The sequence below is a fragment of the Aquarana catesbeiana genome, linkage group LG13 (genome assembly GCF_042186555.1).
Source record: "Aquarana catesbeiana isolate 2022-GZ linkage group LG13, ASM4218655v1, whole genome shotgun sequence".
NCBI lineage: Eukaryota > Metazoa > Chordata > Amphibia > Anura > Ranidae > Aquarana > Aquarana catesbeiana.
The window spans coordinates 39,735,965-40,024,322 of NC_133336.1; the positions used below are offsets into that span (position 1 = coordinate 39,735,965).

General features: G+C 43.6%; 7 protein-coding genes across 10 annotated transcripts; 4 read left to right on the forward strand and 3 right to left on the reverse strand.

Annotated features, from left to right (window-relative positions):
• The first annotated feature begins 5,914 nt into the window (after positions 1-5,914).
• LOC141116528 (ribosome quality control complex subunit NEMF-like) lies at positions 5,915-9,300 on the forward strand. The gene is made up of 3 exons (XM_073608930.1): positions 5,915-6,323; positions 6,528-6,596; positions 9,192-9,300. Exons 1-3 carry the CDS (start codon positions 6,265-6,267, stop codon positions 9,298-9,300), a joined length of 237 nt encoding a protein of 78 aa, XP_073465031.1. The 5' UTR covers positions 5,915-6,264.
• Positions 9,301-17,569: 8,269 nt separating this feature from the next.
• On the forward strand, positions 17,570-24,778 carry LOC141116849 (ribosome quality control complex subunit NEMF-like). The gene is made up of 3 exons (XM_073609319.1): positions 17,570-17,752; positions 17,957-18,025; positions 22,502-24,778. Exons 1-3 carry the CDS (start codon positions 17,694-17,696, stop codon positions 22,608-22,610), a joined length of 237 nt encoding a protein of 78 aa, XP_073465420.1. The 5' UTR covers positions 17,570-17,693; the 3' UTR covers positions 22,611-24,778.
• Positions 24,779-39,601: 14,823 nt separating this feature from the next.
• On the forward strand, positions 39,602-44,903 carry LOC141116847 (ribosome quality control complex subunit NEMF-like). The gene is made up of 3 exons (XM_073609318.1): positions 39,602-39,766; positions 39,970-40,038; positions 42,630-44,903. Exons 1-3 carry the CDS (start codon positions 39,708-39,710, stop codon positions 42,736-42,738), a joined length of 237 nt encoding a protein of 78 aa, XP_073465419.1. The 5' UTR covers positions 39,602-39,707; the 3' UTR covers positions 42,739-44,903.
• A 14,593-nt stretch (positions 44,904-59,496) lies between these two features.
• Positions 59,497-148,957, forward strand: LOC141116841 (ribosome quality control complex subunit NEMF-like). 2 transcript variants are annotated; one of them, XM_073609307.1, is made up of 33 exons: positions 59,497-59,652; positions 59,856-59,924; positions 62,523-62,625; positions 65,175-65,300; positions 66,523-66,671; positions 69,710-69,777; positions 71,534-71,620; positions 76,724-76,797; positions 79,878-79,948; positions 80,418-80,493; positions 81,132-81,194; positions 84,910-84,987; positions 86,613-86,821; positions 88,154-88,336; positions 95,522-95,585; positions 103,751-103,839; positions 109,983-110,086; positions 113,444-113,506; positions 115,762-115,874; positions 120,196-120,253; positions 120,446-120,504; positions 123,068-123,188; positions 125,296-125,572; positions 127,489-127,537; positions 127,656-127,702; positions 127,989-128,127; positions 129,337-129,414; positions 129,495-129,689; positions 131,563-131,595; positions 141,790-141,896; positions 143,899-143,942; positions 146,556-146,635; positions 146,742-148,957. In XM_073609307.1, the coding sequence occupies exons 1-33, from the start codon at positions 59,594-59,596 to the stop codon at positions 146,817-146,819; spliced, it is 3,213 nt and encodes a 1,070-aa protein (XP_073465408.1). In that variant the 5' UTR covers positions 59,497-59,593; the 3' UTR covers positions 146,820-148,957. The 2 variants fall into 2 exon arrangements, with proteins under 2 accessions (XP_073465408.1, XP_073465409.1); XM_073609308.1 differs by lacking the exons at positions 59,497-59,652; positions 62,523-62,625; positions 65,175-65,300; ... (1 more) ...; positions 69,710-69,777; positions 71,534-71,620 and having other exon boundaries at positions 59,873-59,924.
• Positions 148,958-151,111: 2,154 nt separating this feature from the next.
• Positions 151,112-182,877, reverse strand: LOC141116842 (kelch domain-containing protein 2-like). 2 transcript variants are annotated; one of them, XM_073609311.1, is made up of 13 exons: positions 182,729-182,877; positions 179,605-179,673; positions 176,982-177,084; positions 169,195-169,310; positions 168,531-168,609; positions 164,460-164,543; positions 156,758-156,838; positions 156,615-156,673; positions 154,752-154,861; positions 153,994-154,066; positions 152,161-152,248; positions 152,009-152,061; positions 151,112-151,354 (listed from the first exon to the last, which is right to left on the reverse strand). In XM_073609311.1, exons 1-13 carry the CDS (start codon positions 182,860-182,862, stop codon positions 151,231-151,233), a joined length of 1,173 nt encoding a protein of 390 aa, XP_073465412.1. In that variant the 5' UTR covers positions 182,863-182,877; the 3' UTR covers positions 151,112-151,230. The 2 variants fall into 2 exon arrangements, with proteins under 2 accessions (XP_073465412.1, XP_073465410.1); XM_073609309.1 differs by lacking the exon at positions 182,729-182,877 and adding an exon at positions 179,878-180,255.
• Positions 182,878-213,597: 30,720 nt separating this feature from the next.
• On the reverse strand, positions 213,598-218,857 carry LOC141116845 (ribosome quality control complex subunit NEMF-like). Its single transcript, XM_073609316.1, has 3 exons — positions 218,705-218,857; positions 218,433-218,501; positions 213,598-215,867 (listed from the first exon to the last, which is right to left on the reverse strand). The coding sequence occupies exons 1-3, from the start codon at positions 218,761-218,763 to the stop codon at positions 215,759-215,761; spliced, it is 237 nt and encodes a 78-aa protein (XP_073465417.1). The 5' UTR covers positions 218,764-218,857; the 3' UTR covers positions 213,598-215,758.
• A 14,791-nt stretch (positions 218,858-233,648) lies between these two features.
• Positions 233,649-261,533, reverse strand: LOC141116850 (ribosome quality control complex subunit NEMF-like). 2 transcript variants are annotated; one of them, XR_012237060.1, is made up of 5 exons: positions 261,368-261,533; positions 261,095-261,163; positions 258,312-258,596; positions 241,044-241,112; positions 233,656-236,020 (listed from the first exon to the last, which is right to left on the reverse strand). XR_012237060.1 is itself a non-coding variant. In XM_073609320.1 (3 exons), the coding sequence occupies exons 1-3, from the start codon at positions 241,371-241,373 to the stop codon at positions 235,912-235,914; spliced, it is 237 nt and encodes a 78-aa protein (XP_073465421.1). In that variant the 5' UTR covers positions 241,374-241,617; the 3' UTR covers positions 233,649-235,911. The 2 variants fall into 2 exon arrangements, 1 of the variants encoding a protein (XP_073465421.1); XM_073609320.1 differs by lacking the exons at positions 258,312-258,596; positions 261,095-261,163; positions 261,368-261,533 and adding an exon at positions 241,315-241,617 and having other exon boundaries at positions 233,649-236,020.
• Positions 261,534-288,358: the final 26,825 nt, after the last annotated feature.

Here is a 288,358-nt window from a genome sequence, read left to right on the forward strand (position 1 = left end):
CCTCGTGTAAGTAGTGACTGAGCCCGAGTAACCTGCTGCGCAGAGACAGGTAATTAACTGAAAACTCAGGGCTGGTGTACCCACAGACCGTGGTGGGTAATCGTACAGGTGTGGTGAATGAACGTGCATCGTATGACGTATGTTATACAGGCGAGAAGATTGTGGTCAACAATCATTAACAAACGAAACCTCAGCCCGTATGGATCTGTAGACGTGACAGATCCTGACATGTGAGCCCTAGCTAACTGACCCAGGTACAAACATGAACAAAGATACAATGAGACATGACAAACAACGAAGATAAAACCAGCTACCGAAATATGCCGTGACTGAACAACAACGCCCCTCTGAGAAACGCTGTGACAGGAATGCTGAGACTGAACACTGAAGTAGAAAGGCTATGCCAGAAATCTCGGGGCAGAAGCGCACTGACCGCAATGTTGACAGAAGACCCTACGACAGGAATGCTGAAACTGAAAGCTGAGGCAGGAACGTGAGAACCGAAACCCTGGGCAGAGCGTAATGACAAATGCTGAGACTAAAATCCTGGGGCAGAAATGCAATGACAGAAATCCTGGGGCAAAAACACTATGACAGAACACTATGACAGAAACGCAGAGGCAGAAAAGCAAAGACAGAAATCCTGGGGCAGAAACGCAGAGGCAGAAATGCCATGACCGAAAACCTGGGGCAGAAACGCAGAGGCAGAAATGCCATGACCGAAATCCTGAGGCAGAAACGCAGAGGCAGAAATGCCATGACCGAAATCCTGAGGCAGAAACGCAGAGGCAGAAATGCCATGACCGAAATCCTGAGGCAGAAACGCTATGACAGAACGCTAAAGCAGAAGTGTAATGACATAAAAACCTGGGGTAGAAACACCAAGACAGAAAAGCTGAGACCGAACACCAAGTCAGAAATGCTGGGGCAGAATGCCGCCATGACAGAAATCTTGGGCAGCCATGCTGTGACAGAAATGCAGGGGCCGAACGCTAAGGCCAGAAATGCTGGGGCCGAACGCTAAGGCCAGAAATGCTGGGGCCGAACGCTAAGGCCAGAAATGCTGGGGCCGAACGCTAAGGCCAGAAATGCTGGGGCCGAACGCTAAGGCCAGAAATGCTGGGGCCGAACGCTAAGGCCAGAAATGCTGGGGCCGAACGCTAAGGCCAGAAATGCTGGGGCCGAACGCTAAGGCCAGAAATGCTGGGGCCGAACGCTAAGGCCAGAAATGCTGGGGCCGAACGCTAAGGCCAGAAATGCTGGGGCCGAACGCTAAGGCCAGAAATGCTGGGGCCGAACGCTAAGGCCAGAAATGCTGGGGCCGAACGCTAAGGCCAGAAATGCTGGGGCCGAACGCTAAGGCCAGAAATGCTGGGGCCGAACGCTAAGGCCAGAAATGCTGGGGCCGAACGCTAAGGCCAGAAATGCTGGGGCCGAACGCTAAGGCCAGAAATGCTGGGGCCGAACGCTAAGGCCAGAAATGCTGGGGCCGAACGCTAAGGCCAGAAATGCTGGGGCCGAACGCTAAGGCCAGAAATGCTGGGGCCGAACGCTAAGGCCAGAAATGCTGGGGCCGAACGCTAAGGCCAGAAATGCTGGGGCCGAACGCTAAGGCCAGAAATGCTGGGGCAGAACGCTAAGGCCAGAAATGCTGGGGCAGAACGCTAAGGCCAGAAATCCTGGGGCAGAACGCTAAGGCCAGAAATCCTGGGGCAGAACGCTAAGGCCAGAAATCCTGGGGCAGAACGCTAAGGCCAGAAATCCTGGGGCAGAACGCTAAGGCCAGAAATCCTGGGGCAGAACGCTAAGGCCAGAAATCCTGGGGCAGAACGCTAAGGCCAGAAATTCTGGGGCAGAACGCTAAGGCCAGAAATTCTGGGGCAGAACGCTAAGGCCAGAAATTCTGGGGCAGAACGCTAAGGCCAGAAATTCTGGGGCAGAACGCTAAGGCCAGAAATTCTGGGGCAGAACGCTAAGGCCAGAAATTCTGGGGCAGAACGCTAAGGCCAGAAATCCTGGGGCAGAACGCTAAGGCCAGAAATCCTGGGGCAGAACGCTAAGGCCAGAAATCCTGGGGCAGAACGCTAAGGCCAGAAATCCTGGGGCAGAACGCTAAGGCCAGAAATTCTGGGGCAGAACGCTAAGGCCAGAAATTCTGGGGCAGAACGCTAAGGCCAGAAATCCTGGGGCAGAACGCTAAGGCCAGAAATCCTGGGGCAGAACGCTAAGGCCAGAAATCCTGGGGCAGAACGCTAAGGCCAGAAATCCTGGGGCAGAACGCTAAGGCCAGAAATCCTGGGGCAGAACGCTAAGGCCAGAAATCCTGGGGCAGAACGCTAAGGCCAGAAATCCTGGGGCAGAACGCTAAGGCCAGAAATCCTGGGGCAGAACGCTAAGGCCAGAAATCCTAGGGCAGAACGCTAAGGCCAGAAATCCTAGGGCAGAACGCTAAGGCCAGAAATCCTGGGGCAGAACGCTAAGGCCAGAAATCCTGGGGCAGAACGCTAAGGCCAGAAATCCTGGGGCAGAACGCTAAGGCCAGAAATCCTGGGGCAGAACGCTAAGGCCAGAAATTCTGGGGCAGAACGCTAAGGCCAGAAATTCTGGGGCAGAACGCTAAGGCCAGAAATTCTGGGGCAGAACGCTAAGACAAAAAACCTGGGGCAGAACGCTAAGACGGAAATCCTGGGGCCAAAACGCCATGATAAAACACTGGTGCCTGAAGCGGTGAATGCCCGAGAGGCGTGCGGGGATCCCCCCCCCCCCCCATGATGCCCCATGTGAGTACCGGGAAGTGAGCAGGCGGGTGAGCACCCCCCCCATGAGAACCGGGAAGCGTGCGGGCGATTCCTCCGTGATGCACGGTGTGACTTCCAGGGAGGTGAGGTGAACTGGCGGGTGAGTGGATACAAGATGGACGAACAGACCCCCCCTCCCCCAGGAGAAGCTGGCAGCAGCCCCCCCATGCTGGCAAGACACACAGGGATGAGGGAGAAGCGGGCGGCGCACCCCCCCGACCATGCTGGATTGGCCCAGCGAAGGTGGAGGATGGACAGACGACCCCCCAAACTGAGCCCTAGGGAAGTTGGTGTGGGTGAAAGATGATGGACAGCCGTGACGCCCCCCCCCCCCACCCCTCATGGGTGCCGGGAGAAGCACGGGCTGCGTGCTGGCCATATAGAGCTGTGCAGGATGAAAGGACGCCCCCCTCCCCCCTGCATGAGCGCCGGGAGAAGCGGGCGGGCCGTACCTGACTGGCTGCCGCCGAGGGGAACGAGGGTGGGTGGAGGATGGACGGCCCCCCTCACCCTGCATGATCACCGAGAAAAACGGGCAAGCGCCCCCTCCCATGGTGCCGTGTGCAGCGGAGCAGGCAGCTGGCTGGATATCCCCCCACCCTCAATACCCGGAGAAGCGGTCGGCAGCTCCCCCCCCTGAAGCAAGCTGGTAAGCGGAGAGAGGAGCTGGCTGGCAAGAGGCTCCCTCGTGGAGCTGCATTGCATGAGGAGAGGAGTCGGCGGGCGGGCGGGCGGCCGATTGCCCCCCCCCCCCCCTCCTGCTGAAATACCAAAAGAAGCGGGGACCCGTGAATGTGGGTGCCGAGGGGGAACCAGGTGGGTGGAGAGGTGAGGCACCGCCACCATCTTGCAATCGATCCGGAAGTGGTGTGTAGGCCCCGCCCCTACTGAACCCGGAACGCCCACGAGCCCTGACCTGACAGAAGAGGAGGCTTAATATAGCCCTCTCAGACTCCTCCCACAAATGCAGGCTAGCCTTCAGCCAGCCTTTGTACTTGTGCGCAGGTGTGGTAGAGCAGAGCGCGCCCCTTCAACCCAGCGTGCGGGTGTGATTCCCAATACTGCCTATAGATGGCAGTGCTGAGCCGATGACGTCACTGAGAATCCAGCTTCTAGATAAAGAGAGCACTGTAAACTCATCGCCGGGCGCGGTGGCGTGCGTCTGTAATTCCAGCTACTTGGGAGGCTGAGGCTGTCGCATTGCTTGAGTCCAGGAGTTCTAGTCTACCTTGTGCTATATCAATCGGGTGTCCAATCTAACTTCGGTATCTATATGGGGAGCCTAGAGCAACCAGGTCACTCCAAGAAGGGGTGAACCTGAGCAGGTCAAAGCCCCCGTGCTGATCAGTAGTGGGATGGCGCCTGTGATGAATAGCGGGTGTAGAGCAGCCTGTATAATACAGTGAAACACAGTCTCTTTTTTCCTAATTTTTTTTTCATTATTAATTTTATTTATGGTATTTATAGTTTTAATTTATTATTTTTATACTCCTTTATATTTATTCATTATTAATTTCATCAAGCACCAATTTTTATTTTTATACATCGTTATTTATTTTTAGATTTACTCATTATTATATATTTTTTTCTTTTTCGTCACCCTTTTTATTTTTCATATGGATTTATTATTTCTATACACCCTGATTTGTAGTTATTTTTATATTTATTAATTATTATCCTCATCATTTTTTCTTTATTTTTATACACCCTTATTTAGAGTTATTTTTATAGTTATTAAGTATTATATTTATCATTATTATTTATTATTTTTATACACCCTTTTTTATCTTTATTCTTTAAATTTATTCATAAATGTATCCTTTTTTAATTTTTTTTTATATAAATTTGTATTCATTATGTTTATTGTTATAAATTTTTATTCATTATCTTTATTATTTTTTAATGTATATTTATACTCTCATTTATTTATTTATTTATTTATTTTATATTACATTTATTTGTTTATATTTGTTTAACTTTTTTTTCCATTCACAATCTCTTTATATTTATTCATTAATAATGTTATCACACACCCATTTTTATTTTTATACACCGTTTTTAATTTTTTTTTATCTTTATACACCCTTTGTTATTTTTAATATGCATTTATTACACCCTGATTTGTAGTTATTTTTATATTTATTAATTATCCTCATTATTTTTTTTTTATTTTTATACACCCTTATTTAGAGTTATTTTTATAGTTATTAACTATTATATTTATCATTGTTATTTATTATTTTTATACACCTTTTTTTAATATCTTTATTCTTTAAATTTATTCATAAATGTATCCTTTTTTATTTTTTTATATTATTTTATTCATTATTTTTATTTTTTATACACCTTTTTTTTTTTTTTACCGCTGGTCAGTGCCCATCAGTGCCGCCTGTCAGTGCCCATCAGTGCTGCATATCAGTGCCGCCTATTGGTGCCCATCAGTGCTGCATATCTGTGCCACCTATCAGTGCCCATCAATTCTACATATCAGTGCCCATCAGTGCCAACTCATCAGTGCCCATCAGTGTTGCCTCATCAGTGCCCATTAATTCTACATATCAGTGCCTTCTCATTAGTGCCCATCAGTGCCAACTCATCAGTGCCCATCGGTGCCACCTGATCAGTGCCGCCTCATGAGTGCTCGTCAGTGAAGGAGAAAACAAAATTGTATGACAGAAACTAAGAAAAACGCTATTTTTTTCAAAAACTTTGGTCTTTTTTAGTTTGTTTAGCAAAAAATAAAAACCCCAGAGGTGATCAAATACCACCAAAAGAAAACTCCATTTGTGGGAAGAAAATGATAAAACTTTAGTTTGGGTACAGTGTTGCATGACCGCGCAATTGTCATTCAAATTGCGACAGCACTGAAAGCTGAAAATTGTCCTTGGCAAAAGTGCCCGGCATTGAAGTGGTTAATTTAGGGGTAATTATAAAGCCTAAAGGAATTTCTTATGCTGTATATTTTATATTAGTATGGAATTCTCTGGGCGCAGCACTGACCTCTGCTGGAGAAAAGTAAATAACGCATCTAAAGCCTGCACGCTGTTCCATGTACCGTCACTAGATGTCGCACCGTGTTCTGAACGCTCTTACAGAATTGATCTGTGTGGCTCGCCGTGCCATGTGATGCAGGAAGTGTATGGCCGGTGTCTTGCCGAGAATGTTCCCTGGGCGGATAAGTTCCCCCCCGTACTGCGCAGGCGCAGCGCCTGCGCAGTACATACTACTCTCAGCCGCCGGAGATAGCCGAGCGCCGCGAGGCCGTGCCTGAAGCGTGGCGAGCGAAGCGAGCCCGCGAGGGGCCCTCTTCCAGGCGCCGTGTACAGCTGATTTTCAGCTGTTGTGCTTCGGCTATTTCCGCCGATACCTACTGCGCAGGCGCAGTAGAGGGGGGAACTTATACGCCGAGCGGAACTTTCTCGGAAGAACACCGGCTGGAGTGAGTGCACAAGTGGGAGCTGGCAGAATGAAGAACAGATTCAATACCATAGATATCCGGGCTGTCATCTCAGAGCTGCAGGACAGGTGACTACAAGGAGGGCTGTGTGAGCTGCAGGGGGGATGGAACATCAGCCATGGGAGTGGGGAAGCTTCCTCTCCAGCTGTTGGGGGGGCTACAAGTCCCAGCTTACCCTGCCTGAGCTGCAGGTGTGCAGTGCTGATCATTATTATGAATGAGGTCTTATAACTGATCAATAATCCTGTGTGTTGTCTCTCTTCATCCCTCAGTCTGCTGGGCATGCGCGTGTACAATGTCTACGATGTGGATAACAAGACTTACCTCATCCGCCTGCAAAAGTAAGAGGAGACGGATTTCCTGGGATTGGGGTCTAGGATGTCTGTGTGTAACGGTGACTGGCGGTACAAGAAAGCGGGGCCCCATTCACAGGGGCCCTGGGGCCCAGGAACCATTCATAACAAGGAAGAGACCTGGTGTAGTATAAAAGGGGTTTTTAACCGCTTCAGCCCCAGAAATTTTACCCCCTTCCTGACCAGAGCACTTTTTGCGATTCGGCACTGCGTCTCTTTAACTGACAATTGTGCGGTCGTGCGACGTTGTACCCAAACAAAATTGACGTCATTTTTTCCCCACAAATAGAGCTTTCTTTTGGTGGTATTTGATCACCTCTGCGGTTTTTATTTTTTGCGCTATAAGCAAAAAAAAAAAAGAGCGATAATTTTGAAAAAAAAAGCAATATTTTTTTACTTTTTGCTATAATAAATATCCCCAAAAATATATAAAAAAAAATTTTTTTCCTCAGTTTAGACCGATATGTATTCTTCTACGTATTTTTGGTAAACAAAAATCGCAATAAGTGTATATTGATTGGTTTGCGCAAAATTTATAGCGTCTACAAAACAGGGGATAGATTTATGGCATTTTTATTATTATTTTTTTTTAAATTAGTAATGGCGGCAATCTGCGATTTTTATCATGAATGCAACATTATCGGACACTTTTGACACTATTTTGGGACCATTGTCATCTATACAGCGATCATTGCTATAAAAATGCACTGATTACTGTGTAAATGACACTGGCAGTGAAGGGGTTAAGTCTGTCCTAGGGAGTGATTCTAACTTTAGGGGGGAGGGGCTTTAACACACAGGACAGTGATCACTGTTTCCGATGACAGAGAGCTGTGATCACTGCCCTGTCACAAGGCAGAACGGGGAAATGCTTTGTTTACATCTCCCTGTTCTACCTCTCCGTGACACGATCGCGGGCACCCGATGGACCCGCTGTCAGGCGCGCGCAACACCGCTTCTTAAAGGGGACATACCTGAACGCCCTTTTGCCCCCAGTGCCATTCTGCCGATGTACATCAGCATGCGCTGGTCGGCAAGCGATTAAGATAGAGATGGTAAGCAAAACATTAAAACATTTATGTGTATATATATATATATATATATATATATATATATATATATATATATAAAATTATAAATATCTCTGTTCCCTTTTTTATAAATTATCTCATTCCCTCTGTTCTCAGCTGCATAAGAGCTGGGGGGAGGAGAAGCAGCAGTACACTGATCTTCCCAGTGAATAGCTGTGCAGGGGGGGAGGGGGGGGTTGTCAGGAGAAGTCTGATCATTGGAGGAGAGCAGGCTGAGTTCCCATCATAGCTAGAGAACTGACCATGTGTGCTCTCCTGCTTAGTGTGGTCAGTTTTTAATAGGAAAGCAGAGGGACTGGCAGGCACACCAGGGATTTCACATAAAGGAAGCAAAACAAAGAGAACAGGAGACTTTCTCATACAAGTACATGGTACAGCAGCCACATATCAGGATTATGAAATGTTGGGGTAACAAATGCCTTCCATTCTGGGCCAATTCTGACATCTCTCTCATACACGGAACAATTAGTTTTTTTTTTTCCTGTTAAATTACTTGGAACCCCCAAATATTATATATTTTATAATCAGAGACCTTGGAGATTAAAAATGGTGGGTGTTGCAATTTTTTATGTCACAAGATATTTGCATAGTGGATTATCAATTATCAAACTTTTTAGGAAAAAAATACACTGAGTTTTAGTACATAGAAATACAGTCTAATACTCAGTTGTTTGGTAAAAAATAAAAAAAATGTTCCGTCGAGTAAATAGACACCTAACATGCCATGCTTTAAAATTGTGTATGCCCGTGGAACAGCGCTAAACTATATTACCTAAAAATTTTCATAGGAGACACTTTAAAAAGCCTCGACAGGTTACCAATTCAGAGTTACACAGGAGGTTTAAATGTTTTTTGGATTAACTTTATTGCTATCACAAGGGATGAACAACATCCCTTGTGACCGCATGAGCCTTGACAGGTCCTCTTTATGGTAAGATCTGGGGTCTTTCAGACCCCATATCTCTCCTATGGCCTCCAAAGCCTCCGATCTGAGTTTGGTTTGATCGCCTGTAGAATTAAGATGCTGTTGCTCCCAACGTAGAACTCAACATTTTATCTGGCATAATGCAATGTCCGATAAAAGCAGGAATGTGTATTAAGCCAATTTGTCTCCATACACCTTCTTGGACTGGGTGTTTGCTAGGCGCTGACAGTATGGGGGAGATTTACTACAACTGGAAAGTGTAAAATCTGGTGCAGCTCTACATAGAAACCAATCCGCCTCCAGGTTTTATTGTCAAAGCTTCATTGAACGAGCTGAAGTTAGAAGCTGGTTGGCTACCAATTACAGCCGCTCCACATTCTGAGTGCTCCAGTTTTAGTAAATCTCCCCCATTGTACATGGCACCTTTTCTGTAACCCGTGTGAATGTAACATTACAGAACAACATATACAATTATTTTGCCATGTGTCATTGTATATTTAACTTGCTCTCCAACAATTGTTTTTCTTTGTCGCAGTCCTAATTGGCTGTTTTACTTTTGATTGACAGGCCAGATTCTAAAGCCGTAGTTCTGGTGGAATCCGGGATCAGAATTCACACCACGGAGTTTGAATGGCCCAAGAATATGATGCCATCTGGGTTTGCAATGAAGGTTTGAAGGAAATCAATTATAGTCTCACTCAAAACATTAGACATGTCATGGTCTTCTGAAGCTAGTCATACTCATTACATTCTTAGTGCACAAACTCCTTTTGGAATAGTTATGTAGTATATGGTAGGCCCTCAGACTACATGGTATTCCCTCTGACTACATGGTATTCCCTCTGACTACATGGTATTCCCTCCGACTACATGGTATTCCCTCCGACTACATGGTATTCCCTCCGACTACATGGTAGGCCCTCCGACTACATGGTAGGCCCACAGACTACATGGTATTCCCTCCGACTACATGGTATTCCCTCCGACTACATGGTATTCCCTCCGACTACATGGTATTCCCTCTGGCTACATGGTATTCCCTCTGACTACATGGTATTCCCTCCGACTACATGGTATTCCCTCCGACTACATGGTAGGCCCTCAGACTACATGGTAGGCCCTATGGTAGGCCCTCCGACTACATGGTAGGCCCTCCGACTACATGGTAGGCCCTCAGACTACATGGTATTCCCTCCGACTACATGGTATTCCCTCCGACTACATGGTATTCCCTCCGACTACATGGTAGGCCCTCCGACTACATGGTAGGCCCTCAGACTACATGGTAGGCCCTCAGACTACATGGTCGGCCCTCAGACTACATGGTAGGCCCTCAGACTACATGGTAGGCCCTCAGACTACATTGATGGCCTTTTTCTGGCACCATCCTTCTATGTTTCTCACAAGCTTCCCAAGTATTATTTGATTGGTATGGTTGTCTGTTGAGCAGCTGAATCTTTTTTGAGATGGCCTTGGGCCAACCTTGTTTAAGAAAAGCCTTTTGGCATTCCAGCTGTGTAGGGTTTAACCACCTCCTGCCTGGTCTATTGTAAAATTACAGCCGCCCCGGAGCCTCTGTCTTCTGGGTGGACGTTATATGACACCCTCCCGGTTGCGTGCCTTGTGTGTCCCCTAGGGGTGTTTCGTCACATATGGCGACCCATCACATTTGGCTGCCCGCTGGAGTGCGCATGCGCGACGCCGCCATATGCGTTCCAACACTTATAAAACTTTTGTCACTTTTAACACTTTTTTAAAAGTGTTTAAACAAATAAAAAGTGTTTTTGTCACTTTTAACACTTTTAAAACGTAAAGTTTTAAAAGTGTTGGAACGCATATGGGGCGCTTTCGCGCATGCGCACTCCAGCGGGTAGCCAAATGTGATGAGTCGCCATATGTGACAAAACAGGGGCCGTGCAGTGGCACAATCTGTGACCTGCTGTGTCCACCAGACACAGCGGAAGACAGATCGCTATACCGGGCCGGCCCTGGTACCATGTGATGGCTGTGACCAATCACAGTGACATTGTTGCCAACCATCAGTATTTATACTGGCAGCCAGTAAAAAACAGGCACTTTTCTACTGCCAGTAAATGCCAGTGACAGGAAGAAGTGGCCAGTAAAAAAATGTCTGACGGTTGGCTTGATACTGCACATGTACAATTCTGGTCTGGAGCCGGCCGAGACTATTGAAGTGCCTGCTACAGTGTGTTCGGGCAGCACCGGCAGGGGCGGGTCTACCACAGGTGTGCCTGAGCATGTGGTGTGATGGTGCAAGGGAGCTGAGCAGATCGGCCGGAGCCTCGTGTGCAGGTCTGTGGGACAGGAGTGGGGCTGTCAGTGCTGTTTGGACTGAAGGGAGCACCTGGTGTGGAGAGAGACTGTGATTCAGGAGGAGACGCGTGGTGTCGGTGAGGTGTCATCATCATCTGTGCTGCTGCACACTGCTGTCAATGTCATTGTGAGAGTCAGTTTCATGTGTGTGTGCCTCCCCATTCTTATTTCTTGCCCCGTGAGCTACTTACTATATCAAAAATAAGATCAGAAATATATTTTTTTTGAACTTAATATCTACTTTTGGAAAATTCCAGTAAAAACTTGGCTGTGGCAGTAAATTTTGGATGTTGTGTCAGTAAATTTCAATCTGGTAGGTTGGCAGCACTGCACAGTGATCACATGTCAAATGTACACAATGGCTTATAGTCATAGCCAATCATTGTGTACTGTTGTGATCTCTGTGATTGGTCCCTGTGATCACATGGTACAGACACAGGGCTAATCACAGCACACCTGTACCACGTGATAGCCAATCACAGCTATTGCAATAATACATAATGACACATGAATTGATGCCATTCATAAAAAATAAGCGAGTACACCCCTCACATTTTGTAAATATTTTATTATCTTTTCATGTGACAACACTGAAGAAATGACACATTGCTACAATGTAAAGTAGTGAGTGCACAGCTTGTATAACAGTGTAAATTTGCTGTCCCCTCAAAATAACTCAACACACAGCCATTAATGTCTAAACCGCTGGCAACAAAAGTGAGTACACCCCTGAAAATTGTGAAAAAGTGAAAATGTCCAAATTGGTCCCAAAGTGTCAATATTTTGTGTGGCCACCATTATTTTCCAGCACTGCCTTAACCCTCTTGGGCATGGAGTTCACCAGAGCTTCACAGGTTGCCACTGGAGTCCTCTTCCACTCCTCCATGACGACATCACAGAGCTGGTGGATGTTGGAGACCTTGCACTCCTCCACCTTCCGTTTGAGGATGCCCCACAGATGCTCAATAGGGTTTAGGTCTGGAGACATGCTTGGCCAGTCCATCGCCTTTACCCTCAGCTTCTTTAGCAAGGCAGTGGTCGTCATGGAGGTGTGTTTGGGGTCGTTATCATGTTGGAATACTGCCCTGCGGCCCAGTCTCTGAAGGGAGGGGATCATGCTCGACTTCAGTATGTGACAGTACATGTTGGCATTCATGGTTCCCTCAATGAACTGTAGCTCCCCAGTGCTGGCAGCGCTCATGCAGCCCCAGACCATGACACTCCCACCACCATGCTTGACTGTAGGCAAAAAACACTTGTCTTTGTACTCCTCACCTGGTACCGCCACACAGGCTTGACACCATCTGAACCAAGTAAGTTTATTTTGGTCTCATCCCCAAAAATGGGGATATTTATTACAGCAAAAAGTACAAAATATTGTTTTTTTTTTTCAAAATTGTCGCTCTTTTTTTGTTTATAGCGCAAAAAATAAAAACCGCAGAGGTGATCAAATACCACCAAAAGAAAGCTCTATTTGTGGGGAAAAAAGGACGTCAATTTTGTTTGGGTGCAACGTCGCACGACCGCGCAATTGTCAATTAAAGTGACGCAGTGCCGAATCGCAAAAAATGGCCTGGTCATTCAGCAGCCAAATCTTCCAGGGCTGAAGTGGTTAACCACTTGCTTACTGGGCACTTAAACCCCCCTCCAGACCAATTTTCAGCTTTCAGCGCTATCGCACTTTGAATGACCATTGCGCGGTCATACAACACTGTACCCAAATTAAATTTTTATCATTTTTTCCCACAAATAGAGGTTTCTTTTGGTGGTATTTGATCACCTCTGCGGTTTTTATTTTTTGTTAAAAAAATTTAAAAAGACTGAATTTAAAAAAATATATATATTTTTTTTATATTTTGTTATAAAATGTTGCAAACAGGTAATTTTTCTCCTTCATTGATGTACGCTGATGAGGCTGCACTGATGGTCACCAATAGGCTGCACTGATAGGCACCGATGGGCTGCACTGATGGGCACCGATAGGGCGGCACTGGTGGGCACTGAGAGGTGACACTGAGAGGTGGCACTGAAGGGCATTGATAGGTGGCATTGGTGGGCACTGAGAAGTGGCACTGATAGGTGGCACTGATAGCTGGCAGTGATGGGCACTGATAGGTTACACTGAAAGGCAGCACTGCTAGGTGGCACTGATTGGCACCACTGGTGGGCATTGATAGGTGGCACTTGTGAGAATTGACAGGTGGCACTGGCAGGTGGCACTGGCAAGCACAGAGGAGGAGGCAGATGTGCCTCCTTCCTCTTCGGGACCGATGTCCCTTGAACATAAGCCGGCGATCAGCTTTTTTTTCTCCTCACACTGTCACGTCCTATGATGGCCTCCCGGAAATTCAGGTCCACGCTGGGGCCATCATTCGGCTACAGCACGGACCTCAAGTGGTTAAAGTATAACTAAAGGCAAAACTTTTGTTTTTTGTTTTTAGATAGAGGGCAGAGAGATTAGAACACCTGTCAATTTTGATTGCTGTCTCTGCCCCCATTATGGAGATTCTCCCTCTGTTTATCCTGTTTACCATTATCATTGAAAAGGAAAATAAAGAAGATCCCACATTTTAGATTGTCCCCTGAGAAGTAATAGAGGGGGAAATTAGTTCTTGTGACCCGGGGGTCCCCAACGGATTCCCTTCATTTTCAGGTATTTCCTCTCACTTCCTGTTTTGGCTATGGGACAGGAAGTGAAGGGAAGTCTCCCTGCATTGGGACACAAATGGTGAAAAAAAAAAAAATCTGACAGGGGTTATAACCCTCTTTTGCTCTATCCAAAAAAAAAAAAATTACCTATAGTTCCACTTTAATTCTGCAGATCACAATTCCAGTGCACTTTGAATGTGGTGTGGGGAAGGTGCATGGAATACAGGTTGCCCGAACTGCTTTCTAGGGTGAATGGGCACTACATGTCAACAGTGCCTTGGTTTGTAACAACACATAGCAGCGCCCCCCTCCAATCCCCACTGGCAGAACACGTAGACCAATCTGCACACTAAACTGGATATTTTCAGGCCTCTTCCCATGTAATTACACAGATCAATACTGGCAGGAATACATCCCTATAAGTGGGCGGATGTAATTGGACTTGCACCCAACTATATCCGCCCACCCCCGGGTCTTTTGGACCAATGGGAATGATTTTTCACTTTTGTCTTTTTTTTTTTTTTTTTTTTTAGGCTGTTGTATCATATTCACGTGCTTTTTCATTATTCTATTGGCCATCACAGCACATACAAATGCACAGAAAAACAGGAACACCTCATTTCTCATAAAGCAGAGCAACTGCAAAACTGAGCATCCTTACTGCACACACGTGTGTTGTTTTTCCGTAAAAACGCTAAAGTGTGAATGAGAAACGCTAAAGTGTGAATGAGCCCATTAACATGTTCGCATTTTTTTTGCTTGATGTGTTTGCCAATGAAATAGATGGGAATCCATCAAATCGCATCTCAACACCTGCACTGAGCTGCACGCTGCGACACAGGTGAATGCACCAAAGTACACGTTCATGTATAAGATAAGGCATTCTCAATAGCATGCATTGCAGCACATTGTGACACATTGCAACTACACATGTGGTGTACATTAGAAGGACCCCTCCTCTCCAGTCCCCCTCATTCTTCCACAACTATTTTATATATATATATATATATATATATATATATATATATATATATATATATATAAAATATCTTAGCACCTATTAGCTCCTGATTTGCTACTAGCGCCTGATTTGCGCCTACATTTACTAGTAATGGCGAGTACTACCGCGCAAACCACGAACTCAGAAAAAGAATACAAATAAAACAGGGGGGGCAATTGTTTAAGATAAAAGTCAGGATAAATGATAAAGCCGCCACCATAAGGGTGTTCCCACACCAAAAAAATATCTGACAAAATATTATAGGATTTTCCCTATAGAACCTCCATTCACGTGGTTGTTTTACATTTCTATTATATTAATCTTTTTGAGCGATATTTATTATACTTTTTTGAGCGTCACTTAATCATCAGTTTTTTACACCATTTATATTTTAATTTGATTGAGCGCCACACTAATTCAATATTTTTTCACCTACATTTACTAGCGCCTGGGTTGTCCCCTATTTGCGCCTGGATTATGCCTACTTTACCTAAATGGACGCCCAGATTGCGCCTATTTGACCCCTATTAGCGGCTCAGTTACTGCTGCTGTTCTGTACCAGCCGATTTAGATAGCTACAGCTTGTGCGCAGGTGTGGTAGAGCAGAGCGCGCCCCTTCAACCCAGCGTGCGGGTGTGATTCCCAATGCTGCCTATAGATGGTAGTGCTGAGCCGATGACGTCACTGAGAATCCAGCTTCTAGATACAGAGAGCACTGCAATCTCCTCGCCGGGCGCGGTGGCGTGCGTCTGTAATCCCAGCTGCTTGGGAGGCTGAGGCTGTCGGATTGCTTGAGTCCAGGAGTTCTGGTCTACCCTGTGCTATGTTGATCGGGTGTCCACGCTAAGTTCGGTATCAATATGGTGACCCCAGGGGAGCCCAGAGCCACCAGGTTGCACTAAGGAGGGGTGAACCGGCCCAGGTCGGAAACGGAGCAGGTCAAAACCCCCGTGCTGATCAGTAGTGGGATAGCGCCTGTGAATAGCCGGTGTAGAGCAGCCTGGATAATACAGTGAAACACAGTCTCTTTTTTCCTAATTTTTTTTCATTATTAATTTTATTTATGGTATTTATAGTTTTAATTTATTATTTTTATACACCTTTATATTTATTCATTATTAATTTCATCAAGCACCAATTTTTATACACCGTTATTTATTTTTAGATTTACCCATTATTATATTTTTTTTTTTTTTCTTTTTCTACACCCTTTCTTATTTTTCATATGCATTTATTATTTTTATACACCCTGATTCATAGTAATTTTTATATTTATTCATTATTATCCTCATTATTTTTCTTTATTTTTATACACCCTTATTCACAGTTATTTTTATAGTTATTAAGTATTATATTTATCATTATTATTTATTATTTTTATACACCCTTTTTTTTCCATTCACAATATTTTATTTATATTTATTCATTATTAATGTCATCACACACCCATTTTTATTTTTATACACCGTTATTTATTTTTAGATTTACTCATTATTATATATTTTTTTCTTTTTCGTCACCCTTTTTATTTTTCATATGGATTTATTATTTCTATACACCCTGATTTGTAGTTATTTTTATATTTATTAATTATTATCCTCATCATTTTTTCTTTATTTTTATACACCGTTTTTTAGAGTTATTTTTATAGTTATTAAGTATTATATTTATCATTATTATTTATTATTTTTATACACCCTTTTTTAACTTTATTCTTTAAATTTATTCATAAATGTATCCTTTTTTATTTTTTTTTATATAAATTTGTATTCATTATGTTTATTGCTATAAATTTTTATTCATTATCTTTATTATTTTTTAATGTATATTTATACTCTCATTTATTTATTTATTTTATATTACTTTTATTTGTTTATATTTGTTTAACTTTTTTTTCCATTCACAATCTATTTATATTTATTCATTAATAATGTCATCACACACCCATTTTTATTTTTATACACCGTTTTTAATTTTTTTTTATCTTTGTACACCCTTTGTTATTTTTAATATGCATTTATTACACCCTGATTTGTAGTTATTTTTATATTTATTAATTATCCTCATTATTTTTTTAAATTTTTATACACCCTTATTTAGAGTTATTTTTATATTATTAACTATTATATTTATCATTGTTATTTATTATTTTTATACACCTTTTTTTAATATCTTTATTCTTTAAATTTATTCATAAATGTATCCTTTTTTATTTTTTTATATTATTTTATTCATTATTTTTATTTTTTATACACCTTTTTTTTTTTTTACCGCTGGTCAGTGCCCATCAGTGCCGCCTGTCAGTGCCCATCAGTGCTGCATATCAGTGCCGCCTATTGGTGCCCATCAGTGCTGCATATCTGTGCCACCTATCAGTGCCCATCAATTCTACATATCAGTGCCCATCAGTGCCAACTCATCAGTGCCCATCAGTGTTGCCTCATCAGTGCCCATCAATTCTACATATCAGTGCCTTCTCATTAGTGCCCATCAGTGCCAACTCATCAGTGCCCATCGGTGCCACCTGATCAGTGCCGCCTCATGAGTGCTTGTCAGTGAAGGAGAAAACAAAATTTTATGACAGAAACTAAGAAAAACGCTATTTTTTCAAAAACTTTGGTCTTTTTTAGTTTGTTTAGCAAAAAATAAAAACCCCAGAGGTGATCAAATACCACCAAAAGAAAACTCCATTTGTGGGAAGAAAATGATAAAACTTTAGTTTGGGTACAGTGTTGCATGACCGCGCAATTGTCATTCAAAGTGCGACAGCACTGAAAGCTGAAAATTGTCCTTGGCAAAAGTGCCCGGCATTGAAGTGGTTAATTTAGGGGTAATTATAAAGCCTAAAGGAATTTCTTATACTGTATATTTTATATTAGTATGGAATTCTCTGGGCGCAGCACTGACCTCTGCTGGAGAAAAGTAAATAACGCATCTAAAGCCTGCACGCTGTTCCATGTACCGCCACTAGATGTCGCACCGTGTTCTGAACGCTCTTACAGAATTGATCCGTGTGGCTCGCCGTGCCATGTGATGCAGGAAGTGTATGGCCGGCTGGAGTGAGTGCACAAGTGGGAGCTGGCAGAATGAAGAACAGATTCAATACCATAGATATCCGGGCTGTCATCTCAGAGCTGCAGGACAGGTGACTACAAGGAGGGCTGTGTGAGCTGCAGGGGGGATGGAACATCAGCCATGGGAGTGGGGAAGCTTCCTCTCCAGCTGTTGGGGGGGCTACAAGTCCCAGCTTACCCTGCCTGAGCTGCAGGTGTGCAGTGCTGATCATTATTATGAATGAGGTCTTATAACTGATCAATAATCCTGTGTGTTGTCTCTCTTCATCCCTCAGTCTGCTGGGCATGCGCGTGTACAATGTCTACGATGTGGATAACAAGACTTACCTCATCCGCCTGCAAAAGTAAGAGGAGACGGATTTCCTGGGATTGGGGTCTAGGATGTCTGTGTGTAATGGTGACTGGCGGTACAAGAAAGCGGGGCCCCATTCACAGGGGCCCTGGGGCCCAGGAACCATTCATAACAAGGAAGAGACCTGGTGTAGTATAAAAGGGGTTTTTAACCGCTTCAGCCCCAGAAATTTTACCCCCTTCCTGACCAGAGCACTTTTTGCGATTCGGCACTGCGTCTCTTTAACTGACAATTGTGCGGTCGTGCGACGTTGTACCCAAACAAAATTGACGTCATTTTTTCCCCACAAATAGAGCTTTCTTTTGGTGGTATTTGATCACCTCTGCGGTTTTTATTTTTTGCGCTATAAGCAAAAAAAAAAAAAGCGATAATTTCGAAAAAAAAAGCAATATTTTTTTACTTTTTGCTATAATAAATATCCCCAAAAATATATAAAAAAAAATTTTTTTCCTAAGTTTAGACCGATATGTATTCTTCTACGTATTTTTGGTAAAAAAAATCGCAATAAGTGTATATTGATTGATTGGTTTGCGCAAAATTTATAGCGTCTACAAAACAGGGGATAGATTTATGGCATTTTTATTATTATTTTTTTTTTAATTAGTAATGGCGGCAATCTGCGATTTTTATCATGAATGCAACATTATCGGACACTTTTGACACTATTTTGGGACCATTGTCATCTATACAGCGATCATTGCTATAAAAATGCACTGATTACTGTGTAAATGACACTGGCAGTGAAGGGGTTAAGTGAGTCCTAGGGAGTGATTCTAACTTTAGGGGGGAGGGGCTTTAACACACAGGACAGTGATCACTGTTTCCGATGACTTTAAATTATAAAGAAAGTCTGAGGACTGACCCCTAACATAAAGCACCTCCATCCCTAATATCAGAGAAAAAACAAATGAACGTCGCCCACGGGACTTTAAATGAGGTGTAAATGGTGATCAAAGGGTAAACAAGTATAAAAGTACAAATATTTTATTGAAAATAACAGCATAATACATAATGGAGCATGAGCATGGGTGAACAGGTTCATAGAACAGCGACATTGCAATGTAATCTTAAACCATAGCCATCATATAATAGTGAAACATATAATACAGGTATGCATAGTACATCTCTAACCCGACGCGTTTCGCGAGCTTTCCTCGCTTCATCAGGGGCTGATGCGCATAACTGCTGTCTGTAAATACAGATAAAGTAATTAGAGTATCGATTATGATAGGGTAAAAGCAAGAAGCCAGACCTGGTCATCCCGTACTTACTTGTAGGACCAAAGCTACAGACACATAACCCAGGCACGGGCAGGCGGAGGGCATCTCCCCCGGGAGCTGAAGGGGCCGAGGACCCAACCAGAGGACCGAGGCCAGGCGTGGGGGGCAGCATGGCAGAATGAGAGAGAGAAAGGGGAGCGTGAACCCAAGTTGATCCCAAAATGCAATGCAGGGCGACTCACTGTATAGGGATATAAGTAAGATAGAAGAGTTTGGAAGTATGAGATGTATATCGTGGCATAAATGCAAGGTATGTAGGTAAACAAGGTCTAAATTAATGTAAATAGTATTGTCGTAGAAATACAAAGTAAGTACTACTTGCATGGTATGCACAAAGTGTCCCGCAGAGCAGAGAGAAAAAGGAGGGTACAAGGTGAAAAGGTGAACGAGAAAGGAGGGAGAGGGGAGGGAAGGAGGGGAAAACAAGGGGAAGTGAAGTGAATAGTATCAGAAAAAGAACAATAAAAGAAAAAGGAAATGAAAAAAGGGGGGGGGGGGGGAAGGGGGAATAGGGCCAGGGGGAAGAAAAGAAAAATTGAGTGAAGTGAAGGGAGGAGAGGCACGGTGAAATAAGGGGCAAAATGATTATTGGTGTGATGAACTGGAAAGGTACTTCTATGTGAAAGAGCAGAATGTGATTAGAGGAGTCAGTCAGAGAACAGCAAGTGGGGATAGGTACGCTTTGAGGTGCAGGTATTTGTATTAGAGTACATAGATAGAGTGCCTACCAGTATAGTGCAGCGTCCCGACTGGGTGTTGGAGACGTAGTGAAGGAAGAATTGCCATACTGTCACCCCCCGCCTTATACCCGGACATCCGCCGAGTTCTCCGCCCCTAACGTCATGCGTCAGGCGGAGCTAAAGGAGATCGCAACGCGCCCGCCGTATAGGGCAGGCACTCGCGATCCACAGCCGCCGCCTGGATGACACATCCCGCCCGTCTCTCTCATTCTGCCATGCTGCCCCCCACGCCTGGCCTCGGTCCTCTGGTTGGGTCCTCGGCTCCTTCAGCTCCCGGGGGAGATGCCCTCCGCCTGCCCGTGCCTGGGTTATGTGTCTGTAGCTTTGGTCCTACAAGTAAGTACGGGATGACCAGGTCTGGCTTCTTGCTTTTACCCTATCATAATCGATACTCTAATTACTTTATCTGTATTTACAGACAGCAGTTATGCGCATCAGCCCCTGATGAAGCGAGGAAAGCTCGCGAAACGCGTCGGGTTAGAGATGTACTATGCATACCTGTATTATATGTTTCACTATTATATGATGGCTATGGTTTAAGATTACATTGCAATGTCGCTGTTCTATGAACCTGTTCACCCATGCTCATGCTCCATTATGTATTATGCTGTTATTTTCAATAAAATATTTGTACTTTTATACTTGTTTACCCTTTGATCACCATTTACACCTCATTTAAAGTCCCGTGGGCGACGTTCATTTGTTTTTTCACTGTTTCCGATGACAGAGAGCTGTGATCACTGCCCTGTCACAAGGCAGAACGGGGAAATGCTTTGTTTACATCTCCCTGTTCTACCTCTCCGTGACATGATCGCGGGCACCCGATGGACCCGCTGTCAGGCGCGCGCAACACCGCTTCTTAAAGGGGACATACCTGAACGCCCTTTTGCCCCCAGTGCCATTCTGCCGATGTACATCAGCATGCGCTGGTCGGCAAGCGATTAAGATAGAGATGGTAAGCAAAACATTTATGTGTATATATATATATATATATATATATATAAAATTATAAATATCTCTGTTCCCTTTTTTATAAATGATCTCATTCCCTCTGTTCTCAGCTGCATAAGAGCTGGGGGGAGGAGAAGCAGCAGCACACTGATCTTCCCAGTGAATAGCTGTGGAGGGGGGGTTGTCAGGAGAAGTCTGATCATTGGAGGAGAGCAGGCTGAGTTCCCATCATAGCTAGAGAACTGACCATGTGTGCTCTCCTGCTTAGTGTGGTCAGTTTTTAATAGGAAAGCAGAGGGACTGGCAGGCACACCAGGGATTTCACATAAAGGAAGCAAAACAAAGAGAACAGGAGACTTTCTCATACAAGTACATTGTACAGCAGCCACATATCAGGATTATGAAATGTTGGGGTAACAAATGCCTTCCATTCTGGGCCAATTCTGACATCTCTCTCATACACGGAACAATTAGTTTTTTTTTTTTCCAGTTAAATTACTTGGAACCCCCAAATATTATATATTTTATAATCAGAGACCTTGGAGATTAAAAATGGTGGGTGTTGCAATTTTTTATGTCACAAGATATTTGCATAGTGGATTATCAATCATCAAACTTTTTAGGAAAAAAATACACTGAGTTTTAGTACATAGAAATACAGTCTAATACTCAGTTGTTTGGTAAAAAATAAAAAAAATGTTCCGTCGAGTAAATAGACACCTAACACGCCATGCTTTAAAATTGTGTATGCCCGTGGAACAGCGCTAAACTATATTACCTAAAAATTTTCATAGGAGACACTTTAAAAGCCTCGACAGGTTACCAATTCAGAGTTACACAGGAGGTTTAAATGTTTTTTGGATTAACTTTATTGCTATCACAAGGGATGAACAACATCCCTTGTGACCGCATGAGCCTTGACAGGTCCTCTTTATGGTAAGGTCTGGGGTCTTTCAGACCCCATATCTCTCCTATGGCCTCCAAAGCCTCCGATCTGAGTTTGGTTTGATCGCCTGTAGAATTAAGATGCTGTTGCTCCCAACGTAGAACTCAACATTTTATCTGGCATAATGCAATGTCCGATAAAAGCAGGAATGTGTATTAAGCCAATTTGTCTCCATACACCTTCTTGGACTGGGTGTTTGCTAGGCGCTGACAGTATGGGGGAGATTTACTACAACTGGAAAGTGTAAAATCTGGTGCAGCTCTACATAGAAACCAATCCGCCTCCAGGTTTTATTGTCAAAGCTTCATTGAACGAGCTGAAGTTAGAAGCTGGTTGCCTACCATGCACAGCCGCTCCACATTCTGAGTGCTCCAGTTTTAGTAAATCTCCCCCATTGTACATGGCACCTTTTCTGTAACCCGTGTGAATGTAACATTACAGAACTACATATACAATTATTTTGCCATGTGTCATTGTATATTTAACTTGCTCTCCAACAATTGTTTTTCTTTGTCGCAGTCCTAATTGGCTGTTTTACTTTTGATTGACAGGCCAGATTCTAAAGCCGTAGTTCTGGTGGAATCCGGGATCAGAATTCACACCACGGAGTTTGAATGGCCCAAGAATATGATGCCATCTGGGTTTGCAATGAAGGTTTAAAGAAAATCAATTACAGTCTCACTCAAAACATTAGACATGCCTCGCTTCGCTCGGCTCTTTTAGATTCCCCCTCTGGGTCCACTTGGATGGTAGGGAAGGAACCTGGACCCAGAGCGCAGGCGCCGTGTACAGCTGATTGTCGATCTTGAGCTTCGACTATCTCCGGCGGCTGTTATTAGTTCGTACTGCGCAGGCGCTGCGCCTGCGCAGTACAGGGGGGGAACTTATCCGCCGAAGGAACTTATTCGGCAAGACACCGGCTCTGTGTGTCCATAAGACCCATGCTCCCTTCTCACTAGCTGTGATTGACAGCAGGGGGAGCCAATGGCTCACGTTGCTGTCTCTGAGCCAGTGAGGAGACAGACAGCCAAGAGAGTCTTGTGCACATCACTAGATCAGGCTCAGGTAAGTAAAAGGAGGGGCTTGTGGGGGAAGCTAAATGCAGAAAGTTTTTTTTACCTTAATGCAGAGAATAGATTAAGGTAAACAGCTTTCTGCCTTTAGAACCACTTTAACTAGATCAGGATCTGGTTTTGTAAGTGTCAGTATTTGTATTAGTTAGTAGCAGTGTCAGGGTTAGTGTGTGTGTGTTTTTTTTCTATGTTAGTTGAACTAGATGGACTTGTGTCTTTTTTTCAACCAGATTAACTATGTAACTACAGTATGTGTCTTAGGTAGGAACTTATATTATAGCGCAACTTTAATTTGGACTATATTATATTTAGTGTCAGTGGGAGAGTTAGTGTCAGTGTCAGTTTGTTTAGGTAGGGCAAAAAAAAAAAAAAAAAGCATACAGTTGTTTCTAATCCCTGCTACAGATACAAAGAACAAAACACGTACATATATGTGGTGTCGGCGCAATTGTCAGGATTAGAATTTGTTTTGTAGGTTTTTTTGGTGGGTCAGTTTTACTAACAAAAATTGCAAAATTGGGTTTGGGTGTTAATAAAGTGTTTGTAAAAGTATATTTTTTTAATTAAAATAACAAACATTTTACACTTACCTGCTATTTGAGCCTCTTCTGGGGTCCCCAGCTGTCCCTCTTGGCTCCTCCTCTTTTTTGTGTACCCACTAGCAAACGGCTTGCGACGGGTGCGCACCTGCAGGCTTGATCCTGAGCCAGGCTGTGTGCGTCTTTTGACACATACAACATGGCTCAGCCCCGCTGCCTGCTCTCTGCTCACAGGATTTGATTGGCAGCAGAGGGAGCCGCTGCAGACGGGCACATCACTGGATTGACAGAGGTCATAGGTAAGTATAAAATGGGGTGATTGGGTGATTCAAACACTGGGACATTTTTTTATCTTAATGCAGGGAATGCATTAAGATAAAAAATTTCCAGACTTTATAATCACTTTAAAACAGAACTAAACTTACTTTTGTTTTAGCGGTACCGCCCCTCAATAGTGCCAGCATCTTCAGCTGTGTGCCGGTCTTCAGTCTTCTTCATGGAACAGCGTGGCGTGATATCACTAGTGCTCATGCACAGGAATCAGCCATTGCAGCACACAGAGACCAGGCCAGTGTTGTAAGCTGAGCTGCACATGTACATTGCATGTCTCTTCTGCAATAAAGAGCCTGGCTGCTCTCTGTTTGTGGCAGTGGAACTTTCGTTCCACTTTAAGGCTTGTTTTGACCTTGGTCATGAAGGGTTTAACCATACCCCTTTAAGCCCCTCCCACTGTTAGCACAATTTGACCACACCCACCATTTATTGCGACGTGCCATGCACATTGCATTGTTGCACTCCTTAGGGTGTCCAGGAGGTTCAACGGATCTTTCAAATTCCTACTTATGTCCCTGACTCTCAGCATATAGAATAGGAACAGTAAGAGCTGTGTACTGAGCCATGTACTGAGATATACACCCAGCATACAGAGGATATGAAGTGATAGTGTCAAATCAAGTAGAAGTCTTGCGAGCAACTAGGGTTTAAATGTACTATCTAGAGCGGGCAGCAAATAACACACTCCCAATATAAATGTGCAAAAGAAATAATATTAAACAAATATGCTGCACTAATGGTCTATATCCAATCACTTAATGTGTCAATCTTATAATCATATAATATAAAATCAGTGCCATTGTTGAATGAATGCAATATTGAATACAATAATAATACTAACATTGAATGCAATAATAATACTAATAAATCTTTTTATAACCGTTCCAAATGTATATATCCAGTGTTTCAGTGCAGTAGGGTGATGTATAAATAGTTGTCAAATAAATGTCAAAATAAAGATGAGGCTTGTTGAATCTTCACAAATCCTCAAAAGGAATAAAAACATGGGATGGGGCGGTTTTGAGCATTTTTCCAAGCGTGTTTGCACCTTTTCAGGTTCGACCAATGTAACTATGAATAACATGCCACTGCTTTTGGTTTAAAAGAAGCTCATGTACCTTCCTGTGACACCCCTCTACCCCTCCCTCACCGTAATCTGGTAACTGAATCTTTGGTAACGCCTGTTGTATTAATGAAGCACTTGCAATTAGTAATAATGACACTAGATGGCAGGACTTTGACGTCATGTAGGTTTCAGGTTCTAGTGTCTCATTTCAAGCAGTCACTGTTGCTTGGTGTGGTGGTGTGCATCTATATTCCCCAGCTATATGGGAGCCTGCGGCTCGAGTCCAGGAGTGCTGGTCTACCCTGTTCTACAGTGGTGATGGAAAGTATTCAGACCCCTGTAAATGTTTCACTCTTTGTTATATTGCAGCCATTTGCTAAAATCATTTACGGTAAGTTCCTTTTTTTTCCTCATTAATGTACACACAGCACCCCATATTGACAGAAAAACACAGAATTGTTGACATTTTTGCAGATTTATTAAAAAAGAAAAACTGAAATATCACATGGTCCTAAGTATTCAGACCCTTTGCTGTGACACTCATATATAGCTACTCAGGTGCTGTCCATTTCTTCTGATCATCCTTGAGATGGTTCTACACCTTCATTTGAGTCCAGCTGTGTTTGATTATACTGATTGGACTAGATTAGGAAAGCCACACACCTGTCTATATAAGACCTTACAGCTCACAGCGCATGTCAGAGCAAATGAGAATCATGAGGTCAAAGGAACTGCCTGAAGAGCTCAGAGACAGAATTGTGGCAAGGCACAGATCTGGCCAAGGTTACAAAAAAATTTCTGATGCACCTAAGGTTCCTAAATGGAAGACGTTTGGGACGACCAAAACCCTTCCTAGAGCTGGCCATCCGGCCAAACTGAGCTATAGGGGGAGAAGAGCCTTGGTGAGAGAGGTAAAGAAGAACCCAAAGATCGCTGTGGCTGAGCTCCAGAGATGCAGTCGGGAGATGGAAGAAAGTTGTAGAAAGTCAACCATCACTCATTCACCATTCACACGGCCATGCCTATCCATTCACCCCTTGGGCATGGGATGCACAGGTGGTTCATTCATCTGCATGCTTGCAGTCCTGTTTATGTCTATTGGGACACACTGGGGTTGATTTACTCAAACTGGAGACTGCAAAATCCCGTGCATCTGTGCATGGTAGCCAATCAGCTTCTAACGTCAGCTTGTTCAATTAAAGTGGTTGTAAACCCTTACAACACAATTTTTGCTACAGGTAAGCCTATAATAAGGCTTACCTGTAGCTACCCAGGATGACTACTAAACCTGCACGGTTCAGGAGATATCCCCTGTATTTGCATGTGTTGACGTCATCGGCACATGCGCATTAAAGCAAACTGAAGCAATAGCAGGTACGTACCATTGCTTCAGTGAGTGTGCCATTACTGGCGGGAGTGACGTCATCACAGCTACGGAGCCCGCAATACCTGAAAGTAACTCCGGGAGCGATGTGAAGGGGAAGGGGCTTTGATCTCAGGTAAGTAATTTATAATGAGCTAGTATGCATAGCATACTAGCTCATTATGCCTTTGTCTTGCAGGGGTTTTTTTTGTTCTAGGGTTTACAACCACTTTATAGAGGAGTTCCAGCCCCCCACCAAAAAATTATAAGTCAGCAGCTACACATACTGTAGCTGCTGACTTTTGCTATTAGGGCACTTGCCTGTCCAGGGATGCCGCTGTGTCATCACCCAAGCCGCCATCTTGGGTAAGGGAAACGGCAGTGAAGTCTTACGGTTTATGGCTGGTTTTCGCATGGATCGCGCTGTGCTTTCTCAATGGGCCGGCTGCGATGAGGGACGAACTTTCGGCTCAGTTTGCCGTGTCAAAGCCAGATACCCCCCAGAAGCTGACTGGTTTCTATGCAGAGCTGAACCAGATTTTGCAACCCCCAGTTTTTAATAAATCAGCCCAAATGGCTGAAAAGACATTTGGGGACATGCACCTGCCCCTTGCACGGCTGTCAAGCTGGAACCTGGGGCTATATCCATGCAGCCACTGTATCTGAATTGCTATGAATAGATGTAAGCACAGATGTGCGGATAGGTACGCCCCTGGGGATGAAGCCTAAGAGCTCATTCACACTGTATGCATTTTTCTGCCCTTTATCAACACCAAGCACTACAAGGGCACAGAGAAAACAATTGTTTTCTCTGTGCCCTGTTCATACTACAAAGCTGGCTTGAGCTGGGTTGAAGTGCATTGCTTATAAAACGCAGACTTGCAGCATTTTTCCCCGCAATGCACCAGAGCTCACATGAAGTCGCCATTCATTGAAGCACCGCATACAAATGAGTGAAGGGCCAGTTCACACCAGGAATCGCACAGGGACAAGCTGAGCATTCCTGTATGATTCACATGCAGTGCGATTTTAACCCATTTATTTTGAATGAGCTGAATCGCACTGGACTGCACATACACTACTTTAAAAACGCACAGCAACCGGATCGCATGGTACTTCTGTAACATGTGATCCGGTGCAGGCAAATGCACTTCAACTCCGAACTGTGTTTGGGTTGTCCTTTACTTAAATGCTTGCCGATCAGTCGGCGTCATTATACTGTGGCAGGTTGGCACGATCCCGCAAACCGTCGCAGCTATACGTCGCATCGCGGGATCGGGATAGCAGGCGCGCGCGGGGGGTGCCGATGCTCGTGGCTGGCGGTTGCGATGACCGCTGGCCACGAGCGATCGCGAGAGGCAGAACAGGGACATGTGTGTGTAAACACACAAATCCCTGTTCTGTGAGGAGTGACAGATCATGAGTTCCTAATAGCTAGGAACCACGATCTGTCATTTCCTCTGGTCCAGGGGTCTTCAAACTACGGCCCTCCAGTTGTTCAGGAACTACAATTCCCATCATGCCTAGTCATGTCTGTCAGTGGCGTAGCGTGGGTTGCCAGCACCCGGGGCAAGGCAAATAATTTGCGCCCCCCTAACCTGCACTCCCCGAGTCCCTTCAAATACAATAGTACTGACCTACCTGATTCCTATACTGACCACTACACTAACCTACTTTATTTCAACACTGACCAACCTGATTCCTTTACTGACCATTACACACTACACTGACCACTATACTATACTGTCCACTACACTAAGAACTACACTGACCACTACACTGTCCACCATACTGTCCACTACACTGTCCACTACACTACACTGACCACTATACTGTCCACTACACTGACCACTATACTACACTGTCCACTACACTGACCACTATATTGTTCACTACGGTGACCACTATACTGTCCACTACGCTATACTATCCAATTTACTGACCACTACACTGTCTACTATACTGACCACTACACTGAGAACTACACTGTCCACTACACTATAATGACGACTATACTACACTGAGAACTACACTACAGTGACCATTACACTGACCACTATACTACACTGACCACTACACCATACTCTCCACTATACTGACCACTTTACTGTCCACTACACTATACTGTCCACTATACTGTCCACTACACTACACTGACCACTACACTACACTGACCACTAAACTGACCACTATACTACACTGTCCACTACAGTGACTACTATACTATACTGTCCACCATACTACACTGACCACTATACTACACTGTCCACTACACTGAGAACTACACTGCACTGACCACTATACTGTCCACTACACTATACTGACCACTATACTATACTGTCCACTACACTGACTACTATACTATACTGTCACTACACTACACTGACCACTATACTACACTGACTACTATACTGTCCACTATACTACACTGACCACTACACTGTCCACTATACTACACTGTCCACTACACTGACCACTACTCTACACTGACCACTACTCTACACTGACCACTATACTACATTGACCACTACACTGTCCACTACACTACACTGACCACTACACTGACTACTATACTACACTGTCCACTATACTACACTGAACACTATACTACACTGTCCACTATACTACACTGTCCACAACACTACACTGACCACTATACTACACTGTCCACTACACTGACCACTATACTAGACTGTCCACTACACTACACTGACCACTATTCTACACTGTCCACTACACTACACTGTCCACTACACTACACTGACCACTATACTACACTGTCCACTACACTGACCACTATACTACACTGTCCACTACACTACACTGTCCACTACACTGAGCACTATACTACACTGTCCACTACACTACACTGTCCACTATACTACACTGACCACTACACTGACTACTATACTATACTGACCACTATACTACACTGACCACTATACTACACTGACCACTATACTACACTGACCACTACACTGACCACTATACTACACTGACCACTATACTACACTGACCACTACACTGACTACTATACTATACTGACCACTATACTGACCACTACACTATACTGACCACTATACTACACTGTACACTATACTGTCCCGCCTACAGTCTTCCTACACTGACACTACATATACGGCGCCTCTCTCTTCTCTCTCCCCCCCCCCTTTATCCATTCCTTACCTTCTTGTCCTGCATCGGTCCGAAGGATAGGAGGAGGAGGAGGCGAAGACAGCGGCCCCGGCGGCTCACACTTTCCAGTGCTTGTCTCCCCCGCGCTCCGGTCGCCGTGTTAATTGTTTCCCGTCGCACTGTGATTGGGCGTATGGGAGTCATGTGTGGAGGCGGGACTCCACGAGTAACTGTGATCGCGGATAGGCCAGCCCCACGCCGCACATGACCCCCATACGCCCAATCACAGGGCGCCAAACAATTAACATGGTGGCCGGAGCGCGGGGGTCACAGGAGATTAAAATTAGGAGGTGGCACGAAATTGCGCCCCCCTAAATGTCGCGCCCAGGGCCACGGCACCCCCCACGCTACGCAACTGATGTCTGTGAATGTCAGAGTTTTAAAATGCCTCATGGGATGTGTAGTTCTGCAACAGCTGGAGGGCCGTAGTTTGAGGATCCCTGCTCTAGTCAGTCCCCTCACCCTACAGTTAGAAACACACCCAGGTAACACAGTTAACCCCTTGATCGCCCCCTAGTGTTAACCCCTTCCCTGCCAGTGACATTTTTACAGTAATCAGTGCATGTTTATAGCACTGATCGCTGTATAAATGCCAATGGTCCCAAAATAGTGTCAAAAGTGTCCGATCTGTCCGCCATAATGTCGCAGTCCCGATAAAAATTGCAGATCACCGCCATTACTAGTGTAAAAAAAAAAAATTGTAAAAATGCTATAAATCTATCCCCTATTTTGTAGACGCTATAACTTTTGCGCAAACCAATCAATATACACTCACTGCGATTTTTTTTTTTTTAACAAAAATATGTAGAAGAATACATATTGGCTTAAACTGAGGAAAAAATTTGCTTTTTTTAAAAAAAAATGGGGATATTTATTATAGCAAAAAGTACAAAATATTGTGTTTTTTTTCCAAATTTTCGCTCTTTTTTTAGTTTATAGCACAAAAAATAAAAACCACAGAGGTGATCAAATACCACCAAAAGAAAGCTCTATTTGTGGGAAAAAAAGGACGTCAATTTTGTTTGGGTGCAACGTCGCACGACCGCGCAATTGTCAGTCGCAGTGCCGAATCGCAAAAAAAGGCCCAGTCATTCAGCAGCCAAATCTTCCGGGGCTGAAGTGGTTAACCACTTGTTTACTGGGCACCCCCCTCCTGCCCAGACCAATTTTCAGCTTTCAGTGCTGTCGCACTTTGAATGACAATTGCGCGGTCATACAACACTGTACCCAAATGACATTTTTATCATTTTTTTCCCACAAATAGAGGTTTCTTTTGGTGGTATTTGATCACCTCTGCGGTTTTTATTGTTTGTTAAAAAAATGTAAAAAGACCGAATTTAAAAAAAATATATATATATATTTTTATATTTTGTTATAAAATTTAGCAAACAGGTAATTTTTCTCCTTCATTGATGTACGCTGATGAGGCTCCACTGGTGGGCACCGATAGGGCGGCACTGGTGGGCACTGATAGGCGGCACTGGTGGGCACTGAGAGGTGACACTGAGAGGTGGCACTGAAGGGCATTGATAGGTGGCATTGGTGGGCACTGGGAAGTGGCACTAATAGGTGGCACTGATAGGTGGCACTGATAGCTGTCAGTGATGGGCACTGATAGGTTACACTGAAAGGCAGCACTGCTAGGTGGCACTGATTGGCACCACTTGTGGGCATTGGCAGGTGGCACTGTGGCAATGGCAGGTGGCACTGGCAAGCACAGAGGAGGAGGCAGATGTGCCTCCTTCCTCTTCGGGACCGATGTCCCTTGAACATAAGCTGGTGATCAGCTTTTTTTTCTCCTCACACTGTCAGCATGAGGAGAAAAAAAAAAACGATTACTGAGCTTTTGTTTACACACGTGATCAGATGTCATTGGCTGACAGCTGATTACATGGTAAGGAGCCGGGTTCGGCCCCTTACTCGGATCGGTGATCACCCGAGTCTCGGTTACTCGGTGATCACAGCGCACGCTGCGCGTGCCCTGCAGGGGGAGCGCGCAAAGGGGAGGACGTCCTATGACGGCCTCCCGGATATTCAGGTCCGCGCTGTGGCCGTCATTCGGCTATAGCGCAGACCTCAAGTGGTTAAAGTATAACTAAAGGAAAAACTTTTTTTTTTTTTTAAGATAGAGGGCAGAGAGATTAGAACACCCAGTAGTGTATTTAGGTTTTGTGCTGCCCTAGACCTGACTAAACTCGTGCACCCCCTAATTTAAATATAACCCACCCCTTGCTGTTTAACCTCCCTGGCGGTTTTCCCGAGTGTGGCTCGGGGTTAAAATTCAGTACCATTAGCGGTAACCCCGAGCCACACTCGGGATCGCATTGCAGGATCCTGGGGCGGCGTTACTTACCTTGTCCCCGGGATCCTGCGATGTCCCCCGCAGTGTCCGAGGGCTCCGTCCTCCTCCGAAGCCTCTCCGTGCCAGGCTCCGTTCCCTGCGAGCGGCGCGACGCACGGGGGCGGAGCCTGGTGGCAAATTCAAAAAAATGTCAAAATCATAACACATACAGTACTGTAATCTTACAGATTACAGTACTGTATGAAATGATTTCACATCCCTTTTGTCCCCAGTGCTTTGGCCCATGCCCTGCATGCAGTTTTATATGATATATACTGTTCTTTCTGCCTGGAAACTGGAGATTGTCCATAGCAACCAAAAAGTGTCCCTTTACGTCAAAAGTGGCTTTAGACCAGCTAGAAAACAGTGATAGTAAATTAGAACACTTGCAGAATTGAGCGATAGTGAACTGTGGGGAAATTTATTTGATTACTATTTTTTTAAATTTTTTTTAATTATTTATTTTTATTTATTATATTATAATTTATGTTTTTGTGTTTCAAACTTTATCATACCCGGGATATCTACTAGACTCTGGTTTGGACAGATTTAAGTGTGTTATTGTTAAGATTTACAGACCTACAATATAAAACGCCAAATTTCCATGCAAAATAATTGTACCGCTTTCAGCACCTAAAATCCGAAATAATCATACCGCCAGGGAGGTTAAGACCTGCCCTGAAATTTTTGAGTGGGGACACTAGTTCTGAGGGCCTGGGGGGAGGGGAGCAAATGGATTTCCCCTAATTTGCATAGATTTCCTCCCACTTCCTGTTTGGCGGCAGGAAGTGAAGGGAAATCTCTGCAATGATACAGGGATGGTAAAAAATAAACTGACAGGGGCTATAACCCTGCCTTACTCTATCCAAAATGAAAAAAAAAAGTGTTGCCTATAGTTCTACAGTGAGGAAGGTCCAGGATGATAATACAGTCAAAATTAGAAGCGCCCCCCCCACCGCCACCCCCCCACAGTTGTGGAAAGCCGGACGCCCGCATAACGGAAGCAGTGCGGCCGCTTTATGGGGGCGCTAGACTAATTTGCCTCTCAGCCCAATCCGCCCCATAAGACTGGCGCTACACTAACAGTGTAGCGCAAGCCTATGGGGACTCTTTCCGTGCTGCCCAGTGGCGTAGCGTGGGTTGCCAGCCCCCGGGGCAAGGCAAATAATTTGCGCCCCCCTAACCTGCACTCCCCGAGTCCCTTCAAATACAATAGTACTGACCTACCTGATTCCTATACTGACCACTACACTAACCTACTTTATTTCAACACTGACCAACCTGATTCCTTTACTGACCATTACACACTACACTGACCACTATACTATACTGTCCACTACACTAAGAACTACACTGACCACTACACTGTCCACCATACTGTCCACTACACTGTCCACTACACTACACTGACCACTATACTGTCCACTACACTGACCACTATACTACACTGTCCACTACACTGACCACTATATTGTTCACTACGGTGACCACTATACTGTCCACTACGCTATACTATCCAATTTACTGACCACTACAGTGTCTACTATACTGACCACTACACTGAGAACTACACTGTCCACTACACTATAATGACGACTATACTACACTGAGAACTACACTACAGTGACCATTACACTGACCACTATACTACACTGACCACTACACCATACTCTCCACTATACTGACCACTTTACTGTCCACTACACTATACTGTCCACTATACCGTCCACTACACTACACTGTCCACTATACTACACTGACCACTAAACTGACCACTATACTACACTGTCCACTACAGTGACTACTATACTATACTGTCCACCATACTACACTGACCACTATACTACACTGTCCACTACACTGAGAACTACACTGCACTGACCACTATACTGTCCACTACACTATACTGACCACTATACTATACTGTCCACTACACTGACTACTATACTATACTGTCACTACACTACACTGACCACTATACTACACTGACTACTATACTGTCCACTATACTACACTGACCACTACACTGTCCACTACACTACACTGACCACTATACTACACTGTCCACTACACTGACCACTACTCTACACTGACCACTATACTACACTGACCACTACTCTACACTGACCACTATACTACATTGACCACTACACTGTCCACTACACTACACTGACCACTACACTGACTACTATACTACACTGTCCACTATACTACACTGACCACTATACTACACTGTCCACTACACTGACCACTATACTACACTGTCCACTACACTACACTGACCACTATTCTACACTGTCCACTACACTACACTGACCACTATACTACACTGTCCACTACACTACACTGACCACTATACTACACTGTCCACTACACTGACCACTATACTACACTGTCCACTACACTACACTGAGCACTATACTACACTGTCCACTACACTACACTGACCACTATACTACACTGATCACTATACTACACTGACCACTACACTGACTACTATACTGACCACTATACTACACTGACCACTACACTGACCACTATACTACTGACCACTATACTACACTGTCCTCTACACTACACTGACCACTATACTACACTGACCACTATACTACACTGTCCACTACACTACACTGACCACTATACTACACTGACCACTACACTGACTACTATACTATACTGACCACTATACTACACTGATCACTATACTGACCACTACACTATACTGACCACTATACTACACTGTACACTATACTGTCCCGCCTACAGTCTTCCTACACTGACACTACATATACGGCGCCTCTCTCTTCTCTCTCCCCCCCCCCTTTATCCATTCCTTACCTTCTTGTCCTGCATCGGTCCGAAGGATAGGAGGAGGAGGAGGCGAAGACAGCGGCCCCGGCGGCTCACACTTTCCAGTGCTTGTCTCCCCCGCGCTCCGGCCGCCATGTTAATTGTTTCCCGTCGCACTGTGATTGGGCGTATGGGAGTCATGTGTGGAGGCGGGACTCCACGAGTAACTGTGATCGCGGATAGGCCAGCCCCACGCCGCACATGACCCCCATACGCCCAATCACAGGGCGCCAAACAATTAACATGGTGGCCGGAGCGCGGGGGTCACAGGAGATTAAAATTAGGAGGTGGCACGAAATTGCGCCCCCCTAAATGTCGCGCCCGGGGCCACGGCACCCCCTGCACCCCCCACGCTACGCCACTGGTGCTGCCCCCCTGCAAAGTGCTGCCCTAGGCCTGGGCCTTGTCGGCCTAGGCCAGGATACAGCGTTGAGAACACCTGTCAATTTTGATTGCTGTCTCTGCCCCCATTATGGAGATTCTCCCTCTGTTTGTCCTGTTTACCATTATCATTGAAAGCGAAAATAAAGAAGATCCCACATTTTAGATTGTCCCCTGAGAAGTAATAGAGGGGGAAATTAGTTCTTATGACCCGGGGGTCCCCAACGGATTCCCTTCATTTTCATGTATTTCCTCTCACTTCCTGTTTTGGCTATGGGACAGGAAGTGAAAGGAAGTCTCCCTGCATTGGGACACAAATGGTGAAAAAAAAAAAATTTGACAGGGGTTATAACCCTCTTTTGCTCTATCCCAAAAAAAAAATTACCTATAGTTCCACTTTAATTCTGCAGATCACAATTCCAGTGCACTTTGAATGTGGTGTGGGGAAGGTGCATGGAATACAGGTTGCCCGAACTGCATTCTAGGGTGAATGGGCACTACATGTCAACAGTGCCTTGGTTTGTAACAACACATAGCAGCGCCCCCCTCCAATCCCCACTGGCAGAACACGTAGACCAATCTGCACACTAAACTGGATATTTTCAGGCCTCTTCCCATGTAATTACAGATCAATACTGGCAGGAATACATCCCTATAAGTGGGCGGATGTAATTGGACTTGCACCCGACTATATCCGCCCACCCCGGGTCTTTTGGACCAATGGGAATGATTTTATATATATCTTAGCACCTATTAGATCCTGATTTGCCACTATCCCCCCTGATGCGCCTGATTTGCACCTACATTTACTAGTAATGGCGAGTACTAATGCGCAAACCACGAACTCAGAAAAATAATACAAATAAAACGGGGGGGGGGCAATTGTTTAAGATAAAAGTCAGGATAAATGATAAAGCCGCCGCCATAAGGGTGTTCCCACACCAAAAAAATATCTGACAAAATATTGAATGAATGTGGCGCTCAATCAAATTAAAATATAAATGGTGTAAAAAACTGATGATTAAGTGACGCTCAAAAAAGTATAATAAATATCGCTCAAAAAGATTAATATAATAGAAATGTAAAACAACCACGTGAATGGAGATTCTATAGGGAAAATCCAAATAGTATTGTGTCAATAATAATTAATCTTCCATCATAATGTGTATCAAAGGTCATAGTGAACCATTGCTACATCAAAAATTGGGTGTAGGTTCCCCTTTTCTAAACCACTCATGAAAACTTTTCTTCCAATAATAATAATCCAAAAAGTGACTAAAAAAAACAAACGAAACTCCATATTAAGTGTAACTAATGAATTCATAAAACCACTGTGCAAATAGAATATAATAAAAAAGCAATAAATATGGCACTCTAAAATAAGTAACGATAGTGCAACTATGTGATATGTGCAATAATAATATAGAATAAATATATATAAATAATGACAGATAAAAATCCACACAAGTGCAATAAAAAATAATTAAGTCCAATGGTATCAAAAAGGTGCTTAGATCAGCGAAGAAATGTGCCCTTGGTAAAAAAGGTCCCATAAATGATACAATCAAAATTGTGACAATCCCAAAAAATGGTGGAAATTTCAAGAAAAGTTGGTGCCAGCAACAACTCCCAAGTGCAGCAGAGATGTAATCCCCCCAGCCTCTTACCTTATGGCTGATCGATAACAGCACAATTAACCAAGTGCAGATGACTCTCCTAGGGATCTCCCGTCCTAACACCGCATAGGATTTTCCCTATAGAACCTCCATTCACGTGGTTGTTTTACATTTCTATTATATTAATCTTTTTGAGCGATATTTATTATACTTTTTTGAGCATCACTTAATCATCAGTTTTTTACACCATTTATATTTTAATTTGATTGAGCACCACATTAATTGAATATTTTGTCACCTACATTTACTAGCGCCTGGGTTGTCCCCTATTTGCACCTGGATTATGCCTACTTTACCTAAATGGGCGCCCAGATTGCGCCTACTTGACCCCTATTAGCGGCTCAGTTGCTGCTTCTGTTCTGTACCAGCCGATTTAGATAGCTACAGCTTGTGCGCAGGTGTGGTAGAGCAGAGCGCGCCCCTTCAACCCAGCAGCGTGCGGGTGTGATTCCCAATGCTGCCTATAGATGGCAGTGCTGAGCTGATGACGTCGCTGAGAATCCAGCTTCTAGATAAAGAGAGCACTGCAATCTTCTCGCCGGGCGCGGTGGCGTGTGTCTGTAATCCCAGCTGCTTGGGAGGCTGAGGCTGTCGGATTGCTTGAGTCCAGGAGTTCTGGTCTACTCTGTGCTATGTCGATCGGGTGTCCACGCTAAGTTCGGTATCAATATGGTGACCCCAGGGGAGCCCAGAGCCACCAGGTTGCACTAAGGAGGGGTGAACCGGCCCAGGTCGGAAACGGAGCAGGTCAAAACCCCCGTGCTGATCAGTAGTGGGATAGCGCCTGTGAATAGCCGGTGTAGAGCAGCCTGGATAATACAGTGAAACACAGTCTCTCTTTTCCTCATTTTTTTTCATTATTAATTTTATTTATGGTATTTATAGTTTTAATTTTTTTTTGTATACCCCTTTATATTTATTCATTATTAATTTAATCAAGCACCAATTTTTATACACCATTATTTATTTTTAGATTTACCCATTATTATATATTTTTTTTTTTCTTTTTCTACACCCTTTCTTATTTTTCATATGCATTTATTATTTTTATACACCCTGATTCATAGTAATTTTTATATTTATTCATTATTATCCTCATTATTTTTCTTTATTTTTATACACCCTTATTCACAGTTATTTTTATAGTTATTAAGTATTATATTTATCATTATTATTTATTATTTTTATACACCCTTTTTTTTCCATTCACAATATTTTATTTATATTTATTCATTATTAATGTCATCACACACCCATTTTTATTTGTATACACCGTTATTTATTTTTAGATTTACTCATTATTATATATTTTTTTCTTTTTCGTCACCCTTTTTATTTTTCATATGGATTTATTATTTCTATACACCCTGATTTGTAGTTATTTTTATATTTATTAATTATTATCCTCATCATTTTTTCTTTATTTTTATACACCCTTATTTAGAGTTATTTTTATAGTTATTAAGTATTATATTTATCATTATTATTTATTATTTTTATACACCTTTTTTATCTTTATTCTTTAAATTTATTCATAAATGTATCCTTTTTTAATTTTTTTATATAAATTTGTATTCATTATCTTTATTGTTATAAATTTTTATTCATTATCTTTATTATTTTTTAATGTATATTTATACTCTCATTTATTTATTTATTTTATATTACTTTTATTTGTTTATATTTGTTTAACTTTTTTTTTCCATTCACAATCTATTTATATTTATTCATTATTAATGTCATCACACACCCATTTTTATTTTTATACACCGTTTTTTATTTTTTTTAATCTTTATACACCCTTTGTTATTTTTAATATGCATTTATTACACCCTGATTTGTAGTTATTTTTATATTTATTAATTATCCTCATTATTTTTTTTTAATTTTTATACACCCTTATTTAGAGTTATTTTTATAGTTATTAACTATTATAATTATTATTGTTATTTATTATTTTTATACACCTTTTTTTAATATCTTTATTCTTTAAATTTATTCATAAATGTATCCTTTTTTATTTTTTTATATTATTTTATTCATTATTTTTATTTTTTATACACCTTTTTTTTTTTGACCGCTGGTCAGTGCCCATCAGTGCCGCCTGTCAGTGCCCATCAGTGCCGCCTGTCAGTGCCCATCAGTGCTGCATATCAGTGCCGCCTATTGGTGCCTTCCAGTGCTGCATATCTGTGCCACCTATCAGTGCCCATCAATTCTACATATCAGTGCCCATCAGTGCCGCCTCTTCAGTGCCCATCAGTGCCGCCTCTTCAGTGCCCATCAGTGTCGGCTCATCAGTGCCGATCATTTCTACATATCAGTGCCTTCTCATTAGTGGCCATCAGTGCCAACTCATCAGTGCCCATCGGTGCCGCCTGATCAGTGCCGCCTCATGAGTGCTCGTCACTGAAGGAGAAAACAAAATTTTATGACAGAAACTAAGAAAAACGCAATTTTTTCAAAAACTTTGGTCTTTTTTAGTTTGTTTAGCAAAAAATAAAAACCCCAGAGGTGATCAAATACCACCAAAAGAAAACTCCATTTGTGGGAAGAAAATGATAAAACTTTAGTTTGGGTACAGTGTTGCATGACCGCGCAATTGTCATTCAAAGTGCGACAGCACTGAAAGCTGAAAATTGTCCTTGGCGAAAGTGCCCAGCATTGAAGTGGTTAATTTAGGGGTAATTATAAAGCCTAAAGGAATTTCTTATACTGTATATTTTATATTAGTACGGAATTCTCTGGGCGCAGCACTGACCTCTGCTGGAGAAAAGTAAATAATGCATCTAAAGCCTGCACGCTGTTCCATGTACCGCCACTAGATGTCGCACCGTGTTCTGAACGCTCTTACCGAATTGATCCGTGTGGCTCGCCGTGCCATGTGATGCAGGAAGTGTATGGCCGGCTGGAGTGAGTGCACAAGTGGGAGCTGGCAGAATGAAGAACAGATTCAATACCATAGATATCCGGGCTGTCATCTCAGAGCTGCAGGACAGGTGACTACAAGGAGGGCTGTGTGAGCTGCAGGGGGGATGGAACATCAGCCATGGGAGTGGGGAAGCTTCCTCTCCAGCTGTTGGGGGGCTACAAGTCCCAGCTTACCCTGCCTGAGCTGTAGGTGTGCAGTGCTGATCATTATTATGAATGAGGTCTTATAACTGATCAATAATCCTGTGTGTTGTCTCTCTTCATCCCTCAGTCTGCTGGGCATGCGCGTGTACAATGTCTACGATGTGGATAACAAGACTTACCTCATCCGCCTGCAAAAGTAAGAGGAGACGGATTTCCTGGGATTGGGGTCTAGGATGTCTGTGTGTAATGGTGACTGGCGGTACAAGAAAGCGGGGCCCCATTCACAGGGGCCCTGGGGCCCAGGAACCATTCATAACAAGGAAGAGACCTGGTGTAGTATAAAAGGGGTTTTTAACCGCTTCAGCCCCAGAAATTTTACCCCCTTCCTGACCAGAGCACTTTTTGCAATTCGGCACTGCGTCTCTTTAACTGACAATTGTGCGGTCGTGCGACGTTGTACCCAAACAAAATTGACGTCATTTTTTCCCCATAAATAGAGCTTTCTTTTGGTGGTATTTGATCACCTCTGCGGTTTTTATTTTTTGCGCTATAAGCAAAAAAAAAAAAGAGCGATAATTTTGAAAAAAAAAGCAATATTTTTTTACTTTTTGCTATAATAAATATCCCCAAAAATATATAAAATTTTTTTTTTTTCCTCAGTTTAGACCGATATGTATTCTTCTACGTATTTTTGGTAAAAAAAATCGCAATAAGTGTATATTGATTGGTTTGCGCAAAATTTATAGCGTCTACAAAACGGGATAGATTTATGGCATTTTTATTATTATTTTTTTTTAAATTAGTAATGGTGGCAATCTGCGATTTTTATCATGAATGCAACATTATCGGACACTTTTGACACTATTTTGGGACCATTGTCATCTATACAGCGATCATTGCTATAAAAATGCACTGATTACTGTGTAAATGACACTGGCAGTGAAGGGGTTAAGTGTGTCCTAGGGCGTGATTCTAACTTTAGGGGGGAGGGGCTTTAACACACAGGACAGTGATCACTGTTTCCGATGACAGAGAGCTGTGATCACTGCCCTGTCACAAGGCAGAACGGGGAAATGCTTTGTTTACATCTCCCTGTTCTACCTCTCCGTGACATGATCGCGGGCACCCGATGGACCCGCTGTCAGGAGCGCACAACACCGCTTCTTAAAGGGGACATACCTGAACGCCCTTTTGCCCCCAGTGCCATTCTGCCGATGTACATCAGCATGCGCTGGTTGGCAAGCGATTAAGATAGAGATGGTAAGCAAAACATTTATGTGTGTATATATATATATATATATATATATATATATATATATATATATATATATATATATATATATAAAATTATAAATATCTCTGTTCCCTTTTTTATAAATGATCTCATTCCCTCTGTTCTCAGCTGCATAAGAGCTGGGGGAGGAGAAGCAGCAGTACACTGATCTTCCCAGTGAATAGCTGTGCAGGGGGGGTTGTCAGGAGAGGTCTGATCATTGGAGGAGAGCAGGCTGAGTTCCCATCATAGCTAGAGAACTGACCATGTGTGCTCTCCTGCTTAGTTTGGTCAGTTTTTAATAGGAAAGCAGAGGGACTGGCAGGCACACCAGGGATTTCACATAAAGGAAGCAAAACAAAGAGAACAGGAGACTTTCTCATACAAGTACATGGTACAGCAGCCACATATCAGGATTATGAAATGTTGGGGTAACAAATGCCTTCCATTCTGGGCCAATTCTGACATCTCTCTCATACACGGAATTATTATTTTTTTTTTTTTCCTGTTAAATTACTTGGAACCCCCAAATATTGTATATTTTTTAATCAGAGACCTTGGAGATTAAAAATGGTGGGTGTTGCAATTTTTTATGTCACAAGATATTTGCATAGTGGATCATCAATTATCAAACTTTTTAGGAAAAAAATACACTGAGTTTTAGTACATAGAAATACAGTCTAATACTCAGTTGTTTGGTAAAAAAAAAAAAAATGTTCCGTCGAGTAAATAGACACCTAACACGCCATGCTTTAAAATTGTGTATGCCCGTGGAACAGCGCTAAACTATATTACCTAAAAATTTTCATAGGAGACACTTTAAAAGCCTCGACAGGTTACCAATTCAGAGTTACACAGGAGGTTTAAATTTTTTTTGGATTAACTTTATTGCTATCACAAGGGATGAACAACATCCCTTGTGACCGCATGAGCCTTGACAGGTCCTCTTTATGGTAAGATCTGGGGTCTTTCAGACCCCATATCTCTCCTATGGCCTCCAAAGCCTCCGATCTGAGTTTGGTTTGATCGCCTGTAGAATTAAGATGCTGTTGCTCCCAACGTAGAACTCAACATTTTATCTGGCATAATGCAATGTCCGATAAAAGCAGGAATGTGTATTAAGCCCATTTGTCTCCATACACCTTCTTGGACTGGGTGTTTGCTAGGCGCTGACAGTATGGGGGAGATTTACTACAACTGGAAAGTGTAAAATCTGGTGCAGCTCTACATAGAAACCAATCCGCCTCCAGGTTTTATTGTCAAAGCTTCATTGAACGAGCTGAAGTTAGAAGCTGGTTGCCTACCATGCACAGCCGCTCCACATTCTGAGTGCTCCAGTTTTAGTAAATCTCCCCCATTGTACATGGCACCTTTTCTGTAACCCGTGTGAATGTAACATTACAGAACTACATATACAATTATTTTGCCATGTGTCATTGTATATTTAACTTGCTCTCCAACAATTGTTTTTCTTTGTCGCAGTCCTAATTGGCTGTTTTACTTTTGATTGACAGGCCAGACTCTAAAGCTGTAGTTCTGGTGGAATCCGGGATCAGAATTCACACCACGGAGTTTGAATGGCCCAAGAATATGATGCCATCTGGGTTTGCAATGAAGGTTTAAAGAAAATCAATTACAGTCTCACTCAAAACATTAGACATGCCTCGCTTCGCTCGGCTCTTTTAGATTCCCCCTCTGGGTCCACTTGGATGGTAGGGAAGGAACCTGGACCCAGAGCGCAGGCGCCGTGTACAGCTGATTGTCGATCTTGAGCTTCGGCTATCTCCGGCGGCTGTTATTAGTTCGTACTACGCAGGCGCTGAGCCTGCGCAGTACAGGGGGGGGAACTTATCCACCGAAGGAACTTATTCGGCAAGATACTGTGTGTCCATAAGACCCATGCTCCCTTCTCACTAGCTGTGATTGACAGCAGGGGGAGCCAATGGCTCACGTTGCTGTCTCTGAGCCAGTGAGGAGACAGACAGCCAAGAGAGTCTTGTGCACATCACTAGATCAGGCTCAGGTAAGTAAAAGGAGGGGCTTGTGGGGGAAGCTAAATGCAGAAAGTTTTTTTACCTTAATGCAGAGAATAGATTAAGGTAAACAGCTTTCTGCCTTTAGAACCACTTTAACTAGATCAGGATCTGGTTTTGTAAGTGTCAGTATTTGTATTAGTTAGTAGCAGTGTCAGGGTTAGTGTGTGTGTGTTTTTTTTCTATGTTAGTTGAACTAGATGGACTTGTGTCTTTTTTTCAACCAGATTAACTATGTAACTACAGTATGTGTCTTAGGTAGGAACTTATATTATAGCGCAACTTTAATTTGGACTATATTATATTTAGTGTCAGTGGGAGAGTTAGTGTCAGTGTCAGTTTGTTTAGGTAGGGCAAAAAAAAAAAAAAAAAAAGCATAGTTGTTTCTAATCCCTGCTACAGATACAAAGAACAAAACACGTACATATATGTGGTGTCGGCGCAATTGTCAGGATTAGAATTTGTTTTGTAGGTTTTTTTGGTGGGTCAGTTTTACTAACAAAAATTGCAAAATTGGGTTTGGGTGTTAATAAAGTGTTTGTAAAAGTTTTTTTTTTTTTTAATTAAAATAACAAACATTTTACACTTACCTGCTATTTGAGCCTCTTCTGGGGTCCCCAGCTGTCCCTCTTGGCTCCTCCTCTTTTTTGTGTACCCACTAGCAAACCGCTTGCGACGGGTGCGCACCTGCAGGCTTGATCCTGAGCCAGGCTGTGTGCGTCTTTTGACACATACAACATGGCTCAGCCCCGCTGCCTGCTCTCTGCTCACAGGATTTGATTGGCAGCAGAGGGAGCCGCTGCAGACGGGCACATCACTGGATTGACAGAGGTCATAGGTAAGTATAAAATGGGGTGATTGGGTGATTCAAACACTGGGACATTTTTTTAGCTTAATGCAGGGAATGCATTAAGATAAAAGATTTCCAGACTTTATAATCACTTTAAAACAGAACTAAACTTACTTCTGTTTTAGCGGTACCGCCCCTCAATAGTGCCAGCATCTTCAGCTGTGTGCTGGTCTTCAGTCTTCTTCATGGAACAGCGTGGCGTGATATCACTAGTGCTCATGCACAGGAATCAGCCATTGCAGCACACAGAGACCAGGCCAGTGTTGTAAGCTGAGCTGCACATGTACATTGCATGTCTCTTCTGCAATAAAGAGCCTGGCTGCTCTCTGTTTGTGGCAGTGGAACTTTCGTTCCACTTTAAGGCTTGTTTTGACCTTGGTCATGAAGGGTTTAACCATACCCCTTTAAGCCCCTCCCACTGTTAGCACAATTTGACCACACCCACCATTTATTGCGACGTGCCATGCACATTGCATTGTTGCACTCCTTAGGGCGTCCAGGAGCTTAAACGGATCTTTCAAATTCCTACTTATGTCCCTGACTCTCAGCATATAGAATAGGAACAGTAAGAGCTGTGTACTGAGCCATGTACTGAGATATACACCCAGCATAAAGAGGATGTGAAGTGATAGTGTCAAATCAAGTAGAAGTCTTGCGAGCAACTAGGGTTTAAATGTACTATCTAGAGCGGGCAGCAAATAACACACTCCCAATATAAATGTGCAAAAGAAATAATATTAAACAAATATGCTGCACTAATGGTCTATATCCAATCACTTAATGTGTCAATCTTATAATCATATAATATAAAATCAGTGCCATTGTTGAATGAATGCAATATTGAATACAATAATAATACTAACATTGAATGCAATAATAATACTAATAAATCTTTTTATAACCGTTCCAAATGTATATATCCAGTGTTTCAGTGCAGTAGGGTGATGTATAAATAGTTGTCAAATAAATGTCAAAATAAAGATGAGGCTTGTTGAATCTTCACAAATCCTCAAAAGGAATAAAAACATGGGATGGGGCGGTTTTGAGCATTTTTTCCAAGCGTGTTTGCACCTTTTCAGGTTCGACCAATGTAACTATGAATAACATGCCACTGCTTTTGGTTTAAAAGAAGCTCATGTACCTTCCTGTGACACCCCTCTACCCCTCCCTCACCATAATCTGGTAACTGAATCTTTGGTAACGCCTATTGTATTAATGAAGCACTTGCAATTAGTAATAATGACACTAGATGGCAGGACTTTGACGTCATGTAGGTTTCAGGTTCTAGTGTCTCATTTCAAGCAGTCACTGTTGCTTGGTGTGGTGGTGTGCATCTATATTCCCCAGCTATATGGGAGCCTGCGGCTTGAGTCCAGGAGTGCTGGTCTACCCTGTTCTACAGTGGTGATGGAAAGTATTCAGACCCCTGTAAATGTTTCACTCTTTGTTATATTGCAGCCATTTGCTAAAATCATTTACGGTAAGTTCCTTTTTTTCCTCATTAATGTACACACAGCACCCCATATTGACAGAAAAACACAGAATTGTTGACATTTTTGCAGATTTATTAAAAAAGAAAAACTGAAATATCACATGGTCCTAAGTATTCAGACCCTTTGCTGTGACACTCATATATAGCTACTCAGGTGCTGTCCATTTCTTCTGATCATCCTTGAGATGGTTCTACACCTTCATTTGAGTGCAGCTGTGTTTGATTATACTGATTGGACTAGATTAGGAAAGCCACACACCTGTCTATATAAGACCTTACAGCTCACAGCACATGTCAGAGCAAATGAGAATCATGAGGTCAAAGGAACTGCCTGAAGAGCTCAGAGACAGAATTGTGGCAAGGCACAGATCTGGCCAAGGTTACAAAAAAATTTCTGATGCACCTAAGGTTCCTAAATGGAAGACGTTTGGGACGACCAAAACCCTTCCTAGAGCTGGCCATCAGGCCAAACTGAGCTATAGGGGGAGAAGAGCCTTGGTGAGAGAGGTAAAGAAGAACCCAAAGATCACTGTGGCTGAGCTCCAGAGATTCAGTCGGGAGATGGAAGAAAGTTGTAGAAAGTCAACCATCACTCATTCACCATTCACACGGCCATGCCTATCCATTCACCCCTTGGGCATGGGATGCACAGGTGGTTCATTCATCTGCATGCTTGCAGTCCTGTTTATGTCTATTGTGACACACTGGGGTTGATTTACTAAAACTGGAGACTGCAAAATCCTGGGCATGGTAGCCAATCAGCTTCTAACTTCAGCTTGTTCAATTAAAGTGGTTGTAAACCCTTACAACACAATTTTTGCTACAGGCAAGCCTATAATAAGGCTTACCTGTAGCTACCCAGGATGACTACTAAACCTGCACGGTTCAGGAGATATCCCCTGTATTTGCATGTGTTGACATCATCGGCACATGCGCATTAAAGCAAACTGATGCAATAGCAGGTACGTACCATTGCTTCAGTGAGTGTGCCATTACCGGCAGGAGTGACGTCATCACAGCTACGGAGCCCGCAATACCTGAAATTAACTCCGGGAGCGATGTGAAGGGGAAGTGGCTTTGATCTCAGGTAAGTAATTCATAATGTAAAAACAGTATAATTAAATTCAGCGCTGACTAATATATGGACATAGCAAGGTAAATGCAAGCAGGCACTAAGGTCAATTCAAAAAATACCTCAAAAGCATAATAATATAGAAAAAGTGCTGCGCAAATAAAAGTCCTTAAATAAACATATAAAAAATATATAAAAAATGTAGTGGCAGGATAAGAGGACAGGAACCACCAGTGACAATATACAGGCTGAGATAGATATCTGGATGGTGACTAATATCCCTCCACCGGGCTTGGATGGCCCCTCACCTCAGATATTCGACCTGAAACAGGTCACACCGCTTATATAATTGGATGGATCAATCTGTATAATTGGTAATTACTCCTTCACATCCCAGCACTCGGTACAGTGGCAGATGATGCAGTTAGTCGATTCAAGGGTGTGAAGCGTAGGTGCCTCCTCTACGGGGGAGAGAAAATTCCTGTTGTGCGTTGTCGCGGAGCAGAAGTTCTGGAGTTGAGGCTGTAGGAGAGAGCTCTAAATGCCTATTGCTAGGTGGTCCATCGTAGTCTGCCTCTTCCTTTGCCTGGACTGGTGACATCACTTCCCCCTCAGCACAGGAAGACTCCTACGCTTCACACCCTTGAATCGACTAACTGCATCATCTGCCACTGTACCGAGTGCTGGGATGTGAAGGAGTAATTACCAATTATACAGATTGATCCATCCAATTATACAAGCGGTGTGACCTGTTTCAGGTCGAATATCTGAGGTGAGGGGCCATCCAAGCCCGGTGGAGGGATATTAGTCACCATCCAGATATCTATCTCAGCCTGTATATTGTCACTGGTGGTTCCTGTCCTCTTATCCTGCCACTACATTTTTTATATGTTTATTTAAGGACTTTTATTTGCGCAGCACTTTTTCTATATTATTAAGTAATTCATAATGAGCTAGTATGCTATGCATACTAGCTCATTATGCCTTTGTCTTGCAGGATTTTTTTTTTTGTCCTAGGGTTTACAACCACTTTAAAGAGGAGTTCCAGCCCCCCACCAAAAAAATATAAGTCAGCAGCTACAAATACTGTAGCTGCTGACTTTTACTATTAGGGCACTTGCCTGTCCAGGGATGCCGCTGTGTCATCACCCAAGCCGCCATCTTGGGTAAGGGAAACGGCAGTGAAGTCTTACGGGTTTACGGCTGGTTTTCGCATGGATCGCGCTGTGCTTTCTCAATGGGCCGGCTGCGATGAGGGCCGAACTTTCGGCTCAGTTTGCCGTGTCAAAGCCAGATACCCCCCTCCACACACACAGGCACACAAGGTTCCAAATATGGCACCGGAAGGGGGAGGGGGGGGGTAGGCAGACAAGAGGAGCTTCCCCTTTTCAGTGGAGCTCCGCTTTAAGCTTTGACCAAAAAAAAAAAAAAAAAAAAAAAAGGAAAAACCTGGAAGCTGACTGGTTTCTATGCAGAGCTGCACCAGATTTTGCACTCTCCAGTTTTAATAAATCAGCCCCAATGGCTGAAAAAACATTTGGGGACATGCACCTGCCCCTTGCACGGCTGTCAAGCTGGAACCTGGGGCTATATCCATGCAGCCACTGTATCCGAATTGCTATGAATAGATGTAAGCACAGATGTGCGGATAGGTACGCCCCTGGGGATGAAGCCTAAGAGCTCATTCACACTGTATGCATTTTTCTGCCCTTTATCAACACCAAGCACTACAAGGCCACAGAGAAAACAATTGTTTTCTCTGTGCCCTGTTCATACTACAAAGCTGGCTTGAGCTGGGTTGAAGTGCATTGCTTATAAAACGCAGACTTGCAGCATTTTTCCCGCAATGCACCAGAGCTCACATGAAGTCGCCATTCATTGCAGCACCGCATACAAATGAGTGAAGGGCCAGTTCACACCAGGAATCTCACAGGGACAAGCTGAGCATTCCTGTGTGATTCACATGCAGTGCGATTTTAACCCATTTATTTTGAATGAGCTGAATCGCACTGGACTGCACCAAATCTAATGCATACACTACTTTAAAAACGCACAGCAACCGGATCGCATGGTACTTCTGTAACATGTGATCCGGTGCAAGCAAATGCACTTCAACTCCGAACTGTGTTTGGGTTGTCCTTTACTTAACCGCTTGCCGATCAGCCGGCGTCATTATACTGCGGCAGGTCGGCACGATCCCGCGAACCATCGCAGCTATACGTCGGCTCGCGGGATCAGGATAGCAGGCACGGGGATGCCGATGCTCGTGGCCGATGGTCGCGAATGACCGCCGGCCACAAGGGTTGGCGAGAGGCAGAACAGAGACGTGTGTGTGTGTGTAAACACACAAATCCCTGTTCTGTGAGGAGTGACAGATTGTGTGTTCCTAATAGCTAGGAACCACGATCTGTCATTTCCTCTAGTCCAGGGGTCTTCAAACTACGGCCCTCCAGTTGTTCAGGAACTACAATTCCCATCATGCCTAGTCATGTCTGTGAATGTCAGTTTTACAATGCCTCATGGGATGTGTAGTTCTGCAACAGCTGGAGGGCCGTAGTTTGAGGATCCCTGCTCTAGTCAGTTCCCTCACCCTACAGTTAGAAACACACCCAGGTAACACAGTTAACCCCTTGATCGCCCCCAAGTGTTAACACCTTCCCTGCCAGTGACATTTTTACAGTAATCAGTGCATGTTTATAGCAATGATCGCTGTAATAATGCCAATGGTCCCAAAATAGTGTCAAAAGTGTCCGATCTGTCCGCCATAATGTCGCAGTCCCAATAAAAATCGCAGATCACCGCCATTACTAGTAAAAAAAAAAAAAAAAAAAAAAAAAAAAAAAAAAATTAAAATGCTATAAATCTATCCCCTATTTTGTAGACGCTATAACTTTTGCGCAAATCAATCAATATATGCTCACTGTGATTTTTTTTTTTTTTTAACAAAAATATGTAGAAGAATACATATCGGCCTAAACTGAGGAAAAAATGTGCTTTTTTTTAAAAAAAAAAAAAAAATGGGGTTATTTATTATAGCAAAAAGTACAAAATATTGTGTTTTTTCCAAAATTGTCGCTCTTTTTTTTTTTTGTTTATAGCGCAAAAAATAAAAACCGCGATCAAATACCACCAAAAGAAAGCTCTATTTGTGGGGAAAAAAAAGGACATCAATTTTGTTTGGGTGCAGCGTCGCACAATTGTCAGTTAAAGTGACGCAGTGCCGAATCGCAAAAAATGGCCCCGTCATTCAGCAGCCAAATCTTCCGGGGCTGAAGTGGTTAACCACTTGCTTACTGGGCACCCCCCTCCTGCCCAGACCAATTTTCAGCTGTCGCACTTTGAATGACAATTGCGCGGTCATACAACACTGTACCCAAATTAAATTTTTATCATTTTTTCCCACAAATAGAGGTTTCTTTTGGTGGTATTTGATCACCTCTGCGGTTTTTATTTTTTGTTAATAAAATGTAAAAAGACCAAATTAAAAAAATTCTATAGTTTTATATTTTGTTATAAAATTTAACAGGTAATTTCTCTCCTTCATTGATGTACGATGATGAGGCTCCACTGATGGGCACCGATAGGGCGGCACTGGTGGGCACTGATAGGCGGCACTGAGAGGTGACACAGAGGTGACACTGAGAGGTGGCACTGAAGGGCATTGATAGGTGGCATTGGTGGGCACTGGGAAGTGGCACTAATAGGTGGCACTGATAGCTGTCAGTGATGGGCACTGATAGGTTACACTGAAAGGCAGCACTGCTAGGTGGCACTGATTGGCACCACTTGTGGGCATTGACAGGTGGCACTGGCAGGTGGCACTGGTAAGCACAGAGGAGGAGGCAGATGTGCCTCCTTCCTCTTTGGGACCGATGTCCCTTGAACATAAGCCGGCGATCAGCTTTTTTTTCTCCTCACACTGTCAGCATGAGGAGAAAAAAAAAACAATTACTGAGCTTTTGTTTACACACGTGATCAGATGTCATTGGCTGACAGCTGATTACGTGGTAAGGTGCCGCGATCGGCCCCTTACTCGGATCGGTGATCACCCGAGTCTCGGTTACTCAGTGATCACAGTGCACGCCGCGCGTGCCCTGTAGGGGGAGCGCGCAAAGGGGAGGATGTCCTATGACGGCCTCCCGGATATTCAGGTCCGCGCTGTGGCCGTCATTCAGCTATAGCGCAGACCTCAAGTGGTTAAAGTATAACTAAAGGCAAAACTTCTTTTTTTTTTTTTTTTTTTTTTAAGATAGAGGGCAGAGAGATTAGAACACCTGTCAATTTTTATTGCTGTCTCTGCCCCCATGATGGAGAGTCTCCCTCTGTTTGTCTTGTTTACCATTATCATTGAAAGCGAAAATAAAGAAGATCCCACATTTTAGATTGTCCCCTGAGAAGTAATAGAGGGGGAAATTAGTTCTTGTGACCCGGGGGTCCCCAACGGATTCCCTTCATTTTCAGGTATTTCCTCTCACTTCCTGTTTTGGCTATGGGACAGGAAGTGAAGGGAAGTCTCCCTGCATTAGGACACAAATGGTGAAAAAAAAAAAAAAATCTGACAGGGGTTATAACCCTCTTTTGCTCTATCCAAAAAAAAAAAAATTACCTATAGTTCCACTTTAATTCTGCAGATCACAATTCCAGTGCACTTTGAATGTGGTGTGGGGAAGGTGCATGGAATACAGGTTGCCCGAACTGCTTTCTAGGGTGAATGGGCACTACATGTCAACAGTGCCTTGATTTGTAACAACACATAGCAGCGCCCCCCTCCAATCCCCACTGGCAGAACACGTAGACCAATCTGCACACTAAACTGGATATTTTCAGGCCTCTTCCTATGTAATTACAGATCAATACTGGCAGGAATACATCCCTATAAGTGGGCAGATGTAATTGGACTTGCACCCGACTATATTCACCCACCCCCGGGTCTTTTGGACCAATGGGAATGATTTTTGACTTTTGTCTTTTTTTTTTTTTTTTTTTTTTAGGCCGTTGTATCATATTCACGTGCTTTTTCATTATTCTATTGGCCATCACAGCACATACAAATGCACAGAAAAACAGGAACGCCTCATTTCTCATAAAGCAGAGCAACTGCAAAGCTCTGAGCATCCTCACTGCACACACGTGTTGTTTTTCCGTAAAAACGCTAAAGTGTGAATGAGAAACGCTAAAGTGTGAATGAGAAACGCTAAAGTGTGAATGAGAAACGCTAAAGTGTGAATGAGAAACGCTAAAGTGTGAATGAGCCCATTAACATGTTCGCATTTTTTTTGCTTGATGTGTTTGCCAATGAAATAGATGGGAATCCATCAAATCGCATCTCAACACCTGCACTGAGCTGCACGCTGCGACACAGGTGAATGCACCAAAGTACACGTTCATGTATAAGATAAGGCATTCTCAATAGCATGCATTGCAGCACATTGTGACACATTGCAACTACACATGTGGTGTACATTAGAAGGACCCCTCCTCTCCAGTCCCCCCCCATTCTTCCACAACTATTATATATAAAATATCTTAGCACCTATTAGCTCCTGATTTGCTACTATCCCCCCTGATGCGCCTGATTTGCGCCTACATTTACTAGTAATGGCGAGTACTACCGCGCAAACCACGAACTCAGAAAAAGAATACAAATAAAACGGGGGGGGGGGGGGCAATTGTTTAAGATAAAAGTCAGGATAAATGATAAAGCCGCCACCATAAGGGTGTTCCCACACCAAAAAAATATCTGACAAAATATTAAATGAATGTGGCGCTCAAATTAAAATATAAATGGTGTAAAAAACTGATGATTAAGTGACGCTCAAAAAAGTATAATAAATATCGCTCAAAAAAATGAATATAATAGAAATGTAAAATAACCACGTGAATGGAGATTCTATAGGGAAAATCCAAATAATATTGTGTCAATAACAATTAATCTTCCATCATAATGTGTATCAAAGGTCATAGTGAACCATTGCTACATCAAAAATTGGGTGTAGGTTTCCCTTTTTCTAAACCACTCATGAAAACTTTTCTTCCAATAATAATAATCCAAAAAGTGGTTAAAAAAAAAAACAAACGAAACTCCATATTAAGTGTAACTAATGAATTCATAGAACCACTGTGCAAATAGAATATAAAAAAGCAATAAATATGGCACTCTAAAATAAGTAATGATAGTGCAACTATGTGATATGTGCAATAATAATATAGAATAAATATATACAAATAATGACAGATAAAAATCCACACAAGTGCAATAAATAATAATAAAGTCCAATGGTATCAAAAAGGTGCTTAGATCAGCGAAGAAACGTGCCCTTGGTAAAAAAAAAAAAAGGTCCCATAGACGATACAATCAAAATTGTGACAGTCCCAAAAAAATGGTGGAAAAACAGCTCCACGATCCTCCTCAAAACGACCCTCCTAGGGATCTCCCGTCCTAACACCGCATAGGATTTTCCCTATAGAACCTCCATTCACGTGGTTGTTTTACATTTCTATTATATTAATCTTTTTGAGCGATATTTATTATACTTTTTTGAGCGTCACTTAATCATCAGTTTTTTACACCATTTATATTTTAATTTGATTGAGCGCCACACTAATTCAATATTTTTTCACCTACATTTACTAGCGCCTGGGTTGTCCCCTATTTGCGCCTGGATTATGCCTACTTTACCTAAATGGGCGCCCAGATTGCGCCTATTTGACCCCTATTAGCGGCTCAGTTGCTGCTGCTGTTCTGTACCAGCCGATTTAGATAGCTACAGCTAGTCTTTGAGTTAGAAAGTGATACTCCTAAGCAACAAGGCCTGAGGTGTGCCTTGGCCTGACTGGTCAGTATGCCTGAAAAGAGGGCATACCCTGAATGTAAGAAAAGTAATATGAGTAAGTATGAATATTGGGGGAAACGGGTGGGTGGGAACCCGGAACGCCCACGAGCCCTGACCTGACAGAGGAGGAGGCTTAATATAGCCCTCTCAGACTCCTCCCACAAATGCAGGCTAGCCTTCAGCCAGCCTTTGTACTTGTAGTCAGAGTCTGAGTTAGAAAGTGATACTCCTAAGCACCAAGGCCTGAGGTGTGCCTTGGCCTGACTGGTCAGTATGCCTGAAAAGAGGGCAAAAAGACACAAATTTAGGTGAAAAATGGAAGGTAACAATCCATCAAGTGGAGTAGTGCTTGCCCGGATGGCAACGGTATATAACCGATAAGTGTCCGTTACGACAGGAGAAACCCCCGACTCGGTGATGAGACAGAACCCCTTGTAGAAACCTGCGAAGCTACCCAGAACCCAACAAAACGTCCCATGAACGATTGGACCGAGCCTGGAGCCCGAGACGACCCAGACATGAGAATGAACTACTGTGAATGAGAGGATGCGTGGGGGAAGGGGAGCCATGGCTGTCCCGAGGAGCCCCTGCAAAATGATAGCCAAGAAGATCAAAACTTCGACCAGACCCTCGGAAGTGCTCCGTGAAACCCTCCCAGGCCCTGGCCTACCCAAACTGGTATGGGAAAGAGCGAGGGTAAGTGCCAAAGGACAACTGGCAGGAGTTCAAAAATGATAAATACCTGAAGGATGTGATGGAGTAGGTGGTTGAGGCCCAAACCCTAAGGCAATAAGCACTGACAACGTGGAGAAACCATGCCAGACACCGAATGCTGGTCCCACCTGATTTGATCAGGTCGTGCTGCAGCAGAGTCTGAATTCTGAACCGAGGAAGGAGGGCCAGACTCCACACCGGGGAAATAAGTCCCATGGCCTGAAACAGTCATACCCCAAAGTGACTGAAACCCCCCTGACACCGGCTGGGGAACGGAAAAAATGACTGGACTGACGTCCCTGAGCAGTCTTCCAGGCCACATCCTAGACAAGATATCAGGCCCGAGCGTAGAATCCAGAATCATGACGACGTTTGCCCAAACCTACCACTGAAGGACCAACAAGGGGATGATGGCTGCCAATGCAGCCCACCTGAGAACATGAACAAGAGAAATGACAGTCAACAATACAAGAGAACAGCAATCCCCCTCTGAGCCTACCCAAGTATGAGAACATGAGCAGAAGTGTCAAGACCACTGCGCATGAATGAAGCTAATGATGGACCACCCCCCCTCGTGTAAGTAGTGACTGAGCCCGAGTAACCTGCTGCGCAGAGACAGGTAATTAACTGAAAACTCAGGGCTGGTGTACCCACAGACCGTGGTGGGTAATCGTACAGGTGTGGTGAATGAACGTGCATCGTATGACGTATGTTATACAGGCGAGAAGATTGTGGTCAACAATCATTAACAAACGAAACCTCAGCCCGTATGGATCTGTAGACGTGACAGATCCTGACATGTGAGCCCTAGCTAACTGACCCAGGTACAAACATGAACAAAGATACAATGAGACATGACAAACAACGAAGATAAAACCAGCTACCGAAATATGCCGTGACTGAACAACAACGCCCCTCTGAGAAACGCTGTGACAGGAATGCTGAGACTGAACACTGAAGTAGAAAGGCTATGCCATAAATCTCGGGGCAGAAGCGCACTGACCGCAATGTTGACAGAAGACCCTACGACAGGAATGCTGAAACTGAAAGCTGAGGCAGGAACGTGAGAACCGAAACCCTGGGCAGAGCGTAATGACAAATGCTGAGACTAAAATCCTGGGGCAGAAATGCAATGACAGAAATCCTGGGGCAAAAACACTATGACAGAACACTATGACAGAAACGCAGAGGCAGAAAAGCAAAGACAGAAATCCTGGGGCAGAAACGCAGAGGCAGAAATGCCATGACCGAAAACCTGGGGCAGAAACGCAGAGGCAGAAATGCCATGACCGAACTCCTGGGGCAGAAACGCAGAGGCAGAAATGCCATGACCGAAATCCTGAGGCAGAAACGCTATGACAGAACGCTAAAGCAGAAGTGTAATGACATAAAAACCTGGGGTAGAAACACCAAGACAGAAAAGCTGAGACCGAACACCAAGTCAGAAATGCTGGGGCAGAATGCCGCCATGACAGAAATCCTGGGCAGAAACGCAATGTCAGAAATCTTGGGCAGCCATGCTGTGACCGAAAACCTGGGGCAGAAACACCTTGACAGAAATGCAGAGACTGTGCACTGCGACAGAAATGCAGGGGCCAAACGCTGCGACAGAAATGCAGGGGCAGAACGCTAAGGCCAGAAATCCTGGGGCAGGACGCTAAGACAGAAATCCTGGGGCAGAACGCTAAGACAAAAAACCTGGGGCAGAACGCTAAGACAAAAAACCTGGGGCAGAACGCTAAGGCCAGAAATTCTGGGGCAGAACGCTGAGGCCAGAAATTCTGGGGCAGAACGCTGAGGCCAGAAATCCTGGGGCAGAACGCTGAGGCCAGAAATCCTGGGGCAGAACGCTGAGGCCAGAAATCCTGGGGCAGAACGCTGAGGCCAGAAATCCTGGGGCAGAACGCTGAGGCCAGAAATCCTGGGGCAGAACGCTAAGGCCAGAAATTCTGGGGCAGAACGCTAAGGCCAGAAATTCTGGGGCAGAACGCTGAGGCCAGAAATTCTGGGGCAGAACGCTAAGGCCAGAAATCCTGGGGCAGAACGCTAAGGCCAGAAATTCTGGGGCAGAACGCTAAGGCCAGAAATTCTGGGGCAGAACGCTAAGGCCAGAAATTCTGGGGCAGAACGCTAAGGCCAGAAATTCTGGGGCAGAACGCTAAGGCCAGAAATTCTGGGGCAGAACGCTAAGACAAAAAACCTGGGGCAGAACGCTAAGACGGAAATCCTGGGGCCAAAACGCCATGATAAAACACTGGTGCCTGAAGCGGTGAATGCCCGAGAGGCGTGCGGGGATCCCCCCCCCCCCCATGATGCCCCATGTGAGTACCGGGAAGTGAGCAGGCGGGTGAGCACCCCCCCCCCATGAGAACCGGGAAGCGTGCGGGCGATTCCTCCGTGATGCACGGTGTGACTTCCAGGGAGGTGAGGTGAACTGGCGGGTGAGTGGATACAAGATGGACGAACAGACCCCCCCTCCCCCAGGAGAAGCTGGCAGCCGCCCCCCCATGCTGGCAAGACACACAGGGATGAGGGAGAAGCGGGCGGCGCACCCCCCCCCCCCCCGACCATGCGGGATTGGCCCAGCGAAGGTGGAGGATGGACAGACGACCCCCCCAAACTGAGCCCTAGGGAAGTTGGTGTGGGTGAAACATGATGGACAGCCGTGACGCCCCCCCCCCACCCCTCATGGGTGCCGGGAGAAGCACGGGCTGCGTGCTGGCCATATAGAGCTGTGCAGGATGAAAGGACGCCCCCCTCCCCCCTGCATGAGCGCCGGGAGAAGCGGGCGGGCCGTACCTGACTGGCTGCCGCCGAGGGGAACGAGGGTGGGTGGAGGATGGACGGCCCCCCTCACCCTGCATGATCACCGAGAAAAACGGGCAAGCGCCCCCTCCCATGGTGCCGTGTGCAGCGGAGCAGGCAGCTGGCTGGATATCCCCCCACCCTCAATACCCGGAGAAGCGGTCGGCAGCTCCCCCCCCTGAAGCAAGCTGGTAAGGGGAGAGAGGAGCTGGCTGGCAAGAGGCTCCCTCGTGGAGCTGCATTGCATGAGGAGAGGAGTCGGCGGGCGGCCGATTGCCCCCCCCCCCTCCTGCTGAAATACCAAAAGAAGCGGGGACCCGTGAATGTGGGTGCCGAGGGGGAACCAGGTGGGTGGAGAGGTGAGGCACCGCCACCATCTTGCAATCGATCCGGAAGTGGTGTGTAGGCCCCGCCCCTACTGAACCCGGAACGCCCACGAGCCCTGACCTGACAGAGGAGGAGGCTTAATATAGCCCTCTCAGACTCCTCCCACAAATGCAGGCTAGCCTTCAGCCAGCCTTTGTACTTGTGCGCAGGTGTGGTAGAGCAGAGCGCGCCCCTTCAACCCAGCGTGCGGGTGTGATTCCCAATGCTGCCTATAGATGGCAGTGCTGAGCCGATGACGTCACTGAGAATCCAGCTTCTAGATAAAGAGAGCACTGCAATCTCCTCGCCGGGCGCGGTGGTGTGCGTCTGTAATTCCAGCTTCTTGGGAGGCTGAGGCTGTCGCATTGCTTGAGTCCAGGAGTTCTAGTCTACCTTGTGCTATATCAATCGGGTGTCCATGCTAACTTCGGTATCTATATGGGGAGCCTAGAGCAACCAGGTCACTCCAAGGTGGGGTGTACCTGAGCAGGTCAAAGCCCCCGTGCTGATCAGTAGTGGGATGGCGCCTGTAATGAATAGCGGGTGTAGAGCAGCCTGTATAATACAGTGAAACACAGTCTCTTTTTTCCTAATTTTTTTTTCATTATTAATTTTATTTATGGTATTTATAGTTTTAATTTATTATTTTTATACTCCTTTATATTTATTCATTATTAATTTCATCAAGCACCAATTTTTATACATCGTTATTTATTTTTAGATTTACTCATTATTATATATTTTTTTCTTTTTCGTCACCCTTTTTATTTTTCATATGGATTTATTATTTCTATACACCCTGATTTGTAGTTATTTTTATATTTATTAATTATTATCCTCATCATTTTTTCTTTATTTTTATACACCCTTATTTAGAGTTATTTTTATAGTTATTAAGTATTATATTTATCATTATTATTTATTATTTTTTTACACCCTTTTTTATCTTTATTCTTTAAATTTATTCATAAATGTATCCTTTTTTAATTTTTTTTTATATAAATTTGTATTCATTATGTTTATTGTTATAAATTTTTATTCATTATCTTTATTATTTTTTAATGTATATTTATACTCTCATTTATTTATTTATTTATTTATTTTATATTACTTTTATTTGTTTATATTTGTTTAACTTTTTTTTCCATTCACAATCTCTTTATATTTATTCATTAATAATGTTATCACACACCCATTTTTATTTTTATACACCGTTTTTAATTTTTTTTTATCTTTATACACCCTTTGTTATTTTTAATATGCATTTATTACACCCTGATTTGTAGTTATTTTTATATTTATTAATTATCCTCATTATTTTTTTTTTATTTTTATACACCCTTATTTAGAGTTATTTTTATAGTTATTAACTATTATATTTATCATTGTTATTTATTATTTTTATACACCTTTTTTTAATATCTTTATTCTTTAAATTTATTCATAAATGTATCCTTTTTTATTTTTTTATATTATTTTATTCATTATTTTTATTTTTTATACACCTTTTTTTTTTTTTTACCGCTGGTCAGTGCCCATCAGTGCCGCCTGTCAGTGCCCATCAGTGCTGCATATCAGTGCCGCCTATTGGTGCCCATCAGTGCTGCATATCTGTGCCACCTATCAGTGCCCATCAATTCTACATATCAGTGCCCATCAGTGCCAACTCATCAGTGCCCATCAATTCTACATATCAGTGCCTTCTCATTAGTGCCCATCAGTGCCAACTCATCAGTGCCCATCGGTGCCACCTGATCAGTGCCGCCTCATGAGTGCTTGTCAGTGAAGGAGAAAACAAAATTTTATGACAGAAACTAAGAAAAACGCTATTTTTTCAAAAACTTTGGTCTTTTTTAGTTTGTTTAGCAAAAAATAAAAACCCCAGAGGTGATCAAATACCACCAAAAGAAAACTCCATTTGTGGGAAGAAAATGATAAAACTTTAGTTTGGGTACAGTGTTGCATGACCGCGCAATTGTCATTCAAAGTGCGACAGCACTGAAAGCTGAAAATTGTCCTTGGCAAAAGTGCCCGGCATTGAAGTGGTTAATTTAGGGGTAATTATAAAGCCTAAAGGAATTTCTTATACTGTATATTTTATATTAGTATGGAATTCTCTGGGCGCAGCACTGACCTCTGCTGGAGAAAAGTAAATAACGCATCTAAAGCCTGCACGCTGTTCCATGTACCGCCACTAGATGTCGCACCGTGTTCTGAACGCTCTTACCGAATTGATCCGTGTGGCTCGCCGTGCCATGTGATGCAGGAAGTGTATGGCCGGCTGGAGTGAGTGCACAAGTGGGAGCTGGCAGAATGAAGAACAGATTCAATACCATAGATATCCGGGCTGTCATCTCAGAGCTGCAGGACAGGTGACTACAAGGAGGGCTGTGTGAGCTGCAGGGGGGATGGAACATCAGCCATGGGAGTGGGGAAGCTTCCTCTCCAGCTGTTTGGGGGCTACAAGTCCCAGCTTACCCTGCCTGAGCTGCAGGTGTGCAGTGCTGATCATTATTATGAATGAGGTCTTATAACTGATCAATAATCCTGTGTGTTGTCTCTCTTCATCCCTCAGTCTGCTGGGCATGCGCGTGTACAATGTCTACGATGTGGATAACAAGACTTACCTCATCCGCCTGCAAAAGTAAGAGGAGACGGATTTCCTGGGATTGGGGTCTAGGATGTCTGTGTGTAATGGTGACTGGCGGTACAAGAAAGCGGGGCCCCATTCACAGGGGCCCTGGGGCCCAGGAACCATTCATAACAAGGAAGAGACCTGGTGTAGTATAAAAGGGGTTTTTAACCGCTTCAGCCCCAGAAATTTTACCCCCTTCCTGACCAGAGCACTTTTTGCGATTCGGCACTGCGTCTCTTTAACTGACAATTGCGCAGTCGTGCGACGTTGTACCCAAACAAAATTGACGTCATTTTTTCCCCACAAATAGAGCTTTCTTTTGGTGGTATTTGATCACCTCTGCGGTTTTTATTTTTTGCGCTATAAGCAAAAAAAAAAAAGAGCGATAATTTTGAAAAAAAAAGCAATATTTTTTTACTTTTTGCTATAATAAATATCCCCAAAAATATATAAAAAAAAAATTTTTTCCTCAGTTTAGACCGATATGTATTCTTCTACGTATTTTTGGTAAAAAAAAATCGCAATAAGTGTATATTGATTGGTTTGCGCAAAATTTATAGCGTCTACAAAACAGGGGATAGATTTATGGCATTTTTATTCTTATTTTTTTTTTTAATTAGTAATGGCGGCAATCTGCGATTTTTATCGTGAATGCAACATTATCGGACACTTTTGACACTATTTTGGGACCATTGTCATCTATACAACGATCATTGCTATAAAAATGCACTGATTACTGTGTAAATGACACTGGCAGGGAAGGGGTTAAGTGTGTCCTAGGGAGTGATTCTAACTTTAGGGGGGAGGGGCTTTAACACACAGGACAGTGATCACTGTTTCCGATGACAGAGAGCTGTGATCACTGCCCTGTCACAAGGCAGAACGGGGAAATGCTTTGTTTACATCTCCCTGTTCTACCTCTCCGTGACATGATCGCGGGCACCCGATGGACCCGCTGTCAGGCGCGCACAACACCGCTTCTTAAAGGGGACATACCTGAACGCCCTTTTGCCCCCAGTGCCATTCTGCCGATGTACATCAGCGTGCGCTGGTCGGCAAGCGATTAAGATAGAAGATGGTAAGCAAAACATTTGTATGTGTATATATATATATATATATATATATATATATATATATATATATAAAAAAAACATTATAAATATCTCTGTTCCCTTTTTTATAAATTATCTCATTCCCTCTGTTCTCAGCTGCATAAGAGCTGGGGGGAGGAGAAGCAGCAGCACACTGATCTTCCCAGTGAATAGCTGTGCAGTGGGGGGGGGGGGGGTTGTCAGGAGAAGTCTGATCATTGGAGGAGAGCAGGCTGAGTTCCCATCATAGCTAGAGAACTGACCACGGTGTGCTCTCCTGCTTAGTGTGGTCAGTTTTTAATAGGAAAGCAGAGGGACTGGCAGGCACACCAGGGATTTTACATAAAGGAAGCAAAACAAAGAGAACAGGAGACTTTCTCATACAAGTACATGGTACAGCAGCCACATATCAGGATTATGAAATGTTGGGGTAACAAATGCCTTCCATTCTGGGCCAATTCTGACATCTCTCTCATACACGGAACAATTCGTTTTTTTTTTTTTTTGTTAAATTATTTGGAACCCCCAAATATTATATATTTTATAATCGGAGATTAAAAATGGTGGGTGTTGCAATTTTTTTTATGTCACAAGATATTTGCATAGTGGATTATCAATTATCAAACTCAAGTTTTTAGGAAAAAAATACACTGATGAGTTGTAGTACATAGAAATGCAATATAATACTCAGTTGTTTGGTAAAAAAAAAAAAAAAATGTTCCGTCGAGTAAATAGACACCTAACACGCCATGCTTTAAAATTGTGTATGCCCGTGGAACAGCTCTAAATTATATTACCTAAAAATTTTCATAGGAGACACTTTAAAAGCCTCGACAGGTTACCAATTCAGAGTTACACAGGAGGTTTAAATTTTTTTTGGATTAACTTTATTGCTATCACAAGGGATGAACAACATCCCTTGTGACCGCATGAGCCTTGACAGGTCCTCTTTATGGTAAGGTCTGGGGTCTTCCAGACCCCATATCTCTCCTATGGCCTCCAAAGCCTCCGATCTGAGTTTGGTTTGATCGCCTGTAGAATTAAGATGCTGTTGCTCCCAACGTAGAACTCAACATTTTATCTGGCATAATGCAATGTCCGATAAAAGCAGGAATGTGTATTAAGCCCATTTGTCTCCATACACCTTCTTGGACTGGGTGTTTGCTAGGCGCTGACAGTATGGGGGAGATTTACTACAACTGGAAAGTGTAAAATCTGGTGCAGCTCTACATAGAAACCAATCCGCCTCCAGGTTTTATTGTCAAAGCTTCATTGAACGAGCTGAAGTTAGAAGCTGGTTGCCTACCATGCACAGCCGCTCCACATTCTGAGTGCTCCAGTTTTAGTAAATCTCCCCCATTGTACATGGCACCTTTTCTGTAACCCGTGTGAATGTAACATTACAGAACTACATATACAATTATTTTGCCATGTGTCATTGTATATTTAACTTGCTCTCCAACAATTGTTTTTCTTTGTCGCAGTCCTAATTGGCTGTTTTACTTTTGATTGACAGGCCAGACTCTAAAGCCGTAGTTCTGGTGGAATCCGGGATCAGAATTCACACCACGGAGTTTGAATGGCCCAAGAATATGATGCCATCTGGGTTTGCAATGAAGGTTTGAAGGAAATCAATTACAGTCTCACTCAAAACATTAGACATGTCATGGTCTTCTGAAGCTAGTCATACTCATTACATTCTTAGTGCACAAACTCCTTTTGGAATAGTTATGTAGTACATGGTAGGCCCTCCGACTACATGGTATTCCCTCAGACTACACGGTATTCCCTCAGACTACACGGTAGGCCCTCAGACTACACGGTAGGCCCTCAGACTACACGGTAGGCCCTCAGACTACACGGTAGGCCCTCAGACTACACGGTAGGCCCTCAGACTACACGGTAGGCCCTCAGACTACACGGTAGGCCCTCCGACTACACGGTATTCCCTCAGACTACACGGTAGGCCCTCAGACTACACGGTAGGCCCTCAGACTACACGGTAGGCCCTCAGACTACACGGTAGGCCCTCAGACTACACGGTAGGCCCTCAGACTACACGGATGGCCTTTTTCTGGCACCATCCTTCTATGTTTCTCACGAGCTTCCCAAGTATTATTTGATTGCTATGGTTGTCTGTTGAGCAGTTGGATCTTTTTTGAGATTGCCTTGGGCCAACCTTGTTTAAGAAAAGCCTTTTGGCATTCCAGCTGTGTAGGGTTTAACCACCTCCTGCCTGGTCTATTGTAAAATTACAGCCGCCCCGGAGCCTCTGTCTTCTGGGTGGACGTTATATGACACCCTCCCGGTTGCTTGTCTTGTGTGTCCCCTAGGGGTGTTTCGTCACATATGGCGACCCATCACATTTGGCTACCCACTGGAGTGAGCATGCGCGACGCCGCCATATGTGTTCCAACATATGTGACGGAACAGGGGCTGTGGAGTGGCAGAATCTGTCACCTGCTGTGTCCACCAGACACAGCGGAAGACAGATCGCTATACCGGGCCGGCCCTGGTACCATGTGATGGCTGTGACCAATCACAGTGACATTGTTGCCAACCATCAGTATTTGTACTGGCAGCCAGTAAAAAACAGGCACTTTTCTACTGCCAGTAAATGCCAGTGACAGGAAGAAGTTGCCAGTAAAAAAATGTCTGACGGTTGGCTTGATACTGCACATGTACAATTCTGGTCTGGAGCCGGCCGAGACTATTGAAGTGCCTGCTACAGTGTGTTCGGGCAGCACTGGCAGGGGCGGGTCTACCACAGGTGTGCCTGAGCATGTGGTGTGATGGTGCAAGGGAGCTGAGCAGAGCGGCCGGAGCCTCGTGTGCAGGTCTGTGGGACAGGAGTGGGGATGTCAGTGCTGTTTGGACTGAAGGGAGCACCTGGTGTGGAGAGAGACTGTGATTCAGGAGGAGACGTGAGGTGTCATTGTCATCTGTGCTGCTGCACACTGCTGTCAATGTCACTGTGAGAGTCAGTTTCATGTGTGTGTGCCTCCCCATTCTTATTTCTTGCCCCCGTGAGCTACTTACTATATCAAACATAAGATCAGAAATATATTTTTTAATTAAATATCTACTTTTGGAAAATTCCAGTAAATACTTGGCTGTGGCAGTAAATTTTGGATGTTGTGTCGGTAAATTTAAATCTGGTAGGTTGGCAGCACTGCACAGTGATCACATGTCAAATGTACACAATGGCTTATAGTCATAGCCAATCATTGTGTACTGTTGTGATCTCTGTGATTGGTCCCCGTGATCACATGGTACAGATGGGGGTTTATCACAGCGCACCTGTGCCATGTGATAGCCAATCGCCGCTACATCCCCTGTAATAGCATGGGCTGTGACAGATCCTCTTTAAGGAGTGATCTGGGGTCTATTAGACCCCTAATCTCTCTGCTGGCCTCCAATGAAACCGATCAGACAAAGATTGGTCTGATCGTTTGCTTCACTGGCCACTAATGGCCAGGTAAACAAAGAGCCGAAACAGGAAGTGACGAAATCTGTGGGTAGGCCGGGTGAGCAGCGTGGGCTCAAGGAGTAGCCCAGCCAGCACAGCTTCCAATGCAGGTGTGTGGCTCGCACCCCCTAGCAATGCTGCTGTCCGCCCCCAAACTGATGTCACTTCCGGTATTGGTTTTAGGTATCGGAGTATTTGCCCGAGTAGGAATACTCAACTAAAAATGCTTGGTATCGGCTCCAGTGCAACCCACTTAGAGACATAACGGAGCACTTATGTGTGTTCTGTTATACAAAAAAAATAAAAGACCCCAAAAAACTTTTGTCTTTGTTTTTATTTGCTGAGCCCATGTTATACACTTTATTTAAAGATACCAGTTCCTGCTTCCTTGTGTTTTCAACTGGAGATCGCTAAAAAGAATGAGAGCACCGCTTAACTTGAATGAGTCCAATCATAATGTATTTTTCCTTGTCAAAAGAAGTTTATTGAGTATACAATGTTATAAAGATACATAAAGCATAATGTATTTTTCATGACACAATCAAAATTTCAATGCATTTTGGGGCTCTCCAGTTGACAGGGAGCCGCCTCTAAAAGTTGGATCCTGATTTAGATTTTCTCTTACCCCACACAAATCTCGTTTACCTGACATGATAACCTTGTGTCTGAAACCCGTTTTCTGCTTTTCCATCTCTCCAGTGCAGGAAGCATCTGCGCTCCAGGCGGCTGGTCAGCATTAAGCAGCTTGGAGTGGACAGGATTGTGGATTTCCAGTTTGGCTCCGATGATGCCGCTTACCATCTCATTGTTGAGCTCTATGACAGGGTAAGATACATAGAGCCACTAGGAAAACATTTCTAAAGATCATATCTCTAATGTGATGGCTGAGCTTTGTAGCCTTAACTGATATCTCTGTATTTCTTTTTCAATGTGCACTAAGCTTTTCCCAGCATAGACTGACAACTGGGTAATGCTGTTTTTTAAGCTGAACTTCAGGCTAAACATATCTTTTTTAGCTACAAGACGTATGTGCATTCTTCCGTGAATCTTGGTGTCCTTTGAGTATTTCTTTCAAATCTGCGCAGTAATCGAACATGAAAAAACCTGCACTTTGTCTCTCTTATGCATTTCTTGTAATAAAGACCGGTCACCGCTGCCCTCTCTTTGTGCAGAGTGTCTGGTCTTGTCTCCACCCCCCTCCTCTAGTTTTCTGCAGGCAGACTGTAAATGGTGGACCTGCTGGATCCTTCTCGCAGTTCTGCTTACTGCACAAGACTATGTGTAGTACAGGGATGGTGTCACTTTTACAAGGTAATACCTGGATACACAAAGTGGTTGTATGCCCCTTGTGCTATTGAAGAATATATTAAATTAAATGAAAGAATATATATTAAAATTAAAGTTTGTTACTGGTGTTCAGCTTTAATGGTTAGATTCACCTTTAGGAGCATGTTCTATGTTACACTCGTATTTAGGGTGTAGCATAACATGCTCTTATTTACACGGCTCCTGCCATGAGAACCTCCCACCTGCACAGCTGCGACATTCTTTCACAGGAATTTGTGAATGAAAAAACTACTACAATGGAAGATGGTTTAGTTCTCAATGGAGCCCAAGTGTAGTGACATCAGCACACTTGTAGGCCATTCATACACAGTTATGTGAACAAATAACGGAGCCCTGAATGGCCGCGGTGATTTTAAAAAGCGTCAGCTAGTACGGGGAACTCCCCAATCTTAATGCAGGGCAGATTGAGCTGTCAATCAAATCCTGTTATGGGGACGGGGCTAAACTGCCCGCTCAAGTACCCCCCGTAGAAAGTGGCTTCTAATGGGGGCACTCGCTGAAGAGGAGGAGCCCAGAGCGTTGGCAGGGGACCCCAGAAGAGGAGGATCAGGCTGCTTTGTGCAAAATCATTTCACAGAAGTGGGTAAGTATAACATGTTAACTATTTAAAAAAATTAATGAAAATTTATAATCACTAAGTATAGACACACTAAAGACTAAATCCCTGATTTTGGATTTCCTTACTCTTGTGTTATTCCAGGGCAACATTGTGCTCACAGACCATGAATATCTCATTCTTAACATCTTGAGGTTCCGCACAGATGAAGCTGATGATGTCAAATTTGCAGTTAGAGAACATTATCCTGTTGGCAACGCCAAAGGCCCCGAGCCTCTTATTACCATGGAGAGGTATGATTCTGCTTGATATCACACAAGGGCAACAAAGCTTGATAACAGTCCTTTACTATATTTAGAGCTGAACCACGTGTTAGTATCAGTATATATTCATTAATCCATTCATGCCTAAGCCTTTTTCTGACGTTTTTTTGCTTACAAGTTAAAATACATATTTTTTGCTAGAAAATGACTTAGAACCCCCAAACATTTTATATATATATATATCATTTTTTTAGCAGAGACCCTAGAGAATAAAATGGCGATCATTGCAATATTTTTTTGTCGCACTGTATTTGCGCAGCAGTCTTTCAAATGCATTTATTTTTTTGGAAGAAATACATGAATAAAAAAACAAAACAGTAAAGTTAACCTAATTTTTTTTATATAATGTAAACTTTTGCATAAAACCTGTATATTTGTCTTTATATCTCTTTTTAAATGACACGAAGACTAAGAACAGGAGGGGCAACATTAGGAGCCAGTGAGATTTTTTAGGCTGCACATGAGCTGAGAAAAAGTATGCTTAGAGGAGAAGAGATCAGAGTGAGTAGAGGGGATGAGCTCATTGGGATGCTGGAAGAGGTGACCTGTCTTCATTGTTTAACTGTTTGCTGGCCGTATGAATTACAAATACGATGGCGAGGCAGCCCTGCTGCGCAGGATCACGTACCTAGTACCTACTACGTGATCCTGCACTTCCTGGTTGGAGGCTCACAAGCGCGCCGCTGGCGACCTGCTCTGATTATACACAGCGGGAGCTGATCTGCGGATTCTATGTCCGCCGGCACCCGACGATCATTAGGCAGAGAGCCAGAACGGCGATCTGCCTATGTAAACAAGGCACATCACTGTTCTGTCAGTAGGGAAGGCATTGATCCTGTGTTTCTGCAATGCCTTCCTCTAGTAAAAGCACCTCCCCCATAATACACAAGCACTGGCCAGCCACACAGTTAACCTTTTGATCGCCCCGATGTTAACCCCTTCCTAGCCAGTGTTATTAGTTCAGTGACCGTGCCAAAAAGCGTCAGTGTCCAATTTGTCTGCCGCAATATATCGCAGTCCTGCTATAAGTCGCTGACTGCCACCATTACTAGTAAATCAAAATAATTAAATTAAAGTTCCATAAAAATATCCCATAGTTTGTAGACGCTATAATTCATCTTAAAGGTGTTTTATCGGGTTGAGGTCAGGACTCTGTGCAGGCCAGTCAAGTTCCTCCACCCCAAACTCACTCATCCATGTTTTTATGGACCTTGCTTTGTGCACTGGACCAAATCATTTGGTGGAGGGGGGGATTATGGTGTGGAGTTGTTTTTTAGGGGTTGGACTTGGCCTCTTTAGTCTTTATGGACCGTACTTTGTGCACTGGTGCACAGTCATGTTGGAACAGGAAGGGGCCATCCTCAAACTGTTCCCACAAAGTTGGGAGCATGAAATTGTCCAAAATGTCTTGGTATGCTGATGCCTTAGGAGTTCCCTTCACTGGAACTAAGAGGCCAAGTCCAACCCCTAAAAAACAACTCCACACCATAATCCCCCCTCCACCAAATGATTTGGTCCAGTGAACAAAGCAAGGTCCATAAAGACATGGATGAGCGCCTTTGGGGTGGAGGACCTTGACTGGACTGCACAGAGTCCTGACCTCAACCCGATACAACACCTTTGGGATGAATTAGAGCGGAGACTACAAACCAGGCCTTCTCATCCAACATCAGTGCCTGACCTCCCAAATGCTCTTCTGGAAGAATGGTCAAACATTCCCATAGACACACTCCTAAACCTTGTGGACAGCCTTCCCAGAAGAGTTGAAGCTGTTATAGCTGCAAAGGGTGGGCCAACTCAATATTGAACCCTACGGACTAAGACTGGGATGCCATTAAAGTTTATGTGCGTGTAAAGGCAGGTGTCCCAATACTTTTGGTAATCTAGCGTACATGCGTAAGCAGCAGTGCACACACCAAGGGACTTCTGTATATACTGTGGTCCTAACTCTAAATTTCCAGAGCCTCCATAGTAGGAGCACATATAAGAATGGATAGATTGAGGGCAGGTGGGTCTGGAGGGAGCTCACCCCCTCCTTAAAGGCACAGGGATACACATGACACCCAGCAAAACCACACGGACAGCAATGGCATCCAGTGTGTCCCTGAACCCAATTCAATTTAGAGTTAGGACCTCAGTATATACAGAGGTCCCTTGGTGTGGGCACTGCGGCTTATGCATATACAGTATATAGACCGTGCATTCATAAAGTATTCGGACCCTCTTCACTTTTTTCAATTTTGTTATGTTGCAGCCTTATAGTAGAGTTCTTACAATTCATTTTTATTCTCATTACTCTACACTCAGTGCCCCACGATGAGGAAGTGAAAACAGAATTTTAGAAATGTCTGTGAATTTATTAAAAAGGAAAGGCTGAAATCTCACATTGGTGAAAGTATTTAGACCCCAACAACACTTACCGTATTTATTGGAGTATAACACGTACGTTCATTTTAAGAGGGAAGTTTCAGGAAAAAAACTTAAACTTTAAATAAGGAACTTTGAAGCAAAATAAGGGTCAGTGCCCACCTGCAGCCTCACCATTGCCGTCAATGCAGCAGCCTCACCATTGCCTTCAATGCAGCAGCCTCACCATTGTCATCAGTGCAGCCTGATCGATGCCCATCTGCAGCCTAGAGGGGACAGGGAGGGGGCGGGATGAGCGCCGACAGATTACATACAGTGAGAATCTCCTATGATAGACAGAACAGTGGTCCAATGGTGGCCCAGGAGACTTCCTATTACAGAGGCCGCCAAGTAAACAGGAGATTCTCACTGTATGTAATCTGACGGCGCTCGTCCCGCCTCCTCCCTGTCCCCTCCGAGGCAGCCACAATTGAAGTATTGCCGTATAACACACACACGCTATTGCACCCGATTTTCAGGGTGAAAAAGTGCGTGTTATACGCCAATAAATACAGTACTTAAAAAGTAAGATCAGATAGTTGTGTTATAATGGGATTTAAACAGACTGTTATTAAAATTGCTAATATATTTTTTTTTGTAAGGCTAAAAGAGATTGTAGCGAACGCTCAAAAAGGAGATCAGCTGAAGAGAGCCCTTAACCCACATCTCCGTAAGTAGCCATAGCTATCCATTTTCATTCCCTGTGCTGTAAGGGATAATGAAAGAAAGTCCTTCAATGTTAAAGCTGAAACTTCATCTGCTTATATTTTCCTTTTCTGGTTCCTCATTCTGCATTTGTAATTATTTATAATTAAGACACCTTTCCATTTTCTTTAATATCATTTTCTAGAACTGTGTTTTCCAGTTCTGATTTTAAAGCAACCCTGTAAGGTTAAAAAAAGTCCCATGCACCAGAAGATGTAGTGTGTTCTTCTCATTAACAATCTATGGGGGAGATTTACTAAACCTGGTGCACTCGGAATCTGATGCAGCTTTGCATGGCAGCCAATCAGCTTCTCACTTCGGTTTGTTCAGTTAAGCTTTGGCAATAATACATGGAAGTTGATTGGTCTCTATGTAGAGTTGCACCAGATTTTGCACTCTCCAGTTTTAGTAAATAGTCTGTTTCAGCACTGCAGCCTCCATATGACTCTTCTTCATTTAACACTTTAACCGCTTGCCGCGGCAACATGTCTTTGCTGCGCGAATCGCCGTTATGTTACGCCGCTCCCTCTGGTGGCCACTAGGGGCGCGCGCCCGCAGCTCGTCCCCCTGGAGCCCATGCAAGTGCCCGGCGATCTCGATGACCGACGGGCTCCCGCGATCGCTCGTATTACGGCAAGAACGGCATCTCTCTGAGGAGAAGTGACAGATCGTCTGTTCATACAAAGTATGAACAGACGATCTGTCATCTCCCCTAGTCAGTCCCCTCCCCCCTACAGTTAGAACACACACTAGGGAACACAATTAACCCCTTGATCGCCCCCTAGTGTTAACCCCTTCACTGCCAGTGAAATTTTTACAGTAATCAAATGCATTTTTTTAGCACTGATCGCTGTATTAATGCCAAAGGCCCCAAAAATGTGTCAAAATTGTCCGATGTGTCCGCCATAATGTCACTGTCAAATCGCAGATTGCTGTCATTACTAGTAAAAAAAAAAAAAAAACTAATAATAAAAATTCTAGAAATCTATCCCCTATTTTGTAGCCGCTATAACTTATTTTTTTATTTTTTTATTTTTTACCAAAAATATGTAGAAGACTACATATCGGCATAAACTGGGGAAAAAAATAGTTTTTTTATATATTTTTGGGGGATATTTATTATAGCAAAAAGTAAAAAAAAAGTGTTTTTTTTCAAAATTGTCACTTTTTTGTTTATAGCGCAAAAAATAAAAACCACAGAGGTGATCAAATAACACCAAAAGAAAGCTCTATTTGTGGGGGAAAAAAGGACCTCAATTTTTTTGGGGTGTAACGTCGCACGACCGCGCAATTGTCAGTTAAAGCGACGCAGTGCCGAATCACAAAAAGTGCTCTGGTCAGGAAGGGGGTAAAATCTTCCGGGGCTGAAGCAGTTAAGGAATGTTGGATGCCTGAGCCCTCCACCATGTGCTGTAGGTCCATCCTCTGGCCTAATACATAATTGACATTTATTGACATGGGGGTCAGAGGATGGGGACATGGCATGTGGTGCTGGAAAAAGCATCTGACGCTCCTAGAAGTGTTGAATGCCGAAGAGTCTTACAGAGTCGGTAGCTCCCGAAAGGAGGGGAAGGTAGGAGATCTGGGATGCCAAAGAGGTAAGTATAAATGCTCTTCTGTTGCACGGTCCTTTGTTCTTAATCTTTTTTTTTAAAACCTGAGAGGGTCACTTCATTAAAGCTGAACTCTAGAGAAAATTCTTTGTTCCTTGTCTGTTCTAGCTTATGGAGCTACACTGATAGAACATTGCCTTCTGGAAACTGGATTGTCTGCTAATGTCAAGGTTGACCAGATAAGAGAGGAAACAGGTAAGTGAATATTTTAAAGGTCTATATAAATAAGATTTTAGGCCCTCAGACAAAGACCTTTGAGCGCCTCGAGATTAAAGTGATTGCAAAGACTTGTTTTTATTGTGTGTGTGTTTTACTTACAGTGCAGTTGGTTTTGCACAGAGCAGCCTCGATCCTCCTCTTCTTAGGTCCCTCTTGCTTCTCCTAGCCCCCCCCTCCTTCTTTGAGTGCCCCTCAGCCAGCAGCTTGCTACAGGGGGCACCCAAGTCAGAGCTCCTTGTATCCATTCAGACACGGAGCCCCGACCTGGCCGCCGCCCCCTTTCTCCCCTGATTGGCTGGCTGACTGACTGACAGCCACGGGAGACAATGGTGCCGCTGCTCTGTCTCAGCCTCTCCTCAGGAGGAGCGTCCTGGATGGCTGAGGGGATCGTGGACATCGCTGGAGAGAGAAGGAGCTCAGGAAGGTAAGAAGGGGGGCTGCCACACACACAAGAACACACACATATAGAATGCATTAGGATAAAAAAAACCTTCTGCCTTTGCAACTCCTTTAAGTCTTCCTCAATTTTTAGAACCAATTTAAAGAGGGAGTCCACCTTAAACAAAAAATATTAAAAGCCAGCAGCTACAAATACTGCAGCTGCTGACTTTTAATAAATGGACACTTACCTGTCCCAGGGTCCATCGATGTCGAAAGCTGATCGATCGCTCGTCACTCAGCTGCCCCCACCGCCATCCTCGGTCAGGGAATCGGGAAGTGAAGCAGTGCGACTTCACTGCCCGGTTCCCTACTGCGGATGCGCGAGTCGCGCTGCACGTCTACACTGGTCCCCGTTGTGTTGTGGGAACTGTGTGTTTCCCACAACACAACGGGAGATATGGGTGGGGGTGGGCATTTGCGACTAGCTATTCCCGGAAGTGGGTGCAGATACCTGTATTATACAGGTATCTGCACCCCCCTCCCCCCTGAAAGGTGCCAATTGAGGCACCTGAGGGGGGGAGGAATCCGACGAGCGGAAGTTCCACTTTAGGGTGGAACTCCACTTTAATTTAATATTCCCGCACTTAGGATGTTAACCAATGTGAATTAACCAAATCGCTTCATTTCACAAAAGTGAAATTATGTGAAAAAAAGAATGAATAAATACATAAAAAAACACGTGTCATTCATGAATTAGTCCATATCCTTGTATCTTCATACATGCAGAATGTGATGATCAATCGTGCAATTTTTAAAGTGCCAAGTGCAGTGCATATTTTTAGCACTGATCACTGTAATAATGTTACTGGTTCCCAAAAAAAGGGTCTGGTGTCCGATTTGTCCGCAGCAATGTCGCAGTCCCGCTAAAAATCGGTGATCGCCGCAATTATTCGTATAAAAATAATAAAAAATGCCATAAAAATATCCCATAGTTTGTAGACGCTATAACTAGCATAAACCAATCAATATACGCTTATTGGGATTTTTTTTTACCAAAAATGGGTAGCAGGATACTTTATTGGCCTAAATTGATGAAGAAATTTGATTTTTTACATTTTTATTTTTCTGTTTTAAAGTAGAAAGTAAAACATTTTTTTTTTTAAATTTGTCAGTCTTTTTTTGTTTATAGCGCAAAGAATAAAAACCACAGAGGTGATCAAATACCACCAAAAGAAAGCTCTTTTTGTGGGAAAAAAAGAACATCAATTTTATTTGGGTACAGTGCCGCACTACCGAGCAATTGTCAGTTAAAGTAAAGCAGTGGCGTCTAAAAATGACCTGGTCATGAAGGGGGTAAAACCTTCCGGGGCTGAAGTGGTTAAATAAAGTGCAAATCGTACTCCCCTTCAGTGTCCCCACTCACTTACCGACTGGTATGGACTCCTATATTATAAGAGTCACACGCACTTGATATTGTCCTGGATAAGCTGGAACTTGTAGTCCTCCTTGCTGGTTGTTCCCCAATGGTGTGTCATAACGCAGTATTTTTACTCATAGGCGGACATAAAAAGGATGGCAAAAAAAATCCAACTAGGGCAATTCCGTTTATTAAAATAATTGGTAAAGTTAAAAGCAGTTCCACTCACTTGTGCACCCCCAATTTTCGCCATACACCATTGTCTTTTGCATAGCATATTTATTAGTACAGTGGCAATTCTGGTACAACTATAATATTTATATCTATGCGTTTATCTAATTACTCCCTAAATTAGGTGGAGGTTAGAAGGTCATGTATGAAACAAGTGCAAGGAACAATAGTGCGTTTTCTTGCAACAGCCAATGACATTGGTGTGCTATTCTTTTATTGCAGATTATGTGACTAACAAACTTTAACCCTTTCACAATCGGACGTAATTAATGCCTGGACTTCCAGACCAGTTTTACTAGGGCTGCTTAAAGCGGTTGTAAACCTTTTTGTGTGACTTTTACCTATAGGTAAGCCTAGAATAAGGCTTACCTATAGGTAGTGGAAATATCTCCTAAACGTGCGACGTTTAGGAGCTATTTCACTTGTAGTGCGCCGATGTCGTCATTGCCGCATGCGATATGAAGAAACGGACCACCGTGCTGTTTCTTCCCCCAGCGTGTGCTGTGAGTGACGGCTCCCGCACGGGAGTGATGTCACGCGACTCCGGCCAGTCACAGAGCCGGAGTCCGCGACCCCGGAAGGAAGAGGGGCGAAGATGGACACAGCCTGCTTCGTTTGCAGGTAAGTGTCAATGCAATGCATACTAGCCCATTATGCTTGTAATTTGCAGGCCTTGCGGGGAGCAAAAGAGGAAGCAAAACCCATCGGGGTTTACTTCCTCTTTACCGCTGGACTTTTTTTTTTTTGTACCCTGCAAGGTAATGTCATAATGTGCTAGTATGCATCGCATACTAGCACATTATGTTAAACGTGCCTTAAAACAAAGCTCTTCCAGCGTCGAGATGTCAGTGCTGCAGACGCTCTCATCTTCATCTGTCTTGCTTCCGGGTTTGTGCACTCCGGCTCTGTGACCGGAAGGAGCCGCAATGTCATCACTCCCGCGCATGCACGGGACCCGCCATTTACATGACAGGGCTCTGAAGGAACGGCAAGGGTGGCCGTTCCTTCAGAGCTCATGTGCCAGTGATGTCACTGGCTGCATATACAGTAAGTATCTCCTAAACAGCGCACCTTTAGGAGATATTTACACTGCCTATAGGCAGGGGCGTTGCTAGGGGGTGGCTATTGGGGCTATAGCCCCAAATCTGGGGCCCATAGCCCCGAGTCTCTTGTCGCAGGGTCCCTGCCTAACCAGTGGGTTGCGGCTGCTGCGGTGGGCGGGCTGGCTGCATGAGAGAGGCGGAGGAGAGAAGCGAGCGGGCGGATGAGCAGAGATGACATCTTTCTCCGACCGCTCTACATCAGCGCTCTTTACAGCCAGGCCTCTTCAATTTGGGAGCGAGGTGCAGCGAGCAGCAGAGAGATTACATCATCTCTCACTGCCTGCCACACATCAGGGCTCTTCTGCCCTCACAGCACGGCAGAGTGGTGGTCACTTGCTTCCTGTCATCGTGGAGCTCCACTTTGCAGCCAGACCCACTTGCTTCAATCTCAGAGGTGCAGCGGGAAGCAGCGAGATGACATCATCTCTCACTGCCCATCCCGCATCACCGCTCCCCTGCTCTCACTAAATGGACCAGTGCTGTCAGCCTGCCACCAATGCAGCGTCAATGCACATTTGGTGGCACTGGCTGGCATGGCAAGTGACAACGCACATCTGGTGGCCGGTGACGTGGCAAATGACAATCTGCAAATGGTGGCAGGAGATGTGGCAATCTGCAAATGGTGTGAGGAGATGTGGCAAGTGACAATCTGGAAATGGTGGCAAGAGATGTGGCATGTGACAAGCTGCAAATAGTGGCAGGAGACATGGCAATCTGCAAATGGTGGCAGGTGACGTGGCAAGTGACAATCCACATCTGCTGCCAGGTGAAAGTGGCAAGTGACAATCCACATCTGGTGGCAGGAGACGTGGCAAGTGACATGTCCAGGGCTCCCACTGATTCTGCAGTATAGTGAGTTGAATCACTTCATTATTTATTAGAATGTAACAATAGAAATAATGCACTTCAATCACCCTGATACCATATCAACCATGGTGCCATGATGATTGAAGCGCCAACACCAGCCAATCGCCCATGAATAATTGCTTACCACTGCCCCCCCAGCGGGCATACAAAAAAGTTGGTGACCGCTGCTATGGGCTCTAGCCCCAGATCTTTTGCAGACCTAACAACACCCCTGCCTATAGGTAAGCCTTATTATAGGCTTACCTATAGGTAAAGGTCAGAGATGAGCGTTTACTTCCACTTTTTTTTTTTTTTGTAAATTTATTTTTATTATACTTTCAATGTAAATACAAAACAAAACAGAGCCTACTGGGCATACCCAGGCTCGGTCAACAACTACATAAAACAAAAAAAAAAAAAAAACATACACATAGAGATCTATATATATGTTCCTAACTAAACCATTGTACGCTCAACCACCTGTGCTGACTATTCAAAGCAATCCTCCAATTCCATGTGTACGCTGCAATACCCATTTTATTCATTTATGGAATGAGATGTGCAATATAATAACATATTTGTATTCCCCCCCTTCCCATAACTATCGACTGAACAACCCAGGGACTTTTATGAGATCAGGAACGCCATTTGAGCCATTCCTGGTACTTAATAGAGTGAACTAATCATCAATCGAGTCTGCATTAGTAGATAGGGATTCCGTTCAAATATCCCATATTTTGTGACATTTTTTTCCACAACCACGTGACAGGTAAGTAGCTTTGTACAATGGTAGGGCCGCATTCACCAACCTCTTTCAGAAATTTATTGAAGGTGCAGATGAGGCCTTCCATCTGAGTACTATAGATTTACGGGCATAGTAAAGTAATAATCCTAGCAAGGTTCTGATTGCCCGACGTGGGGCCAGTGAGTTTACTTCCACTTTAAAGGAAGTCCTAGCTTTGTTGTCTGGTTTGCAAAACTATCTGAATTGTATTACAAATCCTTTGCCCCAATAGACATTTAGCTGATTTTCTAGAATTTATGTTTTATAAATAGGTCCAGTTGCCTGTTGATTTTGAACTTTTCATTTCTGATTTGTAGACTTTGAAAAAGTTAATCTGGCATTGCAGAAGGCAGAGGATTATATGGACAAAACGATGAATTATACGGGAAAGGTGAGAAGATGAAAAGTTTTGTCAGTGATTGCCTACGGTTGGATCTGCTAGGATTTACACCAGATTACCATATTTATTAAAGCATCCTAAAAAAGAAGTGATCGCCACCAGATTCATATTTCCAGTTTCTTTTTCTAGTGCAGGTTTAGTGGGTGGGACAATGCAAACATATTTTTTATTTATTTTTAATCTTGGATAAAAAAATACAAAGTTATAAAAAGAGGATATCGGGACAGCTATTGCTTTCAAAATATTGTTTATTACCCACTTGCCAACCAGCGACGTACCCGTATGTCACTGGACTTCCAGTGGTTATACCAGGATCATCCCAATACCGTTTTTTTTAGAGCCGACGGTCAGCTCTCATGTAAAAGCAATCCTAGTGGGTAACTAGTCGCTGGATTGCTTTTAGAAGCAGAGGGACGGGACGTCCCCCCTTCCCCGCCACCTTTTGCGACTTTAACGGAATCTCCCGTACCACCAGGTGTCCCAATTGACCAGCCGGCACCTCCTGGCTGATCAGAGAGCCGAAGCGATGACCTGATATCACTTCCGGTTAACCCAGATGTCAATGGCGCCATTTTCAAAAAACAAAAGCATTCAAACGCACCAATGCTTTGAAGGGCAGAGGAGGGATTTGGGGTCTTACAGACCCCCTGATCTCTCCATAAAGAGTACCTGTCACTGCCTATTACTGTCACAAGGGATGTTTACATTCCTTCTGACAGAAATAAAAGTGATCAAAAAATAAATGACAGTGACAGTAAAAAGAGAAAAAAATTTAAATCAAAGTGCCTCCATCCCCCCGTACTTAAAACAGAAAGGCTGGCAACTCGGATGCTCTTAAATAAAAGTACTTTATTGGGTACATGGGTGCTGGCTATATGCTGACGCGTTTCGGCTAAGAAGCCTTCATCAAAGCAAGTAAGCAAACCATCCCCCCCACGTGCCCACGCAGAAAGGATAGTGCACTTGTCAGTCCTGCACGCACGCAAAAAGCGATTGTCCCACACATGTGGGGTATTGTCACGAACGACAGATCATGAGCAGTAATTCTAGTACCAGACCTCCTGTGTAAATCTAAAGTGGTCGTTTGTCGCATTTGCACGGGCATGCGTAATTTTACAGTGTGCGTTTGGTAACTATTTGCTCAGCGTAACATCATTTATAATTTACCAAAAAATTGGATTATGTAATTTTATTTTTTTCCATTAAAACTTCAAAATGACATTTTTTCCCCCAAAAAATTGCATTTGAAAAACCGCTGTAACATAAAAAATTGCAAAACCCACCAATTTATTCTCTAGGGTCTCTGCTTTAAAAAAAATATATAATGTTTGGGGGGGTTCTAAGAAATTTTCTAGCAAAAACTGATTGTTACATGTAAACAAAAAGTACCAGAAAAGGCCTGGTCTGCAAGTGGTTACTGTGTATCCGATGCATGGCGTGGGAATCCTAAAAAAAAAAGATCAGAATTCCTGCTTGGGGTGGTTTAGAATAGGTGAATGAGATGCCCGCTCCTATTTGCCTAAACAAACCCCTTCAGAAACTCCAAAACTTTTTGACCAGATTTAGCAGAATTCATTATTTTACAATTCCCGGACAAATGGAACCCCCTGAATCCCAAAATGCGTTTGGCTTTAATGCCCTTTTTTTCACGAGGCAGATCCCGTTTGATGGACTCCGCTTGCTCAGCGCGGGGATAGCTCTGCCTATCCCCTCTGAGCAGGCGGATGATAGATCCGTCTCCGCTCACTGTGCAGAGCTGAAACGCTCTCCTCTATGGGGAAAACGGCCTGTCTGTTTTCATCCGATTCGCCAGACGGATGGAAGATAGGACCACCATTAGTCTAGATTTTACGGACAGGATCGGATCGGATAGCGGCAGATGTCAGTGGACATGTCACCGCTGACATCCGCTGCTCCATAGGGGTGAATAGAGGGTCCAATCAGGTCCGCCTGAATAACTGACAACTGATAACAACTGACAGGCGCACCTGATTGGACAGCCCATGTGAAAGGGGCCTAAAACAGACAGTATTATAAAAAAAAAGAAAAAAAGATGTCTGGACTGTAATACTAGTCTGTATACTTTTGAATAGGTCTCTACAAGTTCCGAGTCAAAGTTCCTGTTGACATACCTGTATATCAGACCTATGCTAGGGAGTTGAACACTTCAGATATACCTTTTGCTCTTTACCTTTTCCCCCTGCCCCTTTACTGAAAAGCTTAAAATAAAGGTATAAACAAGACCTGAAGGTAAAGAAAAAAGATATTATACACACTTTCCTCTGGCTTCTGTGGTGCAGGGGGTAATGTCATCATCCTGTAACAAGGTCTCAAGGAATATATAATACTCCAAATCCTGCAATAAGATGGTGCAGCACAGTGCTGGGAGCATCTTCTGCTCTACATTGCCCTAAATTTTACCAGAAGGGGGATGGTGTCACCATTGCTTAGGCATCACGGGCAGAAGTTAACTTTTTTTTTTTTTTTTTTTTTTTAACTTTTACCAGCCTTTATAAAAGAGGGAGGGGGCAAATCTAATCGGCAGACCTTGTCCTTAAAAAGCAAGGTCCACTGATTTAAAGGAGAAGTACAGCCAAAGCTTGTTTGGCTCTGCTTCTCCTGTGACCCGTTTTTGGGAGACAGCGGGCTGAAACCGCAGAGCTGGTCTAGGCTGGGACATGATCGGGACAATAAAGTCGAGATCCTGGACCGGCATCTGGCTTAACCTCTCAGTGATAGCCTGAGCCAGCCGCTCTCCCGCCCTCTCCACAGCCCAGCGCTCCAGTGAATGAACTGACCGACACCAGCTCTCTGCTCACGAAGGTCTCAGTCTTAGAGCCAATAGGGGACAGTTTCAGCATTGGACTGATGCTGCATCCACCTAGGTAAGTATGTTTTTGAACCCCCCCCCAATTCTCTTTTAATAAAGGAGGCCCAATGTGAGAAAATTACGTTGGTTGTCCAAGATACTATCTTTGGGGAGCTGGCAACAGTTGGGGCAGGATAGTAAAATTTCAGTAGTATTTTGTGTGCGGAGTTTGGTCAGTATTCAATGCCGGTGTCACCAACAGGGCTACATAATACAGAAGAGGGAGAAGAAGCCAAGTCTGGAGCCAGATCAGCCATCTGAAGACATTCTAACGTGAGCGGAAACCATTTTTTTGTTGAGATAAATTATTATTTTTTTTGCTTTTTTTTTTTTTTTTTTTTTCTTTATTGTCACATATGAAAAAGTATACAATGAACACATGAAAGTTGACGTAGTTATACATGCATTTCAAGTATACCAGAACATATTACTCTGAGGGCAAAAGTAGGAGCAGGACTCAATCATCTACCTTTCTCATATTTTCTTGTTCGCATATGACCGTAATATATATATATATATATATATATATATATATATATATATATATATATATAACAAGAAAGAAAAAGTAAAAACGGTTAAACAAACCCAAAAATTTTGCCAGACTACCCACCGTCCCTCAAAGTCAATATTCAATAATGCTCTGATTGAGATTCATTTAATCTTCTAGATACTTGACTTGTTCTTTATCTTTTTATTCAGCCTAGATTGTTTTGGGGTTTTTTTTGTTTTTTTTTTTTAGATATGAAGAATTCCATCCATTTCTTTTTGCCCAACATATCAACAGTCCGCACGTGGAATTTGATTCCTTTGATAAGGTATGTTAACAGGCAAAGGGGCTGGTAAGCACATATTTTACAAGCCCCCTGCTAGGATCCTGCAGAGAAGGACCTTTGTTCTCTGTTGTGGAAGCCAGTGGTTTAACACGCTTCCAGCTTGGTCAGAGCTAGAGCTTCCCAGTCACTGGAGAGCATGAGCTTTACTGATTGCAGAGTAGATCAGTAGGTGGCATGTCAGACCGCTGCAGAGAGGTCGCTGCTTCCACATAGAGAACAAAGGTCCTTCTCTGCATCACACTGGCAATGCAAAGGCTTTTCCACTCAGAATGTGGCTGCTTTCTAAAGAAAATATACAGATTTTGCACACTTTTTTGCACATTTGTTTGCACCTGCATTGTATTGGGATGACTAAAGCTAAAGGTTTTAACTGAAATTGCAGCCAGTAATCGGTAAACAAATTAACATGGGTATTCATTCAAAAGGAATAGTCTGGCTGCATTACATTTTATTGAATTTTATTTGATGGTTATGGTTCAGTGTCATCTATCTGGGAGAGTAGGATAGTGCTGCTAGGTGGGGTCAGAAGCTCGAATAGAGAAATCTTGCTGCCTGAAGTTCAGTTTTAAGTAGACTGTCTTATTAACATAATTATTCTGACTTTTCTTCTTCCCTTAAAGGCTGTTGATGAATTTTACTCCAAGCTGGAAGGTCAGAAGATTGATATCAAAGCTCTTCAGCTGGTCTGTATCTCTGCTGCTTGTATACATAATTTATTGATGCATAATATTCTTTTTTCATTTACATAGCCAATATAGCAATTGTGGGACATATGACATTGCAATGCAGTCTGTTTCTCTGTGCCGGATACCATTTTGGCTAACAAAGTCACAGCTTTTAAAGTGTAACTTTAGGATTTGCCCCAAATACCTTGCACTGTAAAGTGGAACTCCAGGCAAACGGCTAAATACATAATTTAAAATACATCTAGAGGAACAGTTTTACATGCCAAAGGATTTGTATTTCTGTTTACCCAGTTTTTAGATTTACACACAGCACACCCCTACTTGGCAGGGCAGGTGACCTGATATACAGTGGGGCAAAAAAGTATTTAGTCAGCCACCAATTGTGCAAGTTCTCCCACCTAAAAAGATGAGAGAGGCCTGTAATTGTCATCATAGGTATACCTCAACTATGAGTGACAAAATGTGGAAACAAATCCAGACAATCACGTTGTCTGATTTTTGAAAGAATTTATTTGCAAATTATGGTGGAAAATAAGTATTTGGTCACCTACAAACAAGCAAGATTTCTGGCTATCACAGACCTGTATCTTCTTCTTTAAGAGGCTCCTCTGTCCTCCACTCATTACCTGTATTAATGGCACCTGTTTGAAATTGTTATCAGTATAAAAGATACCTGTCCACAACCTCAAACAGTCACACTCCAAACTCCACTATGGTGAAGACCAAAGAGCTGTCGAAGGACACCAGAAACAAAATTGTAGGCAAGCAGCTTGGTGTGAAGAAATCAACTTTGGGAGCAATAATTTAGAAAATGGAAGACATACAAGACCACTGATAATCTCCCTCGATCTGGGGCTCCATGCAAGATCTCACCCCGTGGGGTCAAAATGATTACAAGAACGGTGAGCAAAAATCCCAGAACCACACGGGGGGACCTAGTGAATGACCTGCAGAGAGCTGAGACCAACGTAACAAAGGCTACCATCAGTAACACACTACGCCGCCAGGGACTCAGATCCTGCAGTGCCAGACATGTCCCCCTGCTTAAGCCAGTACATGTCCGGGCCCGTCTAAGGTTTGCTAGAGAGCATTTGGATGATCCAGAAGAGGATTGGGAGAATGTCATATGGTCAGATGAAACCAAAGTAGAACTGTTTGGTAGAAACACAACTCGTCATGTTTGGAGGAGAGAGAATGCTGAGTTGCAACCAAAGAAAATCATACCTACTGTGAAGCATGGGGGTGGCAACATCATGCTTTGTGGCTGTTTCTCTGCAAAGGGAACAGGACGACTGATCCGTGTACATGAAAGAATGAATGGGGCCATGTATCGTGAGATTTTGAGTGCAAACCTCCTCCCATCAGCAAGGGCATTGAAGGGGAAACGTGGCTGGGTCTTTTAGCATGACAATGATCCCAAACACACCGCCTGGGCAACGAAGGAGTGGCTTCGTAAGAAGCATTTCAAGGTCCTGGAGTGGCCTAGCCAGTCTCCAGATCTCAACCCCATAGAAAACCTTTGCAGGGAGTTGAAAGTTCGTGTTGCCCAGCGACAGCCCCAAAACATCACTGCTCTAGAGGAGATCTGCATGGAGGAATGGGCCAACATACCAGAACAGTGTGTGACAACCTTGTGAAGACTTACAGAAAACGTTTGTCATTGTCATTGCCAACAAAGGATATATAACAAAGTATTGAGATGAACTTTTCATATTGACCAAATACTTATTTTCCACCATAATTTGCAAATTCTTTCCAAATCAGACAATGTGATTGTCAGTCTGGATTTGTTTCCACATTTTGTCTCTCATAGTTGAGGTATACCTATGATGACAATTACAGGCCTCTCTCATCTTTTTAAGTAGGAGAACTTGTACAAATACTTTTTTGCACCACTGTATCTACTCGTCTCCTTTCGCATTACTAACTTACTAACTGACATATCAGCATGGATGTCACACCACTTCCTTAAACTAAATCTCTTTAAAACTGAGCTATTAATATCTCCCCCCCCCCCCCCATGACTTTTCCATCAAAATCAACAATGCAACCATCAGTCCCTCCCCTCACGCCAGGGTACTCGGTGTAATCCTAGACTCTGACTTGTCATTTCAGCCTCAAGTCCAATCGTTGTCAAAAGTTTGTAGAATTCACCTCCGTAACATCTCTAAAATTCGCCCCTTTTTAACAAATGAAACCTCCAAGCTCCTCATTCACTCTCTTGTTATCTCTCGCCTTGACTATTGCAACTCCCTTCTCATTGGCCTACCGCTCCATAGGCTATCCCCTCTTCAGTCTATCATGAATGCTGCTGCCAGACTTATCCACCTTACCAACCACTCAGTGTCTGCCAACCCTCTCCTCCAATCCCTACACTGGCTCCCAATCACCCAGCGAATTAAATTCAAAATACTAACCACAACATACAAAGCCATTCACAACTCTGCCCCTAACTACATCACCAATCTTGTCTCCAAATATCACCCAAATCGTCCTCTCCGCTCTTCCCAAGACCTCCTACTCTCAAGCTCTCTCTGTCTCCTCCTCTGATGCTCATCTCCAGGATTTCTCCAGAGCCTCTCCCATCCTCTGGAACTCGCTACCTCCACCTGTCTGGCTATCCCCTACTCTTGCTACTTTCGGGCGATCCCTGAAAACTCATCTCTTCAGGAAAGCCTATCACTTCTCCAACTAATTTCTTTTACCACTTCCATCAGCTCATTCCCCACAGTTACAACCTTTTGTACCACCTGCCCCACCCTATTAGATTGTAAGCTCTTCTGAGCAGGGCCCTCTTAATCCTCTTGTACTTTATTGTATTATAACTGTATTGCCTCCTTTTTATATTGTAAAGTGCTACATAAACTGTTGGCGCTATATAAATCCTGTATAATAGTAATATTTCTCTGCTGTAATATTATAACGCCTAAAGTGTTCACCTTTACAGAAAATCCCCCCCCCCCCCCCCCCCTGTACTTGCCTCCCGCAATCCTGAGCTGTCAGGGCTCCAGCAAGCCGCTCCACCAGTCCAGGAATTTGAAATGGTCAATCCTTTCCACCCAGCACTGCCAGGACATACCAGACGGATTCTGATTGGGCAGCACCATCACATGGAGGGGCGCAGACCAATCAGAATCCCTCTTGTCCATCTATGCAGTGCTTGACTGAGAGGAAGGAGATAAAGCAGCAGGGATTTCAAATCCCCGGACCAGTAGAGCAGCTTGCAGGAGCCCTGTCCGTTCAGGATCACAGGAGGTAAGTACAGTAGGTACCAGGGAGGTGGGGAGATTTTCTGTAAAGGTGAACTAACCCTTTTAAAGGTCTTGTCCCTCCTCCAGCCTGTTAATGGACAATGAAAGGAGAAGCAGCAGACTGGTCAGCTCATCTCTCTGTCACTCTGCTTTTTCTTTCTGTCTTCATGCTCCTTGTGAGCACATTAACTGACTGGCTTCTCCCTCTCCCAGTCTGATCTCTTCTGTTTAGGGGCTGCAACAGGCTAATGCCAACTCGATACCAGGTACTTACACTGCTTATGTTAAAAAAAATACATTTCATTGATATACTAATTAATAAAGAGGTGCGTTATTGTGTGTCTGTTTTTGTCTGTCTGGAGTTAATCTTTTATTGTTCAAAAGTATATATTCTCATCTAATGATTATAAATTGTAATCATTTTGAAAATACTGACACAAGGTTTTATCTGATACTTACAGGAAAAACAAGCTCTTAAAAAGTTAGAAAATTTCCGGAAAGACCATGAGCATCGCCTGGAGTCACTGCAGACTACTCAGGTAAGTTACTAGCTAGCACACTTCTTTATCGCTGAAGAGTAATGCACATGGCTCCACATATGGAGACAAAAGCAGCAATTCATTCAGGGAAGGTCATCATTGATGATCTGATTTTGCAGCACCGCTTTCTTAAATCTGATCTGGAATGCCTTCTGTGTCTCTATGATAAAGATTTCCACTTACTACCAGGACAGAAAATAATGGGAAAGCTCTCCAACTGTGATGCAGACAAACACATTTTTAGTAGAATGGGGAAGAGCTAGAACCTCTGGCTGTATTTTCATTGCTTTCTATCCTTCCAATCCTGGTGACAGCTACTCTTCCCTTTTTCTTGCACAGGTGTTCCAAAGCCAGGAAGCGAGGAAAAATCTCTACAATGGGGTCACATACAGAAATAAAAATCTTATAGGAATTTAAATTCTTCCCTATTCTATCCAAAGTTGAAAACAAAAGGATGGTTGGAATTAGGACAGCCAGATTTTTTTCATCTAGCAATGCTCATAAAGGATAACATCCTACCATGTTTTGGGAAGCACTGTGTCTCATTGAAGCACAGGTTCCCCCATATTAAACACAGGAGCCAGAAATGGTGGACATTTGTGGCTCTATATAGAATATATATGGGGTCACACAACCTCTGTTGAGCTCTGCTGTAATGGAGAAAGGGGCAGAGAGCAGTTTAAAATTTTGTGGACACCTGACCATCACACCTATAAGAGCATATCAGACATTCCGTTCCAAAACCATGGACAATAATAGTAGGTTGACCCCCCCTCTCGATGCTATAACAGCTTGCTGTCTTCTGGGAAGTCCTACCACAGGGTTTTGGAGTGTCTGTGGAAATCTGTGCCTATTCAACCATTTGTGAGGTTGGATACTAATTTTGACAAGAAGACCTGGCTCACAATCAGCATGCCAGTTCATCCCAAAGGTGTTTAGAAGGGAAAAGGTCAGGGCTGTGTGCAGGACCCTAGAGTTCCTTTACATCAAACTTGTCAAACCATGGGAGTTTGTGCACAGGGCACAGTCATGGTAGAACAGACAAGGGCCTTCCCCATACTGTTACCACAAGGTTGGAAGGTGCGCAATTGTCTAAAATGACTTTATATGCTATACCATTAACTGAACCTTTCACTGGAACTCCATTATTTGTAGGGATGTCCACATACTGTTGGCCATACAGTAGGTGTGATGGTGTGATGTCCACAAACATTTGGCCATATAGTGCACAGTGTGAGGTACGTGGTGGGGATGGCAGTGTAGTGAGAGCCATGGTGGAGGGGCCCCCTGTGTTTGGGAATGAGAGGCAAATTCTAGTTCTGGATACATGTAGAACACATTTGGACTCCTTTAAAATCTGCTCTATTAACACTGATATTAATGATGATCCTGGTGAGAAATCTTTATAACTAATAATTGCATGCCTCAAGGGTTTAGCTGTTTCATAGATACGACGATATTGGCAAATGTCTCACCTGTCACTAAAATTAATGAAAGCTCTGTCTGTTCCTGACCAGTTTATAGTTTTTTGTTATTATTCCTTTTATTTTAATAAGTGCTTTACAGAGTATAATAAAATAAAATATATTCGCCTTCACTAACCATGTCAAATCTCTCCCCGATAGGAAATTGACAGGTCCAAAGGAGAGCTGATTGAAATGAACTTGGACATTGTTGATCGAGCGGTGCAGGTCGTACGCAGTGCCCTAGCCAATCAGATCGACTGGTCGGAGATTGGACAGATTGTGAAGGAGGCACAAGTACAGGGAGACCCTGTTGCTCTTGCCATCAAAGAGCTGAAGTTGCAGACTAATCATATTACCATGCTGCTTAAGTAAGTGTCCGCTGTACACATTACTTCTGTATCCCAAAATGGAACACTAAAAGCCTGTGTCGGCCGGTTTTGAGCTTAATCAGCTTGACATCCGTTTAAGACTTTTCTAAGATCCTTAAGAAATCCTTGACATGTTCCTTTTGACCAGCTTCAAGCAGATTTGCAATTCCCATACGGTATATTTGAATGGGAATGCAAAACCCATTTCAAGCCAACAAAAGTCTATCAACATGGGCCCCAACAGAGCAGTAGATCTACATGCTGACAATGTGTGTCCTAAAGCTCAATTCATTGCACAGAAGCAGACAAGCAGAAGTTGGCTGGTTGGTTTACTAACCATGCCCATATTCATAGTTTTATCTCTTTTTTTCCTGTTACAACTGTTGTGCAGGTTGTCTGATTATGACTACGCAGTTCACTAGGCAACCATTAGGCCAGCCATACACGGTTCGAATCTTGGCCGGTTCAGCAGGAACCGGCCGAGATTTGAACCATTAATGAGCAGGCTGAATGTACCAAGTTGGTCGATTTTTTTTATTTATTTATTTTTTTTCCTCTTGTGATTATCAATAGTGGCTGCTATAGCCGCTAGCGATTATCACAGTCTGCTCCTGGCGGAGATGGTTCCCCCCACCCACCCCCTCCAGGAGTAGACAATGGCCCGGCAGGAGGGATTCCCACATCATCACTGTCTGTGTTGATGGGGGAATCAAGCAAATTTCATTCCTGCAACCCATAGGTACAGGAAGGAAATCTACTCCTTGTATGCCAGCCTTAGACTTAGTGCAAGCCATAATCAGCACTCGGTAACAGACTTGACCAATTTTGTGATTCACATGTGTGCCATACAGTAAAGCCAGGGCATTGACCGAACATTTCTCCACTACAGTTAAACAGTCCAGTCTGGTCACCAACCCATTCCCCAGCTTGCTGATTGGACAGTGAAGGCACATGACCACGCTGAAGTTATAAGTATTCTGATTTATTCAACTGTGCGGGCAACCTGAATTAAAAAAAAAATTTTGTTCTAATCCTAATAATGTAAGAAGACATACAAAACCATTTTAAATGTCCTTTGAGCACCCTTTCATACATATGTGAGCTTGAAGTGTTTACTTTGCAGTGCTGGGTTGGATGGGTGAAAAGTCCTCTATTAACACATTCTGCTGCTCTTCTTCTCTCCAAGTCCCTCTGCAGATCCCCTCGCCTGGGCCCAGCATCTGACCCATAGTTAGCCAGGCAGAGGGAGCTAAAGAAAGACTTGATTTACTTGATTTGGGAGAACACATTGCAAGACTGTACCCGGCCCATCTGAGTGTAGTCTCCTTTCAGGAACCCGTTCATACTTTCTGACGAGGAGGATGAAGATGAAGAAGAGTTAAAACCAGAGTCAGAAGAGCCAAAAGGAAAGAAGAAAAAGGGTAAAAATAAGCAACAGCCAAAGAAAACGCAGAAAAACAAACCAGTTCTTGTGGATGTGGACCTCAGCCTGTCAGCATACGCCAATGCCAAAAAGTGAGTCGTGTGTATATATTATATAATATAATATCATTTTTTTATTTTTTTTAACCTGCCCAAAAAAAGTGCTTTTATTTTTGAGCCTGTAAAGCATTGCACCAGTGATCAACAGATCAGTGGTGGCATGCAGGTCTTCTGCAGATCTTTCTGTGTATCTGTGTGCCCGTACATCACACGGGCAGGCAGATACAGCCAGATAAGAAGAATCAATGAACTACCACAGCACTCCACATCACCGTGGTAGTTCATTAAAACTACAAGCTGTCAGCCGCAAAGGATGAAGGAGCTTGTAGTTCATTTACACACACAGCTGTGTGAATGAATGACGCAGCGGTGTGGGCGGAGCCCCGCGCGGCTGCGCTGATTTAAAAAAGTGACAGCTAGTATGGAGAACTTCTCCCTGTACTGCTGTCATGGGGTGGGGGGGATCAGGCAGCAGCTGCAACATTGGGAACATTTTACATGTTCCACCCTAAAAATGGGTGGTAATATGTAACGTGAACCTATCCTTTAAGGTAAAAAATGTCCCAATAAATGTATCGCCCCCCTCACTTCTCTAAATACTTACCTGAGTCCTGTATCGATTCAGTGCTGTGTCCATCTGCAGCAGCGCTGGATTATTCCCACAACCCTCACAGAAACAGACAGCAGAGGGAGCCATTGGCTTCTGCTGCTGTCGATCTAATGCTGTGAGGGGGGGGGGGGGGGGCAGGGCTGAGACACGCTGTGTGTGTCTATAGACACTCACAGCCCAGCTCAGGAGTCACCCCATAGGAAGCGACTTCTTATGGCGGCACACGGAGAAGAGAAGTATCGGAGTACTGGTGGGGGACCCCAGAAGAGAAAGCAGGTAAATAAAACATGAACTGAACTAACACAGGTATTAGCAGTAATAGTACTTACTTCACTTTGAGACTTTACTCGCTGCATGCTTGATCCAGGTCAGTAATTTCGAAAGCATTGATGTTAGAGACAATCGGGCAACCTGCATCTTTAGAAGAAGCCCAGAAATTTCAGCACAAGTTTACTAGTATATCTAAACCCAAGATAAAAAAAATGTAATATATTGCAGCTTACCAATTGTTAAAGATCGAGGTTGCATTAGCTTCCTTTTTATAGGCTGCAAGTACATTTTCTCCCTTCGCCTTTCAGGACAACACCTTGGAGAGAGCGTAGCACCACCTCTTCACAGGAAACACTGCGTGACAACGCCCCTTTAAATTCAGCTGCTTCCACCATGCCATCAGTTTTAGTGTTTCCTCCGCCATGGTGGAAGCACTGCTGGGAAACCAGAGGGGCTGCTCCCTCTCAAGGAGAGGATTTTGGCAGTACCTTTTCAGTTTGAATCATCAGACCAGCCCAGCTCCCTCCCCGCACGAGAGGGGGTTGCTCCGGAGCTCGCTTCCTCCACCGGCTCACAGGAGTAAGGGTCCGCCGGACTTTGTCTTCTCCTTGCGCTCAGGGGCCGCGGGTGTGCTCAGTTTGGGCGTGCATGCCAGGTCTCAGCATGTCGGCTCCGAGTCCCGGATTGTGTGTGATGGCAGTTCCGGGGGGCGGGAACTTCTGGTGAGGCATAGCAACGAGTGCTTACGGCTGCTGGAACGCAGGAGGAAGGGGCGGGTCATCTGGTCGGGCTTCCTTCCGCCCCTCCAGCGTAGGAATGCTGGAAGAAGCTTCATTTAAAAAGGAACACAGTCGGCTGCTGCGGAGCTCGTGACGGAGGAGGCAGAGTCGCCAGCAGCGATGGCGGATGCAGGCGCCCAGAATCCCGGCCAGGCCCAGGTAGGAGAGGTGCAGAGGTGGCTCTTTCCTTTTTCACCGGGTTTATTTGTGATATGTGACTTAACCTGCAGCTGTCTGCTATAGGGCTATATTCTACTAGCGGCTCAGCATGAATGGGAGACTCTGGGGCACTTTTTGTGGTGGTTGCTTTGGGCACCCTTTCTCTTTCTCTCTGTTCCCTGTTTTGGTGTAGATCTCGCCCTAATAGGGGGGTCTGTGTTTTGGTTTTTTTTTGCCTTTATCGAAAACCACTACTAAAACAGAGAGAACTACGGGAAGAAAATGCCCTTCATGCAAGAACCCAATAAGCGTTTCAATCCACTTGGCAGATCTTGTATTGTGGGATTGGTTAGGGAGGAGTCTGCACAGGAGTGTAAGGAGCTATTTTCCTCAGTGCGAAAAGAATTGGCAGAGACTCTAGAGACAGTATGTTCCCTCATAAAGATGCAGGGCCAGAGTTCCAGCCAAGAACAGAGCTCCCAGTCCAATCTTCTTCCTGCCACTTCTAGATTGATTTAAAGTGAGTCACATGAAGAGAGAGAGACTATTACCCCCCCTCAACAATCGACTCAGAGGAGGATGAGGGGGAGGAGGAAACAAGAGCGTCCAGATATAAACTGACGCTTGAAGAGGTGGACGACTTGCTGAAAGCAGTCTATACCATCCTGGAAATCCAAGAAGAAAAAGCCAAACTATCATTACATGACAAAATGTACCAGGGGCTAGAGGAGGCCAGACTGGTTCATAAAGTATTGGCTGACACAATTAGAAAGGAATGGAAGGATCCAGAAAAAGGACAGTTTTTTTCTAGGGCCCTTGAAAGAAGGTTTCCTTTTGAGGAGGATGAGGTGTGGATTTGGAATAAAAAAACAAAAATTGATGACGCCTTTTCCCAGGTGTCTTGATGGACTGATTTTGCGTTTGAGGATATGGGCGTGCTTAAAGACGCCATGGACAAAAGGGCGGACTCTCTTTTAAGGAAAGCTTGGGATTTATTCTTATCTAACTTAAAGCCGGCAATGGCCTCTACAGTAGTGGCCAGAAATATGGAATGCTGTATGGAACAACTTAAAGGCCATGTGGTAGCAGGCACCTCTAGGAAAGATTTGCTAGAGTCCTTCCCCACCCTTTTGAGAGCAGTCAAGTATATGGCAGATGCCTCGGTAGAATCCATCAGGATGTCGGCCAGATCTTCAGCCCTTATTAATTAACCTGGTCAGGGGATTCAGCATCAAAAGTGAAGTTGTGCGGAATTCCCTTTACAGGAGATCTGATGTTTGGGCCAAAATTAGAGACCGTGCTCGATAGGACGGCGGATAAGAAGAAAGCTTTTCCGCAGAAAAAGAAAGTGGTGCAGCAATTAAAGAATTTTCGTCCTATTCAGCAAGCCCATAAAGAAAAAGATCAGACCCAAAAAAGACCCTGGAACCCTCAAAGGGGGAGAGGCAGAGGAGGGGTGCTCTTTAGACCCCCCGAGCAAACCTCAAAAAAGCCATGATGACCATCTCCCAGTAGGCGGGAGGCTGCAGGCCTTCCTGCCAGGTTGGGAAAAAGCAACAAAAAGCCCATTTGTTCTGAATCTAATCAGTCAAGGCTATCAGCTAGAATTTTCAGACACCCCTAAGTCGGTTTTACATTACAAACCTTCCGAGGGATCAGGAGAAGTCTATGACGTCTCCCCTGAGAGAACTGATGCAGCAGGGTATTCTTTCCCAAGTCCCGAAGGACCAGGAAGGGAGGGGTTTTTGGTCAAGAAACCATCAGGGAAATTTCGTCTGATTCTCAGCCTGAAGATTCTGAACCAATCTATAAAGTACAAAAAGTTCCGGATGGACACTATTTTCTCTGTGAAGAATTTACTCACCCCCAGCTGTTACATGGCATTCATTGACCTAAGGGATGCTTATGTCCATATACCAATTGCAGCTTCATTGCAGAAATTCCTACGACTAGCAGTCAATTGGGGGGGGGGATTTGGCACCTTCAGTTCAGGGAGCTGCCCTTCGGCCTTTCCTCCTCTCCCAGAGTATTCACAAAAGTGATGGCAGAGGCTTTGGAGTCCCTAAGACTGAAGAGTATCTCCATAGTGCCTTATCTGGACGACCTACTACTGTTCGCAGACTCAAGAGATCAGGTAGTGGTCAATCTGCAAATAACCCAGGGACATCTAAACAGCCTGGGTTGGCTTGTGAACCTTCAGAAATCAAATCTGGTACTGTCTCAACGAGTAAGGTTCCTGGGATACGAAATAGATTCAATAGAACAAAAAAATCTTCCTCTCTCAAGAGAAGATGGAAAAAATGCAAATAGCTCTGAGAACACTTCAAACCAACACAGAGGTTTCAGTAAGGGAAGCCACGTCAGTTCTAGGCCTGTTGACAGCAGCAATCTCTTCAGTGCAGTGGGCCAGGCCACATGCTCGACGTCTGCAGTCAGACATTCTACTGAATTGGACACACCAGAAGCCTCTGGAAAAGAAGTTCAAAATAGGAACAAAGACAATAAGATCACTTTGGTGGAGAGACCAGAGGAACACCTCAAAAGGACTCCCCTGGACTTTTCCAGTGACTCGGAGATTAACGACAGTTGTGAGCGCATGGGGGTGGGGAGCTCACCTTGAGGAACAGACAACACAGGGCGTATGGTCCAAGCCAGAGGCAAGAAGGTCCTCAAATTGGAGGGAGTTAAAGGCTATCCATCTAAGCATCCTATTCTTCTAGCAGGCTCTAAGGGAACAGAATGTCCAGGTGTTATCGAACAACATGACGACGGTATTATACCTAACAAAGCAGGGGTGCATAAGGAACAAGACCCTGATGGAACTAGTTAATCAAATCCTGAGCTGGGCAGAGAACAATTTGGCCTCGCTGTCCGCAGTCCATCTGAAAGGCATGGAAAACACCCTAGCAGACCTCCTCAGCAGGTGGGAAGCGGAATGGTCATTAAACCAAGAGTTATTCGAGACGATCCCCGAAAGTTGGGGCCTTCCTCAGGTGGACATCTTTGCAAACCAAATAAATGCAAAAACATCGGCCTTCTTCTCTCTCCAGAGACAGGATCAAGCACTTGGAGTGGACGTGTTGGCTCACAAATGGGACTTCCCCCTTCTTACGCTTTCCCCCCGTTTCTGTTAATACCAAGAGTGTTAGCAAAGTTCAGAGCAGAGTCCACAGATCTGATCCTAATTGCTCCCTATTGGCCAAAGAGACCCTGGTTTATAACCCTAATGAATCTCTCAGCAAAACCTCCCTGGAGATTACCAATCTGGGAGGACCTTCTGGGTCAAGGTCAGATTTTTCATCCAGATGCAGCATACCTCAATCTAACCGCCTGGTTTCTGAGGAAGAAATTCTAAGGAAAAGGGGACTATCGGAAAAACTTATCAACACCCTTCTAGCAAGTAGGAAGAAGGTCACCAGGGCTACTTCAATGTCTGGAAGTGTTACAATTCCTGGTGTTCCAGCAAGAACTTTAATTTAGTTAGCACTATTAGAATTTCTCCAGGAAGGCATGGAGAAAGGTTTAGCAGCAAGTACTCTCAAGACGCAGATAGCTGCATTATCAGTTTTTCTGGAAAAGACGCTGTCAAGGGAACCCTTCATAGTCAGATTTTTTAAGACTATGGTAAAAATTAGGCCTAGGCCTCTTATTAGTTTTCCCAAGTGGGATTTATCTTTGGTTCTTCAGGGACTTGCCGTTCAAGCCGCTAGAAGAGACATCTTTAAGATTCCTGACCCTAAAGACAATGCTCCTGGTGGCAATGACATTTGCACGTAGAATCAGCGAATTGCAGGCATTATCAATCAAGGAGCGCTTTATGAGGTGTCTGCCGGACAGGATACTGCTGAGGACAAATCCAGCCTTCCTACCTAAGGTGTCTTCAGTTTTTCACCGCACACTGGGTATTATACTCCCTAGTTTCTGCCCCATGCCTTCGGGGCCAGGAGAAGAAGCCTTTCATACTCTAGACGTTAAAAGGTGCCTCCTAAAGTAGTTGGAAGTAACGAAGAATCTTAGAAAGTCATCTTCTCTTTTTATCCTAATGGAAGGAAGTCACAAAGGTGATAAAGCTTCCCAAAGTACCCTAGGAAGGTGGCTAAAACAAGCCATTAAAGAAGCATACCTGTCCTTTAGGTTTAGAACCTCCAGATCGAATTTTGCCTCACTCTACATGGGCAGTGGCAGCTTATTGGGCAGAGAGGGCCGGGGCATCACCAGAGAAGATATGCAAGGCTCGGTTATCTCGGTGCTGTCCTGAAAGAGAAAGGGAGAAAACCTTAGTTAGACTTACTGGTGACGGTATTTCTACGAGCCTTTCAGGACAGCAGCCTACTTCCCTCCCTAGGTTATTGTATATAATTTATAATTGCTGGGCTCGGGAATTGTCTGCTTATATCTTCCATCATGTCGGAGGAATTCTCGGTAACAACTGATGGCATGGTGGAAGCAGCTGAATCTAAAGGGGCGTTGTCACGCAGTGTTTGCTGTGAAGAGGTGGAGCTATGCGCTCTCCAAGGTGCTGTCCTGAAAGGTTTATAGAACTACCGTCACAGGTAAGTCTAACTAAGGTTTTTTTTTTATCTGTTGATCTTGACTGTGTAGTGTCCTTGTAAAGTTCTGTGTACTTAACTGACATTTCAAATAATGTTATCACCTTTCCAAGTTCTCTCTGTGAACTACAAAACACCTCTAACCTATGTAAAGGAGAAGATGGGAGGGTAATTGTTCTGTAGTCCAATTACACCTCCTCTCCTAAGGTGACAACACTGCTCATCCATAGTAGAGAGTGATAGGTGTCCCGAAAGCCATACATCAAGTCAAAGCCTGCTGTGTGATAATGAATGGCAGTCTCAGCCTGGACCCCGACCAGGGCACACCTCCAATGCGTTTCACGCAGCTCACCGGAGCTTACTCACGAGGATGTGAAATGCATCGGGGGCATGGCCGGGCGGGGGTCCAGGCTGAGACTGCCTTTCACCATCACAGAGAAGGCTTTGACTTGATGTATGGCTTCCGGGACACCTATCGCTGTCTACCATTGCCTGGAGCATAGACGAGCTCCCTTCCCGGCCAGCACCCACAGCGGTGGACACGGGACTTCATTCTCATACAGCCTTAGTGGCTCACATGTGTATCTTGGTTTGCACTGCTCATCCATAGATACAGCATGATAGGTGAGCGGTATTACCCTGGGACAATAAGTGTTACTGGCAGGTGAAAAAAAGGGGAAAAAAGCCTGCAAAAAGAAAACAAATGCAGCCACCACATTGAATGACTGGTAAGCTGCAATATCTTACATGTTTGTTTTAGAGTTTAGATACACTTTAAATGAATCAGAAAGCTCTTGGACCCATGTGTCAGATGGGCCTGTAATCGTTATGGTATCTTGTCTGTTTTCAGGTACTATGATCACAAGAGGAATGCTGCAAAGAAAACTCAGAAGACAGTGGAAGCTGCAGAAAAGGTACCTACCTGTTCAGCCTGATCCTCTACAGTCTATTTCCAAAATCCACTTGTGATTCCACTTGCGTTTAATCCATAATTGATTTTTTATTTTTTTTTTATTTAAGGCTGAACTCCAGGAAGAACAATTATATAAATACATTGGCAATACCTTGCACTACCAGCAGTAATGCAGCAGAGTAGTCATAAAACGTTTTCAAATGCATCTGAAATATAGCAGCAGGGCAACCATTTCTGCTTTCTATGAGCAGATGACCAGTCATGTAATAGCCCTACTGTAGTTCCGGCTTACATTACATCCTCCATGCTATCTGTAGGGGGTGGAGTCGGTCTCTTCATCTGACTTCCCATTCTCCCACTCATTCACTCTTTTCCCATCTAAAGTATTTGAGGAACAGGCTCTTTAAATTCTGTTTTTTGTGGTGCATGGCAGTAAGTCAGAAGTGATGTATGGTGCCACACAGGACCCTTCACTGCTCTTGGCCAGAGCGAGGATTTTGGGTGATCTTAATTACGTGACTGGTAAATTTACCCTCCCTGGTGCCAGCACCTCCTGGCCCTTTAAGGGATTTCCAGAGGCGGGACGAGGTTTATGATCATGTGACCGCCCTGATGGGCTGTCACAACAGTCATATGATCAGAGAGCTCCCAATCAGCTTTCCGTTAGCCACCGGTAACTGTGCAGGGCGCGCTCTCAGCACAGCTGTGTTTACATTCCGGTATGTAAATGGAATTGTTGTCTATCATAGGCACAGTGTCGATGTAGTGGGCAGCTCCAGGATCAACCTTACAATGCACTCGGTACCACTACCCACTTTATACCATTAATTCCTTTTTTCTTAAAACAGCTAATTAGACATGAAAAAGAGGTTTAACTTATTGGCGGCGACAGTACGCAAATATGCGGCCTCTCAGTGGGTGGGCCTTAATGCAGAGAGGCCGCATATTTGCGTACTGTCGCCGCCAAGAAGTTAAACCACTTTCTTTCTCGAACATCACGGGACACAGAGCCACAGTAATTACTGATGGGTTATATAGGTATCACTGGTGATTGGACACTGGCACACCCTATCAGGAAGTTCAACCCCCTATATAATCCCTCCCCCTTGCAGGGATACCTCAGTTTTTACGCCAGTGTCTTAGGTGATGGACGTGTAAAGATGTCCTGTGCTGAGCTCCAAAGGGAATATCCTAAGATCCTATACTGGGGCAAGCCAGGCGAACCGGATCCATTCAAAGTGTCTTTTCATGGCCGAATTGAATGGTACCTGGGCCTCGTGTCCGAAGAAACGAGGTTTTACCCGTAATGCTTCTCTTTTTAGAGAGCTGGACCCCGCAGATCAGAAAATGGCTTTAAACTTCCTAATTTCTGGCGAGGTGCTTTACGGTCCCAGAACTGTTGGATCCCCCTACTGATGGGGGCCCCAGTCTCTGACGGTTTTTTCAAACGGAGCCCACCGTGAGAGGTGAAGATTGGGTCTGTGTAAACAGCACCCTGCGGCTGGATAAGGTAAGAGGAGATTCCACAGAATTTTTGAGTTCTAGTGGCTTTTCTCCTTTAAGGTAAATGCATGCTATGCCTATTGTGACCACCGGGGGCTGCCAAGAGTACAAACCTACACATGCTGACTGTCTGTCTCAGGTGTTCCATCGCTGTTTATGTCCCAGCGTCTCAAGCAGGCTGCAAACAGGTAAGGTGGAAAGGGGGATTTCTCATGTTTGAATGTTCCCCCCCAGGCTAGAGAGGGGCCACAGGGGTCTAGAAAGTGGTTATACCACCCGGGCTCTGCGGCCTAATGGCCACCATCTCTCAAGATAGCCGTTCAGGCAGATCTTGTTACCAGTCTCCCTCCTTCCCCCCCCCCCCCCCATCCCCAGCCTTTCTCCGGAAGCATGACAGGAGAGTCGGCAGCGCGGGAAGCGCTCGTTTTTTTCAAAACTCAAGGGGGGGGGCGGTAGAGGAGGGGGCGGGACGTCAGCACAGGTGCTTAGACTCCCACTCAGGCCAGCTGCAGGCTATTAAAACCACTCTACAGGTGCACACAGCCTTCTGAGAGACACAGAGCTGACGGTCGCATGTAAGGTGGGACACAGGCATTCTCCTAGGCAGCATTTACTGAAGTAACACCAGACTGAGCATTGGGTAGCAAGGCTTTTAGCCAGACTACATCGCTCAGCAGGCAGTGTTCAATTGTATACCTCACACCTTGTTGCTTTGCACTATGGGTAGAAGAGGTTCAAGCACCCCAGGAACCAGAGACACTAGGGGATCTCGTTCAGGTTCTGAGGGCCCCCTGTCGGCAGCATCCTCCCCCCCTAAAGATGGGCCAGGGACGGCTAGCCAGGGAGAGCCATCGGGGTCAGGGGCTACACCTGCTTCTGGCACTTCAGCCCCTGTATATATTACACAAGAGGTTTTTTCCTCAACCATTAATGGTCTAGAGGAAAGATTAATGGCCGTGATTACGTCTTCACTCAGTGGAAGAAAACGCACTAGGCTTTCCTCTGTTCCCCAAGACCCTCAGACAGAGGAGCTCTGGGATAAAGGAGATGAATCCCTTTCAGAGGATCGGGATGGAATGGATGATTCCTCTTCGGAGGATTCAGGTGGAGAGGGACCCTCTGCGACTTCCCAAGAGGAGAAAGTCTTAGTGCAGATCATCACTGGATTGGTCCGCTCCACATTTAATTTGCCCATACCTGAAACTGCTAAAGAATCCTCTTCTGCTTTGGGGTCACTGAAACCTTTCCAAGCAGCACATGCTTTTCCTGTTCATACTTTACTTGAAAAGCTTATTTATTCTGAGTGGGATCACCCAGACAAACGTTTTTTTCCGCCGAGAAAGTTTTCAACACTTTATCTGATGGAAGAAAAGTTTATTAAAATGTGGGGAATACCGGCTATTGATGCCGCCATTTCCTCCGTAAATAATAGCCTGACTTGTCCTGTAGACAATGCTCAGATGCTCAGGGAACCTGTAGATAAAAGGATGGAATCCCTATTGAAGGATGTTTTCTCCTTAGCAGGATCAGTGGCCCAACCTGCAGTAGCAGCGATTGGAGTCTGTCAATACTTAAGAGACCATGTTAAGCAGGTCATCAAAGTATTACCTGAACAGCAGGCCCAGGGGTTTGCTAACCTTCCAGCGGCCTTATGCTTTGTGGTTGACGCCATTAGAGATTCTATCGTGCAAACCTCCCGTCTTTCACTGGGGTTGGTGCATATACGTAGAATCCTATGGTTGAAAAATTGGTCAGCCGAAGCACCATGTAAGAAGCTACTGGCTGGGTTTCCATTTCGTGGTGCAAGGTTGTTTGGAGAGGACTTGGATAACTATATCAAGAGAATCTCTTGTGGGAAAAGCACTCTCTTACCTGTCAAGAAGAAGAGTAAGCGTCCCTCTTTCAAAAGGACTCTTTCCCCAGCGCCGGGGGCTTCAGCCTCCAGGCAGTCTTGACGGCCGCCTCCATCGGGGTCCAGAGACAAGAGTCAACCCCAGGGACAAAAGAAGTCCTGGGGAAAGAAGCCTACTAGGCAAAACACTAAGACCTCTGCCTGAGGGGGCGCCCCCGCTCACTCGAGTGGGGGGAAGACTGCGACAGTTCTCAGAGCTCTGGCAGGAGGACTTCCAGGACAGATGGGTAATCTCCACGGTAACCTTAGGGTACAAGCTGGAGTTTCAGGAATTCCCCTCTCCTCGGTTCCTCAGATCAAATGTTCCCAGAGACCCAGAGAAGAAGCAGTCGCTCCTTCTAGCGTTAGAGCGACTTTTGTCGCAGGAGGTCATTATGATAGTTCCCGCAAAGGACCAGGGATTGGGCTTCTATTCCAACCTTTTTACGGTCCAAAAGCCAAATGGGGATGTCAGGCCCATTCTGGACTTAAGGGATCTGAACTGATTCCTAAGGATTCAATCCTTCCGCATGTAATCAATTCGAACAGTAGTTCCCACCCTGCAGGGAGGAGAATTTCTGGCATCAATAGACATCAGAGATGCATATCTGCATGTGCCCATTTTTCCTGCTCATCAGAAGTTTCTGCGCTTCGAGGTAGGAGGGCGCCATTTCCAGTTTGTGGCTCTGCCTTTCGGGATAGCCACTGCACCTCGAGTGTTCACAAAGATCTTGGCTCCTCTTCTGGCCAGATTAAGGGCTCAGGGTATAGCTGTCATAGCATACCTAGACGACCTGCTCTTGATAGACCGGTCGGTAGCCTCTTTGAAGGGAAACTTGAGGACCACGGTCAGGTATCTAGAACACCTGGGTTGGATCCTCAACTTAGAAAAGTCTTTCCTAAAACCAGTAAGAAGACTGGAGTATTTAGGTCTGATTATAGATACAAGCCAGGAGAAGATATTTCTACCCCAGGCAAAGATCACTGCTTTGAGAGAGCTGATTCTGACAGTAAGGACCAAGAAGGGTCCCTCAGTCCGCCTTTGTATGAGGCTACTAGGGAAGATGGTGTCTTCATTCGAAGCAGTTCCTTATGCTCAGTTTCACTCAAGAATGCTGCAACACAGTATTCTGTCGACCTGGAACAAGAAGGTTCAGGCATTAGACTTTCCGATGCACCTGTCGCATGCGGTGCGTCAGAGCCTCAATTGGTGGCTCATACCCGAAAACCTGCAGAAGGGGAAATCCTTTCTACCGGTTACCTGGACGGTGGTAACAACAGATGCCAGTCTGTCAGGTTGGGGAGCAGTTCTGGAACAGGCTGCGGTCCAAGGGGTATGGTCCAAGACAGAGAGGACCTTACTCATCAACATTCTGGAGATCCGGGCGATACATCTAGCTCTAAAAGCCTGGACTATCAGGCTACAGGGTTGTCCGGTCAGGATCCAGTCCGACAGTGCCACAGCAGTGGCTTATGTCAATCATCAGGGAGGCACCCGGAGCCGAGCTGCTCAAAAAGAGGTGAACCAGATCTTAGTCTGGGCAGAGATGCATGTGCCATGCATATCGGCAGTTTTCATCCCGGGAATAGAAAATTGGCAGGCGGACTATCTAAGTCGCCAGCAGTTACTTCCAGGGGAATGGTCTCTGCATCCTGACGTCTTTTGGGCCATATGCCAAAGATGGGGGATTCCAGATGTAGATCTCTTTGCATCCCGATTCAACAAAAAGATAGACAGATTTGTGGCAAGGACAAAAGATCCTCTTGCATGCGGGACGGATGCGTTGGTGATTCCGTGGCATCGGTTCTCACTGATTTACGCATTCCCGCCTATTCTGCTACTACCACGACTCCTTCGCAGGATCAGGCAGGAAAGGAAGTCGGTACTTCTGGTGGCCCCCGCTTGGCCCAGAAGGACTTGGTATGCAGAAATAGTAAGGATGACGGTGGGTTCCCCGTGGACCCTACCGGTACGCCCAGACCTGTTATCTCAAGGTCCAGTGTTCCATCCTGCCTTACAAACGCTAAATTTGACGGTTTGGCTATTGAGACCCACGTTCTGAAGAGTCGTGGGCTCTCAGGTCCTGTCATATCTACCTTGATTAATGCAAGGAAGCCAGCTTCCAGGATGATTTATCATAGAGTCTGGAAGGCTTATATAACCTGGTGTGAATCCAGAGGTTGGCATCCCAGGAAATATGTCATAGGTAGAATCCTTGATTTTCTACAGATGGGATTAGAGATGAAGCTGGCCTTGAGTACCATCAAGGGCCAGGTTTCTGCTTTATCAGTATTATTTCAGCGGCCACTTGCTTCGCATTCTTTGGTCCGAAACTTTATGCAGGGGGTGATGCGTCTTAATCCTCCGGTTAAAGCGCCCCTAAACCCCTGGGACTTGAATTTGGTCCTGGCTGTGTTACAGAAACAGCCTTTTGAACCAATAAGTCAGATTCCTTTGGTCTTGTTGACAAGGAAATTAATTTTTCTGGTGGCCATCTCTTCTGCTAGAAGAGTATCAGAATTAGCAGCTCTTTCCTGTAAGGAGCCTTATTTGATTTTATACAAAAGGATAGAGTGGTACTACGCCCTCATCCTAGTTTTTTACCGAAGGTGGTTTCTGATTTTCATTTAAACCAAGACATTGTTCTACCTTCCTTTTTTCCAGATCCCTGTTCTCCGGAAGAGAGATCTCTACATTCGTTGGATGTAGTAAGAGCAGTTAAGGCCTATCTAGGGGCAACTACTCAGATCCGCAAGACGGATGTTTTGTTTGTGCTGCCAGAGGGTCCCAATAGAGGACAGGCAGCGTCAAAAGCTACCATTTCTAAATGGATTCGACAGTTGATCATTCAAGCTTACGGTTTGAAACAGAAGATTCCTCCGTTTCAGATCAAGGCACATTCCACAAGGGCTATTGGTGCTTCTTGGGCAGTGCATCACCGGGCCTCTATGGCTCAAATCTGCAAGGCCGCAACCTGGTCTTCAGTTCATACATTCACCAGATTCTATCAGGTGGATGTGAGAAGGCATGAGGATATCGCCTTTGGGCGTAGTGTGCTGCAGGCAGCGGTACAGGGTCCTCAGGTCTGATTGCACCCTACTTGGTCGTGGTTCCCCCCCCTCAGGTAGCATTGCTCTGGGACATCCCATCAGTAATTACTGTGGCTCTATGTCCCGTGATGTTCGAGAAAGAAAATAGGATTTTTTAAAACAGCTTACCTGTAAAATCCTTTTCTTTCGAAGGACATCACGGGACACAGAGGTCCCGCCCCTCTTCTAATACACTTATATTGCTTGGCTACAAAACTGAGGTATCCCTGCAAGGGGGAGGGATTATATAGGGGGTTGAACTTCCTGATAGGGTGTGCCAGTGTCCAATCACCAGTGATACCTATATAACCCATCAGTAATTACTGTGGCTCTGTGTCCCGTGATGTCCTTCGAAAGAAAAGGATTTTACAGGTAAGCTGTTTTAAAAAATCCTATTTTTTCATGTCTAATTAGCTGTTTTAAGAAAAAAGAAATAAATGGTATAAAGTGGATTTGGAGGAGGGGGGGGGGGAGTGGTGTTGAGCATTTAAGGTGAATCCTGGAGCACCCCACTGCATCGACACTGTGTCTACGATAGACCCCAATTCTATGGTTGTGCCTACACCCTTCCTCAGTCTGCTTTGCCATTCACAAAGCACAGCCGGAGAATTGTAGGCTATGTTGCACAGTGGCAATACCCAGGCACCCTCTGTCTAACCTCCTAAGAGCCTGCCAGAACTTTGACACCATCCAAGGACTATCCCACCCTATCCTGCTTTCTGATCACTGGATTACATTTATGGTAACATCTTGCACCTTCACAAAGTGCTGGGGATTGGATGACCAGGTGGCGCTGCTGTGCCTTTAAACATCCTGGAAAATTTGAGTACTTTTGGAAAGTTACCGATACTGCAACATATACAATCATCTTCATCCTTGCACATCATGGTCCTCTCCCCTTCTAGGAATGCAAAATTTCTGGTCCAGTTCCTCTGCCCTCTCCTCCCCACATAACATTATGTCACTGCAGAATGAGGAATGCTTTTATTGTATTGCTTGAGTGACCGCAACAAGTCATGCTATGTGCTACTGACACCACATCCAAGATAGTGGCGCCCCCCAAGCAGTCTCAGGGCTTTAACATTTTCCCTAAGGGAGGCTTTAACAGGTAAAAGATGCGTTATATTGTAAACAGTATTGGGACGCCTGCCTTTACACGCACATGAACTCTAATGGCATCCCAGTCTTTGTCTGTAGGGTTCAGTATTGAGTTGGCCCATCCTTTACAGCTATAACAGCTTCAACTCTTCTGGGAAGGCTGTCCACAAGGTTTAGGAGTGTGTCTATGGGAATGTTTGACCATTCTTCCAGAAGATAATTTGTGAGGTCTGGCACTGATGAGAATGAGAAGGCCTGGCTCGCAGTCTCCACTCTAATTCATCCCAAAGGTGTTCTGTTGGGTTGAGGTCAGGACTCTGTGCAGGCCAGTCAAGTTTCTCTACCCCAATTTTGCTCATCCATGTCTTTATGGACCGTGTTTTGTACACTGGTGCTCAGTCATGTTGGAACAGGAAGGGGCCATCCCCAGACTGTTCCCACAAAGTTGGGAGCATGAAATTGTCCAAAATGTTTTGGTATGCTGACAAATTACAGTAAATGCGCATTAAATCTTATGGGAAGATTTTTGTTAAAGGAAATGGTCTGGCGATAGGGTCTTTTAAAATGTTTTATATCTATTACAGGCATTTAAGTCTGCAGAAAAGAAAACCAAACAGACACTGAAGGAGGTGCAGACCGTCACCACAATTCAGAAAGCCAGGAAGGTGTACTGGTGAGCTCAGAACATATGTTACTGCTACACTTCATAAAAGAACAGAGGCTCAGCCATGCTTAGAAGAGTGACTAAACCTTGTCACAAAGGGACATTTGGACTACTCTGAAATTGTTATAGTGCAGCCTTACCTCTTTTTGCTATTCAGTCAGAGTTTACATTTTTGACATACTCCTTAGGCTTGTTCTCTACTAAAGGGATGCAGACACTGTAGATCTTTTCAGTAAAACATTGGGATTTTATATTTAAGTATATTTATTCAAGTTTTAGAATAAACAGAAATACAAAGCATGTAGTTCTCCCAGTGGGAGAAAACCTATCCTCATATGTATAATTTGAGTAAACAGATTTTATTATTTGTAGCTATGCCAAAGCCAAATAGGGTTGGATGCAGGTTCAACAATCTGAAAAGGAGAAAGGCTGGCCTGGGGGCCGAAACGCGTTGGATATTTTTGGATATTTGACTGTTGTTTACCTGCATTAAGAAAATCATGTTTTAGCTGACTTTTATGGCACCAGCCTTCTCCTTTTCACATGGACTGTATTGGAGGTTTGCAGACACTTCCCAGGCTGAGTGCCTTTGAGGCTGACCAGGAATTACACAGGAGGTAGTAACTCGATTGCACCTGTTCCAGGTTCAGTCATCTGTGAGACCCATAGACAGATCACTGTAAACACCTTTCCATTTAGGAATTTGCTAAAGGGGAGGAGAGGACATAGCAAAACAAGCAACTAGAGTTCAACAAAGTTCACAAAAGTCTTTGTATTATATTTGGTAGATCTAGATTTTTTTTTCCTTACCAAAACCGAAGTGGCAAAGACTGTTAATGTGGTTGTTAAGCCACTATCTCATCTTTATATAATTCCCTCTGTCAGATAAAAAAGCTGTATCTTGGTGCCTGTGCTTTACAAAAAAAAAAAGCATATCTCTACCTGTTTTAACAGCCTCTTCCAGCGATCATGTGACTCCAGGCTCTCTGCTCCCCCGTCTGATAGCTCCAGCAGGCGGGACTGAGATTCCCCTGCTGACGTCAGCTGGGGCAGCAAGGAGCAGAGAGCCTGGAGTCATGTGATCGCTGGGGGATGCTGTTAAAACAGGTAGAAATCTTCTTTTTTTTTTTTTTTTTTTTTTTATAGAGCACAGGCACTAGGATATAGCCTTTTATCTGACAGAGGGGATGATATAAGTGTCAGATATTTTTGAAGCAGCAGGGAGAGGAGCAGAGCAGCGCTAGTGAGAGCTAACAGGCAGGGAGGGGAGGACAGAGAGGGAGACAGCATGTACGCTGACCGCGGTGTTGGGGCTCAGCAGCTCTGATATATATCGTGGTCAGCATATAAGGGAGAGGGTAGAAACTGGCAGGATCAGCCAGGTATTACAATGTTAAGGGGGCCAAATGACACAGCACAAGCACTGTGCTGTATAACATGCTTTAACCGCTTCAATACCAGGCCAATTCTGACACTTTGCTCCTACATGTAAAAATCATCATTTTTTTGCTAGAAAATTACATAGAACCCCCAAACATTATATATGTTTTTTTAGCAAAGACCCTAGAGAATACAATGGCGGTTGTTGCAACTTTTTATCTCACACAGTATTTGCGCAGGAATTTTTCGAACGCGTTTTTTTTTTGGGAAAAAAACTGTTTTGTGTTTAAAAAAAAAAAAAACAAAACAGTAAAGTTAGCCCAATGTTTTTGCATTTTGTGAAAGATGAAGTTACGCCGAGTAAATAGATACCTAACATGTCACGCTTCAAAATTGCACACGCACGTGGAATGGCGCCAATGTTCGGTATTTAAAAATCCCCATAGGCGACGCTTGAAATTTTTTTACTGGTTACATGTTTTGAGTTACAGAGGAGGTCTAGGGCCAAAATTATTGCTCTCGCTCCAACGTTCGTGGCGATACCTCACATGTATGGTTTGAACACCGTTTTCATATGTGGGCGGGACTTACGTATGCGTTCGCTTCTGCGTGCGAGCACACGGGGAGAGCGGCGCTTTAAAAATTTTTTTTTTTTTTTTTTAATTTTGACACTTTTTTGAAAAAAAAAAAAATTGATCACTTTTATTCCTATTACAAGGGATGTAAACATCCCTTGTAATAGCAATATGACATGACAGGTCCTCTTAATAGTGAGATATGGGGTCAATAAGACCCCATATCTCACCACTAGGCTGGGAAGCCTGAAATAAAAAAAATAAATAAAACGATCGCCGCTTGCAAGCCGAAGCGGCGCCGTTTTTTTGAATGGAGAGGAGGCCGGGCGTGACGTCATAACATCGCGCCCGGCCTCCGACGATCATAGAGACTCCGGGGACCATCTGGTCCGCCGGAATTCTCTATGATCTACATCCGGCGCCGGCGGATCTACTCTCCGCCTCACCGATCGCAACGGTGAGTCGGAGCAGGCACCGGGGGGAGGGGGGGGACGTCCCCTCTCGCCTCCCATAGGAACGATCAAGCGGCGGAACGACCGCTATGATCGTTCCTATGGTGTAGAGATTCGCCGGCTGAAACTGGCAATATCTGAATGATATCTGTAACTACAGGCATCATTCAGATATACCTGCTCAAAGCCAAGGACGTCATATGACGTCCTTGGTATTGAAGTGGTTAAGGGAAAAGGATCCATTTTTTTTTTTTTGGGGGTTAACAAACGCTTTAAGTAGCAGTTTTACCTTCCCTGGTAGCCTGAAGAAACTGTCAGCTGTCAGCACTGAGCTGCATCAGTAGATAGCACAACCTCTATGGGGATCTTGCAGCCTCAACGAAAAGGATACAGGACAGGCATCTACAGTATCCATGAAAGATAAGACCACACTATTATAACACTTTGAAGCAGTGGTGATCAGTTCACTTGGCTTAGAGGGCCTCAAGGGCGGCCCCTAACACTGTCAAAGTATTCAGTGAATGTTCAGTGCCTTGAAAAAGTATTCACACCCCTTGAAATATTCCACATTTTGTCATGTTACAACCAAAAATTTATTTTATTGGGATTTTATGTGATAGACCAGCACAAAGTGGCACATAATTGTGAAGTGGAAGGAAAATGATAAATGGTTTAAAACATTTTTTTATAAATAAATATGTGAAAAGTGTGGTGTGCTTTTGTATTCAGCCCCCCTGAGTTACTACTTTTGTAGAACCTCCTTTCACTACAATTACAGCTGCAAGTCTTTTTGGGATGTCTCTACCAGCTTTGCACATCTAGAGTGACATTTTTGCCCATTCTTCTTGGCAAAATAGCTTAAGCTCTGTCAGATTGGATGGAGAGCGTCTGTGAACAGCAATTTTCAAGTCTTGCCACAGATTCTCAATTGGATTCAGGTCTGGACTTTTGACTGGGCCATTCTAACACATGAATATGCTTTGTTCTAAACCATTCCATTGTAGCTCTGGCTGTATGTTTAGGGTTGTTGTCCTGCTGGAAGGTGAATCTCCGCCCCAGTCTCAAGTCTTTTGCAGACTCTAACAGGTTTTCTTTTAAGATTGCCCTGTGTTTGGCTCCATCCATCTTTTCATCAACTCTGATGAGCTTCCCTTTCCCTGCTGAAGAAAAACATCCCCACAACATGATTCTGCCACCACCATTGTTTCACGGTGGGGATGGTGTGTTCAGGGTGATGTGCAGTGTTAGTTTTCCACCACACATAGTGTTTTGCTTTTAGGCTAAAAAGGTAAAATTCGGTCTCATCTTACCAGAACACCTTCTTCCACATGTTTGCTGTGTCCCCCACCTGGCTTCTTGCAAACTGGACTTCTTATGGATTTCTTTCAACAATGGCTTTCTTCTTGCCACTCTTCCGTAAAGGACAGGTTTGTGGAGTGCACGACTTATAGTTGTCCTTTGGACAGATTCTCCCACCTGAGCTGTGGATCTCTGCAGCTCCTCCAGAGTTACCATGGGCCTCTTGGCTGTTTCTCTGATTTAATGATCTCTTTGCCCGGCCTGTCCGTTTAGGTGGACAGCCATGTCTTGGTAGGTTTGCAGTTGTGCCATACTCTTTCCATTTTCGAATGATGGATTGAACAGTGATCCGTGTGATGTTCAAAGCTTGGGATATTTTTTTTTATAACCTAACCCTGCTTTAACTTGTCTGGTGTGTTCCTTGCCCTTTATGATGCCGTTTGTTTACTAAGGTTCTCTAACAAACCTCTGAAGGCTTCACAGAACAGCTGTGTTGATACTGAATTTAAATTACACACAGGTGGACTCTATTTACTAATTAGGTGAAGTCTGAAGGCAATTGGTTCCACTAGATTTTAGTTAGGGGTATCAGAGTAAAGGGGGCTGAATACAAATGCACGCCACACTTTTCACATATTTATTTATAAATAATTTTAAAAACCATTTATCATTTTCCTTCCACTTCACAATTTATGTGCTGCCACTTTGTGTTGGTCTATCATATAAAACCCCAATAAAATACATTTACATTCTTGGTTGTAACATGACAAAATGTGGAAAATTGTCGAGGGGTATGAATACTTTTTCAAGGCACTATAAGCTGTCGGACTGCAGGAATGCTACAAGAGATGGTTGGAGACTGCAGACCTGATAATAGAGATGGTCGGAGACTGCAGACCTGATAATAGAGATGGTCGGAGACTGCAGACCTGATAATAGAGATGGTCGGAGACTGCAGACCTGATAATAGAGATGGTCGGAGACTGCAGACCTGATAATAGAGATGGTCGGAGACTGCAGACCTGATAATAGAGATGGTCGGAGACTGCAGACCTGATAATAGAGATGGTCGGAGACTGCAGACCTGATAATAGAGATGGTCGGAGACTGCAGACCTGATAATAGAGATGGTCGGAGACTGCAGACCTGATAATAGAGATGGTCGGAGACTGCAGACCTGATGATAGAGATGGTCGGAGACTGCAGACCTGATGATAGAGATGGTCGGAGACTGCAGACCTGATGATAGAGATGGTCGGAGACTGCAGACCTGATGATAGAGATGGTCGGAGACTGCAGACCTGATGATAGAGATGGTCGGAGACTGCAGACCTGATAATAGAGATGGTCGGAGACTGCAGACCTGATAATAGAGATGGTCGGAGACTGCAGACCTGATAATAGAGATGGTCGGAGACTGCAGACATGCTATTACAGTTGGAGACTAGGGGCATGTTCCACAAGACTGTTAAAGGTCATTGCTCTTACACCCCCATAAAAAATCAATGCTTCAACATTTGAGATCCCTACAGGCATCTTAAAGTTGGCACATGTGATATTTCTTGCAGCGAGATCTATAATAAAACATAAACAGAGAAAAGAGATGGATAGCACTTGAAAAAGTAAGATAGTGTAAACATAAATAAACCAGACTACTAGAAGCCAGTCTAATGGATATGTTTCTGTCACAGGCTTAAACACCTTGGTAAGGAAATCGGGGGATTTGAGGGCTGCAAAATAATTGATGAATGTCAACAGGTTAGACACCAGGTTAAAGGGTAACTCTACTTTCTTGAGGGAAAAAAAAAAGCAAATACAAAAAAAAAAAAATATAGCATATTCAGTTGTGACACACATATTATAATTGAATGCGATTAAAAACTACCTTTCCTTTTTCAATCTGCAGAGCTGTAGTTTTCTGTAAAATGCAATATGGCAACCTGGAGGTGTTCTGTACACAGATGCAAATGTAGTTTCCCCGCTTGTGTGATTAGCTTAATGATTTTCCCAGAAGTCTGCACTAAGATACAAGTCAGATTTTTGGCATCCCCTGCAACAAAAGTTTCATTTTTTGTGAGATACTACCCAAAGAAAATCATGTCTAAATGCATGCAGACCCTGCCAGTTTCCTCTCTGGAACCCTGCATGTTTAGGAGCTGATTTATAAATATAAAATCATTGCCATACAGATTCACTCTCCACGTGGACACAGACAAACAAACAGCTATTTCTTCATAATAATAAAAGATAGGAATCTGCAACAAAATTTAACATCTTTGCAATGTATATAAATTACCCGGAGGAGGAATTTTTTTCTCTTAACGAAAGTGGAGTTACTCTTTAAAGACTGACACGAGTTGATCTTTACCATCTACTGTAGGCAGCTTTATTATTTTGGAAGTAGATTTCCATATTTTTATCCAGTACTGCCTTGATCTTTCTTTAGGTTTGAGAAGTTTTTATGGTTTATAAGCTCGGAGAACTACCTGATAATAGCTGGGCGAGATCAGCAACAGAATGAGATGATTGTCAAGAGGTATTTGCGGCCTGGTAAGTGACTTGTATTAAATCTCATCAATGTTTACTGATGAAATAAACATCGATGTACGTCTCATGTCTAGTTTTTAGTTTGGTTTAACCACTTGACATTAAATAAGGTACATGAACGTTATTGGCTTCCAATGTTTATACCGGGCTTATGGCTGCGGCTGTATGCCTTAAACCCATGTATTTTTATTTTCAGCCGACGATGCTTTTTTATCTAAAAGTAATACCAGCGGCTAATTAGCCACTGGATTGCTTTTACAATCAGTGGGAGGGGATACACCCCTCCTGCCAACTATCGGCTCTTCTCTGGGCTTTCCTATGAGATCAGGGAACCCGGTGGTACAGCTGGGTTATCATAGAGCTGGCCGGGGACCGGAAGGTTACCAGCCGTCTCTATGGTCTAGGAGACCGGAAGTGACAGCACTGTCACTTTTGTCTGCCGCAATGTCGCAGTCCCACTAAAAATTTGCTGATTGTCATCATTACTAGTAAAAAAAAAATAAAATAAAAATGCCATAAATCTATCCTATAATTTGTAGACGCGATAACTTTCATAACCAATCAATATACGCTTATTGGGATTTTTTAACCAAAAATTTATAGCAGAATACATATTGGCCTAAAATGATGAAGAAATTTAGATTTTTTTTTTTAAATATTTGGAAATGTTTTGTAGCAGAAAGTAAAAAATATTCATTTATTTTTTTTCAAAATTGTCATTCCTTTTTTGTTTATAGCGCGAAAAATAAAAACTGCAGAGGTGATCAAATACCACCAAAAGAAAGCTCTATTTGTGGAAAATAAAAGGACATCAATTTTATTTGGGTACAGCGTCGCACAACCGCACAATTGTTAAAGTAACGCAGTGCCGTATCGCAAAAAATTGCCTGGTCATTATTGGGGTACAACCTTCCGGGGCTGAAGTGGTTAAAATCACTGCTCCTGAAAAAAAGATTGTTTAAAAAAAAAATTTATTTGTGTTGCTACATGTCCCCCAGGGCAGTACCCGGACCCCCATACCCCTTTTATGGCCTATTGCTTGCATATAAGCCTTCAAAATGGACACTTGGTTTTCCTGTTCGGCTCCCATAGACTGCAATGGAGTTCGCTGTTCTGGTTACAACTTTTCCCCTGTTCGGGGGTTCTGCTGCAAACCAAACAGAGGGGTCTTTGGCCCATGTCTAACAGTAAGTCTTTCCTTTTACTTCTTTCCAGAGTCAGTGCTACAGTAGTAGCTCTTTTGGAATGTTCTGTAATATTGACATCTCTGCTCATCTAAACCACTTCTTCAATTCTGATGAGTGTCAGGAAGGTCAATGTCCTCATATTCCTCTTGCTGGTTGCAGGGATGTTCATTACACTCATCAGAACTATGCCCAGTTTATTCTCAATAACTACTACTAGCTATTCCATGACGTGGATAAATGGGAACCTTCACAGACATGCTGCCATCTTGTGCTTAGATCACTGTGGGCTGGTATTGACTCTTCTTCCTGAGAACCTTTTTGGTGAAAAGAAGCCCTAAACAGGCAAGACTTGTACAGTCTACATTACCCATGTGCAGGTCTCCGTAATCTGCTCCATCTGGCAACACACACTGGGAATCCAAAATAAAAAAATATCTCTGCTAATAACATAAAATATATAAATTAGCAACCAGCATCACATTTGTTGATTACAAATAAAGTAAGTGTGTGTGTGTGTGTGTATATATATATATATATATTTATATATATATATAAAATATAGAACATGCATCGCTTAATATAAATCTGTATGACAGCGAAAAAGTCCTTTTTGAAGAAAACTGGAAGAGATGGTGTCCCAGCACCAGCCTCAGTGTGACAGATGGAACCACACACCACCACAGTGATCGAGTAGTTCTCCTTACTGCACAGTAGACATGTGCAATTCGTTTAATTAGAAATTCGTTTTTTAACAAATTTAGACAAATTCGGAAATATCCGAATTGTTGAATTTCCGAATATTCAGAAATTCTAAATTCGGAAATTAAAAATGAGAAAATTCAGAAATTCAAAATTAGGAAATTCAAAGTTCGGAAATTCGGAAATCCAAAAATTAAGAATGAAAATCAGAAGATTCAAAAAAACAAAAATCAGAAAATTTGAATATCTGAAATAATTACTAACTAATAATAACTTGACTATTACTAACTATTTAATTTATAGGTATTGGAATTTCCTTTCAAATCTGGCTGTTAGTGAACATAACAAATACGAATTTATCTGAAGTTCCGAATTATCCGAAATATCGAATGCCGTATCTAAACGAATGGAACCTAACAAATTAATAATAATAATAAAAACGTATTATTATTTTGTTCCGTTCTATGTTTAGATGCGACATTCTTTATTTTGGATAATTCGTTACTTCAGATAAATTTGTATTCGTTACCCTCACAGCCACATTTGAAAGGAAATTCCAATACCTATAATTTTTATAGTTATTAGTAAGTTGGTTGATTCTAATTTTCGGATTTTCCTTTCTTATCTTCAAATTTACGAATTTTCGAATTCCAAATTTACGAATTCAGAATTTTTGAATTTCCGAAAAAAACAAATGAAACGAAAACCAACACATTTTTCGGTAGTGCACATGTCTACCGGACAGAGTGGACCCTCGTTATAGAGAGGTCAACCTCGCTGAATAGACATCAGATGAAACTCTCAATCCAGAGAGTTCACACAGGAAAAACTCAAAGGATGCTAAAACCCTTAGGACCACCATGTAGGCCTTCCAATCGCCAGCAATTAATCACACATCCACTCCTGATACTAGAGTACTATACCAGTTTTAGTCATCGGGAAGGGCTGAATAGGTTGACTTTGCACAGTGTAAACTTTGATCTCCGCCTCGCCCCGTGTTTTCTTTCCCCCATGCAACCGGCAGGGAGCAGCGGACAGCCCGCACACCGGACAACACCCAAAGCCACCCTACAGCAGCCGCCAGACTGGGAATGCCTGCAAGACACAAAAGTCACTGCTGGTACGGTAGAAACCATGTGACCCGTACCATGATTGAGGTCATGTGACCATACCACAGACTTGTGCCTTGTTAGATGATCCTTGTATTCTGGCTTTGTACATATTAGTGTAATGTTCTGTACTCTAAAGGAGCTGTATCCATTACTACCAGCTTCGGTTGTATACTGTTCGATTTAATGGCACAAGTGAATGTGGATGTCCTTCATAAATGCTTAACCACTTTGTCCCCGTCCAAACTACATGAGCTGGTAAAATGGAAATTGAGACCATAGAGATTGCCACATACATTGAAAGCATGCAATTTGGTGCATTACACAATAATTGTACGTGACTGTGTTTTCTTCTGTATGAACAGGGGACATCTATGTTCACGCAGACCTGCATGGAGCGACCAGCTGTGTCATTAAGAACCCTACAGGTAACTATCTCTTTACTGGAGGGGCTAATTAAGGCTGAATTTAAAAAAAAAAACATAATTGAATCTGGTTTTATTTAAAAAAAAAATAAATAAAAAAGACAATTTGAAGCCAACTTAAAAATATGCCAGATCATATATACTATGTCTTACCTGCCTGTTGGCTTATGGATCTAAATGGTGTGATGACCCTCTTGGTTATTGTCATTTGATAAATACTGCATTTTCCACTTTTTGTTTACCTGACTGTACACTGCAACTTTTAGGAAAATAAAAAAATTACAAAATAAAATGGGCCAGATGCTTTTAAAGTGTATAATAAACCCTTATATAATAATAATTTGCTTATTTGCTCCTATTTGGCCAGGTAATAATACCAATGAAAGCATTTTGTTATCCCTTTTAAATGAGTGCAAAACAAAAATTGATCCTGTCATAAAAATCAGAGCTATCCTGTGCCTATCCTGTGTTATTTTAAGGAGCGTAATCAGCTCTCCCAGTTCTCATCTCGAGATTACAGAATGATGAGCCTTTCTGTTGCGGAGATGGGAGAGTTTGTGGGTCACAGTAGTTTTGGCAGGAGAAAAATAGCCAGGGCTGACACCACAAAAAATGCTGTGTGTTGTTAATCCACAATGGCACTTGGGAGCAGAGGCAGCTCTCTAATTAGGCAGTCGCCTAAGGCCTCACGGCCATCGCCTAATTTGCCTAAGTTGTGTGTGGAAATGGGAGGCAATGTCCCCCGGTCGGTGTCCCCGAACTGTCTTTAACTCACCAATCACTGAGTGGTTTTATTGTGCAGTAACCTCTAGCAACCAATCAGTGAGCAGTAATGATGTGCACTAACCTCTAACAAGCAATCAGTGAGTGTGAACCAGACTTTTATGTGTACATTATTAAAGTTTTTTTTTTTCTTTAGATAAGTCTATGTGCATGTTTGTTTTTTGGGATGTTTGGGAGGAGCGAAATTGCTAGGGGTCTATCGCTTGAATTATTTTTCCCATTATGGGAATTAGTAGGGCCTCATGTCTAAGGCCTCACGAAGCCTAGAACCGCCTCTGCTTGGGAGCTAAGTGCAAATTCACAAAAGAGACAGCACAATTAGTGGCTGTCTCTGTACAGCAGCCCGACATGTCAGCACTACAACACACCAATGAGCAACTCTCGCCCCCCCCCCCCCCCCCCCCACTAAACTGTTATAGAGGCAAACACAGTTCCAGTATTGTTTCCCTGGGCAATAAGAGGACAGTCCTGAAAGGAAACTACCACTGACTGCATTGAATGTGTTGCATTGCTGATCTGACTGACTTAATACATTTACTTGCCGACCACAGTAAATAAACGTCATTACTTTGACATGAAATACCAGTGTTATGAGAGCAGCTAGCTGCCATAAGCCCAGTATAGTTTTTTACTGTGGGTGACCAGGCGTCGGATAAAAGTGGTCCCACGGGAAGATTCACCACAGGATCGCTTTTAAAGGCTGCGGGAGAGGTGCCCTCCTGCCACTTGCTGGTCGTAAACCCAAAAGCGATCTGATGCGGCCATTCGCTGGGAAGGAAGTCGAGTGAGGGCAAGATGGCCCCCATTCGGCTCTATGCCCTTGGAGGACCGGAGCAACCTCGAATGTCACTTCTAGTTCTCGAGCTTAAACAAATGATTTTTTGCTTTTAAAGGTAAGTGAGAGATCTGGGGTCTTTTTGACCCCTAGATCTCTCAATAAACAGAACCTGTCATGCTTATTTCTATTACAAGGGATGTTTACATTTCTTGTAATAGGAATAAAAGTGATCAACACATTTTTTTTTTAAATAAAGAGACAGTGTAAAAATCAGAAAATGAAAAATATTAAAGTGCCCCATACCTCTGTGCTTGCGCTCAGAAGCCAGCGCATTTGTAAGTCGCGCCCGCATATGTAACTCTAAACAGGTAACCTGTTCAAATTTTAAAGTGTTCCCTATGAAGATGTTTAGGTACCGTAGTTTGTCGCCATTCTGCAAGCTCGCACAATTTTGAAGCATGACATGTTAGGTATCTATTTACTTGGCGTAACATCATCTTTCACATTATACAAAAAATTGGCGTAACTTTTGTGTTTGAAAGATCACTGTGCAAATGCAGTGTGACATAAAATTTTGCAACGATCGCCATTTTATTCTCTAGGGTCTCTGCTAAAAAATATATATATAATGTTTGGGGGTTCTAAGTATGTACCAGTAAGAATACTTTTACTTCCTTTCTTCATCCTTCTCTTCTAGGTGATCCAATACCACCTCGTACCCTCACGGAGGCTGGCACCATGGCCGTTTGCTATAGTGCTGCTTGGGATGCCCGAGTTATTACCAGTGCCTGGTGGGTGCATCACAATCAGGTAATGTGCCACGTCAGGTCCTCTTTTAATTCCTTGGCTTTAGAAGTACAATACTCCTTCATTACAAGATGACTTAACAGAAACACTGTCTGCAATGGCAGTTCCCATATCTCTATCCTGGCAGTTTTCTTTAAAGGGGTTGTAAAGGTACTTGTTTTTTCACCTTAATGCATCCTATGCATTAAGGTGAAAAAACACCTTGCAGTCACTGCCCCCCCCCCCCCCCCCCCCTCCCGTTTTACTTACCTGAGCCCCGAATTTCTGTCGGCGCGTCCCCGCCGTCCCTCCCTCTGCGGGTTCCCAGCTCTTGATTGGATAGATTGATAGCAGCGCAGCCATTGGCTCCTGCTGCTGTTAATCAAATCCAATGACCCGGGGCGGGGCCGAGTCCTGCATTAGCCTCTATGGACGTCGAATGCTGGACTCAGTAGCACGCCCGCAAGGTAACGCCCGAGGAGAGCGCTTCTCCAGGGGGGGTTATCTAATGTGAGGAGGAGCCGCCGAGGGACCCCAGAAATGGATGTTCGGGGCCACTCTGTGCAAAACGAGCTGCACAGTGGAGGTAAGTATGATATGTTTGTTTATTTAAAAAAAATAAAAAACGATCCTTTAGTATCACTTTAATTAATTATTAGACAAAACCAGAGAAAATTCCCGGCTCAACTCACCGACCAGCCTGCTTACCAACCGAATTAACCTGTCTAACAGTATGCGTTAAAAACGGGTCTAGCTCACATTTGCAAATGCATGCCTAAGCTACTGTGTATTGCTGGCAGTTACTAAATGTATGAGTGTCTCCACAGTGGGAGCACATGCATTCTAATGAAGATAAGGGGCAGGTGGGCCTGGAGGTAGCCCAACCCTCCTTAAGGGCACAGGGGTGCACTGGACACCCAGCACAATGGCAGCAAAGGTGTCCAGGGTGTCCCCTCACCAATATATACATCGGTAACAAACAAATGGCCCCCTGCCCCCATCTATAACTGGCCTTGTCAGCAAGGAGCAATGGAAGGGCAACTCGTGCAAGACAAAACCAGAGATAATTCCCAGCTCAACTCACCAACCAGCCTGCTTACCAACCGAATGAACCTGTCTAATAGTATGCTTTAATTATACTCCGAATTGTACACTTTCCACTTGGGCTTTTCACAGTCCTTCAGTGTGGGATTTTAGCCCCTTGCCATGTAATTCTGTGATGTACAACCCCACCGTTCATAATGTGTGTGGATGAGACTGCAGTGAGCTTCATTAGAAAGCATTGTTTAGATACTTTGCACAACTGTCACGTTGCTTACAGTTATAAGGTGGCGTATGTGTCTACCCACCCAACATTTCTTGAAGTAATTGTGCCTCCCCCCTTCGGCTGTAAAAGTGTCACTCGTAAGTTATCTTTTGTCCTGCGTCTCTTAAAATGTTTTTTAAAAGTGAAACTTTTTTTTTTATAGTTTTGGATTGAGTAGTAAGGTTTTAATACCTTTTCTTAGGTTCATGTTGCTGTATGTGTTGGCGCTGGGGATCATCTTTTCTTGTCCTGGAGATGAAAAGCTGAAATGTCCTCACTATGGAAAGCTACACTATATTGTCAAAAGTATTGGGACACCTGCCTTTACACACACATGAACTTTAATGGCATCCTAGTCTTAGTCCGTAGGGTTCAATACTGTGTTGGCCCACCCTTGTCAGCTATAACAGCTTCAACTCTTGTGGGAAGGATGTCCACAAGGTTTAGGAGTGTATCTATGGGCACATTTGACCATTCTTCCAGAAGCACATTTGTGAGGTTGGGCACTGATGTTGGACGAGAAGGCCTGGCTCGCAGTCTCCGCTCTAATTCATCCCAAAGGTGTTCTATCTGGTTGAGGTCAGGACTCTGTGCAGGCCAGTCAAGTTCCTCCACCCCAAACTCGCTCATCCATGTCTTTATGGACCTTGCTTTGTACAGTGGTGCTCAGTCATGTTGGAACAGGAAGGGGCCATCCCCAAACTGTTCCCACAAAGTGCACTGGTCCAAATCATTTGGTGGATTATGATGTGAGGTTGTTTTTCAGGGGTTGGGGTTGGCCTCTTAGTTCCAGTGAATAGAAAACTTAAAGGGGTTGTAAAGGTTTGTGTTTTTTCACCTCAATGCATCCTATACATTAAGGTGAAAAAACTTCTGGCAGTGACCGGCCCCTGAGTCCCATAATTCCCTCGGTGGAGACGCGCTCTCCCTCTCTGCACGGGGTCCCGCCTCTTGATTGGATAGATTGATAGCAGTGCAGCCATTGGCTCCTGCTGCTGTCAATCAAGTCCAATGACCTGGGGGGGGCGGGGTCAAATCCGGCATTCGTGTCTATGGACGGAAATGCTGGACTCGGGAGCGCACCCGCACGGTAACCCCCCGGGAGAGTGCTTCCTCTAAGGGGTTATCTGATGCGAGAAGGAGCCGCTGATGGCCCCAGAAGACGAGCTGCACAGTGGAGGTAAGTATGACTTGTTTGTTATTTAAAAAAAAAAAAAAACGCAAAGGTTTACAATCACTTTAAGGCGTCAGCTTACCAAAACATTTTGGACAATTTCATGCTTCCAACTTTGTGGGAACAGTTTGGGGATGGCCCCTTCCTGTTCAAACATGACTGCGCACCAGTGCACAAAGCAAGGTCTTGCAGACTAAGACACCTTTAAAGTTGATGTACGTGTAAAGGCAGGTGTCCCAATACTTTTGGCAATACAGTGTATATCCTCTCACCTTCTGTTTTGTCTGCAGGACAGGAAGTTAAGGGAAATCTCTTGAATATGAGGTGTTTCTAAAAAGGTTGGTGAATGGTCCAATATCTCAATGGCAACATGGGCCAGGTGCGTGCGCATGCACGTGGCTGTCCAGAGACCAGTCGAGAAGCTCCGCCTAGCATGGAGTATACGTGATTGTCAGGATAAACCTGCCAATGTGAAATGGAGAAACGAGTAAACATCAAGTTCTGCTACAAATTGGGGGAAAACGGCGACAGAGATGCATGTAATGTTGGTGCAAGTGTACGGGACGGGAGCCGTGAGCAGAAAATGTGTTTACGACGGATTCAAACGACTGAGGATGAGCCACATTCAAGTCGGCCATCGAAAACAGAACCCCAGACATGATCAAGTGAGTGCGACCAATGCTGGCATGAGATGGGCGACTGACTCTACGACTGATGGCGGAGGAATTGGGCATTAGCAAGGACACAAAGATTTTGGTGAGTGGAAGATCTGTTCCCGGTTTGTGCCGCACAAGCTGACAGACAAACTGAAAGCAAAACGGATGGAAACCTCGGAAGATTTCATTACCATGTGTGACCAGGATCCATCCTTTCTGCGAACCATCGTCACAGGGGATGAGACCTAGTGTTACCAGTTCGATCCGGAATCCAAGCGGAAGTCAATTGAATGCCGTTTGCCATCTTCCCCGCAACCAAAAAGAGTCCCCTGCATAAGTTCAAGATCAACACAATGTTGATCGTGGATGTGGCAGCAATCTAAGAATGTGTGCCAGCGGTTCTGAGATCGATTCCTAAAGAGGCCTTTGCCGACAGTTTCCTGAAGCTTTATGAACGTTGCCAAAAGTGTGTTGTGAGGGATGGCGATTATTTTGAAGTCCAATAAAGGTTAATTGTATTTCCTGTTTTGTTTGTTTTCTGATGCCAACCCTCTGCTCCAATCCCTACACTGGCTCCCAATCACCCAGCAAATGAAATTCAAAATACTAACCACAACATACAAAGCCATTCACAACTCTGTCCACATCAACAATCTTGTCTCCAAATATCACCCAAATCGTCCTCTTTGCTCTTCTAAAGACCTCCTCCTCCCATGCTCATCTCCAGGATTTCTCCAGAGCCTCTCCCATCCTCCGGAACTCGCTACCTCCACTGGTCCGGCTATCCCCTACTCTTGCTACCTTCAGACGATCCCTGAAAACTCATCTCTTCAGGAAAGCCCATAACGTCTCCAACTAATCTCCTACCACTTCCATCAGCTCATTCCCCACAGTTACAACCTTTTGTACCACCTGCCCCACCCTATTAGATTGTAAGCTCTTCTGAGCAGGGCCCTCTTAATCCTCTTGTATTTTATTGTATTATAACTGTATTGTCTCCTTTTCATATTGTAAAGCGCTGCGTAAACTGTTGGCGCTATATAAATCCTGTATAATAATAATAATTTGCCAAACTTTTTAGACACACCTCGTAGGACACCTACAGCAAAAAAGAAAACCTGCCCCTACTCTATATTGAAAAAAGACCTTCGTTAGTGAAGGAAAACCTCTGCCTGTATTACCATTTGTTTTTGTTTTCCTTACTTTTAGGTGTCCAAAACCGCACCGACTGGAGAGTACCTGACAACAGGAAGCTTCATGATCAGAGGTGAGGAGAAACAGGAAGTATCTCTATCAGCGGCCATATTGTATTCTGACATTGGTGCTTATTTTGTCTCTTCTCATTCTTATGAAGATGTCTCTGTGTGTTGCTGTCTGGCACCAATGCAGAAACCTAGGAGAAGGACCAGCTGTTTCTATCATTTAAAGTTAACTTTTTAATTTTTTTTTTTTTTGTTAGGAAAGAAGAATTTCCTCCCTCCTTCCTACTTGATGATGGGGTTTGGGTTTCTTTTAAAGGTCAGTTAATCAGAAAACTGAAATGTTTGTCACTTTCTAAATTTAGACTCTAGATAAAACATTTTGTTTATTCGCTTTGGATAGAGAAGGGAAGTGGTAAAACCTTGGTCAGGTGTTTATTGCTAGGTACAAGAGAATTGTGGATTGTCTCTATCAGTATCTATTCCCTTTTAATCTCAGTTCTAGTATAGGAAAAGATTTCCTTTAAGGCAGCTCCAGGGTGTAGCCGTTTTTAGGAAAGCTCGGTCTCGGGTAGACTTTATATATAGATTATATGTCCAGAAGTGAAGTTTATTTAAATTCACATACACTTAAAACTAATGTGTTTTGGGCTATCAAATGGTTCCCATTCTTCAGGACTTGGCAGATATTGCAGAAGGGAACATATAGGCTACCTAAATTGGCTTCTAGAGGCGAGCCTTTTAGACCCCTTTCACACTGGGGCGTTTTTCAAGGCGCTTTTGGGCTAAAAATAGCGCCTATAAAGAGCCTAAAAACGCCTCCCCCGCAGTCCCAGTGTGAAAGCCCGAGTGCTTTCACACTGGGGTGCTGCGTTAGAAGGACGTTAAAAAAAAAGTCCTGCAAACAGCATCTATGGGACGGTGGAGGAGCAGTATATACACCGCTCCTCCCCATTGAAAGGAATTGGCACGGCTGCCAAAGTGCTTCAGCAGCGGCGCTACACGGGCGCATTTAACCCTTTATTTGGTAAACCGTCGTTTTAGCAGCGCTATTCGGCCGGTAGCGGGGCACATTTAACTCCTGCTAGTGGCCGAATAGCGCTGCTAAAACGACGATAAAGCGCCGCTAAAGCTAGCGGCATTTGACCTTTAACGCCTGCCCCAGTGTGAGAGCAGCCTACTCTTCCTTACAGAATTTACTCTCCAGGATAACGATCAGTCTTTCTCAACCAGGGTTCCTCCAGAGGTTGATGGAGGTTCCTAGAGCAACAAGCAGGTTCTACCTGTCAGGCAACCAATGATGCTAATGCCCTTTTAGACTATTTGTAAAGGGGGCATTCTTCCCACTAATCACCAATGTAAAGAGCATTCTTCCCACTGGCCACCAATGTAAAGAGCATTCTTCCCACTAATCACCAATGTAAAGAGCATTCTTCCCACTGGCCACCAATGTAAGGAGCATTCTTCCCACTGATCACCAATGTAAGGAGCATTCTTCCCACTGGCCACCAATGTGAGGAGCATTCTTCCCACTGGCCACCAATGTGAGGAGCATTCTTCCCACTGACCTCCAATGTAAGGAACATTCTTCCTTCTGACCACCAATGTAAAGGGTATTCTTCCCACTGACCACCAATGTAAGGAACATTCTTCCCACTGACCACCAGTGTAAGGAGCATTCTTCTCACTGATCACCAATGTAAGGAGCATTCTTCCCACTAATCACCAATGTAAAGAGCATGCTTCCCATTGACCACCAATGTAAAGAGCATTCTTCTCACTGACCACCAATGTAAGGAACATTTTTCCCACTGCCACACACAGATCCTAGTATTTTGAAAATTTCCACCCAAGTCTGCTCCTTTTAATTCTTGACAATTGGAACATCCACTCACCCAGAATATAACTCCCCTAGTTTCCATGGCCAGCTGTGTCTGAATTCCAGGGCAGTTCCGGGTGCAGGATAGTTTTCTTTGAAAATTGGAGTCCCTAAAAATCTCACTTGTGTTGAGTTTTCACTCAAGCATTTTAGGAAAACTTCAGGACCATTTTGTTGCATGCAAAAAAAGACAACAAAATTACATCGCTGAATGTTAGTTAAAGTGATACTAAAGTCTTGTTTTATTTTATCTTTGTTTAAAGCGGTTGTATACCCCGCTTTCACATTTGTACCCACAGGTAAGCCTATAATAAGAAACCTGTACGGTTTAGGAGATATTTACCTTGCATGCGCTCTGAAGGTCCGGCGGATCCTGCCAGAAAATCAGAGCCCCTTGCCGGAAAGAGGACTCCCGCGCGCATGTGCGGGAGTGACGTCATTTCAGGTCTGGCCACTCAGCGCTGGACCCGTGAACCCGGAAGAAACGCGGTGCATACTAGCTCATTATGCCTTTGCCTTACAGTGTTTTGTTTTTTTGCGGGTATACAACCACTTTAAATAACAACCATGTTGTACTTACCTCCTCTGTGCAGTTGGTTTTGCACAGAACAGCCTGGATCCTCCTCTTCTTGGGTCCCTCTTCAGTGTTCCTGGGCCCTCCCTCCTGTCGAGTGCCCCCACTGCAAGCAGCTTGCTATGGGGGGAACCCGAGCCGAGATGTAGCTCTGTGTGTCCATTCAGACACGGAGCTGTTGTTCGTCCCCTGCCCCCTCTCTCTCCTGATTGGCTAACTGACTTTGACAGCCGCGGGAGCCAATGGCGCCACTGCTGTGTCTCAGCCAATCAGGAGGGAGAGTCATGGACGGCTGAGGCACTCGTGGACATTGCTGGACAGAGATGGGGCTCAGGTAAGTATTAGGGGGTGCTGGGGGTGCTGGGGATGCTGCCTTTACAACTCCTCTAAAAATGCTGGTAGGTTCAACATTTTCTATTCTTCTTCTAGGTGGATGAGACTTGTGTTTGGAGGCATAAAGGGGAGCGGAAGGTGAAACTTAAGGATGAAGACTTGGAAAGTGTGACGGGAAGTAACTCCGAGCTTGCAGCAGAAGAAACTGAGGCTTTAGGTGAGGGTGTAGAACTGTGTATATCATTGTGAATCAAACATGTGTTGTATCCATCTGGTCTATTAAATCTTTTAAAAGTTTTGGGTATTATACAATGTTTAAAGGAAGGAAGCACCCCTGTACTTATAAACTTTATAAAACGTATATTTAGTGGAAGTGGCTCAGTTAACATGAGCTTTTAGGAAAGTGTAATGTTACAGTACAAGTTATACACAAACTACAAACTTTTTTGCCAGCTGTAAAATTCTTGAAGCTAGCCAAATACATTACAATCAGATTTTATAATCTTTTTAGCGTTACCAAAATCTCTGCAGTGTGAGGTCCTGATTGATTGCAGATAAATTGAATGGATTGTTTGGGCTCAACTTCATCATCTTACAAGGCTACTGAGTCTAAAGCCCTGTACACATGGGCGGAATGTCAGGAGACATCGCCGGTCTAAAAATGCCAGACGACAGTCTGCCCATGTGTATGTCGGTCTGTCCGACGTGCATGCTGGGAAACCAGCAGCTGACCGACTCCCGATCAGGGCCCTCAGCCAATGGCAGAAAGCACTGATCGGAGTATTCTGGCGGGGGGGGGCGGTACTCCTGTCAGAACACAACAGCTCAGCGGGGGGAGATTGCTGGAGTAACCTTGCGTGGTTAGTTCAGCGGCTCCTGACCAGAGCTGTAATTTTTTTTTTTCTGCACGAAAAAGAAACTGTAGTGTGTAGCAGCCTTAAAGTGACACTAAAGGTTCATTTGAAAAAAAAAAAAAAATAACAAACACATAACACTTACCTCCACTGTGCAGCTCGTTTTGCACAGAGTGACCCCGATCCTCGTTTTCTGGGGTCACCCGATGGCTCTCTCGGCTCCTTCCCACATCAGATAACCCCCTACGAGAAGTGCTCTACCGGGGGGGTTACCTTGCGGGCGCGCTCTCGAGTCCAGCATTTGGCGTCCATAGAGGCCGAATGCAGGACTCGGCCCCGCCCCCCGGCACCCGCATCATTGGATTTGATTGACAGCAGCGGGAGCCAATGGCTGTGCTGCTATCAATCTATCCAATCAAGAGCCGAGAACCCCGGGCAGAGAGAGAGCGCGTCCCCGTGGGTCAAGTTTGAGGGTTCAGGTAAGTAAAACGGGGGGCTGGGAGGCCGGTCACTGACAGATGTTTTTTCACCTTAATGCATAGAATGCATTAAGGTGGGTTTACAACCCCTTTAAGATGTTTGAGGATTGTACAATCAGGTTGTATATTATGTGATGATCTTAAAGTGAACCTATGCTTTGCTCACACAGGGCAAAACAATAGGTTCACTTGAAGTTAACTCTTTTCAGCAGTGTATACTTAACTACCTTTATCTTCCCCACTGCTCTGTTGATCCAACAGGAGCTAAAGGATGGTCCTGTGCAAGGTATGAGTCTCTGGGTCATAGCTTACACAGGACTATGGGCTCTCTGTGACAGTGCTTGATTGGCCTAGTTATGTCATATGCTCCTTTTATATCTGGAAGTATCAGGTATTTCCTGTGGTTCCAGTTCTGAACTGAGCAGTAACGTTGAATAGGCAAAGCACAGGTTTGCTTAAATCCAGGTACATGCGGGATGAAAACGGTCGGTTCAGCTTTTAGCCTGTGTGTACAGCTCATTGTCTGACAGAAGCCGGTCTCATGACCGGCTTCTGTTAAACGGCATGATGTAAAACCAGCATCCGATCATTGGGTGCCAGCACAGTCCTCCTGTCAGAACGCTATAGCACGGAGGGGGAGGTCACTGTGCTAACATCACTGGTGTTAGTACAGCGATCTGTCCATTTTATAATGTGTACCCTACTTTAGGGCTGGTCCTACTGATACGAGTCTGATGGTTGAGGTTTTAGCCAGATTGTATCAGGTAATACTTCAAGATGTTACTTGCCATGCTGGTTGACACTCAACCTAATGACTGTACCTCCTGCTGTAAGTCCATCTTTTTAAGATCTGTATTTTAAATAAAGGATTGACAAAAAAAAAAAAATCTGTTAAATCACTAGCAAAAGCTGTTCCTGCTTCTCATTGCCACATTATATACTGAGTCTGCTATATCTGGTGTCTGAGTGTGGCTGTCATGTTTATTTCCAGAGGCCCCAGAAGATGGAAGTGAAGACAGCAGTGAGGAGGAACCAGAAGAGAAATCGCAAGATAACGGTCTGCAAGATCATTTTGTAGAAAGGACAGCTGAGGTCACAGAGACATCGGGCCATGAAGAATTCAAAGAAGATGTACACTCAGAGGAGGACAGTGATAATGAAAGCTTACATTCTGCAGAAGACAACCACACCATTAAAGAGGAGGATGGAGATGAACAGACGGACTTCCCTGACACCTCCATAGATCTCTCCCATCTTCAGACAAAGAGGTTGCTGGGTTTTCTTAGACTATCTTAGAGTAATTTAAAGTGGCTGGTCCCTTTTGGTATAGCTATGTAAAACATTAAAAATTAGTGCCTATATACTGTTGAACCACTTCCCAACCACACTATAGCCGAATGGATGGCTACAGCATGCTCGGCCAGTTCTTGGAGCGCATCATATGATGGCAATGATCCAGTGATCGCACCCGCTGCGGCACACTCTGTGATCGCTGTGTCCTTGGGACTCAGCTGATCACAGATCGGGGTAAAGGGCCAATCACAGCAGCCCTTTACCACATGATCAGCTGTGTCCAATCACAGCTGATCACGATGTAAACATAAGCCTGTTATCAGCATTCCTTTCCTCACACTGAAAGCGAGAGGAGTGCCGGTAGCCAGCTTGTCTGAAAGGGACATCTACGCTGATAATTGGGGGAACTGATTATCAGTGCAGCCCCAACAGTGGACATCAGTGTCACCTATCAGTGCTACCTCATCAGCGCACATCCGTGAAGGAGAAAAATTACCTGTTTGCAAAATTTTATAACAAACTATGAAAAACGTTTTTTGTTTTTATTTTCGGTCTGTTTTGGTTTATTTAGCAAAAAATAAAAAAACCCAGTGGTGAGTAAATAAAACCAAAAGAGAGCTCTATTTGTGTGAAAAAAAATGATAAAAATGTAATTTGGGTACAGTATTGCATAACCGAGCAATTGTCATTCAAAATGTGACAGCGCTGAAAATTGGCCTGGGCAGGAAGGGGGTAAAAGTGTCCAGGAGGCAAGTGGTTTAAAATCCAGGAATATACTATCTCTCTCTGCTCTGCACATGCTCAGTTGCTCTCTATTTTTAGGCACTGTGCCAAATTTGTAGAGGCCGATCTGCTGAAAGCCCTAAGGATTTACTGCTGTTCAGGGGCTCTGGGCTTCAGCAAAATGGCAGCCTCTAGCAAGAAGAAACAGAACCAATGCTGGAGGCAATTTACAGCGCACACTAATTCTGAAAGCATAATCATGTGGAATGTATCTTCCTTGCTAAAGAACATCATTTTTTTATCAAGTTGTTATGGGTAAAGTTCCACTTTAAGGATTAATATGCCTCAGACTGCTGCTTCTGCTGTTGGTGATTTGATGGTGGGTGGAATTGTCCATTGGCATGATGTCATACTATGGGAAGCAACGACCTTTCCTTCACCAAGTCACGGGCAGCCATGGAGAATGGTCAGACATGCAGCAGCATCATGAGGTCTTATTGCACAGTTTTGTTCTTATTTAGGCCCAACTCCAGCCAAAACTTTTCTTCTTCTCAAATAGTGAGGAGAAATTTCCCAAACAGACCCACAGAAGTGCAACCAAGTCTTTAGCTCTTCCCTGCTGTATTCATATCTAAAAAAAAAAGTAATACTGGCTGGCATTGGGCTTTTAAAAGGAATGCTTACCAGGATAGTCCATAGATTAGCGACTACACTCTGTATATCAAGTAAATTCCTTTATAAATATTTGAAAAAGTATAGAAGCACCTGTTGGTCTTGAAAGGGACATATATCAAGATATATTAAGAAAAAAGCTTATTTATTTCATCCATAATATCCAGAACAGGTAGTAGGGAGCAATATCCAGCATACATACACTCTTTGCTATTAGATTACAGGAAGGCTAAAGTGTAAGTTCCCCTTTACATAAAATCTGTAAAGGTGAGCTTACCCTTTAAACTCCCCCCTTTAGCCTTTTATTTCTGTATGTGTCCCCATTTTCTTTCACTTCTATTTATTATGATGACAATATTGTCACCAAAACAGAAAGTACAAGCAAATCTCATTCTGTCCAAAACTTGCTGCATTGCACTATATGGACAGTTTGCATTTGTTGCTCAAAGGAACTTATTTACTACAAGACCCAACATAACTGATTCTGTCTCCGTAGGACCATGGTCAAGACAGCAGCTGCAGAGCTTGCGCAACCTCCAGCAGCGGTAAGAATATGTTCAGTATTTTCTTCCTTCCATAAAATAATTATTTTTATTATTTCTATCCTCCATTTTTTTTTTTTTTTTTTTTTTTTTTTTATTCTATTATTTTTATTTCCATTAGAATGACAAGTCAGTTGGTTGCAAACATTTATCAGCTAAAGAAAGACGGTAAGAAAAACCTCATCTAACTAGTGATTAGTTCTACTTAGAGATGTGAAAATGGCACATAAATGTAGTTTAATTCTTCAAAATATCTGAATTTACTTTCCAGCCAACCAAATTCAAATATGCACTGGAAATTGGCATTTGGTATTTTTGTTTATAGTATTGTTAGAACGCATTGATGATAAGACTCGGTATATTATACAGCTAAAACATTTACATCTGTGTTGTGGTCATATGTGGATCATCTAAGTAAGGATTTATTCTCTTTTTTTTCTTCTTCTTCAATCAGTGAACTGAAAAAGAAAAAGAAACCCAATGATTCAGAAATATCTCAACCATTGGAAGTTGCAGACAAGATGAATAAGACTACTGCCAAGTCTCTTCCACAAGAGGGCGCAGTTCAGCCATCAGTAAAGAGAGGGCAAAAGGTATGAATTATCTGAACTATTTGGTTGCCAACTGTAATCTCCTGGCTGACATTACCTGGGAGTTTAGTGTTCACAGTACAGAGATTAGTACATTTCACGAGACAAAATCTATAATTAGGATATGCAAAACAGGGTAATAAAAGTGAGCCAGGTAAGGTGAGCTATGGAAGCAGAGGAGGTAAAGACACCTCTATTACATATTTTGTCTTAGCATTTTCCTGACTCTCTGTGTCTCAGTACTGCTTGTACTAAAGCAGGGGTAAAAATCGCTCACAACTGATGTCTACTCATCCAGATCTTCCTATTTTCAGCTCATTTCAAGCCCTGATGAAGGGACCCCCTTGAAACACGTTGGCTTTAATGAATCTTATAAACAAAATATTCATTATTAAAACCCTTGGACATGTTTCCCACAAAAGCTGCGCTGTGGCCTGTGTACATGTGAGAGCAGCCAGCTGATTACCTTCCCATGCCAATTCACTGGGGATATTCAACCCACCTAAAGGAATCCAGCGCTTCACAGAATGACTTCCCTACCTAAAGAATGAGTTAGATCTCCTGAAAGTTTGTCCTTTCACACCATTGGAACAGTCGGGTCCGCCTGTCCATTTTTCAGGGCGTACCTGATTGGACTCCCCATTGTTCTCTATTGGGAGGCGGATGTACACTGACATGTGTCCATTTACACCCGCCTGCATCCAATCCCATCTGTGCCGCCAGAAATAGACGGATGGGGATCTGTTCCCCATCCGTCCAGCACAGGGGTCTCCAAACTTTCTAAACAAAGGCTCAGTTTACTGTCCTTCAGAATTTAAAGGGACTGGACTGTGACTGTTGGGCGTCAGTGGGAGGAATTGTGCCCCGTTGTTGGTGTCATTGGGAGGAATTATACTCCATCATTGGTGTCATTGGGCCCCATTGTTGGAGTCACTGGGAGGAATTGTACCCCACTGTTGGAGTCATTTTGGAGGAATAGTGCCCCAAGGGGAGTCACATAGAGTACTTGTTTGCATTACTCAATAAAAAAAAAGGTAGTGCTTCCCTTCCTTGCTTTCTGTCTTTACAGCTTGTATCCTTCTGCACTATGACAGGTGCACTGTCAATTTCTCACTTAGCAGAGCAACGCCATTATGATTTATCTTGCTTCCTGTGGTGGTATTGGTGTCTTCCTTTCTCTGACAAGTTCCTCTTTGTTTCTGACGCTTTCAGAGCAAAATGAAGAAGATGAAAGAGAAGTATAAAGACCAAGACGATGAAGACCGAGAGCTTATCATGCAGTTGTTGGGGGTAAGGATGTACGCTGGGCATTTTTTTAAAGCAGATTCATTGCGTTCCCTTCTGCAGAGGGTAATCCTGCTACTTTGTAGTCTGCAGGGACCAACAAGGAGGACAAGGGGAAGAAGGGAAAGAAAGGGAAAGAAAAGGAGGAAACCGCAAAGAAGCAGCCACAGAAGGGTAAAGGGGGCAACAAGCCTGCAAAGAAAGCATCTGGAGGGTCCACTGAGGTCTTTGTAACACAGAATTTAGAAGAAATGACCTTAGAGGAGCAGCAGGATGAGAAGGTGAGCGCATCTGATGTGAATGTCAGGAGCCCTTTATAGGGAGGGTTGCTACTACTGATCTCCATCTTAAAATGCTGGCTGCCTCTGACTTCTGTTTTTTGAATTACTGACCTGGAATGAGCATGCAGATTAGGCTTGTCAATGTAAAGTCTTAAAACTCCAGATCTGCCTACTTGTTCTGAATACTGACAATGACAAAACATTATCTACAAAACCTCTATGTATTCCTAAAAAAGAATTACACTTATGCTTTTTGCCTCTCTTCTCTGATCTAAACTACCCCACTCTCCCCAAATGCATGCTAGCCCTAATGCAGTGGTCACGGCTCTACTGTTTACATCTGTTTTCTGAAGTTCTACAGTCAAAATACTAGCAACCCAATAGACTTCTAGGAGAATGTCTGCTCTGCTGAGCATCCCTGCCTTTGGGTTCCAGCCACAAGTCTATGTTACAGTTAGAGCACAGAATGCTTTTTAACCCCCTTCAGCCCCGGAAAATTTCACCCCCTTCCTGACCAGAGCACTTTTTACAATTTGGCACTGCGTCGCTTTAACTGACAATTGCGCGGTTGTGCGATGCTGTACCCAAACAAAATTTGCGTCCTTTTTTTTCCCCACAAATAGAGCTTTCTCTTGATGGTATTTGATCACATCTGCGGTTTTTATTTTTTGCGCTATAAACAAAAAAACAGCGACAATTTTGGAAAAAAACACTATCTTTTACTTTTTGATATAATAAATATCCCACATTTAAAAAAAAAAAAAAAAAAAAATTTTTTTCCTCAGTTTAGGCCGATATGTATTCTTCTACATATTTTTAGTAAAAGAATTCGCAATAAGCGTATATTGATTGGTTTGCGCAAAAGTTATAGCGTCTACAAAATAGGGGATAGATTTATGGCATCTTTTTATTTATTTTTCTACTAGTAATGGCGGCAATCTGCAATTTTTTTTTTTTTTTTATCGGGACTGCGATATTGCGGCAGAGAAATTGGACACTTTTGACACATTTTTGTGACCATTGACAATTATACAGCGATCGTTGCTATTAAAAATGCACTGATTAATGGAAAAATGTCACTGGCAGGGAAGGGGTTAAAACTAGGGGGCGATCAAGGGATTAACGGTGTTCCCTCTCTGTGTTCTAACTGTAGGGGGGATGGGACTTGCTAGGGGAAGAGAGAGATCGGTGTTCCTACACACGATCAGTCTCTTCTCCCCTCAGAGAACCGGGATTTGTGTGTTTACATACAGAGATCCCGGTTCTCGCTGTGTCACGAGCGATCGCAGGAGCCCGGCGGTCATCGCGCCTGCCGGGCACTTGCATCGAGGGGGGCGAGCAGATAGTGACCACAGGGCGAAGCAACGTAACATAACGTCATTTCACCCGGCCGTGGCTTTCTGCCGCAGTAAAACTGCGGCGGCTGGTCGGCAAGTGCTTAATAAAAGAGGTTTTATTCTAACATCTCTGGCAGACCGTGTCTCTTTCCTGCTGATCTAGCTCTGAGGCCTCCACAGCATTCAACACTTATAGAGTGTTGAATGCCTGTGTCCCGACCCGCCTTATACCATGGCTCCTTCCTTCAACCCCAACATCACTACAGCAGTTACATTGTGTTTAGAGAATGGAGCCAAACATTTGGCGGAACACTGGCATCAGACATCTCAGAAGTGTTAAGTGTCCAAGACACTGATAGAGACTCCAGGGCTGGAATGAAGGGGAAATAAAGGACACAGGCTAATGTGGTGATTACATTACCTTGTTTCTTACAATGACTGTTTTTGTAACCTAACGGGGTCTTTTTATAGAATCTCTCTAGATAGGGTTGATGTGTACCCATTAATCATTGTAAGTTATTCTGTTTCACACACAGGATGATGCAGATCAGGATGCCGCAGGATCAGAGGTATTTGTTTTCTCCTTTGATTAAATGTTACATCACCTACTTCAATTGGATATTCAGAAATCTGTGTTTCTTTTTATGAACTAATCAATTCTTTAAGTTTAGTTTTCTTATTTTCTATACCAAGTAGAAAAAAAGTGTGTATATGTATGTATATACAGGTGCATCTCAAAAAATTAGAATGTCATCAAAAAGTAAATTTATTTCAGCAATTCAATTCATAAAGTGAAACTCCTATATATTATATAGATTCTTACACACACAGTGATATATTTCAAGCATTTCTTTCTTTTAATTTTGATGATTGTGGCTTACAGCTAGTGAAAACTCAAAATTCAGTATCTCAGGAAATTTGAATATTACATAAGACCAATAAAATAAAAAAAAAGGATTTTTAATACAGAAATGTTGGCTTACTGAAAAGTATGTCTATGTACAGTATAGTATGCACTCAATACTTGGTTGGGGCTGGGGCACTGCTGAGGTGTTATGGAAGCCCAGGTTGCTTTGATAGCGACCTTCAGCTCATCTGCATTGTTGGGTCTGGTGTCTGTCATCTTCCTCTTGACAATACCCCACAGATTCTCTATGGGGTTTAGGTCAGGCGAGTTTGCTGACTAATCAAGCACAGCGATACCATGATCCATGATACCATTAAACCAGGTATTGGTACTTTTGGCAGTGTGGGCAGGTGCCAAGTGCTGCTGTAAAATGAAATCTGCTTCTCCATAAAGCCAATCGGCAGAGGGAAGCATGAAGTGCTCTAGAATTTCCTGGTAGAGGGCTGCACTGACTTTAGACTTTATAAGACACAGAGGACCAACACCAGCAGATGACATGGCTCCCCAAATCATCACAGACTGTGAAAATTTCACACTGGACCTCATGCAACTTGGATTTTGTGCCGCTCCACTCTTCCCCCAGACTCTGGGACCTGATTTCCAAATGGAATGCAAAATTTACTTTCATCGGACTTTGGACCACTGAGCATCAGTCCAGTCCTTTTTCTCCTTCTCCAGGTAAGACACTTCTGATGTTGTCTGTGGTTCAGTAGTGGCTTGACACAAGGAATGCTACAGTTGTAGCTCATATCCTGGATATGTCTGTGTGTGGTGGCCCTTGAAGCACTGACACCAGCCGTAGTCCAACAATTACTTGTAGAAACCTTCGCCACTTTAACCCTTCTCTTCTCTATTCTGCTACTGACCACCTATATGACATAATCTCTCCCCTGTCCTGTCCTGACGTGGCCACTTCTGTCTACAACAGTTCACTCTCATCATCACTAGATGCACTTGCTCCTCTAACCACACGCAGAATTAGGCCCCGACCGTTACAACCCTGGCAAACTGACAACACTAGAAATCTCAAGAGACATTGCCGTGCTCTTGAACGACTGTGGCGTAAAACCAAATGCCTGCAAGACTTCACCCTATATAAATCTGCCCTTCTAAAATACAATTCATGCCTCCATGCTGCCAAACAAGCCTACTTTGTCTCTCTTATTAATTCCTTGTCATCCAGTCCCCGTCGGCTCTTCTCAACCTTTAACTCTCTGCTTCGTCCACCACCCCCTCTACCCACTAACTCACTCACTGCCCAAGAGATTGCCAATCACTTCAAAGACAAGATCGATGCAATTCGTGAGGACATCTCCACTGTGCGTACGTCTTCCCCACCCATCATACCTTGCCCAGCAGCACATTCAACACTCTCCTCTTTTGAATTGGCTACTACGGAAGAGGTTACAAAAATTTTCTCGGATGCCCACCTAACCAATTGTCCCTTGGATCCTGTTCCCTCACAACTACTACGGTCACCCTCTTCTTCTATCCTATGCTCCCTCACCCACATCTTCAATCTCTCCCTTTCTAGTGGCATTTTCCCCTCCCCTCTAAAACATGCACAGATCACTCCCATTCTTAAAAAGCCCTCACTGGACCCTACTGACCTGAACAACTTAAGACCCATCTCATTACTCCCATTCACCTCTAAACTTCTAGAACGCTTAGTCTACAACCGTCTTAGCTCCTACCTCAATGAAAATAACCTTCTTGACCCCTTACAGTCTGGCTTTCGCTCGCAGCACTCCACGGAAACTACCTTACTAAAACTCACTAACGATTTACTAACTGCTAAAACCAACAGCCAGTACTCCATACTCCTACTACTTGACCTCTCTGCGGCCTTTGATACTGTTGACCACCCGCTCCTTCTCAATAAACTACATTCCCTTGGCCTCCGAGATTCTGCTCTATCCTGGTTCTCTGGCTATTTATCACAGCGCTCCTTCAGTGTCACCTACAACTCTGTCTCCTCTTCTCCATTGCCCCTTTCTGTGGGGGTCCCCCAAGGCTCGGTTCTTGGACCCCTTCTCTTCTCTATCTACACCTCCTCCCTTGGTCACTTAATAACTGCCCACGGCTTCCAATACCACTTATACGCTGATGACACCCAAATCTATCTGTCTACTCCTCACCTCACTCCTTCAGTCTCCTCTCGCATTACTAACTTACTAACTGACATATCAGCATGGATGTCGCACCACTTCCTTAAACTAAATCTCTCTAAAACTGAGCTATTAATATTCCCCCCTGCCTGTGCCCCCCTCCATGACTTTTCCATCAAAATCAACAATGCAACCATCAGTCCCTCCCCTCACGCCAGGGTACTCGGTGTAATCCTAGACTCTGACTTGTCATTTCAGCCTCAAATCCAATCGCTGTCAAAAGTTTGTAGAATTCACCTCCGTAACATCTCTAAAATTCGCCCTTTTTTAACAAATGAAACCACCAAGCTCCTCATTCACTCCCTTGTTATCTCTCGCCTTGACTATTGCAACTCCCTTCTCATTGGCCTACCGCTTCATAGGCTATCCCCTCTTCAGTCTATCATGAATGCTGCTGCCAGACTTATCCACCTTACCAACCGCTCAGTGTCTGCCAACCCTCTACTTCAATCCCTACACTGGCTCCCAATCACCCAGCGAATTAAATTCAAAATTCTAACCACAACATACAAAGCCATTCACAACTCTGCCCCAAGCTACATCACTAATCTTGTCTCCAAATATCGCCCAAATCGACCTCTCCGCTCTTCTCAAGACCTCCTGCTTTCAAGCTCTCTCATCTCTTCCTCCCATGCTCGTCTCCAGGATTTCTCCAGAGCCTCTCCCATCCTCTGGAACTCGCTACCTCCATCTATCCGGCTATCCCCTACTCTTGCTACCTTCAGGCAATCCCTGAAAACTTATCTCTTCAGGAAATCCTATCATGTCTCCAACTAATCTCCTACCACTTCCACCAGCTCATTCCCCACAGTTACAACCTTTTGTACCACTTGCCCCACCCTATTAGATTGTAAGCTCTTCTGAGCAGGGCCCTCTTAATCCTATTGTATTGTATTATAACTGTATTGTCTCCCTTTTATATTGTAAAGCGCTGCGTAAACTGTTGGCGCTATATAAATCCTGAATAATAATAATAATAATAGTCCACTCCTTGTGAATCTCCCCCAAATTCTTGAATGGCCTTTGCTTCACAATCCTCTCAAGGCTGCGGTTATTCCTGTTGCTTGTGCACCTTTTTCTACCACACTTTTTCCTTCCACATAACTTCACATTATTATACTTGGATACAGCACTCTGTGAACAACCAGCTTTTTTAGCAATAACCTTTTGTGACTTACCATCTTTGTGGAAGGTGTCAATGACTATCTTCTGGACAACTGTCAAGTCAGCTGTCTTCCCCATGATTGTGTAACCTACTGAACCAGACTGAGAGACCATTTAAAGGCTCAGGAAACCTTCACAGGTGTTTTGAGTTAATTAGCTGATTGAACTTTCACAATATTCTGATTTTCTGAGATACTGAATTTTGAGTTTTCACTAGCTATAAGCCATACTGATCAAAATCAAAAGAAATAAATGCTGGAAATCTATCACTCTGTGTGTAATGAACCTATAGAATGCTTGGAGTGAAGCTTATAAAGGTCCCGATATGGAAGGCACAGGAGTGCAGAAACAATAGTGATGTTTATTCACAGACATGGAGAGAGAGCCAGAGAGACGGTCTGTTCTTAGGCTTCATCTGCTGAGGAATCAACAGAAGATCTGAAAAGACATTGTCCCTCCTAGGCTTTGTGAAGCTAATGGTTTTTAAACCTGGATTCCGCAGTCCACACATAGCTATATTAGTAGTAGGAAGACGTCCTACAGCATTGACCACTTTCCTGGTGGAAAGCAAAGGATGTATAGGCACCCAGCAATTAATGTAATTTAGGTAGTTCTGATCTGCTCACAGAATGAGTCTTCAAAGGCAGGACAAGCGATAAGGCATGGGTGCTCAACCTTGCCCTCCAGCTGTTGGACTACAAGTCTGATCATGCCTCTGCCTTTGGGAGTCATGCTTTAACTGTCAGCCTTGCAGTGCTTCATGGGACTTGTAGTTCCGCAACAGCTGGAGGGCCACAGGTTGAGCACCCATGTGCTAAGGCAATGCGGGTGGCACTGCACCAGGAAAGCACTCAACAGCTAACTTGCTAGCAGAACGAAGTCTGTAAAACGACATACAAGAAACCTCAGTGCTTAAAGGCCACTTCCAGATTATCCATGCAATCCATCGTGGCTGAGGACGGCTACACTGGATAACTGCAATTGAAAAGACCAGCTCTAGCACATAGAAAAGAATCTAGATTTAAAGAAAAAAAACTTAAGACAATAATGGGATTTTTGGTTTACCTGTAAAATCCTTTTTTTGTAGTACAACATAAGACACGGGGTATCTACATACCCATTACGATAGGTTTAGGCTGCCACCTTCAGATTGATTGGAAAACAAAAAGACCAGAAATCACCTCCCCATTAGACAAGGCTTCAGTTTTTGTAGCCATCCATAAACCACAAAGGCAGAGGGGTGGGATCTCTGTGTTCTGTGATGTACTTTAAGAAAAGGATTTTTACAGGTAAACCAAAAATCCAATATTCTCTGTCGTACACCCCAGGACACAGGTCATTGCGATAGGGATGTCCCAACGCACTGGCGTATGAAAGCAGGGCAACAAGCCAACGGGCCTAAATGACTAAACCAGAACAGGATGGAACCTCACGCAGCAGCCTACAAAACACGCTGACCAAAGGAAGAGTCCTCAGTGGCTCTAACATCCTTTTGGTAAAACTTTGTAAAAGTATGAACCAGAGACCAGGTAGCAGCTTTCCAAGCTTGAGCTGCCAAAGCCCAGGGGGCACAAACACTTCTGGTAGAATGAGCTGTCACCGGAAATGAAACAAAAGGGGAACATTTCCTCACATTCCATAAGATTAAGAAATAAGCTGACAAATCCATAGAAGTGGTAGATTTCCCTTCCTTGGGCCTTCAGGAAGCCCAAAAGAGGGAACTACACTGACAAATTGCAGAAGTAGATTTCAGGTAACACCTTATTGCATGAACCACATCCATGATGTGAATAGCCTTGTCCTCTGGCTTCAGATGCTTTGGACAGAAATAAAGATGGAAAAAGAATCCATCTTAGGTAAAAAGGGACAGCTGAGGCTGTAGGACCACCTTGTCACAGTGGAGTACCAGGAATGGTTCCTTACAAGAGCAGCCAATTCCAAAAAATTCCAGCGGAGACTGTGAGCCAGGACTTCTCGTCCAACATCAGTGTCTGACCTCACAAATGTGCTTCTGGAAGAATGGGCAAACATTCCCATAGACACACTCCTAAACCTTGTGGACAGCCTTCTCAGAAGAGTTGAAGCTGTTATAGCTGCAAAGGGTGGACCAACTCAATATTGAACCCTATGGACTAAGACTGGGGTGCCATTAAAGTTCATGTGCGTGTAAAGGAGGGTGTCCCAATACTTTTGGCAATATAGTGTATATACGGTATCTCACACCTTTTATAAAGCAAGCCTTCAGTCTAATGTGTAATGATATGTGGTACATAACTGTATTGCTAATTATCTATGTACAGTGGATATAAAAAGTCTACACTCCCCTGTTAAAATGTCAGGTTTCTGTGATGCAAAGAAAAATGAGACAAAGATAAATAATTTCAGAACTTTTTCCACCTTTAATGTGACCTATAAATTGTACAACTTAGTTGAACAACAAACTGAAATCTTTTAGGTGGAGGGAAGTAAAAAAAAATAAAATAAAATATGGTTGCCTAAAATGTGCACACCCTTAAACTAATACTTTGTTGAAGCACCTTTGATTTTTTTTCTGTTTTTTTTTTTTTTGTTTGTTTTTATTAAATTTTGTCAAAGGACAGAAAATAAACATTATTTGCTATATAATGATACATATAGAATAGGGTTTCATAGACAAGTCTAAAAACAGCAAAGTAACCAATATACGTGTGCGTTGATAAAGGTTCCGAACGTACAGTATTATGTATTGGTAGGTATATAGGGCAGAGGGCACCCCCCCCCCCCCCTCCTAGGCACCCCATTGGGAACAAACTGTTCCCCGGCGGGGGGTACCACACCATCCGTCCCACACACCCACCAGTTTAGTTGTAAGAGGAACAAAGATAACAGATTGCTAAGACATGGCATGGGGATCAGAGAAAATAGCTATATATCTGTGAAAACCTCTAGTAACTATATAGTAACACAAAACTGTAACGTTGCATAGAAGAAAAGCAGAAGTCCACATCTGGCTCTCCCTGGTCTACACAGTAAGAGTGGACGTTACCTATGGGTGAAATTATTCGGTGTGGAGCATTGCTCTTCTCATGTGAGGTTAATACTTCTAGGATGTGTTCACCATGGGGACCAATGCCTATGGAACTTTTCTCTTGTTAAGTGGGTTTTGGAGAAGAGGTATTCCATTTGGCAATGCTCGTTTAATGTATCAATGAGGGTAGTAGTAGTTGGCAGGAGTGGGTCTTTCCAGGCACGGGCTAGCACTATACGTGCTGTAATTAAGATATGTTGAATAATTAGGGTGTAGGTTGCTGGACACGGGTGGGGGTCTAGACCAAAAAGAGCCATCTGCGGGGTTAGTTGTTGGGTAGTACTAGTGGTGACATCAATTAAAGCAGATACTTTCTTCCAGAAAGGGATTATGATAGGACAGTCCCACCATATATGGAGAATATCGCATATTTTTTTCTCGAACATCACGGGACACAGAGCCACAGTAATTACTGATGGGTTATATAGGGTATCACTAGTGATTGGACACTGGCACACCCTATCAGAAAGTTCAACCCCTTATATAATCCCTCCCCTTGCAGGGATACCTCAGTTTTTACGCCAGTGTCTTAGGTGATGGACGTGTGAAGATGTCCTGTGCTGAGCTCCAAAGGGATTATCCTATATCCTATACTGGGGCAAGCCAGGCAGACCGGATCCATTCAAAGTGTCCTTTTGTGGCCGAATTGGATGGTACCCAGGACTCGTGTCCGAAGCAACGAGGTTTTACCTGTAACGCTTCTCTTTTTAGAGAGCTGGACCCCGCATATTAGAAAATGGTTTTCTAGCCGGGTGCTTTACAGGTCCAGAACTGCAGGATCCCCCTATCCGTAGGGGGCCCCCAGTCTCTGACGGTTTTCTAAATGGAGCCCACCGTTAGAGGTGAAGATTGGGTCTGTGTAAACTGAATCCGGCGGCTGGATAAGGTAAGAGGAGATTCCACAGAATTTTTTAATTCTAGTAGGTTTTCTCCTTTAAGGTAAATGCATGCTATGCCTATTGTGACCACCGGGGGCTGCCAAGAGCACAAACCTTTTCATGCTGATGTCGTTCTCAGTGTTCAGGCTTCACAGCGTTTCCGGCCGGCTCCAGGTAGGATGGATGGGGGGATTTCTAATGTTTGATGTTCCCCCCAGGCTAGGGGGGGGCCACAGGGCTCTAGACAGCGGTTATACCGCTCGGGCACCGCCACCCCCGCCGCCATTGCCGTTTTCAGGCAGGCCCTTCACTACCAGCCTCTCTCCCTCCTCCCCCTCCCCCAGCCTTCCTCCATAGTGTCTCTGGAGGGTCGGCCAGCGTGGGAAGCGCTCGTTTTTTCGAAATTTGAGAGGGGGGGGGGGGGCGGGATGTAGCACAGGTGCTTAGACTCCCACTCAGGCCAGCTGCAGGCTATTAAAGCACTCTGTACAGGTGCACACAGCCTTTGGAGGGACACAGAGCTGACGGTTGCATGTAAGGTGGGACACAGGCATTCTCCTAGGCAGCATTTACTAAGTAACACCAGACTGAGCATTGGGTAGCAGGGCTTTTAGCCGGACTACATCGCTCAGCAGTCAGTGTTCATTTGTGATACCTCCACCTTGTTGCTTTGCACTATGGGTAGAAGAGGTTCAGACACCCCCAGAACCAGAGACACTAGGGGATCTCGTTCAGGTTCTGGGGACCCCCTGTCAGCAGCATCCTCCCCCTCCCCCCGAGGGGCTAGGGAGAGCCATTGGGGTCAGGGGCTATACCTGCCTCCGGCACGTCAGCCCCTGTATATATTACACAAGAGGTTTTTTCCTCAGCTATTAATGGTTTAGAGGAAAGATTATTGGCCGTGATTACAGCTTCACTCAGTGGAAGAAAACGCACTAGGCCTTCCTCTGTTTCCCAAGACCCTCAGGAATAGGAGCTCTGGGATAAAGGAGATGAATCCCTTTCAGAGGATAAGGATGGGATGGATGATTCCTCTTCGGAGGAATCAGGTGGAGAGGGACCCTCTGCGACTTCCCAAGAGGAGAAAGTCTTAGTACAGATCCTCACTGGATTGGTCCGCTCCACATTTAAGTTGCCCCTACCTGAAACTGTTAAAGAATCCTCTTCTGCTTTGGGGTCACTGAAACCTTCTCAAGCAGCACATGCTTTTCCTGTTCATAATTTACTTGAAAAGCTCATTTATTCTGAGTGGGATCACCCAGACAAACATTTTTTTCCGCCGAGAAAGTTTTCAACACTTTATCCGATGGAAGAAAAGTTTATTAAAATGTGGGGAATACCGGCCATTGAAGCCGCCATTTCCTCCGTAAATAATAGTCTGACTTGTCCTGTAGACAATGCTTAGCTGCTCAGGGATCCTGTAGACAAGAAGATGGAATCCCTATTGAAGGATGTTTTTTTCTTGGCAGGTTCAGTGGCTCAACCTGCAGTTGCAGCGATTGGAGTTTGTCAATACTTAAGAGACCATGTTAAGCAGGTTATCAAGGTATTACCTGAACAGCAGGCCCAGGGGTATGCTAACCTTCCTGCGGCCTTATGTTACGTTGTTGACGCCATTAGAGATTCTATCGTGCAAACCTCTCGTCTTTCTCTGGGGTTGGTGCATATACGTAGAATCCTATGGTTGAAAAATTGGGTCGACCTGGAAAAAAAAGGTTCAGGCATTAGACTTTCCGATGCACCTGTCGCATGCGGTGCGTCAGAGCCTCAATTGGTGGCTCATGCCCGAAAACCTGCAGAAGGGGAAATCCTTTCTACCGGTTACCTGGACGGTGGTAACAACAGATCTGTCAGGTTGGGGAGCAGTTCTGGAACAGTCTGTGGTTCAGGGGATATGGTCCAAGACAGAGAGGACCTTACCCATCAACATTCTGGAGATCCGGGCAGTATATCTAGCCCTAAAAGCTTGGACTCTCAGGTTACAGGGCTGCCCGGTGTGTATATATATATATATATATATATATATATATATATATATATATATATATATATATATATTTATTTATATTTCAAAATTGTCGGTCTTTTTTTGTTTTCTTAACGCAAAAAATAAAAACCACAAAGGTGATCAAATACCTCCAAAAGAAAGCTCTATTTGTGGGGAAGAAAGGACAGTAATTTTGTTTGGGTACAGAGTCGCACCGCTGCGCAATTGTCAGGTAAAGCGACGCAGTGCCGAATCGCAAAAAATGCTCTGGTCAGGAAGGGGGTAAATCCTTCCGGGGCTGAAGTGGTTAAAGGTGGAAAAAGTTCTGAAATTAGTTATTGTTGCCTCATTTCTTTACATCACAGAAACCTGACATTTTAACAGGGGTGTGTAGACTTTTTATATCCACTGTACATGTGGGCACCTTTTTTTTTTTTTTTCCTTGAAACTTTACCAACTGCAACCAAAACAGCAAAATACTTTAAGGGTATAGCTGCAATATAACACATACTAGCAGGATGGGACTGGCTGAGTGACTCATTTCTGTTATCTTTATACCTTTGCTGATGTTATTTATCTTACTTTCCTACAGGAAGCAGAAAATCTTTTGGACTCATTGACTGGTCAGCCAGATGCAGAAGATATCCTGCTGTTTTCTGTACCGGTCTGCGCACCTTACACTGCCTTGATCAATTACAAGTGAGTTTACCATCAAATGATACAGTATCTCACAAAAATGAGTGACAACACTGACGAAATGACACTTTTCTACAATGTAAAGTAGTGAGTGTACAGCTTGTATAACAGTGTAAATTTGCTGTCCCTTCAAAATAACTCAACACACAGCCATTAATGTCTAAACCGCTGGCAACAAAAGTGAGTACACCCCTAAGTGAAAATGTCCAAATTGGGCCCAAAGTGTAAATATTTTTTGTAGCCACCACTTTTTTCCAGCCTTAACCCTCTTGGGCATGGAGTTCACCAGAGCTTCACAGGTTGCCACTGGAGTCCTCTTCCACTCCTCCAGAAAGACATCACAGAGCTGGTGGATGTTGGAGACCTTGAGCTCCTCCACCTTCCGTTTGAGGATGCCCCACAGATGCTCAATAGGGTTTAGGTCTGGAGACATGCTTAGCCAGTCCATCACCTTTACCCTCAGCTTCTTTAGCAAGGCAGTGGTCGTCATGGAGGTGTGTTTGGGGTCATTATGTAGGAATACTGCCCTGCGGCCCAGTCTCCAAAAGGAAGGGATCATGCTCTGCTTCAATATGTCACAGTACATGTTGGCATTCATGGTTCCCTCAATGAAGTGTAGCTCCCCAGTGCCAGCAGCACTCATGCAGCCTCAGACCATGACACTCCCACCACCATGCTTGACTATAGGCAAAACACACTTGTCTTTGTATTTCTTACCTGGTTGCTGCCACACACGCTTGACACCATCTGAACCAAATAAGTTTATCTTGGTCTCATCAGACCACAGGACATGGTTCCAGTAATCCATGTCCTTAGTCTGGTTGTCTTCAGCAAACTGTTTGCGGGCTTTCTTGTGCATCATCTTTAGAAGAGACTTCCTTCTGGGGTGACAGCCATGCAGACCAATTTGATGCAGTGTGTGGCGTATAGTCTGGGAACTGACAGGCTGACCCCCCACCACTTCAACCTCTGCAGCAATGCTGGTAGCACTTGTACGTCTATTTCCCAAAGACAACCTCTGGATATGACGCTGAGCACGAGCACTCAACTTCTTTGGTCAACCATGGCGAGGCCTGTTCTGAGTGGAACCTGTCCTGGTAAATCGCTGTATGGTTTTGGCCTCCGTGCTGCAGCTCAGTTTCAGGGTCTTGGCAATCTTCTTATAGCCTAGGCCAGTGATGGCGAACCTTGGCACCCCAGATGTTTTGGAACTACATTTCCCATGATCCTCAACTACACTGCAGAGTGCAAGAGCATTATGAGAAATGTAGTTCCAAAACATCTGGGGTGCCAAGGTTCGCCATCACTGGCCTAGGCCATCTTTAGAGCAACAATTCTTTTTCTCAGATCCTCAGAGAGTTCTTTGCCATGAGGTGCCATGTTGAACTTCCAGTGACCAGTATGAGAGTGTGAGAGTGATAACACCAAATTTAACACACCTGCTCCCCATTCACACCTGAGACCTTGTAACTCTAATGAGTCACATGACACCGGGAAGGGAAAATGGCTAATTGGGTCCAATTTGGACATTTTCACTTGGGGTGTACTCACTTTTTTTGCCAGCGGTTTAGACATTAATGGCTGTGTGTTGAGTTATTTTGAGGGGACAGCAAATTTACACTGTTATACAAGCTGTACACTCACTACTTTACATTGTAGCAAAGTGTCATTTCTTCAGTGTTGTCACATGAAAAGATATAATAAAATACATAGACAAATGTGAGGGGTGTACTCAGTTTTGTGAGATACTGTAAGTGTACATTAAAATATAAAGGTGTTGTGCAGCTATTCATGACGCAGGATTTTTCTTAGTAATTTGTTTGTTTACGGGGGGACTAGTCCTTTTCTGAGGAGATACTTCTGAATCACGGGCCCACTTTTCTGCAACAGGAAAATCCTAAAACTTTTATGTTTCTTTTAACTTGTTGTGTAATTGTTACTTTTCATTATTGTGTTTGTATACTGTGTATATAAATATGCTACCTCTTATTTTTTTTTTTTTTAGATATAAAGTTAAACTAACTCCAGGAACGCAGAAGAAAGGAAAAGGTAAGCTTAAAGTAATGTTAAAGTTTTGTTTTTTGTTTAGAAATAACAAACATGTCATACTTACCTAGTGGTTTTGCACAGAGCAGCCCAGATCCTCCTCTTCTCGTGTCCCTCTTCACTGCTCCTTGCCCCTCCCTCCGCCAAGTACCCCCACAGCAAGCAGCTTGCTATGGTGGGGCACCCGAGCCGCTGCTCTATGTGTCCATTCAGGAAACTGAACAGTAGCTCGGCCCCACCCCCCTCTCTTGCCCCATTGGCTTACTGACTTTGACATCAGCAGGAGCCAATGGCACTCGCTGCTGTGTCTCAGCCAATCAGGAGGGAGAGTCCCAGACAGCCAATGCTCTAGTGCAACATTGCTGGATGGAGATTGGGCTCAAGTATGAGGGGGCTGCTGCACACAGAAGGCTTTTTATCTTAATGTATAGAATGCATTAAGATAAAAAAAAAAACTTCTGACTTTAGAACAACCTTAAGTGGGAAAACCTGTTTTCTAATAACCACCAATTAGATGTTCCTGCAGTCTTCATGGTGTGTCATACATCTGTTCATAAACATACAATAACTGTTGGAGAATCTCTGAAAATCAGGGCCTCTTCAGATCTTTCTGGCCACTGAAGAGAAGCATTTTCTTTAAACTTTCTTGGTAAGGAAGTATTACAGAAGTGCCAAAAAAGTGTCTTAATTTCCTGCCAGCATTTTTTCTTTCTACATACATAAAGAGCTGTGTATGCACTACTCGTGTACAATCCCGATGCATCTGCCCCATGCCAGGGTGAATTGACCTCTGGAAGATTTACCCCCCTTTATGAACAGACCATTTTTTGTGTTACGGCACTGCGTTATTTTAACTAACAATTGCGCAGCTGTGCAAGGCTGTACCCAAATAACATTTTTGTCCCTTTTTTTCCCCACAAATAGAGCTTTCTTTTGGTGGTATTTGATCACCTCTGCGGTTTTTATTTTTTGCTCTATAAACAAAAAGACTGATATTTTTTTTTTTCAAAATTGTATTTTTTTTACTTTCTACTATAAAACCTATCCAATAAAAAAAAAATCAAAATTTCTTCATCAACTTAGGCCAAAATGTATTCTGCTACATATTTTTGGTGGAAAAAAAAAATCACAATAACCGTATACTGGTTTGCGCAAAAGTTTTAGTGTCTACAAACTATGGGATATTTTTATTTATTTACTAGTAAGGGCGATAATCGGCAACTTATAGCGGGACTGCAATATTGCGATGGACAGTCGGGATACTAACTGGCACTTTTTTGGGGACGGGTGACACCAATACAGTGATTAGTGCTAAAGAAAAATATGCACCGTCACTCTACTAATGACACTGGCCGGGAAGGGGTTAACATCAGAAGCAATCAAAGGGTTAAACGTGTGTCTAACTAAACTGTGCGGCTTTTAGTAGGTGAAGGCATTGATCCATGTCCCTGCTTTGCAGGAACAGAGGATCAATGCCTTCCTTACTGACAGAACGGCAATCTGCCTTGTTTACATAGGCAGACTGCCCTTCTCCCTGTGTAACAAACAATAAGCGGTTGCCGGTGGACATCGAGTCCGCGGTACCAGTGGCGGAATCTGCCCAACGGAGAAGTGCTGGATCATGTACTAGGTACATGATCTAGTCCAGGGATATGCAATTAGCAGACCTCCAGCTGTTGTTATGCTTGTGGCTGTCAGAGACTTGCTATGCCTCATGGGACTGGTAGTTCTGCAACAGCTGGAGGTCCGCTAATTTCATATCCCTGATCTAGACCAAAAAGATTTTTTTTTTCCCCTTGGATATGGACTTTAAAGGATTCATATAACAATCCACCCTTTTGGGTGAAGGATATCTCTGCTATTCCATTACCATGCTACAGTCGGTGTATCATCAGTTGTTTGCTGTCATGTACATTCGGTTTTACCTTTTTTTTCATTATATGTAATAAATGACTCTTATACTTTAAATATGATTGTTGTCTGAATCCAAGTGCCTTTTTAAAGTCCATATCCAAGGGGAAAAAAAAAAATCTTTTTTGTCTGCAGTTTAGGATGTTGGCACCATGAAGTAATCTTTGATACCTTCCATAGGTACATGATCCAATGCAGAAGAGCCGCCGTATATGTAAGTTATATGGTCGGCAAGCGGATAACTCCCATACACGTGTGTGTGTGTGTGTGTGCGTGCGTGCAGAGGTCATGTCATATCCACCTGGTCAGTCAACAAAAACAAAGGTGTAAAACCCGGAACAAGACTTGGGGACATTATCAGTGGTGGTGGCAGAGTGAGGGTGGGGATAGTGGCCACCACAGCGCTGGAGGAGGGGCCTTTTGGGAGGTAAGTCTGCCATAATGTAAAACTATGCTCTGCATAAGTGCATATTATGGGGAAAACACTGGGTGCCAAAATCCTTAGAGTGAACTTGGCTTATTTGCTCCCTAAATGTACCACTTTGTTATAGCAATTCAAAAACTAAAAAAGAAAAGTGAAATAGCTTTTCAGTTCAGTGAGATAACATAGAACCTCTGCTACCCTAAAATCTCAAGCCATGTTATCAGCCCTGTCCAGTTCACCTCTGTGGACTGCTGAACATTTTTTTCTTTTTCTTTCCATAGCTGCTAAGACCGCACTGAACAGTTTCATGCATTATAAGGAGTGCTCTGCTAGAGAGAAGGATTTATTACGCAGCGTGAAGGTAGGAATTCCGGTCTTGGAAACCCCCAATATATACAACATCTACAGCTTGGATCCAGGCCTTCCTGTCTGATCTGTATTTAATCTTGTATTCCTTTGTCTCGCAGGACACGGATTTGTCCAGAAATATGCCAGGAAAGGTGAAAGTGTCAGCCCCCAATTTACTTAATGTCAAGAAGAAATGAGAGTCCGATCAAAGTGACTGTACATACGAAATTCCTCAGGAGCTGCAGAAAACTGAGATGAAACCGCTACACAATGTAATTGGGCTTCAATGTAAGAAAGGGTGGGGTGTTTTTTTAATCGGCCTCACATATTAGGTACAAAATCCTAAAAGAAAGATGGGTGTAAACATTCTGATTTGTGAGTTAAAATGGAATGCCACTGAAATATAACTGCAGCCAAAAAAAAAACAAAAAAACTTGTACATGGGAGGACAGATTATTATTGCTTTTCATAATCCACAGTGGAGAGATTTTCCTTGCCCTTTTGTGCTGATGAAACTGGAATAGGAAGTGATAGAAATGTTTCCCCAGCGGGAACACACAGTGGTATGAACTTGATAGAGGTGCTAACCCTTCCACGCTCCTACACCATGAGCAGGTTCTACTGTAAACCATAAACTGGCTTTAGGAGGGAGGGAATAAAACACCCTCATTAAATGCCCACACCCCACTGATGATTGGAGAGGGGTTCTGACAAACTAAGAAAAACAACGGAGTATGCAAGAAGCTTTAAAAGCAAATTGTCCCTCTTTTGCTTTATAAGTGGAAGTCCTCTTTAAAGATTGGCAGAATGGTAGTTCTACTTTAATAGATTATCTGGACCTTATACTGGCAGATGAGAAGGGATACTAAGGTTGGTTGCTTATCCAAAAACTATAAAAGTGGGTCCTGCAGTGCTTTGGTTCCAGGCCCCATATACTAGAGGGACAGGGTAATGTTCTTGGGTATTAAGCCTCATTTACAAGGGCAAAGCCAGGGTAATGTTCTTGGGTATTAAGCCTCATTTACAAGGGCAAAGCCAGGGTACTGTTGCAGTTGGGCTGACAGCTGTATCTGCTTAGCCTGTACAGAATGGTGCCGGGCGCTGCTGTGGTTTTGTATGTTTCTTCAGATGTCGGATCCTGAACGCATCTATGTGCATACAGGTCAGCCTGTCCTTTCTTTGTACAGGTTTCCCAACCGCAGCAATATATGCTGGATCTTGCAATTTTCTATACTCTTTCGTGTGGACAAGGCCTCAGTGAAGGTGCATATCGATGATTACGGTGCCCATGTAGATCAGAGGCCACTTTTTTCAGCTTTGAGGTATACTCACACACAAACCCCCCCAACCGGGGTTATTAAAATGGTCCTAATGCTATAATTTGTGTCCGCTATAAAAGCAGGATGGAATAATGATGTTGTGCGTGCAAACCTCCCCCGCTATCAATGATTGCGCTGAACACCCCATTATTAAGCCCCAGAAATGAAATGCTAAGTCTAATCGAAGAAGCAGCAGAACATGAGGATTAGCTGAGAATGGTTTTACATTAAAGCTGAGCTTCCAGCTTTTGCAACACTTTAGGGGCCAAGCTGGCCCAGATCAACATGTGAGGCAGCTGGATGTGCTGTACAAACTGTATGTATCTGAGGCAACAAAGCACTGTGTTTTGGGTTTGAGCCAAGACTACCCGGATCACAATAGTCTGATTGGTGCGCAACAAATCAAAGCTCTCTCTGATTGGCTGAGTAAGAGGTCATATCTTTATAAGCCTGCCTCTGACTCAGCCAGAGGAAGTTTTCTATTCATTGTTTTCTTCGATTGGTTGAGCGCTGATCAGATAGACATTGTGTTCCAGGTATGAGACAGGAAGTCTCAGCTTGAACCTGGGACACAATGCTGCGTGATATATAGATACAAATACACTATGTAAAGCGTAGCAAAAGCTAGAGTTCAGCTTTAAGCGTTAGCTGCATTGTACTGAAAATTAAGAGTGTATGCAAAGTTTTATACCAAGCAAGACATACATTTAATGCAACCCTAACACAGTGCAGTCACAGTGAGACGCTTGTCAGCATATTCTTATCCTTCACTTGTGTTTGAAGTGTCCAACCATCTGTGTGCTTCGATATCCAGCTCTCCGGGAGCACCGTCACTATTGTGCAGAAGATGTGACTGTGTGCACAAGCTAGAACCCTTGTACTAAAAGCTCACAAGATTTTATTTTAGAATCAAAACTGCCAGGAGAAGTTAGCAAATAATGTTATGATGTAATAAGTGTATTCAAAGTTTTCACTTTGCACAATGAAAAATAAAGAACAATGATGTATTTTTCTTATTCTGTTTTCCCCACCTTAATCCTTCTGGACAAATAGAAGATATTTGTAGACAGGAGGTCTCCTGCTTTGGTCTGGGGCACTTCCAGCCACAATTGGTTAAGTGGAGTAGAGATCAGACATGTTACTAAAGAATCCTCCTCTGAGAAGCCAGTAATCGAGGTGTCTGCAGTGAGCTCACCCGGCCCTAAAAGCCTGGCGCACACTGTCTTTTTTTTCGTTCAACCCAGCGGGCTGAACAAAATAAATTGAGAAGTTTGGGAGGAGTTGCTGTACTATCCAGTGTTAGTACAGCAATCTCTTCTCTCTCTCCCCAACCACATCGGTCACCACTCCGCATTGGCTGAGAACGCTGACCAGATGTCAATCGGCAGACCTTTTTCCGTCATGCCCCTTCGACAGAAGCCAGCTTGGCTGCAGTACACGTGGGCTGCTGTGACTAATCAGAATCGCTCTAATCCATCCCGGAATCCCTACAGCAGGGATAGGCAACCTGGGGCCCTCCAGCTGTTGCAGAACTACAAGTCCCTGCCATGCCTCTGGGAGTAATTGTAACTGCCAGCCTTGCAATGCTGGCAATGCAATGGGAAATGTAGCTTCATAACAGCTGGAGGGCCCCAGGTTGCCTACCCCTACAGGAAGGAGGGCTGGGATTTCAAATCCATGGACCGCTACACCCCCCTGTATGGGCAGTGACAACTCATCACCCACAGAGGTAAGTACAACTGTGATCGGGGAAAGGTAGGTTAGTTCACCTTTCCATTTTTTTTTTCTCTCTTTAAAACAGAACAATGAGGAGTTATTTGTATTGCATGTACTCTCCCTGCTGCTCTTCTCCCCATTACTGACATACCGTACCGTGTGAACATGGACATCTTGGTAGTGCAGAAGGCTTTGCTATCATATCAGAGCTGCCCTCCTGATGACTGGTGGCATAATATTCAAGAAGCAACAAGAGAGGTGGAGGAAGCACAGAGCCACAGAATGAATAAAGCAGAAAGATCCTTTCAGTGCAGGTCCTCAGGTACAGCTTTTCCCACAGTAAGGAGAACAGTGAGCAGTACCACATCTCCTGAGGCGGGCAATCCTGTGTGTATACATTACATATAACATCCTTAGGACCAGTCATGTCAGGAAGTGCACTGCTATTTTCCAAGAGCAATTCAAACAAAATGTAAAAATCTGAGGCTGCTGTTTAGGTTCAACTAGATGTTCTCTATAAGGGCTTGTTCAAACTTGACTACATTTCTGACGCTCCTATAGCGTTAGTATAGGTGTCATTGAGCTTTTGAATGGGGCATCTTGCAAGCATTAAAAATGCCCCCTATGCGCGGTTTCATAACGTTTAATGAGCGTTATGCTCCACAATGGAAAGTGACAGAAATAAACAAATTGACCATGCTGAAAACACCTACCGGAGCATTACCATAGATAGACTTGAATGGTAGGCATTAAAAGGCTTCAAACGCCTCCTGACTTTACATGAGGCTTCAATTTTGAAGTGAAGCGCCGCTAACGCCTAGTGTGATCAGATGTGCTGTCTATTATATCTTGTACGTAGGCATTTCACAGGTGTTAAACACCTGCTCTTAATGCCAGTGTGAGCTCATCCTAAAGCCTGGTACACACGATCAGATTTTCTGCAGACAAAACGTCAGACTTTTGTCTGAAGGGCGTTGGCCAGGAACTTGTCTTGCATACAAACGGCACACAATTGTCGGCCAACAAACACAAACGTAGTGACGTACTACGTGGCTTTTCATCTCTTTAGCGCCACCCTTTGGGCACCTTCTGCTAATGTTGTGTTTGAGCACTGATTCCAAGCATGTGTGTTTGTACTTTTGTCTGACGGACTTGTGTACACACAATCTGACAACAGACATTTGTCTGCAGAAAATTTATAAGCCTGCCATCCAACATTTGTCCGTGGAAAATCCGACGGATCGTACAAATGGTCGGATTTTAGGCCAACATCACACAATCTGTCATCACACAATTCCTGTCGGACAATCCAATCGTGTGTACGAGGCTTTAGCGTGCACTGGCACAAGGTTGTCACATTGGGCCAGTGTCTTGTGAATTAGCTGGAGCACCAACTCCCTTTTCTATTGCACCTGGTACAGCTGTCCTAAAGTTCATCAAAATCAGCCTGGACATTTTTAAATTCTCCACATTTATTGAATATATTTACACTAAAGTTAGAGCCAAAACAGAAAAAACACACAAAACTAAAAACACAATCACTATATACAGCTGTATAGATCATGTCTGCTTCTCATGAGCCACAAGTGTTGACACTGGCAAACCTCTGATGGACGCTGTGGAGGAGATGTTTGGGTAGACAGTCCAAGGAGCCAGACAGGATCTCTTTGTAGAAGATAACCGTCTCTAGACAAAGCCTGAAATCAATGAGAATACATCAAAACCTGGGGTCAGAGTATTCATGGCTTATTCAGGAGAGCAAGTGCAGATACCAACCAGAATGTTCCTCACCCATCTCACTATATATTAAAGTGCATTTCAGTATCATTATTGGGCTCTGCATTACTTTTACTCAAGAATTCCAGATAACATGGCTGTAGGACAGAATATAGACGTATTAGTATCTGCAGTCAGTTACAGACATACAATATCACCCTACAGAAAACCCTCTGAATTATTGATTTCAGGTGTTTTCATGGATGGATACGGTTAATACTACAGGTTCCAAAGCATTCAATTCCACCTGTGCATTTCCAACCTTGTGGGTACAGTTTGGGGAAGGCCCCGTTTCTGTAGGACTGTCCCCCATGTATAAAACCAGCATCATAAGGACATGGTTTGACATTAATGGTTTCAGAATAGGTAGGTGTGATGGTCAGGTTTTTGTCCAGCAATGAATTATTTTGATGTAGAAGAACATGAGTGGCCTACACAAAACACTGAAATTAACCATATTGAACACCTTTGCGATGGGATTTCCAACAAGTTCATACAGGTGTGATGAGAAGGTGGCTGCCACTGTTTGGTTTTCTAGTATATTTTTTGTCTTTCTAAAACTTTGCATAACTCACCTTACAAGAGACCTTGGCTGAACGGAGAACACAAGCACTTCATTACTATGGGCCTATACAAAGAAAGCACAAAAAAAAAAAAAAAAAATACTTAGAATCCTTGATCATCCCATCGATCGGCCGCTTCAGCACTACATTATGTGATACGTTACCGCTTTGTGGTGGGCGAGCAGATTGTTGGCACATCCTCCAAAGACAAATATTTCACCCTCTTTACTGGCACATGCTGTATGCCACAGCCTAGAAATGTATAAATGACAACAGAGTTGTGTACTGTTACTTTGGAAAAACACATTATAGTCACATCCCCATACTAACACGGGGAGAGTAGGATGTAGATGCATTCAAGGGATCCTTAACCCAACCAGCACTGGACACATTCATAACCACCTGACAATGTAAACATCATATGTTCCCTATGTTATAGAGACAGGATAGGTACACACAACTGTGCACTAAGATACAAATCAGCACACTGGAGAGCAAAATACAGACATGGTAGCACATTTCTGGGAGTCATGATGTCAGCCAATCAGAGGGTGCTTTCTATTCATTCCTAGAATACAAAGCTTACTGTGAATGGCTAAGCAGCAGGGAGTTCTGGGGGTGGGACAGGAAGTCTCCATCCTACTGCTGTAGTACAGTGCTGTATACTGTACAGTATGGGGCTGGGGCTTACATACAGGCAATATAGCACACTAGATCATCCAGTACATGGTTTGGGCCAAACAAACTGTTTAAAAATAGTATTAAATCCAAAAAACAAAACAAATTTATATACACACATACAGTATATATCTATCTATCTATCGAGAGAAAAAGTCCAAGAGGTTGCTGCACTTAAAAACTTCTTTGCTTTATTTCACAATATCTTCAGGAAAGATTTACAAAGCAAGTATAATCATTCCAAGCAATATCAAAGGCAACTTCACTAAACCTGTATTTAAATGAATGATTAAAATGAAACCTTCAGATGTGCTTCAACAGATCTTAGGAAGGGCGTAAAGTTACTAGCCCGAAACGTAATCCATTCATATCTGAAACTGTGCAGGCATTTGTTGCCTTTGATATTGCTTGGAATGATTGTGCTTGCTTTGTAAATCTTGTCTGAAGATATTGTGAAATAAAGCAAAGAAGTTTTTAAGTGCAGCAACCTCTTGGACTTTTTCTCTATATATAAGGTCGGTGGGAAGACTTGATTGCTGGCACTAAACTGTAAGCAGAGTGCGGTTCTATCTCTATCTTTATCATCTATACATACATACACACACACACACACACACACTTCATTTTCTTTTTTAAGCTTTCTTCTATTTCCAGCTGGTGATCTGGCCAATAAGTCTATTTTTTCAAAAGAACAAGCTCTCCAGCGGAATGTATCAGCTACAGAGATGAGACAATCCATTTAACACTGGCAGGGGTGCTTACAATGATCAGCATGCATGTAAAACCTTTATCCTAAAGGAAAAACAAAACGTTTTGCTGTAACGGATTATAAAGTGTGAGCTGGAGTTTGTCTTCAATTTATTAGTATTTGTAAATCTGCTAGTACATCTGACAAGGCCCCCCCCCCCCCCCCCCCGACTGATAATGCTGCTGTTTAAATGTGCCCTCTGTTCTCCTTCCTCCAGAGTGGAGACACTATAATACAGGAGGTGTGTTACTGGCCAGATCACCAGATGAAAACAGAGGGGGGAAAAAAGCCTTAAAAGCTACAAGACTTTTGGGGTTCAGGTGTAATGCCAGTTTAAGCCTCCAGCAAATTCTGCAGACCTGTTTACCTTTCATTCTGACCTATAGCGGAGGTGACTTCTCACAGTTTGCTGCAGGTGGAACTTACAATTTACAGCTCTAAACACTGCAAGTAAAGGTCACTTTTGTTTCTCTGAATGCATTTTTGTGTAGCTCATCTGCACACACGAGATGTCCCCTCCATGGATTGGAGGACCATGAAGGAAGGATATGATGATGTAATATATGGTTACCTGGGCTTATCAGTGTGACAGCTCTGGAAAGGAACCCACTCATTAGTCCTGAGATTGTATAGCCACGTGTCACCTGAGAAGAGACAACATACATCAGAATTACACTGAATTGTCTTACAGAGCTCACAGTACTCCCCGACAGCACTTTCATCTGTTTTTCTCTTCAGAAGGATGGCGCCATCTTTGTTCAGGCATCATCCAGGGTCAGCAGAGACTTCCTGGACTGAGATGCCACTGTCATGTAAATCCCAGTGCTTGTGCAGTTTTGGATGTGCTCACAAATGTCTGACACAGATCAGCCTCTCACTTTGTGACTGGCTGCAAAGTTACAGTCTGATCACTGGGGGAGAGAAGACCAATCAGGGGTCTAATGCCTGGTACACACGATGAGAGTATCTTATTTAATTTTTCATACTAATCTCATTTTAAAAACGAAGAGTTTAAAGTTCTGAAAATTTTTGTATGACAATAAAAATTCAGAAGTGATGTTGTGTTTTCAAACAACCACCGTAGTGATTAAACCTAAATTGTACGATTTGTTATCATACAAGAAAAACGTTTGTGCTTGTCCAATCAGATAATATCAGATGAACTGTCGTGATCAGTTCTCAAAAGATCAGTACTAACGATCCGATTATCGTACGATCGCTTTAAAAGCGGTATTCTTTTGTACGATTTTCAGATCGTGTGTGCGGGCCTTTAAGATGGTCATTGCACCTCTGGTTACATTTGCATGGTTAGAAAGCTCAGTCACTTACTCAAAGGTTGTTTATCAGTGGTAAATCCTCCAAAAAGAAAAAGGGTGTGAGAAGACGCTCGTGTCAACGAATGCCAAGACCTTCCCAATGGGATAACACCTTGTGCAATCCTAGGACAAGGAAAGAGAGGCAATGATGGGCTAAAGAACAGCAGACAGCGGATCCCAGCGGAATTATTAGGCGTAATCTTACAATATGGCCGCTTCTATTCTGTGTGGGAAAAAACGACCACTTAAAACTGAACTCCAGGTAGACAGAAGAGGCACAGTAGTGCAGCTCTGTATTCCTCAATACATCTCTAGAAGTATTTATTTAATGAAGAGTAATTATCGGAGTTTGACAAGAGATCAGCATCTTGCAGTTGATGATAATCAACTGCAAGATCTGATGATGATCTAGTCAGTTGTACTGCAGTGCAGGTAGTGTGCCGATAGAGGTGAGAGCAGAGAAATTAGCTTATCAGTCTGCTGCTTCTCCTTTCACTGTCTAATCATAGGCTGGGAGAGGGATAGGACCTGCAACTGGGAAAAATCTGATAGCCCCTCTGGTAGGGCAGAAGGTGCTGTGTGGCAGGGCTGTGTAATTCTCAACACTGGATGAAATAAAAAAAAAAAAAAAAAAAAAAACACGTTAACAGATCCTACACATCCTGTATGCTTCATCTGTGTGTTTAAAGTTTGAGCTCAGTTCACACTGCCGCCACCTGAAGTCGCACAACTTTGCCAGGCGATTTTGAAGCAACTTCAGGGAATACCTATATAATCTTCCTTGACTGTCAGATCCAAATCACACCAATTAAAAAGGTGAGGATTCGACTTCTATTCAATTCTATGGGCTGAAATCAAACAGAACTCGGACCAAAGTAGTACAGGAACCTTTTCCAAAGTCGGACCGGCACAAACTGACCCAAACCGACCCGTAGGGAAATATTGATTTTTATATGTCATGCAGCGTGCTCTCAAAGTCGGAGCGATTGTCGCACCAGTGTGAACTGGGCATTACTTCATTTACACTTGTACGACTCCAAAGAAGCTGGACTTTGCATTGCAACTTTGTCTGGGTATGACGTGGATGCGACTTTGGAGACCCCTGGTCTAAACCAAACTATGGCCCTCCGGTTGTTCAGGAACTACAATTCCCATCATGCCAAGTCATGTCTGTGAATGTCAGAGTTTTACAATGACTCATGGGACGTGTAGTATCACAACAGCTGGAGGGCCGTAGTTTGGAGATCCCTGGCTTAGATAAAAGACATGTATGTAAAACATTCAGGTATGACTTTCATGCAACTTCTGACGATTCACATTGAAGTCCATGGCCCTCAAGTTGCATGAAATTCAGACCATGAATTACTTTGAAGTCGCTGCAACTTTAAATCGCACATATATGGTTATCATTAGGAAACGACTTTTCATCTGACTTTGATGTCCAAAGTCGCATGACAAGTTGTAGAAGTGTGAATGGACACTTACTGGAGTTCAGCTTTGAAACAAATCTTTCCCTAGTGACACATGGGGGCTGCAGCTGCCAGGTCCCCATCTACGTATTGCTACTACATAAACGCCACATGTCATCATGGTGTCCTGTAGTCAGATTGTGGAAGCACGCACAGCGATCTGACAACGCTGCCACAGGGATCAGACCCTATGGATAGCGTGGTCACTGGCTGCACGGAAGTAAAACTTGCTGGCAGAAAACTATTTCTAAAAGGAAAATATCAGAAGAGCAATAACCATAAGAGTAAGCATTGTGATAGGAAGCATTTAAGTCATTTCTAAGGTTTACAAACACTCAGTAACGATATGAAAAGATTAAATCGCAGGGAAGTTGTAAAGAAAAAAAAAAAAAAAAAAAATCACTTACACTTCATGCCACTCCCAGGTATCAAAGTTCAGATAGTACAGATCATTCATTCTGGAGTCCTGTAGAGTAAAATTTTGTTTTATTAAAAATATATTATGCCATGAGATGGACAGGAGAAGTAATACGATCTCATGGATACCCACTCTGTATCTGCCGCCAAAAGTATAACCTCGATTTCCAATTGTGGCGCAAGCATGAGCGGCACGAGGAGACGGGCATTTACCCTGGAAAGAAATGTAGAATGAAGAAACATCAATGTTCTTTCTGGGTGAATACATGTTGTTTAAGTTCAGTCTGACTTTTCTGGCAAGCTGGAATAAATTAGGCAGATGGCGTTTAAAAGGATAAGTTCATGTTACATGTTACATGTTACACACATATTCAGGGTGTAACAGCTATAGCCGTGCAATCTGCAAGAATCCATGCTAGTGGGGAAGTTGGTGATCAGCAGGGGGCTTGTCAGTACTATGCAGAGAGACCACTGCTTCCACACAGCGCAAGGGCCCTTCTCCGCAGCATGCAGGCAGGAAACAGCCTTTATTGTTACGTAGGCTGTGGCTGTTTTCAAGAGAATGAACTGTCACACTGTTTACACCTTGTTTTGATGAACTTGGAATATATTTAGCAGATTTAAACTGAATGTTTAATTGACCTTTATTTATACAGAGATAGGAGCCATGCATGATGGGCAGAGAGGGTACAAGGTCTCTCAAAGTACTAGGCATAGGATGATGAAGGTAGAACCACCACCTAACCAATCTATGCAACAGTCATGACCAGGGTAGCCACTAGAAATGGTGGGGCCCCTTACACAGCTTTAGGCCTACACCACCTCCCTCCATGAAAGTGTTTTTGTACCCAAAAAAAAAAAAAAAAAAAAATTGCGTTTGAAAAATTGCTGCGCAAATACTGTGTGACAAAAAATTGCAACGACCGCCATTTTATTCCTTAGGTTCTCTGCTAAAATATATTTATTAATAATAATAATAAGTTTGGGGGTTCTGAGTTATGCCTCATTTCCACTGAGCGGATCGGTTCGGGTCGGCACAGTTTGGAAGGCCTAGAATTGTCCGGCCTATTCAGGTGAGCGTTTCCACTGCAAGTGGTGCCGCCAGGGGCCATACGTGGATTTAGAAAAAATGCCTAGCATGGCGTCACACGTCCGCCAATCAGTGGAATGTATCGTAGCTCCACCCTAACCGAACCGTACCGTACCATTTTCTATGGCCCCACATCTGAAGCAGGACCATGAATGATGCGGTATGGTTCGGTTGTATGGGCCGCTTTCATAATGGAAACACTCAAAATAGCGTACCGTACTGAACCAAACCGATCAGTGGAAACGAGGCATAATTTTCTAGCAAAAAAATGACGATTTTTACATGTAGGAGAGGAATGCCAGAATTGGCCCGGATAGGAAGTGGTTCAAGTAGAACTAAAAGGCAAATCTTTTTTTTCTCCATTTTGGATAGAGTAAAGGAAGGGTTATCCCCCCTGTAAGGATTATTTTTGCCATCTGTGTCCCATTGGAGAGATTTCCCTTCACTTCCTGTTCTGTAGCAATAACAGGAAGTGAGAGAAAATCCCTCTAAAGTAAGGGAATCTCTGGATATCACCAGAACTAGTGTCCATATTGTTGTTGACGGTGGTAAACAGGACAAATAGAGAAAATAAATCTCTTTAGCATGGGTCACAGACAGCAATAAAACCTGACAGTTTTTTTTTTTAATCCCTCTCCACTCCATCCAAAAAAAATATGTTGCCTTTAGCTTTACTTTACCCACTTAAGAACCAAGCCTATCTTTCAAACTTGGTGTTTACAAGTTAACTTAAAATTAAAAAAATAAGACAACAGTAAGGCTCGGTTCACACATCGGCGGCACGACTTGCAGGTCGCCTCAGCGAGGCGACCTGCAAACGACTGCCGGGGCGACTTGCGAGACGACTTCTGCATAGAAGTCTATGCAAGTCGCCCCAAGTCGCCCCCAAAGTAATACAGGAACCTTTTTCTAAGTCGGAGCGACTTGCGTCGCTCCGATTAGAACGGTTCCATAGCACAGAACGGGAGGCGACTTGTCAGGCGACTAGGTCGCCTGACAAGTCGCCCCAGTGTGAACCGAGCCTAAAGTTAGGCCATTTTTTTTTATATTAAGATAGATAATGTTACACCGAGTAAATTGATACCCAACATGTACATGTAATGCTTCACAATTGCGCCCGTTCGTGGAATGGCAACAAACTTTGACCCTTAAAAATCTCCATAAGCGACGTTTACATTCATTTTTTTTTTTTTTTTTTTTACAGGTTACCAGTTTTGAGTTACTCGCTCCAACGAAGGCAGCAATACCTCAAATCTCTGGTTTGAACACAGTTTTCATATGCGGGCGTGGCTTAGGTATGCGTTTGCTTCTGTGTGCAAGCTCGGTTGGACAGGGAGCATTTCATTTTTTTTTTTTTATAATTTATTTTACTCTATATTTTTACACTGTCCTTTTAAAAAAAAAAAAAATGGGTCACTTTTATTCCTTTTACAAGGAATGTAAACATCCCTTGTAATAGAAAAAAAAAAAAACAACATGACAGGACCTCTTTAATGTGAGATCTGGGGTCAAAAAGACATCAGATCTCACATTTACACCAAAATGCAAAAAAAAAAAACCAAAACAAATAATTAAAAAAGAAGATTTCCCATTTAAGACCAATAGGTGAAAGTGACGTTTGACGTTGCTCCTGTCATCCAATGTTATGGAGCCGAGCGGAAGCCATTTTTCCACCACCTGGCTCCATGTCTCAGAGGGAAGAGGACCTGATCAGCTCTTGTAAGCGGCGGAAACAACCAGAGCCTGGCGGGAGGGGCCCCTCTCCCGCCCCTGATAAAAGTGATTTTGCAGTGGATCCGTCGTGGAGACCACTTTTATCAGAAAGAGGACCATTCACCGTTTAGGAATATACCGGGGTTATGGCAGCTATCTGCTGCCATAACCCCGGTATTCTACGTCAAAGTACCGACATAACAGGTGGTTAAATTACTATCTGGTTTCCAACTGTGCGTGGAACCGTTTATTAATCGTTTAATTATAATCTGTATTCTGTATGATCACCTTGCATGGTATTTTTTTCATAGGACACATCACACTGCTCTATGTTAAAAAAAAAAAAAATAATAATCTGGAAATTTTCAGAAATGTTCTCTATTGCAGGTAAAACATTGTTGCTTAGCCTTCAGTGAAGGTTTTCTATACAGGCCTAGACTGACTAGCAATCACTGCCAAGGAAGCTGCCATCTTGGCCTCTGATCTGCCATGGTGCTGCACATGTGATCAGTTATGACACCAGACATTTGATGGTTTGACAATGTGTTTGAGGACACAAACAAATGTGACAGTTACCATTCCCAGCATGCCAGGAATGCAACATTTTTTTTTAAGCCATTAAAATAATTGGTTTAGTTCCACTTTAAAACCCACCAACACTGCCAAAAGTACTGGTTTAAAGATTGTGATATCACTGTTTCTGATTGGCCAGCAAACTCACCTGACCTAAAACCCCATAGAGAATGACGAGAGACACCAGACTCAAAAATACAGATGACCTGAAGGCCGCTATCAAAGAAACCTGGGCTTCCATAACACCTCAGCAGTGCTGCAGGCTGATCACCTCCAGGCCACGCCGCATTGAGCCTGGGTGCCCTCTGCAAACCGCTGCGAGTGTTAATACAATGTTAATGACACCCCCAGATCAGTTCACAGAGCACAGTGCGAACTGTGTATTCGGACAGGAATCAGATTACATGGGTGTGAACACCCATGCAATCTGATTCCAGGCCGGAGGGGGGAAATAAAAAAAAGTACCTGCACCTTTTTTGTGCAAATCTAATGTGAGTTCAGCCATACAACCGTATGGCTGAACTCGCATTGCACAGACATTGCATGTGATCGGCACAGCAGTGCGGGTGCAAATCACATGCAAATGTCTGTTCGCAATAGTGTGAACCCAGGCTGATGTAGTAATTCATGCAAAAGGAGCCCCGACCAAGCATTGAGTGCATACTATACTGTACATGGACATACTTTTCAGTAAGCCAACATTTCTGGATTAAAAATCTTTTTTTTTTATTGGTCTTATGTAATATTCTAAATTTTCTGAGATACTGAATTTTGGGTTTTCACTAGCTGTAAGCCACAATCATCAAAATTAAAAGAAAAATGCTTGAAATATATCACTCTGTGTGTAATGAATCTATATAAAAACATAGGAGTTTCGCCTTTTGAATTGAATTGCTGAAATAAAGTTAGCTTTTTGATAAATTTCAAATTTTTGGAGATGCACCCGTACCTTTTTTTTTCCTAAACAAATTTGGCTTTCCTGTAGTGCTAAATGGTAAAATGGACATCTCTTTGGTTTTGATCATAGGAAAACTAGCCCAAAATGGTCAATAAAAAAAAAAAAAAAAATACCCTTTTTTTAAAAAAATGTAACTGTATACTTTGTTACCATCATATTCTCCCACTCTTGGCGATTGCAGTGATACTACATATGTGTATGTTAGATGCTGTATGTACTCGTAGTACAGCCCAAAACAATAGTGTGCATTTGGCTTCTTTTTTACCCTACCTAAAACACACTGACACGAACTTAAAAAAAAAAAAAAAAAACCCTGACCAAAATATATACAGACCCTGACCTTTGATCCTTACTTGACCCAAACACTAACCTAGATCAAACCCCAAGATCTAACTTTTTTTCCCCAGGATTTAAAAAAATAAATAAAATAATAATAAAAAAAATAAAATCATCCCCCCCCCCCTCTCTCCAAGAAGAGAGAGATACAATGCATTTCTCCCCTCCTTTCACAGGGAGAGAAACACAGGGGTGGGCTTCAAAGTGACCGATCACAGTTATCAGGTGACCTGGAACCAGGTACCGATCGTTAAGAAAGGACCCGGGACTCCCACTGAGACAAAGACACACATGCGGCCCCATGGAAAAAAGCCCAGTCCAGTGGGGCCGCATGTGCGTACTGTTGGCATGAAGGGGTTAAAGCTGAACTTTGCAATGGTACTTTCAAAAAGTGGAGTTAATCAGACATGTGCAGGATGAAAAAATTCGTTTAGTTTCGTTTCGTTTCGATTCGTTATTTAACTAAATTTGTTTAGTTAAATTCGTTGCATTCATTACATTCGTTTTCGGAATTTGTTTCGTTTCGTATTCGAATTCGAAAAAATTCGACCGCATTAGAAAAAATTCGACCGCATTCGAAAAAATTCGACCGTATTCGAAAAAAACTATCAAATTCGAAAAAATTCTAACACATTCGAAAAAAGCTGTCAAATTCGAAAAAATTCTACCACATTCGAAAAAACTATCAAATTCGAAAAAATTCTACCACATTCGAAAAAAACTGTCAAATTCGAAAAAATTCTACCACATTCGAAAAAACTGTCAAATTCGAAAAAATTCTACCACATTCAAAAAAAACTATCAAATTCAAAAAAAATTTTACTACATTCGAAAAAAATATCAAATTCGAAAAAATTCTACCACATTCGAAAAAAAACTGTCAAATTCGAAAAATTTCTACCACATTCGAAAAAAACTATAAAATTCGAAAAAATTCTAACACATTTGAAAAAACTATCAAATTCGAAAAAATTCTACCACATTCGAAAAAAACTGTCAAATTCGAAAAAATTCTAACACATTCGAAAAAAATATCAAATTCGAAAATATTCTACCACATTCGAAAAAAAACTGTCAAATTCGAAAAATTTCTACCACATTCGAAAAAAACTATAAAATTCGAAAAAATTCTAACACATTCGAAAAAACTATCAAATTCGAAAAAATTCTACCACATTCGAAAAAAACTGTCAAATTCGAAAAAATTCTACCACATTCGAACAAAACTGTCAAATTCGAAAAAATTCTACCACATTTAAAAAAAACTATCAAATTCAAAAAAAATTTTACTACATTCGAAAAAAATATCAAATTCGAAAAAATTCTACCACATTCAAAAAAAACTGTCAAATTTGAACAATTTCTACCACATTCGAAAAAAACTATAAAATTTGAAAAAATTCTACCGCATTTGAAAAAAACAATAACTGAATTTGAAAAAGTAAACTATATATATATATATATATATATATATATATATATATATATATATATAACCATCTTCCGAAATTTGAATTTCTTATAAAATGAATTCGAATTTGAATAGGAAAGATAGAAAACAGAATAGAAGAAAATATAATATATATATTATATTTTCTTCTATTCTGTTTTCTATCTTTTCTATTCAAATTTGAATTCATTCTATACGAAATTCAAACTTCAGAAACCATGTACCGAAATTCGAATTTCGTATAGAATGAATTCGAATTGAAAAGACTATTACAGAATATATAATATATATATATATATATATATATATTCTGTAATAGTCTTTTCAATTCTTTTCAATAATATATATATATATATATATATTATATATTCTGTAATAGTCTTTTCAATTCGAATTCATTCTATACGAAATTCGAATTTCGGTACATGGTTTCTGAAGTTTGAATTTCGTATAGAATGAATTTGAATTGAAAAGACTATTATAAAATATAAAATAATAGAAAAGAAAAGCATAAAAAAACAATAGAAGAGAATAATAAAAAAAAAAAAAATTACATATATATATATATATATATATAATTGTTTTTTTTATTATTCTCTTCTATTGTTTTTTTATGCTTTTCTTTTCTATTATTTTATATTTTATAATAGTCTTTTCAATTCAAATTCATTCTATACGAAATTCAAACTTCAGAAGCCATGTACCGAAATTCGAATTTCGTATAGAATGAATTTGAATTTGAATTGAAAAGACTATTATAAAATATAAAATAATAGAAAAGAAAAGCATAAAAAAACAATAGAAGAGAATAATTAAAAAAAAAAAAAAAAAAATTATATATATATATATATATATATATATATATATATATATATATTCTATTGCTTTATTATTTTATATTCTATCTTATTGTTTTTTTTTAGAAAAACGTTTTCTATTTTTTTCGAATTCGAGTATGTTTTCGAATTCGATTCGAATATGTTTTCGAATATGTTTTCGAATTCGATTCGAATATGTTTTCGAATATGTTTTCGAATTCGATTCGAATATGTTTTCGAATTCGATTCGAATATGTTTTCGAATTCGTTCGTTTTTTTTTTCGGATTCGTTTAAATTCTTTACTTTTGTAATTCGGAAATTCGGATGCATCCGAATTTCCGAATAATGAAAAATTCGTCCGAATTTCAATTCGGAACGAAACGAAATGCACATGCCTAGAGTTAATGCAGAACTTCACCTAATAACACTGGTTAAGGAGAAGTTATTCTTCTCCTCCCCCCTCCTTATTGGAAACGTTGTTTTTTGGAGTGGGTACCTAGTTTTGACAGGTACCCACTTCTGCTGGGATTGCCTAGGCGATCCAGGGGGAAGTTCAACAACCTTCCCACTACCCTCCACCACATCATAGGTCCCTACAGGCTGTGGGACCGATCACAGAGTGCAGTGCAGCTTGCGAATGCGCAGTGTGAAGCCTTAGGGAGTCACAGCTGGCTTCCCACAAGCAGCATGGCCGCACCAAAGATCCGAAGACTGGCAAAGAACTGGCCAGGGTGAAGATAGCATTGGATCCCTGGACAGTTAAGTATCTTTATTAAAAGTCAGCAGCTAGAGTATTTGTAGCTGCTGACTTTTATTTTTTTTTTTTTAACTTTACTGAAGCTCCTCTGGTATGTTTCACTGCTCACATAAAAAGTAGGTAAAGATTGAGTTATTACCGTAGGTACAATGCGACTCCAGGTAAAGCTGTCTAGATTCAACAGATGAACGTGATTGTTCCATCCCCTTGGATGTCCTGCATTCTGCAAAACCAAAACATGAGCACAATCAGATGGCTATTTACTATATAAAAATTAAATCATCCAATTAAAAACAAAACACAACACACAATCTGTTAGACCTTGTCTCTAGTCTATAGGCTATAAAAAAGGACAACGTATTCCTTTAAACAGACCCAAACCTGTTTAACCACTTTGCGTCTCCCACGCAATTTTTAACATTTTCACACATATTAAAAACTCAACATTTTTTGCTAGAACATAATTTAGAACACCCAAACATTATATATTTTCTGAAACCAGAGGCCCTGAAAAATAAAATGGTGGCAGCTAAAACATTTTTATATTTGTGCAGCTGTTTATCAAAATGCATATTTTCAGGACAAAATACACTAAAATTAATTTTAGTGTATACAAACATACTAGAACACATTTTTGTTAAAATAGTAAACTGATACCAAACATTTGAAAACTCAAAATCACATCGCGTCCATGAAAAAAAAAAAAATATAAAAACAAACAACATTTTTCCATAGGTGACACTTTAAAAGCCTTTACAGTAAAAGTGATCAGACGGCTGTAGAGCCGCCCAGATCATTTTTACTAAATAGAGGATTCCGGGCTAAAAAATTATATATATATATATATATATATATATATATATATATATATATATATATATATATATATATATATATAAAATATTCAACCAGATTCATGGTTACAACCGAATCCATCAGCTTGTTTTAAGCCATGGGTGCTCAACCTGTGGCCCTCCAACTGTTGCAGAACTAGAAGTCCCATCATGCCTCTCTTTTTGGGAATCATGCTTGTAACTGTCTGCCTTGCAATGCCTCATGGGACTTGTAATTCTGCAACAGCTGGAGGGCCGCAGGTTGAGCACCCATGTTTTAAAGAGGTTGTAAACCTACCTGCAGTACTTGTACCTATTAGACAAGCCTAGAATAAAGCTTACCTATTAGGTACTGTAAATATCTCCTAAGCATGCACCGTTTAGGAGATATTTACTGTATACTGCGCCGATGTCACTGGCGCATGCGCTCTGCAGGAACAGCCGCCCGTGCCGTTTCTTCAGGAGCGAGTGCAGTAACTGGCGGCTCCCGCACGCATGCAATGTCACAGAGCCGGAGTTCGGGGCCCTGGAAGGAAGAGGGGCAAACATGAATGCAGCCTGCAGCGGGGACAGCGCAGGCTTCGTTTGCAGGCAAGTGTCACATAATGTGTTGGTATGCGATGCATACTAGCACATTATGCCTTTACTTTGCAGGGAAGGGGAAAACTTTTTTTTTTTTCCCCCACAGGGTTTATTTCCTCTTTAAGCACTTAAAGTGCAGGGTGCTTTAAAACGTCCAAAGGATGTGAAGCTGGTTAATAACCTGGCCCACTTATACTCCCTCTTCTCAATAGCCCACTATCCAATTCTGTCTCCCAGTTTAAAGCTAGAGTTCAGGTAAACAGCTTGACACACAGATGAAACACAACCCAGTTTGGCAGGGAAGGAGACCTCATTTACTTTTCTGTTGCGGTGAAGTTAGGACCTTTTCACACGAGCGGACTCCGTTCCGATCAGCAAGGGATCTGCTCATGGATCCCCTGCTGATCAGTGCGGGCGGATGACAGGTCCGTGGACACAGACAGTGCCCTCTCTGCTCTATGGGCAGCCAAGTGTAAAACGAACTCCGTTGTCCGTTTACTCCAGACGACCTCCAATCTCATCCGCCTAGATGGAGGACAACAGATACCCTTCGGTTTGTTTTTAGCGGATAGGATTGAAGTTAAGCAGGTATAAACAGACACAATTCTGTTTACATCTGCCAGTCCATAGGGGCTGAAAAACAGACTGCCCTAATTGGAACAGTTGTGTGAAAGGGGCCTTACGCTTAGGCTGCTTTCACACTGGGGCGGTAGGGGGCGTCGGCGGTAAAACAGCGCTATTTTTAGCACTGTTTTACCGCGGTATTCGTCGCTAGCGGTGCGGTTTTAACCCCCCCGCTGGCGGCCGAAAAAGGGTTAAAACCACTCGTATAGCGCGGCTATAGCCGCGGTATAGCCGCGCTGTCCCATTGATTTCAATGGGCAGGAGCGGTTTAGGAGCGGTGAATACACCGCTCCTTCACCGCTCCAAAGATGCTGCTCGCAGGAGATTTTTTCTTCTCCTGCCAGCGCACCGCTTCAGTGTAAAAGCCCTCGGGCTTTCACACTGAACAAACAGCGGAGGCTGTTTAGGGGCGGTTTGCAGGCGGTATTTTTAGCGCAATAACACCTGCAAACCGCCCCAGTGTGAAAGGGGTCTTACAGGTCTTATTCCTCACTCAGCCCGTGATTGGATAGTGAAGGAGAAGCAGCAGACCGATGAGCTCATCTCTGTTATTGCTGTCTACTCAAAGCTCATGCTGTTGGAGAGCTCTAGCTCTGACTTTACAGAATACTGACAGGGAAAACGCCTTTCTACTTAGATTGACTGCTCTTAAAAATAAAAACAAATAATAATATCTGTAAAATTTTGCATACCTTTTTATTGTTTTAATGCAGCTGGCATTTATTTAGCCGATTTAAACTGCAAACGTTCCAAAATGGTTTGTTTAAACCGGTATGCAAAAAATAGAAAATGTTCTATGTTTGTGTATGCGGTACTCCAGTTTATGACAGCAGTGCCGTATACACGAGTACAGCGGTGCACAGCCATTCAAGTCAATGACAGGCTGTACACTGCACCTGCTCTGCCTGGGCGGAGAACATTCCCCAAGAATTACACTGAACGGCCTCAGCCTGCCCATGTGCAAGAGCCTCAATATCTGAACCTCTTTGAATGGCATACAATGTAGTGAAGTTTCTTCATAAGTAGCCCTTTATTTTTTCCCCACTTTAACCACTTCAGCCCTGGGGAGGTTTACTTTCTGCTATAAAACATACCCAATAAAAAAAATATATAGTCTCCAATAAATGTACAGTGATACCTCGGTTTGCGAGTAATGCGGTATACGAGCGTTTCACAAGACTAGCTATATTTTTGATAGCTCCGTGATTTGCGGGCGCTGTCTCGCATGACAAGCAGGACTCAAGCCGCTGGTGTATGTTTTAACGTATGTGACCAGAGGTCCAGGGGTGCTGGATAACTCAGAAACACTCCCAGCTGGGTGGGGCGGGCACAACGCGTGTCGGAGCACCCGAAAGTGTCAACAGTTGCCCGAGTGTCTCAGAGTGTCACCAGCGCCCCCGCACCTCTGGCCACATACAGTACTGCATACACCAGCAGTGGTTGTGGAACGAATCATCTGAGCTTCCATTATTTCTTATGGGGAAACTCACTTTGATATACAAGTGCTATGGATTACAAGCATGCTTCAGGAAAGAATTATGCTCGTAATCCAAGGTATTACTGTATATTGATTGGTTTGTGCAAAAGTTATAGAGTCTACAAACTATGGGCTATATTCATGGACTTTTTATTTTTTTACTAGTAATGGCGGCGATCAGCGACTAGGATATTGCAGCGGACAAAAATCGGGACACTGACACTTTTTTGGTAACTAGTGACACTAATACAGTGATCAGTGCTAAAAATATGCACCGTCACTGTACTGACACTGGCTGGGAAAGGGTCAACACCAGGGGCAATCAAAGGGTTAATTGTGTGCCTAGCCAGTGTTTTATTACAGTTTGGGAGGTGCTTTTACTAGAGGAAGACATGGATCGTTGTTCCTGCTTTGCAGAGACACAGAATCCATACCTTCCCTACTGTCAGAAAAGCGATCTGCCTTGTTTACATAGGCAGATCGCCATTCTGCCTCTCTGCAGGATGATCGGCGGGTGCTGGCGGACATAGAGTAAAACTGCTACAGGGCGGTTGGCAAGTGGTTAAATAAACATCTCAAAAAACAAACCTAGGCACCCTCTGAGTTGTTTATTGTAGTAAGTTATAGATCTTTACACCATTGTAAAAAGTCACCGCAATTCAAATTTACACAATACCATCTACAGAATACATACGCCAAATGAAGTTTCATCAAACTCAAAAGTCCCAACTGGATCTTCTCTAAAATAGCCATAGCCGCCAAAGTAGATCAGCCTGAAAGAGAAACGCAAGGAGGGTTGTCACGACCGAGCAATCAGAGAATGTTCCTTATCAAAAACTATGTAATATATGAGGATCAACCTACCTAAACTAACCAAACAATCTGTATCCAATCAGACAGGGTCTTGAATTAGTTGTTGGTAAATCTAAAGGCGATTGTACAATCAGATTGCAACAGGTCATGAGCTGTCAGATTTACCAGAACTAGGTAATGTGAGAGCCTGTCTACACAACCCATTTCATTTGTATCTATTCAGACAGGCCTTAAAACTACATAGTTGGTATAAAATCCAAAATCCTTTCCATTAAAATACTGATTGCAGCCAAACTTTTTATTTCATTTATTTTTTTCATGTTTTTGATTGGAGTTTTCTGGCAGAAAAAACACTAAACACTCCTAAACGTGTGTACAAAAAACGCTCTATGAGCTTTTTTTTCTGCCAAGGGAACTGGCTTTTTGAATGCAAGTAAACATGTATAAGCAACAGAATAAAAGGATCTATAGTTTCCTGAGCTTTGCCTGCCATCTAATATTTACAGGAAAAACGTATCAGCATACAAAGAACAGCAGCCACTCACTTGTTCTGATATACCCAGACACCCAGCTTGTCCTTCGGCGATGGCGGAGTTCCTTTACACTCCACCTTCTCCCAGAAAAGTTCACCATCTCTGGTGCTCAGATTCAACATAAATAGCTGCAAATAAAAAGACAAGAACAGAGGAGACTGCAGATTAACTACTTCAGCTCCAAAAGATTTTACCCCCTTCAAGACCAGGCCATTTTTTCCTATTTAGCACTGCGCTACAATAACCACTTAAGGACCCAGCATTTTTCTGGCATTTGTCGATTACAAGTAAAAAAAAAAAAAAAAAATCAGTACATTTTGCTAGAAAATTACTTAGAACCTCCAAACATTATATTTTTATTTATTTTTTAGCAGAGAATCTAGAGAATAAAATGGCGGTCATTGCAATTTTTTTATGTCACATGGTTTTTGCGCAGTGGTTTTTCAAATGCAAATTGTTGGGGGAAAAATACACTTTAATAAATAAAAAATAAAACACACACACACACACACACACACACACACCATAATATATACCCCAATTTTTTGGTATAATATGAAAGATGATGTTACACTGAGTAAATAGATACCCAACGTGTCATGCTTTAAAATTGCACACGCTAAACTTGCTGTTATTATGCTCATGTTTCAGCCTTTGAGCTGTACTGAGGCCTAGTGCTGAGGTTGTTTGTGTTATGTGGGTTGTGTGGGGTTTTCTCTAACATCGGAAAGTTTAAATGTAACCATAAATAACATTGTAGGTAGCATTGCCATATGCATACCCCCCTGTAATCCTTTATGATATAACTTATTGTCTGATTTGTGATCTCACCTATTGTGTCTCGTATCATGTTAACCGGAGCTCATGTTTTAAACGTTTGTATTACATAACTTATGCCTGGAGTATTTTGTTAATAAAATATATTTTTACAAACTTCCTTTTTTGATTTATAATTGCTGCTAAAAAAACCCCATGGGGAATTTCCAATTTCTTTTTTGGAACATGTGTGTTGTGTGAGGCCTGGGTGTCAGACTGCCTTTTCATTGTACTATGTGTTTTTTTGTTTGCTACTGCAAAATTCAATTAAACATCATTTACGTATGTGGGCGTGACCTACATATGCGTTCACTACTGCGAGCAAGCGCGCAGGATTGGGGGCTCTTTAAAAATAATTTTTTTTTTTATTCATTTTATTACCTTTTTTATGTTTACACTGTCCCTTTAAAAAAAAAAAAAAAAATTATACTTTTTTTTTGCTATCGCAAGGAATGTAATCAGCTCTCGCGATAACAATACATGACAGGTCCTACTTTACTCATAAAAGCAAAAGAAAAAAAAAAAAAAAAAGGGAGAGATAAGAGATTATATACACACACATCTATCTATCCTTTTTACCAAGTTTGCACCAATACCACTTTTTTAGGACCAAGTACCGATACTTTTTTTTTTAATGCCATGTGACAGTGGCACTAATATGCAGCACTGATGCGCACTAATAGGTGGCACTAATATGCAGCACTGATGAGGAGTGGACGATGTCAGTGTTTTTGTTTTTTTTTATTCTATTTTTTATTATACTTTATTTTTATTTATTATGAAATATTTATTACAATGCTTTTTTTTTTTTTTTAAATCACCCCTGTTGGAGGGAGGGGGGGCTGGCTTAGGTGAGCTATCAGGGGTCTCCCTTTTGAGACAGGGAAAGGGACTGAGGACACAGATTCCCCAGTCCCTTTCTCTGCAGCCTCAGCTGAACTGAATGAACAGGAGACAGAGGCACCTGTTCATTCATAAACCGAATCATCATAAACACAGGTTACTCTGCTCAGTTCAGAAAAGGAAGGAGCTGGTAAATTTACATATACTGGCTCCTTCCTCCGCTCTCCATCCTGACAGATCTGGGACGAGGGGGGGGGACCCTGGGAGTCGGAGGAGGACAGTCAGGGATGATCGGTGCGGTGGTGGGGGCAGTTATAAGCAACAAATTCCTTGTATAGATTTCAATAAAGCAGCTGACAGCCACGGGTGTATAAAAATAAAGAAAAATAATGAGGATAATAATTAATAAATATAAAAATAACTATGAATCAGGGTGTATAAAAATAATAAATGCATATGAAAAATAAAAAATGGTGTAGAAAAAGAAAAAAAAAATATAATAATGGGTAAATCTAAAAATAAATAATGGTGTATAAAAATGGGTGCTTGATGAAATGAATAAATATAAAGGGGTATAAAAATAATAAATGAAAACCATAAATAGCATAAATAAAATGAATAATTAAAAGAATGTAGGAAAAAAGAGAGCGTGCTGCACATCCGAACGACATAGCACAGGGTAGATTAGAACTCGTGGACGCATCCGAACGACATAGCACAGTGTAGATTAGAACTCGTGGACGCATCCGAACGACATAGCACAGTGTAGATTAGAACTCGTGGACGCATCCGAACGACATAGCACAGGGTAGATTAGAACTCGGGGACGCAGCACTACCGATAGCCTCCCAAGTAGCTAGGATTACATACGTACGCCACGGCACCCAGCCAGGAGGTTCCAGTGCTCTCTTGCTGGATTCTCATTGACGTCATTGGCTCAGCACTGCCATCTATAGGCAGCATTGGGAATCACACCCACACGCTGCTGACCTGAAGGGGCGCTCTCTGCTCTACCACACCTGCGCACAAGCTGTAGCTATCTAGATCGGCTGCTACAGAGCAGCAGCAACTCAGCCGCTAATAGGGGTCAAGTAGGCGCAATCCGGGCGCCCATTTAGGTAACGTAGGCAGAATCCAGGCGCAAATAGGGGACAACCCAGGCGCTAGTAAATGTAGGTGACACTGTTGACATGTAGTGCCCATTCACCCTAGAATGCAGTTCGGGCAACCTGTATTCCATGCACCTTCCCCACACCACATTCAAAGTGCACTGGAATTGTGATCTGCAGAATTAAAGTGGAACTATAGGTAATTTTTTTTTGGGGATAGAGCAAAAGAGGGTTATAACCCCTGTCAAATTTTTTTTTTTTCACCATTTGTGTCCCAATGCAGGGAGACTTCCCTTCACTTCCTGTCCCATAGCCAAAACAGGAAGTGAGAGGAAATACCTGAAAATGAAGAGAATCCGTTGGGGACCCCCGGGTCACAAGAACTAATTTCCCCCTCTATTACTTCTCAGGGGACAATCTAAAATGTGGGATCTTCTTTATTTTCCTTTTCAATGATAATGGTAAACAGGACAAACAGAGGGAGAATCTCCATAATGGGGGCAGAGACAGCAATCAAAATTGACAGGTGTTCTAATCTCTCTGCCCTCTATCTAAAAACAAAAAACAAAAGTTTTGCCTTTAGTTATACTTTAACCACTTGAGGTCCGTGCTGTAGCCGAATGATGGCCCCAGCGTGGACCTGAATTTCCGGGAGGCCATCATAGGACGTCCTCCCCTTTGCGCGCTCCCAGCGCTCCCCCTGTAGGGCACGCGCGGCGTGATTAACCGAGACTCGGGCGATCACCGATCCGAGTAAGGAGCCGATCGCGGCCCCTTACCACGTAATCAGCTGTCAGCCAATGACATCTGATCACGTGTGTAAACAAAAGCTCGGTAATTGTTTTTTTTTCTCCTCACGCTGACAGTGTGAGGAGAAAAAAAAGCTGATCGCCGGCTTATGTTCAAGGGACATCGGTCCCGAAGAGGAAGGAGGCACATCTGCCTCCTCCTCTGTGCTTGCCAGTGCCACCTGCCAGTGCCACCTGTCAATTCTCACAAGTGCCACCTATCAATGCCCACCAGTGGTGCCAATCAGTGCCACCTAGCAGTGCTGCCTTTCAGTGTAACCTATCAGTGCCCATCACTGCCAGCTATCAGTGCCACCTATCAGTGCCACTTCTCAGTTCCCACCAATGCCACCTATCAATGCCCTTCAGTGCCACCTCTCAGTGTCACCTCTCAGTGCCCACCAGTGCCGCCCTATCGGTGCCCATCAGTGCAGCCCATCGGTGCCTATCAGTGCAGCCTATTGGTGACCATCAGTGCAGCCTCATCAGCGTACATCAATGAAGGAGAAAAATTACCTGTTTGCAACATTTTATAACAAAATATAAAAAAAATATATTTATTTTTTTAAATTCAGTCTTTTTAAATTTTTTTAATAAAAAATAAAAACCGCAGAGGTGATCAAATACCACCAAAAGAAACCTCTATTTGTGGGAAAAAATGATAAAAATTTAATTTGGGTACAGTGTTGTATGACCGCGCAATGGTCATTCAAAGTGCGACAGCGCTGAAAGCTGAAAATTGGTCTGGAGGGGGGTTTAAGTGCCCAGTAAGCAAGTGGTTAACCACTTCAGCCCTGGAAGATTTGGCTGCTGAATGACCAGGCCATTTTTTGCGATTCGGCACTGCGTCACTTTAATTGACAATTGCGCGGTCGTGCGACGTTGCACCCAAACAAAATTGACGTCCTTTTTTCCCCACAAATAGAGCTTTCTTTTGGTGGTATTTGATCACCTCTGCGGTTTTTATTTTTTGCGCTATAAACAAAAAAAGAGCGACAATTTTGAAAAAAAACCAATATTTTGTACTTTTTGCTGTAATAAATATCCCCATTTTTGGGGATGAGACCAAAATAAACTTACTTGGTTCAGATGGTGTCAAGGCTGTGTGGCGGTACCAGGTGAGGAGTACAAAGACAAGTGTTTTTTGCCTACAGTCAAGCATGGTGGTGGGAGTGTCATGGTCTGGGGCTGCATGAGCGCTGCCAGCACTGGGGAGCTACAGTTCATTGAGGGAACCATGAATGCCAACATGTACTGTCACATACTGAAGTCGAGCATGATCCCCTCCCTTCAGAGACTGGGCCGCAGGGCAGTATTCCAACATGATAACGACCCCAAACACACCTCCATGACGACCACTGCCCTGCTAAAGAAGCTGAGGGTAAAGGCGATGGACTGGCCAAGCATGTCTCCAGACCTAAACCCTATTGAGCATCTGTGGGGCATCCTCAAACGGAAGGTGGAGGAGTGCAAGGTCTCCAACATCCACCAGCTCTGTGATGTCGTCATGGAGGAGGGGAAGAGGACTCCAGTGGCAACCTGTGAAGCTCTGGTGAACTCCATGCCCAAGAGGGTTAAGGCAGTGCTGGAAAATAATGGTGGCCACACAAAATATTGACACTTTGGGACCAATTTGGACATTTTCACTTTTTCACAATTTTCAGGGGTGTACTCACTTTTGTTGCCAGCGGTTTAGACATTAATGGCTGTGTGTTGAGTTATTTTGAGGGGACAGCAAATTTACACTGTTATACAAGCTGTACACTCACTACTTTACATTGTAGCAATGTGTCATTTCTTCAGTGTTGTCACATGAAAAGATAATAAAATATTTACAAAATGTGAGGGGTGTACTCGCTTATTTTTTATGAATGGCATCAATTCATGTGTCATTATGTATTATTGCAATAGCTGTGATTGGCTATCACATGGTACAGGTGTGCTGTGATTAGCCCTGTGTCTGTACCATGTGATCACAGGGACCAATCACAGAGATCACAACAGTACACAATGATTGGCTATGACTATAAGCCATTGTGTACATTTGACATGTGATCACTGTGCAGTGCTGCCAACCTACCAGATTGAAATTTACTGACACAACATCCAAAATTTACTGCCACAGCCAAGTTTTTACTGGAATTTTCCAAAAGTAGATATTAAGTTCAAAAAAAATATATTTCTGATCTTATTTTTGATATAGTAAGTAGCTCACGGGGCAAGAAATAAGAATGGGGAGGCACACACACACACACATGAAACTGACTCTCACAATGACATTGACAGCAGTGTGCAGCAGCACAGATGATGATGACACCTCACCGACACCACGCGTCTCCTCCTGAATCACAGTCTCTCTCCACACCAGGTGGTCCCTTCAGTCCAAACAGCACTGACAGCCCCACTCCTGTCCCACAGACCTGCACACGAGGCTCCGGCCGCTCTGCTCAGCTCCCTTGCACCATCACACCACATGCTCAGGCACACCTGTGGTAGACCCGCCCCTGCCGGTGCTGCCCGAACACACTGTAGCAGGCACTTCAATAGTCTCGGCCGGCTCCAGACCAGAATTGTACATGTGCAGTATCAAGCCAACCGTCAGACATTTTTTTACTGGCCACTTCTTCCTGTCACTGGCATTTACTGGCAGTAGAAAAGTGCCTGTTTTTTACTGGCTGCCAGTATAAATACTGATGGTTGGCAACAATGTCACTGTGATTGGTCACAGCCATCACATGGTACCAGGGCCGGCCCGGTGTAGCGATCTGTCTTCCGCTGTGTCTGGTGGACACAGCAGGTCACAGATTGTGCCACTGCATGGCCCCTGTTTTGTCACATATGGCGACTCATCACATTTGGCTACCCGCTGGAGTGCGCATGCGCGAAAGCGCCCCATATGCGTTCCAACACTTTTAAAACTTTACGTTTTAAAAGTGTTAAAAGTGACAAAAACACTTTTTATTTGTTTAAACACTTTTAAAAAAGTGTTAAAAGTGACAAAAGTTTTATAAGTGTTGGAACGCATATGGCGGCGTCGCGCATGCGCACTCCAGCGGGCAGCCAAATGTGATGGGTCGCCATATGTGACGAAACACCCCTAGGGGACACACAAGGCACGCAACCGGGAGGGTGTCATATAACGTCCACCCAGAAGACAGAGGCTCCGGGGTGGCTGTAATTTTACAATAGACCAGGCAGGAGGTGGTTAAACCCTACACAGCTGGAATGCCAAAAGGCTTTTCTTAAACAAGATTGGCCCAAGGCCATCTCAAAAAAGATTCAGCTGCTCAACAGACAACCATACCAATCAAATAATACTTGGGAAGCTCGTGAGAAACATAGAAGGATGGTGCCAGAAAAAGGCCATCAATGTAGTCTGAGGGCCTACCATGTAGTCTGAGGGCCGACCATGTAGTCTGAGGGCCTACCATGTAGTCTGAGGGCCTACCATGTAGTCGGAGGGCCTACTATGTAGTCGGAGGGAATACCATGTAGTCGGAGGGAATACCATGTAGTCGGAGGGCCTACCATGTAGTCTGAGGGCCTACCATGTAGTCGGAGGGAATACCATGTAGTCGGAGGGAATACCATGTAGTCGGAGGGAATACCATGTAGTCTGAGGGCCTACCATGTAGTCGGAGGGCCTACCATGTAGTCGGAGGGCCTACCATAGGGCCTACCATGTAGTCTGAGGGCCTACCATGTAGTCGGAGGGAATACCATGTAGTCAGAGGGAATACCATGTAGCCAGAGGGAATACCATGTAGTCGGAGGGAATACCATGTAGTCGGAGGGAATACCATGTAGTCTGTGGGCCTACCATGTAGTCGGAGGGCCTACCATGTAGTCGGAGGGAATACCATGTAGTCGGAGGGAATACCATGTAGTCGGAGGGAATACCATGTAGTCGGAGGGAATACCATGTAGTCAGAGGGAATACCATGTAGTCAGAGGGAATACCATGTAGTCAGAGGGAATACCATGTAGTCAGAGGGAATACCATGTAGTCTGAGGGCCTACCATGTAGTCGGAGGGAATACCATGTAGTCGGAGGGAATACCATGTAGTCAGAGGGAATACCATGTAGTCAGAGGGAATACCATGTAGTCAGAGGGAATACCATATACTACATAACTATTCCAAAAGGAGTTTGTGCACTAAGAATGTAATGAGTATGACTAGCTTCAGAAGACCATGACATGTCTAATGTTTTGAGTGAGACTGTAATTGATTTCCTTCAAACCTTCATTGCAAACCCAGATGGCATCATATTCTTGGGCCATTCAAACTCCGTGGTGTGAATTCTGATCCCGGATTCCACCAGAACTACGGCTTTAGAATCTGGCCTGTCAATCAAAAGTAAAACAGCCAATTAGGACTGCGACAAAGAAAAACAATTGTTGGAGAGCAAGTTAAATATACAATGACACATGGCAAAATAATTGTATATGTAGTTCTGTAATGTTACATTCACACGGGTTACAGAAAAGGTGCCATGTACAATGGGGGAGATTTACTAAAACTGGAGCACTCAGAATGTGGAGCGGCTGTGCATGGTAGGCAACCAGCTTCTAACTTCAGCTCGTTCAATGAAGCTTTGACAATAAAACCTGGAGGCGGATTGGTTTCTATGTAGAGCTGCACCAGATTTTACACTTTCCAGTTGTAGTAAATCTCCCCCATACTGTCAGCGCCTAGCAAACACCCAGTCCAAGAAGGTGTATGGAGACAAATTGGCTTAATACACATTCCTGCTTTTATCGGACATTGCATTATGCCAGATAAAATGTTGAGTTCTACGTTGGGAGCAACAGCATCTTAATTCTACAAGCGATCAAACCAAACTCAGATCGGAGGCTTTGGAGGCCATAGGAGAGATATGGGGTCTGAAAGACCCCAGATCTTACCATAAAGAGGACCTGTCAAGGCTCATGCGGTCACAAGGGATGTTGTTCATCCCTTGTGATAGCAATAAAGTTAATCCAAAAAAAATTTAAACCTCCTGTGTAACTCTGAATTGGTAACCTGTCGAGGCTTTTAAAGTGTCTCCTATGAAAATTTTTAGGTAATATAATTTAGAGCTGTTCCACGGGCATACACAATTTTAAAGCATGGCATGTTAGGTGTCTATTTACTCGACAGAACATTTTTTTTTTTTTTTTACCAAACAACTGAGTATTAGACTGTATTTCTATGTACTAAAACTCAGTGTATTTTTTTCCTAAAAAGTTTGATAATTGATAATCCACTATGCAAATATCTTGTGACATAAAAAATTGCAACACCCACCATTTTTAATCTCCAAGGTCTCTGATTATAAAATATATAATATTTGGGGGTTCCAAGTAATTTAACAGGAAAAAAAAAAAACTAATTGTTCCATGTATGAGAGAGATGTCAGAATTGGCCCAGAATGGAAGGCATTTGTTACCCCAACATTTCATAATCCTGATATGTGGCTGCTGTACCATGTACTTGTATGAGAAAGTCTCCTGTTCTCTTTGTTTTGCTTCCTTTATGTGAAATCCCTGGTGTGCCTGCCAGTCCCTCTGCTTTCCTATTAAAAACTGACCACACTAAGCAGGAGAGCACACATGGTCAGTTCTCTAGCTATGATGGGAACTCAGCCTGCTCTCCTCCAATGATCAGACTTCTCCTGACAACCCCCCCTCCCCCCCTGCACAGCTATTCACTGGGAAGATCAGTGTACTGCTGCTTCTCCTCCCCCCAGCTCTTATGCAGCTGAGAACAGAGGGAATGAGATAATTTATAAAAAAGGGAACAGAGATATTTATAATTTTATATATATATATATATATATATATATATATATACATACACATAAATGTTTTGCTTACCATCTCTATCTTAATCGCTTGCCGACCAGCGCATGCTGATGTACATCGGCAGAATGGCACTGGGGGCAAAAGGGCGTTCAGGTATGTCCCCTTTAAGAAGCGGTGTTGCGCGCGCCTGACAGCGGGTCCATCGGGTGCCCGCGATCATGTCACGGAGAGGTAGAACAGGGAGATGTAAACAAAGCATTTCCCAGTTCTGCCTTGTGACAGGGCAGTGATCACAGCTCTCTGTCATCGGAAACAGTGATCACTGTCCTGTGTGTTAAAGCCCCTCCCCCCTAAAGTTAGAATCACTCCCTAGGACACACTTAACCCCTTCACTGCCAGTGTCATTTACACAGTAATCAGTGCATTTTTATAGCAATGATCGCTGTATAGATGACAATGGTCCCAAAATAGTGTCAAAAGTGTCCGATAATGTTGCATTCATGATAAAAATCGCAGATTGCCGCCATTACTAATTTAAAAAAAAATAATAATAAAAATGCCATAAATCTATCCCCTGTTTTGTAGACGCTATAAATTTTGCGCAAACCAATCAATATACACTTATTGCGATTTTTTTTTACCAAAAATACGTAGAAGAATACATATCGGTCTAAACTGAGGAAAAAATTTTTTTTTTATATATTTTTGGGGATATTTATTATAGCAAAAAGTAAAAAAATATTGCTTTTTTTTTCAAAATTATCGCTCAAAAGAAAGCTCTATTTGTGGGGAAAAAATGACGTCAATTTTGTTTGGGTACAACGTCGCACGACCGCACAATTGTCAGTTAAAGAGACGCAGTGCCGAATCGCAAAAAGTGCTCTGGTCAGGAAGGGGGTAAAATTTCTGGGGCTGAAGCGGTTAAAAACCCCTTTTATACTACACCAGGTCTCTTCCTTGTTATGAATGGTTCCTGGGCCCCAGGGCCCCTGTGAATGGGGCCTCGCTTTCTTGTACCGCCAGTCACCATTACACACAGACATCCTAGACCCCAATCCCAGGAAATCCGTCTCCTCTTACTTTTGCAGGCGGATGAGGTAAGTCTTGTTATCCACATCGTAGACATTGTACACGCGCATGCCCAGCAGACTGAGGGATGAAGAGAGACAACACACAGGATTATTGATCAGTTATAAGACCTCATTCATAATAATGATCAGCACTGCACACCTGCAGCTCAGGCAGGGTAAGCTGGGACTTGTAGCCCCCCCAACAGCTGGAGAGGAAGCTTCCCCACTCCCATGGCTGATGTTCCATCCCCCCTGCAGCTCACACAGCCCTCCTTGTAGTCACCTGTCCTGCAGCTCTGAGATGACAGCCCGGATATCTATGGTATTGAATCTGTTCTTCATTCTGCCAGCTCCCACTTGTGCACTCACTCCAGCCGGTGTTCTTCCGAGAAAGTTCCGCTCGGCGTATAAGTTCCCCCCTCTACTGCGCCTGCGCAGTAGGTATCGGCGGAAATAGCCGAAGCACAACAGCTGAAAATCAGCTGTACACGGCGCCTGGAAGAGGGCCCCTCGCGGGCTCGCTTCGCTCGCCACGCTTCGGGCACGGCCTCGCGGCGCTCGGCTATCTCCGGCGGCTGAGAGTAGTATGTACTGCGCAGGCGCTGCGCCTGCGCAGTACGGGGGGGAACTTATCCGCCCAGGGAACATTCTCGGCAAGACACCGGCCATACACTTCCTGCATCACATGGCACGGCGAGCCACACGGATCAATTCTGTAAGAGCGTTCAGAACACGGTGCGACATCTAGTGACGGTACATGGAACAGCGTGCAGGCTTTAGATGCGTTATTTACTTTTCTCCAGCAGAGGTCAGTGCTGCGCCCAGAGAATTCCATACTAATATAAAATATACAGTATAAGAAATTCCTTTAGGCTTTATAATTACCCCTAAATTAACCACTTCAATGCCGGGCACTTTTGCCAAGGACAATTTTCAGCTTTCAGTGCTGTCGCAATTTGGATGACAATTGCGCGGTCATGCAACACTGTACCCAAACTAAAGTTTTATCATTTTCTTCCCACAAATGGAGTTTTCTTTTGGTGGTATTTGATCACCTCTGGGGTTTTTATTTTTTGCTAAACAAACTAAAAAAGACCAAAGTTTTTGAAAAAAATAGCGTTTTTCTTAGTTTCTGTCATACAATTTTGTTTTCTCCTTCACTGACGAGCACTCATGAGGCGGCACTGATCAGGTGGCACCGATGGGCACTGATGAGTTGGCACTGATGGGCACTAATGAGAAGGCACTGATATGTAGAATTGATGGGCACTGATGAGGCGACACTGATGGGCACTGATGAGTTGGCACTGATGGGCACTGATATGTAGAATTGATGGGCACTGATAGGTGGCACAGATATGCAGCACTGATGGGCACCAATAGGCGGCACTGATATGCAGCACTGATGGGCACTGACAGGCGGCACTGATGGGCACTGACCAGCGGTAAAAAAAAAAAAAAGGTGTATAAAAAATAAAAATAATGAATAAAATAATATAAAAAAATAAAAAAGGATACATTTATGAATAAATTTAAAGAATAAAGATATTAAAAAAAGGTGTATAAAAATAATAAATAACAATGATAAATATAATAGTTAATAACTATAAAAATAACTCTAAATAAGGGTGTATAAAAATAAAAAAAAAATAATGAGGATAATTAATAAATATAAAAATAACTACAAATCAGGGTGTAATAAATGCATATTAAAAATAACAAAGGGTGTATAAAGATAAAAAAAAATTAAAAACGGTGTATAAAAATAAAAATGGGTGTGTGATAACATTATTAATGAATAAATATAAAGAGATTGTGAATGGAAAAAAAAGTTAAACAAATATAAACAAATAAAAGTAATATAAAATAAATAAATAAATAAATGAGAGTATAAATATACATTAAAAAATAATAAAGATAATGAATAAAAATTTATAACAATAAACATAATGAATACAAATTTATATAAAAAAAAATTAAAAAAGGATACATTTATGAATAAATTTAAAGAATAAAGATAAAAAAGGGTGTATAAAAATAATAAATAATAATGATAAATATAATACTTAATAACTATAAAAATAACTCTAAATAAGGGTGTATAAAAATAAAGAAAAAATGATGAGGATAATAATTAATAAATATAAAAATAACTACAAATCAGGGTGTATAGAAATAATAAATCCATATGAAAAATAAAAAGGGTGACGAAAAAGAAAAAAATATATAATAATGAGTAAATCTAAAAATAAATAACGATGTATAAAAATTGGTGCTTGATGAAATTAATAATGAATAAATATAAAGGAGTATAAAAATAATAAATTAAAACTATAAATACCATAAATAAAATTAATAATGAAAAAAAATTAGGAAAAAAGAGACTGTGTCTCACTGTATACAGGCTGCTCTACACCCGCTATTCATCACGGGCGCTATCCCACTACTGATCAGCACGGGGGCTTTGACCTGCTCAGGTTCACCCCTTCTTGGAGTGACCTGGTTGCTCTAGGCTCCCCATATTGATACCGAAGTTAGCATGGACACCCGATCGATATAGCACAAGGTAGACTAGAACTCCTGGACTCAAGCAATGCGACAGCCTCAGCCTCCCAAGTAGCTGGAATTACAGACGCACGCCACCGCGCCCGGCGAGGAGATTGCAGTGCTCTCTTTATCTAGAAGCTGGATTCTCAGTGACGTCATCGGCTCAGCACTGCCATCTATAGGCAGCATTGGGAATCACACCCGCACGCTGGGTTGAAGGGGCGCGCTCTGCTCTACCACACCTGCGCACAAGTACAAAGGCTGGCTGAAGGCTAGCCTGCATTTGTGGGAGGAGTCTGAGAGGGCTATATTAAGCCTCCTCCTCTGTCAGGTCAGGGCTCGTGGGCGTTCCGGGTTCAGTAGGGGCGGGGCCTACACACCACTTCCGGATCGATTGCAAGATGGTGGCGGTGCCTCACCTCTCCACCCACCTGGTTCCCCCTCGGCACCCACATTCACGGGTCCCCGCTTCTTTTGGTATTTCAGCAGGAGGGGGGGGGGGCAATCGGCCGCCCGCCGACTCCTCTCCTCATGCAATGCAGCTCCACGAGGGAGCCTCTTGCCAGCCAGCTCCTCTCTCCCCTTACCAGCTTGCTTCAGGGGGGGGAGCTGCCGACCGCTTCTCCGGGTATTGAGGGTGGGGGGATATCCAGCCAGCTGCCTGCTCCGCTGCACACGGCACCATGGGAGGGGGCGCTTGCCCGTTTTTCTCGGTGATCATGCAGGGTGAGGGGGGCCGTCCATCCTCCACCCACCCTCGTTCCCCTCGGCGGCAGCCAGTCAGGTACGGCCCGCCCGCTTCTCCCGGCGCTCATGCAGGGGGGAGGGGGGCGTCCTTTCATCCTGCACAGCTCTATATGGCCAGCACGCAGCCCGTGCTTCTCCCGGCACCCATGAGGGGTGGGGGGGGGGCGTCACGGCTGTCCATCATGTTTCACCCACACCAACTTCCCTAGGGCTCAGTTTGGGGGGGTCGTCTGTCCATCCTCCACCTTCGCTGGGCCAATCCCGCATGGTCGGGGGGGGGGGGGTGCGCCGCCCGCTTCTCCCTCATCCCTGTGTGTCTTGCCAGCATGGGGGGGCGGCTGCCAGCTTCTCCTGGGGGAGGGGGGGTCTGTTCGTCCATCTTGTATCCACTCACCCGCCAGTTCACCTCACCTCCCTGGAAGTCACACCGTGCATCACGGAGGAATCGCCCGCACGCTTCCCGGTTCTCATGGGGGGGGTGCTCACCCGCCTGCTCACTTCCCGGTACTCACATGGGGCATCATGGGGGGGGGGGGGAGGATCCCCGCACGCCTCTCGGGCATTCACCGCTTCAGGCACCAGTGTTTTATCATGGCGTTTTGGCCCCAGGATTTCCGTCTTAGCGTTCTGCCCCAGGATTTCTGGCCTTAGCGTTCGGCCCCTGCATTTCTGTCGCAGCGTTTGGCCCCTGCATTTCTGTCGCAGTGCACAGTCTCTGCATTTCTGTCAAGGTGTTTCTGCCCCAGGTTTTCGGTCACAGCATGGCTGCCCAAGATTTCTGACATAGCGTTTCTGCCCAGGATTTCTGTCTTGGTGTTTCTACCCCAGGTTTTTATGTCATTACACTTCTGCTTTAGCGTTCGGTCATGGCATTTCTGCCCCAGGATTTATGTCATGGCATTTCTGCCTCTGCGTTTCTGCCCCAGGTTTTCGGTCATGGCATTTCTGCCTCTGCGTTTCTGCCCCAGGTTTTCGGTCATGGCATTTCTGCCTCTGCGTTTCTGCCCCAGGATTTATGTCATGGCATTTCTGCCTCTGCGTTTCTGTCATAGTGTTCTGTCATAGTGTTTTTGCCCCAGGATTTCTGTCATTGCATTTCTGCCCCAGGATTTTAGTCTCAGCATTTGTCATTACGCTCTGCCCAGGGTTTCGGTTCTCACGTTCCTGCCTCAGCTTTCAGTTTCAGCATTCCTGTCGTAGGGTCTTCTGTCAACATTGCGGTCAGTGCGCTTCTGCCCCGAGATTTCTGGCATAGCCTTTCTACTTCAGTGTTCAGTCTCAGCATTCCTGTCACAGCGTTTCTCAGAGGGGCGTTGTTGTTCAGTCACGGCATATTTCGGTAGCTGGTTTTATCTTCGTTGTTTGTCATGTCTCATTGTATCTTTGTTCATGTTTGTACCTGGGTCAGTTAGCTAGGGCTCACATGTCAGGATCTGTCATGTCTACAGATCCATACGGGCTGAGGTTTCGTTTGTTAATGATTGTTGACCACAATCTTCTCGCCTGTATAACATACGTCATACGATGCACGTTCATTCACCACACCTGTACGATTACCCACCACGGTCTGTGGGTACACCAGCCCTGAGTTTTCAGTTAATTACCTGTCTCTGCGCAGCAGGTTACTCAGGCTCAGTCACTACTTACACGAGGGGGGGTGGTCCATCATTAGCTTCATTCACGCGCAGTGGTCTTGACACTTCTGCTCATGTTCTCATACTTGGGTAGGCTCAGAGGGGGATTGCTGTTCTCTTGTATTGTTGACTGTCATTTCTCTTGTTCATGTTCTCAGGTGGGCTGCATTGGCAGCCATCATCCCCTTGTTGGTCCTTAAGTGGTAGGTTTGGGCAAACGTCGTCATGATTCTGGATTCTACGCTCGGGCCTGATATCTTGTCTAGGATGTGGCCTGGAAGACTGCTCGGACGTCAGTCCAGTCATTTTTTCCGTTCCCCAGCCGGTGTCAGGTAGGGGGGTTTCAGTCACTTTGGGGTATGACTGTTTCAGGCCATGGGACTTATTTCCCCGGTGTGGAGTCTGGCCCTCCTTCCTCGGTTCAGAATTCAGACTCTGCTGCAGCACGACCTGATCAAATCAGGTGGGACCAGCATTCGGTGTCTGGCATGGTTTCTCCACGTTGTCCGTGCTTATTGCCTTAGGGTTTGGGCCTCAACCACCTACTCCATCACATCCTTCAGGTATTTATCATTTTTGAACTCCTGCCAGTTGTCCTTTGGCACTTACCCTCGCTCTTTCCCATACCAGTTTGGGTAGGCCAGGGCTTGGGAGGGTTTCACGGAGCACTTCCGAGGGTCTGGTCGAAGTTTTGATCTTCTTGGCTATCATTTTGCAGGGGCTCCTCGGGACAGCCATGGCTCCCCTTCCCCCACGCATCCTCTCATTCACAGTAGTTCATTCTCATGTCTGGGTCGTCTCGGGCTCCAGGCTCGGTCCAATCGTTCATGGTACGTTTTGTTGGGTTCTGGGTAGCTTCGCAGGTTTCTACAAGGGGTTCTGTCTCATCACCGAGTCGGGGGTTTCTCCTGTCATAACGGACACTTATCGGTTATATACTGTTGCCATCCGGGCAAGCACTACTCCACTTGATGGATTGTTACCTTCCCTTTTTCACCTAAATTTGTGTCTTTTTGCCCTCTTTTCAGGCATACTGACCAGTCAGGCCAAGGCACACCTCAGGCCTTGTTGCTTAGGAGTATCACTTTCTAACTCAAAGACTCTGACTACAAGCTGTAGCTATCTAAATCGGCTGGTACAGAACAGCAGCAGCAACTGAGCCGCTAATAGGGGTCAAATAGGCGCAATCTGGGCGCCCATTTAGGTAAAGTAGGCATAATCCAGGCGCAAATAGGGGACAACCCAGGCGCTAGTAAATGTAGGTGAAAAAATATTGAATTAGTGTGGCGCTCAATCAAATTAAAATATAAATGGTGTAAAAAACTGATGATTAAGTGACGCTCAAAAAAGTATAATAAATATCGCTCAAAAAGATTAATATAATAGAAATGTAAAACAACCACGTGAATGGAGGTTCTATAGGGAAAATCCTATGCGGTGTTAGGACGGGAGATCCCTAGGAGGGTCATTTTGAGGAGGATCGTGGAGCTGTTTTTCCACCATTTTTTGGGACTGTCACAATTTTGATTGTATCGTCTATGGGACCTTTTTTTTTTACCAAGGGCACGTTTCTTCGCTGATCTAAGCACCTTTTTGATACCATTGGACTTTATTATTATTTATTGCACTTGTGTGGATTTTTATCTGTCATTATTTGTATATATTTATTCTATATTATTATTGCACATATCACATAGTTGCACTATCATTACTTATTTTAGAGTGCCATATTTATTGCTTTTTTATATTCTATTTGCACAGTGGTTCTATGAATTCATTAGTTACACTTAATATGTAGTTTCGTTTGTTTTTTTTTTAACCACTTTTTGGATTATTATTATTGGAAGAAAAGTTTTCATGAGTGGTTTAGAAAAAGGGAAACCTACACCCAATTTTTGATGTAGCAATGGTTCACTATGACCTTTGATACACATTATGATGGAAGATTAATTGTTATTGACACAATATTATTTGGATTTTCCCTATAGAATCTCCATTCACGTGGTTATTTTACATTTCTATTATATTCATTTTTTTGAGCGATATTTATTATACTTTTTTGAGCGTCACTTAATCATCAGTTTTTTACACCATTTATATTTTAATTTGATTGAGCGCCACATTCATTTAATATTTTGTCAGATATTTTTTTGGTGTGGGAACACCCTTATGGTGGCGGCTTTATCATTTATCCTGACTTTTATCTTAAACAATTGCCCCCCCCCCCCCCCCCCGTTTTATTTGTATTCTTTTTCTGAGTTCGTGGTTTGCGCGGTAGTACTCGCCATTACTAGTAAATGTAGGCGCAAATCAGGCGCATCAGGGGGGATAGTAGCAAATCAGGAGCTAATAGGTGCTAAGATATTTTATATATAATAGTTGTGGAAGAATGGGGGGGACTGGAGAGGAGGGGTCCTTCTAATGTACACCACATGTGTAGTTGCAATGTGTCACAATGTGCTGCAATGCATGCTATTGAGAATGCCTTATCTTATACATGAACGTGTACTTTGGTGCATTCACCTGTGTCGCAGCGTGCAGCTCAGTGCAGGTGTTGAGATGCGATTTGATGGATTCCCATCTATTTCATTGGCAAACACATCAAGCAAAAAAAATGCGAACATGTTAATGGGCTCATTCACACTTTAGCGTTTCTCATTCACACTTTAGCGTTTTTACGGAAAAACAACACGTGTGTGCAGTGAGGATGCTCAGAGCTTTGCAGTTGCTCTGCTTTATGAGAAATGAGGCGTTCCTGTTTTTCTGTGCATTTGTATGTGCTGTGATGGCCAATAGAATAATGAAAAAGCACGTGAATATGATACAACGGCCTAAAAAAAAAAGACAAAAGTCAAAAATCATTCCCATTGGTCCAAAAGACCCGGGGTGGGCGAATATAGTCGGGTGCAAGTCCAATTACATCCGCCCACTTATAGGGATGTATTCCTGCCAGTATTGATCTGTGTAATTACATGGGAAGAGGCCTGAAAATATCCAGTTTAGTGTGCAGATTGGTCTACGTGTTCTGCCAGTGGGGATTGGAGGGGGGCGCTGCTATGTGTTGTTACAAATCAAGGCACTGTTGACATGTAGTGCCCATTCACCCTAGAAAGCAGTTCGGGCAACCTGTATTCCATGCACCTTCCCCACACCACATTCAAAGTGCACTGGAATTGTGATCTGCAGAATTAAAGTGGAACTATAGGTAATTTTTTTTTTTTTAGGATAGAGCAAAAGAGGGTTATAACCCCTGTCAGATTTTTTTTTTTTTTCACCATTTGTGTCCTAATGCAGGGAGACTTCCCTTCACTTCCTGTCCCATAGCCAAAACAGGAAGTGAGAGGAAATACCTGAAAATGAAGGGAATCCGTTGGGGACCCCCGGGTCACAAGAACTAATTTCCCCCTCTATTACTTCTCAGGGGACAATCTAAAATGTGGGATCTTCTTTATTTTCGCTTTCAATGATAATGGTAAACAGGACAAACAGAGGGAGAATCTCCATCATGGGGGCAGAGACAGCAATCAAAATTGACAGGTGTTCTAATCTCTCTGCCCTCTATCTTAAAAAAAAAAAAAAAAAAAAAAGAAGTAGTTTTGCCTTTAGTTATACTTTAACCACTTGAGGTCTGCGCTATAGCTGAATGACGGCCACAGCGCGGACCTGAATATCCGGGAGGCCGTCATAGGACATCCTCCCCTTTGCGCGCTCCCCCTACAGGGCACGCGCGGCGTGCGCTGTGATCACTGAGTAACCGAGACTCGGGTGATCACCGATCCGAGTAAGGGGCCGATCGCGGCACCTTACCACGTAATCAGCTGTCAGCCAATGACATCTGATCACGTGTGTAAACAAAAGCTCAGTAATTGTTTTTTTTTTCTCTCCTCATGCTGACAGTGTGAGGAGAAAAAAAGCTGATCGCCGGCTTATGTTCAAGGGACATCGGTCCCAAAGAGGAAGGAGGCACATCTGCCTCCTCCTCTGTGCTTACCAGTGCCACCTGCCAGTGCCACAGTGCCACCTGTCAATGCCCACAAGTGGTGCCAATCAGTGCCACCTAGCAGTGCTGCCTTTCAGTGTAACCTATCAGTGCCCATCACTGCCAGCTATCAGTGCCACCTATTAGTGCCACTTCCCAGTGCCCACCAATGCCACCTATCAATGCCCTTCAGTGCCACCTCTCAGTGCCGCCTATCAGTGCCCACCAGTGCCGCCCTATCGGTGCCCATCAGTGGAGCCTCATCATCGTACATCAATGAAGGAGAGAAATTACCTGTTTGCTAAATTTTATAACAAAATATAAAACTATAGAATTTTTTTAATTTGGTCTTTTTACATTTTTTTAACAAAAAATAAAAACCGCAGAGGTGATCAAATACCACCAAAAGAAACCTCTATTTGTGGGAAAAAATGATAAAAATTTAATTTGGGTACTGTGTTGTATGACCGCGCAATTGTCATTCAAAGTGCGACAGCTGAAAATTGGTCTGGGCAGGAGGGGGGTGCCCAGTAAGCAAGTGGTTAACCACTTCAGCCCCGGAAGATTTGGCTGCTGAATGACGGGGCCATTTTTTGCGATTCGGCACTGCGTCACTTTAACTGACAATTGTGCGACGCTGCACCCAAACAAAATTGATGTCCTTTTTTTTCCCCCACAAATAGAGCTTTCTTTTGGTGGTATTTGATCGCGGTTTTTATTTTTTGCGCTATAAACAAAAAAAAAGAGCGACAATTTTGGAAAAAACACAATATTTTGTACTTTTTGCTATAATAAATAACCCCATTTTTTTTTTTTTTTTTTTTTTTAAAAAAACACATTTTTTCCTCAGTTTAGGCCGCTTTGTATTCTTCTACATATTTTTGTTAAAAAAAAAAAAATCACAGTGAGCATATATTGATTGATTTGCGCAAAAGTTATAGCGTCTACAAAATAGGGGATAGATTTATAGCATTTTAACTATTTTTTTTTTTTTTTTTTTTTACTAGTAATGGCGGTGATCTGCGATTTTTATTGGGACTGCGACATTATGGCGGACAGATCGGACACTTTTGACACTATTTTGGGACCATTGGCATTATTACAGCGATCATTGCTATAAACATGCACTGATTACTGTAAAAATGTCACTGGCAGGGAAGGTGTTAACACTTGGGGGCGATCAAGGGGTTAACTGTGTTACCTGGGTGTGTTTCTAACTGTAGGGTGAGGGGACTGACTAGAGCAGGGATCCTCAAACTACGGCCCTCCAGCTGTTGCAGAACTACACATCCCATGAGGCATTGTAAAACTCTGACATTCACAGACATGACTAGGCATGATGGGAATTGTAGTTCCTGAACAACTGGAGGGCCGTAGTTTGAAGACCCCTGGACTAGAGGAAATGACAGATCGTGGTTCCTAGCTATTAGGAACACACAATCTGTCACTCCTCACAGAACAGGGATTTGTGTGTTTACACACACACACGTCTCTGTTCTGCCTCTCGCCAACCCTTGTGGCCGGCGGTCATTCGCGACCATCGGCCACGAGCATCGGCATCCCCGCGCCTGCTATCCTGATCCCGCGAGCCGACGTATAGCTGCGATGGTTCGCGGGATCGTGCCGACCCGCCGCAGTATAATGACGCCGGCTGATCGGCAAGCGGTTAAGTAAAGGACAACCCAAACACAGTTCGGAGTTGAAGTGCATTTGCTTGCACCGGATCACATGTTACAGAAGTACCATGCGATCCGGTTGCTGTGCATTTTTAAAGTAGTGTATGCATTAGATTTGGTGCAGTCCAGTGCGATTCAGCTCATTCAAAATAAATGGGTTAAAATCGCACTGCATGTGAATCACACAGGAATGCTCAGCTTGTCCCTGTGCGATTCCTGGTGTGAACTGGCCCTTCACTCATTTGTATGCGGTGCTGCAATGAATGGCGACTTCATGTGAGCTCTGGTGCATTGCGGGAAAAATGCTGCAAGTCTGCGTTTTATAAGCAATGCACTTCAACCCAGCTCAAGCCAGCTTTGTAGTATGAACAGGGCACAGAGAAAACAATTGTTTTCTCTGTGCCCTTGTAGTGCTTGGTGTTGATAAAGGGCAGAAAAATGCATACAGTGTGAATGAGCTGTTAGGCTTCATCCCCAGGGGCGTACCTATCCGCACATCTGTGCTTACATCTATTCATAGCAATTCGGATACAGTGGCTGCATGGATATAGCCCCAGGTTCCAGCTTGACAGCCGTGCAAGGGGCAGGTGCATGTCCCCAAATGTTTTTTCAGCCATTGGGGCTGATTTATTAAAACTGGAGAGTGCAAAATCTGGTGCAGCTCTGCATAGAAACCAGTCAGCTTCCAGGTTTTTCTTTTTTTTTTTTTTTTTTGGTCAAAGCTTAAAGCGGAGCTCCACTGAAAAGGGGAAGCTCCTCTTGTCTGCCTACCCCCCCTCCCCCTTCCGGTGCCATATTTGGAACCTTGTGTGCCTGTGTGTGTGGAGGGGGGTATCTGGCTTTGACACGGCAAACTGAGCCGAAAGTTCGGCCCTCATCGCAGCCGGCCCATTGAGAAAGCACAGCGCGATCCATGCGAAAACCAGCCGTAAACCCGTAAGACTTCACTGCCGTTTCCCTTACCCAAGATGGCGGCTTGGGTGATGACACAGCGGCATCCCTGGACAGGCAAGTGCCCTAATAGTAAAAGTCAGCAGCTACAGTATTTGTAGCTGCTGACTTATATTTTTTTGGTGGGGGGCTGGAACTCCTCTTTAAAGTGGTTGTAAACCCTAGGACCAAAAAAAAAAAATCCTGCAAGACAAAGGCATAATGAGCTAGTATGCATAGCATACTAGCTCATTATGAATTACTTAATAATATAGAAAAAGTGCTGCGCAAATAAAAGTCCTTAAATAAACATATAAAAAATGTAGTGGCAGGATAAGAGGACAGGAACCACCAGTGACAATATACAGGCTGAGATAGATATCTGGATGGTGACTAATATCCCTCCACCGGGCTTGGATGGCCCCTCACCTCAGATATTCGACCTGAAACAGGTCACACCGCTTGTATAATTGGATGGATCAATCTGTATAATTGGTAATTACTCCTTCACATCCCAGCACTCGGTACAGTGGCAGATGATGCAGTTAGTCTATTCAAGGGTGTGAAGCGTAGGTGCCTCCTCTACGGGGGAGAGAAAATTCTTGTTGTGCGTTGTCGCGGAGCAGAAGTTCTGGAGTTGAGGCTGTAGGAGAGAGCTCTAAATGCCTGTTGCTAGGTGGTCCATCGTAGTCTGCCTCTTCCTTTGCCTGGACTGGTGACATCACTTCCCCCTCAGCACAGGAAGACTCCTACGCTTCACACCCTTGAATCGACTAACTGCATCATCTGCCACTGTACCGAGTGCTGGGATGTGAAGGAGTAATTACCAATTATACAGATCGATCCATCCAATTATACAAGCGGTGTGACCTGTTTCAGGTCGAATATCTGAGGTGAGGGGCCATCCAAGCCCGGTGGAGGGATATTAGTCACCATCCAGATATCTATCTCAGCCTGTATATTGTCACTGGTGGTTCCTGTCCTCTTATCCTGCCACTACATTTTTTATATGTTTATTTAAGGACTTTTATTTGCGCAGCACTTTTTCTATATTATTATGCTTTTGAGGTATTTTTTGAATTGACCTTAGTGCCTGCTTGCATTTACCTTGCTATGTCCATATATTAGTCAGCGCTGAATTTAATTATACTGTTTTTACATTATGAATTACTTACCTGAGATCAAAGCCACTTCCCCTTCACATCGCTCCCGGAGTTAATTTCAGGTATTGCGGGCTCCGTAGCTGTGATGACGTCACTCCCGCCAGTAATGGCACACTCACTGAAGCAATGGTACGTACCTGCTATTGCATCAGTTTGCTTTAATGCGCATGTGCCGATGACGTCAACACATGCAAATACAGGGGATATCTCCTGAACCGTGCAGGTTTAGTAGTCATCCTGGGTAGCTACAGGTAAGCCTTATTATAGGCTTGCCTGTAGCAAAAATTGTGTTGTAAGGGTTTACAACCACTTTAATTGAACAAGCTGAAGTTAGAAGCTGATTGGCTACCATGCACAGGATTTTGCAGTCTCCAGTTTTAGTAAATCAACCCCAGTGTGTCACAATAGACATAAACAGGACTGCAAGCATGCAGATGAATGAACCACCTGTGCATCCCATGCCCAAGGGGTGAATGGATAGGCATGGCCGTGTGAATGGTGAATGAGTGATGGTTGACTTTCTACAACTTTCTTCCATCTCCCGACTGAATCTCTGGAGCTCAGCCACAGTGATCTTTGGGTTCTTCTTTACCTCTCTCACCAAGGCTGTTCTCCCCCTATAGCTCAGTTTGGCCAAATGGCCAGCTCGAGGAAGGGTTTTGGTCGTCCCAAACGTCTTCCATTTAGGAACCTTAGGTGCATCAGAAATTTTTTTGTAACCTTGGCCAGATCTGTGCCTTGCCACAATTCTGTCTCTGAGCTCTTCAGGCAGTTCCTTTGACCTCATGATTCTCATTTGCTCTGACATGTGCTGTGAGCTGTAAGGTCTTATATAGACAGGTGTGTGGCTTTCCTAATCTAGTCCAATCAGTATAATCAAACACAGCTGCACTCAAATGAAGGTGTAGAACATTCTCAAGGATGATCAGAAGAAATGGACAGCACCTGAGTAGCTATATATGAGTGTCACAGCAAAGGGTCTGAATACTTAGGACCATGTGATATTTCAGTTTTTCTTTTTTAATAAATCTGCAAAAATGTCAACAATTCTGTGTTTTTCTGTCAATATGGGGTGCTGTGTGTACATTAATGAGGAAAAAAAGGAACTTACCGTAAATGATTTTAGCAAATGGCTGCAATATAACAAAGAGTGAAACATTTACAGGGGTCTGAACACTTTCCATCACCACTGTAGAACAGGGTAGACCAGCACTCCTGGACTCGAGCCGCAGGCTCCCATATAGCTGGGGAATATAGATGCACACCACCACACCAAGCAACAGTGATTGCTTGAAATGAGACACTAGAACCTGAAACCTACATGACGTCAAAGTCCTGCCATCTAGTGTCATTATTGCTAATTGCAAGTGCTTCATTAATACAACAGGCGTTACCAAAGATTCAGTTACCAGATTATGGTGAGGGAGGGGTAGAGGGGTGTCACAGGAAGGTACATGAGCTTCTTTTAAACCAAAAGCAGTGGCATGTTATTCATAGTTACATTGGTCGAACCTGAAAAGGTGCAAACACGCTTGGAAAAAATGCTCAAAACCGCCCCATCCCATGTTTTTATTCCTTTTGAGGATTTGTGAAGATTCAACAAGCCTCATCTTTATTTTGACATTTATTTGACAACTATTTATACATCACCCTACTGCACTGAAACACTGGATATATACATTTGGAACGGTTATAAAAAGATTTATTAGTATTATTATTGCATTCAATGTTAGTATTATTATTGTATTCAATATTGCATTCATTCAACAATGGCACTGATTTTATATTATATGATTATAAGATTGACACATTAAGTGATTGGATATAGACCATTAGTGCAGCATATTTGTTTAATATTATTTCTTTTGCACATTTATATTGGGAGTGTGTTACTTGCTGCCCGCTCTAGATAGTACATTTAAACCCTAGTTGCTCGCAAGACTTCTACTTGATTTGACACTATCACTTCATATCCTCTGTATGCTGGGTGTATATCTCAGTACATGGCTCAGTACACAGCTCTTACTGTTCCTATTCTATATGCTGAGAGTCAGGGACATAAGTAGGAATTTGAAAGATCCGTTTAAGCTCCTGGACGCCCTAAGGAGTGCAACAATGCAATGTGCATGGCACGTCGCAATAAATGGTGGGTGTGGTCAAATTGTGCTAACAGTGGGAGGGGCTTAAAGGGGTATGGTTAAACCCTTCATGACCAAGGTCAAAACAAGCCTTAAAGTGGAACAAAAGTTCCACTGCCACAAACAGAGAGCAGCCAGGCTCTTTATTGCAGAAGAGACATGCAATGTACATGTGCAGCTCAGCTTACAACACTGGCCTGGTCTCTGTGTGCTGCAATGGCTGATTCCTGTGCATGAGCACTAGTGATATCGCGCCACGCTGTTCCATGAAGAAGACTGAAGACCGGCACACAGCTGAAGATGCTGGCACTATTGAGGGGCGGTACCGCTAAAACAAAAGTAAGTTTAGTTCTGTTTTAAAGTGATTATAAAGTCTGGAAATCTTTTATCTTAATGCATTCCCTGCATTAAGCTAAAAAAATGTCCCAGTGTTTGAATCACCCAATCACCCCATTTTATACTTACCTATGACCTCTGTCAATCCAGTGATGTGCCCGTCTGCAGCGGCTCCCTCTGCTGCCAATCAAATCCTGTGAGCAGAGAGCAGGCAGCGGGGCTGAGCCATGTTGTATGTGTCAAAAGACGCACACAGCCTGGCTCAGGATCAAGCCTGCAGGTGCGCACCCGTCGCAAGCCGTTTGCTAGTGGGTACACAAAAAAGAGGAGGAGGCAAGAGGGACAGCTGGGGACCCCAGAAGAGGCTCAAAAAGCAGGTAAGTGTAAAATGTTTGTTATTTTAATTAAAAAAAAATACTTTTACAAACACTTTATTAACACCCAAACCCAATTTTGCAATTTTTGTTAGTAAAACTGACCCACCAAAAAAACCTACAAAACAAATTCTAATCCTGACAATTGCGCCGACACCACATATATGTACGTGTTTTGTTCTTTGTATCTGTAGCAGGGATTAGAAACAACTGTATGCTTTTTTTTTTTTTTTTTTGCCCTACCTAAACAAACTGACACTGACACTAACTCTTCCACTGACACTAAATATAATATAGTCCAAATTAAAGTTGCGCTATAATATAAGTTCCTACCTAAGACACATACTGTAGTTACATAGTTAATCTGGTTGAAAAAAAGACACAAGTCCATCTAGTTCAACTAACATAGAAAAAAAAACACACACACACTAACCCTGACACTGCTACTAACTAATACAAATACTGACACTTACAAAACCAGATCCTGATCTAGTTAAAGTGGTTCTAAAGGCAGAAAGCTGTTTACCTTAATCTATTCTCTGCATTAAGGTAAAAAAACTTTCTGCATTTAGCTTCCCCCACAAGCCCCTCCTTTTACTTACCTGAGCCTGATCTAGTGATGTACACAAGACTCTCTTGGCTGTCTGTCTCCTCACTGGCTCAGAGACAGCAACGTGAGCCATTGGCTCCCCCTGCTGTCAATCACAGCTAGTGAGAAGGGAGCATGGGTCTTATGGACACACAGTATCTTGCCGAATAAGTTCCTTCGGTGGATAAGTTCCCCCCCCTGTACTGCGCAGGCTCAGCGCCTGCGTAGTACGAACTAATAACAGCCGCCGGAGATAGCCGAAGCTCAAGATCGACAATCAGCTGTACACGGCGCCTGCGCTCTGGGTCCAGGTTCCTTCCCTACCATCCAAGTGGACCCAGAGGGGGAATCTAAAAGAGCCGAGCGAAGCGAGGCATGTCTAATGTTTTGAGTGAGACTGTAATTGATTTTCTTTAAACCTTCATTGCAAACCCAGATGGCATCATATTCTTGGGCCATTCAAACTCCGTGGTGTGAATTCTGATCCCGGATTCCACCAGAACTACGGTTTTAGAGTCTGGCCTGTCAATCAAAAGTAAAACAGCCAATTAGGACTGCGACAAAGAAAAACAATTGTTGGAGAGCAAGTTAAATATACAATGACACATGGCAAAATAATTGTATATGTAGTTCTGTAATGTTACATTCACACGGGTTACAGAAAAGGTGCCATGTACAATGGGGGAGATTTACTAAAACTGGAGCACTCAGAATGTGGAGCGGCTGTGCATGGTAGGCAACCAGCTTCTAACTTCAGCTCGTTCAATGAAGCTTTGACAATAAAACCTGGAGGCGGATTGGTTTCTATGTAGAGCTGCACCAGATTTTACACTTTCCAGTTGTAGTAAATCTCCCCCATACTGTCAGCGCCTAGCAAACACCCAGTCCAAGAAGGTGTATGGAGACAAATTGGCTTAATACACATTACTGCTTTTATCGGACATTGCATTATGCCAGATAAAATGTTGAGTTCTACGTTGGGAGCAACAGCATCTTAATTCTACAGGCGATCAAACCAAACTCAGATCGGAGGCTTTGGAGGCCATAGGAGAGATATGGGGTCTGAAAGACCCCAGATCTTACCATAAAGAGGACCTGTCAAGGCTCATGCGGTCACAAGGGATGTTGTTCATCCCTTGTGATAGCAATAAAGTTAATCCAAAAAACATTTAAACCTCCTGTGTAACTCTGAATTGGTAACCTGTCGAGGCTTTTAAAGTGTCTCCTATGAAAATTTTTAGGTAATATAGTTTAGCGCTGTTCCACGGGCATACACAATTTTAAAGCATGGCGTGTTAGGTGTCTATTTACTCGACGGAACATTTTTTTTTTTTTTTACCAAACAACTGAGTATTAGACTGTATTTCTATGTACTAAAACTCAGTGTATTTTTTTCCTAAAAAGTTTGATATTTGATAATCCACTATGCAAATATCTTGTGACATAAAAAATTGCAACACCCACCATTTTTAATCTCCAAGGTCTCTGATTATAAAATATATAATATTTGGGGGTTCCAAGTAATTTAACAGGAAAAAAAAAAAACTAATTGTTCCGTGTATGAGAGAGATGTCAGAATTGGCCCAGAATGGAAGGCATTTGTTACCCCAACATTTCATAATCCTGATATGTGGCTGCTGTACCATGTACTTGTATGAGAAAGTCTCCTGTTCTCTTTGTTTTGCTTCCTTTATGTGAAATCCCTGGTGTGCCTGCCAGTCCCTCTGCTTTCCTATTAAAAACTGACCACACTAAGCAGGAGAGCACACATGGTCAGTTCTCTAGCTATGATGGGAACTCAGCCTGCTCTCCTCCAATGATCAGACTTCTCCTGACAACCCCCCCTCTCCCCCTGCACAGCTATTCACTGGGAAGATCAGTGTACTGCTGCTTCTCCTCCCCCCAGCTCTTATGCAGCTGAGAACAGAGGGAATGAGATAATTTATAAAAAAGGGAACAGAGATATTTATAATTTTATATATATATATATATATATATATATATATATATACATACACATAAATGTTTTGCTTACCATCTCTATCTTAATCGCTTGCCGACCAGCGCATGCTGATGTACATCGGCAGAATGGCACTGGGGGCAAAAGGGCGTTCAGGTATGTCCCCTTTAAGAAGCGGTGTTGCGCGCGCCTGACAGCGGGTCCATCGGGTGCCCGCGATCATGTCACGGAGAGGTAGAACAGGGAGATGTAAACAAAGCATTTCCCAGTTCTGCCTTGTGACAGGGCAGTGATCACAGCTCTCTGTCATCGGAAACAGTGATCACTGTCCTGTGTGTTAAAGCCCCTCCCCCCTAAAGTTAGAATCACTCCCTAGGACAGACTTAACCCCTTCACTGCCAGTGTCATTTACACAGTAATCAGTGCATTTTTATAGCAATGATCGCTGTATAGATGACAATGGTCCCAAAATAGTGTCAAAAGTGTCCGATAATGTTGCATTCATGATAAAAATCGCAGATTGCCGCCATTATTAATTTAAAAAAAAATAATAATAAAAATGCCATAAATCTATCCCCTGTTTTGTAGACGCTATAAATTTTGCGCAAACCAATCAATATACACTTATTGCGATTTTTTTTTACCAAAAATACGTAGAAGAATACATATCGGTCTAAACTGAGGAAAAAAATTTTTTTTTATATATTTTTGGGGATATTTATTATAGCAAAAAGTAAAAAAATATTGCTTTTTTTTTCAAAATTATCGCTCTTTTTTTTTTTTGCTTATAGCGCAAAAAATAAAAACCGCAGAGGTGATCAAATACCACCAAAAGAAAGCTCTATTTGTGGGGAAAAAAATGACGTCAATTTTGTTTGGGTACAACGTCGCACGACCGCACAATTGTCAGTTAAAGAGACGCAGTGCCGAATCGCAAAAAGTGCTCTGGTCAGGAAGGGGGTAAAATTTCTGGGGCTGAAGCGGTTAAAAACCCCTTTTATACTACACCAGGTCTCTTCCTTGTTATGAATGGTTCCTGGGCCCCAGGGCCCCTGTGAATGGGGCCCCGCTTTCTTGTACCGCCAGTCACCGTTACACACAGACATCCTAGACCCCAATCCCAGGAAATCCGTCTCCTCTTACTTTTGCAGGCGGATGAGGAAAGTCTTGTTATCCACATCGTAGACATTGTACACGCGCATGCCCAGCAGACTGAGGGATGAAGAGAGACAACACACAGGATTATTGATCAGTTATAAGACCTCATTCATAATAATGATCAGCACTGCACACCTGCAGCTCAGGCAGGGTAAGCTGGGACTTGTAGCCCCCCCAACAGCTGGAGAGGAAGCTTCCCCACTCCCATGGCTGATGTTCCATCCCCCCTGCAGCTCACACAGCCCTCCTTGTAGTCACCTGTCCTGCAGCTCTGAGATGACAGCCCGGATATCTATGGTATTGAATCTGTTCTTCATTCTGCCAGCTCCCACTTGTGCACTCACTCCAGCCGGTGTTCTTCCGAGAAAGTTCCGCTCGGCGTATAAGTTCCCCCCTCTACTGCGCCTGCGCAGTAGGTATCGGCGGAAATAGCCGAAGCACAACAGCTGAAAATCAGCTGTACACGGCGCCTGGAAGAGGGCCCCTCGCGGGCTCGCTTCGCTCGCCACGCTTCGGGCACGGCCTCGCGGCGCTCGGCTATCTCCGGCGGCTGAGAGTAGTATGTACTGCGCAGGCGCTGCGCCTGCGCAGTACGGGGGGGAACTTATCCGCCCAGGGAACATTCTCGGCAAGACACCGGCCATACACTTCCTGCATCACATGGCACGGCGAGCCACACGGATCAATTCTGTAAGAGCGTTCAGAACACGGTGCGACATCTAGTGACGGTACATGGAACAGCGTGCAGGCTTTAGATGCGTTATTTACTTTTCTCCAGCAGAGGTCAGTGCTGCGCCCAGAGAATTCCATACTAATATAAAATATACAGTATAAGAAATTCCTTTAGGCTTTATATTTACCCCTAAATTAACCACTTCAATGCCGGGCACTTTTGCCAAGGACAATTTTCAGCTTTCAGTGCTGTCGCAATTTGAATGACAATTGCGCGGTCATGCAACACTGTACCCAAACTAAAGTTTTATCATTTTCTTCCCACAAATGGAGTTTTCTTTTGGTGGTATTTGATCACCTCTGGGGTTTTTATTTTTTGCTAAACAAACTAAAAAAGACCAAAGTTTTTGAAAAAAATAGCGTTTTTCTTAGTTTCTGTCATACAATTTTGTTTTCTCCTTCACTGACGAGCACTCATGAGGCGGCACTGATCAGGTGGCACCGATGGGCACTGATGAGTTGGCACTGATGGGCACTAATGAGAAGGCACTGATATGTAGAATTGATGGGCACTGATGAGGCGACACTGATGGGCACTGAGTTGGCACTGATGGGCACTGATATGTAGAATTGATGGGCACTGATAGGTGGCACAGATATGCAGCACTGATGGGCACCAATAGGCGGCACTGATATGCAGCACTGATGGGCACTGACAGGCGGCACTGATGGGCACTGACCAGCGGTAAAAAAAAAAAAAAGGTGTATAAAAAATAAAAATAATGAATAAAATAATATAAAAAAATAAAAAAGGATACATTTATGAATAAATTTAAAGAATAAAGATATTAAAAAAAGGTGTATAAAAATAATAAATAACAATGATAAATATAATAGTTAATAACTATAAAAATAACTCTAAATAAGGGTGTATAAAAATAAAAAAAAAATAATGAGGATAATTAATAAATATAAAAATAACTACAAATCAGGGTGTAATAAATGCATATTAAAAATAACAAAGGGTGTATAAAGATAAAAAAAAATTAAAAACGGTGTATAAAAATAAAAATGGGTGTGTGATAACATTATTAATGAATAAATATAAAGAGATTGTGAATGGAAAAAAAAGTTAAACAAATATAAACAAATAAAAGTAATATAAAATAAATAAATAAATAAATGAGAGTATAAATATACATTAAAAAATAATAAAGATAATGAATAAAAATTTATAACAATAAACATAATGAATACAAATTTATATAAAAAAAAATTAAAAAAGGATACATTTATGAATAAATTTAAAGAATAAAGATAAAAAAGGGTGTATAAAAATAATAAATAATAATGATAAATATAATACTTAATAACTATAAAAATAACTCTAAATAAGGGTGTATAAAAATAAAGAAAAAATGATGAGGATAATAATTAATAAATATAAAAATAACTACAAATCAGGGTGTATAGAAATAATAAATCCATATGAAAAATAAAAAGGGTGACGAAAAAGAAAAAAATATATAATAATGAGTAAATCTAAAAATAAATAACGATGTATAAAAATTGGTGCTTGATGAAATTAATAATGAATAAATATAAAGGAGTATAAAAATAATAAATTAAAACTATAAATACCATAAATAAAATTAATAATGAAAAAAAATTAGGAAAAAAGAGACTGTGTCTCACTGTATACAGGCTGCTCTACACCCGCTATTCATCACAGGCGCTATCCCACTACTGATCAGCACGGGGGCTTTGACCTGCTCAGGTTCACCCCTCCTTGGAGTGACCTGGTTGCTCTAGGCTCCCCATATTGATACCGAAGTTAGCATGGACACCCGATCGATATAGCACAAGGTAGACTAGAACTCCTGGACTCAAGCAATGCGACAGCCTCAGCCTCCCAAGTAGCTGGAATTACAGACGCACGCCACCGCGCCCGGCGAGGAGATTGCAGTGCTCTCTTTATCTAGAAGCTGGATTCTCAGTGACGTCATCGGCTTAGCACTACCATCTATAGGCAGCATTGGGAATCACACCCGCACGCTGGGTTGAAGGGGCGCGCTCTGCTCTACCACACCTGCGCACAAGTACAAAGGCTGGCTGAAGGCTAGCCTGCATTTGTGGGAGGAGTCTGAGAGGGCTATATTAAGCCTCCTCCTCTGTCAGGTCAGGGCTCGTGGGCGTTCCGGGTTCAGTAGGGGCGGGGCCTACATACCACTTCCGGATCGATTGCAAGATGGTGGCGGTGCCTCACCTCTCCACCCACCTGGTTCCCCCTCAGCACCCACATTCACGGGTCCCCGCTTCTTTTGGTATTTCAGCAGCAGGAGGAGGAGGGGGGGGGGCAATCGGCCGCCCGCCCGCCGACTCCTCTCCTCATGCAATGCAGCTCCACGAGGGAGCCTCTTGCCAGCCAGCTCCTCTCTCCCCTTACCAGCTTGCTTCAGGGGGGGGAGCTGCCGACCGCTTCTCCGGGTATTGAGGGTGGGGGGATATCCAGCCAGCTGCCTGCTCCGCTGCACACGGCACCATGGGAGGGGGCGCTTGCCCGTTTTTCTCGGTGATCATGCAGGGTGAGGGGGGCCGTCCATCCTCCACCCACCCTCGTTCCCCTCGGCGGCAGCCAGTCAGGTACGGCCCGCCCGCTTCTCCCGGTGTCTTATCGAATTCAGTCCCCTATCATATAGTGTCCTCCCTGAACTGCGCAGGCGCAGTACGGAGGACAAAAGAGACGCCGAAAGTCTCCGAAGTTCAACAGCTGATCGTCAGCTGTACACGGCGCCTGCGCATTTATTCTTACCCTATGTCCAGGATCATTCCCTACTATCCAAGTGGACATAGAGTTAGAATAAATATTTGCCGAGCGCAGCGAGGCCGTGCCCGAAGCGTGGCGAGCGAAGCGAGCCCGCGAGGGGCCCTCTTACACTGCCATCGCTAACAGGTGCCCGAGCGCCGTGTACAGCTGATGGTCAGCTGATCAACTTCGGGCATTTTCGGCATCTCCTGCTCCTCCGTACTGCGCAGGCGCTGCGCCTGCGCAGTACGAGGCGGACACTATCTGATACAAGGACACTATATGGCAGAACACCGGCGCTCATGCAGGGGGGAGGGGGGCGTCCTTTCATCCTGCACAGCTCTATATGGCCAGCACGCAGCCCGTGCTTCTCCCGGCACCCATGAGGGGTGGGGGGGGGGGCGTCACGGCTGTCCATCATGTTTCACCCACACCAACTTCCCTAGGGCTCAGTTTGGGGGGGTCGTCTGTCCATCCTCCACCTTCGCTGGGCCAATCCCGCATGGTCGGGGGGGGTGCGCCGCCCGCTTCTCCCTCATCCCTGTGTGTCTTGCCAGCATGGGGGGGCGGCTGCCAGCTTCTCCTGGGGGGGTCTGTTCGTCCATCTTGTATCCACTCACCCGCCAGTTCACCTCACCTCCCTGGAAGTCACACCGTGCATCACGGAGGAATCGCCCGCACGCTTCCCGGTTCTCATGGGGGGGGTGCTCACCCGCCTGCTCACTTCCCGGTACTCACATGGGGCATCATGGGGGGGGGGGAGGATCCCCGCACGCCTCTTGGGCATTCACCGCTTCAGGCACCAGTGTTTTATCATGGCGTTTTGGCCCCAGGATTTCCGTCTTAGCGTTCTGCCCCAGGATTTCTGGCCTTAGCGTTTGGCCCCTGCATTTCTGTCGCAGCGTTTGGCCCCTGCATTTCTGTCGCAGTGCACAGTCTCTGCATTTCTGTCAAGGTGTTTCTGCCCCAGGTTTTCGGTCACAGCATGGCTGCCCAAGATTTCTGACATAGCGTTTCTGCCCAGGATTTCTGTCTTGGTGTTTCTACCCCAGGTTTTTATGTCATTACACTTCTGCTTTAGCGTTCGGTCATGGCGTTTCTGCCTCAGGAGTTCGGTCATGGCATTTCTGCCTCTGCGTTTCTGCCCCAGGTTTTCGGTCATGGCATTTCTGCCTCTGCGTTTCTGCCCCAGGTTTTCGGTCATGGCATTTCTGCCTCTGCGTTTCTGCCCCAGGATTTATGTCTTTGCTTTTCTGCCTCTGCGTTTCTGTCATAGTGTTCTGTCATAGTGTTTTTGCCCCAGGATTTCTGTCATTGCATTTCTGCCCCAGGATTTTAGTCTCAGCATTTGTCATTACGCTCTGCCCAGGGTTTCGGTTCTCACGTTCCTGCCTCAGCTTTCAGTTTCAGCATTCCTGTCGTAGGGTCTTCTGTCAACATTGCGGTCAGTGCGCTTCTGCCCCGAGATTTCTGGCATAGCCTTTCTACTTCAGTGTTCAGTCTCAGCATTCCTGTCACAGCGTTTCTCAGAGGGGCGTTGTTGTTCAGTCACGGCATATTTCGGTAGCTGGTTTTATCTTCGTTGTTTGTCATGTCTCATTGTATCTTTGTTCATGTTTGTACCTGGGTCAGTTAGCTAGGGCTCACATGTCAGGATCTGTCACGTCTACAGATCCATACGGGCTGAGGTTTCGTTTGTTAATGATTGTTGACCACAATCTTCTCGCCTGTATAACATACGTCATATGATGCACGTTCATTCACCACACCTGTACGATTACCCACCACGGTCTGTGGGTACACCAGCCCTGAGTTTTCAGTTAATTACCTGTCTCTGCGCAGCAGGTTACTCGGGCTCAGTCACTACTTACACGAGAGGGGGTGGTCCATCATTAGCTTCATTCACGCGCAGTGGTCTTGACACTTCTGCTCATGTTCTCATACTTGGGTAGGCTCAGAGGGGGATTGCTGTTCTCTTGTATTGTTGACTGTCATTTCTCTTGTTCATGTTCTCAGGTGGGCTGCATTGGCAGCCATCATCCCCTTGTTGGTCCTTAAGTGGTAGGTTTGGGCAAACGTCGTCATGATTCTGGATTCTACGCTCGGGCCTGATATCTTATCTAGGATGTGGCCTGGAAGACTGCTCAGGGACGTCAGTCCAGTCATTTTTTCCGTTCCCCAGCCGGTGTCAGGTAGGGGGGTTTCAGTCACTTTGGGGTATGACTGTTTCAGGCCATGGGACTTATTTCCCCGGTGTGGAGTCTGGCCCTCCTTCCTCGGTTCAGAATTCAGACTCTGCTGCAGCACGACCTGATCAAATCAGGTGGGACCAGCATTCGGTGTCTGGCATGGTTTCTCCACGTTGTCCGTGCTTATTGCCTTAGGGTTTGGGCCTCAACCACCTACTCCATCACATCCTTCAGGTATTTATCATTTTTGAACTCCTGCCAGTTGTCCTTTGGCACTTACCCTCGCTCTTTCCCATACCAGTTTGGGTAGGCCAGGGCTTGGGAGGGTTTCACGGAGCACTTCCGAGGGTCTGGTCGAAGTTTTGATCTTCTTGGCTATCATTTTGCAGGGGCTCCTCGGGACAGCCATGGCTCCCCTTCCCCCACGCATCCTCTCATTCACAGTAGTTCATTCTCATGTCTGGGTCGTCTCGGGCTCCAGGCTCGGTCCAATCGTTCATGGTACGTTTTGTTGGGTTCTGGGTAGCTTCGCAGGTTTCTACAAGGGGTTCTGTCTCATCACCGAGTCGGGGGTTTCTCCTGTCATAACGGACACTTATCGGTTATATACTGTTGCCATCCGGGCAAGCACTACTCCACTTGATGGATTGTTACCTTCCCTTTTTCACCTAAATTTGTGTCTTTTTGCCCTCTTTTCAGGCATACTGACCAGTCAGGCCAAGGCACACCTCAGGCCTTGTTGCTTAGGAGTATCACTTTCTAACTCGAAGACTCTGACTACAAGCTGTAGCTATCTAAATCGGCTGGTACAGAACAACAGCAGCAGCAACTGAGCCGCTAATAGGGGTCAAATAGGCGCAATCTGGGCGCCCATTTAGGTAAAGTAGGCATAATCCAGGCGCAAATAGGGGACAACCCAGGCGCTAGTAAATGTAGGTGAAAAAATATTGAATTAGTGTGGCGCTCAATCAAATTAAAATATAAATGGTGTAAAAAACTGATGATTAAGTGACGCTCAAAAAAGTATAATAAATATCGCTCAAAAAGATTAATATAATAGAAATGTAAAACAACCACGTGAATGGAGGTTCTATAGGGAAAATCCTATGCGGTGTTAGGACGGGAGATCCCTAGGAGGGTCATTTTGAGGAGGATCGTGGAGCTGTTTTTCCACCATTTTTTGGGACTGTCACAATTTTGATTGTATCGTCTATGGGACCTTTTTTTTTACCAAGGGCACGTTTCTTCGCTGATCTAAGCACCTTTTTGATACCATTGGACTTTATTATTATTTATTGCACTTGTGTGGATTTTTATCTGTCATTATTTGTATATATTTATTCTATATTATTATTGCACATATCACATAGTTGCACTATCATTACTTATTTTAGAGTGCCATATTTATTGCTTTTTTATATTCTATTTGCACAGTGGTTCTATGAATTCATTAGTTACACTTAATATGGAGTTTCGTTTGTTTTTTTTTTAACCACTTTTTGGATTATTATTATTGGAAGAAAAGTTTTCATGAGTGGTTTAGAAAAAGGGAAACCTACACCCAATTTTTGATGTAGCAATGGTTCACTATGACCTTTGATACACATTATGATGGAAGATTAATTGTTATTGACACAATATTATTTGGATTTTCCCTATAGAATCTCCATTCACGTGGTTATTTTACATTTCTATTATATTCATTTTTTTGAGCGATATTTATTATACTTTTTTGAGCGTCACTTAATCATCAGTTTTTTACACCATTTATATTTTAATTTGATTGAGCGCCACATTCATTTAATATTTTGTCAGATATTTTTTTGGTGTGGGAACACCCTTATGGTGGCGGCTTTATCATTTATCCTGACTTTTATCTTAAACAATTGCCCTCCCCCCCCCCGTTTTATTTGTATTCTTTTTCTGAGTTCGTGGTTTGCGCGGTAGTACTCGCCATTACTAGTAAATGTAGGCGCAAATCAGGCGCATCAGGGGGGATAGTAGCAAATCAGGAGCTAATAGGTGCTAAGATATTTTATATATATATATATAATAGTTGTGGAAGAATGGGGGGGACTGGAGAGGAGGGGTCCTTCTAATGTACACCACATGTGTAGTTGCAATGTGTCACAATGTGCTGCAATGCATGCTATTGAGAATGCCTTATCTTATACATGAACGTGTACTTTGGTGCATTCACCTGTGTCGCAGCGTGCAGCTCAGTGCAGGTGTTGAGATGCGATTTGATGGATTCCCATCTATTTCATTGGCAAACACATCAAGCAAAAAAAATGCGAACATGTTAATGGGCTCATTCACACTTTAGCGTTTCTCATTCACACTTTAGCGTTTTTACGGAAAAACAACACGTGTGTGCAGTGAGGATGCTCAGAGCTTTGCAGTTGCTCTGCTTTATGAGAAATGAGGCGTTCCTGTTTTTCTGTGCATTTGTATGTGCTGTGATGGCCAATAGAATAATGAAAAAGCACGTGAATATGATACAACGGCCTAAAAAAAAAAGACAAAAGTCAAAAATCATTCCCATTGGTCCAAAAGACCCGGGGTGGGCGAATATAGTCGGGTGCAAGTCCAATTACATCCGCCCACTTATAGGGATGTATTCCTGCCAGTATTGATCTGTGTAATTACATGGGAAGAGGCCTGAAAATATCCAGTTTAGTGTGCAGATTGGTCTACGTGTTCTGCCAGTGGGGATTGGAGGGGGGCGCTGCTATGTGTTGTTACAAATCAAGGCACTGTTGACATGTAGTGCCCATTCACCCTAGAAAGCAGTTCGGGCAACCTGTATTCCATGCACCTTCCCCACACCACATTCAAAGTGCACTGGAATTGTGATCTGCAGAATTAAAGTGGAACTATAGGTAATTTTTTTTTTTTTTAGGATAGAGCAAAAGAGGGTTATAACCCCTGTCAGATTTTTTTTTTTTTTCACCATTTGTGTCCTAATGCAGGGAGACTTCCCTTCACTTCCTGTCCCATAGCCAAAACAGGAAGTGAGAGGAAATACCTGAAAATGAAGGGAATCCGTTGGGGACCCCCGGGTCACAAGAACTAATTTCCCCCTCTATTACTTCTCAGGGGACAATCTAAAATGTGGGATCTTCTTTATTTTCGCTTTCAATGATAATGGTAAACAGGACAAACAGAGGGAGAATCTCCATCATGGGGGCAGAGACAGCAATCAAAATTGACAGGTGTTCTAATCTCTCTGCCCTCTATCTTAAAAAAAAAAAAAAAAAAAAAAGAAGTAGTTTTGCCTTTAGTTATACTTTAACCACTTGAGGTCTGCGCTATAGCTGAATGACGGCCACAGCGCGGACCTGAATATCCGGGAGGCCGTCATAGGACATCCTCCCCTTTGCGCGCTCCCCCTACAGGGCACGCGCGGCGTGCGCTGTGATCACTGAGTAACCGAGACTCGGGTGATCACCGATCCGAGTAAGGGGCCGATCGCGGCACCTTACCACGTAATCAGCTGTCAGCCAATGACATCTGATCACGTGTGTAAACAAAAGCTCAGTAATTGTTTTTTTTTTCTCTCCTCATGCTGACAGTGTGAGGAGAAAAAAAGCTGATCGCCGGCTTATGTTCAAGGGACATCGGTCCCAAAGAGGAAGGAGGCACATCTGCCTCCTCCTCTGTGCTTACCAGTGCCACCTGCCAGTGCCACAGTGCCACCTGTCAATGCCCACAAGTGGTGCCAATCAGTGCCACCTAGCAGTGCTGCCTTTCAGTGTAACCTATCAGTGCCCATCACTGCCAGCTATCAGTGCCACCTATTAGTGCCACTTCCCAGTGCCCACCAATGCCACCTATCAATGCCCTTCAGTGCCACCTCTCAGTGCCGCCTATCAGTGCCCACCAGTGCCGCCCTATCGGTGCCCATCAGTGGAGCCTCATCATCGTACATCAATGAAGGAGAGAAATTACCTGTTTGCTAAATTTTATAACAAAATATAAAACTATAGAATTTTTTTAATTTGGTCTTTTTACATTTTTTTAACAAAAAATAAAAACCGCAGAGGTGATCAAATACCACCAAAAGAAACCTCTATTTGTGGGAAAAAATGATAAAAATTTAATTTGGGTACTGTGTTGTATGACCGCGCAATTGTCATTCAAAGTGCGACAGCTGAAAATTGGTCTGGGCAGGAGGGGGGTGCCCAGTAAGCAAGTGGTTAACCACTTCAGCCCCGGAAGATTTGGCTGCTGAATGACGGGGCCATTTTTTGCGATTCGGCACTGCGTCACTTTAACTGACAATTGTGCGACGCTGCACCCAAACAAAATTGATGTCCTTTTTTTTCCCCCACAAATAGAGCTTTCTTTTGGTGGTATTTGATCGCGGTTTTTATTTTTTGCGCTATAAACAAAAAAAAAGAGCGACAATTTTGGAAAAAACACAATATTTTGTACTTTTTGCTATAATAACCCCATTTTTTTTTTTTTTTTTTTAAAAAACACATTTTTTCCTCAGTTTAGGCCGCTTTGTATTCTTCTACATATTTTTGTTAAAAAAAAAAAAAAAATCACAGTGAGCATATATTGATTGATTTGCGCAAAAGTTATAGCGTCTACAAAATAGGGGATAGATTTATAGCATTTTAACTATTTTTTTTTTTTTTTTTTTTACTAGTAATGGCGGTGATCTGCGATTTTTATTGGGACTGCGACATTATGGCGGACAGATCGGACACTTTTGACACTATTTTGGGACCATTGGCATTATTACAGCGATCATTGCTATAAACATGCACTGATTACTGTAAAAATGTCACTGGCAGGGAAGGTGTTAACACTTGGGGGCGATCAAGGGGTTAACTGTGTTACCTGGGTGTGTTTCTAACTGTAGGGTGAGGGGACTGACTAGAGCAGGGATCCTCAAACTACGGCCCTCCAGCTGTTGCAGAACTACACATCCCATGAGGCATTGTAAAACTCTGACATTCACAGACATGACTAGGCATGATGGGAATTGTAGTTCCTGAACAACTGGAGGGCCGTAGTTTGAAGACCCCTGGACTAGAGGAAATGACAGATCGTGGTTCCTAGCTATTAGGAACACACAATCTGTCACTCCTCACAGAACAGGGATTTGTGTGTTTACACACACGTCTCTGTTCTGCCTCTCGCCAACCCTTGTGGCCGGCGGTCATTCGCGACCATCGGCCACGAGCATCGGCATCCCCGCGCCTGCTATCCTGATCCCGCGAGCCGACGTATAGCTGCGATGGTTCGCGGGATCGTGCCGACCCGCCGCAGTATAATGACGCCGGCTGATCGGCAAGCGGTTAAGTAAAGGAAAACCCAAACACAGTTCGGAGTTGAAGTGCATTTGCTTGCACCGGATCACATGTTACAGAAGTACCATGCGATCCGGTTGCTGTGCGTTTTTAAAGTAGTGTATGCATTAGATTTGGTGCAGTCCAGTGCGATTCAGCTCATTCAAAATAAATGGGTTAAAATCGCACTGCATGTGAATCACACAGGAATGCTCAGCTTGTCCCTGTGCGATTCCTGGTGTGAACTGGCCCTTCACTCATTTGTATGCGGTGCTGCAATGAATGGCGACTTCATGTGAGCTCTGGTGCATTGCGGGAAAAATGCTGCAAGTCTGCGTTTTATAAGCAATGCACTTCAACCCAGCTCAAGCCAGCTTTGTAGTATGAACAGGGCACAGAGAAAACAATTGTTTTCTCTGTGCCCTTGTAGTGCTTGGTGTTGATAAAGGGCAGAAAAATGCATACAGTGTGAATGAGCTCTTAGGCTTCATCCCCAGGGGCGTACCTATCCGCACATCTGTGCTTACATCTATTCATAGCAATTCGGATACAGTGGCTGCATGGATATAGCCCCAGGTTCCAGCTTGACAGCCGTGCAAGGGGCAGGTGCATGTCCCCAAATGTTTTTTCAGCCATTGGGGCTGATTTATTAAAACTGGAGAGTGCAAAATCTGGTGCAGCTCTGCATAGAAACCAGTCAGCTTCCAGGTTTTTCTTTTTTTTTTTTTTTGGTCAAAGCTTAAAGCGGAGCTCCACTGAAAAGGGGAAGCTCCTCTTGTCTGCCTACCCCCCTCCCCCTTCCGGTGCCATATTTGGAACCTTGTGTGCCTGTGTGTGTGGAGGGGGGTATCTGGCTTTGACACGGCAAACTGAGCCGAAAGTTCGGCCCTCATCGCAGCCGGCCCATTGAGAAAGCACAGCGCGATCCATGCGAAAACCAGCCGTAAACCCGTAAGACTTCACTGCCGTTTCCCTTACCCAAGATGGCGGCTTGGGTGATGACACAGCGGCATCCCTGGACAGGCAAGTGCCCTAATAGTAAAAGTCAGCAGCTACAGTATTTGTAGCTGCTGACTTATATTTTTTTGGTGGGGGGCTGGAACTCCTCTTTAAAGTGGTTGTAAACCCTAGGACCAAAAAAAAAAAAATCCTGCAAGACAAAGGCATAATGAGCTAGTATGCATAGCATACTAGCTCATTATGAATTACTTAATAATATAGAAAAAGTGCTGCGCAAATAAAAGTCCTTAAATAAACATATAAAAAATGTAGTGGCAGGATAAGAGGACAGGAACCACCAGTGACAATATACAGGCTGAGATAGATATCTGGATGGTGACTAATATCCCTCCACCGGGCTTGGATGGCCCCTCACCTCAGATATTCGACCTGAAACAGGTCACACCGCTTGTATAATTGGATGGATCAATCTGTATAATTGGTAATTACTCCTTCACATCCCAGCACTCGGTACAGTGGCAGATGATGCAGTTAGTCGATTCAAGGGTGTGAAGCGTAGGTGCCTCCTCTACGGGGGAGAGAAAATTCCTGTTGTGCGTTGTCGCGGAGCAGAAGTTCTGGAGTTGAGGCTGTAGGAGAGAGCTCTAAATGCCTGTTGCTAGGTGGTCCATCGTAGTCTGCCTCTTCCTTTGCCTGGACTGGTGACATCACTTCCCCCTCAGCACAGGAAGACTCCTACGCTTCACACCCTTGAATCGACTAACTGCATCATCTGCCACTGTACCGAGTGCTGGGATGTGAAGGAGTAATTACCAATTATACAGATCGATCCATCCAATTATACAAGCGGTGTGACCTGTTTCAGGTCGAATATCTGAGGTGAGGGGCCATCCAAGCCCGGTGGAGGGATATTAGTCACCATCCAGATATCTATCTCAGCCTGTATATTGTCACTGGTGGTTCCTGTCCTCTTATCCTGCCACTACATCTTTTATATGTTTATTTAAGGACTTTTATTTGCGCAGCACTTTTTCTATATTATTATGCTTTTGAGGTATTTTTTGAATTGACCTTAGTGCCTGCTTGCATTTACCTTGCTATGTCCATATATTAGTCAGCGCTGAATTTAATTATACTGTTTTTACATTATGAATTACTTACCTGAGATCAAAGCCACTTCCCCTTCACATCGCTCCCGGAGTTAATTTCAGGTATTGCGGGCTCCGTAGCTGTGATGACGTCACTCCCGCCAGTAATGGCACACTCACTGAAGCAATGGTACGTACCTGCTATTGCATCAGTTTGCTTTAATGCGCATGTGCCGATGACGTCAACACATGCAAATACAGGGGATATCTCCTGAACCGTGCAGGTTTAGTAGTCATCCTGGGTAGCTACAGGTAAGCCTTATTATAGGCTTGCCTGTAGCAAAAATTGTGTTGTAAGGGTTTACAACCACTTTAATTGAACAAGCTGAAGTTAGAAGCTGATTGGCTACCATGCACAGGATTTTGCAGTCTCCAGTTTTAGTAAATCAACCCCAGTGTGTCACAATAGACATAAACAGGACTGCAAGCATGCAGATGAATGAACCACCTGTGCATCCCATGCCCAAGGGGTGAATGGATAGGCATGGCCGTGTGAATGGTGAATGGTGAATGAGTGATGGTTGACTTTCTACAACCTTCTTCCATCTCCCGACTGAATCTCTGGAGCTCAGCCACAGTGATCTTTGGGTTCTTCTTTACCTCTCTCACCAAGGCTGTTCTCCCCCTATAGCTCAGTTTGGCCAAATGGCCAGCTCGAGGAAGGGTTTTGGTCGTCCCAAACGTCTTCCATTTAGGAACCTTAGGTGCATCAGAAATTTTTTTGTAACCTTGGCCAGATCTGTGCCTTGCCACAATTCTGTCTCTGAGCTCTTCAGGCAGTTCCTTTGACCTCATGATTCTCATTTGCTCTGACATGTGCTGTGAGCTGTAAGGTCTTATATAGACAGGTGTGTGGCTTTCCTAATCTAGTCCAATCAGTATAATCAAACACAGCTGCACTCAAATGAAGGTGTAGAACATTCTCAAGGATGATCAGAAGAAATGGACAGCACCTGAGTAGCTATATATGAGTGTCACAGCAAAGGGTCTGAATACTTAGGACCATGTGATATTTCAGTTTTTCTTTTTTAATAAATCTGCAAAAATGTCAACAATTCTGTGTTTTTCTGTCAATATGGGGTGCTGTGTGTACATTAATGAGGAAAAAAAGGAACTTACCGTAAATGATTTTAGCAAATGGCTGCAATATAACAAAGAGTGAAACATTTACAGGGGTCTGAACACTTTCCATCACCACTGTAGAACAGGGTAGACCAGCACTCCTGGACTCAAGCCGCAGGCTCCCATATAGCTGGGGAATATAGATGCACACCACCACACCAAGCAACAGTGATTGCTTGAAATGAGACACTAGAACCTGAAACCTACATGACGTCAAAGTCCTGCCATCTAGTGTCATTATTGCTAATTGCAAGTGCTTCATTAATACAATAGGCGTTACCAAAGATTCAGTTACCAGATTATGGTGAGGGAGGGGTAGAGGGGTGTCACAGGAAGGTACATGAGCTTCTTTTAAACCAAAAGCAGTGGCATGTTATTCATAGTTACATTGGTCGAACCTGAAAAGGTGCAAACACGCTTGGAAAAAATGCTCAAAACCGCCCCATCCCATGTTTTTATTCCTTTTGAGGATTTGTGAAGATTCAACAAGCCTCATCTTTATTTTGACATTTATTTGACAACTATTTATACATCACCCTACTGCACTGAAACACTGGATATATACATTTGGAACGGTTATAAAAAGATTTATTAGTATTATTATTGCATTCAATGTTAGTATTATTATTGTATTCAATATTGCATTCATTCAACAATGGCACTGATTTTATATTATATGATTATAAGATTGACACATTAAGTGATTGGATATAGACCATTAGTGCAGCATATTTGTTTAATATTATTTCTTTTGCACATTTATATTGGGAGTGTGTTACTTGCTGCCCGCTCTAGATAGTACATTTAAACCCTAGTTGCTCGCAAGACTTCTACTTGATTTGACACTATCACTTCATATCCTCTGTATGCTGGGTGTATATCTCAGTACATGGCTCAGTACACAGCTCTTACTGTTCCTATTCTATATGCTGAGAGTCAGGGACATAAGTAGGAATTTGAAAGATCCGTTTAAGCTCCTGGACGCCCTAAGGAGTGCAACAATGCAATGTGCATGGCACGTCGCAATAAATGGTGGGTGTGGTCAAATTGTGCTAACAGTGGGAGGGGCTTAAAGGGGTATGGTTAAACCCTTCATGACCAAGGTCAAAACAAGCCTTAAAGTGGAACAAAAGTTCCACTGCCACAAACAGAGAGCAGCCAGGCTCTTTATTGCAGAAGAGACATGCAATGTACATGTGCAGCTCAGCTTACAACACTGGCCTGGTCTCTGTGTGCTGCAATGGCTGATTCCTGTGCATGAGCACTAGTGATATCACGCCACGCTGTTCCATGAAGAAGACTGAAGACCGGCACACAGCTGAAGATGCTGGTACTATTGAGGGGCGGTACCGCTAAAACAAAAGTAAGTTTAGTTCTGTTTTAAAGTGATTATAAAGTCTGGAAATCTTTTATCTTAATGCATTCCCTGCATTAAGCTAAAAAAATGTCCCAGTGTTTGAATCACCCAATCACCCCATTTTATACTTACCTATGACCTCTGTCAATCCAGTGATGTGCCCGTCTGCAGCGGCTCCCTCTGCTGCCAATCAAATCCTGTGAGGAGAGAGCAGGCAGCGGGGCTGAGCCATGTTGTATGTGTCAAAAGACGCACACAGCCTGGCTCAGGATCAAGCCTGCAGGTGCGCACCCGTCGCAAGCCGTTTGCTAGTGGGTACACAAAAAAGAGGAGGAGCCAAGAGGGACAGCTGGGGACCCCAGAAGAGGCTCAAAAAGCAGGTAAGTGTAAAATGTTTGTTATTTTAATTAAAAAAAAAAATACTTTTACAAACACTTTATTAACACCCAAACCCAATTTTGCAATTTTTGTTAGTAAAACTGACCCACCAAAAAAACCTACAAAACAAATTCTAATCCTGACAATTGCGCCGACACCACATATATGTACGTGTTTTGTTCTTTGTATCTGTAGCAGGGATTAGAAACAACTGTATGCTTTTTTTTTTTTTTTTTTTTTTGCCCTACCTAAACAAACTGACACTAACTCTCCCACTGACACTAAATATAATATAGTCCAAATTAAAGTTGCGCTATAATATAAGTTCCTACCTAAGACACATACTGTAGTTACATAGTTAATCTGGTTGAAAAAAAGACACAAGTCCATCTAGTTCAACTAACATAGAAAAAAAACACACACACACTAACCCTGACACTGCTACTAACTAATACAAATACTGACACTTACAAAACCAGATCCTGATCTAGTTAAAGTGGTTCTAAAGGCAGAAAGCTGTTTACCTTAATCTATTCTCTGCATTAAGGTAAAAAAACTTTCTGCATTTAGCTTCCCCCACAAGCCCCTCCTTTTACTTACCTGAGCCTGATCTAGTGATGTACACAAGACTCTCTTGGCTGTCTGTCTCCTCACTGGCTCAGAGACAGCAACGTGAGCCATTGGCTCCCCCTGCTGTCAATCACAGCTAGTGAGAAGGGAGCATGGGTCTTATGGACACAGTATCTTGCCGAATAAGTTCCTTCGGTGGATAAGTTCCCCCCCCTGTACTGCGCAGGCTCAGCGCCTGCGTAGTACGAACTAATAACAGCCGCCGGAGATAGCCGAAGCTCAAGATCGACAATCAGCTGTACACGGCGCCTGCGCTCTGGGTCCAGGTTCCTTCCCTACCATCCAAGTGGACCCAGAGGGGGAATCTAAAAGAGCCGAGCGAAGCGAGGCATGTCTAATGTTTTGAGTGAGACTGTAATTGATTTTCTTTAAACCTTCATTGCAAACCCAGATGGCATCATATTCTTGGGCCATTCAAACTCCGTGGTGTGAATTCTGATCCCGGATTCCACCAGAACTACGGCTTTAGAGTCTGGCCTGTCAATCAAAAGTAAAACAGCCAATTAGGACTGCGACAAAGAAAAACAATTGTTGGAGAGCAAGTTAAATATACAATGACACATGGCAAAATAATTGTATATGTAGTTCTGTAATGTTATATTCACACGGGTTACAGAAAAGGTGCCATGTACAATGGGGGAGATTTACTAAAACTGGAGCACTCAGAATGTGGAGCGGCTGTAATTGGTAGCCAACCAGCTTCTAACTTCAGCTCGTTCAATGAAGCTTTGACAATAAAACCTGGAGGCGGATTGGTTTCTATGTAGAGCTGCACCAGATTTTACACTTTCCAGTTGTAGTAAATCTCCCCCATACTGTCAGCGCCTAGCAAACACCCAGTCCAAGAAGGTGTATGGAGACAAATTGGCTTAATACACATTCCTGCTTTTATCGGACATTGCATTATGCCAGATAAAATGTTGAGTTCTACGTTGGGAGCAACAGCATCTTAATTCTACAGGCGATCAAACCAAACTCAGATCGGAGGCTTTGGAGGCCATAGGAGAGATATGGGGTCTGAAAGACCCCAGATCTTACCATAAAGAGGACCTGTCAAGGCTCATGCGGTCACAAGGGATGTTGTTCATCCCTTGTGATAGCAATAAAGTTAATCCAAAAAAAATTTAAACCTCCTGTGTAACTCTGAATTGGTAACCTGTCGAGGCTTTTAAAGTGTCTCCTATGAAAATTTTTAGGTAATATAGTTTAGCGCTGTTCCACGGGCATACACAATTTTAAAGCATGGCATGTTAGGTGTCTATTTACTCGACGGAACATTTTTTTTATTTTTTACCAAACAACTGAGTATTAGACTGTATTTCTATGTACTAAAACTCAGTGTATTTTTTTCCTAAAAAGTTTGATAATTGATAATCCACTATGCAAATATCTTGTGACATAAAAAATTGCAACACCCACCATTTTTAATCTCCAAGGTCTCCGATTATAAAATATATAATATTTGGGGGTTCCAAGTAATTTAACAGGAAAAAAAAAAAACTAATTGTTCCGTGTATGAGAGAGATGTCAGAATTGGCCCAGAATGGAAGGCATTTGTTACCCCAACATTTCATAATCCTGATATGTGGCTGCTGTACCATGTACTTGTATGAGAAAGTCTCCTGTTCTCTTTGTTTTGCTTCCTTTATGTGAAATCCCTGGTGTGCCTGCCAGTCCCTCTGCTTTCCTATTAAAAACTGACCACACTAAGCAGGAGAGCACACATGGTCAGTTCTCTAGCTATGATGGGAACTCAGCCTGCTCTCCTCCAATGATCAGACCTCTCCTGACAACCCCCCCTGCACAGCTATTCACTGGGAAGATCAGTGTACTGCTGCTTCTCCTCCCCCAGCTCTTATGCAGCTGAGAACAGAGGGAATGAGATCATTTATAAAAAAGGGAACAGAGATATTTATAATTTTATATTTATATATATATATATATATATATATATATATACACATAAATGTTTTGCTTACCATCTCTATCTTAATCGCTTGCCAACCAGCGCATGCTGATGTACATCGGCAGAATGGCACTGGGGGCAAAAGGGCGTTCAGGTATGTCCCCTTTAAGAAGCGGTGTTGCGCGCTCCTGACAGCGGGTCCATCGGGTGCCCGCGATCGTGTCACGGAGAGGTAGAACAGGGAGATATAAACAAAGCATTTCCCCGTTCTGCCTTGTGACAGGGCAGTGATCACAGCTCTCTGTCATCGGAAACAGTGATCACTGTCCTGTGTGTTAAAGCCCCTCCCCCCTAAAGTTAGAATCACGCCCTAGGACACACTTAACCCCTTCACTGCCAGTGTCATTTACACAGTAATCAGTGCATTTTTATAGCAATGATCGCTGTATAGATGACAATGGTCCCAAAATAGTGTCAAAAGTGTCCGATAATGTTGCATTCATGATAAAAATCGCAGATTGCCGCCATTACTAATTAAAAAAAAAATAATAAAAATGCCATAAATCTATCCCCTGTTTTGTAGACGCTATAAATTTTGCGCAAACCAATCAATATACACTTATTGCGATTTTTTTTACCAAAAATACGTAGAAGAATACATATCGGTCTAAACTGAGGAAAAAAAAATTTTTTTATATATTTTTGGGGATATTTATTATAGCAAAAAGTAAAAAAATATTGCTTTTTTTTTCAAAATTATCGCTCTTTTTTTTTTTTGCTTATAGCGCAAAAAATAAAAACCGCAGAGGTGATCAAATACCACCAAAAGAAAGCTCTATTTGTGGGGAAAAAATGACGTCAATTTTGTTTGGGTACAACGTCGCACGACCGCGCAATTGTCAGTTAAAGAGACGCAGTGCCGAATTGCAAAAAGTGCTCTGGTCAGGAAGGGGGTAAAATTTCTGGGGCTGAAGCGGTTAAAAACCCCTTTTATACTACACCAGGTCTCTTCCTTGTTATGAATGGTTCCTGGGCCCCAGGGCCCCTGTGAATGGGGCCCCGCTTTCTTGTACCGCCAGTCACCGTTACACACAGACATCCTAGACCCCAATCCCAGGAAATCCGTCTCCTCTTACTTTTGCAGGCGGATGAGGTAAGTCTTGTTATCCACATCGTAGACATTGTACACGCGCATGCCCAGCAGACTGAGGGATGAAGAGAGACAACACACAGGATTATTGATCAGTTATAAGACCTCATTCATAATAATGATCAGCACTGCACACCTGCAGCTCAGGCAGGGTAAGCTGGGACTTGTAGCCCCCCAACAGCTGGAGAGGAAGCTTCCCCACTCCCATGGCTGATGTTCCATCCCCCCTGCAGCTCACACAGCCCTCCTTGTAGTCACCTGTCCTGCAGCTCTGAGATGACAGCCCGGATATCTATGGTATTGAATCTGTTCTTCATTCTGCCAGCTCCCACTTGTGCACTCACTCCAGCCGGCCATACACTTCCTGCATCACATGGCACGGTGAGCAACACGGATCAATTCGGTAAGAGCGTTCAGAACACGGTGCGACATCTAGTGGCGGTACATGGAACAGCGTGCAGGCTTTAGATGCATTATTTACTTTTCTCCAGCAGAGGTCAGTGCTGCGCCCAGAGAATTCCGTACTAATATAAAATATACAGTATAAGAAATTCCTTTAGGCTTTATAATTACCCCTAAATTAACCACTTCAATGCTGGGCACTTTCGCCAAGGACAATTTTCAGCTTTCAGTGCTGTCGCACTTTGAATGACAATTGCGCGGTCATGCAACACTGTACCCAAACTAAAGTTTTATCATTTTCTTCCCACAAATGGAGTTTTCTTTTGGTGGTATTTGATCACCTCTGGGGTTTTTATTTTTTGCTAAACAAACTAAAAAAGACCAAAGTTTTTGAAAAAATTGCGTTTTTCTTAGTTTCTGTCATAAAATTTTGTTTTCTCCTTCAGTGACGAGCACTCATGAGGCGGCACTGATCAGGCGACACCGATGGGCACTGATGAGTTGGCACTGATGGGCACTAATGAGAAGGCACTGATATGTAGAAATGATCGGCACTGATGAGCCGACACTGATGGGCACTGAAGAGGCGGCACTGATGGGCACTGAAGAGGCGGCACTGATGGGCACTGATATGTAGAATTGATGGGCACTGATAGGTGGCACAGATATGCAGCACTGGAAGGCACCAATAGGCGGCACTGATATGCAGCACTGATGGGCACTGACAGGCGGCACTGATGGGCACTGACAGGCGGCACTGATGGGCACTGACCAGCGGTCAAAAAAAAAAGGTGTATAAAAAATAAAAATAATGAATAAAATAATATAAAAAAATAAAAAAGGATACATTTATGAATAAATTTAAAGAATAAAGATATTAAAAAAAGGTGTATAAAAATAATAAATAACAATAATAATTATAATAGTTAATAACTATAAAAATAACTCTAAATAAGGGTGTATAAAAATTAAAAAAAAATAATGAGGATAATTAATAAATATAAAAATAACTACAAATCAGGGTGTAATAAATGCATATTAAAAATAACAAAGGGTGTATAAAGATTAAAAAAAATAAAAAACGGTGTATAAAAATAAAAATGGGTGTGTGATGACATTAATAATGAATAAATATAAATAGATTGTGAATGGAAAAAAAAAGTTAAACAAATATAAACAAATAAAAGTAATATAAAATAAATAAATAAATGAGAGTATAAATATACATTAAAAAATAATAAAGATAATGAATAAAAATTTATAACAATAAAGATAATGAATACAAATTTATATAAAAAAATTAAAAAAGGATACATTTATGAATAAATTTAAAGAATAAAGATAAAAAAGGTGTATAAAAATAATAAATAATAATGATAAATATAATACTTAATAACTATAAAAATAACTCTAAATAAGGGTGTATAAAAATAAAGAAAAAATGATGAGGATAATAATTAATAAATATAAAAATAACTACAAATCAGGGTGTATAGAAATAATAAATCCATATGAAAAATAAAAAGGGTGACGAAAAAGAAAAAAATATATAATAATGAGTAAATCTAAAAATAAATAACGGTGTATACAAATAAAAATGGGTGTGTGATGACATTAATAATGAATAAATATAAATAAAATATTGTGAATGGAAAAAAAAGGGTGTATAAAAATAATAAATAATAATGATAAATATAATACTTAATAACTATAAAAATAACTGTGAATAAGGGTGTATAAAAATAAAGAAAAATAATGAGGATAATAATGAATAAATATAAAAATTACTATGAATCAGGGTGTATAAAAATAATAAATGCATATGAAAAATAAGAAAGGGTGTAGAAAAAGAAAAAAAAATATATAATAATGGGTAAATCTAAAAATAAATAATGGTGTATAAAAATTGGTGCTTGATTAAATTAATAATGAATAAATATAAAGGGGTATACAAAAAAAAATTAAAACTATAAATACCATAAATAAAATTAATAATGAAAAAAAATGAGGAAAAGAGAGACTGTGTTTCACTGTATTATCCAGGCTGCTCTACACCGGCTATTCACAGGCGCTATCCCACTACTGATCAGCACGGGGGTTTTGACCTGCTCCGTTTCCGACCTGGGCCGGTTCACCCCTCCTTAGTGCAACCTGGTGGCTCTGGGCTCCCCTGGGGTCACCATATTGATACCGAACTTAGCGTGGACACCCGATCGACATAGCACAGAGTAGACCAGAACTCCTGGACTCAAGCAATCCGACAGCCTCAGCCTCCCAAGCAGCTGGGATTACAGACACACGCCACCGCGCCCGGCGAGAAGATTGCAGTGCTCTCTTTATCTAGAAGCTGGATTCTCAGCGACGTCATCAGCTCAGCACTGCCATCTATAGGCAGCATTGGGAATCACACCCGCACGCTGCTGGGTTGAAGGGGCGCGCTCTGCTCTACCACACCTGCGCACAAGCTGTAGCTATCTAAATCGGCTGGTACAGAACAGAAGCAGCAACTGAGCCGCTAATAGGGGTCAAGTAGGCGCAATCTGGGCGCCCATTTAGGTAAAGTAGGCATAATCCAGGTGCAAATAGGGGACAACCCAGGCGCTAGTAAATGTAGGTGACAAAATATTCAATTAATGTGGTGCTCAATCAAATTAAAATATAAATGGTGTAAAAAACTGATGATTAAGTGATGCTCAAAAAAGTATAATAAATATCGCTCAAAAAGATTAATATAATAGAAATGTAAAACAACCACGTGAATGGAGGTTCTATAGGGAAAATCCTATGCGGTGTTAGGACGGGAGATCCCTAGGAGAGTCATCTGCACTTGGTTAATTGTGCTGTTATCGATCAGCCATAAGGTAAGAGGCTGGGGGGATTACATCTCTGCTGCACTTGGGAGTTGTTGCTGGCACCAACTTTTCTTGAAATTTCCACCATTTTTTGGGATTGTCACAATTTTGATTGTATCATTTATGGGACCTTTTTTACCAAGGGCACATTTCTTCGCTGATCTAAGCACCTTTTTGATACCATTGGACTTAATTATTTTTTATTGCACTTGTGTGGATTTTTATCTGTCATTATTTATATATATTTATTCTATATTATTATTGCACATATCACATAGTTGCACTATCGTTACTTATTTTAGAGTGCCATATTTATTGCTTTTTTATTATATTCTATTTGCACAGTGGTTTTATGAATTCATTAGTTACACTTAATATGGAGTTTCGTTTGTTTTTTTTAGTCACTTTTTGGATTATTATTATTGGAAGAAAAGTTTTCATGAGTGGTTTAGAAAAGGGGAACCTACACCCAATTTTTGATGTAGCAATGGTTCACTATGACCTTTGATACACATTATGATGGAAGATTAATTATTATTGACACAATACTATTTGGATTTTCCCTATAGAATCTCCATTCACGTGGTTGTTTTACATTTCTATTATATTAATCTTTTTGAGCGATATTTATTATACTTTTTTGAGCGTCACTTAATCATCAGTTTTTTACACCATTTATATTTTAATTTGATTGAGCGCCACATTCATTCAATATTTTGTCAGATATTTTTTTGGTGTGGGAACACCCTTATGGCGGCGGCTTTATCATTTATCCTGACTTTTATCTTAAACAATTGCCCCCCCCCGTTTTATTTGTATTATTTTTCTGAGTTCGTGGTTTGCGCATTAGTACTCGCCATTACTAGTAAATGTAGGTGCAAATCAGGCGCATCAGGGGGGATAGTGGCAAATCAGGATCTAATAGGTGCTAAGATATATATAAAATCATTCCCATTGGTCCAAAAGACCCGGGGTGGGCGGATATAGTCGGGTGCAAGTCCAATTACATCCGCCCACTTATAGGGATGTATTCCTGCCAGCATTGATCTGTGTAATTACATGGAAAGAGGCCTGAAAATATCCAGTTTAGTGTGCAGATTGGTCTACGTGTTCTGCCAGTGGGGATTGGAGGGGGGCGCTGCTATGTGTTGTTACAAACCAAGGCACTGTTGACATGTAGTGCCCATTCACCCTAGAATGCAGTTCGGGCAACCTGTATTCCATGCACCTTCCCCACACCACATTCAAAGTGCACTGGAATTGTGATTTGCAGAATTAAAGTGGAACTATAGGTAATTTTTTTTTTGGGATAGAGCAAAAGAGGGTTATAACCCCTGTCAAATTTTTTTTTTTTCACCATTTGTGTCCCAATGCAGGGAGACTTCGTTTCACTTCCTGTCCCATAGCCAAAACAGGAAGTGAGAGGAAATACATGAAAATGAAGGGAATCCGTTGGGGACCCCCGGGTCATAAGAACTAATTTCCCCCTCTATTACTTCTCAGGGGACAATCTAAAATGTGGGATCTTCTTTATTTTCGCTTTCAATGATAATGGTAAACAGGACAAACAGAGGGAGAATCTCCATAATGGGGGCAGAGACAGCAATCAAAATTGACAGGTGTTCTCAACGCTGTATCCTGGCCTAGGCCGACAAGGCCCAGGCCTAGGGCAGCACTTTGCAGGGGGGCAGCACCAGTGGCGTAGCGTGGGGGGTGCAGGGGGTGCCGTGGCCCCGGGCGCGACATTTAGGGGGGCGCAATTTCGTGCCACCTCCTAATTTTAATCTTCTGTGACCCCCGCGCTCCGGCCACCATGTTAATTGTTTGGCGCCCTGTGATTGGGCGTATGGGGGTCATGTGCGGCGTGGGGCTGGCCTATCCGCGATCACAGTTACTCGTGGAGTCCCGCCTCCACACATGACTCCCATACGCCCAATCACAGTGCGACGGGAAACAATTAACATGGCGGCCGGAGCGCGGGGGAGACAAGCACTGGAAAGTGTGAGCCGCCGGGGCCGCTGTCTTCGCCTCCTCCTCCTCCTCCTATCCTTCGGACCGATGCAGGACAAGAAGGTAAGGAATGGATAAAGGGGGGGGGGAGAGAGAAGAGAGAGGCGCCGTATATGTAGTGTCAGTGTAGGAAGACTGTAGGCGGGACAGTATAGTGTACAGTGTAGTATAGTGGTCAGTATAGTGTAGTGGTCAGTATAGTGATCAGTGTAGTATAGTGGTCAGTATAGTATAGTAGTCAGTGTAGTGGTCAGTGTAGTGTAGTGGACAGTGTAGTATAGTGGTCAGTGTAGTATAGTGGTCAGTGTAGTGTAGAGGACAGTGTAGTATAGTGGTCAGTAGTATAGTGGTCAGTGTAGTGGTCAGTGTAGTATAGTGGTCAGTATAGTATAGTAGTCAGTGTAGTGGTCAGTGTAGTATAGTGATCAGTGTAGTATAGTGGTCAGTGTAGTGTAGTGGACAGTGTAGTATAGTGCTCAGTGTAGTGTAGTGGACAGTGTAGTGTAGTGGACAGTGTAGTATAGTGGTCAGTGTAGTGGACAGTGTAGTATAGTGGTCAGTGTAGTGTAGTGGACAGTGTAGTATAGTGGTCAGTGTAGTGTAGTGGACAGTGTAGAATAGTGGTCAGTGTAGTGTAGTGGACAGTGTAGAATAGTGGTCAGTGTAGTGTAGTGGACAGTGTAGTATAGTGGTCAGTGTAGTGGACAGTGTAGTATAGTGGACAGTGTAGTATAGTGGTCAGTGTAGTATAGTGGACAGTGTAGTATAGTAGTCAGTGTAGTGGTCAGTGTAGTGTAGTGGACAGTGTAGTGGTCAATGTAGTATAGTGGTCAGTGTAGAGTAGTGGTCAGTGTAGTATAGTGGTCAGTGTAGAGTAGTGGTCAGTGTAGTGGACAGTGTAGTATAGTGGTCAGTGTAGTGTAGTGGACAGTGTAGTGGTCAGTGTAGTATAGTGGACAGTATAGTAGTCAGTGTAGTATAGTGGTCAGTGTAGTGTAGTGACAGTATAGTATAGTAGTCAGTGTAGTGGACAGTATAGTATAGTGGTCAGTATAGTGTAGTGGACAGTATAGTGGTCAGTGCAGTGTAGTTCTCAGTGTAGTGGACAGTGTAGTATAGTGGTCAGTGTAGTATGGTGGACAGTATAGTATAGTAGTCACTGTAGTGGACAGTGTAGTATAGTGGTCAGTTTAGTGGTCAGTGTAGTGTAGTGGTCAGTGTAGTATAGTGGACAGTGTAGTGTAGTGGACGGTATAGTGGACATTATAGTGTAGTGGACAGTAAAGTGGTCAGTATAGTGGAGAGTATGGTGTAGTGGTCAGTGTAGTATAGTGGTCAGTATAATGGTCACTGTAGTGTAGTTCTCAGTGTAGTATAGTCGTCATTATAGTGTAGTGGACAGTGTAGTTCTCAGTGTAGTGGTCAGTATAGTAGACAGTGTAGTGGTCAGTAAATTGGATAGTATAGCGTAGTGGACAGTATAGTGGTCACCGTAGTGAACAATATAGTGGTCAGTGTAGTGGACAGTGTAGTATAGTGGTCAGTGTAGTGGACAGTATAGTGGTCAGTGTAGTGTAGTGGACAGTGTAGTGGACAGTATGGTGGACAGTGTAGTGGTCAGTGTAGTTCTTAGTGTAGTGGACAGTATAGTATAGTGGTCAGTGTAGTGTGTAATGGTCAGTAAAGGAATCAGGTTGGTCAGTGTTGAAATAAAGTAGGTTAGTGTAGTGGTCAGTATAGGAATCAGGTAGGTCAGTACTATTGTATTTGAAGGGACTCGGGGAGTGCAGGTTAGGGGGGCGCAAATTATTTGCCTTGCCCCGGGTGCTGGCAACCCACGCTACGCCACTGGGCAGCACGGAAAGAGTCCCCATAGGCTTGCGCTACACTGTTAGTGTAGCGCCAGTCTTATGGGGCGGATTGGGCTGAGAGGCAAATTAGTCTAGCGCCCCCATAAAGCGGCCGCACTGCTTCCGTTATGCGGGCGTCCGGCATTCCACAACTGTGGGGGGGTGGCGGTGGGGGGGGCGCTTCTAATTTTGACTGTATTATCATCCTGGACCTTCCTCACTGTAGAACTATAGGCAACACTTTTTTTTTTCATTTTGGATAGAGTAAGGCAGGGTTATAGCCCCTGTCATTTTATTTTTTACCATCCCTGTATCATTGCAGAGATTTCCCTTCACTTCCTGCCGCCAAACAGGAAGTGGGAGGAAATCTATGCAAATTAGGGGAAATCCATTTGCTCCCCTCCCCCCAGGCCCTCAGAACTAGTGTCCCCACTCAAAAATTTCAGGGCAGGTCTTAACCTCCCTGGCGGTATGATTATTTCGGATTTTAGGTGCTGAAAGCGGTACAATTATTTTGCATGGAAATTTGGCGTTTTATATTGTAGGTCTGTAAATCTTAACAATAACACACTTAAATCTGTCCAAACCAGAGTCTAGTAGATATCCCGGGTATGATAAAGTTTGAAACACAAAAACATAAATTATAATATAATAAATAAAAATAAATAATTAAAAAAAATTTAAAAAAATAGTAATCAAATAAATTTCCCCACAGTTCACTATCGCTCAATTCTGCAAGTGTTCTAATTTACTATCGCTGTTTTCTAGCTGGTCTAAAGCCACTTTTGACGTAAAGGGACACTTTTTGGTTGCTATGGACAATCTCCAGTTTCCAGGCAGAAAGAACAGTATATATCATATAAAACTGCATGCAGGGCATGGGCCAGAGCACTGGGGACAAAAGGGATGTGAAATCATTTCATACAGTACTGTAATCTGTAAGATTACAGTACTGTATGTGTTATGATTTTGACATTTTTTTGAATTTGCCGCCAGGCTCCGCCCCCGTGCGTCGCGCCGCTCGCAGGGAACGGAGCCTGGCACGGAGAGGCTTCGGAGGAGGACGGAGCCCTCGGACACTGCGGGGGACATCGCAGGATCCCGGGGACAAGGTAAGTAACGCCGCCCCAGGATCCTGCAATGCGATCCCGAGTGTGGCTCGGGGTTACCGCTAATGGTACTGAATTTTAACCCCGAGCCACACTCGGGAAAACCGCCAGGGAGGTTAAACAGCAAGGGGTGGGTTATATTTAAATTAGGGGGTGCACGAGTTTAGTCAGGTCTAGGGCAGCACAAAACCTAAATACACTACTGGGTGTTCTAATCTCTCTGCCCTCTATCTTAAAAAAAAAAAAAAAAGTTTTTCCTTTAGTTATACTTTAACCACTTGAGGTCTGCGCTATAGCCGAATGACGGCCACAGCGCGGACCTGAATATCCGGGAGGCCGTCATAGGACGTCCTCCCCTTTGCGCGCTCCCCCTGCAGGGCACGCGCAGCGTGCGCTGTGATCACTGAGTAACCGAGACTCGGGTGATCACCGATCCGAGTAAGGGGCCGAACCCGGCTCCTTACCATGTAATCAGCTGTCAGCCAATGACATCTGATCACGTGTGTAAACAAAAGCTCAGTAATCTTTTTTTTTTCTCCTCATGCTGACAGTGTGAGGAGAAAAAAAAGCTGATCACCAGCTTATGTTCAAGGGACATCGGTCCCGAAGAGGAAGGAGGCACATCTGCCTCCTCCTCTGTGCTTGCCAGTGCCACCTGCCATTGCCACAGTGCCACCTGCCAATGCCCACAAGTGGTGCCAATCAGTGCCACCTAGCAGTGCTGCCTTTCAGTGTAACCTATCAGTGCCCATCACTGACAGCTATCAGTGCCACCTATCAGTGCCACCTATTAGTGCCACTTCCCAGTGCCCACCAATGCCACCTATCAATGCCCTTCAGTGCCACCTCTCAGTGTCACCTCTCAGTGCCCACCAGTGCCGCCTATCAGTGCCCACCAGTGCCGCCCTATCGGTGCCCACCAGTGGAGCCTCATCAGCGTACATTAATGAAGGAGAAAAATTACCTGTTTGCTAAATTTTATAACAAAATATAAAAATATATATATATATTTTTTTAAATTCGGTCTTTTTACATTTTTTTAACAAACAATAAAAACCGCAGAGGTGATCAAATACCACCAAAAGAAACCTCTATTTGTGGGAAAAAAATGATAAAAATTTCATTTGGGTACAGTGTTGTATGACCGCGCAATTGTCATTCAAAGTGCGACAGCGCTGAAAGCTGAAAATTGGTCTGGGCAGGAGGGGGGTGCCCAGTAAACAAGTGGTTAACCACTTCAGCCCCGGAAGATTTGGCTGCTGAATGACTGGGCCTTTTTTTGCGATTCGGCACTGCGACTGACAATTGCGCGGTCGTGCGACGTTGCACCCAAACAAAATTGACGTCCTTTTTTTCCCACAAATAGAGCTTTCTTTTGGTGGTATTTGATCACCTCTGTGGTTTTTATTTTTTGTGCTATAAACTAAAAAAAGAGCGAAAATTTGGAAAAAAAACACAATATTTTGTACTTTTTGCTATAATAAATATCCCCATTTTTTTTTAAAAAAAGCAAATTTTTTCCTCAGTTTAAGCCAATATGTATTCTTCTACATATTTTTGTTAAAAAAAAAAAAATCGCAGTGAGTGTATATTGATTGGTTTGCGCAAAAGTTATAGCGTCTACAAAATAGGGGATAGATTTATAGCATTTTTACTATTTTTTTTTTTTACACTAGTAATGGCGGTGATCTGCAATTTTTATCGGGACTGCGACATTATGGCGGACAGATCGGACACTTTTGACACTATTTTGGGACCATTGGCATTTATACAGCGATCAGTGCTATAAACATGCACTGATTACTGTAAAAATGTCACTGGCAGGGAAGGGGTTAACACTAGGGGGCGATCAAGGGGTTAACTGTGTTACCTGGGTGTGTTTCTAACTGTAGGGTGAGGGGACTGACTAGAGCAGGAATCCTCAAACTACGGCCCTCCAGCTGTTGCAGAACTACACATCCCATGAGGCATTTTAAAACTCTGACATTCACAGACATCAGTTGCGTAGCGTGGGGGGTGCCGTGGCCCTGGGCGCGACATTTAGGGGGGCGCAATTTCGTGCCACCTCCTAATTTTAATCTCCTGTGACCCCCGCGCTCCGGCCACCATGTTAATTGTTTGGCGCCCTGTGATTGGGCGTATGGGGGTCATGTGCGGCGTGGGGCTGGCCTATCCGCGATCACAGTTACTCGTGGAGTCCCGCCTCCACACATGACTCCCATACGCCCAATCACAGTGCGACGGGAAACAATTAACACGGCGGCCGGAGCGCGGGGGAGACAAGCACTGGAAAGTGTGAGCCGCCGGGGCCGCTGTCTTCGCCTCCTCCTCCTCCTATCCTTCGGACCGATGCAGGACAAGAAGGTAAGGAATGGATAAAGGGGGGGGGGGAGAGAGAAGAGAAAGGCGCCGTATATGTAGTGTCAGTGTAGGAAGACTGTAGGCGGGACAGTATAGTGTACAGTGTAGTATAGTGGTCAGTATAGTGTAGTGGTCAGTATAGTGGTCAGTATAGTATAGTAGTCAGTGTAGTGGTCAGTGTAGTATAGTGGTCAGTGTAGTATAGTGGTCAGTGTAGTGGTCAGTGTAGTATAGTGGTCAGTGTAGTGGTCAGTGTAGTATAGTGGTCAGTGTAGTATAGTGGTCAGTGTAGTATAGTGGTCAGTATAGTATAGTAGTCAGTGTAGTGGTCAGTGTAGTATAGTGCTCAGTGTAGTGGACAGTGTAGTGTAGTGGACAGTGTAGTATAGTGGTCAGTGTAGTGGACAGTGTAGTATAGTGGTCAGTGTAGTGTAGTGGACAGTGTAGTGTAGTGGACAGTGTAGAATAGTGGTCAGTGTAGTGTAGTGGACAGTCTAGTATAGTGGTCAGTGTAGTGGACAGTGTAGTATAGTGGTCAGTGTAGTGTTGTGGACAGTGTAGTATAGTGGACAGTGTAGTATAGTGGTCAGTGTAGTATAGTGGACAGTGTAGTATAGTAGTCAGTGTAGTGGTCAGTGTAGTGTAGTGGACAGTGTAGAGTAGTGGTCAGTGTAGTATAGTGGTCAGTGTAGAGTAGTGGTCAGTGTAGTGGACAGTGTAGTATAGTGGACAGTGTAGTGGTCAGTGTAGTATAGTGGACAGTATAGTAGTCAGTGTAGTATAGTGGTCAGTGTAGTGTAGTCACAGTATAGTATAGTAGTCAGTGTAGTGGACAGTATAGTATAGTGGTCAGTATAGTGTAGTGGACAGTATAGTGGTCAGTGCAGTGTAGTTCTCAGTGTAGTGGACAGTGTAGTATAGTGGTCAGTGTAGTATGGTGGACAGTATAGTATAGTAGTCACTGTAGTGGACAGTGTAGTATAGTGGTCAGTTTAGTGGTCAGTGTAGTGTAGTGGTCAGTGTAGTGTAGTGGACAGTATAGTGGACAGTATAGTGTAGTGGACAGTAAAGTGGTCAGTATAGTGGAGAGTATGGTGTAGTGGTCAGTGTAGTATAGTGGTCAGTGTAATGGTCACTGTAGTGTAGTTCTCAGTGTAGTATAGTCGTCATTATAGTGTAGTGGACAGTGTAGTTCTCAGTGTAGTGGTCAGTATAGTAGACAGTGTAGTGGTCAGTAAATTGGATAGTATAGCGTAGTGGACAGTATAGTGGTCACCGTAGTGAACAATATAGTGGTCAGTGTAGTGGACAGTGTAGTATAGTGGTCAGTGTAGTGGACAGTATAGTGGTCAGTGTAGTGTAGTGGACAGTGTAGTGGACAGTATGGTGGACAGTGTAGTGGTCAGTGTAGTTCTTAGTGTAGTGGACAGTATAGTATAGTGGTCAGTGTAGTGTGTAATGGTCAGTAAAGGAATCAGGTTGGTCAGTGTTGAAATAAAGTAGGTTAGTGTAGTGGTCAGTATAGGAATCAGGTAGGTCAGTACTATTGTATTTGAAGGGACTCGGGGAGTGCAGGTTAGGGGGGCGCAAATTATTTGCCTTGCCCCGGGTGCTGGCAACCCACGCTACGCCACTGACAGACATGACTAGGCATGATGGGAATTGTAGTTCCTGAACAACTGGAGGGCCGTAGTTTGAAGACCCCTGGACCAGAGGAAATGACAGATCGTGGTTCCTAGCTATTAGGAACTCATGATCTGTCACTCCTCACAAAACAGGGATTTGTGTGTTTACACACACATGTCCCTGTTCTGCCTCTCGCGATCGCTCGTGGCCAGCGGTCATCGCAACCGCCAGCCACGAGCTTCCCCCCCCTCCGCGCGCGCCTGCTATCCCGATCCCGCGATGCGACGTATAGCTGCGACGGTTTGCGGGATCGTGCCAACCTGCCACAGTATAATGACGCCGACTGATCGGCAAGCATTTAAGTAAAGGACAACCCAAACACAGTTCGGAGTTGAAGTGCATTTGCCTGCACCGGATCACATGTTACAGAAGTACCATGCGATCCGGTTGCTGTGCGTTTTTAAAGTAGTGTATGTGCAGTCCAGTGCGATTCAGCTCATTCAAAATAAATGGGTTAAAATCGCACTGCATGTGAATCATACAGGAATGCTCAGCTTGTCCCTGTGCGATTCCTGGTGTGAACTGGCCCTTCACTCATTTGTATGCGGTGCTTCAATGAATGGCGACTTCATGTGAGCTCTGGTGCATTGCGGGGAAAAATGCTGCAAGTCTGCGTTTTATAAGCAATGCACTTCAACCCAGCTCAAGCCAGCTTTGTAGTATGAACAGGGCACAGAGAAAACAATTGTTTTCTCTGTGCCCTTGTAGTGCTTGGTGTTGATAAAGGGCAGAAAAATGCATACAGTGTGAATGAGCTCTTAGGCTTCATCCCCAGGGGCGTACCTATCCGCACATCTGTGCTTACATCTATTCATAGCAATTCGGATACAGTGGCTGCATGGATATAGCCCCAGGTTCCAGCTTGACAGCCGTGCAAGGGGCAGGTGCATGTCCCCAAATGTCTTTTCAGCCATTTGGGCTGATTTATTAAAAACTGGGGGTTGCAAAATCTGGTTCAGCTCTGCATAGAAACCAGTCAGCTTCTGGGGGGTATCTGGCTTTGACACGGCAAACTGAGCCGAAAGTTCGTCCCTCATCGCAGCCGGCCCATTGAGAAAGCACAGCGCGATCCATGCGAAAACCAGCCATAAACCGTAAGACTTCACTGCCGTTTCCCTTACCCAAGATGGCGGCTTGGGTGATGACACAGCGGCATCCCTGGACAGGCAAGTGCCCTAATAGCAAAAGTCAGCAGCTACAGTATGTGTAGCTGCTGACTTATAATTTTTTGGTGGGGGGCTGGAACTCCTCTATAAAGTGGTTGTAAACCCTAGAACAAAAAAAACCCCTGCAAGACAAAGGCATAATGAGCTAGTATGCTATGCATACTAGCTCATTATAAATTACTTACCTGAGATCAAAGCCCCTTCCCCTTCACATCGCTCCCGGAGTTACTTTCAGGTATTGCGGGCTCCGTAGCTGTGATGACGTCACTCCCGCCAGTAATGGCACACTCACTGAAGCAATGGTACGTACCTGCTATTGCATCAGTTTGCTTTAATGCGCATGTGCCGATGACGTCAACACATGCAAATACAGGGGATATCTCCTGAACCGTGCAGGTTTAGTAGTCATCCTGGGTAGCTACAGGTAAGCCTTATTATAGGCTTACCTGTAGCAAAAATTGTGTTGTAAGGGTTTACAACCACTTTAATTGAACAAGCTGACGTTAGAAGCTGATTGGCTACCATGCACAGATGCACAGGATTTTGCAGTCTCCAGTTTGAGTAAATCAACCCCAGTGTGTCCCAATAGACATAAACAGGACTGCAAGCATGCAGATGAATGAACCACCTGTGCATCCCATGCCCAAGGGGTGAATGGATAGGCATGGCCGTGTGAATGGTGAATGAGTGATGGTTGACTTTCTACAACTTTCTTCCATCTCCCGACTGCATCTCTGGAGCTCAGCCACAGCGATCTTTGGGTTCTTCTTTACCTCTCTCACCAAGGCTCTTCTCCCCCTATAGCTCAGTTTGGCCGGATGGCCAGCTCTAGGAAGGGTTTTGGTCGTCCCAAACGTCTTCCATTTAGGAACCTTAGGTGCATCAGAAATTTTTTTGTAACCTTGGCCAGATCTGTGCCTTGCCACAATTCTGTCTCTGAGCTCTTCAGGCAGTTCCTTTGACCTCATGATTCTCATTTGCTCTGACATGCGCTGTGAGCTGTAAGGTCTTATATAGACAGGTGTGTGGCTTTCCTAATCTAGTCCAATCAGTATAATCAAACACAGCTGGACTCAAATGAAGGTGTAGAACCATCTCAAGGATGATCAGATGAAATGGACAGCACCTGAGTAGCTATATATGAGTGTCACAGCAAAGGGTCTGAATACTTAGGACCATGTGATATTTCAGTTTTTCTTTTTTAATAAATCTGCAAAAATGTCAACAATTCTGTGTTTTTCTGTCAATATGGGGTGCTGTGTGTACATTAATGAGGAAAAAAAAGGAACTTACCGTAAATGATTTTAGCAAATGGCTGCAATATAACAAAGAGTGAAACATTTACAGGGGTCTGAATACTTTCCATCACCACTGTAGAACAGGGTAGACCAGCACTCCTGGACTCAAGCCGCAGGCTCCCATATAGCTGGGGAATATAGATGCACACCACCACACCAAGCAACAGTGACTGCTTGAAATGAGACACTAGAACCTGAAACCTACATGACGTCAAAGTCCTGCCATCTAGTGTCATTATTACTAATTGCAAGTGCTTCATTAATACAATAGGCGTTACCAAAGATTCAGTTACCAGATTACGGTGAGGGAGGGGTAGAGGGGTGTCACAGGAAGGTACATGAGCTTCTTTTAAACCAAAAGCAGTGGCATGTTATTCATAGTTACATTGGTCGAACCTGAAAAGGTGCAAACACGCTTGGAAAAATGCTCAAAACCGCCCCATCCCATGTTTTTATTCCTTTTGAGGATTTGTGAAGATTCAACAAGCCTCATCTTTATTTTGACATTTATTTGACAACTATTTATACATCACCCTACTGCACTGAAACACTGGATATATACATTTGGAACGGTTATAAAAAGATTTATTAGTATTACTATTGCATTCAATGTTAGTATTATTATTGTATTCAATATTGCATTCATTCAACAATGGCACTGATTTTATATTATATGATTATAAGATTGACACATTAAGTGATTGGATATAGACCATTAGTGCAGCATATTTGTTTAATATTATTTCTTTTGCACATTTATATTGGGAGTGAGTTACTTGCTGCCCGCTCTAGATAGTACATTTAAACCCTAGTTGCTTGCAAGACTTCTACTTGATTTGACACTATCACTTCACATCCTCTTTATGCTGGGTGTATATCTCAGTACATGGCTCAGTACACAGCTCTTACTGTTCCTATTCTATATGCTGAGAGTCAGGGACATAAGTAGGAATTTGAAAGATCCGTTGAACCTCCTGGACACCCTAAGGAGTGCAACAATGCAATGTGCATGGCACGTCGCAATAAATGGTGGGTGTGGTCAAATTGTGCTAACAGTGGGAGGGGCTTAAAGGGGTATGGTTAAACCCTTCATGACCAAGGTCAAAACAAGCCTTAAAGTGGAACAAAAGTTCCACTGCCACAAACAGAGAGCAGCCAGGCTCTTTATTGCAGAAGAGACATGCAAGGTACATGTGCAGCTCAGCTTACAACACTGGCCTGGTCTCTGTGTGCTGCAATGGCTGATTCCTGTGCATGAGCACTAGTGATATCACGCCACGCTGTTCCATGAAGAAGACTGAAGACCAGCACACAGCTGAAGATGCTGGCACTATTGAGGGGCGGTACCGCTAAAACAAAAGTAAGTTTAGTTCTGTTTTAAAGTGATTATAAAGTCTGGAAATCTTTTATCTTAATGCATTCCCTGCATTAAGATAAAAAAATGTCCCAGTGTTTGAATCACCCAATCACCCCATTTTATACTTACCTATGACCTCTGTCAATCCAGTGATGTGCCCGTCTGCAGCGGCTCCCTCTGCTGCCAATCAAATCCTGTGAGCAGAGAGCAGGCAGCGGGGCTGAGCCATGTTGTATGTGTCAAAAGACGCACACAGCCTGGCTCAGGATCAAGCCTGCAGGTGCGCACCCGTCGCAAGCCGTTTGCTAGTGGGTACACAAAAAAGAGGAGGAGCCAAGAGGGACAGCTGGGGACCCCAGAAGAGGCTCAAATAGCAGGTAAGTGTAAAATGTTTGTTATTTTAATTAAAAAAAAATACTTTTACAAACACTTTATTAACACCCAAACCCAATTTTGCAATTTTTGTTAGTAAAACTGACCCACCAAAAAAACCTACAAAACAAATTCTAATCCTGACAATTGCGCCGACACCACATATATGTACGTGTTTTGTTCTTTGTATCTGTAGCAGGGATTAGAAACAACTGTATGCTTTTTTTTTTTGCCCTACCTAAACAAACTGACACTGACACTAACTCTCCCACTGACACTAAATATAATATAGTCCAAATTAAAGTTGCGCTATAATATAAGTTCCTACCTAAGACACATACTGTAGTTACATAGTTAATCTGGTTGAAAAAAAGACACAAGTCCATTTAGTTCAACTAACATAGAAAAAAAACACACACACACTAACCCTGACACTGCTACTAACTAATACAAATACTGACACTTACAAAACCAGATCCTGATCTAGTTAAAGTGGTTCTAAAGGCAGAAAGCTGTTTACCTTAATCTATTCTCTGCATTAAGGTAAAAAAAACTTTCTGCATTTAGCTTCCCCCACAAGCCCCTCCTTTTACTTACCTGAGCCTGATCTAGTGATGTACACAAGACTCTCTTGGCTGTCTGTCTCCTCACTGGCTCAGAGACAGCAACGTGAGCCATTGGCTCCCCCTGCTGTCAATCACAGCTAGTGAGAAGGGAGCATGGGTCTTATGGACACACAGAGCCGGTGTCTTGCCGAATAAGTTCCTTCGGCGGATAAGTTCCCCCCCTGTACTGCGCAGGCGCAGCGCCTGCGCAGTACGAACTAATAACAGCCGCCGGAGATAGCCGAAGCTCAAGATCGACAATCAGCTGTACACGGCGCCTGCGCTCTGGGTCCAGGTTCCTTCCCTACCATCCAAGTGGACCCAGAGGGGGAATCTAAAAGAGCCGAGCGAAGCGAGGCATGTCTAATGTTTTGAGTGAGACTGTAATTGATTTTCTTCAAACCTTCATTGCAAACCCAGATGGCATCATATTCTTGGGCCATTCAAACTCCGTGGTGTGAATTCTGATCCCGGATTCCACCAGAACTACGGCTTTAGAGTCTGGCCTATCAATCAAAAGTAAAACAGCCAATTAGGACTGCGACAAAGAAAAACAATTGTTGGAGAGCAAGTTAAATATACAATGACACATGGCAAAATAATTGTATATGTAGTTCTGTAATGTTATATTCACACGGGTTACAGAAAAGGTGCCATGTACAATGGGGGAGATTTACTAAAACTGGAGCACTCAGAATGTGGAGCGGCTGTGCATGGTAGGCAACCAGCTTCTAACTTCAGCTCGTTCAATGAAGCTTTGACAATAAAACCTGGAGGCGGATTGGTTTCTATGTAGAGCTGCACCAGATTTTACACTTTCCAGTTGTAGTAAATCTCCCTCATACTGTCAGCGCCTAGCAAACACCCAGTCCAAGAAGGTGTATGGAGACAAATTGGCTTAATACACATTCCTGCTTTTATCGGACATTGCATTATGCCAGATAAAATGTTGAGTTCTACGTTGGGAGCAACAGCATCTTAATTCTACAGGCGATCAAACCAAACTCAGATCGGAGGCTTTGGAGGCCATAGGAGAGATATGGGGTCTGAAAGACCCCAGATCTTACCATAAAGAGGACCTGTCAAGGCTCATGCAGTCACAAGGGATGTTGTTCATCCCTTGTGATAGCAATAAAGTTAATCCAAAAAACATTTAAACCTCCTGTGTAACTCTGAATTGGTAACCTGTCGAGGCTTTTAAAGTGTCTCCTATGAAAATTTTTAGGTAATATAGTTTAGCGCTGTTCCACGGGCATACACAATTTTAAAGCATGGCATGTTAGGTGTCTATTTACTCGACGGAACATTTTTTTTATTTTTTACCAAACAACTGAGTATTAGACTGTATTTCTATGTACTAAAACTCAGTGTATTTTTTTCCTAAAAAGTTTGATGATTGATAATCCACTATGCAAATATCTTGTGACATAAAAAATTGCAACACCCACCATTTTTAATCTCCAAGGTCTCTGATTATAAAATATATAATATTTGGGGGTTCCAAGTAATTTAACTGGAAAAAAAAAAAATAATTGTTCCGTGTATGAGAGAGATGTCAGAATTGGCCCAGAATGGAAGGCATTTGTTACCCCAACATTTCATAATCCTGATATGTGGCTGCTGTACAATGTACTTGTATGAGAAAGTCTCCTGTTCTCTTTGTTTTGCTTCCTTTATGTGAAATCCCTGGTGTGCCTGCCAGTCCCTCTGCTTTCCTATTAAAAACTGACCACACTAAGCAGGAGAGCACACATGGTCAGTTCTCTAGCTATGATGGGAACTCAGCCTGCTCTCCTCCAATGATCAGACTTCTCCTGACAACCCCCCCCTCCCCCCCTGCACAGCTATTCACTGGGAAGATCAGTGTGCTGCTGCTTCTCCTCCCCCCAGCTCTTATGCAGCTGAGAACAGAGGGAATGAGATCATTTATAAAAAAGGGAACAGAGATATTTATAATTTTATATATATATATATATATATATATACACATAAATGTTTTGCTTACCATCTCTATCTTAATCGCTTGCCGACCAGCGCATGCTGATGTACCTCGGCAGAATGGCACTGGGGGCAAAAGGGCGTTCAGGTATGTCCCCTTTAAGAAGCGGTGTTGCGCGCGCCTGCGCGCGCCTATTAGAGTACATAGATAGAGTGCCTACCAGTATAGTGCAGCGTCCCGACTGGGTGTTGGAGACGTAGTGAAGGAAGAATTGCCATACTGTCACCCCCCGCCTTATACCCGGACATCCGCCGAGTTCTCCGCCCCTAACGTCATGCGTCAGGCGGAGCTAAAGGAGATCGCAACGCGCCCGCCGTATAGGGCAGGCACTCGCGATCCACAGCCGCCGCCTGGATGACACATCCCGCCCCTCTCTCTCATTCTGCCATGCTGCCCCCCACGCCTGGCCTCGGTCCTCTGGTTGGGTCCTCGGCCCCTTCAGCTCCCGGGGGAGATGCCCTCCGCCTGCCCGTGCCTGGGTTATGTGTCTGTAGCTTTGGTCCTACAAGTAAGTACGGGATGACCAGGTCTGGCTTCTTGCTTTTACCCTATCATAATCGATACTCTAATTACTTTATCTGTATTTACAGACAGCAGTTATGCGCATCAGCCCCTGATGAAGCGAGGAAAGCTCGCGAAACGCGTCGGGTTAGAGATGTACTATGCATACCTGTATTATATGTTTCACTATTATATGATGGCTATGGTTTAAGATTAGATTGCAATGTCGCTGTTCTATGAACCTGTTCACCCATGCTCATGCTCCATTATGTATTATGCTGTTATTTTCAATAAAATATTTGTACTTTTATACTTGTTTACCCTTTGATCACCATTTACACCTCATTTAAAGTCCCGTGGGCGACGTTCATTTGTTTTTTCTCTGATATTAGGGATGGAGGTGCTTTATGTTAGGGGTCAGTCCTCAGACTTTCTTTATAATTTAAATTTGTACCCAGGTGGAAAACACCATTATGCCCTGGTCTGAGGCTGACCCTAGATCTTAGGGGCCATATTGGTTCGGTTATTACTGAACCTTAATGACTTTACTAGCATATAGTCTAACATGATCATGTTTTAATTTCCCCTCTACTTGCAGACCTAGCTCTCTCACTGCGCCCATGTTTGGGCTGAGCGGTCTGTTCACCCTCTGGGAGCTGCGATGCACAAATGGGGATTTATTTCCCCAGCTGTCCCCGCTTCTCTGGCCTCTCTGGAGGGGCGGGGCCACCAGGGCATCGGCGTCATGCTTTTCCACGCCCACCTGGGGAGGCCTGCAATACAGCGGCATCCCCCTCTCGATGGGCGGGATGTGTCATCCAGGCGGCGGCTGTGGATCGCGAGTGCCTGCCCTATACGGCGGGCGCGTTGCGATCTCCTTTAGCTCCGCCTGACGCATGACGTTAGGGGCGGAGAACTCGGCGGATGTCCGGGTATAAGGCGGGGGGTGACAGTATGGCAATTCTTCCTTCACTACGTCTCCAACACCCAGTCGGGATGCTGCACTATACTGGTAGGCACTCTATCTATGTACTCTAATACAAATACCTGCACCTCAAAGCGTACCTATCCCCACTTGCTGTTCTCTGACTGACTCCTCTAATCACATTCTGCTCTTTCACATAGAAGTACCTTTCCAGTTCATCACACCAATAATCATTTTGCCCCTTATTTCACCGTGCCTCTCCTCCCTTCACTTCACTCAATTTTTCTTTTCTTCCCCCTGGCCCTATTCCCCCTCCCCCCCCCCCCCCTTTTTTCATTTCCTTTTTCTTTTATTGTTCTTTTTCTGATACTATTCACTTCACTTCCCCTTGTTTTCCCCTCCTTCCCTCCCCTCTCCCTCCTTTCTCGTTCACCTTTTCACCTTGTACCCTCCTTTTTCTCTCTGCTCTGCGGGACACTTTGTGCATACCATGCAAGTAGTACTTACTTTGTATTTCTACGACAATACTATTTACATTAATTTAGACCTTGTTTACCTACATACCTTGCATTTATGCCACGATATACATCTCATACTTCCAAACTCTTCTATCTTACTTATATCCCTATACAGTGAGTCGCCCTGCATTGCATTTTGGGATCAACTTGGGTTCACGCTCCCCTTTCTCTCTCTCATTCTGCCATGCTGCCCCCCACGCCTGGCCTCGGTCCTCTGGTTGGGTCCTCGGCCCCTTCAGCTCCCGGGGGAGATGCCCTCCGCCTGCCCGTGCCTGGGTTATGTGTCTGTAGCTTTGGTCCTACAAGTAAGTACGGGATGACCAGGTCTGGCTTCTTGCTTTTACCCTATCATAATCGATACTCTAATTACTTTATCTGTATTTACAGACAGCAGTTATGCGCATCAGCCCCTGATGAATCGAGGAAAGCTCGCGAAACGCGTCGGGTTAGAGATGTACTATGCATACCTGTATTATATGTTTCACTATTATATGATGGCTATGGTTTAAGATTACATTGCAATGTCGCTGTTCTATGAACCTGTTCACCCATGCTCATGCTCCATTATGTATTATGCTGTTATTTTCAATAAAATATTTGTACTTTTATACTTGTTTACCCTTTGATCACCATTTACACCTCATTTAAAGTCCCGTGGGCGACGTTCATTTGTTTTTTCTCTGATATTAGGGATGGAGGTGCTTTATGTTAGGGGTCAGTCCTCAGACTTTCTTTATAATTTAAAGTCATCGGAAACAGTGATCACTGTCCTGTGTGTTAAAGCCCCTCCCCCCTAAAGTTAGAATCACTCCCTAGGACTCACTTAACCCCTTCACTGCCAGTGTCATTTACACAGTAATCAGTGCATTTTTATAGCAATGATCGCTGTATAGATGACAATGGTCCCAAAATAGTGTCAAAAGTGTCCGATAATGTTGCATTCATGATAAAAATCGCAGATTGCCGCCATTACTAATTAAAAAAAAAATAATAATAAAAATGCCATAAATCTATCCCCTGTTTTGTAGACGCTATAAATTTTGCGCAAACCAATCAATCAATATACACTCATTGCGATTTTTTTTACCAAAAATACGTAGAAGAATACATATCGGTCTAAACTTAGGAAAAAATTTTTTTTTTATATATTTTTGGGGATATTTATTATAGCAAAAAGTAAAAAAATATTGCTTTTTTTTTCAAAATTATCGCTCTTTTTTTTTTTTTTGCTTATAGCGCAAAAAATAAAAACCGCAGAGGTGATCAAATACCACCAAAAGAAAGCTCTATTTGTGGGGAAAAAATGACGTCAATTTTGTTTGGGTACAACGTCGCACGACCGTGCAATTGTCAGTTAAAGAGACGCAGTGCCGAATCGCAAAAAGTGCTCTGGTCAGGAAGGGGGTAAAATTTCTGGAGCTGAAGCGGTTAAAAACCCCTTTTATACTACACCAGGTCTCTTCCTTGTTATGAATGGTTCCTGGGCCCCAGGGCCCCTGTGAATGGGCCCCGCTTTCTTGTACCGCCAGTCACCATTACACACAGACATCCTAGACCCCAATCCCAGGAAATCCGTCTCCTCTTACTTTTGCAGGCGGATGAGGTAAGTCTTGTTATCCACATCGTAGACATTGTACACGCGCATGCCCAGCAGACTGAGGGATGAAGAAAGACAACACACAGGATTATTGATCAGTTATAAGACCTCATTCATAATAATGATCAGCACTGCACACCTGCAGCTCAGGCAGGGTAAGCTGGGACTTGTAGTCCCCAACAGCTGGAGAGGAAGCTTCCCCACTCCCATGGCTGATGTTCCATCCCCCCTGCAGCTCACACAGCCCTCCTTGTAGTCACCTGTCCTGCAGCTCTGAGATGACAGCCCGGATATCTATGGTATTGAATCTGTTCTTCATTCTGCCAGCTCCCACTTGTGCACTCACTCCAGCCGGTGTTCTTCCGAGAAAGTTCCGCTCGGCGTATAAGTTCCCCCCTCTACTGCGCCTGCGCAGTAGGTATCGGCGGAAATAGCCGAAGCACAACAGCTGAAAATCAGCTGTACACGGCGCCTGGAAGAGGGCCCCTCGCGGGCTCGCTTCGCTCGCCACGCTTCGGGCACGGCCTCGCGGCGCTCGGCTATCTCCGGCGGCTGAGAGTAGTATGTACTGCGCAGGCGCTGCGCCTGCGCAGTACGGGGGGAACTTATCCGCCCAGGGAACATTCTCGGCAAGACACCGGCCATACACTTCCTGCATCACATGGCACGGCGAGCCACACGGATCAATTCTGTAAGAGCGTTCAGAACACGGTGCGACATCTAGTGGCGGTACATGGAACAGCGTGCAGGCTTTAGATGCGTTATTTACTTTTCTCCAGCAGAGGTCAGTGCTGCGCCCAGAGAATTCCATACTAATATAAAATATACAGTATAAGAAATTCCTTTAGGCTTTATAATTACCCCTAAATTAACCACTTCAATGCCGGGCACTTTTGCCAAGGACAATTTTCAGCTTTCAGTGCTGTCGCAATTTGAATGACAATTGCGCGGTCATGCAACACTGTACCCAAACTAAAGTTTTATCATTTTCTTCCCACAAATGGAGTTTTCTTTTGGTGGTATTTGATCACCTCTGGGGTTTTTATTTTTTGCTAAACAAACTAAAAAAGACCAAAGTTTTTGAAAAAAATAGCGTTTTTCTTAGTTTCTGTCATACAATTTTGTTTTCTCCTTCACTGACGAGCACTCATGAGGCGGCACTGATCAGGTGGCACCGATGGGCACTGATGAGTTGGCACTGATATGTAGAATTGATGGGCACTGATGAGGCCACACTGATGGGCACTGATGAGTTGGCACTGATGGGCACTGATATGTAGAATTGATGGGCACTGATAGGTGGCACAGATATGCAGCACTGATGGGCACCAATAGGCGGCACTGATATGCAGCACTGATGGGCACTGACAGGCGGCACTGATGGGCACTGACCAGCGGTAAAAAAAAAAAAAAGGTGTATAAAAAATAAAAATAATGAATAAAATAATATAAAAAAATAAAAAAGGATACATTTATGAATAAATTTAAACAATAAAGATATTAAAAAAAGGTGTATAAAAATAATAAATAACAATGATAAATATAATAGTTAATAACTATAAAAATAACTCTAAATAAGGGTGTATAAAAATTAAAAAAAAATAATGAGGATAATTAATAAATATAAAAATAACTACAAATCAGGGTGTAATAAATGCATATTAAAAATAACAAAGGGTGTATAAAGATAAAAAAAATTAAAAACGGTGTATAAAAATAAAAATGGGTGTGTGATAACATTATTAATGAATAAATATAAAGAGATTGTGAATGGAAAAAAAAGTTAAACAAATATAAACAAATAAAAGTAATATAAAATAAATAAATAAATAAATGAGAGTATAAATATACATTAAAAAATAATAAAGATAATGAATAAAAATGTATAACAATAAACATAATGAATACAAATTTATATAAAAAAAAATTAAAAAAGGATACATTTATGAATAAATTTAAAGAATAAAGATAAAAAAGGGTGTATAAAAATAATAAATAATAATGATAAATATAATACTTAATAACTATAAAAATAACTCTAAATAAGGGTGTATAAAAATAAAGAAAAAATGATGAGGATAATAATTAATAAATATAAAAATAACTACAAATCAGGGTGTATAGAAATAATAAATCCATATGAAAAATAAAAAGGGTGACGAAAAAGAAAAAAATATATAATAATGAGTAAATCTAAAAATAAATAACGATGTATAAAAATAAAAATTGGTGCTTGATGAAATTAATAATGAATAAATATAAAGGAGTATAAAAATAATAAATTAAAACTATAAATACCATAAATAAAATTAATAATGAAAAAAAAATTAGGAAAAAAGAGACTGTGTTTTACTGTATTATACAGGCTGCTCTACACCCGCTATTCATCACAGGCGCTATCCCACTACTGATCAGCACGGGGGCTTTGACCTGCTCAAGTTCACCCCTCCTTGGAGTGACCTGGTTGCTCTAGGCTCCCCATATTGATACCGAAGTTAGCATGGACACCCGATCGATATAGCACAAGGTAGACCAGAACTCCTGGACTCAAGCAATCCGACAGCCTCAACCTCCCAAGCAGCTGGGATTACAGACACACGCCACCGCGCCCGGCGAGAAGATTGCAGTGCTCTCTTTATCTAGAAGCTGGATTCTCAGTGACGTCATCGGCTCAGCACTGCCATCTATAGGCAGCATTGGGAATCACACCCGCACGCTGGGTTGAAGGGGCGCGCTCTGCTCTACCACACCTGCGCACAAGTACAAAGGCTGGCTGAAGGCTAGCCTGCATTTGTGGGAGGAGTCTGAGAGGGCTATATTAAGCCTCCTCCTCTGTCAGGTCAGGGCTCGTGGGCGTTCCGGGTTCAGTAGGGGCGGGGCCTACACTCCACTTCCGGATCGATTGCAAGATGGTGGCGGTGCCTCACCTCTCCACCCACCTGGTTCCCCCTCGGCACCCACATTCACGGGTCCCCGCTTCTTTTGGTATTTCAGCAGGAGGGGGGGGGGGCAATCGGCCGCCCGCCCGCCGACTCCTCTCCTCATGCAATGCAGCTCCACGAGGGAGCCTCTTGCCAGCCAGCTCCTCTCTCCCCTTACCAGCTTGCTTCAGGGGGGGGAGCTGCCGACCGCTTCTCCGGGTATTGAGGGTGGGGGGATATCCAGCCAGCTGCCTGCTCCGCTGCACACGGCACCATGGGAGGGGGTGCTTGCCCGTTTTTCTCGGTGATCATGCAGGGTGAGGGGGGCCGTCCATCCTCCACCCACCCTCGTTCCCCTCGGCGGCAGCCAGTCAGGTACGGCCCGCCCGCTTCTCCCGGCGAGCATGCAGGGGGGAGGGGGGCGTCCTTTCATCCTGCACAGCTCTATATGGCCAGCACGCAGCCCGTGCTTCTCCCGGCACCCATGAGGGGTGGGGGGGGGCGTCACGGCTGTCCATCATGTTTCACCCACACCAACTTCCCTAGGGCTCAGTTTGGGGGGGTCGTCTGTCCATCCTCCACCTTCGCTGGGCCAATCCCGCATGGTCGGGGGGGGTGCGCCGCCCGCTTCTCCCTCATCCCTGTGTGTCTTGCCAGCATGGTGGGGCGGCTGCCAGCTTCTCCTGGGGGAGGGGGGGGTCTGTTCGTCCATCTTGTATCCACTCACCCGCCAGTTCACCTCACCTCCCTGGAAGTCACACCGTGCATCACGGAGGAATCGCCCGCACGCTTCCCGGTTCTCATGGGGGGGTGCTCACCCGCCTGCTCACTTCCCGGTACTCACATGGGGCATCATGGGGGGGGGGGGAGGATCCCCGCACGCCTCTCGGGCATTCACCGCTTCAGGCACCAGTGTTTTATCATGGCGTTTTGGCCCCAGGATTTCCGTCTTAGCGTTCTGCCCCAGGTTTTTTGTCTTAGCGTTCTGCCCCAGAATTTCTGGCCTTAGCGTTCTGCCCCAGAATTTCTGGCCTTAGCGTTCTGCCCCAGAATTTCTGGCCTTAGCGTTCTGCCCCAGGATTTCTGGCCTTAGCGTTCTGCCCCAGGATTTCTGGCCTTAGCGTTCTGCCCCAGGATTTCTGGCCTTAGCGTTCTGCCCCAGGATTTCTGGCCTTAGCGTTCTGCCCCAGGATTTCTGGCCTTAGCGTTCTGCCCCAGGATTTCTGGCCTTAGCGTTCTGCCCCAGGATTTCTGGCCTTAGCGTTCTGCCCCAGGATTTCTGGCCTTAGCGTTCTGCCCCAGGTTTTTTGTCTTAGCGTTCTGCCCCAGGTTTTTTGTCTTAGCGTTCTGCCCCAGGTTTTTTGTCTTAGCGTCCTGCCCCAGGATTTCTGGCCTTAGCGTCCTGCCCCAGCATTTCTGGCCTTAGCGTTCTGCCCCAGCATTTCTGGCCTTAGCGTTCTGCCCCAGCATTTCTGGCCTTAGCGTTCTGCCCCAGCATTTCTGGCCTTAGCGTTCTGCCCCAGCATTTCTGGCCTTAGCGTTCTGCCCCAGCATTTCTGGCCTTAGCGTTCTGCCCCAGCATTTCTGGCCTTAGCGTTCTGCCCCAGCATTTCTGGCCTTAGCGTTCTGCCCCAGCATTTCTGGCCTTAGCGTTCTGCCCCAGCATTTCTGGCCTTAGCGTTCTGCCCCAGCATTTCTGGCCTTAGCGTTCGGCCCCAGCATTTCTGGCCTTAGCGTTCGGCCCCAGCATTTCTGGCCTTAGCGTTCGGCCCCAGCATTTCTGGCCTTAGCGTTCGGCCCCAGCATTTCTGGCCTTAGCGTTTGGCCCCTGCATTTCTGTCTCAGTGCACAGTCTCTGCATTTCTGTCAAGGTGTTTCTGCCCCAGGTTTTCGGTCACAGCATGGCTGCCCAAGATTTCTGACATAGCGTTTCTGCCCAGGATTTCTGTCATGGCGGCATTCTGCCCCAGCATTTCTGACTTGGTGTTCGGTCTCAGCTTTTCTGTCTTGGTGTTTCTACCCCAGGTTTTTATGTCATTACACTTCTGCTTTAGCGTTCTGTCATAGCGTTTCTGCCTCAGGATTTCGGTCATGGCATTTCTGCCTCTGCGTTTCTGCCTCAGGATTTCGGTCATGGCATTTCTGCCTCTGCGTTTCTGCCCCAGGAGTTCGGTCATGGCATTTCTGCCTCTGCGTTTCTGCCCCAGGTTTTCGGTCATGGCATTTCTGCCTCTGCGTTTCTGCCCCAGGATTTCTGTCTTTGCTTTTCTGCCTCTGCGTTTCTGTCATAGTGTTCTGTCATAGTGTTTTTGCCCCAGGATTTCTGTCATTGCATTTCTGCCCCAGGATTTTAGTCTCAGCATTTGTCATTACACTCTGCCCAGGGTTTCGGTTCTCACGTTCCTGCCTCAGCTTTCAGTTTCAGCATTCCTGTCGTAGGGTCTTCTGTCAACATTGCGGTCAGTGCGCTTCTGCCCCGAGATTTCTGGCATAGCCTTTCTACTTCAGTGTTCAGTCTCAGCATTCCTGTCACAGCGTTTCTCAGAGGGGCGTTGTTGTTCAGTCACGGCATATTTCGGTAGCTGGTTTTATCTTCGTTGTTTGTCATGTCTCATTGTATCTTTGTTCATGTTTGTACCTGGGTCAGTTAGCTAGGGCTCACATGTCAGGATCTGTCACGTCTACAGATCCATACGGGCTGAGGTTTCGTTTGTTAATGATTGTTGACCACAATCTTCTCGCCTGTATAACATACGTCATACGATGCATGTTCATTCACCACACCTGTACGATTACCCACCACGGTCTGTGGGTACACCAGCCCTGAGTTTTCAGTTAATTACCTGTCTCTGCGCAGCAGGTTACTCGGGCTCAGTCACTACTTACACGAGGGGGGGTGGTCCATCATTAGCTTCATTCACGCGCAGTGGTCTTGACACTTCTGCTCATGTTCTCATACTTGGGTAGGCTCAGAGGGGGATTGCTGTTCTCTTGTATTGTTGACTGTCATTTCTCTTGTTCATGTTCTCAGGTGGGCTGCATTGGCAGCCATCATCCCCTTGTTGGTCCTTAAGTGGTAGGTTTGGGCAAACGTCGTCATGATTCTGGATTCTACGCTCGGGCCTGATATCTTGTCTAGGATGTGGCCTGGAAGACTGCTCAGGGACGTCAGTCCAGTCATTTTTTCCGTTCCCCAGCCGGTGTCAGGTAGGGGGGTTTCAGTCACTTTGGGGTATGACTGTTTCAGGCCATGGGACTTATTTCCCCGGTGTGGAGTCTGGCCCTCCTTCCTCGGTTCAGAATTCAGACTCTGCTGCAGCACGACCTGATCAAATCAGGTGGGACCAGCATTCGGTGTCTGGCATGGTTTCTCCACGTTGTCAGTGCTTATTGCCTTAGGGTTTGGGCCTCAACCACCTACTCCATCACATCCTTCAGGTATTTATCATTTTTGAACTCCTGCCAGTTGTCCTTTGGCACTTACCCTCGCTCTTTCCCATACCAGTTTGGGTAGGCCAGGGCCTGGGAGGGTTTCACGGAGCACTTCCGAGGGTCTGGTCGAAGTTTTGATCTTCTTGGCTATCATTTTGCAGGGGCTCCTCGGGACAGCCATGGCTCCCCTTCCCCCACGCATCCTCTCATTCACAGTAGTTCATTCTCATGTCTGGGTCGTCTCGGGCTCCAGGCTCGGTCCAATCGTTCATGGGACGTTTTGTTGGGTTCTGGGTAGCTTCGCAGGTTTCTACAAGGGGTTCTGTCTCATCACCGAGTCGGGGGTTTCTCCTGTCATAACGGACACTTATCGGTTATATACCGTTGCCATCCGGGCAAGCACTACTCCACTTGATGGATTGTTACCTTCCCTTTTTCACCTAAATTTGTGTCTTTTTGCCCTCTTTTCAGGCATACTGACCAGTCAGGCCAAGGCACACCTCAGGCCTTGGTGCTTAGGAGTATCACTTTCTAACTCAGACTCTGACTACAAGTACAAAGGCTGGCTGAAGGCTAGCCTGCATTTGTGGGAGGAGTTTGAGAGGGCTATATTAAGCCTCCTCCTCTGTCAGGTCAGGGCTCGTGGGCGTTCCGGGTTCCCACCCACCCGTTTCCCCCAATATTCATACTTACTCATATTACTTTTCTTACATTCAGGGTATGCCCTCTTTTCAGGCATACTGACCAATCAGGCCAAGGCACACCTCAGGCCTTGTTGCTTAGGAGTATCACTTTCTAACTCGAAGACTCTGACTACAAGCTGTAGCTATCTAAATCGGCTGGTACAGAACAGCAGCAGCAACTGAGCCGCTAATAGGGGTCAAATAGGCGCAATCTGGGCGCCCATTTAGGTAAAGTAGGCATAATCCAGGCGCAAATAGGGGACAACCCAGGCGCTAGTAAATGTAGGTGAAAAAATATTGAATTAGTGTGGCGCTCAATCAAATTAAAATATAAATGGTGTAAAAAACTGATGATTAAGTGACGCTCAAAAAAGTATAATAAATATCGCTCAAAAAGATTAATATAATAGAAATGTAAAACAACCACGTGAATGGAGGTTCTATAGGGAAAATCCTATGCGGTGTTAGGACGGGAGATCCCTAGGAGGGTCATTTTGAGGAGGATCGTGGAGCTGTTTTTCCACCATTTTTTGGGACTGTCACAATTTTGATTGTATCGTCTATGGGACCTTTTTTTTTTACCAAGGGCACGTTTCTTCGCTGATCTAAGCACCTTTTTGATACCATTGGACTTTATTATTATTTATTGCACTTGTGTGGATTTTTATCTGTCATTATTTGTATATATTTATTCTATATTATTATTGCACATATCACATAGTTGCACTATCATTACTTATTTTAGAGTGCCATATTTATTGCTTTTTTATATTCTATTTGCACAGTGGTTCTATGAATTCATTAGTTACACTTAATATGGAGTTTCGTTTGTTTTTTTTTAACCACTTTTTGGATTATTATTATTGGAAGAAAAGTTTTCATGAGTGGTTTAGAAAAAGGGAAACCTACACCCAATTTTTGATGTAGCAATGGTTCACTATGACCTTTGATACACATTATGATGGAAGATTAATTGTTATTGACACAATATTATTTGGATTTTCCCTATAGAATCTCCATTCACGTGGTTATTTTACATTTCTATTATATTCATTTTTTTGAGCGATATTTATTATACTTTTTTGAGCGTCACTTAATCATCAGTTTTTTACGCCATTTATATTTTAATTTGATTGAGCACCACATTAATTGAATATTTTGTCAGATATTTTTTTGGTGTGGGAACACCCTTATGGTGGCGGCTTTATCATTTATCCTGACTTTTATCTTAAACAATTGCCCCCCCCCCCCGTTTTATTTGTATTCTTTTTCTGAGTTCGTGGTTTGCGCGGTAGTACTCGCCATTACTAGTAAATGTAGGCGCAAATCAGGCGCATCAGGGGGGATAGTAGCAAATCAGGAGCTAATAGGTGCTAAGATATTTTTTATATAATAGTTGTGGAAGAATGGGGGGGACTGGAGAGGAGGGGTCCTTCTAATGTACACCACATGTGTAGTTGCAATGTGTCACAATGTGCTGCAATGCATGCTATTGAGAATGCCTTATCTTATACATGAACGTGTACTTTGGTGCATTCACCTGTGTCGCAGCGTGCAGCTCAGTGCAGGTGTTGAGATGCGATTTGATGGATTCCCATCTATTTCATTGGCAAACACATCAAGCAAAAAAAATGCGAACATGTTAATGGGCTCATTCACACTTTAGCGTTTCTCATTCACACTTTAGCGTTTTTACGGAAAAACAACACATGTGTGTGCAGTGAGGATGCTCAGTTTTGCAGTTGCTCTGCTTTATGAGAAATGAGGCGTTCCTGTTTTTCTGTGCATTTGTATGTGCTGTGATGGCCAATAGAATAATGAAAAAGCACGTGAATATGATACAACGGCCTAAAAAAAAAAAAAAAAAAGACAAAAGTCAAAAATCATTCCCATTGGTCCAAAAGACCCGGGGGTGGGCGAATATAGTCGGGTGCAAGTCCAATTACATCCGCCCACTTATAGGGATGTATTCCTGCCAGTATTGATCTGTAATTACATAGGAAGAGGCCTGAAAATATCCAGTTTAGTGTGCAGATTGGTCTACGTGTTCTGCCAGTGGGGATTGGAGGGGGGCGCTGCTATGTGTTGTTACAAATCAAGGCACTGTTGACATGTAGTGCCCATTCACCCTAGAAAGCAGTTCGGGCAACCTGTATTCCATGCACCTTCCCCACACCACATTCAAAGTGCACTGGAATTGTGATCTGCAGAATTAAAGTGGAACTATAGGTAATTTTTTTTTTTTTTTTTTGGATAGAGCAAAAGAGGGTTATAACCCCTGTCAGATTTTTTTTTTTTTTTTTCACCATTTGTGTCCTAATGCAGGGAGACTTCCCTTCACTTCCTGTCCCATAGCCAAAACAGGAAGTGAGAGGAAATACCTGAAAATGAAGGGAATCCGTTGGGGACCCCCGGGTCACAAGAACTAATTTCCCCCTCTATTACTTCTCAGGGGACAATCTAAAATGTGGGATCTTCTTTATTTTCACTTTCAATGATAATGGTAAACAGGACAAACAGAGGGAGAATCTCCATCATGGGGGCAGAGACAGCAATCAAAATTGACAGGTGTTCTAATCTCTCTGCCTTCTATCTTAAAAAAAAAAAAAAAAAGAAGTTTTTCCTTTAGTTATACTTTAACCACTTGAGGTCTGCGCTATAGCTGAATGACGGCCACAGCGCGGACCTGAATATCCGGGAGGCCGTCATAGGACATCCTCCCCTTTGCGCGCTCCCCCTACAGGGCACGCGCGGCGTGCGCTGTGATCACTGAGTAACCGAGACTCGGGTGATCACCGATCCAAGTAAGGGGCCGATCGCGGCACCTTACCACGTAATCAGCTGTCAGCCAATGACATCTGATCACGTGTGTAAACAAAAGCTCAGTAATTGTTTTTTTTTTCTCCTCATGCTGACAGTGTGAGGAGAAAAAAAAGCTGATTGCCGGCTTATGTTCAAGGGACATCGGTCCCAAAGAGGAAGGAGGCACATCTGCCTCCTCCTCTGTGCTTACCAGTGCCACCTGCCAGTGCCACAGTGCCACCTGTCAATGCCCACAAGTGGTGCCAATCAGTGCCACCTAGCAGTGCTGCCTTTCAGTGTAACCTATCAGTGCCCATCACTGACAGCTATCAGTGCCACCTATTAGTGCCACTTCCCAGTGCCCACCAATGCCACCTATCAATGCCCTTCAGTGCCACCTCTCAGTGTCACCTATCAGTGCCCACCAGTGCCGCCCTATCGGTGCCCATCAGTGGAGCCTCATCATCGTACATCAATGAAGGAGAGAAATTACCTGTTTGCTAAATTTTATAACAAAATATAAAACTATAGAATTTTTTTAATTTGGTCTTTTTACATTTTTTTAACAAAAAATAAAAACCGCAGAGGTGATCAAATACCACCAAAAGAAACCTCTATTTGTGGGAAAAAATGATAAAAATTTAATTTGGGTACTGTGTTGTATGACCGCGCAATTGTCATTCAAAGTGCGACAGCTGAAAATTGGTCTGGGCAGGAGGGGGGTGCCCAGTAAGCAAGTGGTTAACCACTTCAGCCCCGGAAGATTTGGCTGCTGAATGACGGGGCCATTTTTTGCGATTCGGCACTGCGTCACTTTAACTGACAATTGTGCGACGCTGCACCCAAACAAAATTGATGTCCTTTTTTTTCCCCCACAAATAGAGCTTTCTTTTGGTGGTATTTGATCGCGGTTTTTATTTTTTGCGCTATAAACAAAAAAAAAAAAGAGCGACAATTTTGGAAAAAACACAATATTTTGTACTTTTTGCTATAATAAATAACCCCATTTTTTTTTTTAAAAAAAAGCACATTTTTTCCTCAGTTTAGGCCGCTTTGTATTCTTCTACATATTTTTGTTAAAAAAAAAAAAAAAAATCACAGTGAGCATATATTGATTGATTTGCGCAAAAGTTATAGCGTCTACAAAATAGGGGATAGATTTATAGCATTTTAACTATTTTTTTATTTTTTTTTTTTTTTTTTACTAGTAATGGCGGTGATCTGCGATTTTTATTGGGACTGCGACATTATGGCGGACAGATCGGACACTTTTGACACTATTTTGGGACCATTGGCATTATTACAGCGATCATTGCTATAAACATGCACTGATTACTGTAAAAATGTCACTGGCAGGGAAGGTGTTAACACTTGGGGGCGATCAAGGGGTTAACTGTGTTACCTGGGTGTGTTTCTAACTGTAGGGTGAGGGGACTGACTAGAGCAGGGATCCTCAAACTACGGCCCTCCAGCTGTTGCAGAACTACACATCCCATGAGGCATTGTAAAACTCTGACATTCACAGACATGACTAGGCATGATGGGAATTGTAGTTCCTGAACAACTGGAGGGCCGTAGTTTGAAGACCCCTGGACTAGAGGAAATGACAGATCGTGGTTCCTAGCTATTAGGAACACACAATCTGTCACTCCTCACAGAACAGGGATTTGTGTGTTTACACACACACGTCTCTGTTCTGCCTCTCGCCAACCCTTGTGGCCGGCGGTCATTCGCGACCATCGGCCACAAGCATCGGCATCCCCGCGCCTGCTATCCTGATCCCGCGAGCCGACGTATAGCTGCGATGGTTCGCGGGATCGTGCCGACCTGCCGCAGTATAATGACGCCGACAGATCGGCAAGCGGTTAAGTAAAGGAAAACCCAAACACAGTTCGGAGTTGAAGTGCATTTGCTTGCACCGGATCACATGTTACAGAAGTACCATGCGATCCGGTTGCTGTGCGTTTTTAAAGTAGTGTGTGCATTAGATTTGGTGCAGTCCAGTGCGATTCAGCTCATTCAAAATAAATGGGTTAAAATCGCACTGCATGTGAATCACACAGGAATGCTCAGCTTGTCCCTGTGCGATTCCTGGTGTGAACTGGCCCTTCACTCATTTGTATGCGGTGCTGCAATGAATGGTGAGCTCTGGTGCATTGCGGGAAAAATGCTGCAAGTCTGCGTTTTATAAGCAATGCACTTCAACCCAGCTCAAGCCAGCTTTGTAGTATGAACAGGGCACAGAGAAAACAATTGTTTTCTCTGTGCCCTTGTAGTGCTTGGTGTTGATAAAGGGCAGAAAAATGCATACAGTGTGAATGAGCTGTTAGGCTTCATCCCCAGGGGCGTACCTATCCGCACATCTGTGCTTACATCTATTCATAGCAATTCGGATACAGTGGCTGCATGGATATAGCCCCAGGTTCCAGCTTGACAGCCGTGCAAGGGGCAGGTGCATGTCCCCAAATGTTTTTTCAGCCATTGGGGCTGATTTATTAAAACTGGAGAGTGCAAAATCTGGTGCAGCTCTGCATAGAAACCAGTCAGCTTCCAGGTTTTTCTTTTTTTTTTTTTTTTTGGTCAAAGCTTAAAGCGGAGCTCCACTGAAAAGGGGAAGCTCCTCTTGTCTGCCTACCCCCCCCTCCCCCTTCCGGTGCCATATTTGGAACCTTGTGTGCCTGTGTGTGTGGAGGGGGGTATCTGGCTTTGACACGGCAAACTGAGCCGAAAGTTCGGCCCTCATCGCAGCCGGCCCATTGAGAAAGCACAGCGCGATCCATGCGAAAACCAGCCGTAAACCCGTAAGACTTCACTGCCGTTTCCCTTACCCAAGATGGCGGCTTGGGTGATGACACAGCGGCATCCCTGGACAGGCAAGTGCCCTAATAGTAAAAGTCAGCAGCTACAGTATTTGTAGCTGCTGACTTATATTTTTTTTGGTGGGGGGCTGGAACTCCTCTTTAAAGTGGTTGTAAACCCTAGGACCAAAAAAAAAATCCTGCAAGACAAAGGCATAATGAGCTAGTATGCATAGCATACTAGCTCATTATGAATTACTTAATAATATAGAAAAAGTGCTGCGCAAATAAAAGTCCTTAAATAAACATATAAAAAATGTAGTGGCAGGATAAGAGGACAGGAACCACCAGTGACAATATACAGGCTGAGATAGATATCTGGATGGTGACTAATATCCCTCCACCGGGCTTGGATGGCCCCTCACCTCAGATATTCGACCTGAAACAGGTCACACCGCTTGTATAATTGGATGGATCAATCTGTATAATTGGTAATTACTCCTTCACATCCCAGCACTCGGTACAGTGGCAGATGATGCAGTTAGTCGATTCAAGGGTGTGAAGCGTAGGAGTCTTCCTGTGCTGAGGGGGAAGTGATGTCACCAGTCCAGGCAAAGGAAGAGGCAGACTACGATGGACCACCTAGCAACAGGCATTTAGAGCTCTCTCCTACAGCCTCAACTCCAGAACTTCTGCTCCGCGACAACGCACAACAGGAATTTTCTCTCCCCCGTAGAGGAGGCACCTACGCTTCACACCCTTGAATCGACTAACTGCATCATCTGCCACTGTAACGAGTGCTGGGATGTGAAGGAGGTGAAGGAGTAATTACCAATTATACAGATTGATCCATCCAATTATACAAGCGGTGTGACCTGTTTCAGGTCGAATATCTGAGGTGAGGGGCCATCCAAGCCCGGTGGAGGGATATTAGTCACCATCCAGATATCTATCTCAGCCTGTATATTGTCACTGGTGGTTCCTGTCCTCTTATCCTGCCACTACATTTTTTATATATTTTTTATATGTTTATTTAAGGACTTTTATTTGCGCAGCACTTTTTCTATATTATTATGCTTTTGAGGTATTTTTTGAATTGACCTTAGTGCCTACTTGCATTTACCTTGCTATGTCCATATATTAGTCAGCGCTGAATTTAATTATACTGTTTTTACATTATGAATTACTTACCTGAGATCAAAGCCACTTCCCCTTCACATCGCTCCCGGAGTTAATTTCAGGTATTGCGGGCTCCGTAGCTGTGATGACGTCACTCCCACCAGTAATGGCACACTCACTGAAGCAATGGTACGTACCTGCTATTGCATCAGTTTGCTTTAATGCGCATGTGCCGATGACGTCAACACATGCAAATACAGGGGATATCTCCTGAACCGTGCAGGTTTAGTAGTCATCCTGGGTAGCTACAGGTAAGCCTTATTATAGGCTTGCCTGTAGCAAAAATTGTGTTGTAAGGGTTTACAACCTTTTTAATTGAACAAGCTGAAGTTAGAAGCTGATTGGCTACCATGCACAGGATTTTGCAGTCTCCAGTTTTAGTAAATCAACCCCAGTGTGTCACAATAGACATAAACAGGACTGCAAGCATGCAGATGAATGAACCACCTGTGCATCCCATGCCCAAGGGGTGAATGGATAGGCATGGCCGTGTGAATGGTGAATGAGTGATGGTTGACTTTCTACAACTTTCTTCCATCTCCCGACTGAATCTCTGGAGCTCAGCCACAGTGATCTTTGGGTTCTTCTTTACCTCTCTCACCAAGGCTCTTCTCCCCCTATAGCTCAGTTTGGCCTGATGGCCAGCTCTAGGAAGGGTTTTGGTCGTCCCAAACGTCTTCCATTTAGGAACCTTAGGTGCATCAGAAATTTTTTTGTAACCTTGGCCAGATCTGTGCCTTGCCACAATTCTGTCTCTGAGCTCTTCAGGCAGTTCCTTTGACCTCATGATTCTCATTTGCTCTGACATGTGCTGTGAGCTGTAAGGTCTTATATAGACAGGTGTGTGGCTTTCCTAATCTAGTTCTATCAGTATAATCAAACACAGCTGGACTCAAATGAAGGTGTAGAACCATCTCAAGGATGATCAGATGAAATGGACAGCACCTGAGTAGCTATATATGAGTGTCACAGCAAAGGGTCTGAATACTTGGGACCATGTGATATTTCAGTTTTTCTTTTTTAATAAATCTGCAAAAATGTCAACAATTCTGTGTTTTTCTGTCAATATGGGGTGCTGTGTGTACATTAATGAGGAAAAAAAAGGAACTTACCGTAAATGATTTTAGCAAATGGCTGCAATATAACAAAGAGTGAAACATTTACAGGGGTCTGAATACTTTCCATCACCACTGTAGAACAGGGTAGACCAGCACTCCTGGACTCGAGCCGCAGGCTCCCATATAGCTGGGGAATATAGATGCACACCACCACACCAAGCAACAGTGATTGCTTGAAATGAGACACTAGAACCTGAAACCTACATGACGTCAAAGTCCTGCCATCTAGTGTCATTATTGCTAATTGCAAGTGCTTCATTAATACAATAGGCGTTACCAAAGATTCAGTTACCAGATTACGGTGAGGGAGGGGTAGAGGGGTGTCACAGGAAGGTACATGAGCTTCTTTTAAACCAAAAGCAGTGGCATGTTATTCATAGTTACATTGGTCGAACCTGAAAAGGTGCAAACACGCTTGGAAAAATGCTCAAAACCGCCCCATCCCATGTTTTTATTCCTTTTGAGGATTTGTGAAGATTCAACAAGCCTCATCTTTATTTTGACATTTATTTGACAACTATTTATACATCACCCTACTGCACTGAAACACTGGATATATACATTTGGAACGGTTATAAAAAGATTTTTTATTATTGCATTCAATGTTAGTATTATTATTGTATTCAATATTGCATTCATTCAACAATGGCACTGATTTTATATTATATGATTATAAGATTGACACATTAAGTGATTGGATATAGACCATTAGTGCAGCATATTTGTTTAATATTATTTCTTTTGCACATTTATATTGGGAGTGTGTTATTTGCTGCCCGCTCTAGATAGTACATTTAAACCCTAGTTGCTCGCAAGACTTCTACTTGATTTGACACTATCACTTCACATCCTCTGTATGCTGGGTGTATATCTCAGTACATGGCTCAGTACACAGCTCTTACTGTTCCTATTCTATATGCTGAGAGTCAGGGACATAAGTAGGAATTTGAAAGATCCGTTGAAGCTCCTGGACACCCTAAGGAGTGCAACAATGCAATGTGCATGGCACGTCGCAATAAATGGTGGGTGTGGTCAAATTGTGCTAACAGTGGGAGGGGCTTAAAGGGGTATGGTTAAACCCTTCATGACCAAGGTCAAAACAAGCCTTAAAGTGGAACGAAAGTTCCACTGCCACAAACAGAGAGCAGCCAGGCTCTTTATTGCAGAAGAGACATGCAATGTACATGTGCAGCTCAGCTTACAACACTGGCCTGGTCTCTGTGTGCTGCAATGGCTGATTCCTGTGCATGAGCACTAGTGATATCACGCCACGCTGTTCCATGAAGAAGACTGAAGACCAGCACACAGCTGAAGATGCTGGCACTATTGAGGGGCGGTACCGCTAAAACAAAAGTAAGTTTAGTTCTGTTTTAAAGTGATTATAAAGTCTGGAAATCTTTTATCTTAATGCATTCCCTGCATTAAGCTAAAAAAATGTCCCAGTGTTTGAATCACCCAATCACCCCATTTTATACTTACCTATGACCTCTGTCAATCCAGTGATGTGCCCGTCTGCAGCGGCTCCCTCTGCTGCCAATCAAATCCTGTGAGCAGAGAGCAGGCAGCGGGGCTGAGCCATGTTGTATGTGTCAAAAGACGCACACAGCCTGGCTCAGGATCAAGCCTGCAGGTGCGCACCCGTCGCAAGCCGTTTGCTAGTGGGTACACAAAAAAGAGGAGGAGCCAAGAGGGACAGCTGGGGACCCCAGAAGAGGCTCAAAAAGCAGGTAAGTGTAAAATGTTTGTTATTTTAATTAAAAAAAAAAAACTTTTACAAACACTTTATTAACACCCAAACCCAATTTTGCAATTTTTGTTAGTAAAACTGACCCACCAAAAAAACCTACAAAACAAATTCTAATCCTGACAATTGCGCCGACACCACATATATGTGCGTGTTTTGTTCTTTGTATCTGTAGCAGGGATTAGAAACAACTGTATGCTTTTTTTTTTTTTTTTTGCCCTACCTAAACAAACTGACACTGACACTAACTCTCCCACTGACACTAAATATAATATAGTCCAAATTAAAGTTGCGCTATAATATAAGTTCCTACCTAAGACACATACTGTAGTTACATAGTTAATCTGGTTGAAAAAAAGACACAAGTCCATTTAGTTCAACTAACATAGAAAAAAAACACACACACACTAACCCTGACACTGCTACTAACTAATACAAATACTGACACTTACAAAACCAGATCCTGATCTAGTTAAAGTGGTTCTAAAGGCAGAAAGCTGTTTACCTTAATCTATTCTCTGCATTAAGGTAAAAAAACTTTCTGCATTTAGCTTCCCCACAAGCCCCTCCTTTTACTTACCTGAGCCTGATCTAGTGAAGCCGAAGCTCAAGATCGACAATCAGCTGTACACGGCGCCTGCGCTCTGGGTCCAGGTTCCTTCCCTACCATCCAAGTGGACCCAGAGGGGGAATCTAAAAGAGCCGAGCGAAGCGAGGCATGTCTAATGTTTTGAGTGAGACTGTAATTGATTTTCTTTAAACCTTCATTGCAAACCCAGATGGCATCATATTCTTGGGCCATTCAAACTCCGTGGTGTGAATTCTGATCCCGGATTCCACCAGAACTACGGCTTTAGAGTCTGGCCTGTCAATCAAAAGTAAAACAGCCAATTAGGACTGCGACAAAGAAAAACAATTGTTGGAGAGCAAGTTAAATATACAATGACACATGGCAAAATAATTGTATATGTAGTTCTGTAATGTTATATTCACACGGGTTACAGAAAAGGTGCCATGTGCAATGGGGGAGATTTACTAAAACTGGAGCACTCAGAATGTGGAGCGGCTGTAATTGGTAGCCAACCAGCTTCTAACTTCAGCTCGTTCAATGAAGCTTTAACAATAAAACCTGGAGGCGGATTGGTTTCTATGTAGAGCTGCACCAGATTTTACACTTTCCAGTTGTAGTAAATCTCCCCCATACTGTCAGTGCCTAGCAAACACCCAGTCCAAGAAGGTGTATGGAGACAAATTGGCTTAATACACATTCCTGCTTTTATCGGACATTGCATTATGCCAGATAAAATGTTGAGTTCTACGTTGGGAGCAACAGCATCTTAATTCTACAGGCGATCAAACCAAACTCAGATCGGAGGCCATAGGAGAGATATGGGGTCTGAAAGACCCCAGATCTTACCATAAAGAGGACCTGTCAAGGCTCATGCGGTCACAAGGGATGTTGTTCATCCCTTGTGATAGCAATAAAGTTAATCCAAAAAAAATGTAAACCTCCTGTGTAACTCTGAATTGGTAACCTGTCGAGGCTTTTAAAGTGTCTCCTATGAAAATTTTTAGGTAATATAGTTTAGCGCTGTTCCACGGGCATACACAATTTTAAAGCATGGCGTGTTAGGTGTCTATTTACTCGACGGAACATTTTTTTTTTTTTTACCAAACAACTGAGTATTAGACTGCATTTCTATGTACTAAAACTCAGTGTATTTTTTTCCTAAAAAGTTTGATAATTGATAATCCACTATGCAAATATCTTGTGACATAAAAAATTGCAACACCCACCATTTTTAATCTCCAAGGTCTCTGATTATAAAATATATAATATTTGGGGGTTCCAAGTAATTTAACAGGAAAAAAATAAATAAATAATTGTTCCGTGTATGAGAGAGATGTCAGAATTGGCCCAGAATGGAAGGCATTTGTTACCCCAACATTTCATAATCCTGATATGTGGCTGCTGTACCATGTACTTGTATGAGAAAGTCTCCTGTTCTCTTTGTTTTGCTTCCTTTATGTGAAATCCCTGGTGTGCCTGCCAGTCCCTCTGCTTTCCTATTAAAAACTGACCACGCTAAACAGGAGAGCACACATGGTCAGTTCTCTAGCTATGATGGGAACTCAGCCTGCTCTCCTCCAATGATCAGACTTCTCCTGACAACCCCCCCTGCACAGCTATTCACTGGGAAGATCAGTGTACTGCTGCTTCTCCTCCCCCCAGCTCTTATGCAGCTGAGAACAGAGGGAATGAGATCATTTATAAAAAAGGGAACAGAGATATTTATAATTTTATATATATATATATATACACATAAATGTTTTGCTTACTATCTCTATCTTAATCGCTTGCCGACCAGCGCATGCTGATGTACATCGGCAGAATGGCACTGGGGGCAAAAGGGCGTTCAGGTATGTCCCCTTTAAGAAGCGGTGTTGCGCGCGCCTGACAGCGGGTCCATCGGGTGCCCGCGATCATGTCACGGAGAGGTAGAACAGGGAGATGTAAACAAAGCATTTCCCAGTTCTGCCTTGTGACAGGGCAGTGATCACAGCTCTCTGTCATCGGAAACAGTGATCACTGTCCTGTGTGTTAAAGCCCCTCCCCCCTAAAGTTAGAATCACTCCCTAGGACACACTTAACCCCTTCACTGCCAGTGTCATTTACACAGTAATCAGTGCATTTTTATAGCAATGATCGCTGTATAGATGACAATGGTCCCAAAATAGTGTCAAAAGTGTCCGATAATGTTGCATTCATGATAAAAATCGCAGATTGCCGCCATTACTAATTTAAAAAAAAATAATAATAAAAATGCCATAAATCTATCCCCTGTTTTGTAGACGCTATAAATTTTGCGCAAACCAATCAATATACACTTATTGCGATTTTTTTTACCAAAAATTTTTTATATATTTTTGGGGATATTTATTATAGCAAAAACTAAAAAAATATTGCTTTTTTTTTCAAAATTATCGCTCTTTTTTTTTGTTTGCTTATAGCGCAAAAAATAAAAACCGCAGAGGTGATCAAATACCACCAAAAGAAAGCTCTATTTGTGGGGAAAAAATGACGTCAATTTTGTTTGGGTACAACGTCGCACGACCGCGCAATTGTCAGTTAAAGAGACGCAGTGCCGAATCGCAAAAAGTGCTCTGGTCAGGAAGGGGGTAAAATTTCTGGGGCTGAAGCGGTTAAAAACCCCTTTTATACTACACCAGGTCTCTTCCTTATTATGAATGGTTCCTGGGCCCCAGGGCCCCTGTGAATGGGGCCCCGCTTTCTTGTACCGCCAGTCACCATTACACACAGACATCCTAGACCCCAATCCCAGGAAATCCGTCTCCTCTTACTTTTGCAGGCGGATGAGGTAAGTCTTGTTATCCACATCGTAGACATTGTACACGCGCATGCCCAGCAGACTGAGGGATGAAGAGAGACAACACACAGGATTATTGATCAGTTATAAGACCTCATTCATAATAATGATCAGCACTGCACACCTGCAGCTCAGGCAGGGTAAGCTGGGACTTGTAGCCCCCCCAACAGCTGGAGAGGAAGCTTCCCCACTCCCATGGCTGATGTTCCATCCCCCCTGCAGCTCACACAGCCCTCCTTGTAGTCACCTGTCCTGCAGCTCTGAGATGACAGCCCGGATATCTATGGTATTGAATCTGTTCTTCATTCTGCCAGCTCCCACTTGTGCACTCACTCCAGCCGGCCATACACTTCCTGCATCACATGGCACGGCGAGCCACACGGATCAATTCTGTAAGAGCGTTCAGAACACGGTGCGACATCTAGTGGCGGTACATGGAACAGCGTGCAGGCTTTAGATGCGTTATTTACTTTTCTCCAGCAGAGGTCAGTGCTGCGCCCAGAGAATTCCATACTAATATAAAATATACGGTATAAGAAATTCCTTTAGGCTTTATAATTACCCCTAAATTAACCACTTCAATGCAGGGCACTTTCGCCAAGGACAATTTTCAGCTTTCAGTGCTGTCGCACTTTGAATGACAATTGCGCGGTCATGCAACACTGTACCCAAACTAAAGTTTTATCATTTTCTTCCCACAAATGGAGTTTTCTTTTGGTGGTATTTGATCACCTCTGGGGTTTTTATTTTTTGCTAAACAAACTAAAAAAGACCAAAGTTTTTGAAAAAATAGCGTTTTTCTTAGTTTCTGTCATAAAATTTTGTTTTCTCCTTCAGTGACGAGCACTCATGAGGCGGCACTGATCAGGCGGCACCGATGGGCACTGATGAGAAGGCACTGATATGTAGAAATGATCGGCACTGATGAGCCGACACTGATGGGCACTGAAGAGGCGGCACTGATGGGCACTGATATGTAGAATTGATGGGCACTGATAGGTGGCACAGATATGCAGCACTGGAAGGCACTGATATGCAGCACTGATGGGCACTGACAGGCGGCACTGATGGGCACTGACAGGCGGCACTGATGGGCACTGACCAGCGGTCAAAAAAAAAAGGTGTATAAAAAATAAAAATAATGAATAAAATAATATAAAAAAATAAAAAAGGATACATTTATGAATAAATTTAAAGAATAAAGATATTAAAAAAAGGTGTATAAAAATAATAAATAACAATAATAATTATAATAGTTAATAACTATAAAAATAACTCTAAATAAGGGTGTATAAAAATTAAAAAAAAATAATGAGGATAATTAATAAATATAAAAATAACTACAAATCAGGGTGTAATAAATGCATATTAAAAATAACAAAGGGTGTATAAAGATAAAAAAAAATAAAAAACGGTGTATAAAAATAAAAATGGGTGTGTGATGACATTAATAATGAATAAATATAAATAGATTGTGAATGGAAAAAAAAAGTTAAACAAATATAAACAAATAAAAGTAATATAAAATAAATAAATAAATGAGAGTATAAATATACATTAAAAAATAATAAAGATAATGAATAAAAATTTATAACAATAAAGATAATGAATACAAATTTATATAAAAAAATTAAAAAAGGATACATTTATGAATAAATTTAAAGAATAAAGATAAAAAAGGTGTATAAAAATAATAAATAATAATGATAAATATAATACTTAATAACTATAAAAATAACTCTAAATAAGGGTGTATAAAAATAAAGAAAAAATGATGAGGATAATAATTAATAAATATAAAAATAACTACAAATCAGGGTGTATAGAAATAATAAATCCATATGAAAAATAAAAAGGGTGACGAAAAAGAAAAAAATATATAATAATGAGTAAATCTAAAAATAAATAACGGTGTATAAAAATAAAAATGGGTGTGTGATGACATTAATAATGAATAAATATAAATAAAATATTGTGAATGGAAAAAAAAGGGTGTATAAAAATAATAAATAATAATGATAAATATAATACTTAATAACTATAAAAATAACTGTGAATAAGGGTGTATAAAAATAAAGAAAAATAATGAGGATAATAATGAATAAATATAAAAATTACTATGAATCAGGGTGTATAAAAATAATAAATGCATATGAAAAATAAGAAAGGGTGTAGAAAAAGAAAAAAAAAAATATATAATAATGGGTAAATCTAAAAATAAATAATGGTGTATAAAAATTGGTGCTTGATTAAATTAATAATGAATAAATATAAAGGGGTATACAAAAAAAAATTAAAACTATAAATACCATAAATAAAATTAATAATGAAAAAAAATGAGGAAAAGAGAGACTGTGTTTCACTGTATTATCCAGGCTGCTCTACACCGGCTATTCACAGGCGCTATCCCACTACTGATCAGCACGGGGGTTTTGACCTGCTCCGTTTCCGACCTGGGCCGGTTCACCCCTCCTTAGTGCAACCTGGTGGCTCTGGGCTCCCCTGGGGTCACCATATTGATACCGAACTTAGCGTGGACACCCGATCGACATAGCACAGGGTAGACCAGAACTCCTGGACTCAAGCAATCCGACAGCCTCAGCCTCCCAAGCAGCTGGGATTACAGACGCACGCCACCGCGCCCGGCGAGAAGATTGCAGTGCTCTCTTTATCTAGAAGCTGGATTCTCAGCGACGTCATCAGCTCAGCACTGCCATCTATAGGCAGCATTGGGAATCACACCCGCACGCTGCTAGGTTGAAGGGGCGCGCTCTGCTCTACCACACCTGCGCACAAGCTGTAGCTATCTAAATCGGCTGGTACAGAACAGAAGCAGCAACTGAGCCGCTAATAGGGGTCAAGTAGGCGCAATCTGGGCGCCCATTTAGGTAAAGTAGGCATAATCCAGGTGCAAATAGGGGACAACCCAGGCGCTAGTAAATGTAGGTGACAAAATATTCAATTAATGTGGTGCTCAATCAAATTAAAATATAAATGGTGTAAAAAACTGATGATTAAGTGATGCTCAAAAAAGTATAATAAATATCGCTCAAAAAGATTAATATAATAGAAATGTAAAACAACCACGTGAATGGAGGTTCTATAGGGAAAATCCTATGCGGTGTTAGGACGGGAGATCCCTAGGAGAGTCATCTGCACTTGGTTAATTGTGCTGTTATCGATCAGCCATAAGGTAAGAGGCTGGGGGGATTACATCTCTGCTGCACTTGGGAGTTGTTGCTGGCACCAACTTTTCTTGAAATTTCCACCATTTTTTGGGATTGTCACAATTTTGATTGTATCATTTATGGGACCTTTTTTACCAAGGGCACATTTCTTCGCTGATCTAAGCACCTTTTTGATACCATTGGACTTAATTATTTTTTATTGCACTTGTGTGGATTTTTATCTGTCATTATTTATATATATTTATTCTATATTATTATTGCACATATCACATAGTTGCACTATCGTTACTTATTTTAGAGTGCCATATTTATTGCTTTTTTATTATATTCTATTTGCACAGTGGTTTTATGAATTCATTAGTTACACTTAATATGGAGTTTCGTTTGTTTTTTTTAGTCACTTTTTGGATTATTATTATTGGAAGAAAAGTTTTCATGAGTGGTTTAGAAAAGGGGAACCTACACCCAATTTTTGATGTAGCAATGGTTCACTATGACCTTTGATACACATTATGATGGAAGATTAATTATTATTGACACAATACTATTTGGATTTTCCCTATAGAATCTCCATTCACGTGGTTGTTTTACATTTCTATTATATTAATCTTTTTGAGCGATTTTTATTATACTTTTTTGAGCGTCACTTAATCATCAGTTTTTTACACCATTTATATTTTAATTTGATTGAGCGCCACATTCATTCAATATTTTGTCAGATATTTTTTTGGTGTGGGAACACCCTTATGGCGGCGGCTTTATCATTTATCCTGACTTTTATCTTAAACAATTGCCCCCCCCCCGTTTTATTTGTATTATTTTTCTGAGTTCGTGGTTTGTGCATTAGTACTCGCCATTACTAGTAAATGTAGGTGCAAATCAGGCGCATCAGGGGGGATAGTGGCAAATCAGGATCTAATAGGTGCTAAGATATATATAAAATCATTCCCATTGGTCCAAAAGACCCGGGGTGGGCGGATATAGTCGGGTGCAAGTCCAATTACATCCGCCCACTTATAGGGATGTATTCCTGCCAGCATTGATCTGTGTAATTACATGGAAAGAGGCTTGAAAATATCCAGTTTAGTGTGCAGATTGGTCTACGTGTTCTGCCAGTGGGGATTGGAGGGGGGCGCTGCTATGTGTTGTTACAAACCAAGGCACTGTTGACATGTAGTGCCCATTCACCCTAGAATGCAGTTCGGGCAACCTGTATTCCATGCACCTTCCCCACACCACATTCAAAGTGCACTGGAATTGTGATCTGCAGAATTAAAGTGGAACTATAGGTAATTTTTTTTTTGGATAGAGCAAAAGAGGGCTATAACCTCTGTCAGATTTTTTTTTTTCACCATTTGTGTCCCAATGCAGGGAGACTTCCTTTCACTTCCTGTCCCATAGCCAAAACAGGAAGTGAGAGGAAATACATGAAAATGAAGGGAATCCGTTGGGGACCCCCGGGTCATAAGAACTAATTTCCCCCTCTATTACTTCTCAGGGGACAATCTAAAATGTGGGATCTTCTTTATTTTCGCTTTCAATGATAATGGTAAACAGGACAAACAGAGGGAGAATCTCCATAATGGGGGCAGAGACAGCAATCAAAATTGACAGGTGTTCTCAACGCTGTATCCTGGCCTAGGCCGACAAGGCCCAGGCCTAGGGCAGCACTTTGCAGGGGGGCAGCACCAGTGGCGTAGCGTGGGGGGTGCAGGGGGTGCCGTGGCCCCGGGCGCGACATTTAGGGGGGCGCAATTTCGTGCCACCTCCTAATTTTAATCTCCTGTGACCCCCGCGCTCCGGCCACCATGTTAATTGTTTGGCGCCCTGTGATTGGGCGTATGGGGGTCATGTGCGGCGTGGGGCTGGCCTATCCGCGATCACAGTTACTCGTGGAGTCCCGCCTCCACACATGACTCCCATACTCCCAATCACAGTGCGACAGGAAACAATTAACATGGCGGCCGGAGCGCGGGGGAGACAAGCACTGGAAAGTGTGAGCCGCCGGGGCCGCTGTCTTCGCCTCCTCCTCCTCCTCCTCCTATCCTTCGGACCGATGCAGGACAAGAAGGTAAGGAATGGATAAAGGGGGGGGGGAGAGAGAAGAGAGAGGCGCCGTATATGTAGTGTCAGTGTAGGAAGACTGTAGGCGGGACAGTATAGTGTACAGTGTAGTATAGTGGTCAGTATAGTGTAGTGGTCAGTATAGTGATCAGTGTAGTATAGTGGTCAGTATAGTATAGTAGTCAGTGTAGTGGTCAGTGTAGTATAGTGGTCAGTGTAGTGTAGTGGACAGTGTAGTATAGTGGTCAGTGTAGTATAGTGGTCAGTGTAGTGTAGAGGACAGTTTAGTATAGTGGTCAGTAGTATAGTGGTCAGTGTAGTGGTCAGTGTAGTATAGTGGTCAGTGTAGTATAGTGGTCAGTGTAGTGGTCAGTGTAGTATAGTGATCAGTGTAGTATAGTGGTCAGTGTAGTGTAGTGGACAGTGTAGTATAGTGCTCAGTGTAGTGTAGTGGACAGTGTAGTGTAGTGGACAGTGTAGTATAGTGGTCAGTGTAGTGGACAGTGTAGTATAGTGGTCAGTGTAGTGTAGTGGACAGTGTAGTATAGTGGTCAGTGTAGTGTAGTGGACAGTGTAGAATAGTGGTCAGTGTAGTGTAGTGGACAGTCTAGTATAGTGGTCAGTGTAGTGGACAGTGTAGTATAGTGGTCAGTGTAGTGGACAGTGTAGTATAGTGGACAGTGTAGTATAGTGGTCAGTGTAGTATAGTGGACAGTGTAGTATAGTAGTCAGTGTAGTGGTCAGTGTGGTGTAGTGGACAGTGTAGTGGTCAATGTAGTATAGTGGTCAGTGTAGAGTAGTGGTCAGTGTAGTATAGTGGTCAGTGTAGAGTAGTGGTCAGTGTAGTGGACAGTGTAGTATAGTGGTCAGTGTAGTGTAGTGGTCAGTGTAGTATAGTGGACAGTATAGTAGTCAGTGTAGTGTAGTGACAGTATAGTATAGTAGTCAGTGTAGTGGACAGTATAGTATAGTGGTCAGTATAGTGTAGTGGACAGTATAGTGGTCAGTGCAGTGTAGTTCTCAGTGTAGTGGACAGTGTAGTATGGTGGACAGTATAGTATAGTAGTCACTGTAGTGGTCAGTGTAGTGTAGTGGTCAGTGTAGTATAGTGGACAGTGTAGTGTAGTGGACAGTATAGTGGACAGTATAGTGTAGTGGACAGTAAAGTGGTCAGTATAGTGGAGAGTATGGTGTAGTGGTCAGTGTAGTATAGTGGTCAGTGTAATGGTCACTGTAGTGTAGTTCTCAGTGTAGTATAGTCGTCATTATAGTGTAGTGGACAGTGTAGTTTAGTTCTCAGTGTAGTGGTCAGTATAGTAGACAGTGTAGTGGTCAGTAAATTGGATAGTATAGCGTAGTGGACAGTATAGTGGTCACCGTAGTGAACAATATAGTGGTCAGTGTAGTGGACAGTGTAGTATAGTGGTCAGTGTAGTGGACAGTATAGTGGTCAGTGTAGTGTAGTGGACAGTGTAGTGGACAGTATGGTGGACAGTGTAGTGGTCAGTGTAGTTCTTAGTGTAGTGGACAGTATAGTATAGTGGTCAGTGTAGTGTGTAATGGTCAGTAAAGGAATCAGGTTGGTCAGTGTTGAAATAAAGTAGGTTAGTGTAGTGGTCAGTATAGGAATCAGGTAGGTCAGTACTATTGTATTTGAAGGGACTCGGGGAGTGCAGGTTAGGGGGGCGCAAATTATTTGCCTTGCCCCGGGTGCTGGCAACCCACGCTACGCCACTGGGCAGCATGGAAAGAGTCCCCATAGGCTTGCGCTACACTGTTAGTGTAGCGCCAGTCTTATGGGGCGGATTGGGCTGAGAGGCAAATTAGTCTAGCGCCCCCATAAAGCGGCCGCACTGCTTCCGTTATGCGGGCGTCCGGCATTCCACAACTGTGGGGGGGTGGCGGTGGGGGGGGCGCTTCTAATTTTGACTGTATTATCATCCTGGACCTTCCTCACTGTAGAACTATAGGCAACACTTTTTTTTTTCATTTTGGATAGAGTAAGGCAGGGTTATAGCCCCTGTCAGTTTATTTTTTACCATCCCTGTATCATTGCAGAGATTTCCCTTCACTTCCTGCCGCCAAACAGGAAGTGGGAGGAAATCTATGCAAATTAGGGGAAATCCATTTGCTCCCCTCCCCCCAGGCCCTCAGAACTAGTGTCCCCACTCAAAAATTTCAGGGCAGGTCTTAACCTCCCTGGCGGTATGATTATTTCGGATTTTAGGTGCTGAAAGCGGTACAATTATTTTGCATGGAAATTTGGCGTTTTATATTGTAGGTCTGTAAATCTTAACAATAACACACTTAAATCTGTCCAAACCAGAGTCTAGTAGATATCCCGGGTATGATAAAGTTTGAAACACAAAAACATAAATTATAATATAATAAATAAAAATAAATAATTAAAAAAATTTTTAAAAAATAGTAATCAAATAAATTTCCCCACAGTTCACTATCGCTCAATTCTGCAAGTGTTCTAATTTACTATCGCTGTTTTCTAGCTGGTCTAAAGCCACTTTTGACGTAAAGGGACACTTTTTGGTTGCTATGGACAATCTCCAGTTTCCAGGCAGAAAGAACAGTGTATATCATGTCAAACTGCATGCAGGGCATGGGCCAAAGCACTGGGGACAAAAGGGATGTGAAATCATTTCATACAGTACTGTAATCTGTAAGATTACAGTACTGTATGTGTTATGATTTTGACATTTTTTTGAATTTGCCGCCAGGCTCCGCCCCCGTGCGTCGCGCCGCTCGCAGGGAACGGAGCCTGGCACGGAGAGGCTTCGGAGGAGGACGGAGCCCTCGGACACTGCGGGTGACATCGCAGGATCCCGGGGACAAGGTAAGTAACGCCGCCCCAGGATCCTGCAATGCGATCCCGAGTGTGGCTCGGGGTTACCGCTAATGGTACTGAATTTTAACCCCGAGCCACACTCGGGAAAACCGCCAGGGAGGTTAAACAGCAAGGGGTGGGTTATATTTAAATTAGGGGGTGCACGAGTTTAGTCAGGTCTAGGGCAGCACAAAACCTAAATACACTACTGGGTGTTCTAATCTCTCTGCCCTCTATCTTAAAAAAAAAAAAAAAAGTTTTTCCTTTAGTTATACTTTAACCACTTGAGGTCTGCGCTATAGCCGAATGACGGCCACAGCGCGGACCTGAATATCCGGGAGGCCGTCCTCCCCTTTGCGCGCTCCCCCTGCAGGGCACGCGCAGCGTGCGCTGTGATCACTGAGTAACCGAGACTCGGGTGATCACCGATCCGAGTAAGGGGCCGAACCCGGCTCCTTACCACGTAATCAGCTGTCAGCCAATGACATCTGATCACGTGTGTAAACAAAAGCTCAGTAATCGTTTTTTTTTTCTCCTCATGCTGACAGTGTGAGGAGAAAAAAAAGCTGATCACCAGCTTATGTTCAAGGGACATCGGTCCCGAAGAGGAAGGAGGCACATCTGCCTCCTCCTCTGTGCTTGCCAGTGCCACCTGCCATTGCCACAGTGCCACCTGCCAATGCCCACAAGTGGTGCCAATCAGTGCCACCTAGCAGTGCTGCCTTTCAGTGTAACCTATCAGTGCCCATCACTGACAGCTATCAGTGCCACCTATCAGTGCCACCTATTAGTGCCACTTCCCAGTGCCCACCAATGCCACCTATCAATGCCCTTCAGTGCCACCTCTCAGTGTCACCTCTCAGTGCCCACCAGTGCCGCCTATCAGTGCCCACCAGTGCCGCCCTATCGGTGCCCACCAGTGGAGCCTCATCAGCGTACATCAATGAAGGAGAAAAATTACCTGTTTGCTAAATTTTATAACAAAATATAAAAATATATATATATTTTTTTTTAAATTCGGTCTTTTTACATTTTTTTAACAAACAATAAAAACCGCAGAGGTGATCAAATACCACCAAAAGAAACCTCTATTTGTGGGAAAAAAATGATAAAAATTTCATTTGGGTACAGTGTTGTATGACCGCGCAATTGTCATTCAAAGTGCGACAGCGCTGAAAGCTGAAAATTGGTCTGGGCAGGAGGGGGGTGCCCAGTAAACAAGTGGTTAACCACTTCAGCCCCGGAAGATTTGGCTGCTGAATGACTGGGCCTTTGTTTGCGATTCGGCACTGCGACTGACAATTGCGCGGTCGTGCGACGTTGCACCCAAACAAAATTGACGTCCTTTTTTTCCCACAAATAGAGCTTTCTTTTGGTGGTATTTGATCACCTCTGTGGTTTTTATTTTTTGTGCTATAAACTAAAAAAAGAGCGAAAATTTGGAAAAAAAACACAATATTTTGTACTTTTTGCTATAATAAATATCCCCATTTTTTTTTAAAAAAAGCAAATTTTTTCCTCAGTTTAAGCCAATATGTATTCTTCTACATATTTTTGTTAAAAAAAAAAAAATCGCAGTGAGTGTATATTGATTGGTTTGCGCAAAAGTTATAGCGTCTACAAAATAGGGGATAGATTTATAGCATTTTTACTATTTTTTTTTTTTTACACTAGTAATGGCGGTGATCTGCAATTTTTATCGGGACTGCGACATTATGGCGGACAGATCGGACACTTTTGACACTATTTTGGGACCATTGGCATTTATACAGCGATCAGTGCTATAAACATGCACTGATTACTGTAAAAATGTCACTGGCAGGGAAGGGGTTAACACTAGGGGGCGATCAAGGGGTTAACTGTGTTACCTGGGTGTGTTTCTAACTGTAGGGTGAGGGGACTGACTAGAGCAGGAATCCTCAAACTACAGCCCTTCAGCTGTTGCAGAACTACACATCCCATGAGGCATTTTAAAACTCTGACATTCACAGACATCAGTTGCGTAGCGTGGGGGGTGCCGTGGCCCTGGGCGCGACATTTAGGGGGGCGCAATTTCGTGCCACCTCCTAATTTTAATCTCCTGTGACCCCCGCGCTCCGGCCACCATGTTAATTGTTTGGCGCCCTGTGATTGGGCGTATGGGGGTCATGTGCGGCGTGGGGCTGGCCTATCCGCGATCACAGTTACTCGTGGAGTCCCGCCTCCACACATGACTCCCATACGCCCAATCACAGTGCAACGGGAAACAATTAACACGGCGGCCGGAGCGCGGGGGAGACAAGCACTGGAAAGTGTGAGCCGCCGGGGCCGCTGTCTTCGCCTCCTCCTCCTCCTATCCTTCGGACCGATGCAGGACAAGAAGGTAAGGAATGGATAAAGGGGGGGGGGGGAGAGAGAAGAGAGAGGCGCCGTATATGTAGTGTCAGTGTAGGAAGACTGTAGGCGGGACAGTATAGTGTACAGTGTAGTATAGTGGTCAGTATAGTGTAGTGGTCAGTATAGTGGTCAGTATAGTATAGTAGTCAGTGTAGTGGTCAGTGTAGTATAGTGGTCAGTGTAGTATAGTGGTCAGTGTAGTGGTCAGTGTAGTATAGTGGTCAGTGTAGTGGTCAGTGTAGTATAGTGGTCAGTGTAGTATAGTGGTCAGTGTAGTATAGTGGTCGGTATAGTATAGTAGTCAGTGTAGTGGTCAGTGTAGTATAGTGGACAGTGTAGTGTAGTGGACAGTGTAGTATAGTGCTCAGTGTAGTGGACAGTGTAGTGTAGTGGACAGTGTAGTATAGTGGTCAGTGTAGTGGACAGTGTAGTATAGTGGTCAGTGTAGTGTAGTGGACAGTGTAGTATAGTGGTCAGTGTAGTGTAGTGGACAGTGTAGAATAGTGGTCAGTGTAGTATAGTGGACAGTGTAGTATAGTAGTCAGTGTAGTGGTCAGTGTAGTGTAGTGGACAGTGTAGTGGTCAATGTAGTATAGTGGTCAGTGTAGAGTAGTGGTCAGTGTAGTATAGTGGTCAGTGTAGAGTAGTGGTCAGTATAGTGGACAGTGTAGTGGTCAGTGTAGTATAGTGGACAGTATAGTAGTCAGTGTAGTATAGTGGTCAGTGTAGTGTAGTGACAGTATAGTATAGTAGTCAGTGTAGTGGACAGTATAGTATAGTGGTCAGTATAGTGTAGTGGACAGTATAGTGGTCAGTGCAGTGTAGTTCTCAGTGTAGTGGACAGTGTAGTATAGTGGTCAGTGTAGTATGGTGGACAGTATAGTATAGTAGTCACTGTAGTGGACAGTGTAGTATAGTGGTCAGTTTAGTGGTCAGTGTAGTGTAGTGGTCAGTGTAGTGTAGTGGACAGTATAGTGGACAGTAAAGTGGTCAGTATAGTGGAGAGTATGGTGTAGTGGTCAGTGTAGTATAGTGGTCAGTGTAATGGTCACTGTAGTGTAGTTCTCAGTGTAGTATAGTCGTCATTATAGTGTAGTGGACAGTGTAGTTCTCAGTGTAGTGGTCAGTATAGTAGACAGTGTAGTGGTCAGTAAATTGGATAGTATAGCGTAGTGGACAGTATAGTGGTCACCGTAGTGAACAATATAGTGGTCAGTGTAGTGGACAGTGTAGTATAGTGGTCAGTGTAGTGGACAGTATAGTGGTCAGTGTAGTGTAGTGGACAGTGTAGTGGACAGTATGGTGGACAGTGTAGTGGTCAGTGTAGTTCTTAGTGTAGTGGACAGTATAGTATAGTGGTCAGTGTAGTGTGTAATGGTCAGTAAAGGAATCAGGTTGGTCAGTGTTGAAATAAAGTAGGTTAGTGTAGTGGTCAGTATAGGAATCAGGTAGGTCAGTACTATTGTATTTGAAGGGACTCGGGGAGTGCAGGTTAGGGGGGCGCAAATTATTTGCCTTGCCCCGGGTGCTGGCAACCCACGCTACGCCACTGACAGACATGACTAGGCATGATGGGAATTGTAGTTCCTGAACAACTGGAGGGCCGTAGTTTGAAGACCCCTGGACCAGAGGAAATGACAGATCGTGGTTCCTAGCTATTAGGAACTCATGATCTGTCACTCCTCACAGAACAGGGATTTGTGTGTTTACACACACATGTCCCTGTTCTGCCTCTCGCGATCGCTTGTGGCCAGCGGTCATCGCAACCGCCAGCCACGAGCATCGGCACCCCCCGCGCGCGCCTGCTATCCCGATCCCGCGATGCGACGTATAGCTGCGACGGTTTGCGGGATCGTGCCAACCTGCCACAGTATAATGACGCCGACTGATCGGCAAGCATTTAAGTAAAGGACAACCCAAACACAGTTCGGAGTTGAAGTGCATTTGCCTGCACCGGATCACATGTTACAGAAGTACCATGCGATCCGGTTGCTGTGCGTTTTTAAAGTAGTGTATGTGCAGTCCAGTGCGATTCAGCTCATTCAAAATAAATGGGTTAAAATCGCACTGCATGTGAATCACACAGGAATGCTCAGCTTGTCCCTGTGCGATTCCTGGTGTGAACTGGCCCTTCACTCATTTGTATGCGGTGCTTCAATGAATGGCGACTTCATGTGAGCTCTGGTGCATTGCGGGGAAAAATGCTGCAAGTCTGCGTTTTATAAGCAATGCACTTCAACCCAGCTCAAGCCAGCTTTGTAGTATGAACAGGGCACAGAGAAAACAATTGTTTTCTCTGTGCCCTTGTAGTGCTTGGTGTTGATAAAGGGCAGAAAAATGCATACAGTGTGAATGAGCTCTTAGGCTTCATCCCCAGGGGCGTACCTATCCGCACATCTGTGCTTACATCTATTCATAGCAATTCGGATACAGTGGCTGCATGGATATAGCCCCAGGTTCCAGCTTGACAGCCGTGCAAGGGGCAGGTGCATGTCCCCAAATGTCTTTTCAGCCATTTGGGCTGATTTATTAAAAACTGGGGGTTGCAAAATCTGGTTCAGCTCTGCATAGAAACCAGTCAGCTTCTGGGGGGTATCTGGCTTTGACACGGCAAACTGAGCCGAAAGTTCGTCCCTCATCGCAGCCGGCCCATTGAGAAAGCACAGCGCGATCCATGCGAAAACCAGCCGTAAACCGTAAGACTTCACTGCCGTTTCCCTTACCCAAGATGGCGGCTTGGGTGATGACACAGCGGCATCCCTGGACAGGCAAGTGCCCTAATAGCAAAAGTCAGCAGCTACAGTATTTGTAGCTGCTGACTTATATTTTTTTGGTGGGGGGCTGGAACTCCTCTATAAAGTGGTTGTAAACCCTAGAACAAAAAAAACCCCTGCAAGACAAAGGCATAATGAGCTAGTATGCTATGCATACTAGCTCATTATAAATTACTTACCTGAGATCAAAGCCCCTTCCCCTTCACATCGCTCCCGGAGTTACTTTCAGGTATTGCGGGCTCCGTAGCTGTGATGACGTCACTCCCGCCAGTAATGGCACACTCACTGAAGCAATGGTACGTACCTGCTATTGCTTCAGTTTGCTTTAATGCGCATGTGCCGATGACGTCAACACATGCAAATACAGGGGATATCTCCTGAACCGTGCAGGTTTAGTAGTCATCCTGGGTAGCTACAGGTAAGCCTTATTATAGGCTTACCTGTAGCAAAAATTGTGTTGTAAGGGTTTACAACCACTTTAATTGAACAAGCTGACGTTAGAAGCTGATTGGCTACCATGCACAGATGCACAGGATTTTGCAGTCTCCAGTTTTAGTAAATCAACCCCAGTGTGTCCCAATAGACATAAACAGGACTGCAAGCATGCAGATGAATGAACCACCTGTGCATCCCATGCCCAAGGGGTGAATGGATAGGCATGGCCGTGTGAATGGTGAATGAGTGATGGTTGACTTTCTACAACTTTCTTCCATCTCCCGACTGCATCTCTGGAGCTCAGCCACAGCGATCTTTGGGTTCTTCTTTACCTCTCTCACCAAGGCTCTTCTCCCCCTATAGCTCAGTTTGGCCGGATGGCCAGCTCTAGGAAGGGTTTTGGTCGTCCCAAACGTCTTCCATTTAGGAACCTTAGGTGCATCAGAAATTTTTTTGTAACCTTGGCCAGATCTGTGCCTTGCCACAATTCTGTCTCTGAGCTCTTCAGGCAGTTCCTTTGACCTCATGATTCTCATTTGCTCTGACATGCGCTGTGAGCTGTAAGGTCTTATATAGACAGGTGTGTGGCTTTCCTAATCTAGTCCAATCAGTATAATCAAACACAGCTGGACTCAAATGAAGGTGTAGAACCATCTCAAGGATGATCAGATGAAATGGACAGCACCTGAGTAGCTATATATGAGTGTCACAGCAAAGGGTCTGAATACTTAGGACCATGTGATATTTCAGTTTTTCTTTTTTAATAAATCTGCAAAAATGTCAACAATTCTGTGTTTTTCTGTCAATATGGGGTGCTGTGTGTACATTAATGAGGAAAAAAAAGGAACTTACCGTAAATGATTTTAGCAAATGGCTGCAATATAACAAAGAGTGAAACATTTACAGGGGTCTGAATACTTTCCATCACCACTGTAGAACAGGGTAGACCAGCACTCCTGGACTCAAGCCGCAGGCTCCCATATAGCTGGGGAATATAGATGCACACCACCACACCAAGCAACAGTGACTGCTTGAAATGAGACACTAGAACCTGAAACCTACATGACGTCAAAGTCCTGCCATCTAGTGTCATTATTACTAATTGCAAGTGCTTCATTAATACAATAGGCGTTACCAAAGATTCAGTTACCAGATTATGGTGAGGGAGGGGTAGAGGGGTGTCACAGGAAGGTACATGAGCTTCTTTTAAACCAAAAGCAGTGGCATGTTATTCATAGTTACATTGGTCGAACCTGAAAAGGTGCAAACACGCTTGGAAAAATGCTCAAAACCGCCCCATCCCATGTTTTTATTCCTTTTGAGGATTTGTGAAGATTCAACAAGCCTCATCTTTATTTTGACATTTATTTGACAACTATTTATACATCACCCTACTGCACTGAAACACTGGATATATACATTTGGAACGGTTATAAAAAGATTTATTAGTATTATTATTGCATTCAATGTTAGTATTATTATTGTATTCAATATTGCATTCATTCAACAATGGCACTGATTTTATATTATATGATTATAAGATTGACACATTAAGTGATTGGATATAGACCATTAGTGCAGCATATTTGTTTAATATTATTTCTTTTGCACATTTATATTGGGAGTGTGTTACTTGCTGCCCGCTCTAGATAGTACATTTAAACCCTAGTTGCTCGCAAGACTTCTACTTGATTTGACACTATCACTTCACATCCTCTGTATGCTGGGTGTATATCTCAGTACATGGCTCAGTACACAGCTCTTACTGTTCCTATTCTATATGCTGAGAGTCAGGGACATAAGTAGGAATTTGAAAGATCCGTTGAACCTCCTGGACACCCTAAGGAGTGCAACAATGCAATGTGCATGGCACGTCGCAATAAATGGTGGGTGTGGTCAAATTGTGCTAACAGTGGGAGGGGCTTAAAGGGGTATGGTTAAACCCTTCATGACCAAGGTCAAAACAAGCCTTAAAGTGGAACGAAAGTTCCACTGCCACAAACAGAGAGCAGCCAGGCTCTTTATTGCAGAAGAGACATGCAATGTACATGTGCAGCTCAGCTTACAACACTGGCCTGGTCTCTGTGTGCTGCAATGGCTGATTCCTGTGCATGAGCACTAGTGATATCACGCCACGCTGTTCCATGAAGAAGACTGAAGACCGGCACACAGCTGAAGATGCTGGCCCTATTGAGGGGCGGTACCGCTAAAACAAAAGTAAGTTTAGTTCTGTTTTAAAGTGATTATAAAGTCTGGAAATCTTTTATCTTAATGCATTCCCTGCATTAAGCTAAAAAAATGTCCCAGTGTTTGAATCACCCAATCACCCCATTTTATACTTACCTATGACCTCTGTCAATCCAGTGATGTGCCCGTCTGCAGCGGCTCCCTCTGCTGCCAATCAAATCCTGTGAGCAGAGAGCAGGCAGCGGGGCTGAGCCATGTTGTATGTGTCAAAAGACGCACACAGCCTGGCTCAGGATCAAGCCTGCAGGTGCGCACCCGTCGCAAGCGGTTTGCTAGTGGGTACACAAAAAAGAGGAGGAGCCAAGAGGGACAGCTGGGGACCCCAGAAGAGGCTCAAATAGCAGGTAAGTGTAAAATGTTTGTTATTTTAATTAAAAAAAATACTTTTACAAACACTTTATTAACACCCAAACCCAATTTTGCAATTTTTGTTAGTAAAACTGACCCACCAAAAAAACCTACAAAACAAATTCTAATCCTGACAATTGCACCGACACCACATATATGTACGTGTTTTGTTCTTTGTATCTGTAGCAGGGATTAGAAACAACTGTATGCTTTTTTTTTTTTGCCCTACCTAAACAAACTGACACTGACACTAACTCTTCCACTGACACTAAATATAATATAGTCCAAATTAAAGTTGCGCTATAATATAAGTTCCTACCTAAGACACATACTGTAGTTACATAGTTAATCTGGTTGAAAAAAAGACACAAGTCCATCTAGTTCAACTAACATAGAAAAAAAAACACACACACACTAACCCTGACACTGCTACTAACTAATACAAATACTGACACTTACAAAACCAGATCCTGATCTAGTTAAAGTGGTTCTAAAGGCAGAAAGCTGTTTACCTTAATCTATTCTCTGCATTAAGGTAAAAAAAACTTTCTGCATTTAGCTTCCCCCACAAGCCCCTCCTTTTACTTACCTGAGCCTGATCTAGTGATGTACACAAGACTCTCTTGGCTGTCTGTCTCCTCACTGGCTCAGAGACAGCAACGTGAGCCATTGGCTCCCCCTGCTGTCAATCACAGCTAGTGAGAAGGGAGCATGGGTCTTATGGACACACAGAGCCGGTGTCTTGCCGAATAAGTTCCTTCGGCGGATAAGTTCCCCCCCTTTACTGCGCAGGCGCAGCGCCTGCGCAGTACGAACTAATAACAGCCGCCGGAGATAGCCGAAGCTCAAGATCGACAATCAGCTGTACACGGCGCCTGCGCTCTGGGTCCAGGTTCCTTCCCTACCATCCAAGTGGACCCAGAGGGGGAATCTAAAAGAGCCGAGCGAAGCGAGGCATGTCTAATGTTTTGAGTGAGACTGTAATTGATTTTCTTCAAACCTTCATTGCAAACCCAGATGGCATCATATTCTTGGGCCATTCAAACTCCGTGGTGTGAATTCTGATCCCGGATTCCACCAGAACTACAGCTTTAGAGTCTGGCCTGTCAATCAAAAGTAAAACAGCCAATTAGGACTGCGACAAAGAAAAACAATTGTTGGAGAGCAAGTTAAATATACAATGACACATGGCAAAATAATTGTATATGTAGTTCTGTAATGTTACATTCACACGGGTTACAGAAAAGGTGCCATGTGCAATGGGGGAGATTTACTAAAACTGGAGCACTCAGAATGTGGAGCGGCTGTGCATGGTAGGCAACCAGCTTCTAACTTCAGCTCGTTCAATGAAGCTTTGACAATAAAACCTGGAGGCGGATTGGTATCTATGTAGAGCTGCACCAGATTTTACACTTTCCAGTTGTAGTAAATCTCCCCCATACTGTCAGCGCCTAGCAAACACCCAGTCCAAGAAGGTGTATGGAGACAAATTGGCTTAATACACATTCCTGCTTTTATCGGACATTGCATTATGCCAGATAAAATGTTGAGTTCTACGTTGGGAGCAACAGCATCTTAATTCTACAGGCGATCAAACCAAACTCAGATCGGAGGCTTTGGAGGCCATAGGAGAGATATGGGGTCTGAATGACCCCAGATCTTACCATAAAGAGGACCTGTCAAGGCTCATGCGGTCACAAGGGATGTTGTTCATCCCTTGTGATAGCAATAAAGTTAATCCGAAAAAAATTTAAACCTCCTGTGTAACTCTGAATTGGTAACCTGTCGAGGCTTTTAACCACTTAACGACCGCCTCACGCCGATGTACGTCGGCAAGGTGGCACGGACAGGCAAAATCACGTACATATATGTGATTTGCCTTCCGCGGGTGGGGGGTCCGATCGGACCCCCCCGCTGCCCGAGGCGGTCGTCTTTCGTCCCACGGCAATCGGAGGTGAGGGGGAGGCCATCCGTTCGTGGCCCCCCCCTCGCGATCGCCGCCGGCCAATCGAATCATTCCTTTGCTGCTGTATGCTAAACAGCAGCAAAGGAAATGATGTCATCTCTCCTTGGCTCGGTAATTTCCGTTCCGGCCCGAGGAGAGAAGACAGGTATGTGAGTGCACAACACTACACACACACAGTAGAACATGCCAGGCACACAAAACACCCCGATCGCCCCCCGATCCCCCCCAATCACCCCCCCCCCCGTCACAAACTGACACCAGCAGTTTGTTTTTTGTTTTTTTCTGATTACTTCATTGGTGTCAGTTTGTGACAGTTACAGTGTTGGGACAGTTAGTATTACCCCCCTTTAGGTCTAGGATAACCCCGTAACCCCCCTAATAAAGTTTTAACCCCTTGATCACCCCCTGTCACCAGTGTCGCTAAGCGATCATTTTTCTGATCGCTGTATAGTGTCGCTGGTGACGCTAGTTAGGGACCTAAATTTTTAGGTTCGCCGTCAGCGTTTTATAGCGACAGGGACCCCCATATACTACCTAATAAATGTTTTAACCCCTTGATTGCCCCCTAGTTAACCCTTTCACCACTGATCACCGTATAACTGTTAAGGGTGACGCTGGTTAGTTTGTTTATTTTTTATAGTGTCAGGGCACCCGCCGTTTATTACCGAATAAAGATTTAGCCCCCTGATCGCCCGGCGGTGATATGCGTCGCCCCAGGCAGCGTCAGATTAGCGCCAGTACCGCTAACACCCACGCACACAGCATACGCCTCCCTTAGTGGTATAGTATCTGAACGGATCAATATCTGATCCGATCAGATCTATACTAGCGTCCCCAGCAGTTTAGGGTTCCCAAAAACGCAGTGTTAGCGCCCAGCCCACCCAAGTGTAGTATCGATCGATCACTGTCACTGCGATCGCTAACAGTTTTTTTGGTAGCATTTTGGTGAACTGGCAAGCACCAGCCCCAGGCAGCGTCAGGTTAGCGCCAGTAGCGCTAACACCCACACACACACCATACAGCTCCCTTAGTGGTATAGTATCTGAACGGATCAATATCTGGTCCGATCAGATCTATACTAGCATCCCCAGCAGTTTAGGGTTCCCAAAAACGCAGTGTTAGCGGGATCAGCCCAGATACCTGCTAGCACCTGCATTTTGCCCCTCCGCCCGGCCCAGCCCACCCAAGTGCAGTATCGATCGATCACTGTCACTTACAAAACACTTAACGCATAACTGCAGCGTTCGCAGAGTCAGGCCTGATCCCTGCGATCGCTAACAGTTTTTTTGGTAGCTTTTTATTGAACTGGCAAGCGCCAGCGGCCTAGTACACCCTGGTCGTAGTCAAACCAACACTGCAGTAACACTTGGTGACATGGCGAGTCCCATAAGTGCAGTTCAAGCTGGTGAGGTGGCAAGCACAAGTAGTGTCGCGCTGCCACCAAGAAGACAAACACAGGCCCGTCGTGCCCATAATGCCCTTCCTGCTGCATTCGCCAATCCTAATTGGGAACCCACCGCTTCTGCAGCGCCCGTACTTCCCCCATTCACATCCCCAACCAAATGCAGTCGGCTGCATGAGAGGCATTTTCTTTATGTCCTCCCGAGTACCCCTACCCAACGAACCCCCCCAAAAAAGATGTTGTGTCTGCAGCAAGCGCGGATATAGGCGTGACACCCGCTATTATTGTCCCTCCTGTCCTGACAATCCTGGTCTTTGCATTGGTGAATGTTTTGAACGCTACCATTCATTAGTTGAGTATTAGCGTAGGGTACAGCATTGCACAGACTAGGATACACTTTCACAGGGTCTCCCAAGATGCCATCGCATTTTGAGAGACCCGAACCTGGAACCGGTTACCGTTATAAAACTTAGTTACAAAAAAAGTGTAAAAAAAAATATATATATATATAAAATAAAAAAAAATAGTTGTCGTTTCATTGTTCTCTCTCTCTATTGTTCTGCTCTTTTTTACTGTATTCTATTCTGCAATGTTTTATTGTTATTATGTTTTATCATGTTTGCTTTTCAGGTATGCAATTTTTTATACTTTACCGTTTACTGTGCTTTATTGTTAACCATTTTTTTGTCTTCAGGTACGCCATTCACGACTTTGAATGGTTATACCAGAATGATGCCTGCAGGTTTAGGTATCATCTTGGTATCATTCTTTTCAGCCAGCGGTCGGCTTTCATGTAAAAGCAATCCTAGCGGCTAATTAGCCTCTAGACTGCTTTTACAAGCCGTGGGAGGGAATGCCCCCCCCCCACCGTCTTCCGTGTTTTTCTCTGGCTCTCCTGTCTCAACAGGGAACCTGAGAAGCCGGTGATTCAGCCAGCTGACCATAGAGCTGATCAGAGACCAGAGTGGCTCCAAACATCTCTATGGCCTAAGAAACCGGAAGCTACGAGCATTTTATGACTTAGATTTCGCCGGATGTAAATAGCGCCATTGGGAAATTGGGGAAGCATTTTATCACACCGATCTTGGTGTCGTCAGATGCTTTGAGGGCAGAGGAGAGATCTAGGGTCTAATAGACCCCAATTTTTTCAAAAAAGAGTACCTGTCACTACCTATTGCTATCATAGGGGATATTTACATTCCCCGAGATAACAATAAAAATGATTAAAAAAAAATAAAAATGAAAGGAACAGTTTAAAAATAAGATAAAAAAGCAAAAAAATAATAAAGAAAAAAAAAAAAAAAAGCACCCCTGTCGCCCCCTGCTCTCGCGCTAAGGCAAACGCAAGCGGCGGTCTGTCGTCAAACGTAAACAGCAATTCTACCATGCATGTGAGGTATCGCCGCGAAGGTCAGATCGAGGGCAGTAATTTTTGCAGTAGACCTCCTCTGTAAATCTAAAGTGGTAACCTGTAAAGGCTTTTAAAGGCTTTTAAAAATGTATTTATTTTGTTGCCACTGCACGTTTGTTCGCAATTTTAAAGCATGTCATGTTTGGTATCCATGTACTCGGCCTAAGATCATCTTTTTTATTTCATCAAACATTTGGGCAATATAGTGTGTTTTAGTGCATTAAAATTTAAAAAAAGTGTGTTTTTTCCCCAAAAAATGCATTTGAAAAATCGCTGCGCAAATACTGTGTGAAAAAAAAAAATGAAACACCCACCATTTTAATCTGTAGGGCATTTGCTTTAAAAAAATATATAATGTTTGGGGGTTCAAAGTAATTTTTTTGCAAAAAAAAAAATTACTTTTTCATGTAAACAATGAGTGTCAGAAAGGGCTTTGTCTTCAAGTGGTTAGAAGAGTGAGTGATGTGTGACATAAGCTTCTAAATGTTGTGCATAAAATGCCAGGACAGTTCAAAACCCCCCCAAATGACCCCATTTTGGAAAGTAGACACCCCAAGCTATTTGCTGAGAGGCATGTCGAGTCCATGGAATATTTTATATTGCGACACAAGTTGCGGGAAAGAGACACATTTTTTTTTTTTTTTTTGCACAAAGTTGTCACTAAATGATATATTGCTCAAACATGCCATGGGAATATGTGAAATTACACCCCAAAATACATTCTGCTGCTTCTCCTGAGTACGGGGATACCACATGTGTGAGACTTTTTTGGAACCTAGCCGCGTACGGGATCCCGAAAACCAAGCACCGCCTTCAGGCTTTCTAAGGGCGTGAATTTTTGATTTCACTCTTCACTGCCTATCACAGTTTCGGAGGCCAAAAATATCATTTTTTTTCAAAATTTTCGGTCTTTTTCCGTTTATAGCGCAAAAAATAAAAACTGCAGAGGTGATCAAATACCATCAAAAGAAAAAGCTCTATTTGTGGGAAGAAAAGGACGCAAATTTCGTTTGGGTACAGCATTGCATGACCGCGCAATTAGCAGTTAAAGCGACGCAGTGCCAAATTGGAAAAAGACCTCTGGTCCTTAGGCAGCATAATGGTCCGGGGCTCAAGTGGTTAAAGTGTCTCCTATGAAAATTTTTAGGTAATATAGTTTAGCGCTGTTCCACGGGCATACACAATTTTAAAGCATGGCATGTTAGGTGTCTATTTACTCGACGGAACATTTTTTTTATTTTTTACCAAACAACTGAGTATTAGACTGTATTTCTATGTACTAAAACTCAGTGTATTTTTTTCCTAAAAAGTTTGATAATTGATAATCCACTATGCAAATATCTTGTGACATAAAAAATTGCAACACCCACCATTTTTAATCTCCAAGGTCTCTGATTATAAAATATATAATATTTGGGGGTTCCAAGTAATTTAACAGGAAAAAAAAAACTAATTGTTCCGTGTATGAGAGAGATGTCAGAATTGGCCCAGAATGGAAGGCATTTGTTACCCCAACATTTCATAATCCTGATATGTGGCTGCTGTACCATGTACTTGTATGAGAAAGTCTCCTGTTCTCTTTGTTTTGCTTCCTTTATGTGAAATCCCTGGTGTGCCTGCCAGTCCCTCTGCTTTCCTATTAAAAACTGACCACACTAAGCAGGAGAGCACACATGGTCAGTTCTCTAGCTATGATGGGAACTCAGCCTGCTCTCCTCCAATGATCAGACTTCTCCTGACAACCCCCCCCCCACTGCACAGCTATTCACTGGGAAGATCAGTGTACTGCTGTGGGTGTGGGTGTGTGATGACATTAATAATTAATAAATATGAATAAAAGATTGCGAATGGAAAAAAATAGGTTAAAAAATATAAACAAATAAAAGTAATATAAAATAAATAAATAAGAGAGTATAAATATACATAAAAAAATAAAGATAATGAATAAAAATTTAAAAATAAAAAAAAGGGTGTATAAAAATAATAAATAATAATGATAAATATAATAGTTAAGAAATATAAAAATAACTCTAAATAAGGGTGTATAAAAATAAAGAAAAATAATGAGGATAATAATTAATAAATATAAAAATAACTATGAATCAGGGTGTATAAAAATAATAAATGCATATGAAAAATAAAAAATGGTGTAGAAAAAGAAAAAAAAAAATATAATAATGGGTAAATCTAAAAATAAATAATGGTGTATAAAAATGGGTGCTTGATGAAATGAATAATGAATAAATATAAAGGGGTATAAAAATAATAAATGAAAACCATAAATAGCATAAATAAAATGAATAATTAAAAGAATGTAGGAAAAAAGAGAGCGTGCTGCACATCCGAACGACATAGCACAGGGTAGATTAGAACTCGTGGACGCAGCACTTCCGATAGCCTCCAAAGTAGCTAGGATTACAGACGCACGCCATCTATAGGCAGCATTGGGAATCACACCCGCACGCTGCTGGCCTGAAGGGGCGCTCTCTGCTCTACCACACCTGCGCACAAGCTGTAGCTATCTAGATCGGCTGCTACAGAGCAGCAGCAACTCAGCTAATAGGGGTCAAGTAGGCGCAATCCGAGTGCCCATTTAGGTAACGTAGGCATAATCCAGGCGCAAATAGGGGACAACCCAGGCGCTAGTAAATGTAGGTGACACTGTTGACATGTAGTGCCCATTCACCCTAGAATGCAGTTCGGGCAACCTGTATTCCATGCACCTTCCCCACACCACATTCAAAGTGCACTGGAATTGTGATCTGCAGAATTAAAGTGGAACTATAGGTAATTTTTTTTTTGGGATAGAGCAAAAGAGGGTTATAACCCCTGTCAAATTTTTTTTTTTTTCACCATTTGTGTCCCAATGCAGGGAGACTTCCCTTCACTTCCTGTCCCATAGCCAAAACAGGAAGTGAGAGGAAATACCTGAAAATGAAGGGAATCCGTTGGGGACCCCCGGGTCACAAGAACTAATTTCCCCCTCTATTACTTCTCAGGGGACAATCTAAAATGTGGGATCTTCTTTATTTTCCTTTTCAATGATAATGGTAAACAGGACAAACAGAGGGAGAATCTCCATAATGGGGGCAGAGACAGCAATCAAAATTGACAGGTGTTCTAATCTCTCTGCCCTCTATCTAAAAACAAAAAACAAAAGTTTTGCCTTTAGTTATACTTTAACCACTTGAGGTCCGTGCTGTAGCCGAATGATGGCCCCAGCGTGGACCTGAATTTCCGGGAGGCCATCATAGGACGTCCTCCCCTTTGCGCGCTCCCAGCGCTCCCCCTGCAGGGCACGCGCGGCGTGATTAACCGAGACTCGGGCGATCACCGATCCGAGTAAGGGGCCGATCGCGGCCCCTTACCACGTAATCAGCTGTCAGCCAATGACATCTGATCACGTGTGTAAACAAAAGCTCGGTAATTGTTTTTTTTTCTCCTCACGCTGACAGTGTGAGGAGAAAAAAAAGCTGATCGCCGGCTTATGTTCAAGGGACATCGGTCCCGAAGAGGAAGGAGGCACATCTGCCTCCTCCTCTGTGCTTGCCAGTGCCACCTGCCAGTGCCACCTGTCAATTCTCACAAGTGCCACCTATCAATGCCCACCAGTGGTGCCAATCAGTGCCACCTAGCAGTGCTGCCTTTCAGTGTAACCTATCAGTGCCCATCACTGCCAGCTATCAGTGCCACCTATCAGTGCCACTTCTCAGTGCCCACCAATGCCACCTATCAATGCCCTTCAGTGCCACCTCTCAGTGTCACCTCTCGGTGCCCATCAGTGCAGCCCATCGGTGCCTATCAGTGCAGCCTATTGGTGACCATCAGTGCAGCCTCATCAGCGTACATCAATGAAGGAGAAAAATTACCTGTTTGCAACATTTTATAACAAAATATAAAAAAATATATATATTTTTTTAAATTCAGTCTTTTTAAATTTTTTAACAAAAAATAAAAACCGCAGAGGTGATCAAATACCACCAAAAGAAACCTCTATTTGTGGGAAAAAATGATAAAAATTTAATTTGGGTACAGTGTTGTATGACCGCGCAATGGTCATTCAAAGTGCGACAGCGCTGAAAGCTGAAAATTGGTCTGGAGGGGGGTTTAAGTGCCCAGTAAGCAAGTGGTTAACCACTTCAGCCCTGGAAGATTTGGCTGCTGAATGACCAGGCCATTTTTTGCGATTCGGCACTGCGTCACTTTAATTGACAATTGCGCGGTCGTGCGACGTTGCACCCAAACAAAATTGACGTCCTTTTTTCCCCACAAATAGAGCTTTCATTTGGTGGTATTTGATCACCTCTGCGGTTTTTATTTTTTGCGCTATAAACAAAAAAAGAGCGACAATTTTGAAAAAAAAAACAATATTTTGTACTTTTTGCTGTAATAAATATCCCCATTTTTGGGGATGAGACCAAAATAAACTTACTTGGTTCAGATGGTGTCAAGCCTGTGTGGCGGTACCAGGTGAGGAGTACAAAGACAAGTGTGTCTTGCCTACAGTCAAGCATGGTGGTGGGAGTGTCATGGTCTGGGGCTGCATGAGCGCTGCCAGCACTGGGGAGCTACAGTTCATTGAGGGAACCATGAATGCCAACATGTACTGTCACATACTGAAGTCGAGCATGATCCCCTCCCTTCAGAGACTGGGCCGCAGGGCAGTATTCCAACATGATAACGACCCCAAACACACCTCCATGACGACCACTGCCTTGCTAAAGAAGCTGAGGGTAAAGGCGATGGACTGGCCAAGCATGTCTCCAGACCTAAACCCTATTGAGCATCTGTGGGGCATCCTCAAACGGAAGGTGGAGGAGCACAAGGTCTCCAACATCCACCAGCTCTGTCATGTCGTCATGGAGGAGGGGAAGAGGACTCCAGTGGCAACCTGTGAAGCTCTGGTGAACTCCATGCCCAAGAGGGTTAAGGCAGTGCTGGAAAATAATGGTGGCCACACAAAATATTGACACTTTGGGACCAATTTGGACATTTTCACTTTTTCACAATTTTCAGGGGTGTACTCACTTTTGTTGCCAGCGGTTTAGACATTAATGGCTGTGTGTTGAGTTACTTTGAGGGGACAGCAAATTTACACTGTTATACAAGCTGTACACTCACTACTTTACATTGTAGCAATGTGTCATTTCTTCAGTGTTGTCACATGAAAAGATAATAAAATATTACAAAATGTGAGGGGTGTACTCGCTTATTTTTTATGAATGGCATCAATTCATGTGTCATTATGTATTATTGCAATAGCTGTGATTGGCTATCACATGGTACAGGTGTGCTGTGATTAGCCCTGTGTCTGTACCATGTGATCACAGGGACCAATCACAGAGATCACAACAGTACACAATGATTGGCTATGACTATAAGCCATTGTGTACATTTGACATGTGATCACTGTGCAGTGCTGCCAACCTACCAGATTGAAATTTACTGACACAACATCCAAAATGTACTGCCACAGCCAAGTTTTTACTGGAATTTTCCAAAAGTAGATATTAAGTTCAAAAAAAATATATTTCTGATCTTATTTTTGATATAGTAAGTAGCTCACGGGGCAAGAAATAAGAATGGGGAGGCACACACACACACACATGAAACTGACTCTCACAATGACATTGACAGCAGTGTGCAGCAGCACAGATGATGATGACACCTCACCGACACCACGCGTCTCCTCCTGAATCACAGTCTCTCTCCACACCAGGTGCTCCCTTCAGTCCAAACAGCACTGACAGCCCCACTCCTGTCCCACAGACCTGCACACGAGGCTCCGGCCGCTCTGCTCAGCTCCCTTGCACCATCACACCACATGCTCAGGCACACCTGTGGTAGACCCGCCCCTGCCGGTGCTGCCCGAACACACTGTAGCAGGCACTTCAATAGTCTCGGCCGGCTCCAGACCAGAATTGTACATGTGCAGTATCAAGCCAACCGTCAGACATTTTTTTACTGGCCACTTCTTCCTGTCACTGGCATTTACTGGCAGTAGAAAAGTGCCTGTTTTTTACTGGCTGCCAGTATAAATACTGATGGTTGGCAACAATGTCACTGTGATTGGTCACAGCCATCACATGGTACCAGGGCCGGCCCGGTGTAGCGATCTGTCTTCCGCTGTGTCTGGTGGACACAGCAGGTCACAGATTGTGCCACTGCACGGCCCCTGTTTTGTCACA

Excerpts from the sequence above, each read along its gene's own strand:
- LOC141116841 (XM_073609307.1), top strand. The coding sequence starts at position 59,594 with ATGAAGAACAGATTCAATACCATAGATATCCGGGCTGTCATCTCAGAG. Across the intron at positions 59,653-59,855 it reads ATCTCAGAGCTGCAGGACAG|TCTGCTGGGCATGCGCGTGT; the intron begins GTGACTACAAGG and ends TTCATCCCTCAG. Across the intron at positions 141,897-143,898 it reads ACTGCCTTGATCAATTACAA|ATATAAAGTTAAACTAACTC; the intron begins GTGAGTTTACCA and ends TTTTTTTTTTAG.
- LOC141116845 (XM_073609316.1), bottom strand. The coding sequence starts at position 218,763 with ATGAAGAACAGATTCAATACCATAGATATCCGGGCTGTCATCTCAGAG. Across the intron at positions 218,502-218,704 it reads ATCTCAGAGCTGCAGGACAG|TCTGCTGGGCATGCGCGTGT; the intron begins GTGACTACAAGG and ends TTCATCCCTCAG. Across the intron at positions 215,868-218,432 it reads TACCTCATCCGCCTGCAAAA|GCCAGACTCTAAAGCCGTAG; the intron begins GTAAGAGGAGAC and ends TTTGATTGACAG.
- LOC141116847 (XM_073609318.1), top strand. The coding sequence starts at position 39,708 with ATGAAGAACAGATTCAATACCATAGATATCCGGGCTGTCATCTCAGAG. Across the intron at positions 39,767-39,969 it reads ATCTCAGAGCTGCAGGACAG|TCTGCTGGGCATGCGCGTGT; the intron begins GTGACTACAAGG and ends TTCATCCCTCAG. Across the intron at positions 40,039-42,629 it reads TACCTCATCCGCCTGCAAAA|GCCAGACTCTAAAGCTGTAG; the intron begins GTAAGAGGAGAC and ends TTTGATTGACAG.
- LOC141116849 (XM_073609319.1), top strand. The coding sequence starts at position 17,694 with ATGAAGAACAGATTCAATACCATAGATATCCGGGCTGTCATCTCAGAG. Across the intron at positions 17,753-17,956 it reads ATCTCAGAGCTGCAGGACAG|TCTGCTGGGCATGCGCGTGT; the intron begins GTGACTACAAGG and ends TTCATCCCTCAG. Across the intron at positions 18,026-22,501 it reads TACCTCATCCGCCTGCAAAA|GCCAGATTCTAAAGCCGTAG; the intron begins GTAAGAGGAGAC and ends TTTGATTGACAG.
- LOC141116528 (XM_073608930.1), top strand. The coding sequence starts at position 6,265 with ATGAAGAACAGATTCAATACCATAGATATCCGGGCTGTCATCTCAGAG. Across the intron at positions 6,324-6,527 it reads ATCTCAGAGCTGCAGGACAG|TCTGCTGGGCATGCGCGTGT; the intron begins GTGACTACAAGG and ends TTCATCCCTCAG. Across the intron at positions 6,597-9,191 it reads TACCTCATCCGCCTGCAAAA|GCCAGATTCTAAAGCCGTAG; the intron begins GTAAGAGGAGAC and ends TTTGATTGACAG.
- LOC141116842 (XM_073609309.1), bottom strand. The coding sequence starts at position 180,242 with ATGTTCCCTGGGCGGATAAGTTCCCCCCCGTACTGCGCAGGCGCAGCG. Across the intron at positions 156,674-156,757 it reads CTTTTGGCGGCAGATACAGA|GACTCCAGAATGAATGATCT; the intron begins GTGGGTATCCAT and ends TTTACTCTACAG. Across the intron at positions 152,249-153,993 it reads TGTCACACTGATAAGCCCAG|GCTGTGGCATACAGCATGTG; the intron begins GTAACCATATAT and ends ATACATTTCTAG.
- LOC141116850 (XM_073609320.1), bottom strand. The coding sequence starts at position 241,373 with ATGAAGAACAGATTCAATACCATAGATATCCGGGCTGTCATCTCAGAG. Across the intron at positions 241,113-241,314 it reads ATCTCAGAGCTGCAGGACAG|TCTGCTGGGCATGCGCGTGT; the intron begins GTGACTACAAGG and ends TTCATCCCTCAG. Across the intron at positions 236,021-241,043 it reads TACCTCATCCGCCTGCAAAA|GCCAGACTCTAAAGCCGTAG; the intron begins GTAAGAGGAGAC and ends TTTGATTGATAG.